At 44.4% G+C, this 288,358-nt stretch overlaps 1 protein-coding gene across 1 annotated transcript; it reads left to right on the top strand.

Moving 5' to 3' along the window:
- The first annotated feature begins 52,720 nt into the window (after window positions 1–52,720).
- LOC138260314 (galectin-3-like) lies at window positions 52,721–255,500 on the top strand. The gene is made up of 6 exons (XM_069208694.1): window positions 52,721–52,812; window positions 82,491–82,545; window positions 123,142–123,163; window positions 179,326–179,402; window positions 198,826–198,997; window positions 255,220–255,500. The coding sequence occupies exons 2-6, from the start codon at window positions 82,505–82,507 to the stop codon at window positions 255,376–255,378; spliced, it is 471 nt and encodes a 156-aa protein (XP_069064795.1). The 5' UTR covers window positions 52,721–52,812; window positions 82,491–82,504; the 3' UTR covers window positions 255,379–255,500.
- Window positions 255,501–288,358: the final 32,858 nt, after the last annotated feature.

The raw sequence follows: 288,358 nt of genomic DNA, 5'->3' as shown, positions 1-288,358 counted from the left end.
ATTCACATGCTAGTATCGGCACCCCGGAATTCAGAGATGTGCAAAAAACCACTGCTCCTCAATACCTTATCTTGAGCCCATTTTGGAAATGCAAAGGTTTTCTTGATACCTTATTTTTCACTCTTCATATTTTAGCAAATGAATTGCTGTATACCCAGTATAGAATGAAAACCAACTGCAGGGTGCAGCTCATTTATTGGCTCTGGGTACCTAGGGTTCTTGATGAACCTACAAGCCCTTTATATCCCCGCAACCAAAAGAGTCCAGCAGACATAACGGTATATTGCTTTCAAAAATCTGACATCGCAGGGCAAAATTACAGAGTAAAACATAAAGAAAAATGGGTGTTGTTTTCAGCTCAATTTCAATATTTTTTTATTTCAGCTGTTATTTTCTGTAGGAAAACCTTGTAGGAGCTACACAAATGACCCCTTGCTGCATTCAGAATTTTGTCTAGTTTTCAGAAATGTTTAGCTTTCCGGGATCCAGCATTGGTTTCACACCCATTCCTGTCACTAACTGGAAGGAGGCTGAAATCACCAAAAATAGTAAAAATGGGGAAAGTCCCAGTAAAATGCCAAATTTGTGTTAAAAAATGTGGTTTTCTGATTCAAGTCTGCCCGTTCATGAAAGGTGGGAAGATGGTGATTTCAGCACCAGAAACCCTTTGTTGATGGCATTTTCAGGGAATGGCAGCCCTTTCTTCACATTTGTTTGGAATAAACGAAATTTTCACTGTATTTTGGCTAATTTCTTGGTCTCCTCTAGGGGTAGCCACAAACTCTGGGTAACATTAGAATCCCTAGGATGTTGGAAAAAAAGGACGCAAATTTGGAGTGGATAGCTTATGTGCACAAAATGTTATGAAGGCCTAAGCGCGAACTACCCCAAATAGCCAAAAAAGGGCTCAGCACTGGGGGGAGAAACGGCCCAGCAGCTAAGGGGTTAATGGATGGGGTTTTCAGTCTCCACAAAAGGAGTGTCTGCAATCTGCTAAGTTATAGAGTTTTGCTCTACTACAACTGTAGCTGCTTCGGAATAAAAACAGGCAATTTCTTTTTTTCTTTAAATTCCTTGGTTTCTGCTTTGCAGAATATTGCAGTTGTGCCAAGTTAGTCATACCACTATAATACAAATACGGGAGCCTCATTAGTAAAGCATTGTGATAAGCATGAGCTTTTTTGGAAGAGTCAGTCCCAACGATGCACATAACTCAAACCCAGAGCCAATGGCATTCTGCCACATCTTTCAGCTGATGAGGTTTGCGCTATTTGGCACAGTTACTTAACCAGCTGCCTTAAAGTTTAGTCACTGTTTCTCTTTTCACATGCCCTTAATCTACTTCTCTGGGTGCCCATCGAAAACAGAGAGACATGTGGCAAGTTCTGCCCTCTGTTTCACATTTGTATCTGATAATTGAACTGCAATAAATCTTTTTAAAATCTGAGAGGGAAATTGGGGGCTCAGGAATCACAAGGGGCTAAATCCTTTGCTAATTTGCAAACAGGGTTTACTTTTGCAGTGTAACTGATGCACTAATCGGTTGTAGTGCTACAAGTACCTCCGCAGGAGGCTACACAGCCTCCTTCTTCAGTATTATTAATGAGCTACGAGGCATTTTGGTGCCCAGTGGACACAAGGAGTGAGTCTTGTAATGGACAGCACAGTTTCATCCATGAGTTTACATTCTTTGCAAGAGAATATTTAATGGGATCCATAAATCAATGTTCATTTGGAAGAATGACACAGGGGAGCATGCAGTGATCCCGTTACCCAATACCCCTTTCTCTGAGACCACTTGCTAACATTCCCAAACTGGAAACTGTCCCACACAGACATTTTCCCCTTTGTGGATAAGTTACTACCCCAGTTCTTGTGTTGTTATCTAGTTAATAGCTTGTGGTCACAATTGTGGTCTCAAACCATTGCCTCACGCCATTGTGACTGGCAAATTAGAGAATCCGCCATTTTACACCCGCTCATGCAAGCAATTCAGAATGATTCGCAAATGTTACTTTGAGGGTTAGAAACACTTTTCCAACTCAGAAAAGTACATCGGGACAGAGCTTTTTCGTTGTCAAAAGGCTTTTGATTTTAAGAATCGGAGGCTCTGCAATTGCAAAAAACCTTTGTACATTTGCCCTCCAGTCCTTGTTTTTTTAATGTTTGCAAGTACTGTAAATGATAATCCAGAATACCACAAAACCACACCACAATGATGGGACCTACAGCATTCTGGTGGGGTAAGATACTGCAGCGTTAATACTGATGAGTGCAGTCTGTACTGTGGTGAGTTACTACTACAAGAGTCTGATACTAAAATGGTTAGACTGCCTTCTTGAGGCAGGTGTGCTGTTGAACAAATCTTTTTATTTTTCCTAACATTCCACACATTTCATGTGTGATGCACGTTACAACACACATTCAATGGTGAAATGTTTCAAAATTTGTATGAGCAAAGGATTTTGTACTGGAAGTGTACCCTTCCAGTGAAAATCTGTTCTAGACATCACCCTCACACCCCACGTGAAGTATTGCAGTATAGTGGTAAGTTGTGTGTAGGGCAACAGGAAGGCTGTTTGTGAGTAAGCATGGTGGGGACAGGCCATGTTTGGTAAATTTGGCTCGGCTGTGCTTTCTGCCCACAGTGCAGCATCCTAGAGCACTGCGCTCCAGTTTAATAAGCATGACAAGGTAAGGCCAAAAAAGCAAAGAAAAAGGCAATTGGATTTTATATACCTAAAGTGACACAACATGGAGACTCACATTCTCAATCAGAGCATGTATCCATGCCCCTATAGAGTATGCACACATGCACAGTCAAACATTTTTAAAGACATCTATGATCATAAAGTGCAACAAATATACCGTCATCCACGCATGCAGATGAACAGTTAAATATATTAGTGTGCAACAGGATGTCCTAGGTGAAGTCAGCGCTGCATAGAATGATGTACAAAATAATGCAGTGATGTGTGTCAGAAAGGTACAGGGTGAGGAACAGTAGAGAAGAAAAGGGAAGTGCACCAGAGGAGCACAGGATGCTTTAAAGTTAAAGTAATCTCTGCTTGTTTGGCCCACCTTGGGGAGAGCATGTAACATTACGGCTAGAGCTGCCCACTTTGGAACTGTGGAACTGGGTTTGAGACTCAACGTTGGCTCAAGATGCTGTGACTGTTAAACTTCCTGTGGCAAAGAAAATAGATTTCACCTTGTGTAATATAACTAGTCCTCTCATAAAGCTTTGGGTTGAGTTTGCGCAATATAAATGTGAAAAAAACCTTAGCCTGACCAAATGGCAAAATTAGTTTTGCTTATATTCACTCACACTGCTCCTATGAGATTCTCCAATGACAGGCGTAGCTTTTTCTGTCCTGAATTCTATTCCCGTATGGGGAGTCCCTGCACTCATAAACTTACTGTTAAACTGCAGTTTTGTGAATACTGAAAAAGAGTAAATTTATACAAAGGTTTATCCTTTGTGAATCAGGCCGTGAGTGTGAATCTTTTGCCAGGTATGCACCTTCCTTTTTAATACTTATAATTCACCTCTACGGTAGGCCCTATAGGCTCTTTAGTAGGACATGTGCTCATAAGTTTTATAGGACTTGCCAGTGTAACATCTCAAAAGTCTTTTTCACTGTGCTAAAGCTGGTTTTCCCATTACATTGTACTGGGTTACATTAAAACACCTAATAATGCATAACTTCAGTTTGGACAATGCATAACTTCTGTATGGAAATAGCTAGAATCATGGCTTAAGGACTCAAATTAATATGAATTTAAAATTCAATCTGATGGTCAAGTCGGATTTTAAAAAATTGGCATTTTCCTGGTTAAAGCCTCTAGCAGCATTTTCAGAGTTAACCGCAATCTGGCAGCCTCCCGGGAAGTGTGAATGTTTCTCAGGAAAGAAAATAAATGGTCCTTGGGTAGGAGGTAGTGTAACTTCCTCCGGAAAGGATGGCCTGGGCGATGTGCCGATAACCTGCACAAGCTCCAAAGGGCCATCATCTGTTACATGCAGATGTAACTCACAAGTAGTCAGAGTGGCACCAATCTCAGTTGGGGGAAACCTTTTCCAGAACTGGTTTGTAAGAAGAGTTCCGCGTTTCCCTAGACACATCTCAACTGAGGGGTGTGCCCAGAGTACTGACCAGGTGAAGAAGGATTGTGCCATGAGTAATTTTGGCAGAGCAGGGCACTGTGGGATTGTTGAGGGCTAACCCCTGGGAATGATGTCAAAGTGGGTATCGTTGCTCCTGCAACTTTTTTCTTATTGGACAGGGAGTTTCTTTCACCCACAAGCTAGAGCCAGGCATAAAAGTGGAACCCCTGGGTACCTTAGTCAGAACACTGCTGGACCTGGAGATTTATGTAGTACACGCTTATAATGTGTCCCCACACTCACTAAGTCTGGGGAATTGGTCCTGGACAACGTGGGTTCATCTTTGCTACAAATACAAGTCCAAATCCCAACCGCTGATCACCAATGTTAGAAATGGGGTCTTTGGTTGACAGTCAGGATACCCCCTGTTCAAGCAAGGACCTTCACTCTAGTCAGGGTAAAAGAGAATCACCCTCAGTTAACCCCTGCTTACCCCCTTGGTAGCTTGGCAGAGCAGTAGGCTTAACGTCAGAGTGCTAGGTGTAAAGTATTTGCACCAACACACACAATAACTCAATGAAAACACTAAAAAATGACACAACACCAGTTTAGAAAAATAGGAAATATTTATCTAAACAAAACAAGGCCAAAACGACAAAAATCCGACATACATCAGTCAAGTTATGAATTTTTAGAGGTTAAACTAAAAAATAGCGCTTAAAAACAAAAAATGCTTAGATGAGATGTTAACACGGCGTTGTGACGGAGTCGTTCCCAACAAGCCGACACCAGCGGTGCCAGACACGGAGTCGTGTAGACCCCCAAGTACAGTACCTTTGGTGAAGAGTGAAAACAAGCCGATGCGTGAAGTCGGGGATCGCGGCGTCCGTGCGAAACAATGAATCCGTGCACTTCGAGCGGCGTCGGTCAAGACGTGGTGCGGCAACTTCCACGGAGTCGCGGACTTCAGCGGGGCTGCAGCGGCGTCGGGCCTGCGAAGAGCGTCGCGTTCCAGCGAGGGTCATCGCATCGGGTGCAGGCGGCGTTACCGGATTCAGCAGCGGCGTCGGTCCGGAGTCGTCCGAAGTCGATTTCCTGGGATTTCCACCAGCTTTCCTTCCAAGGGCCCAGAAACTGGATAGGGTGCCACTTTTCAGAGCAGGAGTCTCTCCAGAGACTCCAGGCGCTGGCAGAGAGAAGTCTTTGCTGTCCCTGAGACTTCAAACAACAGGAGGCAAGCTCTAAATCAAGCCCATGCAGATTTCGTCACAAGATGGAAAGCACACAAAGTCCAGTCTTTGCCCTCTTACTCTGGCAGAAGCAGCACTGCAGGAAAGTTCCACAAAGCACAGTCACAGGCAGGGCAGCACTTCTTCCTCAGTTATCAGCTCTTCTCCAGGCAGAGGTTCCTCTTGGTTCCAGAAGTGTTTTTTCTAAAGTCTGTAGATTTGGGTGCCCTTCTTATACCCATTTTAGTTTTTGAAGTCACCTTTCTTCAAAGGGAACTCATACCTACTTGTGAAATCCTACCTTGCCCAGGCAAGGCCTCAGACACACACCAGGGGGTTGAAGTCTGCATTGTCAGAGGCTGGCACAGTCTTTTCAGATGAGAGTGACCACTCCACCCCTCCCTCCTAGCAGAGATGGCTAATCAGGAAATGCAGGTTACACCCCAGCTCCCTTTGTGTCACTGTCTAGTGCGAGGTGAAAAACAACCCAACTGTCAAACTGACCCAGACAGGGAATCCACAAACAAGGCAGAGTCACAGAATGGTTTAAGCAAGAAAATGCTCACTTTCTAAAAGTGGCATTTTTAAACGCACAATCTCAAAATCAACTTTACTAAAAGATGAATTTTTAAATTGTGAGTTCAGGGACCCCAAACTCCACATGTCCATCTACTCTCTAGGGGAAGTTACACTTTCATCATATTTAAAGGTAGCCCTCATATTATCCTATGAGTGAGACAGGCCTTGCAACAGTAAAAAAACGAAGGTGGCAGTATTTCACTGTCAGGACATATAAACCACATTACTATATGTCCTACCTTATCCATACACTGCACCCTGCCCTTGGGGCTACCTAGGGCCTACCTTAGGGGTGCCTTACTTGTAAGAAAAGGGAACGTTTAGGCCTGGCAAGTGGGTACACTTGCCAAGTCGAATTTACAGTGTAAAAATACACACACAGACACAGCAGTGGCAGGTCTGAGACATGATTACATGGTTACTTGTGTGGGTGGCACAACCAGTGCTGCAGGCCCACTAGTAACATTTGATTTACAGGCCCTGGGCACCTCTAGTGCACTTTTCTAGGGACTTAACAGTAAAACAAATATGCCAATCATGGAGAACCAATTACGTTCACATTTTAAACAGGAACACTTGCACTTTAGAACTAGTTAGCAGTGGTAAAGTGCCCAGAGTAATAAAAACAGCAAAATCAGAGTCCAGCACACATCAATAACCTGGGGAACAGAGGAAAAAGTTAAGGGAGACCACGCCAAGGATGAAAAGTATAACAGACAGGGAGTTTCTTTCACCCACAAGCTAGAGCCAGGCATAAAAGTGGAACCCCTGGGTACCTTAGTCAGAACACTGCTGGACCTGGAGATTTATGTAGTACACGCTTATAATGGTGTCCCCACACTCACTAAGTCAGGGGAATTGGTCCTGGACAACGTGGGGGCATCTTTGCTAGTACAAGGGTGCTCTCACACACAATAACTTGGCACCTGGCCTTCAGTAAATGAAGGTTAGACATATAGGTGACTTATAAGTTACCTTAATGCAGTGGAAATGGCTGTGAAATAGTGTGTGCACTATTTCACTCAGGGTGCAGTGGCAGTCCTGATGAAAGATTTGTATGAGCTCCTTATGTGTGGCAAACAAAATGCTGCAGCCCATAAGGATCTCCTAGAACCCCAAAGCCCTGTGTACCTAGGTACCAAATACTAGGGACTTATAAAGGGGGGGGGTCCAGTATGCGAATCAGAGTTGGAATATGGAGTCACTAAACTATAGTGACAAACTTGGTAAGTAGAGAGAGCATAAGCACTGGAGTTCGGGTTAGCAGAACTTCAGTAACACAGTTAAGCATATTGACACCACACATAGGCCACAAATTGTGAGCACTAGGGCCCTGGCTAACTGGATCCCAGTGAGACAGGCAAAACACACTGACATATAGGGTTTTAACTATGAACACTGGGGTCCTGGCCAGCATGATCCCAGTGACACAGTAAAAATACACTGACAAACACACACAAACAGGCCAAAAATGGGGGTAACCATGCTGGAAAGAGGATACTTTCTCACACTTATGATGGACAGTATACTTTGATTGCCACAGTGCATATTCTTAGAATTTCTTCATTACACAGGCACCTGATAAACTCCAAGCTGTCTAACCCCAGAGAGTTGGGTAAGACAACTAATAAATGGGTACGCACTTGTGCATTGAAGAGATTCCAGATGGTGATCCCGAGAAAAGGGGTTATTCCCACAGAAGGAAAAGGAGTGGAGCAACAAGCCTCCTAAAAAGACCTTTGTAGGGCCTGAAATAACTGAAGCAGAGATAGATTCCCAACCCACTCCTGATAAACACGAATGTGGGAACCCAGGAGAACAGAGAGAGTTTGAGAAGAGTAAGTGCTATGAGTGTCAGCAGTCAGTACAAAAAGAGGGATGCCTCATGCACCAGGAAAAGGCCTAGCACTGGTGGGGACTCCACTGGCATGGCTAGTTTTGCCTTGGGTGAGGACTACCTAGGTGAAGATACATTAGTAGCCTTTAGTTGGAAGGTGCACCCAGATGGTAAGCTCTTGGTCCTCAAGGGTGGTAAGAGGCACTTCCACAGGATGACGGTGAATGGGCTACCTGCCACCGCTCCAAGGAATACATGTGTCAGCAAGACCATGCTGGATGACGGGATGGTTTCTCCAGAGCAGTACCTACCAGGAGAAGTTTGTGGGGTGAGAAATGCAAATGGGTGGTATGTCTACACCGTGTCCCTTGTGTTCCTTGAATAGGAGGGAATGCTCACACAGAGACCGGTGGATAATCCTGACCTCCCCTGCCTCCAAGAAGGGGACTGGTGAAGTCACTGCTGACCTAGGGTTTTCACCTGCACTATCGCAGCAAGAGGTGACAGGGGACCTGAGCCAGATACACCTCTCCAAGACACCCGTAGAGTATGTCAACCTTGAAGGCCTGGGCTGCCAAACACCTACTCATTCTAAGAGTACAGACCCCTGGCCTTAGAGAGGGAGAGTGGAAAAAGTGTATCTATCACTTTAGGTGGTAGCCCCCCACTAAGAGAAGCCTATGAGGTCCACTAAGAAGCAGGTGAGTGATTCCTTGTGAGGACATAGGCCATACTCCTAACCCTGGATTAGAGTTTCCAATGGTCAGTGGACGGCTAGGGCCCAGAGTCCTGGTTCCTGTCACTAACATCTGTCAGTGTCCTCTGCTGGCTGCTTGCCTTTGGAGCAGCACTGGCCCTCTCTTGGGGACTAAAGCCTGACCTGGGAGGCAAGATGTGCCACCTAACTTAGTTGGTCATGCTGGGTTACCCCAGTAAAGTTAGCTGTAGGCCAGATGGAGTCTGCAGGTGAGACATGTTTCCCCTATACCCATTTAGTGGTGAGGGAGGGGCTAGACAGAGGGAAAAAGCAAGGATGGGCCTTCTCTCACTTGAAACCAGCACTGAAGAGTGGACTCCAAGGGGTAGTTGGCTAGTCTCATTTTAAGCTACAGGGACACAAAGGCTGCAAAAAGCCAACCTTCCTAAAGGGTCCAGCAAACCGTTCATACTACTCCTGCCTAACCCTAAAAGCTGGGACTTAGAAACGTATTCAAGGATTTAGATTCAGTTTTTACCACCAGTCTGCTGTTTAGCTGCCACACTGATGTTGGAAGGCAGGTCAGACTCAACTTGCTGCTTTGCCCCATTAGCAGGATCCTGACTCCAAAAATGTTTCGAAGATTGAGACCAATGCAAAGCAGCACCCTGCTGTCGTCTTCCTGGGCCTGATGTTTGGACTTCACTCACTCAAGAGATTTCTCATCTTCATGCATAGTGCATAAATGTCCCTCAAACCCCTGAGGCGCCCACTGAGGTCCTGCAATGTGGCTGGCGCCATTGAAAAGTCCTTCTTTGGAAACAACTGGCACCTTGAACATTGACAGACTGGGCGACAGAGTGTACATAACGTCAACATGAAAAGCTGCCTGATAAATGTAAATGCGATTAAACCTCCAGCTTGGCTATGGTGGTGACTAGTTTGCCATTGCCAAAGCCAAACCGCTCCAATGGCCAAACAGAGTAAGGGCCGTTTGAGAGGTGGCTACTTGTCCACCTGCCCAATCAGGATGGGCGGACAAGTAGCCATTTTTTACTGCCTGTCACCGTGAGACAAACCCTGGCAGTGAAGGACAGTAAAAACCAAATAACACTGCCTGCTAAGGGAGAGGATCCCCATGCTGAAGAAAGCATTACCTTTTTCTTTTTCAAAAAGAAAACTCGGTTATGGGATTTTGTTTTTGAACATAAAAAACAGTACTCACGGTGATGCATCCATGTGCCAACCAGTGGATTACATTAATAGGAATATGCCAATGGTTTGTAAATGACCATCAGCGTGGCAGTCTTTTGTAAATTTGGTGGTCAGGACTGCTGAGATATAAATTGGGACCTAAGTCAGAAGGAAATCTTTCCACCCAACAGAATCTTGTCTCTGCATCCGACCCACGCTCCATTCCAGGGTGGTGTGCTTCACATGCACCCCACACCATTTCCTTACCCACAATGCCTTTCAAATCTGCAACTTTGCTGGAAAGCACACTTGTTTCCCACATTTTTGTTATGGAACCTTCCGGAATCTGCAGGAATCCACAAAATTACTACCACCCAGCATTGTCTCATCTATACCGATAACATTTCTGTTGCACTTGTCATCCTAAAAATGATATTTTTCAAACTGCCCTTTTGGACCCACTTTGATTCCCCCTTAATTTCGACATGTTTTTGCCTCTTCCCTGTTTCAAACACTTGGCTCACCTACACGAGTGAGGTATCATTTTTACCGGGAGACTGTGGAGAATGTTGGGTGTTAGGAAATGTGTCCCGATGCGGTGATCCCACACAGAAATGTGGGAATTTTTAAATTTTTTTAGCGAAATTTGAGGTTTGCTGAGGATTCTGGGTAAGAAAACATTGGGGGATCCACGCAAGTCACACCTCCCTGGACTCCCTTGTGTGTCTAGTTTTCAGAAAAGTCTGGGTTTTATAGGTTTCCTAGATGGCTGCTGAGCCAGGACCAAAAACACAGGTGTCCCCCCCCCAAAAAAAACTGGTCGTTTTCTATTTGATAATTTTGATGTGTCCAGTTAGTGTTTTGGGGCATTTCCTGTTGCGGGCGCTAGGCCTACCCACACAAGTGAGGTATCATTTTTATCGGGAGACTTGGGGGAACGCTGGGTGGAACGGAATTTGTGGCTCCTCTCAGATTCCAGAACTTTCTGTCACCGAAATGTGAGGAAAACTTGTTTTTTTAGCCACTTTCTGTGGTTTGCAAAGGATTCTGGGTAACAGAACCTGGTCAGAGCCGCACAAGTCACCCCATCTTGGATTCCCCTAGGTCTCTAGTTTTCGAAAATGCACAGGTTTGTTAGGTTTCCCTAGGTGCCCGCTGAGCTTGAGGCCAAAATCTACAGGTAGGCACTTTGGAAAAAACAGCTGTGTTTTCTGTCAAAAAATGGGATGTGTCCACGTTGTGTTTTGGGGCATTTCCTGTCGCGGGCGCTAGGCCTACCCACACAAGTGAGGTATCATTTGTATCGGGAGACTTGGGGGAACGCTGGGTGGAAGGAAATTTGTGGCTCCTCTCAGATTCCAGAACTTTCTGTCACCGAAATGTGAGGAAAACTTGTTCTTTTAGCCACTTTTTGAGGTTTGCAAAGGATTCTGGGTAACAGAACCTGGTCAGAGCCCCACAAGTCACCCCAGCTTGGATTCCCCTAAGTCTCTAGTTTTCAAAAATGCACAGGTTTGGTAGGTTTCCCTGGGTGCCGGCTGAGCTAGAGGCCAAAATGTACAGGCAGGCACTTTGGAAAAAACAGCTGTGTTTTCTGTCAAATATGGGATGTGTCCACTTTGTGTTTTGGGGCATTTCCTGTCGCGGGCGCTAGGCCTACCCACACAAGTGAGGTATCATTTGTATCGGGAGACTTGGGGGAACGCTGGGTGGAATGAAATTTGTGGCTCCTCTCAGATTCCAGAACTTTCTGTCACCGAAATGTGAGGAAAACTTGTTTTTTTAGCCACTTTTTGAGGTTTGCAAAGGATTCTGGGTAACAGAACCTGGTCAGAGCCACACAAGTCACCCCATCTTGGATTCCCCTACGTCTCTAGTTTTAAAAAATGCACAGGTTTGGTAGGTTTCCCTAGGTGCCGGCTGAGCTAGAGGCCAAAATGTACAGGCAGGCACTTTGGAAAAAACAGCTGTGTTTTCTGTCAAAAAATGGGATGTGTGCACGTTGTGTTTTGGGGCATTTCATGTCGCGGGCGCTAGGCCTACCCACACAAGTGAGGTACCATTTTTATCGGGAGACCTGGGGGAACATAGAATAGCAAAACAATTGTTATTGCCCCTTATCTTTCTCTGCATTTTTTCCTTCCAAATATAAGAGATTGTGTAAAAAAAAGGTCTATTTTAGAAATGCCCTGCAATTCACATGCTAGTATCGGCACCCCGGAATTCAGAGATGTGCAAAAAACCACTTCTCCTCAAAACCTTATCTTGAGCCCATTTTGGAAATGCAAAGGTTTTCTTGATACCTTATTTTTCACTCTTCATATTTTAGCAAATGAATTGCTGTATACCCAGTATAGAATGAAAACCAACTGCAGGGTGCAGCTCATTTATTGGCTCTGGGTACCTAGGGTTCTTGATGAACCTACAAGCCCTTTATATCCCCGCAACCAGAAGAGTCCAGCAGACATAACAGTATATTGCTTTCAAAAATCTGACATCGCAGGGCAAAATTACAGAGTAAAACATAAAGAAAAATGGGTGTTGTTTTCAGCTCAATTTCAATATTTTTTTATTTCAGCTGTTATTTTCTGTAGGAAAACCTTGTAGGATCTACACAAATGACCCCTTGCTGCATTCAGAATTTTGTCTAGTTTTCAGAAATGTTTAGCTTTCCAGGATCCAGCATTGGTTTCACACCCATTCCTGTCACTAACTGGAAGGAGGCTGAAATCACCAAAAATAGTAAAAATGGGGAAAGTTCCAGTAAAATGCCAAATTTGTGTTGAAAAATGTGGTTTTCTGATTCAAGTCTGCCCGTTCCTGAAAGGTGGGAAGATGGTGATTTCAGCACCAGAAACCCTTTGTTGATGGCATTTTCAGGGAAAAAACCACAAGCCTTCTTTGGCAGCCCTTTCTTCCCATTTGTTTGGAAAAAACGAAATTTTCACTGTATTTTGGCTAATTTCTTGGTCTCCTCTAGGGGAAGCCACAAACTCTGGGTAACATTAGAATCCCTAGGATGTTGGAAAAAAAGGATGCAAATTTGGAGTGGATAGCTTATGTGCACAAAATGTTATGAAGGCCTAAGCGCGAACTACCCCAAATAGCCAAAAAAGGGCTCAGCACTGGGGGGAGAAACGGCCCAGCAGCTAAGGGGTTAATGCATGGGGTTTTCAGTCTCCACAAAGAGGAGTGTCTGCAATCTGTTAAGGTATAGAGTTTTGCTCTACTACAACTGTAGCTGCTTCGGAATACAAAGAGGCAATTTCTTTTTTTCTGTAAATTCCTTGGTTTCTGCTTTGCAGAATATTGCAGTTGTGCCAAGTTAGTCCTACCACGATAATACAAATACGGGAGCCTCATTAGTAAAGCATTGTGATAAGCACGAGCTTTTTTGAAAGAGTCAGTCCCAACGATGCACATAACTCAAACCCAGAGCCAATAGCATTCTGCCACATCTTTCAGCTGATGAGATTTGCGCTATTTGGCACAGTTACTTAACCAGCTGCCTTAAAGCTTAGTCACTGTTTCTCTTTTCACATGCCCTTAATCTAATTCTCTGGGTGCCCATCGAAACAGAGGGACATGTGGCAAGTTCTGCCCTCTGTTTCACATTTGTATCTGATAATTGAACTGCAATAAATCTTTTTAAAATCTGAGAGGGAAATTGGGGGCTCAGGAATCACAAGGGGCTAAATCCTTTGCTAATTTGCAAACAGGGTTTACTTTTGCAGTGCAACTGATGCACTAATCGGTTGTAGCGCTACAAGTACCTCCGCAGGAGGCTACACAGCCTCCTTCTTCAGTATTATTGATGAGCTACGAGGTATTTTGGTGCCCAGTGGACACAAGGAGTGAGTCTTGTAATGGACAGCACAGTTTCATCCATGAGTTTACATTCTTTGCAAGAGGGGAGCATGCAGTGATCCCGTGGCCAATACCCCTTTCTCTGAGACCACTTGCTAACATTCCCAAACTGGAAACTGTCCCACACAGACATTTTCCCCTTTGTGGATAAGTTACTACCCCAGTTTTTGTGTTGTTATCTAGTTAATAGCTTGTGGTCACAATTGTGGTCTCAAACCATTGCCTCACGCCATTGTGACTGGCAAATTATAGAATCCGCCATTTTACACCCGCTCCTGCAAGCAATTCAGAATGATTCGCAAATGTTACTTTGAGGGTTAGAAACACTTTTCCAACTCAGAAAGTACATCGGGACAGAGCTTTTTAGTTGTCACAAGGCTTTTGATTTTAAGAATCAGAGGCTCTGCAATTGCAAAAACCTTTGTACATTTGCTCCCCGGTCCTTGTTTTTTTAATGTTTGCAAGTACTGTAAATGATAATCCAGAATACCACAAAGCCACACCAAAATGATGGGACCTACAGCATTCTGGTGGGGTAAGACACTGCTGCGTTAACACTGATGAGTGCAGTATGTACTGTGGTGAGTTACTACTGCAAGAGTCTGATACAAAAATTGTTAGACTGCCTTCTTGAGGCAGGTGTGCAGTTGAACAAATCTTTTTATTTTTCCTAACATTCCACACATTTCATGTGTGATGCACGTTACAACACACATTCAATGGTGAAATGTTTCAAAATTTGTTTGAGCAAAGGATTTTGTACTGGAAGTGTACCCTTCCAGTGAAAATCTGTGCTAGACATCACCCACATACCTTTGCAGTATAGTGGTAAGTTGTGTGTAGGGCAACAGGAAGGCTGTTTGTGAGTAAGCATGGTGGGGACAGGCCATGTTTGGTAAATATGGCTCGGCACTGCTTTCTGACCTTGGAGCAACACAGTGCAGCATCCTAGAGCACTGCGCTCCAGTTTAATAAGCATGACAAGGGAAGGCCAAAAAAGCAAAGAAAAAGGCAATAGGATTTTATATACCTAAAGTGACACAACATGCAGACTCACATTCTCAATCAGAGCATGTATCCATGCCCCTATAGAGTATGCACACATGCACAGAGTCAAACATTTTTAAAGACGTCTATGATCATAAAGTGCAACAAATATACCGTCATCCATGCATGCAGATGAACAGTTAAATATATTAGTGTGCAACAGGATGTCCTAGGTGAAGTCAGCGCTGCACAGAATGATGTACAAAATAATGCAGTGATGTGTGTCAGAAAGGTACAGGGTGAGGAACAGTAGAGAAGAAAAGGGAAGTGCACCAGAGGAGCACAGGATGCTTTAAAGTTAAAGTAATCTCTGCTTGTTTGGCCCACCTTGGGGAGAGCATGTAACATTACGGCTAGAGCTGCCCACTTTGGAACTGTGGAACTGGGTTTGAGACTCAACGTTGGCTCAAGATGCTGTGATTGTTAAACTTCCTGTGGCAAAGAAAATAGATTTCACCTTGTGTAATATAACTGGTGCTCATATAAAGCTTTGGGTTGAGTTTGCGCAATATAAATGTGCAAAAAAACCTTAGCCTGACCAAATGGCAAAATTAGTTTTGCTTATATTCACTCACACTGCTCCTATGAGATACTCCAGTGACAGGCTTAGCTTTTTCTGTCCTGAATTCTATTCCCGTATGGGGAGTCTCTGCACTCATAAATTTACTGTAAAACTGCAGTTTTGTGAATACTGAAAAAGAGTACATTTATACAAAGGTTTATCCTTTTTGAATCAGGCCCTGAGTGTGAATCTTTTGCCAGGTATACACCTTCCTTTTTAATATTTATAATTCACCTCTACGGTAGGCCCTATAGGCTCTTTAGTAGGACATGTGTTCATAAGTTTTATATGACTTGCCAGTGAAACATCTCAAAAGTCTTTTTCACTGTGCTAAAGCTGGTTTTCCCGTTACATTCTACTGGGTTACATTAGAACACCTAATAATGCATAACTTCAGTTTGGACAATGCATAACTTCTGTATGAAATTAGCTAGGATCATGGCTTAAGGACTCAGATTAATATGAATTTAAAATTCAATCCGATGGTCAAGTCGGATTTTAAAAAATTGGCATTTTCCTGGTTAAAGCCTCTAGCAGCATTTTCAGAGTTAATCGCAATCTGCCAGCCTCCCGTGAAGTGTGAATGTTTCTCAGGAAAGAAAATAAATGGTCCTTGGGTAGGAGGTGGTGTAACCTCCTCCAGAAAGGATGGCCTGGGGATGTGCCGATATCTTGCACAAGCTTCAAAGGGCCATCATCTGTTACATGCAGATGTAACTCACAAGTAGTCAGTGTGGCACCAATCCCAGTGGGGGGAAACCTTTTCCAGAACTGGTTTGTAAGAAGAGTTCTGCGTTTCCCTAGACACATCTTAACTGAGGGGTGTGCCCAGAGTACTGACCAGGTGAAGAAGGATTGTGCCATGAGTAATTTTGACAGAGCAGGGCACTGTGGGATTGTGAAGGCTAACCCCTTGGAATGGTGTCAAAGTGGGTATTGTTGCTCCTGGCAACTTTTTTCTTATTGGACAGGGCGTTTCTTTCACCCACAAGCTAGAGCCAGGCATAAAAGTGGAACCCGTGGGAACCTTAGTCAGAACACTGCTGGACCTGGAGATTTATGTAGTACACGCTTATAATGGTGTCCCCACACTCACTAAGTCTGGGGAATTGGTCCTGGACAACGTGGGGGCATCTTTGCTAGTACAAGGGTGCTCTCACACACAATAACTTTGCACCTGGCCTTCAGTAAATGAAGGTTAGACATATAGGTGACTTGTAAGTTACCTTAATGCAGTGGAAATGGCTGTGAAATAGTGTGTGCACTCTTTCACTCAGGGTGCAGTGGCAGTCCTGATGGAAGGTTTGTATGAGCTCCTTATGGGTGGCAAACAAAATGCTGCAGCCCATAAGGATCTCCTAGAACCCCAAAGCCCTGTGTACCTAGGTATGAAATACTAGGGACTTATAAGGGGGGGTCCAGTATGCAAATCAGAATTGGAATATGGAGTCACTAAACTATAGTGACAAGCTTGGTAAGTAGAGAGAGCATAAGCACTGGAGTTCGGGTTAGCAGAACTTCAGTAACACAGTTAAGCATATTGACACCACACATAGGTCACAAATTCTGAGCACTGGGGTCCTGGCTAGCGGGATCCCAGTGAGACAGGCAAAACAGACTGACATATAGGGTTTTAACTATGAACACTGGGGTCCTGGCTAGCATGATCCCAGTGATACAGTAAAAACACACTGACAAACACACACAAACAGGCCAAAAATGGGGGAAACCATGCTGGAAAGAGGCTACTTTCTCACACTTATGATGGACAGTACACTTTGATTGCCACAGTGCATATTCTTAGAATTTCTTCATTACACAGGCACCTGATAAACTCCAAGCTGTCTAACCCCAGAGAGTTGGGTAAGACAACTAATAAATGGGTACGCACTTGTGCATTGAAGAGATCCCAGATGGTGATCCCAAGAAAGGGGGCTATTCCCACAGAAGGAAAAGGAGTGGAGCAACAAGCCTCCTAAAAAGACCTTTGTAGGGCCTGAAAAAACTGAAGCAGAGATAGATTCCCAACCCACTCCTGATAAACACGAATGTGGGAACCCAGGAGAACAAAGAGAGTTTGAGAAGAGCAAGTGCTATGAGTGTCAGCAGTCAGTACAAAAAGAGGGATGCCTCATGCACCAGGAAAATGCCTATCACTGGTGGGGACTCCAATGGCATGGCTAGTTTTGCCTTGGGTAAGGACTACCTAGGTGAAGATACATTAGTAGCCTTTAGTTGGAAGGTGCACCCAGATGGTAAGCTTGTGGTCCTCAAGGGTGGTAAGAGGCACTTCCACAGGATGACGGTGAATGGGCTACCTGCCACCGCTCCAAGGAATACATGTGTCAGCAAGACCATGGTGGATGACGGGATGGTTTCTCCAGAGCAGTACCTACCATGAGAAGTATGTGGGGTGAGAAATGCAAATGGGTGGTATGTCTACACCGTGTCCCTTGTGTTCCTTGAATAGGAGGGAATGCTCACACAGAGACCGGTGGATAATCCTGTCCTCCCCTGCCTCCAAGAAGGGGACTGGTGAAGTCACCACTGACTTAGGGTTTTCACCTGCACTATTGCAGCAAGAGGGGACAGGGGACTTGAGTCAGATACACCTCTCCAAGACACCCCAAGAGTGTGTCAACCTTGAAGGCCTGGGCTGCCAAACACCTACTTATTCTAAGAGTACAGAGCTCTGGCCTTAGGGAGGGAGAGTGGAAAAAGTGTATCTATCACTTTAGGTGGTAGCCCCCCACTAAGAGAAGCCTGTGAGGTCCACTAAGGAACAGGTGAGTGATTCCTTGTGAGGACATAGGCCATACTCCTAACCCTGGATTAGAGCTTCCAATGGTCAGTGGACGGCTAGGGCCCAGAGTCCTGGTTCCTGTCACTAACAGCTGTCAGTGTCCTCTGCTGGCTGCTTGCCTTTGGAGCAGCACTGGCCCTCTCTTGGGGACTAAAGCCTGACCTGGGAGGCAAGATGTGCCACCTAACTTAGTTGGTCATGCTGGGTTACCCCAGTAAAGTTAGCTGTAGGCCAGATGGAGTCTGCAGGTGAGACATGTTTCCCCTATACCCAGTTAGTGGTGAGGGAGGGGCTAGACAGAGGGAAAAAGCAAGGCTTGGCCTTCTCTCACTTGAAACCAGCACTGAAGAGTGGACTCCAAGGGGTAGTTGGCTAGTCTCATTTTAAGCTACAGGGACATAAACGCTGCAAAAAGCCAACCTTCCTAAAGGGTCCAGCAAACCGTTCATACTCCTCCTGCCTAACCCTAAAAGCTGGGACTTAGAAACGTATTCAAGGATTTAGATCCAGTTTTTACCACCAGTCTGCTGTTTAGCTGCCACCCTGATGTTGGAAGGCAGGTCAGACTCAACTTGCTGGTTTGCCCCATTAGCAGGATCCTGACTCCAAAAATGTTTCGAACATTGAGACCAATGCAAAGCAGCACCCTGCTGTCGTCTTCCTGGGCCTGATGTTTGGACTTCACTCAGTCAGAGATTTCTCATCTTCATGCATAGTGCATAAATGTCCCTCAAACCCCTGAGGCGCCCACTGAGGTCCTGCACTATGGCTGGCGCCATTGAAAAGTCCTTCTTTGGAACCAACTGGCACCTTGAACATTGACACACTGGGCGACGGAGTGTACATAACGTCAACATGAAAAGCTGCCTGACAAATTTAAATGCGATTAAACCTTCAGCTTGGCTATGGTGGTGACTAGTTCGCCATTGCCAAAGCCAAACCTCTCCAATGGCCAAACAGAGTAAGGGCCGTTTGAGAGGTGGCTGCTTGTCCACCTGCCCAATCAAGATGGGCGGACATGTAGCCATTTTTTACTGCCTGTCACCGTCAGACAAACCCTGGCAGTGAAGGACAGTGAAAACCAAATAACACTGTCCTACAAAGGGAGAGGATCCCCATGGTGAAGGAAGCATTACTTTTTTCTTTTTCAAAAAGAAAACTCGGTTATGGGATTTTGTTTTTGAAGATAAAAAAAAGTACTCACAGTGATGCATCCGTGTGCCAACCAGTTGATTGTATTGATAGGAACATGCCAATGGTTTATAAATGACCATCAGCGTAGCAATCTGTTGTAAATTTGGTGGTCAGGACTGCTGAGATATAAATTGGGACCTAAGTCAGAAGGAAAACTTTCCACCCGACAGAATCTTGTCTCTGCATCCGACCCACGCTCCATCGTGGTCGGCCTTAACTTTTGACTTTGATCCAGTCTAGCCTGACCAGATACCCATGATTGGCACTTTGTGCTTCTTGGCACTAGAAACATCTAAAACTCTGAAAACTCACATCTTCGATACCCTGAATCTGATTTTGTCTTTTTGGTGTCTATTTGCTCAGTAAAATATTTTTCATATTTATAAACTGGAGTGGGATTATTATTGTGTTATGTTTTCTACTTCTTACCTGTTTTAGTACTGTTAAATGCTTTATGCTTTACACTTTTCCCTAAGTTAAGCATGTCTGCTCTGTGCAGTAACTGCCAAGGGTTAAGTTTGGGTTTACATTTTTGGGATGTAAGTAGAGTTAGTAAGAAAACGTGCCATTATTACGTGAAGAGGACTACCGTCCACTTCAACTAAAGATGCACTTTCTAACAATTTATTACTATGTTAGCACCATGCTGAATTATCAGTTTCTATGATTTTCTACGCTGAAAATGGCTATATACACTACTGGATTTGAGGGTGAGCCAAGGAGATTTTGAGATTTTTGCCTGAGCCTCAAGCAATGCTGTATGATTTTTGATTGATTTGCTACTTGATGCCTAGCCTTTCCATGATTTTGCTCATTATTGCCTTATTCTGCATTTGAAAGCTATCACGCAAATAGCTTTATGCATTTCGATTAGATTACTGCTCCATCTACATTTTAATTTCTGTATTATGCCTTTGTATTTTGTAACAAACCTTCATTTTTTCAAACTTTCTGATCTCAAACTTTTTGAGTCAGTCTTTTCTCATTGATTGTGATTGAAATACTATTCTAAATCTTATCTATTTGACACTTTACCTCATAGACTTTAAGTTTAACGCCATCCTCGTTCCCCAGAATTTGGGTGCACCATTGCTATGCAGATTTCCCAAGAGACTGCACGTCCACACTACTATCACATAGCCCTAAATCTTCCAGACCCTAAAGTGTCTCAAGAAAAAACATACTAAACCTACTTCTGGCTGTATTTAGTAATCTGAGGTTGAGATTACAACCATGTTTAAGTCTTCTGCCAGCCCTAGTTTATCGTTTGTGAAACAAAAGTCAGAGTAAGCAACTCATTTAAAAAAACAGAAAGGAATATGTTCTTGTATACAGATTTCCCTGCAATCTCAAAGGCAGAACTCTTACTGCTTTGTCCACTACAATTATGGTGCAGTCTGGAATAGTCTGAAAGGGAGGTAGCAATGTCTCATAGAAACTCTGCTCTGCAGTACTGCCGCCAGGATAGCTAGCACCTTGACAAACACCTGGAAAGATTTTTTAAACACAGTACAGCCCTTGGGTGCTCCCCAGTTAGAGGAGTGAAGAAATTCTGTTTAGCTAGTTCTATGGAAATACAACAATAAGGATCCTGATAGACAGGAACCAACTTTCTCAGTCTGGAGACGGGAAAGGCCCGAGCATAGGTCTTCCTGGATCATATAAGCTTTACAACTTGAAACCCCTAGAAGTCAAAAGGTCACATAAAAATAACCGAGATATCAAGTAGCAGGAATGTGAAAATGCCTAACCTTGTCAAGATAGAGGAACAGTCTGTTCTAGGGTTTTCACTATGAGTTGGCAGGACTTTACTTCAGAGATGCTGGCGGCTGGAAGTTGAATTACTAGTCAGTATCTCTGCACCAAAGTTCGTTCATTATGAGTTTTTTTTCCCTAAAATAGGAAATACCTTCTCGGACCTGGAGTTGCTTCTGTGGGTAGTTTCGAGAAAAAAAGACCAGCATTTTCCACGTGCTCAGAACTAGCAGAAAGTATTGGTGGGGGGTGAGAGGCACGGGTTAAGGCGATGTTTGTACCTGGCCAGGGTAAGTATTTTCAGCCACGTCCAGACTCCTTAAGAGGGTGGGCAAAGACTGGACAGTTCAGCGATGGTAACAGACTGGTGGTCGCTGGGCCCGGAATTAGGTCCAGATTTTTTGGATGTAATAGTTCTTGGACCAGACACACTTGGAATTGTGACTCCCAAAGCCTGTGCAAAATTCAAGTGTAGATTCATGCTCTCTGATACAACACGAATTGTGTCAATCCCCTTCTAAAAAATGTGAAAGATGCTGGTGCATGACCAATAATCATAATGATGAGGAAGCATATACAGCATCTCTCACTGTGTACCACCAAAACATCAAAGTAGCTTGCAAAGTTCAAATTACTAACCAAATCAAACAAAGCCAGCAGCTCTTCCAAAGAGCTTTTTAAAGTGCTTAACAAGTTTATCATTCACTGCACATGCTCTCAAGAAATTCAGGCTTCTCAAGAACTGTGCAATTCCATAGCAGACGTTTTTGATGATAAAATCAATCTTATGTACCGGAACTATCCCAGCTCGCTCGATCAGGCATGTCTAGCCCAATTTCAATTCTCCTGCCTTATTTTTGCCTGCCATTGGTCTATCAACTACCCAATCAGATGAGAGCCTGGAGCAGGGTACATAGATGGACACAATACAGATAGCAGTGTACAACAGAAAGCTTGATTGAGGTCAGCGATGAATCTAAACAAGAATTCCCACTACCCCTAACAAGTTTTCAAGCTAACCAAAGACAGATGAGACACTATTACCTATCCTTGTTCTGTCTGAGTCAATAGAGATTGCCTTGCCCATAAAACAGATAAGTTGTGGAACATACTGGAACAAAACAATGCATTCTTACCTGTAGAACCGGGTGGCTTCACTGAATGAGCTCATGGATGGTCACAGAACAGTGGGATGGACTTATCCTAACCTAGCCTGTATTCAAGCTCACATAACACTGCAGAGGTCCACAACACAGATTGGAGTATGTTAGACCTGACAGCCTTAGGGTGGTCATCCCACAACTTTTTGCCTGCCTCCCTCCATTTTCTGGCCCTGTTTTTGCTGGTTTTAGGACTCTGTACACTCTGCTGACCAGTGCTAAAGTGCATGTGCTCTCTCCCCTAAACATAGTAACATTGGCTACTACCTAACTAGCATATTTAATTTATCTGTAAGTCCCTAGTAAAGTGCACTAGAGGTGTCCAGGGCCTGTAAATTAACTGCTACTAGTAGTCCTGCAGCACTGGTTGTGCCACCCACATGAGTAGCCCCTTAATCATGTGTGAGGCCAACCATTGCAACGCCTGTTTGCACTTTAGCCACTTTCACGTGGCATTTAAAACTACCTGCCAAGCCGTAAACCTCCCTTTTTAGGTCGAACATAGCAGTGCGCAAGCCCTGCTTTTCAGGTGTATTGGTATGTATCTGGGCATTTAACCTCGTCACCTGCACACCCATCACTATCACCCGTTCATGGGCTTGCCTTTCAAAAATCCTTTGTTATCATTGGTAAATGCTTTATATTTGTCCCTCCTTATTTTGGTTTTGTTACCGCTTTGGCCATCGACCCTGTTACATGGATAATTGCACTTTTGCTGATATGTTTGACTGGAAGCAAACCTCTTTTTCCTTTTGTGTGTCTGTTTCGCGCTCATGCTCATGGCGGCTGTGGCACTTTGAATCGGCTTGTCTTAGCAGTATCTGGCCTTTGCACCCAATTGCTAATATTTCCACTGCAATTAACATTCCAAGATTTTTTCACAAAGGCTTGGCGTGACGACCTAACGTTGGGAGTTAGAGGGACATTTACCATGGGCATGTTGTTGTTGATAAATCTCCACATTGACATATTAGCGGGGCATAGGCTTCATTGAAGAAGGACCTGATAAAGAGCTCACATTGATAAAATGGCATTGACTGACATTGACTGACATTCTTGATAGATGGTGGGAATGGACCGAATAGGCATGCAGATTGTCTTGACAGACATCTGTCTGTTTTACATCTTTATTTCTGTCAGATTCGTGTGTTCTGGTGTCTTCAGATCGTGCGCACTCTACCCCTCTACGAAAAACAAATCAGCAGAAAATATGTGGTGGCCCTGCTTCTTTTGTCTTGCTCCCTTCTCTCTATATTCTTTAATTATTCAATGATTTTAAGAATATATTCAGAGATTTCTTAAGCATGAAAACAACTCTTTCACTGGTCTTGGGGGTCATTACAACCCTGGCGGATGGCAGAGAACAGGCTGGCGGTCTTACCTTGGTGAATTATGACCATGGCGGTTACCGCCATGGTCATCTGCCGGTTCTCCGTCCCGCCCGCCAGGGCGGAGACGACCACCGGGCTGGAGACGACCACCGGGCTGGAGACCTGGGTCTCCAGCCCGGCAGCCGTCAGTATACTGCCGGCGGTAATTGGACCCGGCTTACCGCCGTGGATTTCCAGCGGTTTCAACCGCCATGAAATCCATGGCGGTAAGCACTATCAGTGCCAGGGAATTCCTTACCTGGCACTGATAGGGGTCTCCCCCACCCCCCACCCCGACTCCCTCCCCTACACCCCCCACCACCCCTGCCACCCCCTAAAGGTGGCAGGGCCCCCCTCCCTTCCCCGACCCCCAAATTAACATCACTCACACATACCTGACACGCATGCAGGCACCATCAACACACACATGCACACACCCTGACATACATGCCTACATCCACACCCAAATTCAAACATACATGCACACCCGCACACATCCATACAGCCATACCCACAGACATACCCGCACTCATTCCCATACACACAACACCCCCGCAAGCATACACACACCCACACACCCCCTCTACATACACACACGCACACCCCCATGCACGCACACAACACACAACACCCCCCCACCCCTCTCCCCTAACGGACGATCGACTTACCTGGTCCGTCGATCCTCCGGGATGGGACGGGAGCCATGGGGGCAGCTCCGCCGACACCACACCGCCAACAGAACACCGCCACTGCCCCGCCGCCCGCAAGTATGGCTGTTGGCGGCTCTCCGTCGGAATAACGACGGAGAGCAGCCAACAGTCATAATACGCCGAGCGGCAAACCGCCTGCACAGACGGTCTTCCGCACGGCGGTCCCTCGGCGGTCTTCCATAAAAAAAGACCGCCGAGGTCGTAATGACCACCCTTATCTCTGTCTTTTGCAAGTAACTGGTGTATTTGTATCAAACACATCCATTGACGCACAGAACTCTAGTGCACTTGATAGATAACAGATGTTTAAAGTTGCCCAACGTAATGATATCCGTATTATCGACTGCGGGAGGATGAAAGGCTGAGTGGCTCAGCAAATTTCAAACCTGTGACCATAGCTTCAAATGAAGAGTGCTAGAGTGCCTGCCTGAGACCTCTTGGCCACGAGACCACTCTTCCACTCTAGTTGGTATTAAATGCATATGTTTTTTCATGAGCCACTGTATTGCTCGTTTGGTGCATTTTCTATTTTTTAGTTCAGTCGGTTCACTCCCTACTCCCACATCGGGAAAAGCTAACACCGTAGGGTGGATCTGCATTAACAACAGCGTTTTTTCATTTGCTTCATCAGTGGCTTATTTTATTTTACATGCGATTTACAAAAAAATCAAAATACAAATATAAACTACATTTACTTTTATCAGAGCAAAACATTACCCTAAGTTAAATGTTCTCACCCGTACCGTAACTCCCTTAAAGGGAGCACCCCAACTTTTGGTTTCCTTGACATTGTGAATAGCGTGGGAGTTGGCAAGACGTAATATATGCGCTACTGTTACTAGTGTGGTGCACATTGTTTCTTGGCTGACCACGTGTTGTCTGGTACAAACGCAACGCCACCGTCCTGTGTTGCTGGCACAACATGTGCGCTAGCTCTGGCAGCATTGGGACATTACTTGGTCTTTCCTCATTGGGAGATACTTCCTGATGTGATGGTGCTACGCGTGCTACACGTTTGTATGTAAGATTTGTAGCCTTCCATATATTAATTACATTTCAATATTTGTTGCAGATAAAGGAAGAAGGGGAATGGAAGTGCTTTAGGTATATGCAGGGCCACTGGCAAAGAGGGCGAAATTAGGTGGCAGAGTTCACCAATTTATGTGGCAAGAAAAGTCCAGTCATGCATTTACAACGGCAATAGCTGTAACTCAAGCAAATGTGAGACCTATTGCAGTACAAATGCATGTTCTACATATAAGTCACCCTTAAGGTAGGCACTCGGTAACCAATAGGGCAGGGTTCTATGCAAGTAAAAAGCAGGACATGCACTTATGTTTTTTACATGTCCTAGTGGTAAAAAACCCACAAATTTGTTTCTCGCTACTGTGGGGCCTGCCTCTCTCATAGACCACCATTATAACTGCCCTTAAATACTTAAGTGGAAGATTCTGATCTGAAAACAGTAGCCCTGTCATGTTTAGTAAGGTAAGAATTCTGATAGAAAATCCTGCTTACTGGAGACGTTGGATTTAATATTACTATTTTCGAAATGCCACTTTTAGAAAGCTGACATTTCTCTGCACTTAATGCCATCTGTGTCTTATAGCCTGTCTCAAATCCATGACTGGTCTGTGCTCGTTGACAGCTCCGCTTGTGCAGTCCACCCAGACAGCCATAAACACAGGACACTCAGTCACATTTCAGGGGCTATCTCTTACACTTCAAAGGCCAATGGCCTGCCCTCACACAAAGGACTGATAATCCCCCACAGGGATCCTTGTAGACAGGGCTGGGTTGAAAGGGGAACTTGTGCACTTCAAAACCACTCTTTGCAGTTTCCCCGTTTCAAAGGCATTTTTGTGTATGATATTGGGTCTCTGACCCCAACAAATTGGACACTTCGGGACCTACACCAGGACTCTGTTAGAGGAACTCCCTGGCTGCCCAAAGGACTCATCTGAACTGCTTTGCTAGGAAGTACTGCTGCCCTGCTGCTTGCTGTCCTCTGCAGGAAGGACTCTGCCTTCCCCACAAGTGCTCTTCAAGGGCTTGGATTGAGCTCCTGTTCTGAAGTCTCAGAGCCACAAAGACTTCACCAAACAGAAGAAAATCCACATGCAGTGGAAAATCGATGCAACACCTGCCAAAATCGACACAGCACCTGCCTCGCAGCTGAAAAATCGCTGCATCGCCTACCAGACCGACGCAGTGCCTGCCCCTTCATACCAGCCCATCAGGAATTTTCAACGCATTGTCCCTGGGTATAAACATATCCCTGCATCGCAGTGAGGAACCAGTGGTGTGCTTCTGGAAATCAACGCATCACTTTGCAGCATGGAATGAAACAATGCATCGTCTGTGCCGGGGCGGAAAATCCAACGCAGCGGCTTATTTTTCAACGCATCTCCTCTGCTGTGGTCCCCGAGCATCATTATTTTTTACGCATCCCAGGTACTGTGTGTTAAAAGGATTCAACTCCTGATTCTTAAGGACTGAGACTCTTTTGAACCTTTAAAAAGTGATATGTTAACCCCATTGGTGAGTGTATCGGCCAAAGCCGACATACGCACACCCTCCCTGGTGCAGGCCCGATCAGTGGCCGACGCCAGGGAGGGATTTTTTTTTTTTACCCGGGAGATGTGGAAAAGCTTCCACGTCTCCCCCTCACCCTTCCCACCCAGTGCTGACATCAAGGTTTCCCCATCGGAGCAGTGGAGAGGATGAGGTGAGTGTTCTCTCCCTTCTCCGGTGGGCAAAAATTCCCAAAACTGCCTCCCCAGATGCCAGGAAGGCATTGATGGAAAGGGGAGAGTCTCCCCTTTCCATCGATGCCTCTCTAGCACTGTTTCTGGCCGTGGATCGAGGCGCAGCAGTGATCCACAGCCAGGAAACTGTGCGATCACGCCCCCCAGGGGATACAATTTAAAAAAAACAGTTTTTAAAAAATGTATTAAAAAAATCCCTCAGGGAAATCACACATATTTAAAAAAAAGAGAGAGACTGGCACTGTCTCTCACTCTCTAGTCCAAAGCATTCTGGGTGCCTCACAAGTCTCCCCTAGATGTCTAGTTTTCACAAATGGATAGGTTTGATAGGTTTTCCTAGGTGCCGGCTGAGCTGGAGGCCAAAATCCACAGCTAGGGACTTTGCAAAAAACACATCTGTTTTGCTGGAAAAATATGATGTGTCCACGTTGTGTTTTGGGGCATTTCCTGTCACGGGCACTAGGCCTACACACACAAGGGAGGCTTGAGGGAACACAGAATGGAAGAACAAGTGTTATTGTCAATTGTCTTTCTCTACATTTTCGCCTTCCAAATGTAAGACAGTGTGTAAGATAGAAGTCATTTTGAGAAATACCCTGTATTTCAAATGCTAGTATGGGGACCCCCGAATTCAGAGCTGCGCAAATAACCACTGCTTCTAAACTCATTTTCTTATGCCTATTTCAGAAATACATAGGTTTCCTTTATACCTTTTTTTCACTCTTTATATTTTATCAAATGAATTGCTGCATACCCAGTATTCAATGAAAACACATCGCAAAGTACAGCTAATGTATTGGCTCTGAGTACCTTGGATACTTGATGAACCTACAAAACCTATATATCCCCGCAACCAGAACGGTCAAGCAGATGTAACGGTATATTGCTTTGAAAAAATCGACCAAAAAATTACGGAAGAAAACATGGACAGAAATGGCTGTTTTTTTCAACTCAATTTCAATATTTTACAATTTCAACTGTTACTTTCTGTAGGGAAATCTTGGAAGGATCAACACAAATGACCCCTTGCTGATTCCAGAATTTTGTCTACTTTTTAGAAATGTTTACCTGTCCGGCATCCACTATTGGTTTCACACCCATTTCTGTCACTGACTGGAAAGAGGCTGAAAGCACAAAAAATAGTAAAAATGGGGTATGTCCCAGTAAAATGCTAAAGCTGTGTTGAAAAATGTGCTTTTCTGATTCAGTCTGCCTGTTTCTGAAAGCTGGGAATATGGTGAATTTAGCACAGCAAACTCTTTGTTGATGCCATTTGCAGGGAAAAAACATATGCTTTCTTCTGCAGCAGTTTTTTTCCCATTCTTCCCCCCTAAAAAAATAATTGTAGCTGTATTTTGGTTAATTTCTTGGTCTCCTCCAGGGAAACCCACAAACTCTGGGTACCTTTACAATCCCCAGATTGTTGGAAAAAAGGACGCAAATTTGGCATTGAAAGCTTCTGTGGACAAAAAGTTATGGGGGCCTAAGCACGAAGTACCCCAAATAGTAAAAAAAGTGCTTAGCATTGTTTTGGTCTGATTTCATTTAGATAAATATTATCTATTTTCCTAAACTTGTGTGGAGTACGTTTTTGGTGTTTTCACTGTGTTACTGTATGAATTATTGTTCAAATACTGGGTGATCACAGGATAATTTGCATTGTGTTGTGACTTACCCTAAGACTGTGGTACCTACTCGGACCAGGGTGTATACCTCTGCCAAGTAGAGACCCCCATTTCTAACAGAGTCCAAGTTAAAAACCTCAGCAACATAGTGTAGTTCGGCTACCTAGAAGGCCAGCGTGTATGCCCAACCTCTATATTTAATTTAATGTTTACAAAAAAACAATACAATAAAGCGTTACAGCAAGGAGGGTACAAACCATGCTAGGAGGTTGTCTGCACGACAATAGAATACAGACATGTAATTGTTGTCCTCTGTAGGGATCTGTTACTGCACCTACTGTACTGATGCATTTGTGAAGACCATCTGAAGAAATGTAATTAACAACCACCAGATATCCTTGGGTCTTGGGATCTATGAGAGTGTCTTCTCATAGTAATCCAGCTGCATGTTACAGTAGGTTAATTGTTTAAGCAACCTATTATGTGTCAGTGCTGATTCCCTACCTCAGTGCTTGGCTACCACCTGCCTTGCAACCAGGAGGGCGATTGCTGTGAACTTGCAAAACTCAGGGCATCCCTTTAACCAGCCCCACTGGGGCGTTCTTAGGGGTTTAACCAGGAGTGGCACTCCAACCATGGTACTGAGTGATTTAACCAGTGTTCCAGTATTTATACACCGATGGACATTTCGAAGTCAGATGCAAAATGCCTGCTTCTGAGATCCCACAGAATCTACATTTAAAGTCTATGGTCAAGCCACACTGCTGAAGACTTTTTTTTTTATATTCGTTTATTGGTATTTATCGTAACATACAACCAAGAACCACAAAATACCTTTGGACATTGTCTGCCTTGCAATTTACATCAATTGAAGTGTATAGCAACTTAGTAACAAACAGCGGATCATCCTTCGAAAAATGAAGCAGTATACAACTGACAGGCAGAATCAGCAAAAGGAAAGAAGCAATTCTTAAAAGGGGAGTGAAGGTTGAGGACGCGAACTGGACAGTGGCACTCGTTCATTCCAGCTTATGAGAACAGTGCAGTCTTGGGCACAAACACTGCACACATATTGCTTACAGTCCCACACTCATATCAATGAAAGAGGGTCCTATGCGTGCGCCCTCTCCATTATAGGCCCCACAACCACCTGTGTCTGTAGCCATGTCGACAGGGGTGCCTAGCAGTTTGGGGGTCATGACCAGTAGGTATTAGTTCCTAGTATAGGTGAAGTTTCTCCTGGCAATATGCACCATCTCCCATCCAATCGACCTTACGTGGAGAGTATCTGCAACCCCATCTCATTGCCACCCTGCCTTTAGCCAGTAGGAGCATCATGCCAACTACTTTCCGTACCCTGCTCGGGACATTCCTTTCATAACCCAAGAGTGCGGTCATTGGAGTGCATGGGATTGTGCCCCCCATCATCACGTCTATGGGGTCAAACACCTCCTGCCAGTAGCTTTGCACCTCGTGGTATCCCGAAGCTGGATGTATGAAATCTGCCCCTACAGCGTTGCAATGCTGACACCGTGAATCTAAACAAAGCCCCATGCGGTGCAACCAATCCAGAGTATAGTACACATTCTGCCAGAAATGAAGCAGTCGCAGGCGATAGTTTGGTGGAGACAGTGAAAATATATCAGTATTGCCAGCTGGCATCCGATATTGGAGTGCCTAAATTGCGGTCCCACGATGCGCAGGTGCCAGGGAAGGGTGCAGGGTAGCCTCCTGAATAGCAGTCTATAGTCTAGTGATCAGCTGGTGAAGCATCAAGGGCCTGAAGGGCCTTTGGTGTGGTCGGAAAATCTAATTGAAGGTGGGTGAGTCTATACAATGAAGTATGGTAGGGCACCTGCAGCGCTGCAACAGGGGTGATGAATCGCCCCTTAGGGTACGGCGATCCTATAGTGGCCAGGTCCATCACCTGAAGTCCCATGCGCGTACCTGCATCCCACGTCGTGGGCACCATCGGTTGATCCAAAAGAAGCATCGAAGGCGCCAACAGCTTGCTTCCATTCGCCCTTCGCTGGAGCTCATGCTGCAACCCCACTGTGCATGCCATTGTGTTTACTTCATTACAAGGATGGCTGATATTAATATATATGGCTCTCGACAGCTGGTAGGGCCACACCAACTTGTGTTCTGGAGCAGTATGAGGTAAGTACTGTATTGGGTCTGGGTTCAGCAGTAGTATAAATCCTTATCAGGTGCAACAAGTCTGCCTTGTTCGAAAGGCATTGTGAGCCATTCCCACGATACAGGTGGCTGCCCCCCGCCCATGCCAAAGATATCAAAAGCCAACACAGTCGTCTCCTGAAGCTAGTAAGTGGTATTGGGAGGTTAATGAACAGGTCGAGGAACCTGGGGAGAACTACCATTTTGGCAATGGCAATCCGGCCCGCGAGCGATAGTGGCAGGTACTGCCAGTAAGCCACCTTCTCCTCCAGCCAGGAGATCGCTCTCCCGTAGTTTTCCATCCATAGCTTATCCGTATCCCTGCTGTGCCAGATTCCCTAGTAGTAGACCAACTCCTGTGCCCAACACAGAGAGAATTTAGAAACATGCAGCATGGCCACATCAGACAATGGGAACACAATAGATTTAGCCCAGTTAATTTTGATTCTGGAAATGTCACCAGCTCAAATGAATTCACTGAATAGGGGATCATGATTAGTCTACTGGTCACGAACGTACAGCAATGACACCGTCTGCGTAAATCAACACCAGTGTTGGCCGCTGCCTAACGGCAAGCCCTCGATAATGATGGTGTTGCCTAGGGTGTGCCGCCAAAAGCTCCATCGGCACTGCAAATAAAAGCGGTCATAGAGGACAGCTCTACCTAGTGCCTCTAGAGAAAGGGAACACACCAGTGGTGAATCCGTTAATGCACAGCCTGGCCAAGGGCTCGGTGTAAAGCAGTGTAATCAGTCAGATGAATTTGGGGCTGAGGCCTAAGCAGGCCAAGAACGCAAATAGGAAGGACCGTTCAAAGGAATTGAATGCCTTTGTGGCATCCAAGTACACGACTGCCGCACGTCTCTCAGGATCTATTGATTGTCCCACATGAAAGTATGCCTGTAGGTGAAATGAAGTTGATCCACCTAGGACAAATCCAGACCATAGTCGGCAACAGAAGTAGCAATCTTGAGGCAATCAGTTTGGCCAGAATTTTATTATCAATATTTATTTGTGACAAAGGTCTGTAGGAGTCACATTTTTCTGGGTTCTTACCCGGCTTAAGCAACATAACTATCAGTGCTTCCCACAGTTGAGGAAGCAGTATGTCATTCTCAATTGATTCTGCATATACCTCAAGGAGATGCAGTGCGAGTAAGTCCACATATTCCCTATAAAACGCCGCCATTAGACCGTACAGGCCAGGCACTTTATCACCTGGAAGTCCCCGGATGATCTGGACAATATCTTCCTCTGAAAAGGTAGCGTCCAAGAATTGTCTATGGCCGTCTTCTAACCAGAGAAGGCTAAGCATATCGAAATATTCTGTGTATAACTCCTTACTAAGTGAGTGCACGAAAGAGTACAGGTTGATGTAAAACGTCGTCATTGTTTGTTGCACCGCCACTGTGCCCACCTGATGACCTGACTGCTAATCCTCCAATCCTACTATGTAGTCACTTGCCCTTGGCCTGTGCAAAAGGTTAGCAGGCGTTCTGGGAGCCCTAAGTCCATCAACATAATGTTTAGCCTGGGTGGTTGCTCCAAGTTGCACACCTCACGTTTTGCTGTCTCATTAAACTGATCCAGTTTAGCGCTGGCCTCCGCCAAACATGCAGTGTCACCCGTGTCATAGTAGTTCCTTTCGATATCCACAAGTTGTTGCTTCAGGCAAGCGAGATCTTGGCGCAGTGCGTGCAGGATTCTGTGCAGCTTGGCCAGGCATACCCCCCTGATAACCACCTTAAAGACCTCCCAGAGAGTGTCTGGGACTGCACCAATCCTTTATTATGAGTGAAGTAATCTACTATGGCCTCCCGTACCTCGTTTCAAAAGACCTGGTCTCGCAGGTCTCCCGATGGCAGCCGCCAAGTAAATGCCTTTTGGGCCCCGCCAGGGATCTGCATCACCAACAGAACAGGGGAGTGATCAGATAGCATGGGGGGGCAGTGTGTCACAGCATACATCTAAGCGTCTGCGTCCTTAGTAGTAACCCACATGTCTATGTGAGACTAGCTGTTGTGTGTGGCATTAATGCAGGTGCCTTCCCTGACACCTCTGTGTCTCATGTGCCACAAGTGTACCAGCTTGTTTACCGCAACAATTGAGTTTAGCTCTGTGGATGTGAGGATGCGCATCACTGCTGCGGTCAAATGCGGGGGCCAGTCACCAGACCTCTGTAAAAAAAATTAGGGTTGTCCATGTTTGGACCGTAAATGGACAGTAGCCGAAAGGGGCGGTCGCAAAGCACATCTGCAATCATAACATATCGACCCGCTGGGTTGCACAGGACTTCCCTGATGTGCTAAGGGATCCCCTCGCGAATGAATATGGCAACACCACACGTGTAAAAGGAGTAGGGTGCTGCATGTGATTCCCCAATCCATCCTGCCCACCGGCGCTTCCCAGTACGTGCCGTTAGGTGTGTTTCATGTAACATGCATGTGTCTATTACATGTCCTTGAAAATATGAGAGGATATGATGAGTGGTCAGGGAACCAGAGGTAGGTGTCCAACGGATTTGCCAGTGCGGCTCAGCGGAGAACATTACATGATCTCTGGCTGGGATCTCAACCAAGGCAATGCTCCACCAGCAGATCAGTCATTGTCACTGAGGCAGTCATAGCTGCCACCTTCCGGCACCAGCCAGGACTCAGCCGTCTTCTCGAACTTTACAGCTGCCTTTGAGCAAGTGAAAAAGTGAAACCTCCCGACGTGCCTCTCAGTTTCTCTTGGTATAGTAAAGAATATGAGGCATCCTTTTGGAGTAAAGACGTTTATATCTGCAAGAAGTTCCTGCGTGTGGGCTGTACTGTAGGGGTATAATCCGGAAATACAGTAAGAGCATTATTCTGATAGATGATGGGCTCTGCTCTATGGCCAGACGAAGGACGGTGTCGCGGTCCCTATAATTGAGTAGTTTGGCGATGATGGGCCGGTGCTTCAGGGGGCGGTCTCGTTCCCAGTGAATGAAGTGCCCACTCTACCACCAGGATCAAGGACAAAGCTCCAGGGAAAAGTGAACATAGCAATTCCCCCATCTAGTCCTCCATACGGCCTTTGGCAGTGGAATCAGACACCCCAGGATACGGAGGTCATTTCTCCGAGATCAGACCTCTAAGCCTCATTTTTAGCCCAGATTACATGGAGTACTTTTTCCATTTCCAGGAGCCGCTCATCAGATGTGTGCTGTCCATCTTCCAAGTCCGAGGTGCGGCACTCCAATTGCTCTTGTATGCTTTCATGGTGGTCCACCCTGTCTTTGAGACAATCCATCCAGTCGGTAAGTTGATCAAGCTCAGAGTCAATGCCCCAAAGTATAATTTTTAGGTCGAGGAACATTGCTTTAATCGAACCAGTTGGAGCTGCATTCTTGGCAGGCAGCTCCTCAAGGACATTCTCACAACACAACCGATCAGATGCCCTAGATTTCTTCCGTGCATCAAACGATAACTGTGCCTATTTTTGTTCGGACTTCCCCATAATGGATGCACAAATGAAGGTGAGTGCCCTCATCCCAGTCGCCAGGTACTCAGGCAGCAAGGCAGGATATGCAGCTGGGTTAACCTTGTGTGAGCACCCTGGGCCAGTTATACTCTTTCTTGTTGATACCCTGCAGAAGTACTTGATTTGTAATCCAGTGTCTTCCAATCTACTGCTCACTGTTGAAAACAAGGGCCGCCGCAAGGGAACCCCCCGGCAGACTGCCTGGCGGGCCAAGTATGTCCAGATACGATTTCCAACACCTTTGCTGGTGCCAACGTATTTGTCCCCCTCCTCAGTCCGGACCTCCAAGCCGCCCGAGCAGCACCTATGTTGCGGGAAGCCTCCATCCAGACAATCCAGGCCTTCACTGCAGCCTCAGTTGCACCTCCAGGTGCATTCAACCTTTCCAGAGCAGGCCCTGCATTCTTCCCGGGGGACGGCACGTGGCCCCAGTGCTCCCAATTTCGGGGTCTCCGCCTACACCAAACCCCCAGAGCGTCTAGCAGTGCAGCGCGACCTGCTTCACAGGATCACCTTCACGCTGCCCCTTCTCCCCTTTCACCTCTAGGGCCGGGATGGGCCTCAGGTCGCTGCCCCCAGCAACCGTCAATGTCTCATCACCCAGTATAACCCAGGCAGATGCGCTTCCACCCCGTCCCCACCAACGAGACAAGCAGGGCCAGCTCAGTCCTCCTCTGTCCAGCAGGATTTCTATGGCCCAGGGAGTGAGAATGGGCTCCATGCATGTTGCTCTGCCCCGGGTCACCATGTGGTTCGTGCAGCCCACACAGCCGATCACAGCATCCGGCCCTCCGTCTCGCACCCAGGGCTGGCAGCTGCCTCCCCTCTGCACCAGCCACACAGCGAGTTCTGAGGCCGCCCCAGTAACTGCCGATGGGTCAAGGATAATCTGTAAACAAATGATTTAATGCCCGTGACTGCCAGAGCCTCACGGCAGTGCAGCCATCTTGCGGAAGGGCCAAGCCACGCCCCCATTGCTGCAGACTTAAAGCAGTATGATAGATTCATGTGCAAGTATTTGAAATTAATACTTTCATATTGACTATTAACTAACAGTGCCCCAATCTGTGCACAACAACAGCAGTCCTCATCAGTCAGCTGCACCTCAAGCTCTGCAAAATATTTATCTTTTGAGTTTGGGGTCAATAGCTGGGCCTCTTTCTGGTTATCATTATAAGGACAAGAGACGATGCGCCTTCTACTTGGGCCTTTATTGCGAGTTCCCACCTCTGAAGATGATTATTATCGCACCTTTTAAAATCCGACACAACTGTAACTATACACTGAGGCAGATGTAAAACCTTGAACATAGGTTTATAAGTAGCCTGGAGAGACCAGATCCTCCCTAGCCAGCCACAATGCAACTGGCAACGATAGAATACTGGTCCTCAAATGAACATTAGAGAATATTAGAACAACACAAGTTCCACATTCCACCCACCTGCAGATGAAAGATTCTGCATTCCCCGTACTTCCAGTATCACATTACTATAGACGCCAGAGGCTGCGTGTCCAGGTATTTAGCGACATTTTCTCCCTGTAAAATCTGGATGGTTTAACCTGTCGAAATTTACCTGGGGAAATTGTGAGGCATATGGTAATTCTCATAGAACTTGTAACTTCGGTTGCTTCAGTGTGCAAACGTTAGTATGTGCAGGGATCAGAAAAGAACTGGTCAATCGTAATGAGAGCCTTGGTGGGGAAATTAGCATGGGAAGTGGCTGAACTCCGGTGCTTTCTTTGGCATTGAACACTCACTTTTACTAGTTGTCTCGAGCCTAAATACAGAAACACATCTAATATTGTGTGAACAGGTCTGGAAGTAATACGCTGAATGTCAATGAAGTGCCCGTCTACATAAATATTGCCGAATGCAACGAATCCCAGGGTGTGTAATTATAGAGTCACTTTCGCTTCCTGAGTCAAGGCCAGCCCAGTGTATACGATAAGAGGCAGTCAGAGGAATGCGGACAGTGCAGCCTGGTACAGAGATAGAGTTTATCCCAGGCAATAGATGGTCAAGACACTATGGTGGTCATTACAACCCTGGCGGTCGGTGTTAAAGCGGCAGTAAAACCACCAACAGGCCAACGGTAAAAAAAATGGAATCACAACCGTGGCGGAAACCGCCAACATAGACAGCCACTTTAACACTCCGACCACCACAGCGGTACAAACAAACACTGCGGCGGTAACTACCAACAGACAGGTGGAAGACAAGGTTCCGCCCACTGTGTTACAACAGGCCAATCTGCCACCTTTTCCGGGGCGGATTCACCGCGAACAAAAACATGGCGGAAACAGGACTTGGAAGGGAAAACGCTCACCTCTACACACCCCACAAGGAACTAAGACGCCATGGAACCCGAACTCCAGATTCTCCCAGCCTTTATCTTCCTGCTCCTCTACCAGGAACAACAAAGACGGCGGCGAAGACCATGGTGAGTACTGCACCTACGACACAGGGGAGGGGGAGGGAAAAAAGAGTGACACACACACGCAACACGCAACACTCCCATCCCCACCCTCACCCACTACAACACACACACAAGTACATGTAGATACATTACATTTACAACCCCCAATCCCCCCTGGAAGAATCCAAGGACAAAAGTAAATGAGTCAAACGTTTGTAATCTATTCAAATATAGTAATCAAAAATATATATATACATACTTACACTATAAACAAAGATATACACCAAGAATACAAGTCCAAGGTATTCCACCATCATAGTCCGTGGACCACTGGGCCCAAAATGCATGGGCAAGGCCCACACTCAATACCCAATCAAAACTGCTTGGGCATCAGATCTAAATAAAACAGTCACCTCAGGGGGAAGGGAAAGGAGGGCACCTCAGCCGGATGAGTGCACGACGCCAGATCCACGAGGGGGCTCCATGCCCACTGCTGTATCCTGGGGAGTGCAAAGCCACAGTCTCACAAGTCTTTCCAGTGGGTGGGTTGCCCACTGCTGTATCCTGGGGAGTGCAAAGCCACAGTCTCACAAGTCTCTCCAGTGGGTGGGTTGACCACTGCTGTATCCTGGGGAGTGCAAAGCCACAGTCTCACAAGTCTTTACAGTGGGTGGGTTGCCCACTGCTGTATCCTGGGGAGTGCAAAGCCACAGTCTCACAAGTCTTTCCAGTGGATGGGTTGCCCACTGCTGTATCCTGGGGAGTGCAAAGCCACAGTCTCTTAAGTGGATAACAGTCTCCACTTGTTCTGGAGGGGGCATTGTGCCCAGAGTGCTTCATCCTGCCAAGGACAGAGGTAGTGGATGTCTTTCTCCACTGGTTCTGGTTCTGGAGGGGGCCTTGTGCCCAGATTGCTTCATCCTGCCAAGGACAAAGGTAGTGGATGTCTTTCTCCACTGGTTCTGGAGGGGGAATTGTGCCCAGAGTGCTTCATCCTGCCAAGGACGGAGGTAGAGGACGTCTTTCTCCACTGGATCTGTAGGGGTCCTTGTGCCCAGAGTGCTTCATCCTGCCAAGGACAGAGGTATTGGATGTCTTTCTCCACTGGTTCTGGAGGGGACCTTGTGCCCAGAGTGCTTCATCCTGCCAAGGACAGAGGTACACTGGTTCTGGAGGGGGCCTTGTGCCCAGAGTGCTTCATCCTGCCAAGGACAGAGGTAGTGGATGTCTTTCTCCACTGGTTCTGGAGGGGGCATTGTGCCCAGAGTGCTTCATCCTGCCAAGGACAGAGGTAGTGGATGTCTTTCTCCACTGGTTCTGGTTCTGGAGGGGGCCTTGTGCCCAGAGTGCTTCATCCTGCCAAGGACAGAGGTAGAGGACGTCTTTCTCCACTGGATCTGTAGGGGTCCTTGTGCCCAGAGTGCTTCATCCTGCCAAGGACAGAGGTATTGGATGTCTTTCTCCACTGGTTCTGGAGGGGACCTTGTGCCCAGAGTGCTTCATCCTGCCAAGGACAGAGGTACACTGGTTCTGGAGGGGGCCTTGTGCCCAGAGTGCTTCATCCTGCCAAGGACAGAGGTAGTGGATGTCTTTCACCACTGGTTCTGGAGGGGGCATTGTGCCCAGAGTGCTTCATCCTGCCAAGGACAGAGGTAGTGGATGTCTTTCACCACTGGTTCTGGTTCTGGAGGGGGCCTTGTGCCCAGAGTGCTTCATCCTGCCAAGGACAGAGGTAGTGGATGTCTTTCTCCACTGGTTCTGGAGGGGGTCTTGGGCCCAGAGTGCTTCATCCTGCCAAGGACAGAGTTATTGGATGTCTTTCTCCACTGGTTCTGGAGGGGGCATTGTGCCCAGAGTGCTTCATCCTGCCAAGGACAGAGGTAGTGGATGTCTTTCTCCACTGGTTCTGGTTCTGGAGGGGGCCTTGTGCCCAGAGTGCTTCATCCTGCCAAGGACAAAGGTAGTGGATGTCTTTCTCCACTGGTTCTGGAGGGGGAATTGTGCCCAGAGTGCTTCATCCTGCCAAGGACGGAGGTAGAGGACGTCTTTCTCCACTGGATCTGTAGGGGTCCTTGTGCCCAGAGTGCTTCATCCTGCCAAGGACAGAGGTATTGGATGTCTTTCTCCACTGGTTCTGGAGGGGACCTTGTGCCCAGAGTGCTTCATCCTGCCAAGGACAGAGGTACACTGGTTCTGGAGGGGGCCTTGTGCCCAGAGTGCTTCATCCTGCCAAGGACAGAGGTAGTGGATGTCTTTCTCCACTGGTTCTGGAGGGGGCATTGTGCCCAGAGTGCTTCATCCTGCCAAGGACAGAGGTAGTGGATGTCTTTCTCCACTGGTTCTGGTTCTGGAGGGGGCCTTGTGCCCAGAGTGCTTCATCCTGCCAAGGACAGAGGTAGAGGACGTCTTTCTCCACTGGATCTGTAGGGGTCCTTGTGCCCAGAGTGCTTCATCCTGCCAAGGACAGAGTTATTGGATGTCTTTCTCCACTGGTTCTGGAGGGGGCCTTGTGCCCAGAGTGCTTCATCCTGCCAAGGACAGAGGTAGTGGATGTCTTTCTCCACTGGTTCTGGAGGGGGCATTGTGCCCAGAGTGCTTCATCCTGCCAAGGACAGAGGTAGTGGATGTCTTTCTCCACTGGTTCTGGTTCTGGAGGGGGCCTTGTGCCCAGAGTGCTTCATCCTGCCAAGGACAGAGGTAGAGGACGTCTTTCTCCACTGGATCTGTAGGGGTCCTTGTGCCCAGAGTGCTTCATCCTGCCAAGGACAGAGTTATTGGATGTCTTTCTCCACTGGTTCTGGAGGGGGCCTTGTGCCCAGAGTGCTTCATCCTGCCAAGGACAGAGGTAGTGGATGTCTTTCTCCACTGGTTCTGGAGGGGGACTTGTGCCCAGAGTGCTTCATCCTGCCAAGGACAGAGTTATTGGATGTCTTTCTCCACTGGTTCTGGAGGGGGCATTGTGCCCAGAGTGCTTCATCCTGCCAAGGACAGAGGTAGTGGATGTCTTTCTCCACTGGTTCTGGAGGGGGCCTTGTGCCCATCCTGCTCGTGGCGGCCTCAGTAGCGTCAGAAGCTATGACTCTCATTGGCCTGCTGTGCTGGTGGCGGCGGTGTCCTGTTCAGCAGTGCTCATGGCGGCGGTGTCCTCTTCAGCGGTGCTCGTGGCAGCAGTGTCCTGTTCAGCGGTGCTTGTGGGGGCGGTGTCCTTGGCACCGGTGCTTGTGGCAGCTGTGTCCTTGGCAGCGGTGTTTGTGGCGGCTGTGTCCTTGGCAGCGGTGCTTGTGGCGGTGGTGTCCTGTTCAGCGGTGCTTGTGGCGGCGGTGTCCTTGGCAGCGGTGCTGGTGGCGGTCTTCTCCGCTGTGCAGGTTTACGCCGACTTGCCTGTTTTTCGGTGCCCCTTCCCCACCTTGGATGGTGGCGCAGCTGTCTTCCCACTCCCAACTGTACCCCTGGGAGAGGCTTTGGTGGTAGATGTTTTGCCTCTCTCCCGTCGGGCACTGGCCAACTTTTTGTGCTTTTGAGGTGGGGGACTGTCCGTGGTCTGGCTCCTTGGCACACTGGTTGCCCTGCTGTTTAGTGCACTCCAGAAGCCGGTTACTACTGGCATCACTGTTCCCGCAGATGTTGTGGCTGAGGTGCTGGGTTAGGACCTTGAAAGGCGGGCCCTAGGGGACTGAAGGGGTGGGGGAGGTGAGGGGAAGAGGTCAAGGTTGGACAGGAAAGGTTTTTGGGACACACTGGGACGGGTAGATGGATGGGGTTTGGGAGTGGAGGAAGAGGTAGTGTTTGTAGGAGGTGTACATTTGCTGACTTTGGGTGAAGGTGCATGGTCGTGAGGTGGATGGCTGTTGGGTGGGTGTGTGGCTGCGTTTGTGTACCTTGGGAGGTGGGCTCACACTGGGAGAGGACACAGGGGATGTGTGAATGGTAGTGAGGGTGGTCACTGCACGTGAGCGGGGTGTGGTGGTGGGTGTGCTGGTGATGGAGGTAGTGGCTGAAGATGTAGTGCATGCAGGTGTGAGTGGAGACGAGACTGGGAGGGAAGAGGGAGACGAGGAGGAGGGGGACACAGTGGAGGCAGTGGATGTTGGTATGTCTGCATGTGTATGATGCTTGCGTGAGTGCCTGTGGGATGTGTGGTGCTTATGTTTGCCTGAACTTCCCTTGTGTGTTGACGTGTGTGCATGCTGGTCTGATGGTGTGCTTGGCATAGGCTGAGGTACAGGGGTTTGGGTCTGGGTGGAGGAAGTTGGAGGGTGGAGGCTAGAGACAGGGACAATGGCTGTATCAGTGCTGAGGCCAGAGTCTGAAAAGCTTGCTGTTGGGCTGCCTGACCAGAATGAATGCCCTCCAGGTATGCATTGGTCTGTTGCAACTGCCTCTCTACACCATGGATGGCATTCACAATGGTAGACTGCCCAACAGTGAGGGACCTGAGGAGGTCAATAGCCTCCTCACTGAGGGCAGCAGGGCTTACTGGGGCAGGGGCTGAGGTGCCTGGGGCGAAGGAGATGCCCACGGGGCACACGCTGAGGGGCTGCTGGGAGGGCGGTGCTGGTAGGCAGGGTGGCGGCTGTACCTGTAGATGCGATGGGCACAGAGGGGCCCGCCACCGGAAGTTAGCTCCCATCAGAGGAGGAGTCTGTGTCGCTGGTCTCAGCTCCTGTCCCCGCCGTGGAGCTCCCCTCGCCTTCCATCCCACTGGTGGCTTCTGACTCCGTTGTGTCGCCCTCCAGGGCCATGTGGGATGCAGCTCCCTCCTTTTCCGGTTGCACTGCTCCTCCGTCTGATGATGTTAATGCACACAAGAACAGGGAGACCACAAAAAAGGGGGGGGGGAGACAGAAGAAAGACATGTTGAGTGCATCCAATACCGCTACCGTTGGCGGACACTACAGACACAGAAGCCCCCTGCACTACACCTTGTACTTTGAGTTCCCTAATTAATCACAGGGACATGGGTTACAAGGCCTATGCCCGATTGCTACACACATGGAAGTCACAGGAGCCTGACTAGGTGTAGTTCGCTCTGAACACAGGTGGGGTGGGGTGCCACAGGGCCTGCCTTAAGAAGGGACCTTGCCTACTAAACTCGCCCTGGCCTAGGAGAACCCACAGCCCACCTCCCCCATCCAGACACCTACAATGCGCTCTGAATCAGCAGAATGAGAGTGTACTCACCCCCTTGTGGCTGCTGTGATGCCCTCAAGCGCCCATCCAACTCCAGATACACCACCGCCAGGATCCGGAACATCAGGGGGGTCATAGTGCGACGGCTACCCCTCCCACATTGGGAGGCCATCCCCAGCTGGGCCTCCGCCGTCTTCTTGCTCCAGCGGCGAATGTACTCCCATCTTTTACGGCAGTGGGTGCTCCGTCTGTAGTGGACCCCCAGGGTCCGGACTTCCTTGGCGATGGCACGCCAAATATCCTTCTTCTGGTGGGCGCTGACCTATAGGAATAGTACAGGGGAAAAGGAGAAGATATAACCGTTCGCACCATCACAGTCATTGGCCCGCATCCCTACCCTTGCCATGACGCACATGCACTCACCGTCTTATCATGCACGCCTCATTCTCCCCCCCCCATCTTTCATCAACACCACTCCACACAGGCATTGCCCATTCGGCATGCTCACTATGTACTTACCTGTTTGTCTGGAGGACCGTAGAGTAGCGTGTACTGGGGGAGGACCCCATCCACTAGTTTCTCCAACTCCACTGTGCTGAAGGCAGGGGCCCTTTCCCCAGACACACGAGCCATTGTCTCTTCCAGACTGAGGTCACAGCAGCATTTGCAGTGTAGGCCCTCTCCTGTCGAATATCAGGTATCAAGTGATTGAACAGAGAGAAAATGGCAGTGGCGTCCGCGGTGGTGCGTACCGTCACTGCCAACGTACATTGTCATTGGCTTCTGGGACCCATAGGGTCCAATGTTAACCAATGCAGGATTGCGCCGCGGTCTTTGACCCCCAACCGCGACGTTGTACAATGCCAGCGCAGTTACCTCATATCCCATTGTCCCACATTACAGGTCAGGCAGCTGCCATTTCAGGGGGCCACATGGCATTAATTTTGACTGCGTCACACATATCTAGGCCTTGCTTAAACACTAATACAGCCATATATTGATTTTCAAACATTTTGCTATAAAGTTGTTTTAACGTACCTCAGTGTTGGTTGACTCTCTGCTTGCTGTTCTCCTCCATAGAGCACGTCCACTGGGGCAGGTGAGGAGATGGCGGCATCCTCTGGTGTACAGACCACTGGTGGACCTGTCAGCAATGGAGGAGCGACATGTAATTGTCACATACAAACTTGATCGTACCACATCCTGGAACTGTGTGCCCAGTTGGAGCCAGACCTGATGTCAGCTATCCGCCATCCCACAGGAATCACCCCTCTAGTGCAGGTCCTGTCAGTACTCAATTTCCTAGCAAGTGGGTCTTTTCAAACAACAGTGGCCATTGCATCAGGGATGTCCCAGCCTATGTTCTCCAACATGTTGTCCAGAGTGTTGTCTGCCCTGCTGAAACACATGCGCAGCTACATAGTTTTCCCTCAGGTGGAGGATTTGCCTACAGTGAAAGGTGACTTCTATGCCCTGGGATTAATGCCCAACATCATAGGTGCCATTGATGGGGCACATGTGGCCTTGGTACCCCCCGCAGGAGTGAACAGGTGTACAGAAACCGGAAGAGCTACCATTCAATGAATGTGCAGATGGTGTGTTTGGCCGACCAGTACATCTCCCATGTGAATGCCAAATTTCCTGGCTCAGTGCATGACGCTTACATTCTGAGGGATAGCAGCATCCCTTATGGGATGGGGAAACTCCAGAGGCACCGTGTGTGGCTAATGAGTGAGGACAAGGAGCCTACACCCTGTGAATAGTTGTCTGGGTCTGGGATTCTCCCTACGGTTAGTGTGTGTCTAACAGTTGTCCCTCGTTATTTGCAGGTGACTCTGGCTACCCCAACCTGTCATGGCTACTGACCCCAGTGAGGTATCCCAGGACAAGGGCAGAGGAACACTACAATGAGGCACATGGGTGAACTAAGAGGATTATAGAGAGGACCTTTTGCCTCCTGAAGGCCAGGTTCCGGCGCCTCCATATGACAGGTGGTTTCCTCTTCTGCTCACCAAAGAAGGTGTGCCAGATCATCATGGCCTGCTGTATGCTTCACAACTTGGCTTTGCAATGACAGGTGCCTTTTCTGCAGGAGGATGGTCCAGATGGAGGTGTTGTGGCAGCTGTGGAGCCTGTGGACAGTGAAGACGAGGAAGCAGAAGAAGAGGACATAGACAACAGGAACACGGTGATCCAGCAATACTTCTAGTGAGACACAGGTAAGAAGACAACAGTGCCTGCTACATCTGATTTAATTCTTCTACCTCTCATCTGTCTGTCATTTTCACCCAGTGTATGGACACTGAGTTGTCACTTTCCCTTTCGATTTCACAGATGTGGGTCCCACTGTGTGACCTCTCCTTTGTTTACGCATTGACTAGAGCTGTGTGACATAGGTATGTTGACATTACATTGGATATAGCATTTTTCCACAGTTATTGCAAATACACATTTTCAAAAGCACAGACTGACTCCAGATTGTTTTGTGATTTAAAGATCTTTATTTAAGTGCAAAATAGTGGAGGGGGTTGTAAAATGGTCAGGGGTGATGGTGGAGGAATGTCCATGGCAGAGTCCAGTCTATTAGTCTCACAGGTGCATTGTCCAAAGGGGCATATGAAGTGGAGCTAGGGTAGTTTAAGTATGGGCAGGGTGTCAAAGTGGGACAGAAGGATGACAATCAGGGTGGTCTCATTTCTTGGCGGGGGTCTTGTCATTGTTCTCTGTCTTTGCCTGGATCTCAGGGACTGCTTGCGGGGTGGTTCTCCATCTGCAGGGGGTGGGGTGCTGGTGTCGTGGTCCTGTGGTGGTGCCTCCTGTCCACCAGCGCTGGCGGAAGTGGTGGGCAGTTCATCGTCCAGGCTAGTGTCAGGGGCCCCTTGTTGTGCCACAGTGTCCCTCCTGGTGTTGACAAGTTCTATCAGCACCCCTACAATGGTGCCCAGGGTGGAATTGATAGATTTGAGTTCCTCCCTGAACCCCAAATACTGTTCCTCCTGCAGCCGCTGGGTCTCCTGAAACTTGACCAGTACCGTTGCCATTGTCTCCTGGAAATGGTGGTAGGCTCCCATGATGTTGGAGAGGGCCTCGTGGAGAGTGGGTTCCCTGGGCCTGTCCTCCCCCGTCACACAGCAGCCCTTCCAGTTCCCCTGTGTTCCTGGGCCTCTGTCCCCTGAACCGTATGCCCAATGCCACCAGGTCCCTGGTGTTGTTGGGTTGGTGGGTTAGCCTGGGTTCCCTGTAGTGGTGGACACACTGCTACTTGACATGTCCTGGGGACAAAGGTATGGGTCCGCTGGGTGGGTGCTGTGCTGGTGTTTCCAGAGGAGGGATGCTCTGTAGTGGCCTGTGCCAGTGTGAGGGAACCGACTGTCCCGAGGTCTCCGATTGGCCGGGCTGGTCATCTAGATCCAGTTGGACAGAGCTGCTGTCATCACTGTGGGCCTCTTCTGTGGGTGGAGTGGACATGTCTGGACCCTCCTGTCCGGTGATGTTGTTTAGGGGTCCTGCAGGGGTGTAAAGGCATGATTATTGCATCTGTGTGTGCCATGGTGTGCAATGGGTGGGTGACTATGTACACCAGTGCTTGCATTCTTGTGTGGGACCTTGTGTGACAATGGTTTAGGGGGGTGTATGGGTATGTGCAGTGGACATGCTTTGGTGATGGGGGTCCATGCTTTGGTGTTGCATTCAGGGCTTGGGTTTGGGATGTGTGGTTTGTGATAGTGGGACATTTGTGAGGAGTTGGAGTGATGGGGGTGAGGGCGAGGGTGGGGGTATGTGTTAGCATGCTGGTAGGGTGGGGAATATGGTAGTTAAAGGTTTGACTTATCAGAGACCATTCCTCCAGCTACTCCTGCAAGGCCCTCAGGATGCAGTATAGCCAAGACCTGCTCCTCCCATGTTGTTAGTTCTGTTGGAGGAGGTGGGGGTCCTCCGCCAGTCCTCTGAACCGCAATCTGGTGTCTTGAGACACGGAACGCACCTTCCCCTGTAGGTCCTTCCACCTCTTCCTGATGTCATCCCTAGTTCTTGGGTGCTGTCCCACTGCGTTGACCCTGTCCACGATTCTGCGCCATAGCTCCATCTTCCTAGCTATGGTGGTGTGCTACACCTGTGATCCGAACAGCTGTGGCTCTACCCGGATGATTTCCTCCACCATGACCCTTAGCTCCTCCTCAGAAAACCTGGGGTGTCTTTGCGGAGCCATGGGGTGGTGTGGTTGATGTGTGGGGTGGCGTCTGTTGTGATGTGTGGGGTGATATTTAGAGGTGTGTTGTGTGAGGTGTGTGGATGTTGTGTGAGTGATGATGTTGAGTGCCTCTGTATGCTGGTGTTGTCTTTGCTGTGCTGTCTCTCTGGCCTTCGTCAACATTTTTGGTCGTAGGGGTTTGTGGGTGATGTGGGTGTGTGTTTTATATTGTATTGGATGTGTGGGAGTGGTGTGTGTATGTGTATCAGGTGTGTGTATTTGGAATTGTCCAATGTCGTAGTGTTTTATAAATGTGTGTGTATTTTGAGCGCAGCGGTGTGTACCGCCAACAGAATACCGCGGTTGAAAGACCGCCACGTGGATTCATGGGTCGTGATAGTGTGGGCGTATTCCTGTTGGCATGACGGTGGAGGTTTTGTTATCTCCAGTTTATCACTGACCTTTGGTGTGGCAGACTTGTGTGGGAGTCTAGATTTTGGCAGATTCCAAGCTGTGGGTCATAATAGCTGTGGCGGAATTCGGCGGCCGCGGCAGTGTGTTAGCGGTCTTCTGCATGGTGGTAAGCGGCTTTTACCGCCAATGTTGTAATGACCCCCTATGTCTATTGTACGATATACACAAGCTGACTGATGACAAACCATTGTTAGAAATGATCTAGGGGGTACATTACTTTTTTCAGTTGCTACAATATATGTCGATGGAAAATACTAGCAGTGTATAAAATGTGCCTGCAAGCATACATGTTATTCATAAGGGTGACGTGGCCTGCAGGCCATAGGGGCAGCGCCACCCGTGGTTTCACCTTTTCCTCTATTTGAGGTATAGCAAACCAATAGTTTTCATTAATCAGCATGAATTATCCTTACAGCTAAATATTTAATAGACGCGCTACACTAGCAGACAGGATATTGTAAATTACTTTCAGAGGTGTCCCGTGTGAGAGAAAATATCCATTATTTGTTTCAATTTATCTGGAACCTGGAACGGTATCCAAACAGAAATAATTCTAGAAGCAGGAGTGCTAGGATATATCAGGGCTCTCTGATGAATAATATCACATCATAAGCATTCAGTGATATCAAAAAACCCCGCTTCCTGAAATATACCCCTCGGTTAGAGTGGTCCTGCCGCAGGTTAAAATCAAATGGCTCAATTGGTAGGGCGACTAGAATAGGTTTCAGTGGGCAGCTCTGTCATCCACCTCTAGCAAATAGGGATGGGGTAACAGAACTGACCACTCGACCGGATCCGTGCTACGGGGCTAGTGTATAGTAGTTTGATCCATTTCAAAAACGATCTAGAAATAACCATTCCTTCCAATATCAGAACAAGATATTCCCATTCCAGTAAGTTTGATGCTTTGGGCGCATCTAGGAAGACAGCAGCAGCAGACAACTCAGGAGTCTATTGGCCCAGCAATACAAAAATAGTACATAGATTATGTACTGTTGATCTGCCAGATACGAAACTTGATTGATTCGGCAGCACAATTTTTGGAAGTGTAGGGAGCAGCCTGTTGGCCAGTAGAAAAGCAAGTATTTTGGTGCTTCTGTTTATCAATGACAGCAACCGATAAGATTCTCATCTATTTGGTGGTTTGTCAGGATTGACCAGTGTGATCAGGACTGCCTCTCTCAGGGAGCTGTGCCTCATGCCTGCCTCCTCAACAGACCTAACAGTCACAGCCAAATTATGTGCAATTTCTTTGCAGAATTTGCATGGAATTCCAGCACTAGCCAGAGCTCCGCTGTCTGGCAAGCTTTGAATTGCAGCTATTATTTCTGCAGTTGAAAACACCTGGTGTAGGAACTGGCGATGTGCATTATCAATCAATAATACAAAGATGATGGCAGAAAAGTTTTAAAATAATCTAACTACTAGCAATCACTCAGGGTAGTATTCCAATTTTCCAACTCATAGATTTTCATCCACCTTGCAACTCTAGACAAATGTGTACCTTATGCAAATCAGTACTGACCCTGCTCCTCATGGGAATAGTCCATCCCAAACTGCCAGGTGAGCCCCCTTTCAGAATGAAATACAAACACTTAGGGTGGCCACTTAGGATGTTACATAAATCACACAAAAGATGACTGGAGGAATGCTCGGAAACATTTCAGCTACTGACAATTGCTCCAGGTAGCATTCCAACCCAATAATCTTTTACCCACTATGCCACTCCAGACAAAGGTCCACCTTATGCAGTTCAGTTCTGATCCTGCTCCTCATTGAACAATCCATCCTGAATGGTCAGGTGAGGCCCCCTCCAGAAGTAATTATAAGCAACCACAGACTGGTTTGGCCATGTCAGTTAGGTTTTTAACTTTCCCGTCCACCTCACTAATAAAGGGAAACCTTGGGAGAGGAGGAGGAATATTATCTTTAAAGTTATGTCCCCTATCTAACTATCTTCATAAGTGCCCCTTGAGATATGGTCGAGCCCACCCTGACCTTCAGGGGTCAGGGTGAATCCGATGACGAAGCAGGCCATTATTAGAGTCGGTGAGGGTTGTATGAAAAAAGTTTTTTTTCCCTTCCCCACTCGAGTAGGAGTGGCACGTAACAGATTCTCCCCCTTCTTAGTTAGTAGTAATTACACAGGGCGGGTGTATCCCGACATCCTTAATCAAGAAGACCTTTCTACCCTTCAGGGGTTGTGAAGTTCTTTGAACCTATAGACCCTCACGTTCACGTTTTGAGTATGTGCCACGCTCACCTGAATCAAAGTCCAGCAGTTACATCTTGTGTATAATAGTGTGACAAATTTACATGCAAAAATATTGAATATTTGACCATCCATTCTCCTTAAAGAGTAACAGATTCTGTTTTTAAAGAACAAAGGTGAACAAATAAGTTACATTTCTACTAAGGAGAGACATCGGTGTAATGTGTTATGTTTTAGGCCATAGCTGGAATGTAGGTTACAGACAAAATTAGGAGTCTCTCACCTGGTATTAGCTAACCTGACATTGCATTCCAGTTAGATGGGTGTGCCAAAATACGATGTGATGAGGGTGATGTTAGACAGAGTAAAGGGTGAGCCTCAATGTAATGTTCGTCAGTGGCTTCTCAGTTGCAGGTGAGCCAGAAAGTTCAGTTGTCACTTAGGGTGTGCAAAATTACGTAATTTACATTTGCATAATTTTGCAAACTTGTCAGAAAATGTATGCAAAATTAGGCCCAATTAGATGAAATACAAAACAGGCATGGAGTACTATATTTCTATTTTGAACATGAAGATGCATTTTGTGTAAAATAAAAAGTGTAAAATCCACAGGCGCCACAAAACAGCAGCTGCTTGATTTATGGTTGTTGTTCCTGTGGGCATGAACCAAATTATTGCTGTGAACGGCATGCAATTACACTACATGTTGTATTAACTTCAGGAATTTTTCAAAACAATTGGAGTTACACAAGATTACATCATCATAATAGAAATTTCACCCGGGTCTAATTGTCATGCCTTTTCTGAAATGCATGTAGTTACATTTTACTTTGAAGTTTACATTCAGTGCAGTCAACACAATGGATCCTCCAAAGGTCCTGTCTCTTTGTTTTAACTACATAAATATCCATTATGTAATCAGGTAGACTATCACCAAACAGAGAATCATTTTGAGCACACAGTAGGTGCTTGCTACCTTTTGCACATAGACTCTTACTGGCTCTGCTTTAGTTCCCAGGTGTCCATATGTTGCACTGCCTGAAGGAGAGCTTGCTATGCTTTAACCTGTCCTATGATTGAGATGGAGGTGTGTTAGAAATTGGGTTTCTGTTTGGCAGAGGTATGCACCCTGTCCAAGCAGGAATCATCAACCCTTGTCAGTGTTAGTCAGATACACACCCAAAGTTACCCTTTATCCACCTCCTGGTAGCTTGGCACAGAGCAGTCAGGTGATGGCAGTGTTAAGCATTTATGCAACACTTCCAACAGTAAAATAGTGAAAACACCACACAAAAAATAGAACTTAGTTTAATGAAGAAAACAAGACCGAAATGACAAAAATCCAATAAGTAGAACTTGAGATATGACTTTTTTTTAAAACAAACAGTTGTGGTGCTTAAAGGCATAAAGCACCAACCGAGGTTTTCTGGCCACGCTGGACTGGGTCAAATCCGAAAAGTCGGGCCGACTGCAATGGACAGGGGCTCATTTATAGGGACCAGCCTTGGCCCACGGAAAAAGCATCTTGGTTCGTAGTTGAGTCAACGTTGTGAACAAGATGCGAGAAGCAAAGGAGAAGATGCATTGGTGTAGATCCCGAAAGCTATGCGTCGGCTCTGAGCTGCGCAAAGTCGAAGATGCGTTGTGAATGGAGGTGATATGTCATGCAGTCAGCAATGTTGTGTTCCCAATCCTCACAGCAGTAGCAATGGGCCACCCAGTGTCCTCGATCCTCGCATCAGTGATGATGCCTTGGCATTGATGGAGATGTGCTGATTCAGAGCAGTGCAACACCATCAATGCGAGGATTTTGGATTGGAGCAACACCTTATATGCCCTTCTGAGGGCCCAGGACTGAATTGGCATCACTTGGCTGGTGAAGACTCACAGATGAAAGAGTCCAGGTGCTGTAGGTGATGAGTTGGAAGCCTTTTATGTCCCTTGGAGTCACTCTGATTCTGGGTTCATGTGTTGTGGGTTAAGTCCTTCTGGTGCAGGCAGTGAGGGCAGCAGGTCAGCCAAGCAAGAAAGCAGTTCTTCTAGAGCAGCAGTCAAGCAGAGTAGCAGTCCTTGTAGCAGCACAGCAGTCCTTCTTCCTGGCAGAGAATCTAGAGGCCCAGAAGTGTACCAAATTGGTGGGGTCAAAAATCCAGTTCTTATATCCATTGGTGCCTTTGAAGTGGGGGAGACTTTAAACCAGGGTTCTAAAGTGCACAGGTCCTCCCTTCCTCCCCTGATTCTGGACTCACTACAGGGAATGAAACAGTCCTTTGTGTGGGGGCAGGGCACAGTCTATTCAAGTGTAAGTGTGAGGCTGTGCCCAACTCTTCCCTCCCATCTTGTCCAGGATGGTCCATCAAGATGTTGATGACCCTGGAGTCACACCGAAGCTCCCTTTGTGTGTAGCTTTCTAGAGGGAATGCAGAAGTCAAGCTTTCACCCCTGTTGTGTAGCCATTTTAGTTACAGCTCCATGCACGTTATTTTAGCATACTAGGCCTCCCACTGTGCATCTTAACCTAGATATATTTTATTCAGCTTCATTTTATTGTTCTTACAATAGCCACCTTTGCAGTCTTGTTTTATTTTACTCTATCTAGCTGTTTTTGCCTAGGCCAGCACTGCGTTCTCAAAGAAGACATTCTTGCTCACTCTGTGCAAAACCCAGATTGGGGCGACAGGTGTCACCTGTAGTGGGTCAGACCCAGTCTCAACACCGCAGGCGATCCTGCCGCTCCAAATCCAGTAGACTAATGAGAGCCTATGCGACACCCCACACCAGATGTGTGTTGGAGACAGGATGCATTCACACAGGGATAAAAGCAGGAGAATGGCCACTTTCTAAATGTGGCATTTTCAAAATGTAACAATAAATCTGACTTTGCCAGTAAAAAGGATTTATCACTAAAACGCAATAGGCACTAAACATGATAGTTCTATCCCTTCCCAATCAGAAATTACTGCCTCATAAATGGAATAAGGAATCTTCAATGTTATCCTGCGAGAGGGGTAAGCCTCACAGTAATGAAAAACACATTTGGGAGCTGTTCTCTACCAGGACGTGTAAACCTTAAAGTATATATCCTGCCTTTTTGTTACGCAGGTCCCGGTCCTATGGGCTACCTAGGTCCTACCTTAGGGGTGGCTTATATGTAATGAAAGGGGCATTGGAGTCTTGGCAAGGAGTTTTAAATGCCAAGTCAAAATGGCAATTTAGCACTGCCTTCAGGCTTCAATGCAGGCCTGGGACATATTTTAAGATGCTTCCTAAGTTGGTGGACAAGCAGTGCTGCAGGCGCACTAGTAGCATTTAATTTACAGCCCGGGGTCCATGTAGTGCACTTTACTAGGGACTTGTGAGAACATTAAATATGTCAATTATGTATATACTAATCAAACAATGTTTTAGAAAGAGAGCACTTTACACCGGTTAGCAGTGATAAAGTGCACAGTCATAGTGTAGTGCATGTTTAAGTCTCATTTAAGGCTGGTTGAAAGACAAGTTAATACTAGACCAACGGGTGCTGCTATGATAAAGGAGTTGTAGTGAGTGATGATAGCTATAACGATGTGCTTTTAATAACAATTAGGCAGAATTAGGATGACCTTTAGGGAACACATTTAAAACCCTTATATGATGATGGTTCTTTTCGTCTATTTTTTTTATTTGCTGTGTTTGTGTCCGGAACTGATCCAGAATCTGCAGCCAAAGACTCAAGACTTTCAAGCAAAATGTCATGGTCCACTGAGTAAGTAGCTGCCCAGAGTCAAGAAATGTTATTATAAAATTCTTAGCATTATTCAAAGACAGCAAAGATCTTCTTTTTTTTGGCAAGAGATAATGTTCTGCAGGATGCAGTTTAGCTTCTCACACTCTTGAGCAGTCTTGTGGAACTTTGCATGATGTTTGCTCTTTATAAAGGTGTGTAAGGTCTTGATTTTTGTAATAATGTAGTCAGGTGGCAATCATTCCCTGAAGCCTTCATTTATTAGCTTTAAATCTGTATTTATCAACTCAGCAAAAAGTAGAAATGCAAATAATAATCTGAATGTGGTAAAGCGAGGCATCTGGTAAAAAAAAAAGCAGGCGTGGATAGGGCTTTGGCCACAGCTTAAAAGGTAGACCCTTAGGAGCTTTTGCACAGAGCACAGCAGCAGTCGGTGAGTGGACATACGTGAAATCGAGCATTTCGACCAGGTAATGACTTTCTTTTGGACTACTCACATATTATAACTATTACAAACAACTATGATTATGCAAGCTTGATTTCTTATGTGAAATGTTTTTTGTGCACAAGTTTTCTTTTTTTTAAAAAAAACAGAACTTTTTATGTGAAAGGTATCTTTGTGCAACACATTTCTGAACAGACCATTCAAAACACTATTATTAGTGATTTTATCACTCATTATAATGTAATAAATTTTGTGGAAAAAAAATTACACGACAGGCACAGGATTACATACATTACACTGATGATGGCGTAATTACTCACCAACGTTTGCATGGCCTGACAGATGTAAAAGTCAAATTTTCACTGACTGATCAGTAAAAAATAAAATCACATTTCATAGCACTTGTTTTCCCCAAATGATCTGAGGCCCAATTTGGAATCAAAAGCAGCATGAGCCAAGTTTGGCAGCCCAACTCTCATACTGCACATAGCAAGGGAGGGTAGTAAGTGAGCCTTACCAGCATAATGGATGGGGGATTGGAAGGTGTTCCCCACACCAACACATATTTTAAGAAATGCCGCTATGGTGCGGTTTACAACACATTTTTCATGATAGATCAGTGGTTCCCAACCTGTGCTATGGGACCCCTTGGGGTCCGCGAAGCCTCCTCAGGAGGTCCACAATTGCTTAGAAAATTAAATAATATTGACAGATTAGGCCCCAGCATTCAGTAATGACTCAGTGGGGGGGTCCCCGGATTCTAATAAAGATTCATTGGGGGTCCCGGGGCTCCAGTAATGATAAAGCAGGGGTCCACAGAAGTCACAAGTTTGGGAACCACTGTCATAGATCATTCTGCAGTCACTGAATGGATGGATGGAGATTGAAGACATGACTGCATAGCTCAATGATGAATAGTTGGATGTGCCATGAGTGGGAGACTGAATTAATTCAATAATGGATGACAATTAATAACGATTTTTTAACAATGTTTAGCAAATGGTCTCCAAGCACTGACCAAGGGTTGGTGCTCTGGTTTTCCTTTAGATTCTATGTTAAACCATCACCTTCCCCAAACACTACAGCCCCCTATCCTTGTAAAATATGCATAGCCCAGATGTATTTAACACAGATTTAGCACCACAAAGAACTAATATTAAAGCATCAAGCAATGATATAAAATAACAGAGAGGAAGACAAATCCATGTAGAGGCTGAATTGCACAACCGAAAACAGGAAACATTGCATCAATTCTGTCTTCCACTTGACCATATTGTGTGGGCAATTGCCATGTCCACAGTGCCTCCTTTTACTCCAGCATCACAAGAGCACCTATAAATACATCAGTTCAGGCGTGGGCTGCACAAACACAAAAGCCTGCAATGAATCTCCATCTATAGTGTACTCCCTATGTCACATACGAAGAGCGAAAGACAACTGTCTTCCCTCTTGGATCTCTCTAGTAGCTTCATTCGCAGTGCAGTGGTGGAGGAGCATGAATGTCTCTGAGTTAATGATTAGCATCAATTTAACAATTGTCACTAAATTTAATGATTTGAACTTAATTTACTAAACTGAAATGTGTTGCAACGGTCACATTTTATATCAATACACTGTTTTGAATATTGGAGGGTCATTTTTTGTAAATTGGACTCTCTGAGCCAAGCAACAACTGATGCCTCACCCCACCCCTTCTCCCTGAAAGGTAGCACTGCTCTTGACGAGCCTGAAAGAGAAAAAAATCAGCTAAATGAAAAACAAATGGTTTTGAAATGCGTGATGATTGACTGGTCACACTTTAAAGCCATGGGGCATATTTAAGAGCCCCTAGCGCCTCCTTGCACCACATTTGCATCCTTTTTTTTACACTAATGTGGCTCACGGAGGCCAAAATCACCACACCGTATTTAAAAAGTGGCACAATGCATGCATTGCGCCACTTTGTAACCCCATGCACCACATTATGCCTACACCAGGCTTCATGTATGCAATGGGGGCATTCCCTGTTTAGGGAGGGCAAATTAATGGCACAAAGAAATCTAAAGGATTTCTTTGCGCCATCTTTTTTTGAATTTTCAATGCCTGCACAGAGCAGGTGTTAAGATGTGGCTCCATTGTTTTCAATGGGATTCTAGGTGCATTGGAGGATTAGCGTAAACATTTTTGACGCTAATCCGGCAAAGCACCAAACTGGCATAAAAAATGTTGACGCTAGTTCCCTAACTACCGCCATGGTGCACTGTATGTTAAATACGGTGCACACATGGTGGTGTTAGGGCGGCGCTAAGGGACTCAAAGAAAGTGGTGCTGCACTTGGTGCAGCACCACTTTCCTTAAATATGCCCCCATGTGTGATGCGTAGTTTGTTTGAAAAGCTCTGAAGCACTCACTCCAGGCAGGAAACGCAGCTGGCTTGACACCCAGCAACAAAACCAGCCGCAACTAGCAGTAAAACTACCCATCACCCTGTAAACCCACCAGGAATAGGCCTGGTGTGGCCAGTCTGGGCCTGACCATTAAAAGATGACAGGAGTTACATAGGCATTGGTGCAATCTGTTTAATCTGCCATCAAGTCTCATTTAGGGTCGGTTGTTGGACTAGATGAGAGTAGACATCTGCCCAGGTCTACACCAGAATTGGGGTGCCAGACTGCCACTGTAAAGAATGACAGGGTAGGGTGAGGGGTAGAATTATGTTTTTTAGTGTTGATTAGTACCTTTTATTTTTGCCCAAAACAGCTCAACAATCTTGCCCATCTTTGGTTAATTTCTATAGATATGCATTGCAAGCAGGGAAACAGAATTCAACGCATTTGTACGTGAGAAGTGGACATTTTGAAGCCAAAGACTCCTATTTCCAAGACTGCTACCTTCCCCAGTTGAGCCACCAGATTCTTAAAATTATGAAGCCATGTGAAATTCAGGATATGGAACCAGAGTACCCCGGATTTAATATGGCATTGCAAAAATATTGTAGCCAAAATATTGACTACTAAAATATCTTCACATTACGTATATTTTGATAAGTAAAGGTATACATAACTCCAAGCACATAAACCTTGACTATAGATATACACATATTTATTTACCTTGACAATATTTTGTTAATCAGTATTTTGCATACATTATATTTGTAGCACAATGTTATTATCTTCGACATGTGGTCATACAACAGAAATTCACTCCTGTGTGTTCTGCACCACTACATGACTGGCTCCATGAAGAGCTGCTAGAGAACTTCCTGTATTAACAGTATTCCTTATTCAGGCAATGTGACAGGTCAAGGATGCACAGCAACCTCAAGTAGTATGCACCATCATCTTCCCACCCCACATGAAATTTGTGCATTCAAGAGAAGGACCTACAATGTAGGCAGTTCCTATACATTGAATGTATAGGCTATATAAGAGGACACATCCCCATGTCACTGAGTAGGTGACACACTTGAATCACTACCTTTGCCATAGTTTTATTCACCAACTGAGTGGGCAAATGTAGGGGCAAGTTGAGAAGGTTCATATACTTTAATAGTTGCCATTTTTGCAGTTTAGGTTCACACTTGGAAACATAATGACATTTATTAACAGAAGAAATGTTACACTTCAACGAGTTATGTAAACATTCTAAGCATTCGTGCAAAACTGGACATTAAATTTAATTGTGTTCCTGAAAATGGTCTCCGACAGTGAATACTTGTGAGGCAAAATCTCAATGCAGAAGGTACACCAATGAGCTTATATCAGCAGATCCTGATATGGATCTGGAAAAGGACATTCATCTTTTTAGGCAACATCCAAACCGAACTGATGCACCCTGGCTACAATGTATATTAAGCAGCAGGAAACTAAGGGCAAGATTTACCAAGGCTTTGCACTGGTGAAATGCCACAAAAAGTTATGCATACCGATGCAAAGTCCTAAAATGGAATTTGCTTACCTGCGCAAATGTTAATTTGCACTGGAAAGTAGCTCTAACAATGCAAAGTAGGGCTTTGCAGTATTTTGCACTACTCTGCATCAAATAGGTGCCCCAAGAGTGGTACATGAGCGTTGCCAGGCAACCACCCACGGCTTTTGACACAAAGCTGTTTGTACTAGAAAAGGTAGGCCGGGCTTTGCACCAAAAATATATGCCTCCTCGAAGCAGGCATAATGTTTAAGAAGAGTTTTCGTTTCTCAAAACTTTTCTAACTTTGCAAGTGTGCAGTAATGTACAGCACACTTGCACAGTTATAAACATTTTAAACTATGACCAAGGATAACACTTTGTACAAGAAGGATGTCCTTCTAGCACAAGACCCGTTCTAGACAACACACACACACCCTTGCACTTTTATGCAAGAGTTAGCCCTAAGTGCAACTAGCCTAAAATGCCCCAGAGTGGGGAATGGCAGCAACAGCTTAGTAGATTTAACTCTGTCCTCCTCCCTCCCCTTCACACAAACAAAAATGTTGACTTAACATACATATACCATAAAGTACAATAATATAAACTCCCAAAATATGTTATGGATTAAAGTATCAAAATTAAGTTGCTAGGTGAATTTGTGTAATTGATAGCATTTGAATTAAAATTAAAATGCATTTTTTTAAAATGTATATTTAAAACAACCACAAACATTAATAACAATTCATAAATATTTCATGTATTTATTATATATATATATATATACATATATATATATATATATACATATATATATATATATATACATATACATATATATATATACATATATATATATATATATATATATATATATATATATATATATATATATATATATATATATATATTCACACTCTCCTTCTGAGTTACAACAAAGGGTAGGGCACTCCACAGTTACTTTAGACAACATTTATTAACATGCGAAGGAACGCGTTTTGGTGTTAATGCCTTTGTCAACCTTGCGGTCGCCATTTTGGATTCACTTTATATACCACATGATCAACTTCGTAAATCAAATTACTTTTAAATTTCATACAATTTTGAATATGCTGACCAACTTACACAATTGCTTCTACTTTCCGAGTAAATATTGATATTATTATACATTTTCAAATGTGTTGGATCACACTCGTTAATCAATTACTGCTACTCTCTTTCATTACATTTATGTTGATTTGTATTTTTGAATGTGTTCAATCGCACTCCTGCCAAGAGCACATAACGATATAGTCAGGTTCTTACAAATAAGATAAGATACAAGTACATTCCACAATACTATTGAGTAATCAATTGCAATATAAATTCTGAATACATTTATCGATCTATTCCATCAGAGGCTCATAATCCATATACACATAAACATAACAATTTCATCATAATAGCGACAACAAAATATTACCGTATTAGTATATATACACTATTAATCACCCAATGTCATTAACTGAATTTATATTCATTTATAATTGTCTATCATTCTAAATACCTCATAATCAGACCTTTATCAAATAATCATGTATGCACAAATAATTAAACCAGCCGATTAATTGTATTGATAAATGTTAAACCAGCTGATTCCTCATTAGTAATTATCGTCATTACTTCTTATTGTAAATGTATTGATAAGACTTCATTACTTTTCAATACATTGGGCTCCTTAGTGTCCAACTTGATTATGTAAGCTTATCCTGGAAAACTTTCAAAGTCTATATCAGGGGGATACGCATGAGCTTACAAGCGGGGTTGTACGTGCCATACAAACACAACTGTAGGGAAAAGAAAGTACCATTAAGGGCCTGGAGGCACAATACACAATTTCTCGGAAACAACAACTCTTGGCAGAGATACAGGAACAGATCATGTTGCATAAGACCATGGCAAAGAGTGAGGAGCGTCATCTTTCCAAACAGTATGTCGCAAGGGTGGCAGGCCAGGGAAACATCTAGCACATAAGCTAAAATGACCTGGTGCATCTGCATACATCACTGTAATATCCACTCCTGAGAGCTCTGAAGTATATGACACCAGAACCATTCTAGCCGCTTTCACTAGCTACTATATGCAATTATATAGTTGACACAGCTCTGCTTCAGAAATGGAGATTGGGCATTAATTAGAGGATAAAGCCCTGGCATGGCTGTGTGATGGCCAAAGGGAATATTTGTCACAACCATTAACTGTGGAGGTGGTACAGGATGCTATCCGTGACCTGCCGAATGGCAAAGCCCCAGGCAATGATGGCCTAACCAGAAAATTACATAAGGACTTTGCAGATGTGTTGGTGCCACATCTGCTTGAGATAAATAGAGGGGTGCATGACACAGGGCACTTACCCCCTTCACTTCTCATCACCCTTATAAAACCAGAGAAATCACTGCATAAGTGTGAGTCTTGTAAATTGCTGTCACTAATCAATATAGATGCCAAGATTCTGGCCAAAATATTAGCAACTCGTCAACAGCCCTCACCGACCACAGTGGTGTTGCTGGACCAATTCGGTTTCATAACCCGGCATTCTACTGCCCACAACTTGCATGCAGGCTGCAGCGGTGCTGCTCATGTTTGCGATACTTAGACACATGGGTATGCCCCAGATGTTCTTGCAGTGGACAGAGTTATTATACACTGGCCCGGTAGCCCGGATAATAATCAATGGGCAAACATCTATGCTAATAGCTATTGCCAGAGGCACAAGACAGGGGTGCCCCTTTTCCCCCATCCTATTTGCTTTGGCCTTTGAGTCATTGGCATACATCATTAGGCAAAGGTACGGGGGCAGCCGCTGTCAACATCTGGCCATATCCCAATACACAGACAATATGGTGCTTTATATCCAAGAACCCCAGCACTATTTAGCAACAGTGATCAGGGAATACATACGCTATGAGTATTGTTCTAGTCCAAGCATCAACTGGGAGAAGTCCACCATACTGTCACTTACTACCAGTACAGTACCCCACCAACAAGACTGGCCACTTGAGTGGAGCGCAGATCCAATCAAATATTTGGTCATCTGGCTACAAAGGGATCAGGAGATCATCTTGGGATATAACTAAGGCACAGCGCTGACGTGTTTAGAAGATCAGATCTCCAGATAGGTACAGCTGCCGCTCTCATTGACAGACAGTGGCACTGCTAAAAATGATAGAGCTACCCTGATTTCTTTATCTTTTTGTCAATATCCCTATACCACTGACTTCAAGGATAGGATGGAGCACACTCATTCTGACATATGACCAAGGGAGGTTCGAGGAACTTGACTTTCAGTTATACTACCTATGTGCCCAAGCGTGGTAGGCACATTATTGGCTACATCCACGGGTACATAGGTTGCACCTAGCGGTTGAAGGTGACGTTGCTTACCCAGTTCCCCTTAGGGCTATACTGCCCTAAGAAAGAATCGCACAACAAAGGAGGGATAAATACAGTAAAATGCACGACAGCAGCATGGCGCCTCCTGGTACTCCGTGCGGGTAAGCGCCCACTGTTTACCCCGCTGCACCCTCTGCAGTTCCATCTAAGTCTCTCAGTCACACATGAAAAGTGTGCACTGAAAAGCTGGGCCTCCACTCTATGGAGGATGTCTTTCCAGCGTGTCTTTTCGTAAAGATCATGGATCTCACATGGACCCACCCGCCTTCCACACTAGTGAATTTTATATACCTTCGTCTCCACTCCGCTATGAAAGGTTGGTATCCAGCCTTCCCGGCTGAACTGCCCACGCTTAATGCACTGCAATTTATACTCACTGAAGAAACTGGTAACGCATTTGTACAATATCTCATTATGAGACAAACCAGACACTGAACCTCTGGCAATGCAGAAATGGAATGTAGACTTGGGAAGACTCCTGAACCCTGAGATTGGAAATACTGCTGTACACTTACAGGCACACTTGCACCCTTAGAATTATTCATTCCAAGTATCTTAAGCAAATGTATTACACTCCACAACAATTATTTAGGTATGGGTTATGTGCTGTTGCAGGACAGAGGGCGCAGATTTTATGCACATGGCCTGGTATTGTAGGAAATACATGATTTTTGGGTACAGGTGATGCAAGCTCTTACTGAAATGATGATGAACAGGTGCTATGCTTGCCTATTATGTGTCTCTTTGGCCTGGTAAGGGATCTGCAGCAGAATAACTGTAAACTAATGGCGACTACATTACTGTTGGCAAAGTGGAGAGAAGCAATACATTTGGGGCATTGGGGGGCGAACTACTCCGAAGATTGAAACATGGTTGAAAGACATGCGTTACTGTCGGGAGCAACTGGATCTATATGCCAAGGAGCTCCCACAATCCTCAAAGCCCAAGGACAAATAGGACCCCTTACAACATATTTGCTGTCCATACATGAGGTGCGGGGGAAGATGACACTGAAGAATTGGAGTGAAAGACCCCTGCTGTCTCCTGTGTCAACATCAATATAGACCCCACCAGAATCTCCTGATCTATGCGAGAAGAGTGATATTGATAATACTGGATGTTTGTAATACCGTGGTGTACACTGTTGTAATGTTGTGTAAAACCCAATACAATTTTTTTAAAAAGAGTTTGGAAGATAGGGTGTCCTATCACAAATGTGATGCAGTACCCTGCCCAGCCAAAGTCTTGATCCGTCCCCCTCGATTAGAGCCAGGTGAACCATAAGTAGTCTTCTGACGGAGGCCCTGTTGGTTCACGGAATACTTCCTGACATCCTGAAAGCCTATGGACTAAGGGCAGACAGATGTAGGACTTTACACTGACCGGCATTTTTACTGTGGACTGTGGACTGTGTTAAGTTATTTTTATTCCTGTTCATCATTTCAGGAAGAGCAGTAAAAGACAGGAAAAGAAGGGGGCAAAAGCCCCATGGTGTGTGCATCCGTTTTATTTTTGTTTTTCCAAAACAAACTCCTGCTTTGGAAGTTTGCTTTTGAAAAGCAAAAAACATCTTTTGAAACGTTTGGCAGATGGCCATCATGACTGATGGTACTGTCCATCAACTGTTTTCAACATTAAAAGGAACCACCAGGTCAATATAGAGATTTGTCGGCAGGACTGACAGGCACTGGTAAATTTGGCAGGCGGTGGTCCCTCAAGATGGTGGTGATATTGTCTTTTACTCTCCCGATGGAGTAAACTCCATCAACCAAAATGTAAATCAGGCCCATATTTTCTGTCAATGTAGAATCTTACCCTCAGTACCATTGGACAACTCTAAATTTGGTGGTGGAGGTACCTCGAACAGAGGACAGTCCTAATGAAGTAAACGCCATCCACACAACTTTAAATCAGGTTTATAGTCTGACATCATCTTATTTAATAATAAAGCTGTTCTGAGGTCACAGATATTGCATTTGTTGTATGAATTATGGTCTGCATGGTGTTGTGTGAGCTATAGATGATGGAGCTAACTATAACTGGAAATTTTTAGGGGGGGTTTAGCTTCTTCTTTTTTGGATCCATAACTGCTCTTTAACTGTGTTTTTAAAGATAATTTTGTAAATGTTAACTAAGAGCTAACCCTATCTTTATAGCAAGTGTATTTTTTTTAGATGAATGTTAAAAGTGTTTCACTTGTGTTTATGAGGACATATATGTAGTGCTTGTGCTGGTGGCATAGTGGTGAATTAATGTCTCTGTGTCATGTTGCATGATGCACTTCATTCTGCATGGTTTCTAACTGTGTGCAGAGGTGTCTGACTGTGGGGCCTGAACACATGACAGGCCCTGTGGAAACCAATTTGTGCATGTAGCTTTCACTAATGCACAACAGGCAACCAACCTGTAATGCAGCCAACTGCAGGCTGTACACAAAGTATGCAAGATAAACACAATTCTGGAATCCCAGCTCAACTACCTTACTGGTGCAACTCAAAGCTTTATTCTGCCCCTCCCCCCTCCATTCTTTACCCCCCTCTGTCAGATCAACATGAAACTTTGACCCAGATTTAAGAGGGCCTAGCGCTTCATGGCACCACATTAGCATCATTTTATTATGCTAATGTGGCCCAACGAGGCTAAAATTGCACACCATATTTAGAATGTGGTGCAATGCATGTATTGCATCACTTTGTAACTCCTTGTGCCACATTATGCCTGAGCCAGGCATAATGTATCTAAGGGGGACATTCCCCCATTAGGGGGAATTAAAAAATAGCCTAGTGGAATCTAAGAGATTCCACTGTGTCATATTGTGCAGCTACTTTGATCCTAATCCTGCAAAGCTCCAATCTTGCGTAAACATGTTGATGCTAGTTCCCTAACTACTGCCATGGTGCGCCATATCTTAAATACAATGCACACATGGTGGTGTTATGGGGGCGCTAAGGGGCATAAGAAACGTAGTCCTGCTGTGGATGCAGCGCCACTGTTCTTAAATCAGGCCCTTTGTATTTTTTACTACTGGGTCTAACTAGGAAAACCAGCAGAAATCTGATGAATTTTGTGAAGGTTTGTCAAAGTATGGCAACTTTTTCTGCTAAAAAAAACAATTTTGCCACCTCCTTCTTTAAGCATGACCTCTTGACAGATCTGCCTGAAACTCAACATGTCAGAAGACAGTGAAAAGTGTCAAATATAATGCAGATCAGGCAATGCTCTACTCCACAACATTCTGCATTCCAAACAGTCCCAATTAAGGTCAACCCACAAGCAGCAGCATGCCTGATCAAGGGCCTGACATAATTGGACCACACCACTCCCACAACTATACTGGCTGACATTGCAAGTCCACAACATCTTCAAAACCAGCTGTATCATTTACATAATAGGTATAACAGGGACCCCTGTCTATCTGGATGTCAAGCTCAACAACTCTGGGGGCTCTCCACACACTCACAGCAAGGACAAGATCAGACTGGAGAGGAAGAATTGCAAATAAGAAAAAACAAGGCGATAGGCCCTTTCCAACTATTCACCCTGAATCTAAAACAACATCTCTGTACCCATCAGGACTGTCCCAAGCCTGTTCTGACTTAGGAGAGAGCTGAAGACATACCTCTTTACAGAACACTACATCATGATGCAGTACCAGTCCACTTCAACTATTTGAAAGCAGCTGCCCTTCCAATTACAAATTATGTCTTTGCCTTGGGACCTGGCCAGCCCTACAATGCCTTTCAGCTAAGCTTGTGTTAAATGGTTGTATGTGATTCCATAGAAAACATATTTTGTGGAATACTATCACTGTGAAACTACTTCATATATTTTGTTTAATGGAAATTACTTTTCATAGAAACAAATCCATAGAATGCTTTTTTTTTCAAAGTTAGCTTTGAATGCCTATTTTTCAAGTTGTAAATGCAATCGTTGCAGGTCTTACTTTCATAAACATTTTTGGTTGGAGGTATTTTTTTCACTGCTTTACTTTAGGGGCGTTACTTCAGGTTTACGTATTTTATATTGTCAAACAATTACTATGTATGCTTGTCATTTTTGATTCCTCGCCAACCCTAAATATTATGCATCCCTGACCCCATCCCAACCCCTGAACACTATCCATCCTTGCCCCCCCAACAATTCCTTACCACACTTACACTACTCACACATCTGGCCCTTAAACTCCACCCATCCCCATCCCTAACCATAAAACCCTTTCTACCCCAACCTCTGATCATCCCTCACTCTAAAAAACCCTGAAAAGTCCTAAGCTCCACCAGTCCCTGAAGCCCTAAACTCCACGTAACCCTGGACCCTAAAAGCCATTTTTACCCCTATATTTCAACACATTCCTGAACCCTAAAAGCACTGACTACCCTCCAAACTCTACCCATTCCTGAACTCTAAAAACTCCTTTTGATGCTTAAGCCCATCCATTGGAAAAACATTAAAACCCCTTGTTACTCATAAACTCTACCCATTCCTGAACCCTAAACGTCTTTCTGAGCAGAACCTCTGCCTATCATTGACTCCTTAATCCCTCCATCACCCCTAAATTGTGAACCCTAAAAAAACCTCAAACTCCTACACTAGATTCATCCCTGAACCCTAAAAACCCCTCCCACCCCTAAACGTCACTTATCGGTGAAACTTAAATACCCCTCACCACCATAAACTCTACTCATTCCTGATTTCAAATGCCCTTACTGCCCCTATCGTCCACCCATCCTTGAACCCTAAGAACCCCTTTGTACGCTGAAACTATCCCTTGTTGCTGGAATGGGAATATACCTTAAAAAGCAAAAGACAAGGGGTGTCTGGCAAAACAGGAAACAGTTCCTTTAATTAAACATTACAGCCAGGAGAGCAGTTACAGAACCGGGGTCTGTGGACTGTCTCTCGTACATCGAATTGCAGCAAGTTTTATACATTTCTCTGGGTGCAATAAAACCATAAAAATGAGAACAGTAGTCACAGAGTCATAGATACAATTCCAGATAGGGAATACAGGTGGCCCTCGACCTGACATGGATACAATGTGGGCCAGTAAGTATGCGTCCAGATGTATGGCCAGAGGGGCACGTGTTCACTGCGTGTGCTGTGTGTGCTGTATCATGATTGGCCAAGTGTACCTAACTACATGTGGCATCTAACTCTATGGTATTTTTGGAAATACATGCATCCCTCTGGTCATGTGTGCTTTATTGTGGCCAATCTCCGGGGGGTATTGTAGTGTTGCTGTCTATCTGTGGAATCTGATGTAAATTTTCTCATTTGTGCGTTTGGCTGCCAGCTAATTATTACCCCACTTGTGAACTGTTAGTCATTACCCTTAAGGCCTGGGTCTCAGAGCCTGCCTGACACGTACCTATGTATTGGGGTTGACAGAGAGTTCATCCTGGGGACATCTAACAGTGGTGATACAACTTTGTTTGTGTATGAAAATGTATTGTTCGTGTATAGAAATGTCTTATTGTTGTGCACATCATCATTGGGCAATACAATATCAATACCCTGATGTTTGAAAACCCCTCATCATCTATAAATATCAACCATCCATGAATCCGAGAACCCATCAATGTCCCTAATTGCCACCAAGGTTAATGTAATGTTGAATGTTTCATAAAAATATTTTTTCTTTAACATGTGTCCTTTAATTCTCAAGTCTTTGCATTTGCTTAAAATTGTCTCTCCTTAAAATTGGTTTTATATAATTTAGTTTCTGCTAATGTGATTTATCTGTTTTAGTTTTTTCCATTAATTCATGTACATCATTGTTAGCCGTCCACATGCATCATTGTTGAATAAATACCACATAATTGCATAGAGATCGGTGAAATGGCACCAAAGTTATAAGCAAATCAAATATTTTTGATCTCCCCTTTTGACTATGAACCTTCTTATCAGCTCTCAATTAAACCTGAAATCTTGGAACTGGCTTAACGAGCTATTAAACTGTGCCTGTGTTATCATCAAATAAACACTTATTTGTCGGCCCTTTTAACTGTGACCCCCATAACAGATTTGCATGAAACTCAAAGTATCAAGAGTAAACATGCAAACTGTCTGCATACAGATTTGTGAAACTGTGCCAGTTATTAGCAAATCAAATATTTAGTGACCTCCCCCCCTTTAGCATTGCCCCTTCATGATGGATCTGCAAGAAATCTAAGGTTCCTGCTTTTGTCTTAACCTGCTAACACTTCCATGCCTTGCAGTGCACAGCCTCTAACGCCAGTGCCAGCTCAAAAGGCCTGGCTTGCCATATAATTTTATAAATTGGAATGATCAACATCACACTTCACACTCCACACTAATCTGCAATTCACTATTTTTCTTAAATAAACTGTTACAAAACATGAGTTTTAAAAAATGAAAATCATTGGGATTGTTTCCTATTTCTCTTCTTTACTCCTTAGACTTGATTGTAAGGTTTCACTTTAAAACAAAGCTGGAAGCATGGTAAATCGCTTTAATAGTTTGATTAAGCATTTAGTGGTGCCTATTGAAATCAAATTCATACATTCTCCTGTCCCTTTTGAGGTTTGTGTCTATCTTTAACAATGATATATTTATATATATACTGTATATATGTATTTATTCACTGAAAGAAACAAAGGTTACATGGACGTTATAGTTAGGTTCTGAATTTACTCATACAATACCGTAGAAATTCAGCAGTTATAGGTACCTCAGCTAACTATAACTGGCGCTCCCGTAATGTACTGCTTATGACTCACATATTACATCACTCATGACATGGTCAGTGACATCACTGATGACATCTCATAAAACATTTGCCCATCCGGGTTGGTCCCTGGGGTGAGGGGGGCACGCGGCCCCTCCCGCTTTAATTTCAAGATCACCCCGGGGAGGTGGTGGTCTCCAGGGCAGCGGGAGTGGGCCAGGAGGCCTCCCTATCTCACACGTTACAATAATGCCCTGGGAGGTGGTGGTCCCCAGGGCAGTGGGAGGGCCACAGGCCCCCCGCACTAAAAAAAAGCACCCAGGAGGTGTGGTCCCCGAGGCAGCGGGGGTGGCCACAGGGCTCCCCGCTTTAATTACAAGTTCGCCCAGGGGAGGTGGTCGTCCCTGGGGCAGTAGGAGGGGGCCAGAAGGCCCCTCCCACATATTACAATAATGCACTGGGGAGGTTTTGGTCCCAGGGCAGCGGGTGGCCAGAGGCCCCCCACATAAAGTAAAAGAGCCTGGGGTCTTGGTGGGCCCTGGGGCAGCGGGAGGGGGCCAGGAGCCCCCTTCCCAGATTTTTTTTTTAAATGCCCCCAAGACTTGGCCCACCCAAGGGCATTAGACTAACGAAGCTTGGTTAGTTATTTTGTGATTTTACGAGTGGATTTGTGGATGCACTGCGCCTCCCCTTTTAAAATCAACAACAAAAATGTTTTTTGCCCAGGCATGGTCCCTGTGGGACCCCAGCACCAGAGCTAAGGGGTCACGGTCTTCGTTCCCTGGCCCCTTTTGTTTTTTTTGGGACTCGGCTGTAGCCGAGTCCCAAGATGGCTGACAACACTTCAACAGCTTCTGTTGTTGAAGTTTTATCAGCCAATCAGATCTCAGCATGAGATAGTTAGGGGTAGTGAATCCTTCGCGTCCCTAGATATACAAATTTGGTTTCCTCTTAACTACTGAACTGATATGCATCAAGACACTTTGTTTCCGAAATGCGTTGAGTTCACCGGATGGCCATTACACATTCTTGCTTCAGCAATGATTTTGTGACTGAGAGTCATCATTGATGTCCTTGGCGAGAAGTGATGATTCGCCTGTCTGGATTGATTATTTTGATACGGGGGGTCACGACCTCGTCTCGGTCTGCTGTGCTGGTGGCGAAGGACACTGACTGTTTCTTGAATATATATATATATATATATATATATATATATATATATATATATATATATATGTATATATATTTGTCCAACAATTTAAGAAATCCCAAGTGAGAGTTTTGCTTTACCTAAAGAAACTAGACTACATTGACCCTACTAGTAAAAGAGATCAATGTTTTGCAGAAGACAAAGGGCCTGATTACGAGTCTGGTGGTCTCAAGACCGCCAGACTCATGGTGGTGGTCAGACCGCCGCAGCTGTGGCAGTCCGGCTGTCACATTACAACCCTGACAGTCTGACAGCCAGGGAACCACCATCTCCTCCAGAATCTCTGATCCTGACAGAATGATGGCGGTATTGGTTGTGATCAGCCAGGGTGGCGCTGATGTCAGCAACTCCCTGCTGATTACAACCTTGTTCTCTGCCAGCCTTTTCATGGCAGTCTGACCACCATGAAAAGGCTGGCAGGGACCAAGTGCAGGTGGCTACAGCTAGGCCCCCGCTCTGCCCATGGTGATGGCATGGGAGTACAGGGGTCCCCTTGCCCAGCACCCTTGAAATATGCACTGCCTGCTGTGCAGACAGAACGCATTTCAAGGGTGCTGGTGCACCCTGCGTGTAGCAGAATTGCCTCCAGCTCATTTATGGGTCAGGAACACTGCTGTTGCACCTTTTCCACTGGGCTGATGGGCAGAAACCTTGGTTCTCACCTGTAAGCCCAGTGGGAACATTGTAATGGGCCCAGTGCTGAGACCGCCAGCACTGTGGCGTTCTACTTGCCCTGAGTTTGGCGGTCGGATGTTTCTGACCGCCAAACTCTTAATGACCCCCACATTGACTTTCTATCTGGAGAAGAGCAAGATCCTACTCATTTCAAATCTGTGGAATGAAAACAGAGAATGCTATATCTTTCAGGTGAGCATTCCTAAAGCAGGGAAGTATCAGAAGAAATGGCTCATAAGGGTGAAAGGTACTCACTGAGAGTAGTGAAACCGTTTACTACATATGGGCAGAACATATTGAATTTAACTGTATATGTTATGCAGTGTTCTAGTGCCATGTACCATGGGACATTGATACATGGTCAAACTTACTTAGAAATACAGCCTGTGCCAGCCATCCCAAGGTGTGAGGACCTAATTTTGTCTGCAGCATCACAATCAAAGGTAAGTCAAATTAATTTACAAATCTTTAATACTTGACCAAGATGGTGAGTTTCACTTCCTACAAGCTTTCCTCATTAGGCTTTATGGGTGTAGGCAGTTTTTTGCAGAGTTCTCACCTCACATTCTTCATATGGCCTTTAAAGTTTAAAAAGATACAAACATCAGTTATTTGCAACACATGTTTCATTTCTGTTTAATTATAAATATACTTCTTGTAATATGTGCCTAAATATAACCTAGTCAAATGTTTCCGAAACAAAATTGCAAAGCAAATGTATATCTAAAGAATTAAAAACTATGATCCAGATTCCAAATAGAGCAGAACCCTTTGTTCACCACTGTACCTTTTTCACACTTTCCTAGCAATTACAATCATAACTATTCACAGTCCAGACCATCCCCTTTCCTGGGTCTTTCTTAACAAATGTTTCCAATTAGAAAAAATAACTCCTCAAAGCCAGTTCTTCTTATTTCACTTAACAGACAGTCTTCGCCTTTCAAGTTCACATACACTACAGGCGGTTCAAACTTCCTTCATCTCATTTCATGCCCTCCATGGACATAAATCTGTGTATTCCTGTAACATGTTCTGTAGCTGTAGGTTTATGACCTTTACTAAGAATAACATATTTCATTTATCAAAACTGATCCAAACCACACATATACATTCTTCATGAATGAATCATTTTCGGCTGGCTCATTGTTAAAATGGCATAGGATCTATGAACAATAGGGGTGGTGGGAGAATTTGCTGCCGTGGGCTGTGGAATATTATCCATTTGTGGGGAATGCCCTGGTTACTTCCTGGCAGTCTTCATTATCATTAATCCTACTGCCATCATCACAGTTATTACTTTTGAGATTAACCCACCTCATGTCAAGGGAGCTGACCCGGGAACAATGCTGCCGCAGCTTTCAGTGGGAAAGTTGTAATGGGGCTGGTGGGGAGACTGCCAGCACCGCAGCACTCTCCTTGTCTGGAGAATAACATGTTTCATTTATCAACACTGATCCAAACCACACATATACATTCCTCATGAATGAATCATTTTCGGCTGGCTCATTGTTAAAATGGCATAGGATCTATGAACAATAGGGGTGGTGTGAGAATTTGCTGCCGTGGGCTGTGGAATATTATCCATTTGTGGGGAATGCCATGGTTACTTCCTGGCAGTCTTCATTATCCTTAATCCTACTTGTCCTCATCACAGTCATTACTTTTCAGATTAACCCACGTCATGTCAAGGGTGCTGACCCGGGAACAATGCTGTCGCAGCTTTCAGTGGGAAAGTTGTAATGGGGCCGATGGGGAGACTGCCAGCACCGCAGCGCTCTCCTTGTCTGGAGAATAACATGTTTCATTTATCAACACTGATCCAAACCACACATATACATTCCTCATGAATGAATCATTTTCGGCTGGCTCATTGTTAAAATGGCATAGGATCTATGAACAATAGGGGTGGTGGGAGAATTTGCTGCTGTGGGCTGTGGAATATTATCCATTTGTGGGGAATGCCATGGTTACTTCCTGGCAGTCTTAATTATCCTTAATCCTACTTGTCCTCAACACAGTCATTACTTTTTAGATTAACCCACCTCATGTCAAGGGTGCTGACCCGGGAACAATGCTGCCGCAGCTTTCAGTGGGAAAGTTGTAATGGGGCCGGTGGGGAGACTGCCAGCACCGCAGCGCTCTCCTTGTCTGGAGTTTGGCAGACAGATGTTTCTGTCCGCCAAACTCCTAATGACCCACTTACACTGATGTAACAGCACAGGATAAAAATTAAGCCATGCCTATGGCACCAGAAACACAGAATGGTAGTTGTCCTAGCACTTTCGGCTGCAATACACTGGAGTCTGAAATTGGGATTGCAAGGTAGAGAGATTCCTCCTCAATAACTCCTCCCTGTCGATATGTAAAAACAGCATTCTCAGATCTAACCTCAAATTCGAGATGTCCTATAAAGACTCTATGCTGAGAAGGAATCAGCTTGCATTTTGGATAATTGATGATAAACCAATGTCAAGTTTTACACTTCTGGACAGAACTCAAAAGCTTCAAGCTTCCTTCTTTGTCAGAGCATGAAAAAGCTGATTGTTCAGATAGGATCTTGAAGATACATAATGGGAAGCAATTGTGCCATCATTTGTGTGAATACCCTTGGAACACTTTGGATGGCATTTTGTAAATGTATTACAAGTCTGTAGCCTCCAGTTATCTTTGGGACCAATGCAATGGTTGACTATATATCTTTCACTCGTTCCAAGTGATGTACTGCTCTGGTAGCTTTCTTTACTATCAACAAATAAATATCTGCTCCCACTGCTTCAGTCTTGATTGGGTTAGAGGGGAAAGGTTTATGAATTATCCTTGTCTCAGGAGGCAAAGCAGAAACCTCCATTTGATATCCATCTCTGACAATCTTCAGAACCAAGTACCTGAGGTGCATTGTCCCAAGGTTGCTCTGCAGTGTCATATGAAGCCTCCAACTGGCCACTTTTAATCATTTGTGGCCTATTTGCATCTTACTGAACGCAGAATCATTCCCCCTATTGTCAAACTAACTTTTCAAGATCTCCCCTTTCGGTCTCCTAACTTGTGCTTGTGGTTTCTTGGATAATTATTATCAAAATGAAGACCTACTTGATCTTTACCATGCTTGAGGATCCTGCTTGATGATCATGACAATTAGTATTTTTCTCAGGCTTTGCTCCAAACAATTCTACCCCTCAAAGGAGAAACAAATGGTCCTATACTTCTGTGCTGTAGTTGTATGCCAGTTACTTAGATAAAAATTCCTTCCATCTTCAATTGTTGTTCCTTCAGCCAATGCAGAGGCTCTCACAAAATTGAAAGACATGTTTGACAAAATTCTGCTTGTCATTCCATTGCTCCTATAGGCAACAAAGACTTGCTTTTAACACTGTCTTTGAAAAATGTCTTTAAAACTAGAAATCTAGGACTGAGTGGTATACCCTGAGCACCAGCATCAGAATTCGTCAGTGCAGAGTAAGTCGTATTATTTGTCACATCCTTTACGGAAATCTTTCCACCAGTGATTTCCTCCCCATCAGATTGGCCACCAAGAATTCAACTAAAACCAACTCTAGTAGATTCTTCTCCACATCATCAATTGGACAGAGCCTGGAAAAGGATCTGGGAACTTTAATCTGACCTGGATCCCTCCACTCCTGCAAAATAACTTTCTAAACATTCTGGGGTAGTGGAAGGCCCAAAACAGGAGCTCATTTGCACTATCCTAATAATGTTTTCAATTAAGTATCAAGAGAAATCTTCAGAGGAGAATTTCAGATTCCACCACATTTTCCCAGGGATATCAGGTTGCATCTCTTCCTCTATTTATTCTCCAATTTAATCTGCAGGCAGAGTTTCCTAATCTTCTGCCTCTGAATTAGAATCCATTCCTGGATCCTTTACATGTGTGGTTGACATTTGTTTGTGAGTACACAGTTTCCCATATGATCTGTAGGATCTGTAATATACTCTAGATACAGAGAGTACACTCCACACCAGGAGTGGAATCTCTGCACTTGGGGTGGAGATTCTGCGGAGATGCCACCCTGAGTGCGAACGTAAATATACTACTCGTACATTCCATTTTGATTACCGAAACGTCGTAAATTTAGACTTTTGGTCTAAACTTAGACCAAACATCTATGTTTACCTTTGTAAATCAGGCCAAGTGGACCCAGACTGAGTGAGTCTTGAACTCCCAAAAGGCTCCCATCCATTCCTGGACCCTTGGCACTGAAACGCGTGTTGGCACTACACCTGGGGCAACACTGTGGATTGGACCTTATTTCTCTGCATATGAATTTTCTGATATGTGATATGGATATTGGACTCTATGAAATTGTTTAAAAAAAATGTTAATTAAACTAATAGTTCATAAGAGAAGTTCTCTCCTGAATAGATTTTTTTTAATTATTAGGTAATTTTCTCTCTTTTTCAGAATGGTCCCACTGTATCTTTTCTCTGTTTTTAATGAGTGTGCTTGAACTTTAGTGAATGGTGTTTTTTAACTTTGTCCATTCCCAGGCCTCAGAGACCAATTTATGTTTATATGTATGTTTGGTATCAAGTGTATTGATTTATATAGGCAAATAAAATGATTTATACATTTTTCTGTATCCCTTTGTATGATTATATTTTTATGACTTTGGCTTGATTTGTGATACTTATCAGATATAGAGATTCTGCATTGTGGAACTATTTGTGGAGGTGTGTTTTCTATTTCTTTTGTTGCTGTTTATCCCTGTCCTGCTCCTTTATCATTACTTATAGGGTACCCTTTTATAGATGTTCAGCGTGTTTCCATTCATTGAGGAAGGTGGCAATGGTGATGGATGCATTGAGGATGGTGCTGAGTTTGTTGCTGATCGTCTGTCTTCCGCTACTGAGGATGTGGCAGGTGCAGGAGTCAGTCGGTGTTCCTATGTGTACAGAGTTCATGATGGCTATGATGTTTTGAGTAGTGAGCTGGTCCCAAGTGGTTAACAGGTGGTCAGGGTTTGCCTCAGTGGGAGCGATGAGGCTGAGGATGTCGGTGACAGTAGGTTGGGGCTCGAATTGTTGTGGAAGAAGTCTGCCAGGGAATTGCAGAGTTCCTGGGAGAGGGTGATGATTTTTTCAGAGGCTGGTGAGTTGGAGAACTCTCCGACGATGCTGAATATTTCTTTGTTGTTGTTGGCACTGGCCTCAATGTGATTAACAAGGGCACTCATTGCGTCCTTTTTAAGAGTTGGTGGTATTGATTGAGCAATGTTGTGTAGGATGCTCGGTCCTTGGTATTCTTGCTGGTGAGCCATCTTCTTTCCAGTTGCTTGTAGCTGTATTTTGGAGTTATTAGTTCTGTGGTATACTAGGTGGCCTGTTTGGAGGGTCTCTTGGGTCTTGAGGGCTTGATGAGGGTGACTCTGTCAGCGCAGTCGGTGATCCTGGCAGAGAAGTTCTTGACAGCTTGTTCTAGGTTGGTTGAGGTGACCGAGTGGGAGGAGTTGAGAGTGTTTGTCCATTGGCTCTCTAATACTCTCTTTGTGCTTTGGTGAAGGGTGCTGGGGGGACCTGTGATGGTGTAATAGACAATGGCATGGTCTGTCCAGGTGAATTTGCTGACGTGGCTGTACTTGACTCTATCACTCCTGTGAAGATGGGGTTGAGTGTGTGTCTTGAGATGAGCGTCAGTTTGCTGACTAGTTGAATGAGGCCAAGGGTGTTCATCCTTTCGAGGAGCTTGGCAGTGTTGGTGTCGTCAGGGCCATCAAGGTGGAAATTGAGGTCTCCAAGGAACATTTAGTGCTTGGAGTCAATGGCAAGCGGTATGATGAAATCAAGGCTGGCATCAAATAAGCTGGTGCAAGGTCCTGGGGGTCTGTAGGTGAGCATGACTCTGATGGTAGTTTTGCCATTGTTGTGGAGCTGAAAGTTAAGGTGCTATATGATTGGGGTGGCATCGTTTGAGATGGTGGTGCAATGTAAGGCTTCCTTTTGGATGATGGAGATTCGACTTTTGTGTTTGTTGTTGCGGTCTTGGTGTATTATCTTGTAGCTGTCTAGAGTTGCTGAGGCGGTGTTGGGAATAGATGAGGGGTTGAGCTGTGTCCCGGAGAGGGAGCTGACATCAGGGGTTATGGAGGAGATGGTATCCCAGATCTCAGTGGCATGCTTGCAGAGGGATTGTGCTTTGAGCTTGAGGCAGTGAAGGTGTTCTGGGGTGATCGTGGTCAGGTTGATGTGCAAGAGGGTGCTCTGGTGATCCAGGTTAAGAGGCAGTGCCAGCAGGCAAACGGTCCTACTGTGATCACAGCAAGTTGTGGCAGCAGTAGTCATTGTGGGTTCCAAGGCACAGAGCTCGGATGTGGCATAGGTTTGAGTGGTGGGGGAACCAGGGTTCCTGGTGCTGGTCGTGGTCCAGGGACAGACTAGAACGGAAGGGCTTACTGCGGCCTCCATTAAGTATGTCTTGGGAGGCGGACAGCAAATGGCAGGAAGAGTGGCGTGCGGAGTGCAGCAGAAAGCAGAAAACAGAGAAGAAACTGACCAAAGAGATGAAAACAGTAATTTAAAAACAGAGAGTAAAGTGGGACTAAAGAGATATAAAGTTAAAGGCTAAATAGCAGGAGAAACAGGGATAAAGGACTAGATACAGAGTTAAATGGTTGGATACAAAGTTACAAGCAAGGATACAAATGTTACAGCAGAAAAGGCTAAGTACAGCGAATGCAACGACAATAACAAAAATGTAAAGCAAGCTATGAAAACCATTGAAAATTATAACAGCATTGAGAAAATGAGAAACAATGAGTGAAAACAATAGCAACAGCAAAAAATGAGGAACAACAAAAAAATGAGGAATAACAAGGCAGCTAGGGCAAGCAAAAGCAGCAAAAGAGGAGAGCTGGCACAGGGAACTGCTCAATGAGATTGCAGGAGGAGGGAAGGGTGCTGAGAGGCGGGAAGCAGGTGAGAAACAACAGGAAGCGCGAGCAGCAGTGGGGATAGTGGTGGAGACAGCCGAAAACAGAGAAAAAAAACAAAACAGGTGAAAACAGAAATTTAAAAACAGAGAGTACAGTAGGGCTAAAGAGATACAAAGATAAATATTAAATAGCAGGAGAAACAGGGATAAAGGGTCAGATACAAGTGTTACAGCAGAAAAGGCTAAGTATAGAAAATGCAACAACGATTACAGCAATGTAAAGCAAGCTATAAAAACTTGGGAAAACGATAGCAAAAGTGAAAAAATGAGGAACAATTAGTGAAAACAATAGTACCAGTGAAAAAAATGAGGAACAACAAAAAAATGAGGAATAACAAGGCAGCTAGGGCAAGCAAAAGCAGCAAAAGAGGAGAGCTGGCACAGGGAACTGCTCAATGAGATTGCAGGAGGAGGGAAGGGTGCTGAGAGGCGGGAAGCAGGTGAGAAACAACAGGAAGCGCGAGCAGCAGTGGGGATAGTGGTGGAGACAGCCGAAAACAGAGAAAAAAAACAAAACAGGTGAAAACAGAAATTTAAAAACAGAGAGTACAGTAGGGCTAAAGAGATACAAAGATAAATATTAAATAGCAGGAGAAACAGGGATAAAGGGTCAGATACAAGTGTTACAGCAGAAAAGGCTAAGTATAGAAAATGCAACAACGATTACAGCAATGTAAAGCAAGCTATAAAAACTTGGGAAAACGATAGCAAAAGTGAAAAAATGAGGAACAATTAGTGAAAACAATAGTACCAGTGAAAAAAATGAGGGACAACAAATAAAATGAGGAATAACCAGACAGCTAGGGCGAGTGCACACAGCAAATGGGGAGAGCTGGCATGAGGACCTTGCACAATGGCACAAAAAGCAGTCAAGCTAAACTTAGAGGCAATGTGTTAAATATTTATGCTGTACACAAACATCAACACAAGGAAAACAAAAAAACAATAGAAATCCCAAACTAATTTATACAAATAGAGTAAAATATAAGAAATGATTTGACACCAAAACCATCAAAATCCAATTAATACATCAAGAGTTCTGAATTTTAAAAGTTTAAGGTTCAAAATAGCAAGTCCACAGTTTTAGAAAATTGCCACCTGGGCACATTTAGCACCATAACCAAGGGTCCAGGAATGGATGGGGTCCTTTTGGGAGTTCAAGACTCACTCAGGCTGGATCCAGGTGCAGGTCTAAGATGGTGGCAGCCTGTTATTTCCTTGTGGCTCAGAACAGGAGACCAGCAAAACTAGCCCTTGCAGCCACTATGGAAGTCCTGGGAGCAGGTGGTGAGGCATGTTCCTACAGTAGGGCTGGTCTCTGAAAGTTCTAAACAGGCTCCAGACAACAAAGCAGTCTTTCCAGGTACAGCAGCCATCTGGCAGAGTGCATAGAAAGTCACAGCAGCAGGCAGTCCTCTGGGAGTCCTTACACAGGTCCAGTAGTGAACCTAGGAGCAGGTCTGAGAGACCTATTTTTATACTCTGGCGCCCTGCTCCCAGAAATTGGGTGAAGTTTCCAGAGAGGTTCTCTGAAGTACAAGAATTTCCCGCCTCCCCTGGCTCCTAGCTGGCTGCACTGAAAATACAGGGTTGTTAAGCCTATTGTGTGGTGACAGAGTTCAGCCTATTCAGTTCCAAGTGAGGCTCTGTTTAGCTCCACCCCCCATCGTCAGTTAATAGCCCATTCGGGCTCTGCTAATCCCTATTGTGTGACTGTCTGGGGTGAATTCACAGTGTCCCAACTGTCAGTTACACCCAGTCATGTGACCTAAGGCAGGTTACAAGCACAGAGTGCTAAGGGCAGGAAAATGCCAACTTTTTAAAAGTGGCATTTTCAAACTTGTGATAATAAATCCAACTTTACCATTAAAGAGGGTTTATCATTACAAGTTCATAAGTAACAAACATGATGAATCTACCACCTCTGGATTAGGAATTACAATGTCTTAATTTGAATATGGAATCTCCAATGTTACCTTATGAGAGGGGTACGCCTCTGAGTAGTGAGAAAACAAATTTGAGAGCTTTTCACTACTGGGACATGTAAAATTAAAAAGTACTTGTCCTACCTTTTAAATACACAGCACCATGCCCTACGGGAAGTTTTAGGCATGTCAAGGGGTTTTAAATGACAAGTCGACATGGCAGTTCAACACTGCCTTTAGGCTGCATTGGCAGGCCTGAGACATTTTTTAAGGTGCTACTTAAGTGGGTTACATAATAACTGCAATAAGGCCACTGGTTGAATTTAATTTACAGGCCCTGGGTATATGGTATACCACTCTTCAAGGAACTTACATGTAAAATAAATATGCTAATCATGTATAGGCCAATCAAATCATGTTTTAGGAAAGAACACAAGCACTATAGCACTACAGAACTGGTTAGTAGTGGTAAAGTGCACAGAGTCCCAAGGCCAACAAGCAAAAATCCAGCAAAAAGTAAGACGAGGAAGGCAAAACGTTTGGGGGTTACCCTGTAGAGATGGCCATTTCCAACAATCGGATTAGAAATATGTAAGAAATTGTGTTATTAGTTTAGGGGATAGAAGATTCTTGCAGGCATAAACCACAATCCATGTCAAGGTGGACCACAAACGTTACCAAATTAACTTGTGGTTAACCCTCTGGTAGTTGGCACAAAGCATTCAGACTTAACTTAGAGGCAATGCGTAAAGTATTTACCCATCCCACGAACAGTAATAATGCAAAAACACAACACAAGAAAAAAACCAAGCCAATTTAGAAAATAAAGTACATTTTAATAGACAAAATGATACCAGAATGACAAAAATCCAATCAGCAGAAGCGGAGATATTCACTTTCAAAACTGTGGGTTTCTATTACACATAAAAGCACATAAGGCCACTTAATGTGATCTGATCATGCTAGGTCTGAGAAAAAAGTTGCCTTCTTAAAGTTCAGAGCAAACAGTTCGGTTCTCAGAGGAAACATCAGGAAGAGTGGAAAGAGAATCATAGATGGTTGTCACTGTAGCGAGAAGAGCCCACCTGGCATCATGAACAGTTGTTCCTGGAGCTTCACATTGGTGGTCAATATCCTTGTTGGCGGTTGCTGTAGTGTGAACAGTTGGGTTCACCAGACCTGCACGTTGGTGGTCGTCGGAGGCTCGGTGTAAACAGGCCAGTTGCAAAGAGCCCAAAACGTCAGGGTTGCACCTTCTTTCACAGGAGATGCTTGACTGATGCCAGCCATGGATCCAGGATCTGGGGAGATACTGCTTGGGGATTAGGAACTCACTCCAGCAGAGGCCAGCAGGGCTGAGGCAGGTCCAGGCAGGTCTAGTGCAGCAGGTTATCTGGACAGTTACAGGAAGACCTCTGGAGCTTATAGTGTCTTTATACCTTAGACAGGAATTCAACCAACCGACCCATGGACTCAATCAGGTTGCCTGGGCTGAAGGAACAAGGGTCAGTCTTTCTTCTCAGAGATCAGGCCAGTCCTCAAGCATTAGGGCAGCCCTCTGGCGGTCAAGGCAGTATTCAAGCAGCAGAACATTTCTCTAGTTGCAGCAGGGCAGCCCTCTGGGGAACAAGGCAGGCCTCAAGTAGCATGGCAGTCATCTTAGGAACAATGTAGTCCTTCTGTTGTAATGTCCACAGGTTGAGGAGTGAAATGACGACTGGCTCAGGAAGGATAATATTTGTACCTGGTGTCAGGTTTTGGGTGGGGGAATTACCTAAACTGCCCCCACATGTGGTCCTGAAAAGTTATTCCCTCCCCCTGTTAAGGCTCCAAAAAGTCTGGGGTGTCAAAAGACTAGTGTCAGTTTTATTTGTATGTGCTGGAGGTAAGTCATTTGAAGTGTAAGTGGGTCAGGGAACAGTTCCATTGCCCAGCCACTCTGGAAGGATGGCCCATCCTGCCCACACCGAGTGCCTCTTTTGTCACTGTGTGGAAGGAATACACAAACCCCAATAGAATAGCAGAGTCCGTTCATTTTCATGTGACTGAGGACACTGGCAGAAAGCACAAATGGTTAAGACAGGAAAATGCAAAATTTCTAAAAGTGGTAAAATTGTGATTTAAAATACGACTTTACCATTACAGAGGATTTTAAATTACAATTCATTTGAATGCAAACATTATGGGGCTTATTACGAGTGTGGCGGTCTACAGCCTGACAAACTCGGGGTGGTCGGTCTGGACTGCCGCCAATGCGGCGGTCCAACCGCCACATTTAAACCCTGGCGGTCGGACTGCCAGGGAACTGCCAGCTCCGCCAGGATCTTGGATCCTGGTGGTCTTGGGATGGCAGAGAACATAATCCACCAATGCAGAGGTGCAAGCAGCACTTTCTCTGCCAGCCTTCGTTCTCTGCCAGCCTTTTTATGGCGATAACACCGCCATGAAAAGGCTGGAGGAGAACAGGTGCAGGGGGCCCCTACACTGCCCAAGAACCTGGCCTGTGGCTTGCAGCGCCCCCTCACCCAGCACCATCGCAATGGTCACTGTCTGCTTTGTAGACTGTGAACATTGTGAGGATGCTCATGCAACCTGCGGGCTACAGCATGGCGGCTGGCTTGATTATGAGCCTGCAACAATGCTGTAGCCTGTTTCAAGCTATGCTGGCAGGTGGAGCCGAGGTTTCTGCCCACCAGCCAAGCGGGAAACTCTTAATGGGGCCGGTGGGGAGGTAGCATGTGTGGCAGCAACCTCCCCGTCGGACGTTCGGTGGATGGTGAAAACCATCCGTCAAACTCGTAATGACCCCCATATCTCCATTTGCTCCCAAACGAAAGTTATCACTTAATAAATGTAATAACATACCCCATTGTTAGAGGGTAGAGATGGGAGTAATAGGCCTTACAACAGTGCATATGAATTAAAAAGGAAGATTTAGATCTGGCAAAACGTTTATTTTATAACTAACTGACATCACAGTACAGTACAGTTAACAAATATGGAAATCTGTAATCCAAAGTATTTAAGCCCTCATTATGACATTGGTGGGCAGCGGAAAACCGCCGGCCCTTTTATGGTTTCCCTGCTGGGCCAGCGTGTGGAAACAGTGTTTCCGCCCACCAGCTCAGAGGGGAACAGGGCCTTAACATTGTGGCAGTGAAGCGGGTGAAGCAGCACCTGCTGCACATTCCACTGCCCGTAATTCAGGCAGTGGAATGCACAATGGGTCTGTGCATGGGGGCCCCTACACTGCTGCTTGAGTCCACCATTATGCCAGTCTTTCCATGGCGGTGTTTACCGCCATGGACAGGCTGGCTGATGGGGACTCATAATCCCCAGGGCAGCGCTGCCCTGACGGATTACAACTGCCGGGACTGCCATGTCGGTGGTTGGACCGTGGCATCTGGACTTTGGCGGCGGTCCAACCGCGACCGTGACCTTAGTCTTTTATTCAAATTTGCATTTGAAGACTGGAATCATGTTGCTTCCGTATAAACTTTGGGAATACTTTTGAAGAAAGTTTAGTTAGTTTTGGAATTTTCCTGTGCTTGCGGCATAGCAGGTGCCGAGTCTGCATGGAATTATTTCGTCTAGGAGCATTCAATGTAACTTTTTATAAGTGCAGGTGTGCTTCCTACCATTTATTGAAAATGTTTATTTTGCCAGGTCAAAATGACAATTTAAAACTGCACTACAGGCTGCAGCAGCAGGCCGGAGACATTTTTAAAAAGGTTACATTAGTTTGTGGCAACAATGACTGCTGCAGCCCACTAGTAGCATTTAGTTTACAGGCCGTGGGCTCACGTAGTGCCATTTACTAGAGACTTATAAGTAAATTAAGTGTACCAATCAGGTAGTTGTTAATTGTACCATGTTTTAGGGAGCGAGGATAAGCACTTTACCACTGGTTAGCAGGGAAAAAGTACACAGAGTCCTATTGCCAACACAAATGGCTTCAGCAACAGAAGCCAAAAATCTGAGGGAGACCCTGGAAAAAGGTCCAGGGCCAACAAAATGTTAGAAAGACCTTTAGAATATTTATATATGAGGAAAATGCATCCACTGGTTAAAAAGACATATTAATCTAGCGAGAGTCTATCTCTTTAAAACATTTTACCTTTAAAATCACTAGCAGTGTAGCTGGTGAGCAATTGACATATGGATGTTTAAATAGTATACACAGATAAAATCTTTTGGCAGACTGGTGTGTACAGTTCAATGACACATTCAAAGATGAATCAAACTAAATATTCTACATTCTCATAAAGTAATTCATTAATTTCCTTAAGCAAATTGTGTATATGTGCATTCATTATGCTGATCAACAGCTTTACACAGCAGGTATTTCTTCAGGAGGCACTAAAAGCAATGATTACAGAGAAAAGTGTGAAAAGATTTAATACTTCATGCATGGGAAATAAACACAATAACAATAGAGCAATAAATTATTGTTTTCAAATGCTGTGATAAAGATAACTCTCTCATTTTTCAGTCCATGCTCTTGGCAATCTGCAAGTAAACTCTTGCTGCTCATTTATGCTTTAATGTGGAAGGCATTAAACCTGTCAATCAATTAAGTCTCTTTGTTTGTACAAGGAGATTTCTTTTATTTGTTGAATATCTATTATGAAGATTATGCTCTAAAATTTGAAATCTCTGTTGGTGCAGATTGTGTGACCTACGATTATATTATTTCACAGTGCTTTTGGATTTTTTTATTCACAGCTTAACTATTCTGGTTCTGCCAATGAATATTCCTGTGCAAGCTCATTTGAGTAAACACAAAGGATGCTGTCACATGGAGGGTCATTTTTAAATTTGATTGGTTTCCTAGGTTATAGATGGAGCACTAAATAAAATGTAAGCAATGGATTCATAAAATAGACAAATTATGTATTTTATTCCCTGCACTATAAAGCATAACATTGTTTTTATCTTCTAGGTGCTGCTGCAATCATGTTGGCATTCATGGCAAAATGCTTTCTTCTTGTCAACCTGTAAGTATACATTTGATTTCTGCAAATATTGTTTGATCGGCAGTTTTCTGGTAGTTTACCATTTAGGGAGCATAAACAATGGCATCTGCATTTTAGTTGCATGTCTTTTAGAAGTATCGATCTAAATGCTGTAGTGTAGTTGACAAACACCTAGAAAATAATTAGTTTAGTCAGCCACTACATGACATTAGCAGGCTATTTCAAACCAGTGGGTTCTCATTAAACTTTCGTGCATGTTTTTCCATAGCAGAAAATATTTTTAAATCAGAAAATATGTGAGAGACCTCATGCTCTTCAGCATCCAGAACTATAAATGGCAAACAAATATCAGATGCCTTTCATTAATAAGCATTTTGCAGGTACTCCACAGCTCTACTCAACATTCTATAAAGCTATCCATCATCCAGCAAAATGTAACTAGTGCAAGTGGTTTAATAACCCCAATACAAACTCTGCAGGAAGTTGACTGAAGTGAACAATTCAATTGAGTGCATCCAATTGTTTCAAAGGTCTAATAGAAAATCATACTTTTGTTGGGAAAAAAGGAAAAAATTACGATTTTCAAAGCACTGAAACCTCGCTTTTATATGGCCCTGAAATACACAGTTTACCATTTTACTTTTATAAGTACAAATTTAATGATAATGAATTTATCAATCCCAGAAAGATGAAGAGCTGATTGGGTTGAATCTGGCCTGCTAGAATTTTAACGCACAACCAGTAAATCATACCAGTGGTAGGTTATTAACTACTATATCACCAAGACACTTTGGACTACGAAGGGATGACATAGATGAGGGGAATGAGAAACGTTTAGCGATTCTTCACTTAAACATTTTCCAGGGTTCTGTTAGTAAATGTCCTACCTAAAACCAAATTGCAAAAACAAGGTAGAATGCCTTCAAATTGATTTTTGTACAAATCATGTTCAACACTGTGAATAGTATGATGCACGTTAGTAGAACATTGTGCTGGTGTTACCAACACACACCCCAAGGTTTCTGTATAACTTAAAAGCATCTTTGTCTTTCTTTTAAAAAGTCCCATTAGAGAAATTATTCACACTTTGCTCTAGTTATACCATCATTATACCAAGTTACGGAAAATTAAAAATTTAAAAACTTGTAATGGTTTGAAGTACAAACATGAATATGGTAACCAGCTGCATTATTGTAGTTTAGACCATTAACCATTATTGAGTAATATAAAAACCTTGTCAAACAATGGGCCAGGCCACACTCTTTCAATGCTTTGATTGATGTCCAAAACCTACCAAAGTTATCTTCCAAATAATTTTTCAAGTGTGTGGGAAAAGAGAATAGAGGAGGACATTATGAACCAAAAGAGGTCATATGAATGAGGCCGCAGGTGTAGCTCTGAAAATTAGGATAGTAGGGTGGGGATCTAGAAATCTAGAGATCTAGGCATATGAGTATATTTAATATTTAATAATTATGAGGCATTTTGATATTAAAAACCATTTACTTCTAAGGAAATAGTTCATAAATTTCATAGGAAAGCAGGCATATGGACTGCAAATAAACTGGTGCCTTAACCAGACGTTTCACCACAATCTTTAGACTGGATGATTTATAGCTAAAACAATGACATATTGCTTTTACCACACACTATTACAATGAAAGTGGCTACATACAAGGCCGCTGCCCAAATAGTACTTAATCTCTACTACTTACCCAGCGGCTGGCAAAATAGTACATAATGGCCCTCATTACAACCCTGGTGGTCGTTGATAAAGCGGCAGTAATACCGCCAACAGATGCAATTGATGCTAATTGGTCCCAGGTTATGAGTGGTTATTCAGCCACTGTGACATTTAGTCAATGGCACAATGTATCTTGGGAATGGTAATTTTGATTTTAACACGCTAAGCAGTGTTTTAAGTAGGCAAGGCTGTGTCTGTACGCTCCTGAGCCCTCATTTCTGTCCTTGGAAGTGCTGTCTCAGTTATTGAAATCTGGGGCCACATGTATGAAGCATTTTGAAGGTAGCAAATGGCGAATCGGACGTTTTCGATGTGCAAATTGCAATTTAGGATGTACAGATCAATTTTTCCGATTCGGTAATCTATTTACCGAATCGCAAAAGGGTTTGCGAGTCGCAATTAGGAAGGGGTGTTTTCTTCCTAATTATGAGTCTCAGTCCCATTTATGATTGTTTTGTGACCGCAAAAGCGGTCGCAAAACAATCACAATTAGCACCAGGTGCTGATAGGTGCTTATCTATATAGCTGACCAATTACCCTTTAAGGGCTATTTAGGGTCTCCCCTCTGAGTGTTTCCTCAGATTCTGATTGCAAGACTCCTGCAGGAATCCTCTGCACCCTTTACTTCACCTTCACTTGACGAAACTGCATCAGGACCCTCCAGGAAGTCTACAAACTGCAACAAAGAAGACAAGACAACTTCTACAACATTGTATCTTCAGCTACTGCCAGCAACTGCAACACTTTTTTCCAGGTCATGCATCCTCAGAGGTTAGCCAGTTTTTAGCCTACACCAGAAGAACAAAGGAATCTCGCTTGAAGTGAATGTGTCACTCTGCAGCGATGACCGGTGGTGTGGGTCCCCTCTCCTGATGAAGTGTGTGGATCCAGCAACACAGGTGGTGGACTGAAGTGGTCCTGATGGTCCTAAGGTCCAGCTGTCCAACTTTGGTGGAGGTAAGAGCTTGCCTTTCCACGCAAGACAGTACCCCGTGCACCATGTGTTTTGCAGTTGCCAGGGCTTGTATGCGACCTTCCACAAAGTTCTTCTTGCACAGCAGAGCTCCTGCCCCCAGCACTCCTTCCTGCGACGCACAGCTTCCTGAGTGGTTCTCCAGCGGAGTGGGATCCATTTGTGTAGTGCTGCGTGGACCTCCATTTGCACCTTGTTTGTCCCGTGCTGCGGGGCTCCTGTGCAGGCTGTCTGGTTTTCTGAGGGCTCTCTGAGTTGCTGAGAGCTCCCTGTCTCCTTCTCCTGGGTAGAGGCTACCAGCTCCCTCCTGGCCCTGGGCAGCGCCATTTTCCTCTCACTGTGTGCTTTGTGTGTGCCAAGGCTTGTTGGTGGAATCCAGCGACGCAGACCAGACTGCAATCATCCATCCACTGTGGGATCTCATCTGCATCAACCAGGAACCCGCATCCATCTTCTTGGGTGCAGTACTGACTGTTCATCTTCACCGATGGTTCTTCTTTTGCAACTTCATCGGGGTTAACAGGGGCTCCTGTTCTCTTCAGTGCTTCTTTGTCCCCTACTTTCACAGGTCTTCAGGTCCGGGAATCCATTGTCTGTGTCTTGTAGTCTCTTCTTGTTTTTGCATAATCTTCTATCAGGTGATCTTGTGTGTTCTAGGAAACTTACTGTGATTTACTCCTGCTTTCCTGCGCTCTGGGGTGGGTTCTATTACTTACCTTTGGTGTTTTCTTACACTCCCAGCGCCCCTCTCCACATACTACACTTGCCTAGGTGGGAAACTGACTTTCACATTCCACAATTTTAGTATATGTTTTGTGTTCCCCCAGGCCCATTTCTAACTATTGTGATTTTCACTATTTGCACTGTTTTTACAGCTAATTTTGAATTCTAGTGTATATACTATGTATATTACTTACCTCCTACGGGAGTATAGTCTCTAAGGTATTTTTGGCATTTGTGTCACCAAAATAAAGTACCTTTATTTTGCAACATTGAGTATTTTCTTTCATGTGTGTAAGTAATGTGTGACTACAGTGGTATTGCATGAGCTTTGCATGTCTCCTAGATAAGCCTTGGCTGCTCAGCTACAGCTACCCTTAGACAGCCTGGCTTCTAGACACTGACTACATTTCACTAATAAGGGATAACTGGACCTGGTATAAGGTGTACGTACCATTGGTACCCACTACAAACCAGACCAGCCTCCTACAACCCATACGAGGAGAACTTGGATCAAGAGAATTGCTGTAGTACCAGTAAGACTAACTGGATAAGGAACAGATCCAGGAGAACCAGGACAGCCTAAACCAGGAGGACAAAGACTAAGAGGGCCAGATCACAAGACAAATGTTGGACTTTGATCTGCAGTACGAGAGCTAGGAGGTTGAAAGTGAGAGGAACAAATACAAGGTGAACAGGAGCAAGAGGACAGAAAGGAGCAGCACTAGAAGGGCCAAGACTGGGGAAAACAAGATGGTCAAAAGGCAATGTTACTAACGAGCACCATTGGTGAAGAAGAACCAGAATCACCAGAACTAAGGAGACCAAGACTAGGAAGGCAGACGGGTCAGTTCCAGAGCTAGGCCCAGGAGAACCTAAACTATAAGGAACTGAACCAAGAGGTTCGGGGCAATGGACACAGAATCTTGACAAAGGCAAGGACCATGAAAAAGAAGAATATCATGACCTTGGCCAGGAGTGTCCAAGTAGCTGAGTTCAGAGACACAGGCAACCAGAGTGAGAGGAAAAGTTCTAAGAGGACGAGGAAACAAAAACAAAAGTCTAGGGTACCCAGAAAGATCAGGGCAAAGAAGATCAGGACCTTTAGAACCAGAACCAGGAGGAACAGGGTAAGAAGGATCAGGGCCAGGAATTTAAGGACCAGTATCATCACAGCCTGGAGGTTCAGGCCACATGGCAAGGTAAAGGATGGCCAGGCAGATGAGCAACAGTATGGCCAGGCTCAGGAGGACCAGATAAAGGAGGGCCATGATGAGCTTGAGTGGAAGCACAAGAAGAATGAACAGGAAGACCAGGGCTCGGAGGATCAGAACCAGATCCCGGAAGACCAGATCCATGCCAATAGGACCGGGTGCATAATAAGCAAGGAAGATGAGGGTGGTCTGTACCAAGAATGTCAGGAGGACCAGGACCAAAGCAAGGAGGATTAGAAAGATCAGGACCAAGAGAACCAGGAATAAACCTAGGAGTTATAGGGTGACCATGGCTATAGGACCAGAGCCCAGAATACCAAGTGAAGCAGAAACACCAGGAGTAGCAGGACCAGGGCGAGGAATATCAGGTGGAACAGAACAGCCACAGCCAGGAAGATTAATTGAACTGGATCCGGATGTCCAGGAGGACCATGTTCAAAGTAACAAGGCTCAGAAACACCCACACAAAGAGAACCAGCAACAAGGGTGCTCAGAACTTTGAGTGCAGTGCCAGAAGGACTATGAGGACAAGGCTTAGGGCCAGGGGGACAAGGATGCCCCACCCCAGGAAGACATAGGCTCCGAAGACAAGGCCTTAGAGGGTCAGGACACAAGAGGCTGGCTAGGCCAAGGGAACCAGCAGGACCAGAAACTGATGTACAAGGAGAGAGCTGAGCAATGTGAGTAGGATTAGAAGAGATAGGAGAAGGGGGCCTAAAAGGACCAGGATGGCCAGAAGGACCAGAACTAAGAGGATTGCGTATACAAAGACCATAACACGGTGGACCTGAAGCAAAAGGATCACGTCTAGTGAGAATAAGACCAGGACACGGACTGTGAGGAATAGGAAGACAATTGCTAGGCAAACCAGATTGAAAGTGAGGAAGATTAGGACAACAGGACCTGAGGAAGCATGATGAGATGGCCAGTCAATCAGGCAAGCAGAACAAGCATTAAGAGGACCAGGGCAAGGAGGACCAGTGGGACCGCAACCAAAGGGAAAAGGAATCTCAATTCAAAGAGGCGGAGGAGCATCAGGGCCTGGCATACCAGGTCAAGCAGGGCCAGGACAAGGAGGAAAAGGGTGTCCAAGGCAAAGAAGTCCAAGATGACAAGATCATGATGACCAAGCTGGAAGGCTAAGAACAGGATTACCTGAATAAGAATGATCAGAACAAAGTGGATAATTTAGTCCAAGATGACATCGAGCAGGAGGAGGATGGCCAAGAGTATCATGAGATGTTTTAGGAAAACCTGAAACACTTGTCAGTTCAGGAGTAGGTAGACTAGGACTATTAAGTCCAGGAACTAGGGGTCATATTTATGGTCTGGTTTTCATCACTCTTGCACCACGCAACGTGGCGACCTTGTGTGCCCCTGCTTGGCTTCATGACTCTTGAGTTATGTAACGCAGAGCAAATCGCTGCTATACATTACTCTGCGACAGGGATGTGTTTCAGTGGCTGTTGTGTTGGTGTTCCCATGCAACATCCATGGATTTTGACACATTCACAGATTTACAAGAACTTGTAAACCTGGAAATGCGCCAGAAAGGTACGTCTTCCCAGGAGACGCGTAAGAGAGAAATCTGTTAATTTCTCCTCATTGTATCTCTTTCTTTATGTGCTACATTCTGCAGTATACATAGAAAGAGGAAAAAGCCTCTCAGGATTGTTTTTCTGCAGGAAAGTGCCCATTCCTGCCCAAATACAAACCTGCACAAAATGACCTGGCCAAGACCAAAAGAACCTAATAAGGAGGACCAGGACCAGTGGACACAATACCAGGTGGACTACAAGGATGAGAGCAAGGATAATCAGGATGACCAAACCGGAAAGACTGGAAGTGCCATCTCTAGTAGAACCAAGATAAGAGGGCTAGGCAAATAAGGACCAAGCAGACCATCAGGGTCAAGATGAGGATCAGTAGTACCAGGATCAGGAGGCCCAGGAAGGGCTAATACGAGAATGAGCCAGGAGCAGAGCCAGGAAAACCAGGGTCAGGAAAGTGTACTGCCAGGAGCATCAGATTCATAGAACCAGTAGCAGGGTGACTGGAACTAGGTAGACCAGGTCCAGGACAGGGATCAGGAGGTTCAAGACAGCCCTGAAAAGCAGGACCTGGAACAGGACTATGAGGAGGACCAACATCTAAAGGCACAGAAGGACCTGATAGAGAAGGATGTCTTGAAGCAGGAAGACACCTATGTGAGTCTAGGCCACGTGTATTAGGATATCCCTTTTATAAATAGCTCTTATTCGTGCTTCTTATGCTTGCAACCCAAAGAAACAGCCACTTCTTCAGTTTAAATATAAAACTAGTAAGTATTTGCTGAAAAATCAGAGCATGCAAAGTCAATGAAAAGTGAAGACTGTTACCCTCTGGCCTGAGTAATGCAAGATGTAGTCTGATGCTAACACAGTAGTCTGAGGGGGATGTTGTCAGGGAGCCACTGGACGAAGCTGCAGTGATGTTTTCTACATTCGAAGTTAGGGCCTGATTTAGAACTTGGTGGATGGAATACTCCACCAGAATCATAACGGATATCCTGTCTGCGGTATTACGATCCTCACAGGATATAATGGGATTGTAATATGGCAGACGGGATATCTGTCACATTTGTCATGGAGTATTCCCCTCTGCCAAGTTCTAATTCAGGCCCTTAGTCTCTTTTATGGAGGTCAAAAATCTTCAGAGGGATGAAGCTGCAGGATTTAGCTGATGAGGGCTCCACGATGCCAGATACCCCATCTGTGAAAAGCTGCTGAACAGGATTTGCTGCTGCAGGGAAAAATATAGTGAGGCTGCTGTGATGTCAGGCTGACCAGCAATATACCTTAGGCAGATCGGTGAGCTGGATGGTCCTAGTCTCCCCTCTGTTCTCAGAGCACTTGTTAGCAGAACATTTTCTAAGAACCAATTTTTGGTATTGGGCTACCTTGACACTCCAAGAGTCCAATACTGGACAGGCAGCACTTCGAGGGTCAGGAGTCACTCTAGCTGGGTCCAGGTCTGGGTTCAAGATGGTTGAAGCCTTTTCTGCCCCTGAGGCTCTGATCCAGAGGACAGCCAACTAGCCCGTGGAGTCAGTTTGAGAGTCTTGGTTTCAAGCAGTAAAGCAGGGCAGTTCTTTGAAAGCATAGGGCATGCTTCAGGTAGCAGGGCTCTCCTCTAGGTGTAGCAGGGGAGTCATCAGAAGTGTACGACAGGCCACAGGCATCAGGGCAGTCCTCTGAGAGTTCTTCCACAGGTCCAGATTTGAACTGAAGAGTGGCTCTGAGGATCATAGTTTTATACCAGGTGCCACGTTTGAAGGGGAAGAGGGTTCTGGTGTTTTCCCTCACAGAAGTGTCCGGAATTGTTTCCCTCTCTAGATCCAGGCTGTCTGTAGTCACAATGACGTTCTTTGTGTGTAGGCTGAGGTAATGAAGTTCAAGTGCAAGGGAGGCTGTGCACAGCTCAGACCCGCCATCCTGCTTGGATGGCCTATCCTGCCAACAATCAGTCTCTTTGTGGTGTGGCTGTTTGGGAGGAATACACAGAGCAAACTACACCTACTCATGTGACCCAGGAGGCAGACTGCAGGCACCAAATGGTTAGGACAAAAAAATGCCAACATTCTAAAAGTGGCATTTTTTAAAAAATTCTGGCTGACAATCCTCCTTTACCATTAAAGAGGATTTTAAATTACAATTCCTTAGACACCAAACATGAAATTTCTACCTTCTCCCAAACAAAAGTTATCACGTATTAAATGAAGTAAGGTAAATCAATGTTATTGTACGGCACAGGTAGACCTCACAACAGTAGCAAACTAATTTGGGGGTTTTTCACTACCAGGACATGTATAACTTAAATGTACCTGGCCAGCTTTTTAAATGCAATGCACTCTGCCCTAAAGGCAGTTGAGGGCCTACTTTATGGGTGGGTTATATGTAATAAAAAGAGTTTTTTATGGCTAACAAGCAGTTTATTTTGCCGAGTCAAATTGGTAGTACAACACTGCATACAGGCTGCATTGGAAGGCCTAAGAGATGTTGAATAAGGCTACTTTAGTGGGTAAAACAGTCAGTGCTGCAAGGCCACTAGCATTTAATTTACCCACCCTGGGTACATGCAGTACCACTTTACAATGGACTCATATGTATATAAATACCCCACTCTGGTGTAAGACAATTTTATCAGGTTTTAGGGAGTGAACACAAGCACTTTAGCACTGGTTAGCAATTGTAAAGCACACAGAGGTCTATAGCCAACAAAAGCAAATTCGACCATCAATGATCTCTTAGTTTGTGGGCCATTGGGTAGTTAGAGCAAAGGAAACACTATCAAAAATGGCTATTTGAGTCTCTGTCTTGGGCATGTGTCACATGTGATCCTGAATGACCCCTACTCTTGATTAGGTTCTAGGTATTTGTGACGATAGGAGCAAAATAGGCAAGTCAAAGCAAGTCATTTGAGCTTCTATACTCTATTCATTGGGATCTGCTAAGTCTAGGCAATAGATGGTTGCATCTGGATCTTCTGCGTTTAGACAGCAGAGTGGGGCCTAACTGCTAATTCTACTAGTATATCTTCTGTGGAAGTTTTCAAATGATTAACAATGTTGATGAACAAATATTTGCTAAGTATAAATATTTCAGATGGTAGAACATTTGAATTGGTTACCTCTGGATTGAATAATTCCTGAAATATTCTAACCAGGGACTCTGACTCAGTTCAATCAAAGAAACAAGCCTTTTTTTTTAATAACAATCAAGTGTCATATTTCATTTGTCTTGTTTTGGGACACAACGTATTTTCTAGTCAGTTCATCAATTGCCACTAAAATTCAAACACATAAGTGAACTAGTTCTGTTAACAAACTTCACAAAACTAGAAATTCTGCTCTCTGTTTTGCAGCAGTGTAGCAGATACTGTTAGTATCTTAAAGCTAAACTCTGCTTTCTGGAAAGCAACGTGGCATCGCCTCACTGGTGGTCTCCAAATCGGACCTTAATAAAATTATTTGGTCTGTGCAGGCCTTAGAATGTAATTGTGCATTCAAAAATAAATATTCTCATTTATGTTTGACTCTGGTGTGAGTGTGTAGTGCTTCACTGAATTCTGTAGAGCTTTACTTTTTTCACACTGTAGGTAAAAGCTGAACCAAAATAATTTTGTACTGGCTGAGCACATGCAAAAATATGCTCCTCTAGGTTTATCTAGGCTCACACAAGGTCCAGAGTCAAATATAGTGTTTATTCAGCCATATTTCTACTCCTTCCAATACTTTTGGTTTTGGTCATATTTTCTGAGTTAGCCATTAACTGGACATGGACTTTGAAATACCATAATGTTAATTGTTTCTCTGAACAGTAGGTGGCTGAAAGCCTCTAAAGCGCAATAGGCCATTTAGTAAAGGAAGAGACAGAAATAAAAATGTGTACTTGATGTGCCCTGAGCCTGTGAATGAAATGCTACCAGTGGGCCTGCAGCACTAATTGTGCTACCCACGTAAGTAGCCTTCTAACCATGACTCAGGCCTGCCATCGCAGACACTGTATATGCAGCTTTACACTGCTGTAACAAACCAGCAAAATAACCCTTTTGCCAGGTCCAAGCCTTCCTTTTTAATACGTATAAATCACCCTTAGGGTAGGCCCTTTACAGCCCAGAGTGCAGGGTACAATATATTTAAAAAGCAGGACATGTACTTTTAAGTTTTACATGACCTGGTAGTGAAAAACTCTTACATTCATTTGTCACTACTGCAAGGCCTATCTCTCCCCTAGGATAATATTAGAGTTAGTTTATTACAATTTATTAGCATAATTTCCAAATGGAGCAAGATCATTCTTATAAGTTTGGTGTCTTACCTTATAGTGAAGTTGGATTTTAAAATGCAATTCTGAAAATGCCACGATTAGAAAGTTGGCATTTTCTTACTTTAGCCATTTGGTGCCTTCTGCCTGTCTGATCACACTTCTGGAGCAGGTGACAATGGGTTTGGGTAACCCCCCTAGACAGCCACACACAATGGAACAGTTAGGTGTGACTGGATGGGGTAACCTGGCAGGATGGGGGGAGGAGCTAGACTCACCCTCACTTACACCTGAATAGACTGTGTCCTGTCCCCACAAAAAGGGCTGCATACCCCCCTGTAGTGAGTCTAGAGCCACAACAGAACTGACAAGGCCTCTGTGCACTTCAAAGGCCTTTTTTAAGTCTCCCCCACTTCAAAGGCACCACTGGGTATAAGTACTGAAACTCAGACACCACCATTTCAGTGCACTTATGGACCTGTGGATACTCTGCCCGGAAGGACTGCTGTGCTGCTGAAGCACTGCCCTTCTGTTGGACTGCTCTCTGCTGGACTCCTGCTTTGCTTGCTTACCTGCTGCCTGCTTCCTTCTGCCTGGGTGAGAGGGACTGGATCTGCATCACTTGACCCTACAACCACCCAGAGTGACGCCAAGGGCTAGTTGGCTGGCCTGCTGAAGTCTCAGGAACATAAAAAACTCTTAACAACCCTGCTTCTGCACCTGGACTCTGCCAGCTGTGAGTCTACCCTGCCAAACTGTGCCACCCCAGTCCTGGGCCCTTGGAAGTGGGCCTGAGAGGGTTGCCAGCTGAACCAATGCATCCTCTTTGCTAAGCGACGCTTCCCTGATCAGAACCTACACATCTTCCAGGCTGAGTGGTGCATCCTCGAGCTGAGCCAATGCATTGCTGCTTTGCGGATTGGAAACGTCGCACAAGAATTGCAGAATGGACGCATCCCCATCTTGGGTTCTACACAATGCCTTCAAAGCTACCACTGCACAGCCCTTTTCCTGGCACAAGCTCTTAGCTTCTCTTGTTGTTGACAGCCTAGACAACAATGACAAAACTTTGCATTGTAGCCTCACCGCTCATCAGAACTGACGCATCACCTCGATTGCGCCACACATCCTCAGCACTGGCCTTTAAAACATAAGCCCCATCGACAGGATCCACAAAATCAATGCAACAGGACCTAGCACTGTAGCCTTGCCATATCTCGAATCTGCAGCTGGGCAACACATCTTTGACACAGAGCCCTACAACTCTCTGCAACCATGATTTAAAATACTTTGTTCAGCAAGCCTAACCAGTTACCTGTAGCTGGCCCGCAATCCATTGTGGTTGACCTGAACTTATGACTTTCTTCTGGGCTGGTGCGACCAGATATCCTCAATAGCAATTTGTGCTTCTTGGTGCTATTTTTATGTAAAATGTTGAAATTCAACATCTCCAGTTCTATTTATTGGATTTTTGTTTTTATGGTCTTGTTTTATTGATTAAATTCACATCTACATTTCCAATCTGGTCTAGAATCTTTTTGTGTGTTTTTTTTCACAGTTTTACTTTATGAAGTGTTTCACTTTTTGAAGTTGCCACTAAGTTAAGCCTGACTGCTCTGTGCAAAACTATCAGAGGGTGAGCACAGGTTACTTTAGGGTTTGCCTGGACCTTACCATGACTAAAGTTGCAGTTGCTGCTTGACAAGGGCTCATACCCTAGTCAACCACTAACCCAATTTCTAACAAATAGGGTAAAACTTTGCCAGACTAATGTATAGGAATCCTGGTAATTCACCAACCTTCCTGTGGGTATGGACTTCACCTCTGAACGAAGAGCTCCACCGATAGAATGAGTCCCACAATCAGTTCAGTCTATGAGTCCTAGAGCATAGGGGACTACCATGTTAAGCATCAGATAGGCCCTCATTAGTGATTTAACCTACCTTGGAAGGTTCAATATAACAATGCCCAGTAAGAGAATTCACATAACAGTAATACCTGAGCACTCTGCTGCTTTCCTTCATGGTTGTTCTTCACAATTTTAAACTGTCACTTTCTCACTCAAATTTCAGGCTGCCCTACATTCGGTGACATCTGAGCTCCTATGCCTCTGTGCCCGCGTCTATAGTACGGCACGGGCACAGAGGCAAAAAGATTCCCTCATTTGCAAGGGGCCATAGCCCCATGCAAATGAGGGAACACCATCTGGTGGTGGTGTTGGCGCTAAACGTGTGCCAGCGCTATCTATATTATTGAGGGGCCACACAAGCATCTGCCGCCCCTTCTGTAATAGCAAAGTACCCCAACAGTCCGCAAAGCGGGCGCAACCTCCCATTGCACCCCCCGGAGCACTTTATGTAATACAGCTTTTGGTGAGTATAGGGTTGCCATCTTTTCAATAACAAAATATCAGCCATTTATTTAAGATTTAAGAGTCTGGAAAGGCCTAGAACTAATAATAAATATTACTGCAAACAAATTCATATTCATTCATTTGTAACATGACTTGTCTGTCTGCGTTTACTTTAATTATTAGTTATGGATCATTATTACAGCTACTAGAATGCATTTAAAAGTGTTTTCTATGTATATTTGCTGTTTGAAATGTCTATAATTAAAGGCTGAAAATATTGGCTTTAGAAACTTTTGTGCATTTTTGTAAGCCAGGACATCAAAATACCAGTGGTGAGAGTAGAAAACTGGTGGGGTGGCACCCCTAGATGGGAATCACAGCATCTTACAGTGAAGCGTTTCCATTTCCGACTGCAATTATGTAGTTTACATAAGGACAATAGCAAATGATTCCCAAAAAAAAGCAGTTGCACAGGATTCAGTTACACACAGTGGTCCAGATACAAATTGGATTCTGTTTGTTTATTCTTACAAAGACCAATATTTGGACTGTGGTTCTCGCCAGATTTAGCAGGCCCAGTTTTCCACCTACCTCTGTGGGCCCTTGGTTAGCTCCAGGATCTGTGTTCTTTCAGGTCCTCTCTCCTCTGCTGCATTCTTCTTCCTCTTCCTGGTTTCTCACCACTTTCTTCTCAAGCCTCTTCCTGCTCTCTTTCCCACCCTTTTTGCATTGCATGCTTTCTATCCCGCCCTTTTTGCTGCTGCTCCTGCCCGTTTCCTGTCCGTTTTTCTCACTTTCTATTTCAGTCTTATTCTTTTTACTTTGTCCTCACCTTATTCCTTTATTCATTTTATTTTGCTTTCTTTTTGCCTTTTTCTGCCCTCTTTGGGCCCTTTTAGTTAGATTTTGCTGCTGCCCCTTTTTGCCCTTTTCCTGCTTATTTCTCTTGCTGTCTCCACCTCCTCTAGCACCTCCTCCCGCTTCCCCCTCTCCTTACTGCCTAATCGACAGCCCCACCCACCACTCCCACCTTTCAGGCCCTACTTAATGGCGGCAGCAGTGGTGCCTCACTGATAAAGTGCCCAGGCCCAGCTCTCTACCTACCTTTGTTGGCCCTCGCCCACCTGCAGGTTCTGCATTCTTCCAGGCCCTCTCTCCTCTATTGCATTCTTCTTCCTCTGCCTGATTTTGCACCACTTTATTCTCGAGCCTCTTCCTCCTCTTTTTCTCATCCTTTGTGCCACTTTCGCTCTCTTTCTTGCTCTTTTTGCTACTGCTCCTGCCTGTTTCCCACCCATTTTTCTCACTCTCTACTTTAATTATTTCCCTATTGCTTCATTCTTACTTTATTCTTTCATTATTACTTGGCTCTCTTTTTGCTTTTTTCAGCCCTCTTTGGGCCCTTTTAGTTCACTTTTGCTGCTGCCCCTTTTTGCCTTTTTCCTGCTTCTTTCTCCCACCACCTCCCCCTCTCCTTCTGTGCCGTCTCCCGCCTCTCCCTCTCCTTCCTGCCTTTTTGCCGGCACCTCCCACTTACTCAAGGGTCCTTCCCACATTCCAGGACCTACTTAATTGTGGCCACAGAACCTCCACACAGCTGGGATGCCTCACTGGTGTGCCAAAGGCACGCCAATGGCAAGCCTATCTGTGGCCGTCTGCACCTGAACTGCACCCAGTGCCGGCAACCCTTTTCCAACCGCCCACAGACATTGCCATTGCGCTGCACCACACTCCAGGACCAGGACCAGGACCAGGATCTTCTACCACTTCACCTGCAACAAGAAGCACTCCTCACCCCTGTCAGCAATACCCAAACCACTGGAAGTGGAACACCAGCTACCCATCACTAGCTTGCATGCACCCTCCTCAACACTCGCTCACTCAGCAAACATGCCACTAAGACCTGGGACCTTATCAGCAGTCTCACGCCTAACACTGTCCTCTTCACCATGACCTGGTTCAACTCTGCGTCAGCTCACAACATCGCCATAGCCATACCAGCAGGATACAGAATCACCCACTGCGACCATATCAACAAGCCATGTACAAATTGCCATCATCTATAGAGACTCCATCAAATAAGCCACCGCCACAGAAGACACAATCTCATCAATAGAACAAATTCACTATCCAAATGAATGAGAAATCCACCATTGAGGGAACCTTCGCATACCATCCATCATGACCTGGAACTGCCTTCTGCAACTTTATCACTGATTTCATTGCCCCTCTCCCAGCCATTGTCTCAAAAGACTACATGTTCCTGGGCAACCTCAACTGCCACATCAACAACATAACTGACCCTAACTCCACCAATCACCTCCACAGTCTGAACAACATAGGGCTCACCCAACTCCTAAACGACTCCACGCACATCGCAGGACACACCTTGACTCCAGCGACTGCATCAAATACAGTCACACCACCAAACTCCCATGAACCGACCACTAAATCATCAACTTCATCATCACGACCCCTAATGCCCCACCCCGGCACAGCCCAGTGCCACCCATTGCAGCTGGAAGGAGGCTTCAGGGACCAAATGGATCAATGCCCTCACCCTCAACCCACCCAAACACCACAACACCTTGAACCAAAATGTCAGAAGCTTGACCACCTGAAACACTGAATCGTCGACCCCATCAACAACAAGAATTACAGAAGATCCACCAAGCAAGCCAGCTGGTACACCGAGGAGCTCAGGACAGCCAAGCGCCACTGAAAGCACTTTGAGAGAAGGTGGTGCACCACCAAAGACCCACCCGACAGAACACCTACAAATCAGCACTAAACCTATACTGCCGCCAACTACATGAGATGAAGAATAGACCGCATAGTCAAGCATTCACCAACCCTGCAACAGCAAAAAGAAACAGCTCTCCCTCTCAGTAACTATGCGACAGCCTTGCAGATTTCTTCCACAACAAAATTACCAAAATCTACATAGACGTAAACCCCCAACTGAAGCGTGTAGACTTTTTCAACAGCCATACCTTCACATACATGGCCATCTAAAGGCTAACCACCTGGAACCACCTCAGTACTCAGGATACCATCACAGTCATGAAATCCATCCAAGAAAGGGCCCCATCCGACCCATTACTCCACCACATCTTCAACCTTGGATCATGTAGGAACAGCCATGACCTTTCCACCCTACTCGACACGTCACTAGATTCTGCAACCTTCCCAGAAGATTGGAAACAATCGGACATCAAACACCTGCTGAAGAAACCTTCAGTGGACTGCAACAAACTCACCAACTACAGACCCAGCTCTCTGCTCTCTTTTTCAGGCCAAAGTCATAGAAAAAGCCATCAACCACCAATTCACCATCTACTTGGAACACAATCACCTCCTGGACAACTCCTAATCTGGAATCCGCAGCAACCAGGGCACCGAAACAGCTCTGGTCGGTGCCACAGATGAAAACCAAACCCTCCTCAACAAGGAGGGACAGCTGTCCTTACCCTCCTGGATCTCTCAGTGGTCTTTGACACAGTTCGCACCACATGTTCATCACCAGTCTTCACGACATAGGCATCCACGGAGTTGCCCTCAAACTACTGTATCTTTCCACTTTGGTTTCTTTATCTGTTGCTGTTATGGACTATTTTTGTTATTTCTTTGGAGCTCCTCTTTCACTGTGGGTATTTGAGACTGGGAGCTGCCTGCATTTTATTGCAGCATTCTGTTCCTCCCATCTCTTCCCATGTAGCTGACATTTGTTTTGGCTTTATTTCAGTGCTGTCCTCATTTACCTCTGGCTCCTAAAATATGGCTATTTTACAAAAGAAACACCCAATTGTTTAGCTCACTGCTCATGAAATCCACAAAATGCCCTTTCTAGTAAAATGTAGCTAAACCTAGAAGCAGTGATGTGAAACTTGCCTAGCCTTGCATCACATCCATGGCCCCTCTCTGCCAGCACTCACAACAACACACACAGGGCATTGCTTATCTCCTTTATTGGGGCCAAAAATCTTCTCATGCTGCTCTGCGCATTGAAATGCGAGGCAAGAATGCCTGCAAGACTTTTCATTATGTTAAAATAAAAAGAAAATACTTTTCCAGCCTTATTTTCCGATCTCTGTTCAGGCGTTTACACATTGAGAGCTACTGCAGTCATCTCATCTCTCCTCAAGGGCTTGGATTTCTGAAGCTCTATCGGCTTTTTACAGCACTGGTTGTTGCAAATTTAGCAAAATGCTACATACATTTAATATGGTTAATTCTGCATCAGTATGTTCCAAATTAGATTTATGGTGCCTTGTTGATAGCTAGCACTCTGCAAATGCCATGCTCTGTTTTTTATTCCTATGCCAGGATTAATTTTACTGGCCATTCAGTAATAGCTAATTCTTATATATAACTGGCAGAAGTACTATCCCCGCTTACAATTCACTAATTTTGACATGCTTTACTGGCCCTTGTCAAACACAACAACATACACAACACAGACACACAATTAAACACCACACAATTCTACACCACTCAACATAATGTTTCTTACAAATGCTATTTTCATTATGGTGTCCTCTAGTGGCTGTTCTGTTCATTACAGTCAAGATACTACAATATTCACAACACTTGGAAACTCGCTGCGTAATTCTTTGTTTGAACATTCCTTTTAGAAAACATTTTTGCCCACTACTGCACGGTGTGCTCTTTCTGTCTAGGTCATCTCTGGGTCTCCACACTATATTGGGGGGACCCCAAAAAAATAATATAAAAAATATAATAAACAATGGAAATATTTTTATTTTTTGCTGAAGATAGAGGAAGAAGGTAAATAGAAGTGCTTTAGTTATCTGCAAGGCCTCTGGTATTATGTGGCAGAGAGGACGAAATTATGCGGAAGGGTTGACTAATATGTGTGGCATGAAAAACCCACTTATGCATTTACAATGCCAATAGCTGTAGCTCAAGCAAATGCAAGACCTATTGTATTGCAAATGCTTGTTTTTACTGCAATGCTGTTCCCATATTTTTTGTGTCTTTGCTACCTTGCTATAGCTTGGTGAGGAAAAGAGAAAATATTTTCTTTGCAAGGGAAGACTTTAAAAGGAATACAATATTTGAAAGAGACAGCCTTAAAAAGAGTAGTACATTTATTTTCCCTGCACATTCAGCTTTGAGAACCAGCTCTCAGATAAATCTTTAACATGAAAGCTCAACTCTTGTTGCCCATTCCTAATGACATCAGAGAGAAAATACACATGCCTACAAGCTGCAGCTTCATGTAGTCATCTTTTTAGGGTTGAGCCTGCGAGTGCATGCGCTTGTGCATGCGTCTCTTATGCAAGACGCTGTTGTGTTCAGTAAAGGGATATTACACTGCACTCATGGTACCTGAGGAAGTTTGACTTTTCGTGAATACACCTATTGGATAATCAGGAGGCCAGGAGTTAGAGTCTTAAGGGCTGATTTAGAACTTGGCATAGGGGAATACTCTATCCTAAATGTGACGAATATCCCGCCGTATTACAATCCCATAATATCCCAGTCTATCGTAATATGGTGGATGGGATAGCTGTCATGTTTGTCATGGAGTATTCCATCCGCCAAGATCTAAATCAGGGCCTTCGGCATGGATGGGTTCCAAATGGTGGTAGGTGGGCTGTCCATTGGTGCACCCAAAGTCTCTATGTTTTATTAGTAGAAGACAAATATTACTTCCTACGTGATCACTGTCACTCAAGGAAGAAACACACAAATCTGATTTCACCCTCAGGTTGGCCACTGATTAGGTCTAGTGGAGCTCGCATCATGCTCTGTGACAGAGAGCCTCACAAGCAGCAAGATGGCGTGCGGAGTATGCCGGCAGCCACGCGGCTACACTGATACCTATACCGGGGCCTCTTCTTTTCCCCTGTCTTAGCGGCGCTTCTCCAGGAAAGGACTCTGGCCGCTAGACACATGCAGCCGCTGTCAAGGAAGAGTCAATGGCAGAGACCCAGTGGCAGGGGCGAGAGGGGCCCTGCATGCACCGGGGCTAAAGCGGTGTGGTGTGGTTTCTTGTAGGGGATGGCATTTGGAGTCAAAGTATACTCCACACTGAGCACTGCCGGCGGCCTCATTTTCCTGCCTGGATGTCCCACAGGGAGGCCCAGAAACACGGTCCAGAATCACGAGAATCATGGAGATCAATAAGAAGGCAGAAGGAAGAAAAAGATAAGTACCTGGTTCAGCGTGTACAATATGAGGCTGGGGTGGCAGGCTGGAAGCCTCTGTGTTTGTTATAAGCATTTGTGGAGAGAGCAGGCAACGCTCAACTAGCTCAAGGGGAGGACGAGGTGGGGGTATTTTGCAAACAAATGCTGTTTGAAAGACTCTTGAACTAAGGGAAGATAGCTGTGCATTTAGCCCTGCAAAAGTTGGGAGATCACCATAAGGGGTACCACACTGTACGAGACTTTCTGGAGACTTTGTTGAGCCAAAATTCCAGTACTGATGGGGCTAATGGTCAAAAGGAGATCGAGCAGCCTGTCACAATGGCACTAGGCAGCATAATAGACACGTCTGTGGGGATAAGTGTGCGGCGGATGCGGCTTGTTGTCCCCTTGTTTTCCTATTTCTATTCAGGACTCTCATTAGTAGCATCACCTGCAACCTCTTCCAGCCTCTTTTTGCCTCACCTTACTTCATCCCACTCCATCGTACCATTTAGGTTTATATTCTGCAATTAAATGCAATGCACTGGATGCGGGGTATAAGGCACGAACAATGGAAAAAAGGTGAAACATAAAAGGAGAGTACTGGGAGTGTTGCTATCCCACACCACCTCCCAAGAGAAATATATATAACCACTAACTCTCCCCCTCCCCTCTTAGGACAACACAGCCTTTCGCTCCTGAGACACTCTCCACACATGTTTTCCCCTTCTCGTACTAAAATGCGACCTAATCGATACCGCCAATTGAGGGAACACTGGTCCAACTCCACCCTCAACCCCTACTACCCCACACCCTTAGTGGTTATATAAAAATCCCAAAAGAACCCATATCCAAAACTTTGACTCCTGCCACAAGAAGGCAAAGACATAGCTCTAAGCAGCAAGACCTAGGGGGGATCCATGACAGAATCCGCAGGGGTACAGGATCCTTTCACTTGCCTCTCCATTTCTTTCTGCACCGCTGGGGTCCAGTCCCTCAGTGGGCCATGAGCAAGCTACATCGCAGCCAACGCAATTCTTTGAACTATTCTCTCAATCCTCCACCTCTATATTGAGTAATCTGACCAGTGAGCCTCATACTTCTTCGCCTGTTCCAGCTACACCTGGTATCCTCCCCCGTGCTTTATCTACTATAACCCTACAAGATAAGGAGAAACCTGCCTACCCTTTCTACTATTAGCAGCAACGTTAAAGGGACACTTAAGGCAACGGAAAGGGATAACATGAAAGAGAGAGGGCAAGCAAGAGCAATCTCTCTGCCCTAAGAAATTGTAATGGGCAGCGGGTTACTTCCCGCTACGGCTTCAAATCTTGTGTCAGGAGGCTCCTGCCCGGCTGTATCTGACTCAATATCATCTAATGCTAACATTCTTCCACAAACTCCCTGCTCTTCTCCTAGTACCCTCCTTCCGGCCAGCTTGGTATGGAGGGTAACTGGCATCCCCTTAAGGGATGAATTGATGGGTCAGATTCTAGAGGAGATTCAAGCAATAAAACTATCCCAGGAGGAAGCTCGAAGGGAGATGAAGGACCAGCTTAGCCAACTGAATATTTCTCTACACGAGTATCCCAAGTGGAGCAGAGGGTCTCAGACCTAGAGGATGCTGAAAAACAATTGGAGTTGGCATCATCTCAGATCCAATTGGAACACAAGGAACTTCAACTAAAGTTGGATGAGATGAAGAACAGGTCTCGGCGCTCGAATCTTAGGTTCCTAGGTATCCCCGAAGAGACTGAATCAGCTTCATCCGTGACCAAGGTAGCCTCGGATCTCATCTATAAATGCATCCTTTGGAAAAGGCAAGAACTGCAGAGGTCTCTCAATTATGAGGGCACACAGGGTACCATTCATACGTCCTGTGAACTCAAAGTATCCCTGTACTATACTGGTCAATTTTGGAGATTTTAGGATAAAGGAACAAATCCTTTCCCAAGCCATAAAAATGAGGAATTTTAATTCTGGTGACAGCTTCAGCTTTCGCATGTTTTCTGATATGTCTACTGCAGCTGTCCACCGGCGTCGCGAATTCGTTGAACTGATAGGCGATTTTAAGAGATTGGGGGCCCCAGCGGGTACTGTGCATCTATCTAAACTCAAAGTACTCCATAAAGGACAAGCGCATGTCTTTCAGGATGTACAGGAAGCAAGGAACTTCTTAGAACTGCTAAAAAACTATGATTTCGTATGGTGGGTGGATGAGGGAAATAAGGGGGGAAAAATGTGTAGTATAGTATTCCGCTACTAGGGTACATTTCGAACTGGCGTGATATGTGTTTTTTGTTTCTTTTGTCTTTTCCATTTCCTCTGCCCTGCTGCTTTGCTGCTCTCCCTGAGCTCAAGGCTCTAGAATTGCCATGACAGCGCACTCTCTTTTTGGGTATGTGGGGGGGGTCCATGGGTAGGTGGTGGTTCGCAGCTTGGTGGGGCCATGATGGTTGAGTCCCGCTGCGGAAGGGGGGGATATCCTCTGTCTGCTGGGGGAGGGCTTTGCACTAGGGTGGGGGAAAAGAGCAGATGACAAAGCAGATAACAAATCGAAAAAAACATTTACTTGGAGTGCTAGCTTGTGGGTCGTTTATGACTTTGGAATAGGATGACTGCGCTTGGTAAAGGAGAGTCAGGGAAAGAACTAAGAGAATATTAATAATAATGTAATATTAACAGCACCAACAACCACGTTATGTTCGCTACTATACTCAACTGGCTTAGTGCCTCGAATTATGGCCTCAAAGAATGGGAAGGCCTGTGGGGAAGATGGTCTTCCGAAGGAAGTTATAAAACCCTCGAAGACTAAGTAGCCAGGTATCTAGTTCTCCTTTTTAATAATATCCTCCAGGGGGCAGACATTCATGCATCCTTTACAAAAGCCACAGTGATTACCTTTCTAAAAAAAGATAGGCCACCTCAGAAACCTGATACTTATCGTCCAATTAGTCTACCACATTTTGATTATAAGATTCTAGCCAAGATAGTGACCCAAAGATTGGCCTTAGTAGCCCAAGACCTAATCCATGAAGATCAGTGTGGTTTTCTCCCGGGTAGGCTGTTAGCGCCTAGTACTAATTTTCTAATTCAGGTGATAGATTATTACTCTCACAATAACAAACCAGAGACTCTCATAATGTTGGATGCAGAGAAAGCCTTTGATTTAGTCCAATGGGAGATGCTTTTTAGGATCTTAGTAAAGTTTGTATCCTAGACAATTTATTCAGGTATTTCAAAATCTTTCCTCCTTGGCCCAAGCCACAATTCTCATCAATTCACAAATAGCAGGAACCATTCAAGTTAATTGAGGCAGGCATCAAGGATACCTACTTTCTCCGGTGCTTTTCATGCTGTTTATTGAGCCTTTAGCCGCAGCGCTGCGCCAAGATACTGCTATTCTCCCTCCTATGCCTATGACACCTAAACTAAAACTGTTTGCTGATGATATGATTCTCCATCTTTCAGCAGACACCACAAATATTGATAGGGCTTTTGCTAAAATAATGGTCTTTTAGATCTGGGGGGATATAGGATCAATCATTCTAAATCGGAAGCTCTCCTGTTCAATACCACCGATAATAGGGCTCAGCACCATCTTTGTCGCCCCGTTAGATATTTGGGTATTTATGTAACACATGATTTTTTGGGATCTTTTTGTCCTAAACTATATCTCTACTGATAAGAAAGTGCAATGCCTATCATAGAAATGGCAAGCCTCCCCTTTGTCAATTATTGGATATGTGGCACTCATCATAATGATGATCCTTCCTCTTTTTTTATTCATCTTCTCTAGTGTGATTATTGAAATCCATCAAAAATTCTTAAAAGAACTTGATGCATTACTTCGAAAATGTATATGGGCCAACAAAAAATGAAAGGCACAGCTGGATATTGTATCCCTCTCAGTCGAGGATGGAGGACTATCTCTACCAAATGTTAGGAGGTACTATGAATCTGCTTTTATGGACTGGGGATCCAGAGCAGCCCTATCTCCTAGACTTCATTTTTATCTGAAGTCTATGCTAGTAGAGCACGGATATCAGCTAGCACCATTTCTTAAGTTCCTGCATCAACCTAAACATACTAGATACAAAGGGCCAGATGTAGCAAAGGGTTTTACCCATTCTGTGTCTATGGGAAAAATTGTTGGTACATATGGCCCAAAGTCCCTACATTAATCTATGCCAGGCTGCTTCAATTTCGAGCGAAATATCAAATTCTCAGTTTTTATCCTGCAATGATATTGTCCCACTCAGGGATGATGGGACTAAAGCTGTTTCTATTGCATCAAAATCAATGGCTAAATCTGGGATTTACTAGTTTTTCTGATTTTTTAGCAGGAAACCAAGTCAAGACCTGGTCACAGTTTCAGGCTAGAGTCCCTATTCCAGACCCTCTATGATATTGCTATCTTCAGATATGGCATTTTTTAGTCCACACATCCCTTCAGTAGATCTAACTTCTCCTCCTATCTTTCAGGCTTTTTATGGGAACCAGAAGGGGATCAGCAATTGGTACCTGATACTCAACTCTCAGGGAGCATCGTGACTACTCCCTTGCTTTCTGACGAAGATCAAAAACAACTGGGTGTAAAATTGAGCTGAAAATGCGAAGAAACCTCAATGGCATATCTCACAAGGCAATAAGGGGGGCAAACTTTAAGAGAATGGCCTTCTTTTCGAAATAGATGCTATATCTCATCCCAGCTCAAATAAAAAAAGCACTCCCGTCCACTCCAGGTTCTTGTCCACAATGCAATGGCAACACAGGGGACTGACTCCACCTGTGCTTTATCTTGCCCAAGCTTATGGATTTTTGGGACAGAATTTTTCAGTGGATCAGCGTGAAGATACTGTGTGTACTTATCCCAGATGATTTGGCGGCTTTGTTTGGCACTTCGGGCCACCCTGAATTAACGATTTGGGTGAAACCGTTGCCATTTATAGCATCATTGATCGCAAAATCTCTAATTTTCCAGGCCTGGAAATCACCTTTTCCCCCTACATTCAAGGGAGGTGAAAATGAATGTGGTGCACTTTAAGGAAAATCTGTATGCGCAAAGAGTAGGCGCAGTCCGCAAGTTTAACGGTATTTGGGGACCGACCTTCGAAGGAGAAGATGTATCTATATCAGTTTAAGACACTAAGATGTGTTTTTACCCTCATATTTGCTGTGTGCTGTAGGATAAGTTTCAATCTGGCGTTTTGATAATAAGTTCTAATCTTATGTTTTGCTCCATGTTCATTTCTCATGGTTCATATCTGCTCAAAAAAACAAAGGTTGGCCACTGATGCAACATCTTGGATAGTAGTGACACAATTATACTGCTAAAGTTGATAATTTTATAAATTCATATTTAAGGGATGTGTATAATTTGTATGTATGTTTTACTATTCTGGCCACTTTAATGGTGGCCGCTGCAACTCTGTACATCAGCACTGATGGATGGCGCTTGAGGCATCAAGTAAATTTGGGATCAGGTCCCACATCATTATTTGAATTAAATAATGTTTGTTAAATCAAGAGAATTGGGCAGAACATATCCATCCTGCTGTTCTAGGAGCTAATGCTGTGTGTTTGAAGTAGATACAGTGCTATTTGCACTTCTTGCATTAGTATTTTGACCATGAATTCATTTTCCAGGAGTCAAAACTGCAAACATATAGAATTTTTTTTTATTCTGTACATAGCACGACCAGCATTGCATTGAGCTTCAAAGCTTAATCCTGGGTGTCTGCATTTCATAGCATTTCCTTGATTGTGTGGGTACTGAATATTGAGTAGGAAATAGGAAATATCATTATATCTTAATGTCATAAGCAAAATATCAAAGGAAAAAATATTGACTGGTATGTGTAGGGTTTCTATAACTTCACATATATATACTCTGAAAATGTATAGATCGATAGATGTGAAGTTAAGAATAATAAATCTTATTTGCACTTACCTTTTAAAATTTATGTCCGGATATTTTGTCTGTGATATTGAGGTATAGCGATATTCTCTATTCAATATTCCAGTGCTTGTTTGTGCTTGTACTGGAAAGGTTTTCTTTGTGTAGTCCTTGTGTCCTTCTTATAGCAGAAAATGTGCTCTGAGGCTCTCATTTTAGCTGCACATAATGTTTGGGAATACTGGAATCCTTTTTGTGTTTGCGATTGAGTCCTTTTTCCCGGTGTGAGAAATTGGATAATTGGTTCACTGGGGTGAGAGCCCTGCTCAAGCCACAATTCCTTGAAGTGTGAACCACAAAATGTCACTACATTAACCTGTGCTTAGCCCTGTGTAGCATGGCACAAAAAGTAGTCAGGCTTAACTGAAAGGCAATGCGTAAAGTATTTATGGAGCATACAAACAGTAATAAAGTGAAAACACAACACAAGAAAAGTCCCAACCCGATTTAGAAAAATAGAGTAAATTTTTATAAATTTTCGGACAACAAAATGACAAAAATTCAATCAGCAGAACCAGAGTTATGGATTTTTAAAGGTTAAGGTTCAAAATAACACCTAAAAGATAAAAGCTCCGACTGTGGACATCTGGTCACGCAAGACCGGGTCAAAGTCGAAAGTTAAGGCTGACCACAATGAAGCGCAGTTCGGATACAAGAAGTGGATTGCAGGCTTTGAAAAATCATAAAAAATTTACTAGACCTGCAGGTCGAGTAGCTTGAACAATCTACTTGACCTAACTGTAATGTACTTTTCCCAGAAACGGGTCTCAAATTGTGTGATCCTATGCAAATATTGTTTTTTACAGTCGCCGTTTTCTTCATTCTCACATATGAATGCACCTTCAAATATGTGAGTTCAGCATTTCTGCTGTAAAAAAGTCCTCTTTTGTTTGATTAAATACATTAAATGTTTGCTCCATGTATAATAAATCTAGCCCACATACGGGGTACACATGATCCATGCATGACTTACCCCTTAGTTTACTAATAGCTTTGGTATCAGGGCAGAAGTGTTTCTCAGTTTATGTTTAAACACTCACTTTTAACAAGTATATTACTAAAGCATGATGTGGCAGCACACTGTCGTTTACAGACAGTAAATTCCCAAGAAATGTCCAAAAACCTTCCCATTAACTTGCAGCGTTACAGATAAAACTATATAGTGTATTAACAATAATCTGTGAAAATTAGGTTTCAGAAAAAATATTTATCATTTGCACATCACCAAGTAAAGTATTCTGACTTTTTTTTCATCCTATTAAAATATTTTTTCATCTCACAAGTACAAACAAATGGTCTTTTACAGCTACTGAAATATATTTTGAAATATTTGTTAAGTTGACTTAGTGATATAAATGTTGTGTGTTAGGAAAGGCCTGATATCCACAGCCTTTCATTTCACACAGGTCAGACAGTTCACCTTACAAAATCCTGGAACTCTGCAGTCACAAGGAAATGTATATGTATTGCAAGAAGACAAACTGACTTTTGACCTTTGTCTCTGAACACAGAGCAAATGTGACAAGAATAAGAATCAAAGGCCTCTTAATTGCTAATTCAGTTTCCATCTGAACAGAACACCTGTTCTTTGTCTACTCACCAGAAGGGTTGAGTAGTTTCTAAAAATAGCTCCACCTCATAAAAATAACTCACCATAGCAAGTGGTTGAGTAGATTTTTGATCCCTGGATTTGGCCCAGTCAGCGCTTACCTTTGGACGTAGAAAAAAATGTTTTGAAAAAAAATGTCTTAGAAGGTAGACGTTCAGTGGGGCAAGGATGCAGGAGTGTCCGACAAGGAAGCGTCATCGTCAGATTGCTGTAGAGTGAAGACGCAGTGAAGCTTTTTACCGTCAGACTTAATCACCAAAATAGAAGTTGAAAATCTGAAGTGGGACAAAGCAGAAGGCTGTAAGCCAGTTCCATGAGGTCGAATCCCCTTTTGGTGAAGGACAGCCAAAACTAATTTGCTGCAGACAGAAGCTGCACAGTCAATCCGACCAGCAATGCACCTCAGGCAGTTAGGCAAGCAGTTTGATCCCAGACCCCTCCTGGTTCAGGGCAAGAATGACGGAAGCACCGCCAACAGGCTGGCGGTGCTTCCTTCCCTATTCCGACCGTGGCGGTAGAGCCGCGGTCGGACCGCCGGGGCCGGCGGTTGTCCGCCATTTCAGCCCCGGCTGGGATAATCCGCCAGGGCAGCGCTGCCCTGGGGATTATGACCCCCTTACCGCCAGCCTGTTTCTGGCGGTTTTCACCGCCAAGAAGAGGCTGGCGGTAAGGGGTGTCTTGGGGCTCCTGGGGGCCCCTGCACAGCCCATGCCACTGGCCCTAACCAGGCCCTGGCCAGCTTTTCACTGTCTGCATAGCAGACAGAGAAAAGCGCGACAGGTGCAACTGCACCCGTCGCACGGCCGCAACACCGCCGGCTCCATTCGGAGCCGGCTCCTGTGTTGCAGCCTCATTCCCGCTGGGCCGGCGGGCGCAAACTTGGTTTCCGGCCCAGTGGGAATGTTGGAATGGGGGCAGCGTGAGTGCGGCCGCATTGGCGGCCGCATGGCGGTTTCCGCCTGGCTGGCGGCATTAGCCGCCCGCCAAGGTCGGAATGACCCCTTTTATCCTCAATTTTGGCAAATTTCCAAATAGCACCTTTACCACCACAGCCAAGGGTCCGGAAGTAGGCGGAGACCTCCTGGGTGTTCGGGACTCACTTCCTCACTGGGTTCACATGCGGGTTCAAAATGGTGGGAGCCAGTCATTTCCCTGTGGCTCTGAACAGGAGTCCATCAAACTAGCCCTTGGACTTACTTCTGGAAGTCCTGGGTGCAGGTGTAGTGTGGGGATCAACAGCAGGGCTTGACTCAGAGAGTTCAAGGCAGGCTCCAGGCAGCAAAGCAGGCATTCTAGGTACAGCAGCAGTCTGCCGGACTGCACAGCAGGTCACAGCAGTAAGCAATTCTCTGAAAGTCCTTCCCCAGGTCCACAGTGAACTGAAGAGTGGGTCTGAAGGTCCTATTTTTATACTCTGCTGCCCTGATCCTAGAAGGTTGAAAAAGTTTCTGGAAAGATTCTCTGAAGTTCTTAGAGTTTCTTGACTCGCTTGCCCTGGCTCCAAGCTGGCTGCAATGACAATACAGGGTTGTTAGGCCTACTGTGAGGAGACAAGACACAGCCTATTCAAGTACGAGAGGGGCACTGCTCAATCCCGCCCCCCATCCTGTCAGTTGATGGCCCATTAAGGCACTCCTAATCCAACTATCATATGACTGTCTAGGAGGAATTCAAAAAGTCTCATTGTTAGCTACACCCAGTAATGGGTCCCAAGACAGGCTGCAGACACAAAGGGCTAGGGGCACGAAAATGCCAACTTTCTAAAAGTGGCATTTTCCAAATTGTAAGGAAAAATCCAACTTTATCATTAAAGAGGGTTTATCATAAAAGCTCTGTAGGTACCAAACATAGCATATCTTCCTCTGCTCAGTTAGGAATTACAGCTTATTAAATGTAATGAGGAATTCACAATGTTGTCTTATGGGAGGGGTAGGCCTCAAAGTAGATGTAAAAACTAATTTGGGAATTTTTCACTAACAGGTCATGTAAAACCTAAAAGTGCATGTCCTATGGGCTACCTAGGGCCTACCTTAAGAGTGACTTATATGTAATAAAAGGGGTATTTAAGCCTTGGCTAGGAGGTTTAAATGCCAAGTTGACATGGCGATGTGACATTGCAACCAGGCGTAGGACATGTGTTGGAGGGCTATTTAAGTGGGTGTCACAATAAGTACTGAAAAGCCCACTAGTAACATTTAATTTACAGGCCCTATGTATATGGTATACCACCTTACAAGGGACTTATAAGTACATTAAATATGCCAATTGGGTATAATCAAATTTAATAAGGTTTTCGGGAGAGGGCACAGGCACTGTTTAGCAGTGGTAAAGTGCACAGAGTCCTACGGCCAACAAATGAATTCAGCAAAAGGGGGTAAAAGCCAAAAGGTTGGGGTGACCCTGCAGAGAGGGCCAAGTCCAACACCCAGTCTTCTTCCACCTTTACGCTGTTTAAGTCTTGCTCCCTCACCTTCTTTGGATCAGAAAGAAGTCCCTAGTGTTAATGCATATTCCCAGTACTGAGATATTAGAGAAAACCAAGGAGTTCAAAACACTCTTAGCACTGAGGGAGACAGCAGGTTGTGGGAGTATGTAGAGTTTCAAGAGTCTTTTATTCCCTTTCATTTCTGCACTCCCTTCACCTATGTAAAGCAGTGTAAAATTCTGGCCTGCTCAGATTCTGCATTTACACTTCCCTTTGCACCTAAGACATGATGGTAACAAATGACGTGACAACCTTCAATATGACAAGCAGCTTCTTTCTCCAAATACTCGCTTAAGCATACTTGTACTGGCTTCCACAGAGTCCTGTACCATGTCTACTCTCACATCATCATCAGCTTTTCCTGGCATAAAGATTCTTTTGCAGCCACTGTCTGAGGGTGTAGGCTGGGAATATTGAATCTTAAATATACTGATGGGACAGAATGTCATTACCACACTATCAAGGTACAAAGTATCAAAAAAAGTAAGATTTTTATGTCTGTATCTAACTCCACATAGATGTACCTGGGTGATGGGTTCATAGATGAGGAGTTAAGAGTAGTAAATCCTTACCTCCCTCAGTGCACTTACATTTCAATATTTTGTCTCTCGATATTGTGGCAAAAATGTTCTGCTTCGTCAATATTCAGCAATTGATTTTCCCTACTACCATCCTGTCTGAGCCGTTTGATTCATTTTTAACGGTCCTAGTGAAATTCACATTTATTTTAATGAGAGTAACAAAAAATCCCAAACTAATCATGGATGTGCTACTAAATGAATAGTATTGCTACAGCCAGGTATGTGGATCTATGTTTTACCTTCCACAATTGGCACTGATTTTTACTGTTGCCAAAAGTTTCACGCCCCTTGGAAAAATATACATTTCTAATAAGGTTAAGCTTTTAGAGCTATACAGAAACTATTTTTCATACCACCTGTTTGCAACATGTCTATTTTGGGTTGCTTCAGTACTTTTCCTCACCTGCACAATTAAAGTCCCTAAACAAATTTCTCCAGTTGGGCAAGATTGCAGCACAGGGTTAGCCGAAGGAGGATGCAGGCTCTTTGAGAAGCATCTTCAGCATAGTATCAGCTTGCGGCAGGATGGAGATTGGCAAGGCTTACTTTTGCTGACAGGGCCATGATCATCTGGTGCTCGGCTTAGATGGAACTTCTGGTGGCCAGGGGTTAGTAGAGTGGCTTGGCAGTATGGTGGTAGGAGCGGCAAAGAACGCTGACTCCAGCGGGGGCTGAAAGGTGTTGGGCGGGGCTTCGCCCCCTCTCCTTCTCCTGTAGTCCTGAATGGTGGGAGAAGCGGCTCTCACCCCGCCATAAGAGGCAACAGTCTGCAGGTCAGCCGAGCTGCCGCAAGCAGGGACGGCGTCGCCTGGCCCCAGAGGAGATGAAGCACAGAGCAGCTACAGCACAGTCAGCACTGTCAGTGTAATAATCAGTCTCCAGCAACTTCTTTAAAGTCCCCTGCTACATTGTGCTCACAGAAGGGTTTCTGGCAGAACGTTTGAACTCTTTTCTGCAACAGTGTTTCGTCCTTTAATATTGGGAGTTGCCGATCCTCCGTGGGCATGAATAATCAAGAGGAGGGCTCGGGCTCTGTCTGTCTTTTTTTGTTGTTGCTGTCTTTTCAAGATATTCTAGAAGGCAGCAGCCAGAGGAGAAAAGGGACCTTGTGGCTCTCTGATTCATCCCTCCGTTAGGCCACGGAGGACTGGAAGGAAGAAATCTCAGACTGCAAAATTTCTGTCCCAGACGGCAAGGCCGTTAATGCGGAGATTTACCTCTTGATGGGCTATGGGTTACTGACTCTAAGACCGAGTCCTAACAGTTGGGTCTCCTTCAAGCTAAGAAGCCAGGAATTTAAAACTCAATGGAGTATCGGAAATTGCTCCTTCGCCTATAGCACCTTCAATGCCATCCCTTCCACTATTGATCAATATATTTCACCCCTCAAGTTGGAGGGGGGGCAGCTGAAATAATAGACAGTAAATAAGAGTTCAATCAATCAATCAGGACTTTTTAAACTGCAGCTAACCACCTGGTTGGGTGTCCAGGTGGTTACAGGTCCCAGAAGCTTATTTGAATAGCCAGGTCATGAGGACCATTCGACATTCTGGAAGTGATAGTCTGGAGGTGGTTGGGGACGCTCTTCCAGATTTTTGCAGCGATGTGAGAGAAAACGAGTGTCCTCCACTTCTGCTTCAGTTGATGCGTGGAGTAAGGGCAAGTGAAAGGGAGACAGAGTGTAGTCTTCCTGATGGTGGGCTGAAGTTCAGGCAGTGGTTGGTGTACGCTGGTCCTTGGTTGTGTGCTTGTGTGCGTGGGACAGCAACTTGAAATGGCATGTCTTCTGTATGGGGAGCCAGTGGAGTTGCCTGAGGAGGGACGTGACATGGGGGATGTGTCGAAGCCAGCTGAGAGGTTGAGGGGGGTCAAAGCTGATGTGTCTCCTTGGTCGGGGAGGTTCAGATGTCATCGGTGGCTGCAATCAGGGCAGTTTCAGTGCTGCAATTGCTGCGGAAGCCATATTGGCAGGCATCGGGTAGCTGGTTCTGCTCCAGTAATGTCAAGACTTGCTTGTTGATGATCTTTTCCGGTGCCCTCGCTAGGAATAGGATCAGGGAGATTGGCCAGTAGTTTTTTGGATTGGTGGAGTCCGTGGAGTGTTTTTTGAGTATTAGTCATACTTCGACATGTTTCCTGGTGTCTGGAAATAATGCATAGGTGATCGAGGTGTTGAGCAGGGTTGTGAGTTTCTGGCTGATCCTTTGGTTTCCAAGGTTGAAGATGTGGTGTGGGCATAGTTCTGTGGGGGCTTCCAAATGGATGGATTTTATGGTGGAGGTGAAGACCTGGGTGGACAGGATGTTCCAGGTGGGCAGTGTGTGGTTTGTGTCGGTTACGGCGGTGGCGTATCTACAGAGGAAGTCTGTAGGTGTGGGTTGGGGTTCGAAGTTTCAGTTCAAAGGTTGCAATCTTGCTGTGGAAGAAGTAAGTGAGGTTTTTGCACAGCTCCTGTGAGGGTGCGATGTTGTTTTCGCTGGAATCCGAGTTGGAGAATTCCAAGAGTTACGTCCTGGTGCCCCACCAGAGATGTTGCCCACAAGAGCTATACTTCAGGAGACATGGGGGGCATCAGCTCAAAGTGGCTTTGCTCAGGCAGATACCGGATTGCTTCAGGGAGGGCCACAGGAATCACTGATGGCATGCCTTCCCTTCCGATAACAGAAGGTTTAGAGTCTTTTGGAATAAGGAGTTGTAGAAGCATCTTTAATGGTACTCAACAACTTTAGTTTGCTAAGTCTGCCCCACTTGAGTAGGAAGCTGAGGCCTTCCTTTCATTATCTGACTCTAATCTTCAACCTCAAAAGTCTCCCCGATTCAGAGGCATACATGAACAAATGGTGCCAAGAGCTGGCACCTCAGTGGCAGTGACAGGTTTCTCTACAAATACCCAAATGGAAGAACTTGTGACAATGACCTTTTCTCAAGGGGTCCTGGAACCTGCAACATCAACATCCACATTAGCACTGGAAGACAAGCTCTCCGAGATTCCGATGGCACAGAACTAATTCCCACAAATCACATTCTTCCGGCTCTTGAGCCAGGGTCTTTCTCAACCGCTTCGTCTATGGTCCCTATCACACAATATGCTTTTACCAGAACAAGAATTGGACTCAGCTTCTAGCCAGTGTGCATCCTAATTAAGGCCCCTATTTTTCTGTTTTTACTGATTTTTACTGATAAATATAGATAGTCTGTCTGTCTTTGTTTTTAAAAGCAGATAAATACAAACCTTTCTACTTCTCAAGAGTGACTCTCCATGCTGTCCTTCATGAATTCTGGGCCAGCAGCTGAGCAGATATACAGCATGGGGAGCTAAAAAAGAAGATGAGCCTTCCTTAAATACAGGCATATGTTAACATATATTTCTATATAATGCTAATATTTACCTTTGGGTGAAGTGTTTTCATACACTTGGAGGCTTAATTTGCTAAAACGTGACAGGCATCAAAGTATGATTGCATGGTAACTGGTTAAATAACAGTTAAATAAATGCAGAATTTTAACATTTTCAACTCCATTTATTCTCAAAACACAAAATAAACAAGGATAAATACCAATAAGATGGGCAAAAAATAAATATGGATTAATAAAGGCAAAAATATTTAAAAAATAAATACCATCAAACCGGGAGCCCTAATCCTAATAAGGCTGGCTCTCCAACTTTATCTGAGATCTTTGATCTTCTACAGCTGCATAGGGAGGAGTATCATAAGGACTCTCTGGCACTAAAAGCAGCACGCTTAAAGAAACAAGTTGTTCTGAGGAAGCCATAAAAAATATGGATATTCTTCATACACGTCTCAGTATGGTAGAGACAATTCAGGGGTTCTTGATTGCCGAAGTGGAGGAGGTTAGATCTTCCCCTCTTCAACATGATTCTCAGCTCGTGACCCTCTCATCTAGGCTTTAGGATCGTTAGAACAGATCTTGGTAGAATAATCTCTGTGTCCTAACAATAGTGGAAGGAGCAGAAGGGGATGATCCTCAGGGGTATATTGTCCCCCTCTTCAGGAAAGCCTTTCTGGCCCTGCATGACTGGGACATGGACAGTGTTATTCAAAGAACCCATCAGTTTCCCTCTCAACCCCCGCCCCCAAAGGGAGGCAGAGCAACTTGCTATCCATGGGTTATTTTGATTTATGCTGGTAACTTTATTTTGCGACAGGAGATTTTTCATGTGACACAGTCTAGGGTACCGGTTACAGCTGGTGGAGTGGAGTTTTTTGTCCACCACGGGACAGTGGTCTGACTGTGGCAAATTGGTGAACAGATTCTTGCTCTTTTGACACAGGGGGTGCAGTCTCATTATTGGAGCCTGATTCACTGCAGATCAAGTATGAAGGCCAAACATACTTTTGTTATGAAGTTGCAAAGGTTGCAAAGTTGTTAAGAAAATGGGAATCTTCAAAACCAACTACCAATCAGATGCAATCCATCTAATCGTTCCCTGAAAGCTGCCCTCTCTTCTCTTGCTTGATCTTCTATTCACTATTTTCTTCCTCTCTCTTTTCTGTTTCTTTTTTTTTTCTTGGCAGCTTTAAAGATGCTTCTAATCCTCTAAAATAATTAGCTCACTGGGAGGGTAGAAGTGAGAGATACTGGCATTTGTTGTCTGTCCTTTTTCTTTCCTGTTTCTCCCTTGCTGGCCCGACTATATTCCGCTAGCTGTGGACTACCTATAGATGGACCTTCCGCTATTGTTTTTTTTCTTTTATCGATTACCAAGGTTCATCCTGTGGAGATTTAATACTGGCAGCTTGTTAGTGGTTAGATACGTCTTGTACATTCCGGTTAGGGACAATGGAACTCGAGCAGGCCTTTTGTTGGGGGGGAGGGGTTGATGAGGGATAGGTTGGCTTTTGGGTGGTGTTCTTGGGAGGGAGGGGACCAGGTTATGACTGTATAAGGGTATGTATCAGTAACAGGAGCAAATGTGGGCAGGGGATTGTGGGTGAGCAAACAAACTGGAGAAAAACACTTGTATTCTGATCACAAATGGTGGTTATTGTTTGGAGCAGGGGAGAAGTTTAAAGCTTATTGAGGATGGTAACTGGTCTAGGATGATTTTGACAATGGCTAGTAATCTTAATAGTCATGATCAACACCTACATATTTTGTCATGTAAAGTAAACAGCATTAAAGGACCCTGTTAGTGTACAATAATTAGGGAAAAGTTGTTTGATCTAAGCCTGTATATTGTCTGTTTGCTTATCTCCATCCGTCTATGTCTGAAACACCATTATTGAATGATTTGAGCTGTCAAATGCTTTCCATGGCTAGTTCTTCCTCTGCTGCAAGGGGAGTGACTCCTCTGGCTTGAGGTAAGAGCTGGTCTATTGGGGAAGCGCTCTGACCAAAAGGGTCAGTGGCTTATCATAACAATTTTTTGGGAGAAAGGTACATTCACAGTCTGTGTAGAAAACAGGCCTAACGAGGATGACTCTTCGGTCTTCAATCAGCTGCTGGTGGAGCCGTATTTCTGGCCCGAACCAATGATACTTTGCTAGGACTTTAATGTTGATCTCTATCCTACTCTGGACTCCTTGTGGCTCAGCAGGATTAGTGGAGTCCCCAAATTGAACCAACTTTTCAGGGAGGCTCTGAGACATCTTATGCACTGGTGGATGTATGGCAATATTGTCATCCTAATGAATCTGGACATGCCTTTTATTCCACCCCTAATAAATCGCTTTACTGAATTGATATGTTCTTGGTGAGCCATTCATTATTATCCACTTCTTGGGTTCAGCTGAACCCCAGGATGATTTCTGATCACAATTCTCTATCTTTATTCCTTCCTCTAATGGAGCAATCTGCTCTGAATAGCCGGTCTCGTAATTGAACTTTTGATAGACAATTGTTACTTGAGGAAGGATATATTACCTTCCCATTAGTGGTATGGGATGCACTTGAGGCCTGTTGCAGAGGCTACACGCTGAGATATCCAGATCAACAATGAATGGAACATATTAAGAAGGATGTCCTTATAAGGTCCTCTCTTGGTGTCATAGGTGGGTAAGTAACACAAAGAACTGAGAGACCTTTACCTCTGTTTTGGATCAACTTACAAATTGTACAGGCCACACTAAGGGATAACTTTTGGGATGTTTGTTAAGAAGATCTAAGCAAAGCAAATAAATACCTTGGAGAATAATGAAGAGATGGGTTGTATACTGTCATTTCATGGTAATGATTGGTTGAGTATGAATGGCATCCAAGCAATCACTAATTAAAAGGGAGACATGGTTACTGATCAAATCCTTGTTCTCAAAGAATTCTGTAGGTGCTATCAAAAACTTTATCATGGGGATGGGGCTGTTCCAACAGATACTATCAACCAATTTATTTCCCAGTAATATCATCATACGTTGACAGTCACAGCAGTCTTATTTGGAGGACCCAATTTAATTGTCAGAAGTTGAGAATGCGGTAAAACAGCTAGCCAAGTAGAAAGCGTCTGGCCTTGATCAAATTCCTCTCAAATTCCATGGAACCTTTTCAAAGGTTTCTGTGCCCCTATTGTGTTAGCTTTTTAACTCCTTTGAGCAGTCTGGGCATGTTCCCCAGACTTGGTCAGAAACTTATTTTGTAATTTTTCCTAAGAAGGAAAAGGACCCCGGTTGTGCGGGTTGTATTGGCTGATTTAATTGATCAACGCAGATTTTAAAATGTACATGTGTATTCTTGTAAGTAGACTATCTTGCGTGATCATTGACCTGGTTGACAAGAATCAATATGGCTTTATACCTGGGTAAGATACCACAGCCCATGTGAACACAGCTATTTCTGCCATAGAAGTTGTGTCGTTAGTTGGGAACCCAGTCAGAACGATGATGCTGCATGCTGAAAAAGAATTTGACTGGGTCTCCTGGTCTTTTCTGTGGTGGATGATGAGAGCAGCTTGCTTTGTTCCCCGGTTTTTCAATCAGGTACAACAGCTATATAATGGGATCACTGCTAAGGTTTTGTGTTCAGGTATTTTGTTCGATCCTATTAGTATCACCAGGGGCACCCAGCAGGTTTACCCTCTTTCACCCCTATTATTCAAAATATATATAGAGCCCTATATTCAAGTCTTAAATGTGTCCAAGGATATTTCTGTGCTCCAGATACATAGGCTAGAGATCAAGGTTTTGGCCTATGTGGGTGATGTTGCTATTTTGATGTCTGCTTTGACTACTGCCCTGACCCTGATGGCAATATATACAATTGCCAGCATATACAGTTCTGTCTCAGAGCACAAGTTTAACATTGATAAAACTCAAGTTTTGTCTAACATTGTTACCCCGGAACAGAATCGACACTGGGTACGCTCTGCAATAGATCTTGGGGTCGAGTTGTCACTCAAAATGGAGGAAATAATTAAATTAAATTATGGCCAATTGTTCATAAGAACGGGTGAGATGTTTAATAAGTGGAATACACTCCATCTTGAGTTAATTAGGAGGTGTAACCTCATTAAAATTATCATTTTACATTGTTATCTTTATTTGTTCAGATGCATACCTCTTTATCTCCCTACATTTGTTTTTTCATGTATGGAGGCATCCTGGCAGAAATTTCTATGGAACTATCGGAAACCAAGATCGATATACTGTTGCTTCAGCTCCCACTGGAAAAAGGGGGGTCTCTCCTTACCGGGCTTGCAGTTCCATTATCTTGCTGCATTTTTCTACCGACTAAGGATGGTGCTCAGTAAAGAACGGTGGCCTTTGGGGCATATGTTTTCTAAGTTTCTGCCAAGGGGTGAGGTCATTGTGTCCTGTACGGGCAGCATTGACATGATACATTTCAAGTGGATGAGGTTTAAGATGCTACAGTTCTTTCACCTTATCTAGTCTTGTCTTAAGAAAATTCTGTTGGAACGTACCCTGTGTAATGCATATACTGTACATACTTGAGCTATAATCCTAATTGGCCTTGACAAGTACATGAGATCTTCCTGACTTGGGAAGACTCTCAACTTCTTACACAAGGGCAATTTTTGAGGGATGTGTTCTTCTCTCTTGAGAGTTTGCAACAAAGATTTTTACTTTCCCAGACAGTGTTAACCCAGAAGAATTACGCTGTACTCAGTGCCATTTTGTTGATTATCTGATTCAGGGTCCCCTTTAGGGAACTATCACTTCGACGTTTAGGATGATCTCTTCAGCAGAAGCTGTGGTAGGAGGTAGGTCAGATCCCTTTAAGGTCAGAGCGGATAAGTGGACCCAGCATCTCGGGTCAGAGATCATTGTGGATGATCTTAGGTATACTAATTTCCTTCCACAGTCTTAAATGTTTCAAGGGTCAAAGTTCACCATTTTAAGATTATTAACGATTTCTAACTGATACTTTATTGTCTCCAGATTATGAAGGTTAGACAAGATACTAAATGCTTTTGTTGCATGGTGCAGCAGGTGCAGTTCACATATTCGCCTTTTGCCAGTCAATTTAACCTTTTTGGGCGTCTGTCATGGAAAAAATGAATCAAATCTTTCAGAGCAATATGTATTGGGACTGTAAATTAATAGTATTATGGCATTCTTCAGTTATCCATCACATTTGAACAGGGATTTTTTTTTTGCAATATCACTGGCATGATTAGTGTTGGCCCAGCACTCGTCAATCTACCAGGCTTGCTGCATTCTTCCTAAAGAACAAACTAATTCAGGCATGTGTCCTCAACCTACTTGGCTCACCACTGTTATGTTATATTAACAGACACCTCTAAAGGATTTATACACCTTGGATGGTAGAGTTCACAGGACTAAGAACAAAGAAATCACAGGCAACCTCAATGTTTGAAAAGAGTTGAATTTCAGCTGAAAAGGAGGCAGGTCATGACCTCTCCTTAAGAGGAGATTGCAGAGACAGTGCTAGTATTATCAAGTCTATGCTGTGAAGAACAGTTATCAGTGAAGCTTATTGATATGTATAACTCTCAATGAGAGCCATTGGCATGAATGACTTGATTCTAAATCAAGTAATACCCTGCTATGACATAGCAATTTTGAGTAACAGAATTTGTTAACCATTGTTATTACGCCATAAAGGAATTCCAGGCTGCTGTAGCAGGGATCTCTGGGAGCCTGTGATAGAGAATTAGATGATGATGGTATTTGCACTGCACTAACTAAACATGTAACTCTGCAAAGTCCACCAGGATTGATCTTCATCTCAAAATGAGGCTGAAATGACAAAATTCATTAACAGTCACTGACAGGGACATTTCCTGCCTGATGTCAGTGTGTTTGACTGTGTTCACTGAGATCCTGCTAACTAGGACCCCAGTGATTATGCTCTCTCTTCTCTAAATTTGGTTGTTGCATACTGGTTACCCCGTATTTCACCCACAATTGGCATACTGGTGCCACCTTATAAGTCCCTAGAATATGGTACTTAGGTACCCAGGGCATTGAAATTCCAGGGGCACCCTTTCACTGCCACTTACACTGCACCAGGTCACTTATAAGTCACCACTATGGTAGGCCTTCCAGCCCAGAGGGCAGGGTGCATGTACCTGTGTGTGAGGACACCCCTTTACTAGTAGACGTGCCCCCACAATCTTCAGACCTACTTTCCTGGACTGTGTGAGTGCAGGTTTGCCATTTTGCACGTGTACAGGACATAGGTCACTACTTATGTCCAGCTACATAATGGTATCTCTGAACTTAGACATGTTTGGTATCAAACGTGTTGGAATCATACCCCAATACTTTTGCAAGTATTGGTTGATGATTCCATGCACTCTGAGGGCTCCATAGAGGGCCCCAATCATTGCTTTCACAGGCCTCTGAGGTTTTCTAGGCAGCCCCAGTTGCTGCCACTCCACAGACAGGTTTCTGCCCTCCTGTTGCTTGAGGGAATAACTTGGAGAATTCACCTTGGGCTGAGGTAGATTTGGAAGCCCATGCAGCAATGCTGGATATTCCAGGGCACATCTTTGCTCTAACAAGGGCTCAGGCCAGAAAGCAAAGAGAACAGGGGAAACTTGGATACTGAAACTTTGGACCAAGAGATTCCTAAAAGCAAGGGTAGGGCATGTACTGTGGCACTTTGTAAATATGCTTCAGCGATTTTGGCCTCATTGAGCCACATTAGTGTAAAAAGAAAATGACGCTAATGTGGTACAAGTAGGCGCTAGGCCCTCTTAAATTTGGGCCTTAAAGTTCACCACTGGCCCCATGGTGAACTCAGTGGGTTTGTATGACCAACCGTTGTGGTGGTTCATACAAGGCCATTTAAAAGTTGGGTGTTCATACAACATGATCGAGAGATGCTTACACCAAAGTTTAGAATTTTTTAACCTTTTTCTAAAACAAATTTCCCAACACCATGGGAGCTTTCTCGTGTGGTGCGGGGGTAGTTTTTTAAATTTGTATTGCTCTTCATCATTTGGATGTTCCTGCAAGTGACAGTCAGTAAACAATAAGCCATCCAACCACCCACTCTAAAGAGAGTAGACAGTCAGATGGTCTATGTTCCTCAGCCTCTACTCCCTCAAAACGCCAGAGGAAGGCTCACATCATCAGAGTAAATTTTAATCAGCTAGTGTAAGCCTGGCATACTGCCTGACTGAAAATCGGGAAGGTGGACCGAGAGTTTGGCAGACATTGTACTACATCACCAAAATTTAAATTAGGCCCTAAGTTTTCTGTCTATAGGTACTAATTCTTTCACACAAACACCAGTCACTAGAGAAGGTATCAATTCAGTAACCTACTGTACCAAAAGAGGGCAAATTCCACAGATTTACACTACAGCCCAGTCTTATTATCCATGCTCATGTTTTCCTCATCATATCGAGAGCTGCGTAATAAATATCTATGCACAAACTATGTTTACAGTATTTTGCATGTGGCTCTAGCATTTTGAGTACTATGTGTATAAATACTAGCTTATCCTCTGCTGATCAAAAGTGCTGTACAATGTTGAATGATATAACTCCTCTAATATGTTTTCGACATAAGACAGCATTTTGCAGTATTAATGAAAAATGATCCTTTGGTAACGTCTATTTTACTTTTAATTTTAGGGCGTCGGTGGCGACAAGTTTTGTAAGTTTTTTATTTATTGCAATATCCATAATTTATTTCATATGACTTTCTGGCTTGTAGAAAATATCCTACGTATATTTGTGCCTTATTTAGAAGTGTTTGTTTGTTATGAACTTGAGTGATTTTTAACAAAGGAGGTACTTGCTTAGAGATGATATTTCAGGAACGTTTTTGAGTGACAGGACATCTGAAAATATTGCTCTACATTTAGTAAATGTAAAACATATAGCTAGAGTTGCTAGTTTCAAAGTATTCATGCCTTTCTTTGCTTACAATTGATGAAAAACACTGAATACCAGGAAGGATCCTATTGACTACTGGCACAATGGCGCACTACCTTTAACACTTGGAAAGATGTGAATATTGCAGCGTTGGTGGCACACCCTGATTTAACATGTACGTTTGTCCTTATATTATATTGGTATCATTAAGTTGTTTCTAGGTGTTTGGACATAGGGTTCTGTCACTTGACAATCTTACATCATCCACTTTGATTATTGATGTTTATCCCAGTACAACACATAAATGCTTTTTGTGATCAACTCTATGTTTTCACGCATCAACAAAAGCAATTGACCTCAGCTTCTCACTGGAAAGTTCTGGGATGTTCCTCCAAGTGGGTTGCAAAGTCTCTGCAGAGCTGACAGAACTTAAGTTAAGATTTGATTAGCAGATACCACATTAACAATGATGCAATGGCACCCATTTTAGGACTCATGGACTCAGTCCCTCTGAAACAAAGGTTAAACAAACGTATAAAGGGGCAGAGTAGGGATACTCTGCCCCCCTTGGCCTGGCATGGGCGTTGGACCCGTACATGTGTGGTGCATCCATGAATCAGTGGTAAAAAAAAGAAACAACAAAAACAAAAAGGCAATATTAAAAAAATGCCCAGGAGACAGCAAAATATATTTTCATGAGGAGTAGTGTGTGCCCTTACCCAAGCCTCCTTGAGGCCTGAGGGACCTCATCCCCTGCATTCACTATTCATATAATAGGGAGTGGGGTGCGTAGACCCCGCCCCCGTACTGATTAAACAGATGCCTTGCTGTCCCTATCCCCGGGACTGAACATTTAAATTAGCCAAGGGGACACACAGCCCCCTCTCTGAATCTTGTACAGGCCTCAGGAAACCCATACCCTGGGGCTGTATGCAAAATAAATGGATGAGAGCAGGCAGCCCCCCTCCCCAAGCCATTTTATTGGCCTGGGACACCATCCCGCAGGAATGCAAGCAAAATAAAAGGGAGGGAAGCATGCAACCCCCTCCCCGAGTCACTGTTGGGCCCCAGAGACCACATCCCCCATGACAAATTATCTTTTTTGGGAGGAATGGCAGTCTCCTCCCTCCACCCAGTGCCGTACACGAGCTCGGGGAATCCCATCCCATGAGCCTGGTCCAGCAGTGTCCTGTGGATCCTATCCCCTGGGACCCTGCAAAACCCTGCCCAGGAGACTGTGGGCATTCCCTGCGTGCCCTATCACAGACAGGGAACACAACTCTGCTGTTATCAAGGCAGGAAGAGTGAAAAAACCTTCTCCTGTCCCGGCAAAAGCAAGGCGGAGTAATGGAACCGGCTCCTGTCAGCACCCAGTATCGTGCTTGCCGGGGAGCCAGCAAGGACTATAAGGGCCTTGAAACTCCCCTCTGCAGCCCCAAACAAAGTGGAATTTTGGATTCCCCAGGTGGGCACTGGGACACCACTTCACTTATTTAAAAAATGGCTTCAGTCAAGGTTTAAAAAACAATAAGCATGAGTGACTCAGGTGGCAATTTGTAGTGGTTTTGTTAATTTAACATGGTATTTTAACTGATATTTGTATCTATCAATTTCCTTCAACTTTGTTTGTTCCATTGGATATATATTTACATCTATATTTATATATGTGTATAAATACACATGTATATATATATATATATATATATATACACACAAACACACACACATAAATACACATGTATACACACACACATATATATATATATATATAGATATATACATTCTTATTTAGACACATATATATATACACACACACACTCATATATGTTTGTATTTTTTCAGCTCAGTGTAGATGGCACTATGTTAATCCTATACTTTAAGACTTTGCTGTAAAAATGGCAAAGGGCTTTATCACTTCATAGATCGGCCTAGATGGCACTGTGCTAATCTCTGCCAGAAAACAAGGTTTTTGAGGTGAGCAGATTCAGAGTGTTGGTGGAGTTTTCCACATAATGGAGCTGCTCTCCTCCTAAACTCGGCACTCTGAGATTTATGGGATAATTCATATTTACTCGACAGCTCTGAAAAGGGTATAGTAAAATTATCCAATAACAATAGTGAAACATCAGTTAAACCCTTTGACAACACTTTTTGCAAAAACTAACCCAACCATTCTTTGTAATCCTTTTATTATATCAAATGGGACTAAAGTGAAATTTGTTCATAACAAACAAGTTGGAAACAAAATATGGCCTTAATAGAAAGCAGGAGTGTACCACCATCAGAAAAGCCAACATTTCAGAGGGCTACAGATTAGGAGAATATGCTTTTAAGAATTAGGAAATAAGGAAAGTTCCAAATTATACTATAACTTATCCTTATTCAGAGTAGCATTAATGGGTAGCATCATAAGGACATACAATGAAATACCAGGAAGGATCATCATTTTGATTGAGTCTAAATGGCTCCACCATGAAACAATAGAAGGATCCATTTTACTGTTAGATGCTTGACCTCAAACATAACTTCTTCTATGTTTGTTTGTAAAGTAGCTCTGATAGACTTGCAGTATCAAATTCAAAGACATTTGACCTTGGACAAATTCATGATAAAGCTTCTTCAAGGAGAGAATCTTTAAACCAGAAGTTAAGAGGCATAACTTCCAACTTATAAACGTTACATTTGTAATCATAAATCTTTGAGTACTTTTTGAGCTCATCAAAAAAGTTGATAGGGATAGTTGTTCTTGTTTAGACATAAGTAACAAAATATCATCAGCATAGATGGTAAATTTAATCTTTTGATCCTTTACAATGAATCTCAAAGAAGCCTCTGAATTTTTAGTCTGGATCAGAGGAGTTCTAGTACTAAAGTAAAAAGTGAATGGAATAAGGGAAAGCCCTGTCTTGTGCATCTCTTTAGGAAAAAAGATATTAAAAAGCTTCTGGACCGTATTGCTATATTACGTCTAAACAAAACCCATCTGTTCTATTCCAAAAAGATGAAGCAAAAACTTTTCCAATTGCAACGCTAATGACTGCAAAGAATTTACAGCCAATATTATTAACTGAAGTGCTGTGTCTTTCTGTTAGTACTCATTTGATCCCACTAAGGTTGGATTAAGGGCATAGGCCAATTCTGGAAACAATTGCAGTTAGACCCTAATCCTTTGGAGAAAACTCTGGGTCACACCTGAATTGTTACATTATTGTTGTGGGCTGGAGGAAATGCTGGCAACCTCCCTTGGATTAAAAACATAAGAGATACAATCCTGCGCATGGGACTAGCCAACCTGTGGGAAGACCCCAGGTGGACTGGTTTAGTCATAAGTAATATAGAGCTTAAGAGGTAGTTCAAGATTTTTAAGCTATGTAAGCTTTTGACAACATGGGCTTTGGGTATGCTAACAAGCTCTTTTTACTCTGTTAAAGATACTTATTTTGGAGAGCATTTCTTAGATGATGTAGAGTCAAGCCTATCTAGGAAATTGTATGTACAATTTAGACATGGATCCTTACCACTCCGTACTTACACCTCGAAATGGGTGGGCCCAGCCAGTCCAGCAGAGATGGCCTGTCCATGTGGACATGTCAAGGAGACAGTGGCGCACATGTTTTTTTTTGCCCAGTGTACAGAAGGGCGAGGGACAAATGGCTAATCCCCATCTGCAGGAATCTCAGCATCACTCAATATGAGGTGGCATGCAGAATCCTACAATCAGATACCAGTAAACCTATTGTCTTTGTTGTCTCAAAGTACCTATTTGCCATGTGGCAAATTAGGAGAAAACTTGTTTCAGCACCTCTGGTTAATGCTGAGGTGTGTTCCTCATCTTAACATGATAATGTATATATGGTTGCTGGAGTTAAAACTTTAACACACTCCTTATTGGTACTTGTGCATGGATGCTATTTTAATATTGCTTGCCGGAGTGGCCCTTGTGTTGGCTTTTAAAGCTTATGCTCTATTATTTTAAATTGTGATACATTTATAGGTATTAATTTCGCAATGAATTATGTTTTATTGTTCATTTGAACTATATGTTTTTATCTTTTTTTTTAACTGCTGTATGTCTCTCTTTTATGGCATGATTCCGAAATAAAGAGTACTGAACTTAACTAAACTGAAATTGGCCTATAATTTTTATAAAGGGATGTGTCACTTTTTGGAGACAGATACATAACATATCTTCCATTAAGAAGGTTTCACACTTATGAGAGAAAATATTTAATAATTTAAAAAACGCATAGGAATTATCATTTTTGAAATTTGTGGATAAAACACAACTGTAAAACAACCTGGGCCAGGTGCTTTTCCTTTTTTTATTATGTTTATTTTTATAATTCATCAAAACTAGAAACAAATACAGCCCGCTTATCCCACACAGAATTCCAGGCAACAATAAAATACATAATTGATTAGAAAAATACCATGGATAAATCCAATCATCTGGCATAAAGGTTTGTTTCGCTTCCCTTCACAAAGTATTTAATAAATCCAACATGGGTTGCCAGATCTTTTTAAGATGCTCATTACCACACCTGCAAAGTCAATAAATTGATACCATCATTCTTTGACATCAGGCGGGTTGCAGTCCTGCCATAGTTTTACAATCTGTAATCTTGCAAGAACAACAGCGGCAAAGACAATACCCTTAAATTTGTTCAGAATATTTTCGGGATACCCCAACAATATTACTGCACGTGACATTATAATATCTATTTTTGACAAATGGCCAAGCTCTTGTTCTATTTTTGCCAATACGTCTGTACAGCTTAGCATGTAATAAACATGTGGACTGTGTCAGTGTTATCAATATGGCATCTAGGACATTTTGAATCTGCCCAATATCCATGTATACATCCTTTCTAGAGTATAGTAAATATCCTGAATAGATTTATAATGGTGAATTGTAAGCCTAGAAACTTTTCAAAGCTTATGTTGTGCCTGCTTAAGCAAAATTAGTTTTGAAAGCTTCCAAGACTATCGATCCAAAGGGTTTTTGGATATTGTTAGGCTGCTTCTCCAAACATAGAGCACACATTTTGTCGTGATCGAGATCCTTGGGAGGCAAGGTGTTTGGAGAAAGGCCAAGAACTTGTGAGAGCCTTGCTGAGAAACAGCCCAAAAATAAAACATTAAGCATCGAAGTAAAAAGTAAAGCCCTAATTTTTGGTAAAGCTAATATCCTAATGAGGTTACTTCAACATTGAATACCAATAGGCAAATGTTTCCATTTGATGAGGAGCTGTGCAATGTTGGTATGGTGTTCATCAGGGGGATATAAATCAGAGTAAATACCTTATCAATATTAGATTTAATTTGAAACTCAAAATATGTAGCAATGGTTACAAAGTGAGCGTCTCTAGCAGGATATTTACCATTATATAAAACTTGAGACTTAGCTATTTTTAGTGTATAGGCAGACAAAATGGCATTTTTCTTAGCTTTATTTTCTATTGCTTGTAATGGCAGATCAGGAGCAGTAAAAAAATTGCCAGATCGTCAGCATAATCAGCACAAGGAACATCCTTCCTGATGGATCGACTTAGAGCTATAGGCGGGATATGCGTGGACTGAGCTAACATCTTCATATAGGGCTCCATATATAAAATAAACAATTGGGGTGAAGAGGGGAACCCTCAACACATACCTCGCATAATTGTGAACTTATCTGATTGCACACCCATAGGCACCACTCTTGCAGAGAGGTTGTGATAAATTACCCGTATTCTTTGAGTCCGCTTTGGGCCAAAGCTGAAACTTTTGAGGACACAGCAGAGAAAAGGCGAGGAGACGCTGTTGAATGCTTTTTCTGCATCCAATAGGACCAACCCAGACAATATTCTGAGTTTGGCAGCCACATTAAAAACAGCAACCACTATGTTTGTGTGGAGAGTGGTATCCCTTATAGGGATGACCTCTTGCTGTAAGGCGTCTAGCCGGCTATTAATCCAAGGTTTAAACGTACTGGCCAAAATTTCAGGTCATATTTTTGAATCAGCATTAATACACCGGACTTATTTCATTACTGTCATCTCCAGATGTCCCGAGAGAACACACCTTATTCAATGTTGGAAATATTTTTCTAAAATTAGACTCCAGTGGTTTGCCCTTGGTGACACTGGGCCTGGCAGAGAGGTAGGCTTCTGTATCAGCTCCTGATATCTGTGTCTACACAGGTGCTTCTGATTATATTAAATATCGCTCTGCTCCATCTGTATGTGATAGAGCCTCAGGTTGGATTCCTGCCTGAGGAGGGTGAGTACGAGTGTGAAATGCTGGTGCTTTTAGAAAGAGGAGCTCCCTATCTTAGCGCTTTACATATTTTTCCATACCAGGTCACAAATAATCCACCAGCACTCCACCAAGCAGAGTTTGAAAGGTCCCAAATTTCACCAGAAGCACCAAATGTGCAAGCTGATTGGAGGGGTGCAGCCTCCAGGAAAAATACTATTCAAAGCACATATGGGGCCCATATTGCTGCAACTGCTGCTGCAACTGTTGCAGTTGGAGCAGAAAAAAGGCAAAGAGGGCCCAAGGGGTGTGGCAGTGGGAGTTTCTCCTGAAAACCAAGCCCCAGGCAGGGCCGTTGAGGCAGGGGCAAAATCCTAGATAGGAAAGAAGCAGAACAAGTCACCACGAGGTGCCAGAGGAGTCGGGTCGGATTGAGGCCTAGGTGATGTAGGGCAGGTGAAAGGAAGAGCGAGTTATGTGCTCCACCTGCAAGGAGAAGGGCCAGAGGTGACAGCAACAGCAGCACCACAGCCGTAAAGCTGCTCCTCAAACCCAGAATCAGAACAGAAATCGCCACACGTGCTGCTATATCTGCTCCTCTGGTGTCTGCCACATACCAGGTAAAGCATGCTTTAATCATTGTTTCCAGAATGTGGTGATTAACAGCATTGCCTGCCCTCCCGATGGCAGCCGATCTCCTCCACAGGTTACAGCCACTCAGGCTACCAATGCCATCTTCCTTTTCCTGTATTGAGTTTATTAATGGCATTAAAATGTCTTTAATTCCAAAGTTATTTTCCAGGAGAGAGATTTATGTTTCTTGAACCCTTTTTTTGTAAGTGAAATAAGCATCAATGGATGCCTTTTTTGGAAGACTCTTCGGGAGAGAAAAGATTCTGATAAAAATTTGCAAAGCAGGAAATAATATCTGATTCTCTAATGATGTATTCACCCAAATCATTATGAAGGACATCACTACTGACTTCACTTTTTTTTCAATTTGAGGTAATGTGCTAGTATGAAGCCTGATCTATTCTTTTCTCCTTATTACTTAGCATTTACTTTGAGAAGGTACCAACATGCTTTCTTAGTGAAGGATTTATTAAGTTGTAGTTTAGCTGCAACCAACTTCTTTAGATTTGCTTTGTTTTTTAGAAGTGAAGTAAGTCTGTTCTAATATCTTACCTAACATTTCAGAAAATGGAATGGTATTTGTGAGCTGTAGAACTGTATTGCTTCGTGCAGAATAGTCAACTGCATAGGTACTTGAGGTTGTAATGCACCAGCTTGAGGCACATGTTTATGTAATGGTCTAATACTGCCGGTCCTGCAAACCTGAAGATGCTCCAGAACCCACATCTGGCGTTTAGTAGAGTGTGCCCCGAAGCAAATCATCTGTCCTTGCATGGGCCAATTATTGTTGTTGCCTTTGAGAAACGTTAACTTGAGCCAATGCTTGTTTTAGAACTCGTGTAGGAATCTGGTGCACATGTCCACTTGTTGCAGGAGCTTGTGGCATCCTCGTGACTCAGACTGGGTGTGGCCAGGTACAGCAGCTTTATGGCTCAGACTGGGTGTGGTGACTCAGACTGGGTGTGGCCAGGTGCAGCAGGTATTTAAAGCCACACCAGTCTTCAGGTGATTGCTTGCTGTCCAAGGTCTTCAGATGCAGAGTGGGATTCTCTGCTCCGCCACACTTGTTCCTGGATCGTCCATTCCACATCCCAGCGTCAAAGATGTTGATCCTAGAAAAGAAGAGATCAAGAAGCATCACAAAAGGGGGTAACATGCTGCACATATTTGAAAGGCTTCTTACCAGTTACCTTTGATAGTTTGATAGTTTGATAGCCAGATGTTCAGACGGGCAGCGCACGCTAAAAGGGCATGTTATTAGTGTCCTTTGTTACTTGAGTACTTGCTTTCTTGCGAATAATAACACTCATTGTTCTTAGCTTGCAATGATGGTACAGATGTGAGCGCGTGTTGGACAATTGTTATTTTAACGATGTACTATGAACATGTTTGTTATAGTTGAGTTTTATGTAGTATTTTTGTGATAGCAATCATTGCCTATGATAAAGAACACTCAGTGCTTGGCACAAGCTATTTTGAAAAGGTGAATCAAAGGTCTGTTATTTCCATGTTCAATCATCACTGTGATGTAACAGTGATGACACCATTCACATACAAAAGTGAGCTTTAGTATATTAACCCTTTGCTCTCAGTATGGTTCAAACACTGAACCCTGTTCTTTCAAATGCTAACACACTGCGCTTAATAATCCAAGAATATTTGAGAAATCTAAATACTTAAGAATTGATTTTCATTCTTTATCGCCTGTTATATGTCTATGATTGTGAGTATGACTGTGTTTTAGAAAGTCTCATCAACCCAACAAGCAAGACATACATTGAATTTCTGGACAATTTTTAGGTAGGTCTTCCAGTGGGGCCAAATTGACTTGGGAACAAGGTGGGAATACATGTAGCTAGTATAGAAAGCTAAACATTGTATCTGGTTGAAGGTTTCACACTGTTTCTTCAAGATCCCTAGAGGGATGGGAGAGCCATCAAAAGCGGGAAAGGGGACCCTGACAGGTACACCTAGTTTGTGGGAATTGTGTAGAGTAGTTTTAATATATCGGTTACATGAAAAGTGTTATTTGACTAAGGGGGTCATTACGAGTCTTGCAGGCGGAAAAGGCTGCTCGTCAAACTTCCGCGGTTAGTTTGCTGCCAGTGCAGCTGCCTTCCCGCGGGCCCCATTACAAGTTCCCCGCTGGGTCAGCAGGCGGAGCCCAGCAGGAAACAGCCCACAACATTGACGCCAGCTCATAATTAAGCTGGCAGCAATGTTGCGGTGCATAGGGTGCAACAGCACCTGTAGTGCTTTTCACTGTCTGGGATGCAGACAGTGAAAAGCTTGAAGGGGCTGTCCATGGGGGCCCCTGCACTGCCCATGCCAAGTGCATGAGCAGTGCAGGGGCCCCATGGGACCCTGTGCACCCTGTCTCTGTCAGCTTTTACAACCCTGGCGGTCTGAAGACCGCCACGGTCGTAGTGAGAGGCTAAATCTTTAATTCATCATAGGAGATACCTGCTCTTCATAGACCACCGCTAGCCATCCTGATCCTGCCAGGCGACGTCCGTGTTTCTCTCTCTCATCTATCCCCTTTTCCCCCGGAACGTTCCCCTGTCATTCAAGTACAAGTAAGTGGGAGGCACGCAACGTCTAGGTGGAGTTGGGAACAAGCAACTTGGGTCAGCATTGTGTCTCCATGGGACGAACAGGTTAGTGCCTGACAATTTCAATACAATAAAATCAATGTACAAAGTTATAAAAAAAATAAGAAAAATCTTTTTCTATTTTCTTCTCTTTTTCTTCAGTTCTATTAAACTCAAAAAAATTCTTTGATGAAGTGCTCAAAAGTGGCAATAAAGGTTCTATAGCTACACAAGGCCTCATTGAATCTTCTTCTGCAGGTTTTGGTACTAGTTGAAAGAAAGTTGTGTTCCGTCCAAACAGGGACCTGATTATATATAAGGATAGAGATAATCTCCGAATTTACTAGATGCTAATCATGTTTTTGACCAAAAATAATGAATTCTGGTTTGGGAATGGTGAGTTGGGGAAAAAGTACCTTAGGGTTAAAATCTGGGTTAAAGAATCTCCATGAGTCTGAAATGGCTGTTTGAGATATTTTTCTGTACATGTTATTTGATATTAATTTAACCCAGTAGTTTCAAGAAAGGGGTCCAATAATTGTTTGCAAATTCCCCCTAGAAAAATTATCACTAGTTTGCTCTAGAATTTTTCTGGGAATAGTCTTCCAAAAAGCCAGATCTGAGTGATTGGGGCAGAATGCATTTATGATAAAACTATCCAGGTCATCAATCTTAAATTTAACAATTAACCATCTACCTTCTAAATAAATGTCCTGAGAAATGAAAGATAATCGAAGATTTTTATTACACTGAATTGCAACACAATTCCTGTTCCCAAAAGCAGACAAATAAATATTTCATCTAACCCTTGTTTTCTAAAGATCCACCACCTCATTGTCAAATAGGTGAGTCTCTTATAATAATATACACAGACCTTTCATTCTACCCAGGTGAAGCTAAAACTTGTTGTCTTGTTATTCGATTCTCTCACCCCTTAACATTTCAAGTAATACATCTTAAATTATTCATGTAAAACCCTTAATGTGATTTATAAATAAGTGTCTCAATAAACCATAAGCTACAGAGAACTCAAAGAAACAAATTACAATAGCATGTACAGCGATTGGGTAGCACAGAAGAAAGATGAATAACAAAGAGGAAATATCCCCTGGTGGATAGAAACAAAATTCTAGGCACATATGAACACTAAAGATAAAACAACTAGAATAGTCCCGTAAGGTGAAAAGCGTAGTTAAGCCCCTAAAAGAAGACATAAAGGTACTTCAACATGCATATGTGAATGATATGGGCACAATGAATGTGAACACAAAACTTCTTAAACAACAAACATAGTTCCATCAAAACTAAGAAAGCCAAGTTATTATAACCATCCTAGAAAAATTGTATCTCGAATAAAGAGAATGATGGAAAAATAAATAATTCAGGGATCAACATTTCTTCCTAAGTCTATATATTCAATTTGATTTTTTTGATACATTCCTTTGATTTATTAGGGTTGTCAAATGTAATAGCCTTATCCCCGTCAAATGTAATCTTAAGGAGAAAAAGCTGTATTAAACCGTATGTAGCATTCATAGCCCTAAGCTAAGATCTTAAAGCCCAAAACTGATTTTTGCAGTTTGCAATCACAGTCAAGATATCTGGTGAGGGATACACTTTGTTTCCTGACTAATATAAAGTCTTTTTTAGCCTGTCTGCGCAGAGAATGTCCATTATATATTGCCAAAATGAAGAAAGAGGATGATAATACCGCTTGGTTTGGAGCTAGTAGAAGTAGAGGATTTAAGACCCAAGCAATGAGCTCTCTGGATATTGAGTGTAGAAGACCTTTCAATGTGAACAATTGTGGAAATTACTTTTTGAAAAATGCAATCACATTATAGCCTTCAGAACCTGCTGGAATGCCACAAAGTCTCATATTGTTCTTCCTATTGCTGTTTGCCAGAACTTCCATGGCTCTTTTGAGTTGTTCTATTTCTTTAACCAAAGTGTCAACATCCAGGACTGTACCTTCTCTGTTTCAAGGTAGATACACTGATATGATTGTGTAAGCATTTTTACTTAAATTTTAAGAAACTAATGTTTTTAGCTGTAACTGAACTGTTTATTGGGCATTTTAATTTTTGAAGGCCATATGTTTTGGCTTCACTCTCTTCTGGGGCAAATCTTTTTTTTTTAAATATAAGAAAAGGACAAATTACGAATATTTTAATTTTTTGGACTCACCGGCATTGGGGGCACATTCTTGTCTACATTTGCGTCATTGGGGGCATAACTTGGTTTTCTGTTTTTATTGCAGCTTCGGGGGCCCGTGTTCAGTGGCCTCCGGTTGCTCCTTCCTTTTTACCTCCCTACTTCCGGGTTGTGACCAACTAGACTGCCATTTTTGTTAGCGGTCTAGTTGTTTTTCGGCACTGAGCCTTGTTCGGCTCCCCCGGTTTATTTAATGCCTAACGGACGTCGGCTGGGCACCTGATATGATCGTGTAAGCATTTTTACTTAAATTTTAAGAAACAAATGTTTTTAGCTGTAACTGAACTGTTTATTGGGCATTTTAATTTTTGAAGGCCATATGTTTTGGCTTCACTCTCTTCTGGGGCAAATCTTTTATTTAAAAAATATAAGAAAAGGAAAAAATACGAATATTTTTATTTTTTGGACTCACCGGCATTGGGGGCACATTCTTGTCTACATTTGCGTCATTGGGGGCATAACTTGGTTTTCTGTTTTTATTGCAGCTTCGGGGGCCCGTGTTCAGTGGCCTCCGGTTGCTCCTTCCTTTTTACCTCCCTACTTCCGGGTTGTGACCAACTAGACCGCCATTTTTGTTAGCGGTCTCGTTGTTTTTCGGCTCTGAGCCTCGTTCGGCTCCCCGGTTTATTTAATGCCGGCCGGACGCCGGCCGTGCACCGGACGTGCCGCCGGCGCGCCGAAGGCACGCCAAAGGCAAGCCCGTCTGCGCCCGTCCGCGCCCGTCCGCGCCCTGAAGTGCCCAGAGGTGCTGCTCTTTCTACTATAGACAGGTTAGTCTATTCTCCCTTGCAGCTTCACGCACTTAGAGGGGTAGGGTCTTGCCCATCCCTCTCAGTACCCCCTGGGTCCCATTCTTCTCCTTTTTGCCCGGCCTGTCCTAGTTCCTCTAAGGTTGTTCCACCCCCCGTTTCCCCCCTACCCCAAATGAGCAAAATACTGTTCCTTAACTGTCGCTCTTTACCAGCTCATTCCCTACACATCTATACCCTCATAGAAGACCTCTCCCCCGATGCCCTGTTTCTCACCGAAACCTGGTTGGGCAATGACTCAGCGGTAGATATCTGCAACTCTCTACCCTCCACCTACTCTATGGCGCATGCAGATCGACCCCGTGGAAGAGGTGGTGGTATAGCCATTATTTACAAAAATACCTTTCGGTGCAACACCTGCCCCTCTGATATCTTGGACTGTGAAAGCTTAATTTTCTCTCTCTATCTTTCCCCCACTTTTACCTTTTCTGGTATGCTTCTTTATCGACCCCGGGACCTGGCACTCGCTTTTTAGATTCCTTGCCTGAAGCCGCAGCTAGTCTTATCTGTAAATCCCCTAATTTTACTATTCTAGCGATTTCAACTTCCAACTTGATAATGAAAACTGTAGGCACGCTAGGTCTCTACTTGCGTCCCTCTCTGCGCTTGATTTAACTCAACACGTAATAGGACCTACTCACACCAAAGGCCATACGTTGGACCTCTTATTCAGTAATCTCCCTGTTCTTACGACCCTGCCGTCCCTGCCTCTAACTTGGACAGATCATTCCCTTCTATCATTCTCTTTCCCTTATAAGGTCACGCTAGATGTGCAGTCTACCTCCTTAACCTCTGGACGTATCTGGTCGAAGTTGGCTCTTAGGGAGTGGCGTGCTGTTCTCCAGGCCTCCCTTGGGGTCAGCAGCTCCCCCACCTCCGCAGACTTATTTAGTGAGTGGATCTCCTCCTCTTTGGACGGTATTCTGCCCATCAAATCAAGAACCAATAAGCCCTCCCATAAGGCTAAACCTTGGTTTTTCTCCTCTTCTATTAGAATTAAGAAAAAAGTGCAAAAAGTTAGAAAGATCCTGGAGAAAGAATTACAGTCCCACCGATAGAGAAATATATAGGCAATCTATCAGACTCTACCACCAAAACATTAAAGCCGCCCAGTCCTCTTACTATGGCACAAAAATAGAAAACTCCTCTTGCTCACAAAAGGAAATTTTTCAGATTTTTAAAGAATTAACCATAACCCCTATGCCTGCCCCTCCCACAGAGCCCTCCATTGAATACAGCAATCTCCTGGCATCCTACTTCAATGATAAAGTCATCAAGATATACTCTGGGTTCTCTTCTTCTCTTTCCCCAGAGGCATTAGAGTATCAAACTATGGATCCCTCCCTCTCTGGAAGTATATTAACCGCCTTTGCACCTCTCACGGATGCTGCTACTACCAACCTCCTTCTTCAAATTAAATCGGGCTCCCCACTAGACCCCGCCCCTCCTGCCATCCTCTCGCGGGTCTCAGATATTATTGTCCCTCCCCTTACAAAAATATTGAATCATTCCTTATCCTCAGGTTCTCTTCCTCCACTTTTTAAGCATGCCATCATTAAGCCTCTTTTAAAAAAGCCGAAATTGGACCCATCTCTGCTGGAGAATTATAGACCCATCGCTCTCCTTCCCATTTCAACAAAAATCCTGGAGAAACATGTTAACTACCAATTAACCAGCTACCTAGAGAGCCATGAACTTCTCCACCCTACTCAAATGGGCTTCAGAGCCCATCATAGCACGGAGTCAGCCCTCCTGACAGTGACGGAGTCAGCCCGGCAACTTCTGGACCAAGGGTCTCATGTAGCCGTGATTTTACTTGATCTTAGCACAGCTTTTGATACGGTGGACCACAACCTTCTCTGCTGTAGGCTCTCTGAATTAGAGATAGGAGGCTTAGCATTGTCCTGGCTGTCCGCTTTTGTCAAAGGTAGATCTTTTCAAGTTTTGGATCGAGCCTTCTTTTACGATATCTTTCCATTGACTTGTGGAGTTCCTCAGGGCTCCTCCCTGAGTCCAACTCTTTTTAATGTTTATCTATCCCAGCTGGCTAAAGTGATCGCTCCCTATAATCTATCTTTGGTCACCTATGCCGACGATACTCAACTTGTGGTATCACTATCTAGCTCTGGGGACTCGTCTGCGGCCAACCTTTCATGTTGTATGAAAGACATTGGAGGTTGGATGATCCAGTCTAAGCTTAAATTCAATGATGGAAAGTCAGAAGTCATTGTACTAGGCAATGCCCCCCCATCCTCTCCCCTCTCACTGCACTCTGAGGCTTTCAACAACCTTCCTCCTCCCAAGGACCAGATAAAAAGCCTTGGTTTTTGGCTGGATTCTCGCCTGACCATGGATTATCAAGCAAAAAGAGTTTCCTCTACATGTTTTGGCATTTTAAGAGTCCTTAGTAAAAATTTGTATCTTCTTCCCCCTACGGCCAGAAGAATCCTCGTTCAAACTTTGATCCTTTCCCGTCTGGACTATGGGAACTCGCTGTTTCTCAGCTCCCCGGCCTAAGTCATAAAAAAGCTGCAGACAGTCCAGAATGCAGCAGCCAGGCTTCTTATTAATCTTCCCAGACATTTATCCGCTAAACTGGCTCTTTCAACACTTCACTGGTTCCCCGTTAAGCAGCGTACCCATTTTAAAGCCCTATGCTTTGTTCACAGAGCCCTTCAAGATAAGGGTCCGATGTTCTTTAGAAAGCGGCTATATCTTCATGCCCCCTCTCGAAATTTGAGGTCTCCTCCTCCCGACATGTTACCATCTTGCGGTCTAAGACAGCTTGGGGAGCCAATTCCTTTTCCACCAAGGCCGCTCGCCTTTGGAACGATCTTCCCTCTGAACTTCGTTATGAACCCTCAGAGCAGCTTTTTAGAAAAAAACTCAAGACTATTCTTTTTTGTAGGTAATTCTCTGAATTCTCCTGTTGCCAGCATTGGTCATGTCAGGTTAGCGCTGGGATGCCCTAGGGTAACTAAGCGCTTTATAAATCCTCAAAACTAAACTAAACTATTTCCAGAAAAGACCATCTCTTTTTAATCCCTTGTATAGTTGTATTAGTTTTCACCACAAAAAGATTCAAAGTCTTGAATTCCTAAATAAAGTCTTGCAGTCTCAGTAAAGTCTTGCAGTATCAGAATGGGTGGAGATTTCGGAAGAGAGTCAAAATGTTGTTTGCCTCTTTTAACTGACCATGAAGTGGTAGTATTTTTAGGAATGTCCCTAGAGCCTAAGATGCATGCAAGACAACTTGACTTTTGCTACCTTCCATTTTATCAGAAACCAAATGAGTGATATTCTAATGTTTTTAAGAGGAATTAGGTTAGAAGATTTGAAAGAAAATTACAATGATTGCTGATGTTCTTTTCTCTCCATGCTCTTCTCATTCAGCTAGAGAAGATGTGAATGTGGTTAATAGTAGTCTACATAGTAGAACAGCAACAATTATTCTTAACAACTCAGAGGATCTCAGCAATCGTAGCACAATAGTCTCCACAGTGAGTTTGCCAGTAGATAATAGAAAATGTATTCATATATGAGAACAAGCAATTTAGAGGCAGCTTTACACCAAACAATGTTTGAAGGTGTTATTGTGATATAACACCTTCCAGAATAAATGTTATAATTATTTCCAGCACAAAGATTAGTCATATTTAAGTGTAGCAACCTCTGCATCCACATTTATTTTGGTAGAAAGCTCTATGCCCAAGAAAAGAAAATAGTTTATATTTTATTCAAAATGAAGGAAAATAAACTCTTGCTAGCACTGAAGAACATAATTAACCCCTTAACTGCCCCCCCCAATTGCTGAGCTGTTTTATGGCTATTTGGTGTAGTTCACTCTTAGGGCTCCATAACCCTTTTCCTCTTAAGGCATCCATGCCAAATTTGTGACCTTTTTTGGAACATCCTCTGAAGTCTAAAAGTACCCAGAGTTTGGGGACTGCTCTGGAGAGTTCCAAGAAAATAGGCAAAATATAGCTACATTGTGTGAGAAAAATAGGAAAAAAGTGTTCTAGAATCTGTGAGAAGCTACAAACTTCCTTCCACCCAGCATTTCTGCAAGTCTCCCTATACAAATGATACCTAACTTGTATGGGTAGGCCTAGTGCCTGCAATAGGAAACGGGCCAAAATTAACATGGATGCATCACATTTTGCCACTGAAAACTGTCCCTGTTTTTACAAGGAGGGTAGTGGTGGATCTTGGGTTCTTGCTCATCTGGCATACTGGGAAACCTAGAAAGCATGCACAGTTTTTAACACTAGACACCTGTGGAAATCCAGGGTAGGGTGACTTGTGTGACTCTCACCAGTTTTTTTTTTTTAACTGGGAATTCTTTGCAAACCTCAAACTTTTAATAAAAACACACATTTTCCTCATATCCCTGTGATGGGAAGTACTGGAATCTATGGGGAGTCATAAATGTCCTTCCGCTCAGCATTCTTCCAACTCTACCGATACAAATGGTAACTCAACAGGAAATGGTCCAAAATGTAACATTGATACATCAGATTCTCCCACTCAAAATTTACCATTTTTTTGCAAAGTGGATAACTGTGGTTTTGGGCCTTAGCTCAACCAGCACCATGGGAAAGCTAACAGACATGCACTTTTGAAAACTCAGCACCTAGAGAAATCCAGGATGGGGCGACTGGCATGGCTTTCACCAGGTTGCTTTACCCTGAATCCTTTGCAAACATCTAACTTTGACTGGAAAAACACATTTTACTCAGATTCCTGTGATGGGGAGCCACAAACTTCCTTCCTCTCAGCATTCTCCTACTTCTCCTGATAAAAGTGGCACCTCACTTGTGTGGGTAGGCCTAGTGTCCATCACAGGAAACAACCCAAAACGCAACAATGATACATCATATTTCTTCACTTAAAAATGACCCCTTTATTTGCAAAGTGGGCAGCTGTGGATCTTGTACCCTAACTCAGCTGGTGCATTGGGAAACCTAGCAAACTTGCACATTTTTAGAAGCTTGACACCTGGGAAAATCTGGTGGGTGGTGACTTATGTGGCTCTCACTAGGTAATTTTACCTAGAGTCCCCTTGCACATGTCAAACTTTGGTATTTTTTTTAATCCTTACATTACTACAGAAAAATCTAGAATCCCTACCACTCTGAGTTCCCACGTCTCCCCAGATAAAAATGATACACTATTTGTGTAGGTGGGCCACTAGATCTCAACACAAAAGTGCCCTGAAGCACTAAAATAAGAGATAAGCAGTCGGGTAGCTGCGGAATTTGGGACTGTGCTGTGGTGACACCCATGCAAATCTACATTCCAAACACCTAACCTGACTGGAGTGGAAGATGATTATGGCAAACAGAACATGACACTCCTCAAGGAAGCCGTGGAAACAGATTTCACCCTTTTGTTGTGCTGCTCATGCATGCCCAGGCAAAACACAAGGGAGATACAAAATAAGTTTCCAATACATTTATTGAAAAAATCGTCATCTTGCATGGAGAGAATGAGCTGAGATACTTAGGCAGATGAAAGAAAGCAATGTAACACGCATAATGAACATGGTAAGGAAAATAAACAACCCAACCATGGTAAATATGTTCTAGAGGTTCCTACCTAAACCTAAGACTATACTAAGAGCATAGTGGGTGTACCCTTCTGCCTTTCCGATCTATAGGATTAGGCTTAGCCCCATACCTGGAAATGGTGCCTGGAGTCTGCCTATAGTGTGGTTGTAATCCTCTCAGGAAGCTGGTATAATAGCGCCAGCAGAAGTGCATGTACAACACAGCATTTGTCCCAGGATGGTTACGGCTGGAATCCCCCTCTGCCCCTTCCAGGATCACTACATCATTTATATAATATAGCCACAGTGTGTTAGAAGCACAACTCTGATGCAATGATTTGTCTGGATGTTGAAAGCTGTCTCCTGAATGGGCAATTCAAACACTAGTAATTTGTTTACTCTGTTCTTAATCTTGAACAGAACGTACTCATTATATGTTGAGTAAAGGCTAACTAAAACTAGCAACTTGTATAATATATTCCTGGAATAATATCATGCAAGCAAAGTTAAATAAAGTATATAAAATGTCACTGGTAAAGTGATGCAGCTAAAATGCGTAAAATATAAAATGAAACTAAAACATGGAAACCAACTCAGGTACAAGAGGTCTTCATGACATATGGATCCTATGAGGTTTTCTTACCCACAATACCCTGAAAACCTCAAGCTACGCCTGAAATCACACATTTTCCTCACATTTCTGTGGTAGAAATATCCGGAATACACAGGAATCCACAAAAATCCTAGTACCCAGCGTTATCCTACTTGTGCCAATATAAATAGTGTACCACTTGTTAGGTTGGGACTACTGCCCATGATATATACAGATCAAACCAAGCTCATGGGATTTACCTCAGTTTGATCCTTTTCTGTCATTTCCTCGTATCTAGAGAGTTTTCTGCCTATGGGGAGGCAGATTGAGGTAATCACCCCATTAGCCTTCCGGGGGGACACAGAAGGACTGTCACCCTATATTTTGTTTTGGGGGGACACCGCCATGCCCATAGTGTGCAGCACACACCACTATATTTATTTTTAAAATAGACCCTGGTATCTAGTCAGCTTTCTGCCCCACCTGGGGGAGGCACATCAGGGGCAACTACCCTCATTTCCCCCAAGGGGAGGGGGAAGAAAGATTGCCTCTCTTCTTGTTGAGATGGGGGTATGGCTATGCCTATGGAGGGCAGTCTCCACCACTATATTTTTAATGTTCTGCCCCCTTGAGGGAGTAGACTGTCACCATAGCTTTTTGTGGGTGGGGACAATGGCATTGCCATAGTGGGCAGACCCCCCTATATATATTTTACAAATATATCTTGGTGTCTAGTGGGCATTCTGTAGAGACTGTGGCCCTCATTATGACATTGGTGGCAAATCCCGCTTACCGCCTCTATGACGGCCACCAACATACCATCACGGAGGCGAACATCCATTTGCCATATTATGACACACACACACTAAACTGACAGAAGACTGCCTCAAACACATATCTGACAGACCAAAGGTTAGTGGTAAAGTGTTGGTACGAACAGCCATACCGTTATGCCAACAAAACAACACCCACCACATTATGACCACCGAATCACCACGGCGGACATTCAACGGCGATAAACCATTGGCGGCACACATCGGCGCAGTCAGAATAGACACCCAAATACAAAACAACACAACACTGGCCAAAACTAAAATGACACACCTGACACTGATACACATACCACACCCACCCACCCACAGCACTATAAAACACACATTATCCACAAACCTTTACGAACACGAAAAATAGCCAAGAGATAGCCACGCAAATCACAGCAACAACTACACACACCACAAACACCCATTCATCCGTCACGCACCCCCCACCCCACAGCATTATTCAACGCCAACTGTAGAACATACACCACACAACACTTATGTCCCCACAAAGGCATCCCCATTTCACAGATGAGGAGGTGCGGGTCATGGTGGAGGAAATAGTCAGGGTAGAGCCACAACTGTTTGGAGCACAGGTACAGCAAATTTCTATTGCCAGGAAGATAGAGCAATTTCAGAGAATCGTGGACAGGGTGAACGCCATGAGACAGCATCCAAGAACAAGGGACGGCATCAGGAAGAGGTGGAACGACCTACAGGGAAAGGTACGTTCCATGGCAGCAAGGCACCAGCTCGCCATCCACAGGAATGGCGGTGGACCCCACCTCCTTCCCCACAGCTGACAGCATGGGAGGAGCAAATCTTGGCAATACTGCATCCTGAGGGACTCACTGGAGTAGCCGGGGGACTGGACACTGGTAAGTCAATATTTATCACCTATTCCCCCACATACCTGCATGCCACCACCACCCCTCACCCTGACACCCATCATTCTACTCCATCCCACACAGTGCACCACCACAATTGACTAACCTCAATGCGAAACCCTGCGTGACAAACCCACTGCATGAACATCCCTTCCCGCCCTGCATGTACACCCACCACCAATGGAGAACTAACCATCCCACAATACATGACGATACACAAACAAAGGTGGCAGGGCAACAGCAACACTATGGGGGAAGCTAGGGATGTAGAACAGGTCATAGCCATGTAGCATAAAGTACCACTTACGTCCCCAAAAGTGCACCAGTCAATCTCTGTGGCAAGGAGGTGCCACAGCTCCCCAGTCCCCAACAGAAGATGCTCCCAGTGATGACAGTAACTCTGGACTTCTGGATCTGGATGAACTACCTGGCCAATCAGGGACCACTGGTCAGTCGGCTACCCCAGCCCACACCCAGTCCACCAAAGAGCCTTCCCTCCTCAGTATCCAACACCACAGCAGCCACCCAATGTCCCCACTCCTCTGTCCCCAGGACACATTTATCAGAAGCGTGCCCACCTGTACAGGGACCCCAGTCCACACCTCACAGCCACGAAAATCAGTGTCCTGGGGTCAGTGACAGTGGGCACACCGTTCAGAGGACACAGGCACAGGGGGACAGGGACACACGGAGGACAGCTGTGTGCCGGGGGAGGAAAGGCCTACGGAACCGCCTGTCCAGAAGGCACTCACCAATGTCCTGGGGGCTTACCAACAATCCCAGGACAAGATGGGTCAGATGTTAAACATCATGCAGGAGAACAAGTAGTTGCAGGAGGTACACCACCTGGTGATCAGGAAAGATTTGCAGGCCCTCAACACCACCACGTTCACCATAGCAGGATGCTCGCTGATATGGCCAACATCATGAGGGACAACACAGCACACCAGCGGGCCCCTCCCACTTGCTAGTGAACTGAACACCCCTCCACATCTGCTGCAGCTAGTGGGAAGGAGGCCCTGCCACAGGATCCACAGGCCACTAGCACCCCTGCAGAAGGTGAACCACCCTGCAAACGGTCCCTACGACTCAGACAGACACAAGAGACACTTGCCAAGACCAAGACCTCCACCAGGAAATGAGATCCTCCTGAATGTCCCCCTTGTGTTCCACTCTGTCACCTTTTCCACTTTGAACTGCCATTGCTCCCCTTCCTATGCCCCCTTGGACACTGGACCTGTGCTACAAACAAACTGGACCAATACCGTGGACTTAACTCTACCATCACCCCATTCCATTGCACCATTCCTTCTATAAATTTCACTACAATTAACACCCTTAAACATAACTGGAGTGATAGTGTTTAATGTGACGAAAATGTGCAATATTATTGACAATTCAATCTTGTGCAATTGTCCTTAACTTTGTGATTGCATACAAATAATGGCCTGTAGCTGTCTGTTATCATCACATCAGTACACATTTGTAACCATACCAACATCTGCAAAAGGAGAAGGCATAGGTGAAAGTAATTTTAGATGCAAAGGAAGTGACTGGCATCATGTTACAGCCACACTGAAAAGATAAATATTCAGAGGAATGGTCAGTTGTCCACATCCCCATCCTCTGCCTCCTCATCCTCACTGTCCTGAGGGTCCACTGCTGCCACAGGAGCCTTTTCACCCTTTTCCTCCTGCAGGTAGGGCACGTCATCTGATGACCAGGTTGTGCACAATGCAGCATACAACAACTATCTGGCAAGCCTTCTCAGGGGAGTAGCAGAGGACCTACCTATCAGATGGAGGCATCTGAACCTGGCCTTCAGGAGCCGGAAGGTTCACTCAATTATCCTCCTAGTTTACCCATGAGCATCATTATACCTATTCTCAGCCCCTGTCCTGGCATTTCGCACAGGGATCAACAGCCACAACAGATTTGAGTAGCCAGAGTTACCTGCAAGAATTGAGGTATAAACATTAGCCTTGCACAATGTATGGGGGATGACTCCTGAAGGCAAACACTGACATTCAGGAGTCATCCTGAATGTCAGTGTATGCCTTCAGGAGTGCCTGAATCCAGTGTATGCCAGTGTATCCCTGAATGTCAGTATATGCCTTCAGGTGAGCCTGAAGCCCCAGTGCCTGACACTGGGGATTCAGGTTCACCTCATAGCCACACCCTGTGCCTCTGTAGTTGTGCCATCACATTTAGGTTGCTGCTATTCCTCAAAACGAAGGTGTCATGCACCGACCCAGGATAGCTGACAGTGGCTTGAGAGATGTACTTGTCAGCCAGGAAGACGATTTGCACATTGAGTGAGAGGAAACTCTTCTGATTTCTGAACGTCTGTGCCAGAGGGGTTCAAATGCAACATGTGTTCCGTCAATGGCCCCAATAATATTTAGAATATGTCCCATTGCTTAGAATCCAGCCTTCACAGTGGCTAAATCTTCCACTTGGGGGAAAGCGATGTAGCTGCACATGTGTTTGAGCAGGGCACACAAAACACTTGCCAGCACTATTGAGAACATTGGCTGTGACATTCCTGCTGCTAAGCCCACTGTCACTTGGAAAGAGCCAGTTGCCAGGAAATGGAGCACAGATAGAACTTGTGCAAGAGGGGGGATCCCAGTGGTATGACGGATAGCTGATATAAGGTCAGGCTCCAACTGAGCACACAGCTCTGTGATTGTCGCCCTGTCCTGTCTATAGGTGAGTATTATGTGCCTGTCCTCCAGTGTAGCCAAGTCCACAGGGCGTCTATACACGGGGTCTTGCCTCCTCCTCCTATTCCTTTGCAGTGGTAGGTACCTAAGGGACACAAGAGTGAGAAGGGAGTGACAAACTGAACAATGGAACCACCACTTCAGTGCAACTGAGCGTGTTTGTAATTGGACAATGTAAATGTCAATGTATGTAAAATTGACAGCAATGACGCAGTTTTCAATTTCAGAATGTTGACCGCCACCAAAAAATGGAGACTGCCTGTCCTGTATGTAGGGACAGGTGGAAGTGATGTCACTCCACCCGCATTGGGCGTCATGGTGCAAGGCGATCTTGCACCACTGTACTATTCTTCATTGGCTTAAATGGGGCTCCATGGAGTACAGTGTCCAATGAGGATCACTGGTACACCTCTGTGGACATGACCGCCATTTTCTGTCTATAACCTCACTTGATTCCTGACTTTTCACAGGACAACACCTCCACCGCTTGTGCTGCTGTGACCTGAGTCTGGAACCTATCATGGCCCGTGTGACAAGGGATAGGGCCCCTTCCTTCACTTCAGAGGATTGGGAGCCCCTTTATGGACAGCTGTATGGGCCTCCAGATCAACAGGTGAGTACACCATGGGGACGATGTATGCAACAAAGTTCTATGGAAATATGTGTGCTGGCAGTGTGTATTTTGGGTGGGGGTATGTCTGGTGATAGTGTACATGCATGGCTCCGGGTGATGTGTGTGCCATTTGAGTGGAAATGGTATTTGTGGGCCATATGTGTGACAGGCTGGATTGTATGGATAGTGGTTTCTTCCTGTCTGTATTTCCTCTGTAGGTCAGCGCCCATCAGAAGAAAGGATTGTGGAGGGCCATTGGCAAGGACGTGCAGACCCTGGGGGTCTATAGCAGGCGGAGAACCCACTGCAAGAATAGGTGGGAGGACTTGAGACGCTCGGCCCGGAAGACCACAGAGGCAAAGCTGGGGATGGCCTCCCAACGAGGAAGGGGTGCCCGTCAGAACCTGACCCCTCTGATGGCCCCCATACTGGCGGTGGCCTACCCAGAGCTGGATGGGCGCTTGAGGGCAGCACAGCAGCCACAATGGGGTGAGTACATTGTGTGTAATAACCATTTTTGCTGCCTGGCATGGGATCCTGGTGGTGGGTTTCAGTTAGAGGCTGCCCCTTAATGCCAGCTCAGACATTGCTGCGTGGTCCAGCTCAGGGTAAGTGGGTGTATGACAAAATCTTGTTGAATAGGTAGGTGGCATTCCATTTCAGATATGGCTTATAGTAGGTTCCAGGAGGGTTGCAGATGGCGGTGGTTGGCTTTCATCTTGCTGTGGTACCTAGCCAATGGAATGCCAGTGTGGTGCATAGTGCTCAATCTTGATCCCTGTGTCTGATGGTAATGTGTATGCCATCTGTAGTGTTGGTGCGGTAATTGACCCAGTGCTCCCTTTCTCCCCCCGATTTTCTTCTGTCCTTCTGTCCATGTGTGCATTAGCATCGTCTAGCAGAGGAGCAGAGGCACCGGTGACTGAGGGAGCTGCATCCCATGTGCCCAGGAGGCAGAGTCCACTGACACCGAGGGGACCAGTGGGACGGAGGGCATGGAGAGCACCACAGCGGGGCCTGGAGGTGACAACACTGACTCTGATTCCACCTCCGATCTAAACTCCCTGGTAGTGGCAGACACCTCTGGAACCACCCCGGCTACAGGTACAGCTGCCCCCGTATCAGCACCGCCCTCCCAGTAGCCCCCCACCAAGTTACCCCTGCCCGCTCACCCAGGAGGGTGGGCATCTCCTTCGTCCCAGGCACCTCAGGCCCTGTCCCAGTGAGCCCTGCTGCCCTCAGTGAGGAGGCTATTGACATCCTGAGATCCATCTCTGTAGGGTAGTCAACCACTGTGAATGGCAACCAGGGGCTGGCATCCCAGATGCAGCAATGCAATGCCTACCTGAAGGGCATCCACGGTAGTTGGTGGCCCTACTGAGATCGTTTCAGGCTCTGGCCTCCTCTCTGATGGCAGCCAGTGTCCCTGTTCCTAACATTCCCCCTCCAGCTACCATTGTCCAGTCCCAGTCTCCTCAGTCCCAACCCAGCCCATGCACACAAACAAATCGCACAAGAGTAGCACAGTCAAACACAGGCACCACACTTCAGGCCACAATCACTCACACAAACAACAGACAGTTGCACACACAACAACATCCACTACCTCCAGTGTCTCCCCCACCACCTCCTCCTCCCTCACAGTCACATCCACACTCACACATGCATGCACTGCATCAACAGCCACCACCACATCACCACATCATGCAGCACACACACCTCATTTGCAGACACCTACACAAAATCCATCCATGCCTCCTCTTTGCCCTCTCCCACCCTGTCTGCCCCCCTCCTAAGAGCCACAAATGCTCCCACTCAGACACCCAACAGCCATCCACCTCACACACCCACACTGTCCATGCACCTGCATCCAAGTCTAGCAAACATACACCTCCTACAACCACTCCCTCTACTAAATCATCTGCTAGCACAAAGGGGGTCCTGAGTGTGATGGCAGCCACTCCTATTAAGGGCACACCTCCACCTTAGAAAGGGAGGACTAGGGTGCCGAAACCCAAGGAACAGAGGACAGGGACAGTGGAGGCACCTCCTAGTCCTGGAGGCAAGGACACAAGTGACATGTCAAAGGCCAAGGGGGCCCGTCACAAGAGGAGACACATGGATCCTCCTGCACCCCCAAAGAGAGCCAAGGATCCCTCTCCACCACCAAAGAAAGCCAAGGTTCCACTTCCACCACCAAAGAAAGGCAAGGGCCCCCTCCACCAGCAAAGGGCAAGGAGCCCTCTCCCCCAGCAGAGGCAGCCAAGGAGCCCCATCTACCAGCAGAGGGAATGTAGGACACCCTCCATTGACTGTTGGGCAAGGAGCCAGTGGGCATGTTACCCACTTCAGAGACTGTGGCTTTTCACTCCCCACCAGAGACAATTGGGCAAGGAGCCCCCTCCAGAACCAGTGGACATGTTTCCCACTTCAGAGACTGTGGCCTTTCACTCCCCACCAGAGACAATTGGGCAAGGAGCCCCCTCCAGAACCAGTGGGAATGTTACCCACTTCAGCTGAGGTGCCCCCCTACCCTCTCTTCCCCCTGAGGTGCCTACCCATTTCCAACATGAACAGTGAACAGTGGAGTCTGGATAATGTCAGAAGTCAAGCTTTGCCTTGTACTGTGCCCTGTGGCCATGTGGCCGTTTTGTACTTTTGACTAGCCATTGGCTCAATCTGGACATTGAGGCCTGCATTTACATTTAATTTTACATTATGGTGTCTGTTGACAGCAAATTACAGTGTTCGTACATTCTAATAGTTGTCCTTGCATTAATTTAGCATGGGAACGGTTTTATTCTGCAGCTGGTTCTGTGTGTGTGAATGTGTGTGTGTGTCACTCTCTTTTTCCTCCCTCCCTCCCTTGGGTGCTAGGCAGCTGTACTCATCGTCGTCGTCTTCATCGGTGTTGGTGTTCCAGGATGGCCATGGCGTGGTAGAGCATCAGGAAGACTTGGAGTTCCGGTTCCGTGGCAGGAGCGGAATCCTCTGTGTCCCTGATGGTGAGTCTTCCGTTTTCTGTGAAGTGTTTCCTCCAGGCTTTTGATAGCATTGGGACCACCCCTGAAATCCTGGCGGTTTGCTATGTCATAATATGTTGGGCTGTACCTTGACTTCCGCCTGGCTGTTGATGGCTACCGCCGTCATCAGAGATGTTTACTCCCTGGTGGTTGGTGTGGTACATTGGCTGTCTATGGGAGGTATCACCTCCATGGTCATAATTTGGCAGTAATTACCGCCAGCCTGTTGACGTCATCGCCAATGTCAGAATGACCACCCATATCTCTTCTTGTTGGGTTGGGGGTATTTCCATGCCCATGGTGGGCAGTCCCCAACCCTATGTTTGTGTTTTTTTTTTAATGAAAACATTGCTTGGTACCTAGTGAGTTTTCTGCCTCCCTGGGGAGCAGATTGGAGGTAATCTCAGCAATCGACCCTCCGGGGGGCAGAATGACTATCACCATAGTTTTATGAAGGGTGGGGGCATGGCCCTGCCCATAGGGGGCAACCCCCACACCTGTATTTATTTAAAAAATAGACACTGGTGCCTTTTGGGCTTTCTGTCCCGGGGGGGGGGGATCGTGGATAATAACCTCCATCAGCCCCCCCCCCCAGGTGCGGCAGAAAGAGTGATCTAGTATGCAGCATGGGGGGTGTTTCACCAAAATCTTTGGTGTCTAGTGGGTGGATCTCTGCTTCAGGAATGATCTCCATAATGAAGAAGGGGAGATTCTCCTTTTCCAATGGAACCTCTCTCACTCTATTGGCTGGTTTTACTTTCACTTTAGTGCAATGATCTCAGCGTACCCTGTGAGCTGATTGCCATTGCATTAAAGGGAAAAAAGACACAGGCTGCTCGGGAAGCTTTTCCCAAGCAACCCGAGTTTAAAATATAATAAAGGAATCCCTCTGGGCCCTGATATGCCTGTCCAATGTTGGCCATTGGCCGACACCCACACTTAAGGGGTTAAGGCACTTAAGGGTGCAGAATCTCTGAGATGACAAAATGCAGGCCACTTCTGAAGGAATAGAAAATGGCAGGCACTAGTGACAAACTTGTGGAAACAAAGCAACATTAGTAAATAGCCTGGAATGTGAGTAACAGGTTTAAAAATCTCATCTATGGACCCTAATAAATGTCACATATAGGCTCTGACTTCTCGGATTGAGAGAAATTCTGGCAACTTGCTATTTTCATAGGTAAGTGCGAGAGCCAAAAGGGTGCATTAAAAGCATGCAGCCATCTTCTGCAGCATCCAGAAACGCACCCATGAGTGTTAACATTTCCAATTCATTTTAGCCCCTTATGGTGCTTCTTCAGGGGAAGAAAATCTGTAAATCTGAAAACAATCAAAACACTAATTACGACTGAGCCTTCGCATTTTTAACCTAGAGATGAATTAAAATTTATCACATCTTGCAATGATTGAAGCCTGCACCAATTCCATGTTCAAGTTCAATAATGTTGATTGAAGCCTGCAGCAATTCCATGTTCAAGTTCAATAATGTTTGCACATATTACTCATTGCCATCCTGCCTAAAATCCGTATTATTAGTTGTAAATAAAGTGCATGTAGTAATGTATCAACTTGTGACCAAACACTGCCCAGAATCAATGTCTATCTATTCTGTCTGTCTGTCTGTCTATCTATCTATCTATCTATCTATCTATCTATCTATCTATCTATCTATCTATCTATCTATCTATCTATCTATCTATCTATCTATCTATCTATCTATCTATCTATCTATCTACCTATCTATCTAGTCACCCCATTTCTCATTGGTCACTGAGGCCTTAGAAGTTGGCCAAGCTGTAGTAGTCTACAAATTCTTAAACTCGACTCTTGACAGTGTGACAATCAAGCATACATCTCATGCTCTCTGGTACACCACTGAATTGCGTCAAGAGAAATCCTTTTGTAAAAAATTAGAAATACGCTGGTGCATAACCAATAATCATAATAATAAGGAAGCCTATAGAGCATCTCTTACTGTGTACCACTGATACATAAAAGCAGCTCACAAAATTCATATTACCAACCAAATCGGCAAAGCCGGCAACTCTTTCAAAGAGCTTTTTAAAGTGCGTAATGACTTTATCAATCCCTGTGCATGCTCCCAAGAAATTCAGGCTTCGCAAGAATTGTGCAATTCCATAGCAGACTTTTTTATGATAAAAATCAATCTTATTTACCAGAACTTTTCCGGCTCGCTCGATCAGACATATGTCAAGCCCAATTTCACTTCTCCTCCCCTTAATGGTTTAATTCTTTCACTCCTGAGTTAATCCAAAGATCTCTGTAACAGCCAAATCTGGCTCTCCTCCGAATTTATGTCGACCCAGGATTCCAGCACTACTTTCAAATCAGCTCGTCCCTACGCAATGCTCCCTGTTTAACCTATCAGTCGACATGGGAGGAATCCCCTTGGTCTTGAAAGCTGTGCAGCTTACGCCCATACAAAAGAAGTCTAATATTGCACCTACAAACCTCACAAACTATCAACCTATCTGCTTCCACTACTAGACAAGTTGCTGAAAGGTCAAATAAACAACCAGCTTTGTGATTACTTAGAGGACAACATGATACTGGATCCTTCACAATCTGGGTCTTGATCCTCACACAGCACAGAGACTGCCTTTGTGGCGGTCACAGATCACATTTGACTATCTCTTGATGCTGATACAGTATCCATGCTTGTGCTGTTGGATTTATCCGCAGCGTTTGATGCTGTATTTCACCCCAGGGTACTCCAAGAGCTGAACAAAATTGGTATCTACAGGATAGCCCTACAATGGTTCTGTGATTTTCTTAAAAACAGAACCCAACTCATATCTTTGGGCTCTTTCAAATCTTGCACCATGCTGATAGACAAGGGGGTATAGCAGGGTTCCTGTTTAAGCCCTATGCTGGTTAACATATATGTAGCCCCTTTTCCAAGATCGTCAAATCCTTTGGAATTTAAATTCTGTCCTGTGCTGATGACACACAGTTGCAGTTGGTCATCTCCTTTGACAAAGATCCGGTAAAAGTAAAAGAATGTTTTGCAACAGTGAAGAAAGCGATTGCAGTCTGGATGACCACAAACTGCCTACAGCAAGATCATTTGTTTGGTAAGGCCCAAGAGCTTTGGCCGACCGACTGGTGGCCTTCAGAACTTGGTGCTGCACCAATACCCAAACAGTTTGTTAAGAACCCTGGCATCTGACTGGACGAAACTCTAACCATGAAAGAGCAGGTCCTGTCTACCATCTGCACCTGCTTCCACATGTTGCACCTGTTGAGGAAAGTTTCTCCCTCTTTAAGCGATGAAAACCTTGGTGTAGGCACATATTATCTGCAGATTAGACTACGGCGATGCTCTTCTGGCTTCTGCTAAGGAGACATTACTTTCTAAACTTCAAGTTGTGCATAACAGAGTGGCCCATCTCATTTGCAATCTTTCCAAGGTGCCACCTCCACACCTCTTTGGAGAACCTTACTTTGGTTGCCTACAAGAAAAGGAATAGTCTTTAAAATCTGCTGCCTTACTCACATACCACTAATGAGGAAAGGGCCAAGGTACTTCTAACCAGAAGCTCCAACACTACTGTCCAGCAATGCTTTTGAGATCTAGTGATAAACACTTGCTTACTGTCATGCGAGTCAGAAGGTCAAGAGCGGGGGTAGGTCTTTATCATATTAGAGCCCCTCCTCTAGAAATTAACTGCTTTATCACATTTGTGCATGCACAGACCACATCAAGTACAGAGAGCTGCTCAAGACAGTGCTGTTTTAACTCAGCCTCTATCCTGCCTGTGATCTGCCCGAGCTCTGAGATATCCTCCCTGGGGTGATTTGTGCGTGATTTGAAATTAAATTAGCATAACATATCTATCTATCTATCTATCTAATCCCTCTATCTAACATTTTTTGTGTTGCTAATAAGTTTGGTGCTGTTTGATGAATCTTCAAAAAAATACCCAACAAAAAGTTCATTCACCTGAGTTTCTTCCTGAAGAGTTTTGTGGTGATCTTTCAAGTAGGGTCTGAGGAAAAGGGTTGTCCCAAAACAGTTTTCCCATGCAATTTTCATAGGCAAAATTAGACAAAAATACAGACAAAATAGCTGAACAGAATTACACCAGATTTGGCAGAAAGCTAGATTCTTACCCAGAAACTGTGCTTTTTGTGATGTGGTGTAAATCTGTTTAGTAGCTTTGGAGAAATTAAGGTTCCAAATGTATAGATTTATCAAAAGGTGACCCCATAGGACAATGTTGTGTCCATCATTACAGTACTCAGGGACTCGGTCTCTGTGCTCTGAAAAATGTTAAAAATAAAATGTAAGAGGGCAAGATGGTGGTTCCCTGAGTCCTGTGCCTAGTGTGTGTGTGGAGGAGGGTCCCAGAGAAACCACTAACATTTATTAAAAAAAGTTGAAAGAGGCGCTGTGATCCTGCAGGAGTCCTGCTGGGTTAGGTCAACCTCTTTATTCTAGCAGGAGTCCATAGGGAGCCAATGTGACCCTGGACTCCCATGGGACTCCTGCAGGATCAGGAAGCAATTCAAAAAAGTGGAGTGAGTGTCCATTTGGTTGGTCATCTGCCAGGGAGTGGGTGCAGAGCTTGGCTGCACACGGCCAGTTTCTCACCAAACTCACAGCACACAGTCGTCAACCTGTACAGAGGACTTTGATGACAGCTCTGTTCCACACCAAACCCTATTATGCATAGCCTGCATGTTCAATAGGTCTCTTTACAGACAGCCAGTCACTCACCAAACTCTATGCATAACCTTTACCCCATACAGAGGTCTTCACGGAGAGACCAGCCATTCACCTTATCCTTGAATGCACAATTATCACACTGTAGAGAAGTCTTTGTGGAGAGGCCAGTACCTCACCAAGCCCATATACACACAGCCTTTAGGCTGCACAGTGATCTTCATGGAGTGAAAAATTATGCAAGGTATCTGTCCCTCATCTCATTTTCTGCAGTCTCCAGGTGAACCACCAGTACCATGGAAGGACTGGTTCAGAGCATTTAATTATTTTTCGGGCACAATTGAAGGCCTTAAATTCAAACCAGAATGGAAGAAGGAGTTATTGAAACATTCCCTAGGCATGGAAGGCCAAGAAATATTTGTGCATCTACCTGATCAAGTTAGGGAGGATATAGATGAATATGAAATAGCTGTAATGAAACTTGAGAAACACTATTAAAACCTCTGAATTTAATTCTCAGAAGGCATACATTTTCTCTAGAAGACAGTCAGTTGCAGAATCTATTGCCATCTGTGTGGCTTCCTTATGAGTGTAGGTGGCTAAATGTGAATTAAGGGCATTCACACACCAACTCATCAAAGACCAATTGGTAATCAAATGCTACAACAAAAAGATATAGGAACATTTACTCACCTGCAAGAATCTTCCACTTGATGAGGTGGTCAACTTCACTAATAGTATGCAAGCGTCTAAAAAATCAGTCAAAGAACTAAATAAGGACACCGAAGTAGCAATACTTCTAGTGAAACCTACTAAATACGTGTCCAACAAAATGACTGACAAGATGAAATATTTCAATGGAAGTGGCGCATGTTTTCGTTGTGGTTCGAAGTTTCATGTAGCTTCTTTTAAACATTGTACTGCTATGGGTAAAGGGTGTCTCAAATATGGCACACCTGATCATTATGCCAGAGTGTGTCATTCTCAAACAAGCAGAAGCAATGTGAACATTGTAAAAGATAAAAAAAGATTTAGCCCATAGTATGGATAATATGCTCCTGTGTGTGCGAGTGCATGAAAATGATTTCCCTAGGTTAAAGGATGAATTTGTCATTAATGGTAAAAGTATACAATTGTTAACTCATCCTGGATTGAAATGAACAATTATTTCTAAAGATAAGTATTCTAGTAATAATTTTGAGAATGAATTAGAAATACCTGATATTAGACCTGCTGGATATAAAGGTGAAAGAACTGATCTAGAAGGTTGTTTCAATGGAATGATACACTTCAGAGGCTGAGAAGTCCAAGGCAAAGTGTATGTTTCACAACATGGTCCCGACTTCCTGGGTTGGCATCAACAAGGGTGTTTAGGAATCATTTTTAAGCCTGGCCGATCACATATTACTGGTGGATGAGTGTAGAACACCTGTTGCCAATAGAGATTTGGAATTAATATTGGTGAAGAATGGGAAGATATTTGAGGACAAACTGGATAGGTTGAGTAGATCTGTATATGCTATTAAACTGAAAGAAGGTATTATACCAGTTAAACAAAAGATTAGCTAATTCCTCTGAGCATTAGAGATAAACTGGAAGATCTAATTTCACAATTATGTCATGATGGTATCATAGAACCTATAGAATCCTCCTAAAGGCTGCCTCATATTGTAGTAGCATGAAAAAAGAATCACGAGTTGAGGATGCCTTAATAAGGCCATTTGGGTGGATGGACATCCATTGCCTCGTATTCAGGAAATGATTACCATGTTGGCTGCTACTAAATTCTTTTCCAAACTGGATGTGAAATCAGCTTATCCCCAAGTAGTAGTAGCAAAGGAATCTAGGCACCTTTCAGCTTTTGTGACACTATCAGGAGTATTTCAGTTTTGCAGACTGCTGTTTGGCCTTGCTTCGGTGGCACCTGTTTTTCAGCGAGTGATTGGGAAGTTTTGACAGATGTGAGAGGAGTCTTGGTTATCCAGGACGACATTCTAGGCACTCTGAGCCAGGGGATTGAAATTAAGATGGGACAAATGTCACTTTGGTGTAAGTAAGGCTGAATCCCTGAGTCCTGTGGTATCTGGAGAGTGTATTTCACCATCATTAAGGTTTCTCAAGGCAATTGAGGACGTTCCCACTCTTGTTGATGGAGAACAACTTCAGGCTTTTCTTAGCATGTGTGAATCTTATGCTAAATCTATTAGCAATTTTGCCACAGAAGAGGAACCTTTACTCAAGTTCCCTAAAAAAAAAATCCAAATTTGTCTGGGAGGATGCTCAAGAGAAATCTTTTCTTATGATTAAGAAAGAATTAACCAATGCTTCTTTGCTGTCTCCTTACATACCTGGGAAGTTGTGTATCACTGTTGATGCCAGTGAAGTCAGCCACGGAGCTGTTCTATCACACAGGAAGGGTACTGATGGACGTGTTCTTGCTTTTGCCTCATGCACACAAGAACATCTCTATTTAGTAACTGAGAGGGAAATACTGCCTTTTGTGTGGGCAGTGGAAAACTTAAAAGCCTATGGGTGGGGGACAAAATTTCTGTTGCCAAATGATCTTATTTTGATGTTAGCGGTAATGCTCCTGCCATTGAGTTTTCGACTGAAAACCTGTCCACCGATGTGATGGTCCACCCAACGTATTTAGGTGTTGCCATTCCATTAGCCGAAAGTCTGCATTTGACCCGCCATCTCCCCCAAAACACACCAGCTGTGTCAACAGCGGGAGAGGGAAAAGTAGATGCTGGCAGGACCCCAGCCACCCTTCCCACTGTGAAGATTTGGATGCACCTTACCGGCAAGCAAAAAGTACCCATCCAACCTCCACTTCTGAGTTGGTGGATTGGGGGGAGAAGGGGTGAAAACTCACCTTTTGTCTTGATTCCATATCCTTTTTCGACTGGACAACACCTGCCATCACTGCTGCCACTGACTCACAGAGAAGACACAGCCTCCCTGTCACCAGACTCAAAGGTAGGGATGCCACATTGCCAGGGTATGTTGGCTAGGCACTGCACGGGCGGTCAGGACTATTGCAGACAGATATGTCACTGTAATGTTTTTAAATCACTGAGACATTCATATGTCGGGGAGACAATTGTGTCACACATGGCTGGGGACACACTGCTACAACACGCATTTCACACACATACACAGCTGTCATTGTGGTGTCATTATTCATTGCCAAATAGATGGTGGCACCAAAATGACAGTACAATCACACCTGTCAATGGTATCCATGTGTGCACATTGCTAGGGGACCTGTACTAGTACGTTTGTGCTAACTGTTGTGTATGTGAGTGAGTATGTGTATGTGTTTGAATGTCTGGTTTGGCTGGTTGAGGTGGAGGGAGCTGGAGTAGGTGGTGTGGTTGTTCCTTATGTGTCGTTTGCATGTGAGATCAATGTTGTTCTGTATGTTGTGTTGCTGTGTGACACTTTCAGGTGATTGTGGCTGTGAGGCAGTCATTGTTGTGATGTGTGTAGTTGTGCTGGTGTATGAGTGTATTTGTGTAGCTGAGTGTGTAGTTGTGTTGATTGCTGTGATTATGTTCTGTGTGGGTGCAGGGTCAGTAGTGTGTGTGTTGTGCCATGTATATATATCAATGGGTGTTTTTGGCATGAACAAGGTTTAGCAAGGTTTGGGTTGTGTTGGAGATGTAATGGATGATGGTGTGCATGTGGTGTGTTGTGTTGTGTGTAGTGCAGGGAACACATATGGCAAAGGTACAGTGTATGTGTGTGTGTCACTTACATCTATTACATAGCACCTGCCATTGTATGAAGTTCATTAGGTCCCGCTACTGTCTCCACCATCTCCCTCTGTCAGCAATCTGTTGCCAGTACACCTCTTACATAGCTGTAACATCTAAATATGATAAGCAAAACACTGTTGACTTGACAGTCTTTTCGGGTCTGCCGCTGACATGGCTTGACGGTAACACCGTCAAGATCTGAGTCAGACCCTTAGTTTCAATCATCAGTGTTTTTAATATTCATTCAACAAAAGCTACAGCCATATTGATCAGATTGAATGTGAAGCTTTTAGAATATCCTTTTGAAGTACAATACATTCCTGTTGGCAGGAATATAAAAGCTGATTGGCACGTCTCCCAAGTACCAGTAATAATATAGAAGTACAATCATGGGATAAACAGGGCAAAGATTGTTTGGTGGCAAGGACTGTATGCGATTATACCAAATGTATTAGTGAAAAAGTCTGAAAGAAAGGATTTGGTCAGGGCAATATTCTGATAAAAGTTGTAGAATACATGATGGAAGGGTGGCCCAGAGAAAAGGATTTACGCATTACTTACAACCTTACATTGAGTTACAGTCTTAATTATCACTTGAGGCAGGTCTTTTGTTCAGAGACGACAATCTGATTCCACCATTTAATGCTAGAGAGAGATTGATGCAAATCAATCAAGAAGGACTTTTGGGAATGTCTCTTAAGAAGCAAAAGTTGTGGGGAACCTATTGGTGGCCAAGTATGGCTAGAGACAGGAAATGTTCAATATGTTTGAGAAATCCCAAAGGACTTAAGAGTGTAACACCATCTATGGTGGAAGCTGGCAGTCCAGAGAAAGTATGGAGCAGAGTAGGTCTGGACTTTCTAGGTCCATTTGGGACATTTTAGAGTAATCAGTGGTTCGCCATCTGACTGAATGACCACTAAATGGATTGAGGTCGTTTGTGAATGATGCTAATACAGACACTGTAATCACTTTTTTGACAGATATATTCTCGAGAAAGGGTTTCCCATCAGAGGTGATTGCAGACAATGGGGTGTAATTTGTATCAGATGACATGATGAGATTTTTTAAAGATACTGGCATCAAGCACAAAAAATCTAGTCTTTACCATCCTCAAAGTAATGGTCAGTGTTGGACTTAGCCCTTTTTGCAGGGTCATCCCCAAACTTTTTGCCTCCTTCCTCCTATTTTTCCTGACTTTAGGACTCTGGGCAATTTACAACTTCTAACCAGTGCTAAAGTGCATAGGTTCTCTGTGTAAATTGTACTATTGATTGGTTTATCTATGATTGGCATATTTGATTTACTAGTAAGTCCCTAGTAAAGTGCACTATAGGTGCCACCCACATAAGTAGCCCTGTAATCATGTCTCAGACCTGCCACTGCAGTGTCTGTGTATGCAGTTTTAAACTGTAAATTCGACTTGTCAATTGTACCCACTTGCCAGGCCTAACCCTTTCCTTTTCCTACACGTAAGGCACCCCTAAAGTAGGCCCTAGGTAGCCCCATGGGCAGGGTGCAATGTATGGTTAAGGTAGGCATATACTAATGTGTTTTATATGTCCTGACAGTGAAATACTGCCAAATTCGGTTTTCACTGTTGCAAGGCCTATCTCTTTCATAGGTTAACCTGGGGACTGCCTTTAAACATGATTAAAGCGTAGATTCCCTTTGGGAGCAGATAGACATTTGGAGTTTGAGATCTCTGAACTCACAATTTAAAAATACATCTTTTAGTAAAGTTGATTTTAAGATTGTGTGTTTGAAAATACCACTTTTAGAAAGTGGGCATTTTCTTGCTTAAACCATTCTGTGACTCTGCCTGTTTGTGGATTCCCTGTCTGGGTTAGTTTGACAGTTGGGCTGTTTGTACCTCTCTCTAGAAAGTGACACAAAGGGGGCTGGGGTGTAGCCTGCATATCCTGATAAGCCATCTGTGCTAGGAGGAAGTGGAGGAGTGGTCACTCACACCTGAAAGGGCTGTGCCTGCCCTCACACAATGCAGTCTCCAACCCCCTGGTGTATGTCCGAGGCCTTGCCTGGGAAAGGTAGGATTTCACAAACAAGTGAGACTTTCCTTTGAAGTAAGCTTACTTCAAAGGCCAAAATGGGTATAAGAAGAGCTCCCAAAACCACCAACTTAGGCACTTCTTGGGGTAGACACTCTACCTCACAGACACTTCTGGTCAAGAAACCTGCTGGTGAAGAATCCCTGAACCAGACCTGCCAAGAGGAACTGCCTGGCTGCCCAAATTACTCATCTGAACTGCTTTTCTGAGCGAGATCTCTGCATTGCTGTTGCCCAGCTGCCTTGCTGCCCTCTGGCTGTGCTGAGAAGTGCGCCCCAAGGGCTTGACTAGAGCCTGCCTCCTGTTCCCTGAAGTCTCAGGACCAAAAAGACTTCACTCCTGCAATTGGACTCATTGTGCGGCGAAAATTAGATGCAAAGCCTGCTAAAAACGACGCGCAGCCTGCATTGGGGATGAAAAATACACTGCACGCCGAACCGAAACGACGCAGCCCCACTTTGCAATGAGAAGATTGACGCAGCGTAGCAACCGGAACGTCAATGCATGGGCCACCGGATCGATGCAGAGCCGATCCAGGATGACACAGCCCAACTTCCCAAGAGGAATTGATGCAGCGCCTGCTTTGTGGGAGAAATTTCCCCCCAACTCCCACTGCATTGACGCAGCACCTGTGACTTTGCTCCACAAACCCAGGCTTCCACGCATCGTCCCCGGGGGGGGTCCGAAAACCCTGCAACCCAAAGAGGATCCAAGTCAGTGTGCCGGAAATCAACGCAAAGTCTTCCCCTGCGTGAAAAATAACTAAACAAGTCTGTTGCGAAGGGGAGAAACCAACGCACACCTCCCTATTTTCCAGGCATCGCCTCCTCTGTGGTCCCTTGCAGAGATTTTGAATGCAAACCAGGTACTTTGTGCTTGCAAGAGACATTTATTGTTTTTAAGAGACAAAAGACACTTTATATCATTTTTACAGTGATATCTCAACATCTGCTTATTGCCTTTTGATTTTTTTGACCTGCATCTTATTGATAAATATTATATATTTTTCGAAACACTGTGTGGTGTATTTTTGTAGTGCTATACTGTGTTAAAGCATGATTTATTGCACAAATACTTTACGCGTTGCCTTCTAAGTTAAGCCTGACTGCTCAGTTCCAAGCTACCAGAGGGTGTTCACAGGATAATTTGGATTGTGTGTAGCTTACCCTGTCTAGAGTGAGAGTCCTTGATTGGACAGGGGGTAACCTGACTGACAACCAAAGACCACATTTCTAACTGTCAGGTTGAGAGGGCCAACAGGCTAGTGAATGAATGTGTCAAAGGAGCAATCATTGTGGGGGTAGACGTTGTTGATGCTGTGTGAGCTATGCTAAGGTCCCAACGTAAGTCTCCACACTGCGTAACTGGAGTATCACCTTTTCAAGCACTAAGGGGAAGGTCTGCTCAGGATTATTTGAAACCAGCATAGTAGAACAGTTTGTCCAAGTTTGAAACAGGCTTCGATATGAAGCAATATGTGGGTGACATATGTGGAAAAATTGAGCAAAGCCAATTTAGAAGTAAAATGAGAGACATTGAGTGCAGGAAAACAAGTTGTATTCACTTCAAGAGAGGAGACTGTATTCGTATCAGGCTACTAAGTGTGAAAGTAGCGAAAGGCAGGATGAAGTATGGTGAACTTTACTAAATAAAATGATGGATGGAGTGTTGAAACTTTTCAAACACTCACCCCAGTCACAGATCTGGGTTTAATCCATTGTTATTTTGCTTGCCCTAAGTCGCCCTAAGTGGGAAGGGTATGCCCAGACATGGGTCCTGTGCTCAATGTGCCATTGGATTCAAGCTAGCCTGGCTGATGAGGGGTGATACCCTGAAACCGGTCCCAGGATGTTTGTTTCTGGTCCTAGGAGGACATGGTCTGGCAGTTCTGGCTGGACTGTTCCCATGGGGAACAGGGTCAAGACTGATTTGCATGTGGCTTGGTCCACACTAGAGTGGCATAGTGAACAAAAGAACAATGGATTAAACCTAGATCTGTGACTGGGGGGAGTGAAGGCTTACTAATATGGCGTAGTGCTGCGTATGGGCTTGGGGCCAGGATTTGTTCTGTGGAGAAAGCTACTTTACACGTCACCAACAGCTCGGTTCCGCACGGGACACACCATCCAGGAGAGCTATGCATTGGCGAGAGGAACTTGGCAGGGATGCCCCCTTTCACCTCTCCTCTTTGCAATAGCAATGGAACCTCTGGCAAACATGTCCCGAGGAGATAATTACTACAGGGGAATCCAGATAGGAGGGATGCCATGAAAGATAGTGCTGTACGCGGACGACCTCATTTTATCCTGGTAGGGGTGAAATCATTGCTACGGGACATTGAGGATGTGTCCAGGCTAAAGTTCAACTGCCAAAAATCATGTTTCTTCCCTCTAAGGCTTGAATTCCGGTCTCCCAAGATGGTAAATGGACTGTTTTGGTAACCTAGATGCTTAAAATACTTGGGGGTAAGGATCTATCATACTCTACCAGACATCTTTGAGGGAAATCTAGAGCTCACAATGAGAAAGCTGAAGACCCACATAGAGTTTTGGAAAACACTACCACTAACGGTGCAGGGACGCATAGCACTCCTGAAAATGGTGATGCTACCCTGGTTCCTGTATTTGTTTGGAGCACTCCCCCTATGGATCCCACGGTCCTTCTTTGAGGCACTCTATGCCGTACTGGAATCCTTCATATGGGGAGGCAGCTGACACAGGGTGGCCTTCCAACCTTGCAGCGGCCGACCGGGGATGGGGGACTAGCACTGCCAGACTTCGAAGCCTATTATTTAGCAGCACAGCTGCAGTGGTACACCCAATGGATGGCGAGCAGACAAAACTCAGGCAGGGCAATGAGCACACTGGTCCCCACACTATCGGCTCTAACCAAACCATTACTGAGGATAGACACAGCAGTGCAACCTGGCTTGAGGGAATATATTGTCATCCAAAAATGCTGGGCTCGACTACTGCGAAAGTCGCACACTAGATCTCTCCAGAGATACCGCTTCACCTGCTGATAGAACTGCCACCTAAAGGGGAATGGAGGAGAATCCAGGAGTGGTCCGTGCCAGGCCTTACCAGCATGGGACAATTATATGGGGACTCAGCCTTGTTTACATTTAATGAGCTCAGGCAAACTTTAGAACGACACAGGGGACACTTTCTCTTACATAGATCAGTAACAGTGGCTATTCGTCGCCAATGGGACAGCAGCAGGCATGAGCGCACATCGCAGCAAAACTGTAGTTACATTGCAACATCTGCTGGAACATACAAGGCCATTTCATGTCTACATAGAGCAACACAAGCTGATTCCCTAGGGCTATTGGACACGTTAAGAGCTCGCTGGGAAGACAAGTTGGAAACTCTTATATCGGAGAGAGCACATGGGAATCCATCTTAGAACGCATGCCCAAAATATCTAGGAACTCTTGTTTTAAACTGATAGGGCTCTACGTAGTACACAGGGCTTATCTCACTTCTGAAAAAGTTAATAACATTTTTGGTTTTACTAATGCTGCTTGTGTGAGATGTGGGGAGGTGAATGCCAATTTTCTCCATATGTTCTGGACCTGCCCTTCACTTACAACATACTGGGACAGGGTCACCACAACACTGGTGAGGCTGATGGAAAAAGCGGTTCCCACAACACCAGGCTTCTGCCTACTTCACTGGTTCACGCACACAACTAAAAACAGAATCACAAGTAAATTCCAAGACTTGGTCTTACTATTGGCTAAGAGGGAGCCAATGCGCCACTGGAAAGACCCAAAAGGCCCCCAGCTGACAACATGGAGACAAGAATTAGAAAAGTGGGTTGATGCGAGAGATCATTACTGATTAGAGAAGCCTGGTGAGGTATTGGCAAACTAGACAATGCTAGAGCATGGGAGGATCTAGTAGATGGTCTAAGAGACGTGGACCACAGATCACACAATTCAGCCCCACTCATACCCATCAATGACCCAATGATCTGTAAACGCCCCCTTTGAGCCAAAAGCTGGTAAAACATGCCTTACTATTGATCCCGAATAGCTATACTGCATAGCCCAGGACACCTTTGATGCATACTAGGCCTCAAATATCCAAGATCAGGCACATGTTATGACAAAACTGTGTACTAATTTGATTGGACTGCCTCACCATGTTGATAGATGCTGTACACAGAGGACACTGACGGTGGGAGGGGTCGGGTCAAGAAAGATGAGAGATCGTTTGACATTACAGCGTAACTAAGAATGAATAACAAGAGCAGTATACATAACAACATGCCAATATTTTACTCTTCGGTGAAGAATGTTGTATTGTATTGTTGAAAAATCAATCAAATTTGTTATAAAAAACAGTAATCTCTGTTTAACCATGACTCCCTTGAGATGTTGCACTCTTGAGTCCATGCGTAAAAGCTGCCACAAATCATTTTCTACTATTTGGGTTTTTGGTGATGTACTGCTTGTGAGCCAGGAGGGTTTGGCCGACAGTTGAGACTTGTTGTAGGATTGGCCTAGTCACCTGCAAACAAAAGTGCTGTCATCCCTAAACCAGCAGTCTTGCCTAGAGCAAGAGTCCACCTACCACAGTGGTACAATAGTTTGGCATACAGTAATATAGAGTACAGTGTCATTGAGTGGTTAGAGTGGAGTGGCGTACAGTGGAGAAGTGGGGTAGAGTGGAGTACTGTGTCAAAGTAGAGTGGAGTAAAGTAGAGTGCAGTGGCATACACAGAGTTGTGTACAGTTTTGTATTGTGGACTAGAGTATTGTAGAATAGAGTGGAGTGGAGTTTTGTACAGTAGCATACAGGATAGTACAGTGGAGTCAAAAGGTGTAGACAGGAGTAAAGTGTCAGAGAGTGGCATACAGTGTAGTAGAGTGTTGTAGATTAGAGTTGTATTGAGTACAGTAGTGTGTAACAGTGGAGGCGAGTAGAGTTGATTGTTTTACATTAGCGTAGAGTGAGTTAAACTTTCATACAATGGAGTAGAGTCGAGGAAAGTGGTGTAAAGTATAATATAGTGTATTGGTTTGTCATAGCGTCAAGTGTACTTTTGTAGCATAGGCAGTAAACTGATATAAACGGGAGTGGGGTCTCGTACAGAGTGAAGTGCTGTGTTGTATAAATAAAAAAGTGTTGTAGACTGGAATAGAGTGTTTTCCATTTGTGTGTAAAAGCACAGAGTGGAGTATAGAGTTAGACATTGGAGAGTATGGGGATAAAGTGGAGTAGAATGTTGTAGAGTGTGATTAAGTGTGGTAGACTTTTATAGAGTGGAGGAGAGTGTCATAAATCAAGGGGAGTAGAGTGGAGTGGCATACACTGTAGTGGTGTAGAGTGGAATACCTTAATGTGGAGTAGCATACAGTGGAATAGGAGCAGGAAGCTGGCTCTGTATATACTATACTACGAGGTATAGTGTGTACAGAGTCCATGGGTTCCCCAGAGGCAAAATATATTTTGTCACTTTATTTCTAGAACCAGAAGATCTTTGGTGTGGGTAAGTACAGTTGCAAGCATATGTGTCAAATGTACGTTCTTTGTTTCTTTCAGATAAAGCAGTTTACAAGTAACACTTTTCAATTTCAAAAGTTGGCACAGAGCAATTTTTCATAGGAGTCCTGGTGGGGAAAGTGTAAGCACAGTTAACAGGTAAGTACACTACTTACGATTCCAGTTTTCGGGGTTAGGATGTCCAGGATCAAAGTTGATGCTGACCCCTAAGGTGCACCACTAGCAACATGGAGTCGGCTGGGTGCAGAGGTCAAAGTTGGCGTTGGGTTTTCAATGGAATCATATGAGCACTAGGGGTGCTTGGTAGAAAGCAGATTGCAGGTAAGTACCCGTGGTTCCACGACATAGGCCTGGGGGGTTTAGGTCAGCACCGTGGGGCCACAGGTCTACACCAAACATGCACCCTCAGCGGCACTGGAGCGGCCGGGTGCAGGGTGCTAACACAGAGCTAGGCGCCCAATGCTTTTGAATTTGGGGGACCCTGGGGGTCACCAAAGATGCTGAAGGGTGGGTCCAGGGGGTCAGTTCTGGGAAACCAAAGACTGGACAAGCAGGAGAGGCTCTCACTGGATGTTGCTGGACTGTCAGTCGGATTCTCCAAGGCCAGGGGGCTGCGAGTGCAGGGGTCTTCTTGGGCGTCAAGAATCTTTGTTGGATCTGGTTGTGGTCAGGGGGTCCTCTGGATTCAGGTTGCAGGCATCATTGTATTAGCCAGGAGGGGTCAACCCAGGGTAGACTCAAGGTTGGAATCACCTGGGGACCTTCCCTGGACCGGTGGGCCACCTGGACTCGGGCCGTGCAGAGTGGGAAGGGCTTGCGGATCTGGGGCAGTTCTGGAGTCCTTTTCGGAGGTTTCTTCTGGACAGGGCTGCTGTCCTCGAGAGTTCTTGGTTCTCTGCTGGGCAGGCAGTCCTCAGGGGGTTTGTAGAGGTTGCTGGTCCTGCTTTTTTGGAGCAGGGGTCTTGAAGCTGCAGACAGGCCGGTAAGGCTGGGGCCAAGTTAGTTGTCATCTGGAGTCTTCACTGCTGGGGGACGGCTTCGCAGTCCTTCTTATTTCTTCTTTCTTGAGGTCACCAAGAATCTGGTGAGTAAGGTTCAGAGGTGCCCCGACATAGTAGATTTAGTGGTGTTACAGGGGTCAGAGGGCAGTAGCCAATGACTACTGTCCCTGAAGGTAGCTACACCCTCCCTGTGCCCACTCCCTTTGGGGAGGTGAGCACATTCCTATCCCTGTTGGTCCCTTTTCTCCAAACCAGGAGGGAGGATTCTGCAGGAGGGGGGTCACTTCAGCTCTGGCACCTCCTTGTTTTACCTAATTTTTCCGCCTGACCTGCTGCATAAGTGAGGCCTAGACCGGGGGGCGGGCATTTCCACTAGATGGAGTGCCCTGGGGTGACTGCACTCGCAGTGTGCATGTGTTTAGTGAGGGGTCCCTTAGGATGGCACAATACATGGCTGTAGCCCTTAGGGACCCTCCCTGGTCACAGAGCCCTGGGTACCACTGGTACCTTTTACAAGGGACTTAGCTGTGTGCCAAGGGTGTGCCAATTGTGGAAACAATGGTACAGTTTAGGGAAAGAATACTGGTGCTGGGGACTGGTTAGTAGGATCCCAGCACACACTCAGTCAAGTTAGCATCAATATCAGGCAAAACGTTTGGGGGTAACAATGCCAAAAGGGGCACTTTCCTACAACAGGGTACTAAAGAATACTGTGCAGTGTAGTGTAGAAATATGGAGTGGCATAAAGTGGAATACCATAGAGTTGCGTGGGTACAGTAGATTAGCGTAGACTGGGATAGCATACATTGAAGTGTCATAGCATAGAGTCAATGAAAATGTTATAGATGGAGTGGCGCCTCATACAGTAGAGTAGAGTGCTGTGTTGTACAGTGTTGGAAACTGTCATAGAGTGAAATAGAGTGTTGTAGAATAGAGTATATGGGCATAGAGTTGAGTGCAAATTTGGACAGTAGATTTTATAGGGATGTAGTTGAGTCTAGCAGAGTGTCATAGAGTGTAGTAGTGTTATGTAGAGTGGAGTTATATAGAGTGGAGCAGTGTACAGTGGAGTGGCATACAGTGGAGTGGTGTAGAGTGTAATAGCATATAGTGTAGTAGAGGGCAGTGCAGTGGAATATAGTGAAGTGCTTTAGGATGGAGTGATGTATTGTGGAGTAAAGTATGATAGCGTACAGGGGAGTGGCATTCAGTGGAGTGGGGTAGAGTGGAATACCATACAGTAGAGGGGCAAAGATTGAAGAGCTGACTGGCGTAGAGTATTGTACAGTGGGGTGGCATAGAGTGTAATAGTGTACAGTAGAGTAAAGTACAATGGAGTGTTGTAGACTGAAGTGCCATACAATGGCTTGGGGGGTAGCGTGCAGTAGCATACAGTGAAGTGTCATACATTGGAGTGTGGTCCACTCGAATAGCATAGAATGAAGTGGCATAGACTGGAATGTCATAATTGGAGTGGCGTAGAATGGAGTTGTATACAGTGGAGTGGCATACAGTGGAATAGCGTAAAATGAAGTGTTTTAGAGTGGAGTGGCGCACAGTAGAATGGCAGAGTGGAATAGCCTATAATGGAGTAGTATCGAGTGGAGCAGCTAGAATAGAGTGACATAGACTGCAGTGGTGTGCCGTGGCACTGTGTACAGTATAATAGTGTATAGTGGAGTGGTGTAGAGTTGAGTCTCATAGAGTGGAGAGGCATAGAGTGGAGTGGTGTAGTGTGGAATAGCTTATAGTGAAGCTGCTACATTGGAGTGGCATATGAATGTGTGTGAAATATAGCAGAAACTTAACTGCTCTATCCAAAAAGCATCATCTTAACCATAATGTATAATCCTGCCAAATTCAATGTAAATCCAGTCAGCTGTTTATATGCAATGTCAAATACAATATTCTATGGAAAATGCATTGGTGGAAATACACATTTTGGGACCCCTGATTCACCACAAAAATGTGCATCATCTCAAAATGCAGAAAATGCTATAGGTCTGGAAAGTTTTGTGGTGATTCATCAAATGGCTGGAAAGTTATTAAAAAGCTAATATCTGACAAATTCCTAATTTTGGAAATGCTGACTATAACTACAGAGTGGCAATTAGATTTAATGTGATTTCTTTCTTTTTAGCTCTTGTGTCAGAAATGCGTCTTTTAGTTGTTCATGTAGTAATTCTGAAACTTTAATATACAGACTAGTTTATTTTTTGGGCTTCATTGCTGCTTTTAGTAGGATTGTGCTACATATGAAGCCCAAAGTGAATGAAAGCCAATCATTGTTGTTATAAAATTAGGATTATAATTTTTTTCCTAATGGCCAATTATCATTTCATCCATATAATAGTTTGTGTAGCTTACTGCTAGGTCACGTGTCCATTTGGATGCCATGGAGGAGTACTTAAGGAAGATGGTTTTTGTTTGGCTTTTTGAGCAAAGTTTCATTTTGTAAGCCAGGGAGCATGCAAAGAAAGCTATGTAGATTATGGTGTATTTTATTCATTATGTAATTGCTTATAGGTTTGCATTAACATGTGACCATAAATGGGTTTTACAGTTGTTCATGTAGTACATCTGAAACTTTCCATATGCAGTCTAGTTTCTTTCTTGGGCATCCTTGTTTTTAGTAGTGTTGTGCTACACGCCTCCACTAAATTGAAAAACTTTATAACTTAACATTTATGTTTTTTTAAAAGACGTTTGTTCCTTCATTGCATTAAGATCAAAAACAACAATAGTTGTAACATAAATTCATAATGTGTATAAAGTATCCTTTACCCCCTTCTCCAGCCTCCGCAAACGAACTTGTCCTTATCCCATCTCGAACATATAGCAACTGCTGTGCAACAAGAAGGGGCAATCAGAAGGAGGTAAAGAAAATCAAGAGTAGTAGCCACAACAGAATCAGCAGTCATGAGAGCAAAGGGTGCATGACTACATGTGAAGCTCTAGACAGTATTGTTGTGTGAAGCGTCATTGGAGTCCACACAGTGAGTAGGAAAAGACGCTTGTGTTTGGGGCTCGCTGTGCAGAGGGAGCCGGATAGCAGGAGTTCTGCCTACTGGGTTAGTTGTTCATTACAGTATATGAGGTCCGTAGGTCAATCTTTGAACTTATGTGTTGTTCATCTAAACATTTACTTATTCTACTTTCCTGCAATATCCCACAGAATCATATCTGCCCCCAATATGTAATACTGCCAAATTTAAGAAAAGTCCATCTGACTTTTTTAGTTTTATTTGAATTACAAACGTCTAAGAAAAATGCACTGGATTTGAAGCCCATTTTGAAAACCCCCTTTTTTCTTTGCACCCCCTTGACCAAAGGCCACAAAACTTTCTGTCCTCCCAAAATGAAATAGATGCAGCAGGTCTGCAAGGTTTCTTCAAACGGGTGCAGAGTTATGACGGAACAAAAATACTAGAAATACCTATCTCTGGTAACCCTATATAACTCCCACCACTCTGTGATAACCAAAATCACCATAACTATAACTACAGAGGATGTGTATATATATATATATATATATATATTTATATATATATATATATATATATATATATATATATCCCAGCAACGCATTGCCAAAAGCACCGAAACGCGTCAGGACTTTTCTTTGCAGTAATCTAAATAAACACTCTGGTGAGAAAAGAGACACAGTACGTTGCTTCTGTAACGCTGAGGTTTCTCAGGTGCTTTTGGCAACGCGTTGCTGGGATTTGTAAGGCTCGCACCCTGCTGTGGACTCGCCACCATCAAGAGGCTGGAATTCAGCATTGTATTAATGGTGGAATATAAATATATATATATATATATATATATATATATATATATATATATATATATATATATATATATATTCACTAAAAAACAAAGTTTACAGGAATTTTATAGTTAACTTCAGATTTTACACACACTAAACCACAGAAATTCAGCGTTAGAGTTATTTCAAGTAATTATAACTCATGCCCTAAGGTAACTATAACTCACGCCCTCACCATGTACAGTTTTCTTATCAATAATTTTACAGCAAATGCTACAGGGATATCACCAGTCATGAGTGATGTAATACCTTGGGTAATTAGCAGTGCATGACAAGGGTGCGAGTTATAGTTACCTTAAGGCACGAGTTATACTTACTTGAAAAAACCCTTAACTATAACAGCTGACTTGCTATAGTTTTGTGCGTGTATAATCTGAAACTAACTATAACGTCCTTGTAACCTTTGTTTTTTTAGTGAATTTCTAAGTTTTTTCAATTCTGTTTCCTAAGTATAACGTACCTGTAACCTTTGTTTTTTTCAGTGAATTGCTAGGAATTTTTGAACGTTAAGTTAGATGCCCATTGCAATGCACAGTCGGGGATGTGTACGCAGGACTTGGCTCCCTAATTTCCTTATTTACTGCAGTATCCTATGGAGTAAATCCTTTCAGTTTTCCACTTCGATTCCATCAAGATGGCATTTAGATGTGCCATGCTTTTGGCATACATTCAGAATGTTATCACTCTAGATGTTCATTAAAAGACTGAAAACTGCTGATCACCAGGGAGTTAACTGGCAGTCTGCAGCTGGTGTTGAAAGTGCATGTTTCAGTCCGCCTGCCAGAATCGTTTAATGACATAGAAGAGAAAGATATTTTAGAATTCACTTAAAATATGTTAATTTTTCTTTCTCTAGCACTGATCATAACTTCTATCACAAAATGAACCCCCTCAATTTGTTCCTTTCTAAATTAAATGTTTGAAGCTCTACCTGTTTGATTCCATCAAGATGATGCACACTTTTGTCATAAGTAAGACCGTTAGCACAGTAGTTGTTCTTTAGAACACTCTGGCAGGCTGCAGTAGAACACAGGGGAATCAGTTGACAGGCTGCTTCTGTTGTAAGTGCAAAAGGAAGATATTTTAGAACTCACATAAAATGTGTCCTAATTTTTGTTTATACCACAGTAATCATAATTTCTATGAGAAAATGAGCCCCTTCATTCTGTTCCTTTCTAAATTACATGTTGTAAGATTTACCAGGTTAATTTAATAAAGATGGCTTCAGGAGTGCCACACTTTTGTCATAAGTATGACTGCTAGTGCTCTAGTTGTTCTTTAGAACACTCTGGCAGGCTGTAGTAGAACACAGGGGCATCAACTGACAGGCTGCGTCCTGTTGTAAGTGAATGTTTTACTGAGAATGTCTGTGATGTAGCGCTGGGGCCCCGGAAACTTTCTACTCTCCAATTCCAGGCTCAACAACCACCAGCGCTCAGGGGAGATCACCAATCTCACCCACTGAGGTTGACTGAATGTTTGGACTTGGCAAAGAATGTAGTAATCAGAATCATTCAATAACAAATCAATGACATTATATCACAAACAATACTAAACACCATAACAATTTAAGCTCTAAATCAAACTCCAAACCAAGTAAAGTTTCAAAGCTTTATTACAATCCCAAAGTCAATGTCACGTAAATGGTGCACAAAACTATGTTATAGACATACATGAAAACCATGGGCTCACTGAAACATCTGAAAAGATTCAACCTACAAAACATCAATACTGTTAGACACTCCAAAAGAATAATATAGATTAACAGCAACACAATATGCACATGATTAAAATTCAAAGCAAACGATAGTGATATCAATAAATCATCAAAATATAGTTTTAACAGTCTATATCAGAGTAGGGCCATCCTTATCACTAACCAAAATTGGGACCAGCATGTGTGGGAATGGGCTGACACATACGGGCAAAAGCAAAGGATAAAAGGAAGACAAAAATAATTTGGAAAAATCATCGAACTAGGACAACTAACTCTACAAATATGCTGGTGTAAGTGACTAAGCTAAAAAGGAAACAATAAACTACATTTAGTCAGACCGCTCCTCATGGGACAGCATACAGGGTAATTCATCAAGCAGGACAGTCACCACCTTCTGGTGTCAGTTGACAGCAGCATCAGGATGGCGCAAAGCACGGGCTGCGCATAGGACAATCAGCAGTTCCGAATTAGTTGGCCTTATTAGTACTGAACTATGTAACAGAATAGGGCAATTAAGACTATCATGAGGAAATTCAGCATCCAATCACTGCAGATGGCACCACCAAATTTGGATAGTTTCAAGAATATTCTCAGCAAAAGTGCATTGTCAACTGTATGATTTCATTTAATTCCGCTGAAATATTACATTTTCTAATGATGTGCTACTTGCAGTTTCTTTCTCATGACACACAATAAACTAAGCTAATTCATTTCACATGAGAACTGCAAATGTCCTGTTCTGTTCAACAGCTAGAACAAATAGTGTTACATTATTGCATCTAAAACATCTCTTGCCTACAATAGAGTAGGACATTCGACATTCACATTTGCAACCTAGAGGTTATAGGGTACAGAATAAACAAGGATTCCCAATACTGCAGCAAAATGAATCTCGTCTTCAGGCTTAGTCAAGTTAAGGAAGCCTTAATACACATTAATACATTAATAAACTTATTGTGCACCTTACAATTCATATATGCAAAGCAAATTACTTAATTGCAGACATTATACAAAACATGTTAAAACTAATTTTAAACGTGCATTTATTTTCTGCAGATGTATGATTTGCATCAATGAAAGACATGTATTCTAATATAAGTACAATTAATTCATATTCATTTTAACACTTCAATTATTAATCTATGTTTAATAAAATATTCCCAACGTTAATTCGTTTTAGTACTTCCATTTCATATGAACTTAAAACTCTCATGTTAAAACGTGGTGCAAAATACAAATGCAAAAATTAAAAAGTGCACATTTCACAACTCATATTTTTTTCTCTGTTAGGATTTTAAATACAGGTTAATTCATCACCATATCCTAACTACCATGCTACTGATATATTAATGATTCTTGATCTCTCTCATCTGACTTTATTCTCATATGGCTGAGAAAATTAGTATGAATTTACAAAAAATATGCTCTCATTTTAGCTTCTGGAGCACCTTCTATAACCTCTATGGGAAAATCATGAGAAAACAGTTTTCTCTCTAACATGATTCATACATCCCAGCAAGGTAAAATCACCTAGGAAAACACCACAATTCTTAAAATTAGTGTTATACCATAAACAAATGATTTATATTGTAACTAAAATTTGTTATCAACCTTTATACATTCTCCTTGTTGTGATCCTCAAAATCTGCGATTCACTACAATGCATTTCAATGGGGAGCTATCATGTATATTGGTTCGAAGATGGCTGCCATCACTTTCTGATGGAAGTGCTGACAGCCAATCAGGCCTCACCATGAGATCTGTGCTTAAGCTCCATCTAGAAATACACATTCCGTTTCCCTTTAATTAACTCAAAAACTACTAAACTGATTTAGAACAAATAACAAAAGGGAGATCTTTGGACCAAGAACTACATTTTTGCCAAATATGGTGTAATTCCGTCCAGTGGTTCGGGCTGCAGGTGTGTCTAAAGAGTCAATAAGAAATAACATTGGAAACACACTTTTTTTTCACCCCCCACACCCTTTTCCTTGGCTCCCTCTTGACGGATCATCCCAAAAATGTTGATAAATAACATGACCCTAGAGGGCGCTTTTTTTATATTAAGATGTAGTCTATTCATTATGTTTTTGCTTATATGTTTCTATTAGCATGTGACCATAAATGGTCTTACAGTTGTTCATGTTGTAAAGCTGAAATTTTACATATGCAGTCTAGTTCATTGTTTGTGCTTCCTTGCTGCTTTTAGTGGGGTTGTGCTACATACGAAGCCCAAAGTGAATGAAAGCCAATCATTGTTGTTACAAAATTAGGATTATTATTTGTTTCCATAGTGGTCAGTTATCATGTCCTCCACAGAGTAGTTTGTGTAGCTCACTGCTAGGTCACTTATCAATTTTGTTGCCCCTGCCATGCATTGCTTATGACCTCACATATGACATAACTCATGACATGTCCTATGGCCTCATTTATGACATCACTCATGACATATCAGGTGGTATCATTGATGACATCACTTATGACATCATCCAAGCTTGGTTTATGCCCACATAGAATCAAACGGGGCCAAAGTTTTTAGCAAACCAAACTTTGTGGCTGTTTGACGAATCTCCACAAATCTTTGCAGATCTTTTCTTTCTTCTACATTGGTGAATGATGCACAGTTTTGTGGGGATTGGTCAAAGGGTAGCAAAGTTAAAAGGGTGCTCCAAAACATGTATTTCCACCAATGAATTTTCCATAGACATTTGTATCTCACGGAGCGCAAAAATAGCTGAACTTATTTACATGAAATCTAGCAGGATTAGGTATTATGGTGCACAGATGATCCTTTTGGGTATTACAGATTAGTAGGGTAAGTATTGTTTAAGTTAATTGGCATTTTAACTTATTGATATCTTTTGATGATCTGTTCTGATGCACAGAAGGTTTTCACAAAGGTTTGCACAAAGGTTTGTGGTCTTTCATGGTATTGTGCGGACGTACCACTGTATTTAGTAATCAAGTCATTATAGCAAATGACTGCCTTTACAAAAGATAGAGCAGCCATATTCTTTTTAGGTTCAATTTGCCTGTGTTCTGTGTTTTGCCCTTATATGTAGGAAAGTATTGGGTTTGATATTTTCCGTAGCTATTACCACTTTATTTAAGGTAGCTAGGGAAAAATATTTAGAGGTTTCCACTGTATGGCACTCAACTCTACAGTATGCTATTGCACTGTATGTCACTACGCCTACTCCACTATACTCTAACATGCTCCATTCTACAACACTCGACTTTATGGTATTCCACTCTACAATACTCCACTGTATGCTGCTACATTGTACACTGCTCCATTCTACACCATTCCAGTCTATGCTATTCTACTGGATGCCACTACACTGTACCTCATTCTGCTGTACTCCACTGTACTGTATGATACTCCACTGTAAGCCACTCCACTCTTTCCCATTCCAGTGTACGTTATTTCATTGTATGCCACTACACCGTACCTCACTCTACTCTATGCCAGTACATTTTAGAACTTTCCACTGTAAACCATGCTACTGTACCCCACTCTACTCTACACTATTCCACTGAACACCACTCTTCTCTAACACACTCCACTATACACCATTTCACTGCACACCACTAAACTATATGCCAATCCACTGTACACTATTCCACTGTATGGCAATCTATGTTATTCCACTCTTTGCCACTTCATTGTAGAACACTCCAATATAAGGCATTCCACTGTATGCCACTCCCTTGCACTCCACTGCACTCAACACCACTCTACTCTACCACAATCCACACTATGCCATTCTAATATACGATATTCCACTGTACGCCACTCTACTGTATGCCACTACACTCTACACTACTCAACTCCACCTCACTCTATGCACTCCATGCCACCCCACTCTATGCCATTCCAGTCTGCACCACTGCACACTACACTAGTCCATTGTATGCTACTCCATTCTATGCTACTCCACTGTATGGAACTCCACTTTTACCACTACACTCTATGCTGTTCCACTCTATGCCACTCCATTGTACGCCATTCCATTTTACACTCTATGACACTCCACTGTATGACATTACACTCTACACTATTCCACTCAATGCCACTCTGCTCTACACTATTGTACTGTATGCCTCAACACTGTACCTCATGCTGCTGTATACCACTCAATGCTACACCATCGCACTCTACAATACTCCACTGTATTACACTCTGCCACAGTACACCACTGCACTCTCTAGCACTCCAATGTACGCCATTCTACTGTATGCCACTCTACTCTACTCTATGCCACGCCACTCTACAACACTCCACTGTTCCACACTCCACTGTACAACACCCCACTCTATACCACTCCACTGTACACTACTCCACCCTACCCTATGCAATTGTATGCCATTCCACTGTACCACTTTCTACTTTACTCCACTCAGCTGTACTCCACTCTGCAACTCTACAATCTACAACAGTAATGGCACTCTCCTTAACTCTACTGTAACACATTTCACTCGACTGTAGTGAACGCTACATTTTCAAAATAATTTTTCTTAAAAATAAAAGACCATTGAAATTCAATAAAAAACCAAGGTTAAACCTTTCAAAAAGAAAATCCTGCTCCAGGATTTTCTTTTTGAAAAAAAAAAAAAAAACAGTTTGCTATACGTGTACAGTATGCTATAGTTATTGCAGTTTGACAGAACAAACTACAGAAAACATTGAAAGGAACAGTCTTGTGCTGTGCCAGTAAAGCCCATCATGATACGGCTCCAGGGGCTATATTACAGTAAAGGCACATTATACCTGTTTGTGCCTACATACCTTTAACTAGGTGAGGTAGGCACAAACAGGGGCAGTGCACTATTACTGATTCTGGGAGGATGGCCTGAGACCTTCATAACTGGAGAGCTTCGACAGGGTTTTGGTCTAGGGTGAAGTTAGCAATCCTTCTCCAGGACAGTAGTGGCTGGAGTGCTCCTCTGACCCCTCCGGGGCAGTGCACCATTTATATAAACAAAATCACACTGTGTCAGAGGCACAACTCTGAGGCAATGATGTGTCTAGATGTTAGAAGCTGTCTTCAAATGGGCAATGCAACCACTAGGATATCTTGTTCTATGTTCCTAGCCATGAACAGAGTGTACAGATTACATGTTGGGAAAGTCTAACTAAAAACAAGCAAAGTGTACAATGTATTCTCAGAATAATATTGTGCAAGGATAAAAGTGTGTAAAATGTCAAAACTAAGCTAAAATGGAGAACCACGGTGGGCTCAAAAAGGCGCCACAACAGTGATAGCCTCTTTTCCCTTGTGCCTGCATCCGTAGTATGGCTCTGGAGCAGAGGCAAAGTGTTTTTGTCATTTGCCTGGGGCCCCATGCAAATGAGGGAACCGTCCTGTAGGAGAACACTGTAACAACAGGTGCACAGGCACCATTTGCATTACAAACATCTGCAGCCTCTTCTGTAATACCAAAGTGCCCTGAGGGCCCAGGTAATGTTACATAATCCAGCCCCATATGTGCCACTTTTACTACCTTATATGCTCTGAGGTTCTAGAATATCGCATATAGTTATCAACAATGGAGCATTACAACGTATCTTATGACAGCATGTGCTAACACAGTACATATACAGCTTGTCTGACACTGAAGCAAGTCATGCTGTAACCTTTCACCAAGTTCATTGTTTGTTCCGATTACCTTTTCAAGACACGCTCCTGTTTACTACTGGGTCAGTGGCCAGATGTAAGTTGATCTGCAGTGCAATATGATATAGTAGATAGTATTGTGAGTCACTAATGTACTGTTAGTGCTGGTACCAGTTTTCATCATGAGAACAATGGGGCAGATTTATGGGTCCCTCGAGCCATAATATTGCCACATTAGCATCATTTTTTTATGCTAATGTGGCAATATTATGGCAAAAACGCAGCGCCAGATTTACAAAGTGGCACAATGCATGGATTGTATCACTTTGTAACCCCTTATGCCACATTATGCCTGCAAAAGGCATAATGTATGCAAGGGGGGTGTTCCCCTGTTACCGATGGCCGAAAAAATGGCGCAAAGAAATCTATTTCTTTGTTTCATTTTTTTAGACCTTTTCGTTGCCTGCTCAAAGTAGGGGTTAAAAGGGAGCACACCATTGGTTACAATGGGCCCCTAGGTACTGTTCACGGTTAGCGACAAACTTTTGGCGCTAACCCTGAACAGTACATCAATAGCATAAAAAATTCTGATGCTATTGCCCCCTACCTGGCGCCATGGTGCGCTGTATTCTAAATACAGCGCACTCATGCTATTGGTAGTGGGATGCTAAGGGACGCAAGGAAATTGGTGCTGCACTGGGTGCAGGGCCACTTTTTTAAAATCTGCCTCAGTGTGACTTAGGGTTAGTTACTGAACAGATTTTTTCCGAGACTCTGCACATTTAGGCATTTTAACACCACAAACATATATGATCAGCTGGGATGGCTTGCAAGACATTAGAATTGTATGTGTCCTCCAGTTCAAGACCCCTATACTAGTACAATTCTAATGCAACACCATGGACGATAGATCATACCAACATCTGTTAACAGAACTTTTAGAATGACAGCATAATTCACCAAAAAAGATAATTAAATATATTATATCCTTTTGAAAATGAACTGTGGTTATGTGTGTGAACACGTGTATTAAGTATATATTTTTTCATTCACAGAAACTGTATTTGAATGGAGGATTAAAACCGAATACTCTAGTGACTGTGTACGTTGATATACCAAAAAGTACACCCAGGTAAGCAAACATATATCTCAAAACACGTATTTTGGGGCGGGGTCATATTAAATTGCAGAAAATGAAGGCGCATATTCTTGTGTTCCCTATTATTTATTGTTTTCTGCTCTGACAACCAGTTTGCCATTCAAATCGAATTAAAATCTGGAGGAATACATTTATGACTAATGTCAACAACAGCTTATTAAATACATTCAAGAGCACTGCCCTCATAATCTTAATAATTGCTTTCTCTCTTGGATTTAGGAAAAACATTTCAATTACTACTAGGAGCAACAGAGGACAATTCTGCATACAACTACAGACTTTTCTTTTTGCAGTAGTAGAATGCATGTGTATCAGGCACTTTTAAAGTATGTCAGTCTGGCAGTGACAAGAGGCCACTTTCTAGGTAACGAGCATTTTAGAATGTCATGCTACAATATGTAAATAAACAGGTCTTGCCCTCTCTTTCTCTCTCTCTTTCCACAGGCCTTAGTAAAAGGGCCTGATTCATAAAAGTAAACTTACTCATTTGTGTAATTTTACGCTTTTTCAGTATTCACAAAACTACATTTTAATAGTAAGTTTTCGAGTGTGGAGACTCCACACCTGAGGCGGAGAATTCCGCATATGAAAACATAGCACAAGCCTATCTGTAGCTTGGTTAACTTCTTGCTCCCCAGTGCTCCCCCATCAGTGAGGCGTCCAAAGATGTTGCCCCAGATTGTCTAATCAACCTGCACTTCTCATCCTTCCTGGTCATTTTTATGGGCGAGCGCAAATCGCTCCGTCCATTCTGTAATCTCTCTTTGGGCTTCTAACCACGCCCATGTCACGTCAGTCACTTACACTGGTTTGTGGCTTGCCTTTTAAAATCCGCTTGCTTTCATTTGTGAAAGGCATGCATACGTCATGCCTTTTGCTAAATGTTTAGCCCACCTACACAGCACTGGCAAACTACTAAAAACATGCGAGGCTCGATGTTTTCAGCCTGGGGTCCAGACTACTTTATCTCTTTATTTTCCAAGCATTTGTTTTCTGTACAAAGCTAATAGCTCTAACTCGAGCAAATGCGAGACCTGTTGCATTGAAAATGCTTGTTCTTTGTGTTTCTTCTGCTATGGACAACTCTAACCCACCTCGCATCCACAGCTCAACAGTGGATTAGCGCATGCCTAGCCACCCAATGGAAATCCTTGCTTCGCCAATAGCAGCACAGTCTGAAAGAATTCATATTGCATGTTGGTCCCTTTTAGTCGCTTCACTAGGCCCAGCAACAGTTGACTAGACTGCAAAAATAATGTAACCTAGTGGCCCCGGTCACCACCTCCCATATCTCATGCCAATATTCCAAGACTTCCAGGCAAGACCAGGTCATGTGCAGAAACTTCGCTCTGCCGATCTTACAGAGGACAGTCCTGTGTTCTGGTCAGACATATTTTTGGCAAACTACTCGGAGGTCAGGTATGTGCGATGTAGAAAGTTAAAGTGTATTAACTTAAATTGTGAATTCCCTGACACTTTCCATACCAGCTCACTCAACGGGGCTCATTCCCTGTTAATCTATGGGGCATCTAGCCCCCCGTCCCTGGCACACCACGCCTTACAGACAGGTTTACAAGAATCGGCCTTCAGGACTCTACATTTCAGTGTTACTATCTGGTGTCCCACTCTAAGTAGCAAAGGGTTTCAAGGATGTCTGTCGCGGGAGAGGCAGCAGGAAATTCTGTCCACATCTCCCATACTATTCCGGCTAGTGTGGCTTTTTGCAAAAACTGCCCAGGAACAACCCCAAGGGCATTCAGCATCTCCTGAAATGTGACAAATGTATTCCTGGGGTAAAAGTCTCCAGGTGATTGTCAGTCTTGCTCTTTCCACCCAGCAATCATCATACCACCACTAATCTGACAAAAGTGTTGCAGTTCCCAGATGTTCAAATCTCTAGCAAAAGGTGAATACCCAAACACCCTCTTAACCATCTGTTCCCATATATTGGCAGTTTGGCAAACAATGTACGGCACCTCAGCCCCTAGACAGTTTCCACTCATCAACAGTATAGACAGAGATTCTTCTCCACACACACCCCCTCTAGCAGTCTTTTCTCCCAGTTGTCCCCCTTCGTGAGCCACTTTGCAGCATGCTGAACATGAGCAGCGTAATAGCGCAATTCAAGATTCAGCAGCCCCAGGCCTCATTGGCTGCAACACTCTAGGATGCCCACCAGCCCATACCAATGATAAAGAGACTATTTAACTGCCTAATGATGTCTGGTTTAATGGGACAGAGGGTGTTTTGTAGGTGGTCTAGACATTTTTGGCAACAGCACCATCTTGGCTACCACCACCCATCTGATGATGCAGAGTAGAAGCGTACACAAAATGCACATTAAAGTACAAACCCCTCTATGATCCTCCTCATTTTCTAGCCATATGGACGATCAGAAGTTGATGTAACTTGAATTCCCTGGTACTGAAAAGCATCCACCTTCCTACAAAGTCCCAGGTCAGTAAGTCTCCCCCGTCCAACCCTGCCAAGCCTTCGAATAGAAACAAACATTCTTATGTTGATTAACCTGGAGAGTAGAGATCTCCCCAAACTCTTCCAGCAGCCTCATCAGATGAGGCAGCAAGGTTTGAAGCTCCTTATGATAGAATAGTGCGTCATCAGCATACAAATACATCAAATGAATTGACTCTCTAATCGCTATCCCCCAGTCACAGAGGTTCCTCCTAATCCTAAGTACCAATGGTTCCACTGTCAGGGCAAACCAGAGGGGAGACAGCGGGCATCCTTGTCTCGTACCCCATCCTAGAGACCAAGGTTACAATACCACTCCTCCTGTCGTCACCCACAATGTGGGTCCCTCATAGAGGAAATGCACCCAGCCACGAAAATAAGGTCCAAATCCCATCTGCTTAATCACTTCCATTAGGTAAGCCCAACCCTGGCTATCAAATTACTTTTCCAAGTCAATTTCAACCAGGGTAAGCTCATCCTCGCAAGTCTGAACTGAGTGCAGCTCATGACTCAGTCTCATGGCAGTACTACAACATTGTATAAACCTGCACTGGCCCTCATGTATCAACTGGCCAATCACCTTTTGCAGTCTATTAGCTAGTACTTTGCAGAACACTTTGGTGCCCCTAGTTAGCATAGTCAGGGGACTATAGGAGGCTGGATTTGTCAACACACCACCGATTTGTGAATCAACAGATGACGCCCTCCAGCATAGTCAGCGTCCAGGAGCTATGTGCCTCCTGGAGAACCTCCAGACATCTTTCAGAAAGCTGGTAAGAACGGCTTGGAAGTATTATGCCCGGAAGCCATCTCCTCATGATATGTTGCCCCTAGGCAGCGAGCGCAGGGCCTCCTGAATTTCCTCCAAGGTGAGGTCTGCTTCAAGGCACTTCATGAGAGTCTACGGTACCCTAGGTACCCCAAGTCCGCCACTTAGCTTCAGATGGCATCAGGTGCCCAAATAGGCATCTCCCCATACACTACCTTCAGACGGTAAATAAAAACATAATTTTCTACTAAGATTTTTAGCGGATACCAATTGGTGCATGCCCAGTTCAGCAACCAGGATTCAATCAAGCTGGCTATATGTGTTATATGTCAAAGAGTAACAAGAATATTTCCCGGAAGTCAGTTGTAATGCCTTACGGACATCTATGAAACCTTCAATTGCCATAACATCAGTTAATGCTAACATCATGCCCGGTTTAGTGTGCTGTATTGACAATGCCCTGCCCATCTCACTGTCCAGGAACCTTCCAGAGTGTAGGCATCCCTATCTACTCTGGTAGGAGGGCATATGCTTTTTAATAGTAACCCGCATTGTCAGTGATTGGTGCATACTTATTAGTATGCAATCTTCTGCACCAAACACCAGTACATATCATCCTTGTATATTGACCTCAGAGTAAATGTGTCAGAAAGGGATCCTCCTGGCGATCCACACTGTCACCCATTGGCATAACCAGAGTATGTGACTAAATACATCTGTCGCCTCCATTTTTTTTCTAGAGTTTTTGAGCCTCCAACTCCTTGAAGTGTATCTTCTGCAGACCTGCGGCTGCAACTGTGTTACGCTTCAGACACCACTGAGTCACCGTAAATTCCACGCGATTAAATTGTACATGATTACCATATTAGTATACCTCTGTACACAAGGAGGAGTCTAAATGCTCGAGACACAACGTTCTCCATCCAATTACTGTGAACTGATGTGAGCTAGAACAGGAACTGTCAATAGCAAACCACATAAACTTTATAAACACCAATAACATTCCCTTCCAACAATCCCACCCCTGAGATGCACAGTATGAGCTATAAAACCTGTGTCTGCCCATTGAAATCTGGATCATTCAACAACTTAGCACAATTCCCCAATTGGTATAGTCAGTTTTCTCAACAGTTCAGCAAAGTCCCCTTTTGTTCTCATAATCACAGTTTAGTGAATCTGTGGCAGGAAGAGGTATTTCCTCTCATCTCACCTGAGATCCAAAAGCCTCTAGTGTGCACCAGCTGGCCCCCACCCCAGCAGGCCTTGGCCCAGCAGAATTTTCCTCATTACCAATTTTACCAGCAGAACCTTGGCCACTCCGCGATTCAACACCAGGATACCAAGGTGGGGTGTCTCATGCTGAAACGTCAGCTGCTAGGCACCACTGTGCTCCCACATAGGCACTGAATGCATCACCCCCATATTGTCAAATATCAATTTCAGAATCAATGGCCACCACACAGGGGCTCATCAGTGTTCCAAGTATGAAGAAAAAGGTGTTAGTGGACAATAGCAATTTAAGGCTCCACCCCGCCTGGCACCCAGTACTTGGGCTAGGCTCCACAGAAAACATCTGAGAGACCCTGAGGTTTCATGTTCCAGGGACTCCAGTCCTCAAGAAAGTGCTCCACATGTGGGTTCTCTTCCACCTTAGGAATCCCAGTACATGGATGTTATTATGCCTGGAGAGGCCCTCTGCATCTTTGGCTCTAGCCTCCAATATTTTTATCAGTGTCTCCATTATTGCAATCCATTCCCTCAGGGCTGTGACCTCCGTTCTAATGCCACATGATCCTTGTCAGCCACTTTGTGGTGGTCCGTGCAAAGCAGATGGACATCCACAGCCACTGCCTCAGTTCTCCCCTCTAGAGCCACTCTGGAGCCTTGAATGACAACCTGCAGTTCTAGTCATGTCAGTTCACCCACCAGCACTCCCTTTGCCAGTTGATAGTGCAGCCATGCCCCGGAGCCCATGGGTTTGGGGTCGGGTAAGGTATACTGTGTGATGGTGTTAGCCTGTTGTTGTCCAAGACCACAGTAGCACCAGGAGTCCAAGTGTTAGTCCAGTCCTCAGGTCTCCCACAAGCTTAATCTTCTCAAGGGCCCACAGGCAGTGTAGCATGGGGATTACAGTCCTCCTGCAAGCAATTCCATCAGTAGGCCTACTATACGATCAGCGTGAGTGCAGCCCCAGCAGCTCTCCTCCAGCCCTCAGCTTCTCATCATCCAATAGTCACCAGTGCTGTGCAGCTGTGAACTAGTTTGCTTCGGGTAGGCTCAGAACATTAACTCCTCTCAGGACTCCAGGTGGAGCACCACTCAAGGTCACAGAATATCTTCCTATGAATGTAGTGTGCCGAAGCAGGGGAACAGAGAAAAGCATACACAAGGTCAGAACAGCTAAAGGATGAGCACAAGAAAAGGATAGTGAAGGCAGAGCAACCTTAGCATGAAGAGAGAATGAACCAATAATGGACAACATCCTGGTTACCACTAAGGTTGTACACAGGTAAGGCTCAGAACATCCCACAGTAACAGGGAATGTTGAGGCCCCTGTGCAGATCACTCTTAGATAATCACTCCACAAGCCCCATAGAAGGGAGGCAGCAGAAGCGATTCTGTCTCTAAATGCCTATGGCACAAACAAGGATTGTACTTACATACACAAGACAAGCCCTTGTGGGTCCAGCTGGAGACACAGTGGCAATTCCTGGAAAACAGCCATGGCACACGTAAGACTACATAGAGCACAAGACAAAGGATGGGGCAGGATTTGCCTCCTGGAAACCAGTAACTAACACCTGTGCAAAGGAAAACACTTATACACAGGTGAGGACTGATAGTGCACTTACCAGACACAATAGGCCAAGAGGAAAATACAGAGCAAGCGCTAGAAAAGAACCTAAAAACTGTAGCTAATATTTCAGGTTATGCAAGGAACAAAAACTGGAGAACAGGCAAGTCATACAGGTATTCTAGGAAAATGTAACAGGCATGAGACTTGAACATCAAGAGAACTAATGCAAGGCATACAAGGATTCTAGGAAACTGGAACAAGCACAAGACTTGAACTTCAGGAGAACTAAGGCAAAGAAAAAACTGGAGAACAGGTAAGTCATACACAAGGATTCTAGGTACTATAACAAGCAAAAGACTTGAACTTCAGGAGAACTAAAGACTGCATAAGAATTGCAGAGAAAGGGAACATAAACCAGGGACAAAATCTAAAACATAAAGGAGAAATTACAGGAGTTTAAGGTAGAAGCAAAATGAATAAGTAATTGGAAAATAGTAGCAGAAACAAAAGGAACAAACTAGGAACAATTAGAAAGGGAGCAGCTCAAGGGCTGCAACAAGAGTACCAAAGGCCAGAATAATGAAAAAGCAAAACCCAACAGGGCTGTGGAAATATGTAGCAGACTGCACAGGAACAGGCCACATCAAACAGGGTTGAAGCAAGCAGGAACAGGACTGGAACACAAACCAACAAGAGGTCTGGTACACAAAGGAACAAACTTCAATTGACGAATAGGGAGCTTCAGGAAATGGCAGCTGTGCGATTGCAGTCTATCGCAAGTCCTGGAGGAGAGAATCCAGTACAGAGGAACAGCAGGACTATTCCCATTGGAAGCAATGGACAGCAGATTTCAGGTCTTATTGACTTCTAGGCAATGCATTATGGGTCTTGAAGTCCATGGAAACAAATGTAGGTTTTCAGTATCATCCAATATAGAAATGGGGAGTGAGTAGGAGTCAGAAAGGAACTCTGGATGAGAGGTAATGATGCTTCCCAGGCTGCAGATGATCCATGTAGAGCGTCCCCCAGAGGTGGAAAGAAAAAGTCGTAACAACTCCATTCATTCAAGCCCCCCGCCCTCTGCAGTTGCCTTTGGTCGGTGTAACTGCAGGTCTCCGAATCTCATCCTGCAGCTGCTAGCACAGTAGTCTGCGCCTCAGGAACTTTCTCTAATGGCATCTTACTTGGCTATACCCATCAGCAGGGATACTGTGGTATGTTACTCAGACAACCTGCTGACGTCAAATGTTGCTTCAGCAGTGTGACATGCACAGGTGTGGGAGTTCTGTTTTTGTGTGCAACATATGCAAGATTTCACTGTTTTGCAGTCTGGAAAAACACTCATCAACAATGTAAACACAGGCCTGCTGTACTGATCTCAAAGCTTCAGGCCAAGAAGAACTTTCTTTGTTTGAACTCCATAGGAATCCAAAGTCCTATGGAAGAAAGATAGCTGAGGGAGATGATTGTCTGCAGCAGATGTGTGTAGTTGGCAGATCCTAGTAGAACTGGTCCTGACCTTAATTGTTCAAAGCCCGATAATTAATGTTAGTAAATTGTGCAACAACCATCACCCCATGGACTGTTTCACAACATCTATTTCTAACCATTAAGAGGGGTTTTAACATTGGAGTAGTTATATCACTAATTAGAGTGGTGGGAAGAGGCAAGCAACAAATGGGGCAAGTAACATTGAATATAAGCACAACAATAAGGACATGCATCAGCGCGTGCGGCTTCATTCTCGAAGAGAGTTCAACCATTGCTTCAACCACAGATTTTGTTGCATCGGTACGAGTGGCTTTCGTTCAAGAAGAGAGTTCAAACATTGCCGTAAGTGGATCACCATTTGTAATTTTACACTGCTTTTGTTGCTTCAGCACATGCAGTTACATTCATGAAGACAGCTCAACCATTGCTTCAACCATTGCTTCAACCATTGCCGTAATTGGATCGCCATTTGTGATTTCGTTTCTTTCCTATTTGGTTAGATTGCCATTGTTTAAGTGTTTATTTGTTACAATCAACATGTTTACTATTTTGTTGGAGATCTAACACCAAAAATGTATTCCCCATTTCCCCAATTCCTCAGCCGGTACGAGTGTCAATGTCAGGCACTGCTTGTTTTTATCAGGCAAGTGATATTATAACTCTCAGGTGGACACTGCTCCTGGTAACCTGTGACATTGCTTACTCAATTAATGCACCTGCTACAAAACTCTTACCCTGCAATACAATGAGATTATTGGGGATGCATTTTTTAACTTTTTTTTTTAAACTCAGCACTTCATATGATTTCTAAGAGCTGTGAATAACAGCTAGTGATATTTCTCGTGTGTAGAGTGCTGAGAGCACTGCATGGGTTCTTTCCACTGTCCTCATTGCGTTGAAGTTCTGCTGATCAAGAAATGCATTACCACTTTCGGGTCCCTGAGGGAACAGAAGCCCCCCCCAACCCTCCTGCCCTTGAATGCTCTCAATCACCACAGCTACTTGTTGGGAGACTGGTGCTGCTGCCTGCTCGGTAACGCACCCTGCACATCTTACCCCAGTTGGATACCTCCTGCTCTTGATGAACCAACCACTCACTAACGAGCAAAAAATTGAAAAAGTCGCTGCAGCCTTTCACCAGGCCAGGGTTGATAACCATGACCACAGAGTCCGTCGTTCTGTTAGAAACTTTCTATAGTGCTTCAAGGTTTAGGAGTGGGTCTTGTGCGCTGCACTATTACCTTGTTCAGGTGTGCTTGTGTTTTAATGCGTGTCCCTTATGTGTTTGTGAGTTACAGAGCTGTTAAAATGAGAGCAACGATTCCCAGCAGAAAAAAAAAATGTACATTGTTAATGATAATGTATATTATAGCAGGGATACAAGACCACTGTCTTCATAGGGTACCTCCACTTCTCTCAATAATTTGGCAGTATCCCCCAACATTGGAACTTCCCTCCGTTCTTCCTCGTCTACAGGTCCCACCCTTTCACTGTGTTTCTAGTCATTGTTGGTTGCTGCGTTCTCATAGAAGCTAACGTTTCTTCCACGACCCCAACCCCTTTCTCAATGCCTGATGAGCATATAATGCCATCCGAATTGTTTGCTACTACATTCTGTCCAGAGATCATTGCATCCCTTGTGTACACCTGAATTGCCAGTCTGTCTTCATTGATTTTTCTAGGGGGGCACTGTAGGACCCACTGTGGCACACACAGTGGACCTAACTCATCTATTTGCTGTTTAAATCAGTGTCACGTTTAGTCTCTTTAAGGTATTGTTTATTTTGAATCTCTGTAATGGTATTCAAGGCTCTAGGTGTTTACTCAACCAAAAAACACATTGTCAATTGGCACATTTCTGAAGTATCTAAGAAAGAACAATTAAGCCCTTGGAAACCAGAATAATTGCTACTGTATCTATGCTTCATCAGATGCTTGGGATTTTGAAGTATCCCAGTTTGTATGAGTCTCAAATCTGCATTTATTGTATTCAAACACATCTGGAAGGTATTATCTGGTCAATGACATATGACATGTTATCATTGTCTCTTTAACTTGGTGAGTAAAGGAGGGAGTGACTCTGTATCTCTGCAAGCTGCCTCTTGGAATACACTGTGGTGTTAATCAGATCAACAGAATGATAATGCCTTACTGGTTTGTCTAGGAGCTTCTCAGGAAGACATTGCAGAAGCACAGCATCACACTCCAACCACAACTGGTGGAGATCGAACAGGCCGTGCAGCCAATAGAGGATGAATAGACACTGTGTAGCCCTAAAAGAGCTTTCCAGCTCGGGAACAGCCAGCCCCCCTTTATCAAAGAGGAGTGTCAAAGTATTTGAACTCATCTGTGACTGCTTACCAGCCCAGGGGAGGTGTGTCAACTGTTTCTGAAAAATGGTGAAAAAGGCACCCAAGAACAGTATAGGCATGTCCATGAAGAGGAACAAGAATAGGGGTCGCACCAACATTTTCATGAGTACTGCCCACCCACTAAGTGACAACAGGAGCCTGATCCAGCAGTCTATTGCCTTAGCTAGTCTAGTAGCTGCCTGGCCATGGTTTTCCAAAATCACTACAAGTGGGTCCCTATGAACCTGGATATCAAGGTACTGCACTGGATCAGTGGTCCATTCAAAGGGCTATTCCATTGGCACAGGTGAAGTAGCTGCTGTAAGAGGACAAATTAGGGTGTCATCTCAGTTAATTCACAGACCTGAATAACCCCCAAACAAGACAACCTTACACAGCACTGGAGGAAGGATACGCTCCAGATTTCGAACATAGTGCAGTGTGTCAGCCGCATAAGCAGAGTAATCAATTTATAAAGCGGGAAGCTGATCCCTTGGTAAAAATGGTATTTGCACACAGCGCAAGCCAAGGGCTCCACAACCAGCACATACAACAGGAAAAAGAGTGGACAGCCCTGGCACGTACCTCTCATGATCAGTATGGAATCAGAAATCCTGTCATTGACTTTTATCCCCGCCATGGGCCTGGTGTATAATACCTGAATGAGCCACTCACTCCCTCCCACTTCAGCACTACCAACATAAACTCCCATTCCACAGAATTGAATGCCTTTTCTGCCTCCAAGCGGACTGCAGCAGCATGATCCTGAGGGTCTATTCTGGTTGTAGTCCAAAAGAATAATCTAAGATTATATATTTGGGACCTGCTCAATATGAGCCTGCCTGCTCTGGCCCAACCAAACCCAAAATAAGGGGGCCTAATCTGTTTGCCAATACTTTCGTGAAGATCTTTGTATTGTATTGAACAATGAAAGAGGCCTATAGGATGAACACTGATCTGCTGTCTTACTGGGATTGAGAATGATGACAGTAAGAGGCTCGCACAGCATAGTGAGCATACAACCCTCTTGAGTCATTTAATCAAGAAGAATGTCCAGATGTGGTACCAACTTTGCCTGATACTCTTTATAAAAATTTACCCTTGAGCCATTAGTTCTGGGCACTTTTCTGCCTGGCATACTCTTATGCACCTCTATAATCTCTGTAGGACACAGGGGTGCCATGATGTGCTCCCTGTGCTCAGCACATAACCATTTCATTGCAATGTATGCCAGGCAATCAGTCATGGCCTGCTGGTAGTGTGTTAGGCATGAGGCATACAGCCCGTGATGGTACCCCTGGAAGGGCTCCACTATATGTTCAGAAGGATGAAGCACCCCCCCCCCCCCGGCTCACTGGTCAGAAGCATCCCCCTCCTCTACAGGAGATGAGCTCTTCCAAAAGGGTAGCAGTGGCTTGTTCCTTGAGGAAGGCTCACACTTGCTTTGGCTCACTGAAGATTTTGGGCTCACCATTGACAGACAGCTGAGAGGGGTAGAGTGCATTGTCATTGATGTGAAACTCCTGTAGTGTACGCTTCACTGCCATGAACTGCCGCCTTACCTACTGAGAGAAATCTAATTGTGTGAGGCCCTGCCCCAGGGACCAGCCTGGGTGCCAGCAACTGATGAGCCTGCACCACCACAAAAAGCACTGAATAAGTCTCCTGCCCCAGAATGTCTGTCAGGAGCTGTTTGAAAAAGCTCTCCATATTGCTGGTATTGGGAGACTCAGCCACCCCACAATCCTTAAGTTGTTGCAGCAAGATCTCACTTCAAGATCCTCTGCTTTAGCCTACACTGCTACCAGGAGTTTGTCTAGTTGTGTCTGAGCTGTCAAAGCAGCCACCTGCTCATCCTCACTATCTGACACCCGGCGCTCAAGCTGAGTTGTAATCAGCGCCGCTGTGGCTGAGCACAACTCAGACCGCTGTCTACCTGTTAGGATCCACATTCCTAGTGGTGATGGCAGTCCCCTGGCGGGTCCACCCAGCAGGGTCGTAATGTAGCCGTTGGACCGCCTGGAGTGCGGTGGTCCAACTGTCACGCCGAGTCTGGCAGTCCTCTGACCACCAGACTCGTAATGAGGCCCTTAGTTTTTTTCACTGTGATATACAATAATTAACAATATTCCAATATTTTCATAAGTTTTTACTTTTGGCTGCCTCATTAAGGCCCTTATTACAACTTCGGCGGCCTTTTTCAAAGACTGCTGAAGCCGCAGGCGCCATCATACCACCAGTGCTGGTGGTATGATTGCCGCCCTATTAGGAGTTTTCCGCTGGGCCAGCGGACAAAAACAGTGTTTCTGCCCTCTAGCCCAACGGAAAACTCACCACAACATTGAGGCGGCGGCAATGTTGAGGTTTGTCGGGTGCAGCAGCATCCATGGCGCAGTTCACTGCCCGTAATTCGGGCGGTGAAATGGGAGATGGGGCTGTGCACTGGGGCCCCTGCACTGCCCATACCAAGTACATGGGCAGTGCAGGGGCCACCAGGGGGTCCCCTGAAGGCCCCATTCGCCAGCCTTTCCATGACGCTCTTTACCGCCATGGAAAGGCTGGAGGATGGGAACTCGTAATCCGCAGGGCCGCGCTGTTTGCAGTGCTGCCCTGGCGGATTACACCCACCGGACCGCCAGGCTGTAGCCTGGTGGTGTCGGCGGTATAACGGGATCAGCCAGGGTCATAATGAGGCAGTCGGACCGCCCTGTCTGCGGTAGTCCAACTGCTATCGCGAGGTTGGCAGTCTTAAGTCCGCCTGCCTAGTAATGAGGGCATAGTGTCAAAAGTTATATCTCAAGCATTTAATTTAGGATGGCCCAATTTTTTATATATAGGCAGACTGAATATTTTTTTTCCCACTATTACCCTTGGGTGACGCATTACTTGCTTAAATTGCCTCACAAGCTTATTAGGCTTAGTTGAGTATTTAATGCCTTTATTTCCCAATTGCCTTTGTAATTTGGTTGAAGGCACCACTCTTTAAATGCTAAGATCCTTCTGGGCTGTGCAGAGATGGTTTAACTGATATCTGAGATAGCCCAGCCAAGAAGGAAGGCCATTTTTCATATATGGAGAGAGGAAGACTATCTTTGCCAAGATTGTCTTAATGGCATTGATCCAATGCGCCCTTCAGGTTTTAAATCTCAATACAGCTCCACTGTATTTTATGAGTTTGTCAATGCCTTCTTGAGGATTGAACACTAATTGTGTTGGCAATAAATCATGATTGGGTAATATTGACATTTTTTAAAGGGAATAATCACTTTGTAAATTGGGTACTATGGTGTAATCCAGTATATTGTGAACGTCCTTCATAGTTACCCAGGTATAGTCAGGCATTAGTTGCCAATCTGGTGAAATGTTCTGAATAATTTGCACCAATGGACTGAAGTCTCATAATGAGAGGGCACAAATAGAATTGTGACTAAACCATCCAAAATATGTTTATGTATGGAGTGGAGCTTGCCTGACCTGAATATGGCCTCCTCTTAGGTGAGCTCCTTCAGCTGCTTCTTCCTCACCCGTATCCTTGTGCAACCACCCATTTACATGTAGTGGTCGCTAGACGTTGCTGATGCTCCTGTCCCAGCCCAGAGATAAAGGCCGGCCTATGGTGAGACCACTGGGCTGAGTGTGGTGCCCGCCCAATTGATTGGAGATCCGGATGTGGACGGCAACCTGGAGTGATGACCCAGATGGCACCATGACCAGGCTGTGGCCGGCCGTAAACTGGTATGGTGTGCGTAGTTCGTTCGGCAAGGACTGTGTGCAGTGGAGGCCTTGTGCAGTGTGGTGGAGGGGCCTAATAGCACGGCCCACTGTGCTGGCTGAGTGGGGATGCCAGTTGTGAAGTATCTTGGTGCCCACTTGGGGCCCTTCACACATTTACTAGGAGACTTGCTGAGACCAGCATGGAGGACAAGTGGGGGAAGCAGCCTCCTTTGAATCCTTTTCACTGTGTCCCGGTTTTGGCAACGGAATGGAGAGGTTCTGGGCTCAGTGTCTACTGAGATAGTTGTTGTCTGGGCAGTAAGATAGACAAGCCTGACAAATCACAATCCAAGCTACATTTTGGCCAGAGGGAATCAGGCAAGGACTGCTAAGGCAGCCCTATACTGGATGGGGGTGCAGCTGGTGCAGAAAAGGAGGCCGTTGACTGTGTCTTATGTGCTGTTCTGTCAGGGATGCAACATAGCCTTGCAAGAATAGATGGGAAGATTGACACACTCACATTTCGCAAGGAGCTGAGATCAATACTGTAGCACTGTTCTCGCTGGGCTCACCGGCGGAAACGTAATACAGTGTTCATGTCGGTCAGCCCGGTTGGACCGCTAATGTTGTAATCAGGCCCTAAGTGTGGCAAACATTCAGTGTGACTATTGTGTCTGCATTTGACCGCTACCTTTACTTTTATGATACTGCATCATTAGAAGAGCCTAAGAACAGTAGACCTTGATAGTCCTCGAGTGCCAACAAAAGCTACTGGGGGAAACAACTTTCTAATTACCACCAAAAAGGTAGAAATCGTCATCAAATCTACCCACATAAGATGGGCCCATGGACTCAGTGGAATACCAGCAGCCATTTTCCATCAATCAACGAGGCAATGGGCAATTTCCACTGTACATGTCTGGCATGTCCCCTTAGTCAGTCCATGACAGGTGGTGTAACTCTTTGTTGCTACCCATTTACAGAAAAGACTGCAATTCATTACCCGAAAATTACTGTCTGATTGCACTCTTTGAGATTGGAGAGAAAGGTATGCACTAAATTCCTCCTGAATGGATTACAGAAAAGAACCTACTAATGGATTTTTCAACAGGCTTCATTAAGTGATGAAGTATTGATGATAACCCTCTGTCCCTGGCCATGTTAATCGATGCAACAATGAAGACAAGGGTTAAATTGCTATACACTGCTGCTATCAACTTCAAAATGGCCTTTGGCAACATAAATGAAGCAAGTTATGGGAGGAGCTGAGAAACTGGCTCTTTCCATCACAGCTCCTCGATACAATCACTAGCTGTCACTACAATACTTGGGTCAAAATCAAATTAACATCCAATTGGGTTACTTACTGCAAAATTACAAGCACCAAAGGGTTGAAGCAGAGATGATTCGAGCCCCTCTACATTTCAACTTACATCTGGCAAATTTTTTGACCCTTTCACATCCAAAGCAGCTGGCAGATCAAAAATTAAACTTCCTATAGTGTGGAGATAGTACTCTCCTCCTAGATCAGACAGCATTAGGGCTACGTAAGCAATTGGAGGAGCTGTCTGCACACTGTGAAATTAATAACATCCTGATTAACACTGCGAAAACTAAGATCATCATCTTCGGCTGTCAACTGAAAAGACAGAAAATTGGTCAATCTATAATCACCCAATGGAAAGAACACCAGTATATAAGTATTTTGGGGCATGATTTGAAGAGATTTTTGGAGGGGGGGTGATTCCACAGAAAGGTTGTCTCAAAAACTCCACCCTTACACTGTGCACAGTTTTTTTGCGGACACTAAAAAGTATTGCTTCACCAGATGCTGTCTTTTGCAAATGGGTTCCACCCATTAAGTACGCCCTGATTTTTGCTTTTTGATTACTAGGACTGGACCTTTATTGTGGGTGAGTCTACCTATCTGAGTCTTACTCCCAGTAAGTTTGTGGTAAATTGAACTGCACATTTTCACCTCTGTGGTCCACCTTTTAAGACTGGGCTGCTGCTGCGCAGCTAGAGTAAGAGCACTGGGCTGGTTACACATGATCACATTTGCACAGGTGTATGTACACAGTTCCAGACTACAGGTGAGAGACTACAGTTGTACGCAGTAGGGTAGCTGCACAAAGGTAAGTTGTATGTGACAGCTTAAAGGTATACATTTGACCTGCCAAGATACCCCTTTTGGCAGGTCTAAACATTCCTGTAAAAAATTAATAAGTCAGCCATATGTAGTCCTTATTGCCAATAAAAAGGAAGGGTGTAGATATGTAAAAGTAGGGCATGTAGAAATTAATGTTGAAAATGTCCTTACAGTGAAATATTCCCCAAACCTATTTTCACTGTAGCACAACTTGTAATTTAAATTCCTCTTTAATGGTGAGGTCGAATTTTAGATTATAATTTTGAAAATGCCACTTTTAGAAGGCTAGCATTTCATGCCCAAAGTTTCTGTGGCCTTTCTAGTAGTTTTCAGCTGCCTGAGCCTGTTAGCGCTTTCCCATCAAGAATGTGTTTTGGGCCCAGACAGTCAACATTTGCACCTGGGTGGCTGGGAAGAGGCTGAGCCCTGCCCTGATTACATTTCAAAGGACATTGCCCACACCATACACAAAAGAACCTGACAGCAGACCTGCCCTGCTTTTTGCCACCGTAGACAGTTTTGAGGCAGGGGAAGAGGAAGAACTAATCAGACCCAGTTTTAGGGGTAGGTCAGGGAATTCCCCGACACAAAGGCTGGCCTGAGGTATAAAAAGAGGACCTTCAAAAACATAATTGCGAACACTCCAGGATTTTGGGAAGATTCAGAAGAAGGACTGCCCTGCTGCTTGACTGACTGCCTTGTTCCCTGAAGAAGGAAGATTGGACCTGCTTTTCTTGATTCCAGCATACCCAAAGTGACTCCAGAGGTCACTTGACTGACCTCCTTTATGAGTTACAGGGACACAACAAGCTTCAGGGGGCCTCCCTGCATCTGCCCTGCTGACCAGCTGCAACTTCATCTGCCCTACCCCTGCTGCAGGTCTTTGCTGGGGTGAGACCTAAGACCCCTAAGTCCTGGACCCTTGGCTGGCATCAGTAAGAGCTTTGCCACAAAAAAAAGGTGAAAGTCCTGAGGTTTGGGCTCCATGTGATCACAAACATAACCCTCCGCTTTTGATGTATGAAGGCAGATGTTCAGCTGGACTAACCTTCTCCATGTATCCGACAGTTAGCCTGCACCTGTGACTATTCCCCAGTCCAGTGCGCCCAGATGACCATGAGTGCCACTTTACACGTTTTGGTGCTGCTAATCTCACTAAAAACTTTGAAAATCAGTATTGCCAGTTCTACTGTTTGAGTTTTGTTTGTTTAGGTGTCATGGTTGCATGTGTCTTTATCACACTGTGCTTGCTGGTGCAAGTGATTCAGTCTCGACAGACGTGATATTATCATGTGGCCAATTGTTGCTGAAACTGATCATTGGAAATCTGCACCCTATAAAACTCCTGGATTCATTCTGTCATAATTACAGACACAATTTCTTGGACTTGTTTTCTAGGAACCCTTCATCAGGGCCTCCTACACAGAAGTTCTCTGGTTTTTTTGTTAAGATTGGTTCCCTTTCGCCTGACGTCTTCTCCAAATATCTGGTGCTCACCTCTATCCTTTTGTCCTGATGATGACCTTGTTGTGATCAGAGGTCGCAATGTCATTGACTATTTATGTATCTAGACTTCGCCCTTTGATCCCAACATGAGAAATAATCCAAGAAGTCAAATGTTATACAACTTGATATAGTGGATACACTTTGTTCACTTTTAATTCACAGTGGAACATTTTTTCACGTGTGTGGGCATTTGATGAGCTATGAGTTTATGTAACTTTAAAAAAAATGGAAATACATGAATAAGTTGTTATGGACATAGTTGGGTTTTGAATAACCTCCTCATTTTGATTGCTCTCTTGAATATGTGAATGACTAAGAACTGAATTTCATACTTTAGATGTTATTTTGCTCTTTTGATTTGCTCATATTAAGTTGATAGTGATCACATCCACAGTATAAATTAGGATGAATCATTTTAAATAGGTCTACAGTGAACCAGTATTTTTGTAATATATTCCACTTATTACAGTGTACTCTTTTTATAATTGGTTTTGGATTTTTTTCTTGTGTTGTATTATTACATTATTAATGTTTGTGTTTTGCATAAATACTTTATACATTGCCTCTAAGTTAACCCTGACTGCTTTGTGCTAAGTTACCAGATGGTGAAGAACAGGTTAATTTAGTGTCTTTTGTGGTTCACCCTGGCAAGGATTGTAGTCTAGCTGGGATACACTGATGTTGTCTGATGATCAGGAGTGGGGGGGGGTGGCACTGAACTGTACTACTGGGTGGCCCAGTACTTCACAGTGACCTACACATCTTGGACATGGCATCAGTTGACTGCTTGTGTCCATGTGGGGGTTCTTTACTAACCAGATCTGTCTCTGCTAAACCATCTACACTCATGGGCTACAAGTGAGCACAAAGCACATCGCAGTTGAGACATCTACAACTGCTTCTGGTGGGGGACTTCTACCACAAGGAAGTGATTCTTAATCCTTGCCCAATTTCAAACGCTGGCTGAAACAACGCTGTTAGACACGTTTTTGTGTGACAGAGTCAAACACACTATGCAAACATTACCCCCTCGTTCCTGAGGGAGTTGCAGCCATCGATTGCCCATGTGCATATTACTGCAGCAATCCTGTTGAAGTGTGTATTCCCCGGCTCTGCAATACTGTCTCAAATATCAGACAAACTAAGGAAGAGACAGGTGGAGCACATTGGGTTGCAGATTTGAAGGTTACTTTGACTGATGACCAATAATGTCATAAATACGAATTGTGTCCTCAAACAGTAGACATTACATCCTACATAGTAAATATTTACAAAGTTAATGCACCCCTGCCTCCTTGAGTTCATGTGGACTTGTGGCAGATCGTAGCTGTCCTCAGTGGCATTAACTGGAGGCAGGTTTCATACATGTAGCTTGGACATGTACTTTGGTTGACTGCATATTGGTGTGGTACATTTGACCTGCTCTTTAGCATGGTGGGGTGTCTATTGCCACATCTTCCATTATGGCACCACTGGGATTTTTAAGGCGGTCCCAGCCTCTGCAGGGAAATATGCAACTATTACCCTGCTGTTAGCTCAGGGGAGAGTGTCCATTTGCTAGGTGGAACCACTACAAACTGTGGATGACTGGCTTAATGATTTAATATATACTATTGGGCTGGAAGGGTTTCAGAAACTGATACCTCGCACTTGCAACCGAGGGATATATGGGACCACTTGCAAAGCAATGTGTCTGCAGTAGAAAACCCAACAAATGGAGGCCCGTGAGGGTAATACTGTGTGCTCGGAGCTTCATGAAGATTTGCATGTTGCTGGCTGCCTGTTAGTTATTCATGTACAATAACGTCTCCTTGGAAATCTAGCTCAGCACTGCATCCTGAATGTCTCAGTGTTAGACTCCTCCTTTGCCTCAGTCCATTTCAATGTGGCCTCAGATGTAGTATCGACTTCCACTCTCTACTGCGCGTTAATCGTGTAAACGCCACAAATACGTTTTTTCTAAAACAAAAAATACAAACACATAATAAATTCAAATGGATGGAACTGCTATTTAGTGTTTGAATATTGATCCTGCTCAAGAAAAATGTAAATTAAAAGTTATGTTCTAGTATTTGGTTAGTTATAGTGTTTTCAATGAGCTAACTTCATTAAAAGTATGATTTTATTCCTCTTTCTCTCTTACATAGGTTTGGAATTGATTTTGTGCAGGATAAGACAAACACCCCGTTCCTCTTTAATCCACGATTCAACTATTCAAAGAAACTATATACAGTTTGCAACTACAAGAAAAATGACATATGGGGAACTGAGACGGAAAAGATGGATGGTTTTCCGTTTCAACTGGGAAAGAAATATAAGGTAAATTAAATGTGCAACTCTAAATTTGTTTATTGAATATAACATTTCATATTATTGAATTTAACCTATGCTGAAGAGATGCTCTGAACATTGCTATTTTGCAATTAGACACAAAAGGTATCGTTTTTCTAAGGGGAGCACTAGCTTTAAATTAGTCATTTTTATGATGAAGGACAAAATCACTCAGAAGTTGAGTGTCGTATCATTACCAAGAAGCCGAGACTGATCACCAAAGTCACTATCTAAAAGAACCAGAAAACTGGAATCCAGTTCGTAACAATATATGTGAAGCCCTTTAACAGATTCTGGCATAGCGGCCCTGGTACACAATACTCCAAGACTTAGGTCTTAGATTTGAACATGGCACAATGTCACAGAGTGCCCTAATTTTCATTAGGTTCCTGTGTATGTTACAGGTGATGTAGTTTGCCTATGAGAGAAAAAGGTGAGGTGCCTGAGGCTTGGAGGCAGGGTAGACGTAGAGTGAGATTCTTCACAGTGCATAAGCAGGGGTGTAGTGGAGAGTGTGAGAATAGGTGCAGCCAAGCATGCAGCTACTTGCTGTCTGCTTGTCATACGCTAGGAATAGGGATTTACATTTATGGCATCCGTATAGCGTACAAGTTAGAAAACTATGGGGGTTATTCACTAATATTTTGCACGAGCACTTGTGTGTCGCAAAGCAATGCAAACCAGTGCATGCCTTTACTTAAAGATAAAAGGCACGTTAGTGCATCGCAAGATTGTGCAAAACACTTGAGCACCCGGGCAGCCCTTAATAAATCTAGGCCCCTTGTGGGTGTTCTAGATTGTGGGAAAGAAACATGGATCCTTCACTAGATTTGGGTACCTCCAATATCACTGTAGGCCTAACCTCAGTGGATAGTTAAGAACTATATTCTGACAGTTTGTTTACATGACAAGATGTGGCAATGTCCTGCTGCATTCGCTGGGTTGTTAGTCCATTTTGTGTGTCCTCTTGTGCAATCTCCCAACCAAAAGTCTTTATGATCTTCGAAAATTTGAGTCAGATTTTGGGGAAAAGCTATTGTAAAAAAGTGGATTATTATTTGGGGTAGGCATCTGCCCACCTAAAGAAATAATAATACTTCATGTCAGCATGAACCCTGAAAAAGTCAGGAAATTACCCGAGCCCAGCCTCCGGTAGCTAAGGCGCAGAGCAGACAGGCTTAATTTAGGGCAATGTGTAGAGTACCAAATTAGTAATAACATCATAACAACAAACAAGAAGAATCCTAAACTGAATTAAAGAAATGGAGATAATGACAAAAATCCAATATGAGGAACCAAACATAAGCTTTTTTTTAAAATGATTTAATAGAAATAGTGCCAAAAACCACAATGCCCCAGTGGTAGTCTACGAGAGCGGTAGACAAAGACTCAGGGGGCAATTTGAAACCAACCACGATGGAGCCCTGATCGGATACACCAGGTAGTTTGGTTGTGGTGAAAAGTATGGAAGTCAAAAGCTCGAAAAGGTTTAAGGTCCCATTTCAGAAAGTGACTTGGTCACCTTTTTTTTTTAAAGTGTTGAAATTTCTTTTAAGTCCTAATACAGACAATGGACTTTGCTGAAATCATAGCCTCTGCCTTGAAATGAAGGCCAGATACGTGAAGCAAGTTGACCCCACTGCAGCTCTGGAGCTTTGTAGAATTCATCCAGAAATATTTTTAAGTTCCGACACAAAGTTGAACTTAAGAGTTTTTTCTGAAGCGCTGGAAGCTTTGACAGGGACTAAGCTGAAATTCAATTCAACAGTGTGAAACTGTTGGTTAGATACTTTTTCCAACAGTTCCCCCTGAAGCTCCGGGGCTCTGGAGAAAAAGATTTGAACTGTTTCCAAAATTCCTTCCTGGGCCCAACAGTCACAGGATTATACTTCAATGGACTTCGCAACTTTATGGCTGGGCACTAAAGACTGCCAGAGTGTCAGGCAGAGTCTGACATCAAAGTCCAGTCCAGGTCCACCGGTAAACTGGATACTTAAGACCTCTTGCAGCTTGTTGTATTCCTATAGCCATACAACAACTCAGCCGACTGACCCTTGCAGCCCACTTCTTTCTCCTGGCTATTAGAGTAAGCAGGTCCAATCCACCAGAGCTCCTCTCAAGTCACAGACAGCAGGTCTAGTTCTCTTCCAATGTTCCACAGGTCTACTAAGTATTGTGAGGATGGCCCCTTGACGTGCCACATTTTTATCAATTCAGTACACCGAAGTTGTAAAGCACATGGCTACCCAAAAACAGGCTTCCCAGTTCTATTGGAAAACAGTGATAAAACAGGCACAACACATTAAGGGAAGAGATAGGTTTTTAGCTGCTTCCCAAAGTGCAGGAAATTGTTTTTGCCTCTCAGCCTTAGCGGAAGAGAGTTCCACAGCTTAGGGGCAAGATATAAAAATAATGATCATCCTCCACACCTAGACCTGTTTATACTGGATGTGACTAGAAAATTCAGTGCACAGGATCTAAGGACCATGTTAGGTTGATAAGGTGTGATCAATTGGAGAAGGGTTTTTAGGCCCAACTTCTATTTGGCATGATGAAACAAGCAGAGTGCCTTGAACTGGACTCTGCTTCTTATGGTCTACCAATGAAGAACTTTAATTGTTTCCCTCTCTAACTGTGATTTTGGAATCCCCAAGAGAGTCTGTGAAGTTCTGGATGATTTGAAGTTTCCTTACCACCACCTCTGGGCTACCTAAATAAAGTGAATTGCCATAATCAAGGTGTGATGGGATTAGCCCATGGATCATAATTCTTCTGGAATCACCTGGAAGCCACTTCAAGGTTTTCCTGGGTGCTCTCAATATACTGAAACAAGTATCAGCAATCTTGGACATCTGCAGGGCCTTAGGTAGCTGATTATCTAGGGTGAAACCTAAGCTCTTTACCTCTTTTTTCGGTTGAGGACGTTCCCCTACCTCAGTGGGCTAGCTGATCAGTTGCCAGAGGGATGGGCTGTTACCTACCACCATCACCTCAGTTTTCTCTCCATTTGACTTTAGGCAGCTGCCCACCATCCATTTGGATACCTTCTTCAAACAGTTTTGTCAAGGTGGCCGTGGTATCAGGGCCGCGCAACTATCTGCTGTGTATTTATTGCCCGCGACGGACACCATCGTGAACCCAAAAGGTGCTGATGATGTCTGATAATAGGCAGACATAGACATTAAAGAGTGGGGGGGGGGTCAAGGAGGAGCCCTGTGGAACTCCACATCTCAACTGCTGAGTGGTTGAATAACATTATCCCTCACTGACTTGAAACCTCTCTCATTCAAGAAGGAAACAAGCCATCTTAAAGCATTTCCAGAGATCCCAATTCCTTCAGGCACCAGCTAGTGGGAGAGGGAAACTTCTGAAACACTCCCCAATGAATGGGATGAAGGTTCTCAATGGCAACTCTTTCCACATTTGCAGCAGGTTCTGTTTGCCCTACTGCAAACAATATGACAGTCCCCCTCACTCCCAAAATCCAAGATGGGGAATCCCTTCTACTCTCGTGCTGAGCCGGTGTTCCCACCCAGAGGTGCAGCTAGAGTAATGAGCAGTCTCCTCCTCGGTCTTTCCACTTGGTTTGCTGCCAGCCTGATTATGGGGACAAAGGATAGGTTTTGCCAAGTGTAACTTAACATTTGCTGCTGACAGAACAGTTCCCTTTGAAGTTAATACATTTTCTGGGCCTACCCAAGCTGGTCCTTCTGCAAAGGAAAGTAAAAACCTACCGAGGCCCAGGACATTGTCTCTTCCCTGAGAGTAGGTTCCATACCTCTTTTACTCCTCATTTAGACTAAGCACTGGATGGGCATTGGATGAAGAACCAACGCAAATTAGCCATGAAAACCTTTAAGAAGGTTAAATGTAACGTTATTAAAGTTACTTTTCCAATTTATTTGGTAAAAATCTGGTCTCACTATTAGACTGGATTTTTTATTAGATATAAAAAGAAGTCTTTGAATGGGGTCATAGCTTACAGAATATAATTTATACTTTAATATTTCCTACCAATTACAGACTGACCAGTGACATTGTCATTTTGGGCCAAGTCACTGGAGAAACATGCTATTCCTAATGTCAAACTTGTTCTACTCTTAAATATTATGCACCCCACTTTGTGGGCAGCAAGGTGTGATTAGGAGTGACTTATTTAATATTTAAAATCAGGTTTTACTACCCGTCAATAGAGTGTTTTTGACAGGTCTGTGCAGCAGGGTCCAAGCTGTTGCTGTCTATCTGAGCAACCCTAAAGCTATGTTTTCACTGCTATCATAGTGGACAGTACAATAGGTGCTGTGGTCCAGAGGTAACATTTAAATTCCAGAACCAGGATATCTTTTCTGTACTATGTACTTGGAACATATGGGGAAAGTAAATAAGTTAATTAGGGATAAGCCATTTACCCATTTTAATGGAGATAACAGGCATTTTACTCCTGTTTAGCAGGTGTGTAGTGCACATTCCATGGCTAGCAAAATTAGGGGTCAGAAAAAGGCAAAACTCTGGGGTGGCTATGCATTAAATGTGGATATTCTTTTTTTTTAATTCAAAATGTTTGCTCATTGATCTTATTTTCATGGAACTCATTTAGGTGCACCAGATGTTGTAGCTGTGACTCCTGACTTTTAATTTGAGAGTCCTGGAAACTGCCTTTGTTATTCCTGGCCTCAGGGAATAAGTGACTGAGATCAATGACTGCAAGTGATTAAAAGTGGTTGACTGAGAATGAATTCATATAATTTAATATGAGGGTGAGAGATTGCGCTTAGCTTGGTCAGTTAGATGGGGGGGGGGGGGGGAGCTTCAGATTTTCCAACAATCAGGATGGCATATAATGTTTAAATACATTATAGGATAAGCAGGGTGCATGTGGGGGACCTAAGGGACAGTGAAAAAGGAGAGGAATACGGTTTAGTACGAGTCGTGAGAGAGAACACACACTATTTCATAAATTAGTGAACATTTTTGAGGACTTTCAAAAGAGAGATAATGTATGCGCATTTTTGTCTGTGTGTATGTAAAAAGTCCTGCTGAAATCTGACATCTCACAATACCCTACTGAAAGCACCTGTACCCAAATTTGTTTCAGAAAATACATTTATTGGGGGCGGGGGGGGGGGTAACACACCAAACACCCCACCCTCCCCGAAGCTACGGCCCTGGTGAGAAACTTTTCAAGAGTTTGAGAGAGATCCATGGGAGTCAGTGTCAGTAAGTGAGTATAATTGTGAGAGAGAATGAGTGAGTCAGAGTGAGTGAGCATAAGATTGAATGTTAGTGAGAGTGGGCGAGTGTGAATGTGTGAATGAAAATGAGTCTGAGTGATTGAAAATAAATATGTGAATAACAATGTGGTGTCATGCTTGTAAGTCTTCCTTTGACCCTGGCCTACTTAAGGTAATTCTTGGCTTACAGAGGCAGCCATAGCAAACTACTGGCATACCAGAGGCAATTTGTAACATGACACGCACCAATAACAAAATAATGGCACTGACATACTACAGGTAATCCTTGGCATATGGGACATCCCTGATAATAGGCTGGTGCTGGAATACCGCAGGTAATTCTTGGAATTGGCAGCCATGGAAAAATTCTGGTGCTGTCATACTGGAGGTAAAATGCTGGAGGTATCTTGGCATCAGGCATGAGGGGTTAAAAGTTAGATGTATCTGGACCGCTGGTGTCCAGATTTGCTCTGATAGCTTTTAACGGGAACCTGTCAATCTTGATTGGCTGGCTGCAACATTTTGTAAAAGCCATTACAGGACTCGAGGACATGGTCTTGAAAATGAATACAAAAAACAAAGGGGCAGGGTGAGCACATCCTTATGGTCAGAGGCACGTGAGGTTTGGGTACCAAAGGGACACCCCTTGATTGGCTGGCCACAACATGGACAACATGCTGAAGTAGCCATTACAGACATGGTCCTCACTGAAATGCCTTGTAATGAATGCTAAGTCCCGAGAGTCACAAAAAGCTACACATATACAGAATTATACCAAGTCACAATATAAATCATTGGTTTTGGTGGTATGCTCAATTTAGGAATTCCATTGGATGATTTTATACGGTAACAAGTGCTGATCCTTAGCTGGCATTTGATCAAACATATTTGAGAGAAAACTGTTTCTCTCATGATTTTCTCCTAAAGGTTCTAGAAGCCTGATATTCCAAGTAAAACAGACCTTCAAAGACAGTCAGGCACCCACTCACAGACCTAGAGTCTCATGCACCAACTCACAGATCCACTCAGACACTCATGCACCCACTTACAGACTCACTCAGACACTCCCGCACCCACTCCCAGATCCACACAGGCACTCCTACACCCACATACACACCCATGTACTATCCCGTATAGTTACTCACACACCCATTCACAAACCCATACAGCCACTCACAAACTCACAAACCCTCTAACACATCCACTCAGAGATCCATACAAGCACACACACCCACTCATCTACGTATACAGCCACTCACTCACCCACTCACAAAGGTTGCAGTTAGGAAATACAATTTAAAAAAATGCTGAAATTCACAGAAAAATACAAATGTTACTGGGATGTTAAAGTTAGGAAATATAATTTTTTTTAAACCTTAGAAATTCACTGAAAAAAACAAAGGTTACAGGGATGCTATAGTTAGGAAATAGAGTAAACAAATACACCACTACTGTCTTAGACATTGAAAGACTAGTAAAAGAAACAATACCATCTTATTCAAATCTGAGCCCAGGTTCCTGGCGGTTCACAATTTTTAATCTCTTCAAATATGACATAATCCTCCATCTTTCAGGTCAGATATATAGTATTATTGTAGTTGGGCTCTTGCTCTAAGCAAGACTGCTGGTTTAGGGATGACAGCACTTTTGTTTGTAGGCGACTAAGCCAATCCTACAACAAGTCGCAACTGTCGGCCAAACCTTCCCGGCTCACAAGCAATACCTCATCAAAAACCCAAATAGTAAAAGGTGATTTGTGGCAGCCTTTATGCATGGACTCAAGAGTGTGACATCTCAGGGGAGTCGTGGTTAAAAGGAGATTACCCTTTTCTCACATGAGCAACAAGTCTCGTTCACACACAGGCAATGAAGGAGATGCAGTAAAGTTGTCAATACATTTTATTACCCAGACTGCAACCTACTGTAAAATGCATGGGCTGCAATGATTAGGATAATGAACAATGCAAGAAACGGAACTGTAAAAACGAGAAACATGAATACAAGACCCCCACCATCTTGCAATAGCATGAGATGTAAAATAGATGTGAAATAGACCCTAATACCCTTGCATGGAGAACCCAATCTCTAACCTAAAGAGAGCTAGGTGTGTTAAACCTAATCAGCCAGTACCATATCCATGAGAAGAGCTCCCCAACCCCTGTTACCTTGGAATGAGGTCTCTAGATCAGACTCCGTGGGGACAAGAATGCTAGGTCTGCATCAAGGCGACATGCATCATAGATAGTGTTGGCATCCGGTAGGAATGCCTCTGATAACCCTGTCTGCATGAGATGTATTTATACAGATCTTGTAGGATCCCTGACGCAGGTATGTTCCCAAACAGTAGATAAGAAGGCATGCTGGGGGGGGCATTTATATCAACAATTCCCTGATAAGGCACATTATGTTACTGCCACACGTAAGTGGGAAAGTACATGATGTGAATACCTACGTGTATCACTTGTCTTTGCTGCTGATAGTGACGCCTTCACAGAGTGGCACTGATAACATGAAATCAAAACACCTTCTTAAATATAAACATAGCAGCCATCTTAGAAAAATAATTAAATAAATGTGCTAAAACAGAGCAGGCTAAGTAGGGTAAAAATCACTAGGTGACAGGGGCACAGGCCCACAAGCCAGAAGGCTAATCTATCTCCTGTTTCCTGATAAAACCAAATAGAATCCACTACACCCTCCCCATTGCCGGGAATAAGTATGACGTTATAATGATGACGCCAGAGAAGGTGAATGCACCCAAACTAAAATGCTCTGGACTAAAATAAGCTAAAATCATATTAAAATATAGCTAAAATCTAATTGAAACTTGTTAAAAATAGCTAAAAAACATATGTAGAGGCAAAATGTCGATCATGACAAGCACAGCAGGCCAAAGATAAAGGCAATTGTGGCATAACTTTGAAACTTTAGAAAGAGCCAATGGTCAAATTCAGTTAACAGTAGTCATGATCTTGAAGAATGTCTTCAAAGCCATTGAAAGGAATGACATCCAGGAAGAAAACCATATCATCAGATGTTAGATCAATGACAGGATTGGCAGACGGATTCACGGAGCAGTAGTGCGCAGCAGCCTCAGGAACAGGACCACCTGCAATGGCAGCACCATCCAAAGTGCTGAAAGGAGCCAGATAGTCCACCAAGGGTGGATTGTAAGTGGCCTCATAAATCAGCCTCAGTCTCATGGGGCACGACCATGAATGAACTCTCATCAGGAACATCAGCAGTCCTTGGTCAACAGGAAGCACTGGCGGAACAGCAAGACACACCGAAGGTAGATGTTTGAAGAGGCACCAGGTGCAATGAAAGACTGGTTGCACATACCATAAGACTGGCCAGAATGACAGTGACCAATCATGCTCCAATTCCTCCAGCAACAGAGCACCAAAGAACTGTACCATGCGATCATGGCGCAGCTGGGCTGGTGGTAGTAGCTCCATCACTCCGCTTAGCTTAGAAGGCACAACCACTGTGTATCAGCACCAACTGCAGCAGTGTCCCGCTGATCAACACAAATGTCAAAGGAAAAGCACCAAACACACTGGAAAAGAGTGAATTGATGGCTGAAGAAATGACTCCGAAGACAGCCTGGAAGTTGGACACGAATCCAAACTAGACAGCCTTAAAGAAGTGCGCAATCCCTGTAGTGCACGAAGCGTTGAATATTCTGGATACCAGCTCTGCAACATGCTTGGGAAGTTGGCATGTAATAGGGATTGTTTCTCGGATGATGATCTTGCTATCTGGAGAGCATACATCTCTCTAGCCGATGTTAACACAATTTGTTTCTGGAACAGTAGCGCCTTTAGTCTGCTCAGCTTGTCATAATTTACATTAGTAGTATCAATGTGAGGCTACACTTCTGCTACTCTTATCTCTTGTGTGGGGGGGAATAAAACACGTCCACAGCAAGTTACAATCTTAGAGACTGAAATTGCATAGGCAATTCCTGGTCTCAAACCACAACAGCTGTTCGTTCAGGACTACATAACTTCCATTCAAAAGTATATGAAATGCTAGAGGAATCAAAGGGACAGGAGTACCCTTCAGAAAACAGGCCAAGTTTGTGACCCCCACATTGCAAAGGCCATGAAGGGACACCTCTTTGCAAATCACTGAATGACAGTAGTCTCACATTCATTTCCGCTAAGAAAAACCTCTGTTTTGCCATTCAGACATTTATATCCAAAGGGCAACTCCCACTCTTCTTTAATATAGCTATCGCCTAGCCACTTGTATCTGCCCACGGCAAGATGTTTAAAGCATTTCTAAAAACTAAAGGTGGAAATGGGCAGATTTATAACGCCATGCACGAGTCAAACTGTTGATGGACTTTCTGCAACTGTGAAAGGCAACTTTTCTAACTTTTCTATATGAAGCATGGTGAAACTCGCTTCCATTTTAGCCATTGTCTGTTGTTCCCTGGATAAATTAAAAACAGCAAACAGATCACTACTGTTAATGTAGTTCCATGGAAATCAGCCATTTTTCAGAACCTGTAGTGTCCAACCTAACTGCATGCTATAGTGCAGTCGACTTTGTCCATGGTGTTAAAAAGACTTGTCATTCTGAATGATGCCAATCGCAGATGACACTGTTATTAAGGGAGTATATCCTGTTGGACAGAGTATTCATGCCACTATCTACAACAGCTAAAGCCTTTTCCAAATTGTCTTCATCTATCTGCCTTAAACGTGCAGCTGCTTCCATTTGAGAAAGCTTCCAGATTTCATTGTATTTGGAATAGATGATTCTTGTAGCTTTCCGAGGCCTAACAAGAAATCTTGCAAGTCTACATCTTCATATAATATATTAAGATGTTCTTTAGCTACTGCTAAGGTGTTAGTCTGTAACCATTGTTGGCACAGTTTACCCACACTATATGCAGTAACTATACCTTAGTGTTGACCGAAGACAAAGCGAGGGTCTGGCCAGCTAAACCTGAAACCCCCTAAGGAATTCACACAATGCGCCTGACATCCATTTGTGTCTATTGCCAACAATAAACACCCGCCAGGACTGGAAAGTGAAGAATTATAGGTACCAGCCTGAAACTTTGCATCTAATTCTACCTCTGTGACATTTAGGAAGGACTGCTAATTTATGAATTTTGCCGGTGTGGGGATACTCCGTGCACTAATTTATTTTATTTTCGCTAAACCTAGACAGGATGCCTGTTGAATTGTGTCATTTAAAAAGATCATTTGAACAGAAATAAGGCAGGCTCTGAATAAAGTTTGCCTACACTGAATTTGCCAATCTTGTATTCCCCGTACACTCTTTACATCACTAGTGTTCCTCCAGTATTCGTATCCTTCAACTGCAAGTTGAATGTTAATAAATCAATGTTGTGCTTGTTAGCAAAATCTTCCTAATTTTAGAAGGTGGTAGCTTGAAATAGTATGATTCTGCATTCTTAATGTCATGCCCAGAAAAATATACAAATTTATCTGAAAAATACTTTGGGCTCCCCACAAGCAGAGTTGAACCTTGTTCCCACTGTGGATTATTGAATACTGTTCTCTGTCTAGCTGCTCGTGCATGTAGTAATGCCCCCAATTGTTATAACAGAACATTTCCCCATAATTGTTTGTGTTAGTGTACACACCATCACTTTCAAATACAGTATAATCCTGCAAGTCAGCTAGCAAGGAATCAAATGTTTGAACATCCCAGTTATCAGAAACAACACCAGGTGTAATTAAATAAGTCATTCAAATTTTAGAGACATATGGAACTTGAATGAGCTCAGTAGGCCTGTATATATCAAATGAAACTTTATCCCACACAATACGATCAGGAATTGTCACTGCTGAAATGTTCACATGGGACAAGTCTCTTTGAACCTTATGTGAGGAAATATATGGAATTAAGACTTCATCCATCGGCTCAACAGAAGAGCATTCCGGAAGATAATGACCATTTATAAGTAGAAAGAAAACAATCTCAAAACCAATCCATAATAGAAAAACAAACAGTTTCAAAAATATCCACAGATAGTTCCATGGATAAATTAAATAGCTATTTTTAAGTCATATGTAGAGCTTAAGTGTCTTTAAAACAGTTTCAGTTGCAGGTGTGGATGAAGTTGAAGAAAAGTCATCAAGATCTGTAGTATGGTTAGTTTTACGTATATTTTGCGCATTAGCTTCAGGCTTTAGGCCTTTGTGCACTTTGCCCTGAATGTATTTTATTCATTTGCTGACAGCTTAGAGCCTCTGTGCACTTTGCTCTAAATGCTTTTTATTAGGCTTCGTACTGTTATTTTACAAAATAGCCAGTTCTACGGTGTTGTTTTTTATTCATATCACACTGTTTTGCCTACTTCAGCACTGGAGTTCTTCATAACATATTCACTCTGTGCTTCAGTCAAGGATACAGTCTGGTACATTGCCGATAGACGTGGTAGGAGTTTAGATTTGGCATTCCTGCGTAGGGACATTTTGTGATCACGATGACATGTTAGTTATAAAATCACTTCCTTGTCCCAATACATGCAAGAGGGAGATTCCGACCAGGGAACCACAACTAGACGCTGACTGCCTCGTTGCAGATGCTGAACCAGATCACAGGCCTTTGCTCAGGTATGAGGGCGTATGTCTCCCTAGTGATTCAGAAAGGCAAGCTAGAAGCTTAACATGCTGTGTTCTAAATAGAACAAGCAGAGGGAGAGTAGAAACTAATATGCAATATGATAGCTCTGTTCTTATGTTTTACTCCCCTGGTGACTATTTCAATCCTACTATGTTGTATTGTTCTGGTTATTGCGTCTCACGCCTTAATATCTAAAATACAGTCGTTTTATTAAAACATTATATAAAACTTATAATGTCTTTGTCATTTGTATATGAGACCATATTGTAAATGAGAGAGTTGGTTTGGATCTGAGTGACCACGACTTCCCTGAGAAGTTCCAAAGATGTCATGCGCTCGGCTGCCCAATCATCTCTTCCCCATGGGAGAAATGAGGCACTGCTAGTTAGCCGGAGCAAAAACCGGATTTAGGGTGACAGAGTTCTTTACACGTGGGTCAGACTCAGTCCCCCACACCGTTATCGATCCTGCTGCCTAGAAATCCAGTAGTCTCATTTAGGATAATGAGAGCCCACACGACATGGCGCGAACCTCAGCCGCAGCCGCAGTATCCTATTAAATTTGAGGCAAGGGCATCGGTTAGGAAAATTCTTACACAATTGGAGTACCCGGGTGTCATTGAGCCTTGTGTCTCACCGATGAATAATCCCTTATTTCCGGTTGCTAAACCGGACCATTCATATAGGATAGTGGTGGATTACACACGCACATATGCAATACAGAATTCACATAGCGCAGCGCTTATGAACAATATAGTGCGTAAAAAATACAAAACAACATTGGATATCTCGAATGGATTTTTCTGCCAAAATATAGCGCCCGAAAGTCGGGACTATACCAGTTTCAGTGCGTTTGGCTCTCAGAAAATTTTTTGTCGTTTGCCTCAGGGGAATAAAAATAGCCCAGGACTGTTTTCGGCTCGTGTGACTGAAATGCTACACGAGTTGGACCCTGAAGCATTATCATATGTTGATGACATATATTTGACAGACGATGAGATTCGACAACATCTAAGGCGCGTATCGCGCATTGTTGTGGGATTTGCTGATATTGGCTATAAGTTTAATTTTAAGAAATCAAAGATTGCCTTCCTCAGCGTCATTTTCCTGGGATATGAATTATCGAGTGAGGGCAAGAGCCTCGCACCACATTTTTTGGAGAAATGTGCTTTGTTGCAGCCTCCTAATACGGTTCGGAAGCTTCAGTCATTGTTGGGGTTTCTGAATTTTGGCAGGACTTACATTCCTGATTATGCTACGCGTATAAAACCATTATATGAACTGATTCGCCCGAATTTTTCGAGTAGATTTTGGACGATTGAGCATACACACATACTGCGAGAGTTACAGAATGATCTCTTAGCAGTCAAACACTTACTCACACGGGACAATAAGACACATTTAGTCATCAGGGTGATACCTGGGGCTGTTGGGTTTACGTATGTCACCTTTAATGAGGGTGAGACAGTCCCGATAGCATACAAGTCCCACTTGTATTCTGCTGCAGAACAACGATTTGCACAGACTGAGAAAATACTCACTGCAGTACAGATGGCTGTGATCAAAGAAAGACCGCTTGCCCAGGGCCAACGCATCATTGTGGTTTCCCCGATTCCGGCCTTAGAGGCTGTTACAAAAGCGAGTGTTCCTAATTCGAAAGCTTTACACCGCGGTGGATACAATGGGCTGCGTCTTTGACAGCCACTGATGTAGATTACATATTTGACCCTAAGCTGCAGACTCAAGAATTTCTTCAATATGAAATAGAGTACCCAGTACCTGCTGGCACATTGCCTATTGACCAATATCAAGTGGTCATGTATACCGATGGCTCTGCGCAACCAGCGGTTGGGACTAAACAACAGTATTCTGCTGCATGTGCGGTGGTGAGCGGCACTATGGAGGGGGAAGTGTTCTGCCCCCGACATACTTATACTAAAACCTTGGGAGATTGCACGGCGCAGCTGGATGAGCTCAAAGCTCTTTTGTTAGCGTTGGAGCACGCAGATCCGGCGACTTTGACCTTGCTGGTCTGTGACTCCTACTACTGTGTGCAGTCTTTCAATGAATATCTGCACTATTGGAAGTTGAATGGGTTCAGAGATTCTAAAGGCAACACCATTAAACATAAAATGTTGTGGGGTAAGGTTGCGGATCTGAAAGAAACGCTTCCTAAAGTCCATGTTGTGTATACACTTGGACACCAGCACGTTGGAGTACACATTGCTGGGAATACTTTGGCTGATGAAGCTGCAAAGTCGGCAGTGGCTGTCGCCACTGTAGCCGCAGTGACTCGTTCGAGTTCCAAACCAGACACAGAGATGTCGGCTGCCATAAAAGCTACGGCTGATGGCACGCCATTTCCTAAAGGATTTCCTTCTAAATATAGTTACTGCTTGAGTGGTGCGCTAAATGCTGTTGTTAATATTCCAGGCATTGGTGTACTTGAATTACCAAATAAAATTGAGAGACCTCGATTAATTTCTGCAGCACATGAAGGAGTGGCATCTGCGCATGCTGGTGTGACTGCCACGATTTCACTATTACAGGCCCGTTACTGGTGGCCTGGTCTCTATAAGGAGACAAAGCAGTATGTCCTTTGTTGTGACGTCTGTCAACAAATTAAAGCATCATCGGCTAGACGCCCGCAGCAGACGCCCCTTCTGATTTCAAACAAACCATTACATTGTGTGTACTTGGACCATTGTGTTCCACTGACACCAGATTGTGCATACAAATACATATTGGTTGCTGTAGATTCGTGCTCCAGATTTGTGTGGGTCTGGCCACAACGCTCGGCTGACGCTCGGACTGTTATTAAAGATTTGCGTATCTTTGTCGATACATTTGCAGTTGCGGCTTTTCATTCGGACCAGGGCCCTGCTTTTGCCTATAAGGCATTCAGGGACACCATGGCTTCATTGGGGGTCCAGCTCCAATTCTCGTCTCCATTTCATCCCGAGGGAAATTCTGTCGTGGAGCGTTTAAATCGTGATTTAAAGCAATCCTTAACGGCCAGGGTTATAGGTACGGGTCGTAGTTGGCTAGCCCACCTGTATGGAGTACAGAGAGCACTTAATAACTTGCCTAGACGGTCACTGGGGGGTCGTACTTCATATGAGTGCCTGTTTGGAACACAAATGTATGTTCCTGATCTAGATGGTCCTGGTGTGGAGGCGGCAGATACGCCCTTTGACATAAATGATCGTGTCACTGTTTTGCAGGATTTACAACAATTCCGTGAAGATAACTCTTCTGCAAGTGCTGCCTCCTCAGGAATTAAGGATGAGCCAGTAACACCTACTGGTTGGATACCCAGGATTGGGGATCTAGTGCGTGAAAAGGTCGCAGTAAAGAAAGAATTTGGTCCTTCTTATCGAACACCTGTCCCAGTGTTAGGGGTGAGCGGCACGAGAACTGTGATTTTTCCGCCGCTGCAAGGGGCCAAAGGAAATCGTTTAGTTTCCATTGATAATGTCAAGTTACAACATGTGGCCGATTCTGCACAGCAGACCAAGAGGGACACCCAGTAGTTCCGGCATCCCTCTCACTACTGGGGAAGAAGTCCCGCTGCAGGTGATTTACACCGACGCTGTTTCCTCTCCGAGCTTGAGGAGGGTGGAAGATGATCTTGCGATTGTTCCACAGTCAATGATTAATATGGAATCTTTTGATCAAGTTGCTGTACGTTCTACTCAGGTTTCTGAACATGTGGTTTATAGCGTGCCTAGGAGAGAGCCTCCATCTTTGTTCACAGTTGCAGCTTTTGCAAGAACTGCCTCTGGCTGCTTCAACGACGCGGATGCGGCTGTATCCAGCTCTTCGTCATCGATGTCTTCAGTCCGAGGTCCACGTAAGCTGCTGAGTTGGCTTAAACGTACATATTTTGTTATTCCTTGGAACTATTTGTGGCTTTTTATGGCTGTAATGACTCTTTTTTTTATGGTTGGGATTTGTAGTTACGGTACTTTTTTTCTAGTAATACATGGTTATTTTCTTCCTGATCGATCAGACATTGAGCACGTGGAGACTGTGTTGAGACCACATTTTTCGTCTCATATGGTTCGAAGAGACTTGTCCTATGTGAACATTTCTGCAATACCGATTCCGGATGGGATTGTATGGGATAAAGCAATGTTTGATATATATGGTCCCACTGAATTGATTCAAATACCGTATGTCCTCAAGTTATCAATGAATGATATTGTTATACCAGGCATTGTTTCTGATGATTGGGATGTGAAGACAGTAGATTCTATGCTGAAGGATTTGCAATATTATACTGTCTATGACGATGAAGATGCTTACCAATTTAGAGATAATCATGGTGACATGTTTTGCTACAACTATTATGGACACCACTTTATTCATAAAGCTAGTAGCCCTAAGTCCATATTTAATTATGTGCAATGGGAACATTGCTCGACTCCTCCGCAAGGGAGTTCGAAAACTTATAATGATAAATTTACATATTTTTCTGGGCATGATCAGCGGAATGCTAAGTCTTACTATTTTAAAGTTACACCGTATTCTAATAAGCAACTGTTATTGACCGATACTAAATTATTGTATTCAAATTTGTTTGTATCTAAACTTTCGGTCGAGGGGTATGAATACTGGTTTAAAACTGTTGACTTGAAAAGTGTTTGGGGTACAAAACATTGGCAAATGCAAGGCAGGGATACATTATTTAGAGCATGTCTTATCCCTGTACAGATGATTTTCCTCAATGACACAGTACAACAGACTAGCTGTTTGGGCTTGGCGACGATTAGAGAGTTGACTTTGCCTAGTATACCTGTCCCTTCCAAATTAAACAACTGGCAGCACTATGGGAATGCTACTTTTAGTGAATTTACGCACTGGGTCCAGAATGGTACGCTTAACGCTTCATCGTTACATCCGGGCGGGTGGTTATTGTGGCCTGTAGACACTAATCAGTGTCATCAACGTTTTGTCACCTCTTCAGGGGGGTTCAGGACTAGTAGGGCAGACCCTCGTTACATTTAATCAGAACATGCTGATGTAATAACTACCTACAGCGTGGGGAAGCTTTGTCAACAATGGTTGAAGTACTCCACGCTGGATGCAGTTAAGTCACATCTCAAGTTACTGTCTAATGGTACTGATTTACTAGATTTTTTATCGGGTCCCAAGGTGCCACGGAGGAAAAGGTTCTTATACGAAGTATATAATGAGATTTGGAAACTTTCACAACAGGAGGCTGCAGCCTGGTTGAGGCAGATTGATTAGGAAAATCTGCTGCAGACTTTGGCCCTCATTCTAACCCCGGCGGTCTCAGACCGCCGGGGCCAGGGTCGGCGGGAGCACCGCCGACAGACCGGCGGTGCCCCGCAGGGCATTCTGACCGCGGCGGTTTGGCCGCGGTCAGAAAGGGTAAACCAGCGGTCTCCCGCCGGTTTACCGCTGCCCTTAGAATCCCCCATGGCGGCGCAGCTTGCTGCGCCGCCATGGGGGATTCTGACACCCCCTACCGCCATCCTGTTCCTGGCGGTTCGCCCGCCAGGAACAGGATGGCGGTAGGGGGTGCCGCGGGGCCCCTGGGGGCCCCTGCCGTGCCCATGCCAATGGCATGGGCACGGCAGGGGCCCCCGTAAGAGGGCCCCACAAAGTATTTCAGTGTCTGCCTAGCAGACACTGAAATACGCGACGGGTGCAACTGCACCCGTCGCACCTTCCCACTCCGCCGGCTCAATTCTGAGCCGGCATCTTAGTAGGAAGGTTGATTTGCCCTAGGCTGGCGGGCGGCCTTTTGGCGGCCGCCCGCCAGCCCAGGGCAAATCCCAAAATACCCTCAGCGGTCTTTCGACCGCGGAGCGGTATTTTGGTGGGGGAACTTCGGCGTGCGGCCTCCGCCGCCCGCCGAAGTTAGAATCACCCCCTTTGTCTGTTGTTGATAATGGCATGCATACCCTTTCTGACCGTGTTTACACGATTGACAGCATTGTTTCCTCTGCTATTGACATTATTAAATCAGACATGTCTTCTTTATATCATGGGCAGAGTCAGACATGGTCTATCATGCAGCTGGGTTGGACTCTTCAGACCTTGAAGGCGGGTCGCGTTCCATGGCAGCACATTCGTGCCAGAGAGATCTTTATCTCCTTTAATTTGACTCGTCAACAACAGTTGATGGCTAAGAAGGAAGCGACGTATGTTATGTTAAATATTGAGAAATTGGAGAAACTGCCTTTCACGGTGGCTGAGATTCCGTCAGCTGAATTGTTGATTCATGGGGTTATTAATTTGCCTATCTCCACTCTGCAATTTACTTCTTGTTTGAAGCACATTCCGGTGGGTAGATATGAACTATTGGGTGACAGTTACATACACGAGGTGTGGGAGCTTCCCTTTCAGTACAGATGTGTTAATGGTTTGAGGGAGGTTTTTCTTAGCGGTAGCGAATGCAAAGCTTCTGTCAGCCACTCCATGGTTTGTAAACAGCTGCCCTTGCACGGAGCGTGTAACGCTTCGATTGCTAACTTAGCTTGTTATCTGAAGGGAGTTCCAGTCCTGGTAATTAAAAACACATTCAAGGTGCTTTCTAATGGCAGTTACATTGTTCTTAACAGCGAACGCTGCTGTGGCATGCGTGCCGGAATAGTTTACGTTGTCATTGTCAACAAGGCCGTTACGTGCTGCGGGAATGTGTTGTTTCCCCCAACTCAAATTAGGGAGGTAGCGGACATCTGGCCTCATATTGCTACTTCCAAGGTTGATTTCGACAAGTTGAGTAGGCTGAAAGCTTTATTGTTTCAAAAGCATGTGGCCCTTACATCTGCTAGCGAGACCTACGCACTTCAAGTGGCAAGGTCGTCAGCGGAGATACAGTCCCTTTTGAACACTAACTTTCCAAGTCACTTCGGTGAACTTGTGGGACGTATATTTAATGCATCCAGCACTGCTGGTATTGCTCATTTTTTCAAAGCCGTTGGTGTTGGTTTCGCTCACACCTTCTCTTCCATATTCGGTTTGATACCTTCGGCTATACACTCTATTTTCGGAAGCATTTTTTGGGGTTTCCCAATTACTTTGGCTATATTGGCTGGAGTCTTGCTATTGTTGCTATTTTTTCGCAATGGCTGTCCCGCCACGACGAGCTCCTATATTTTTGCTCCCGTCAGCGCAGCTGTGTCATGAACGCATGATGCAGTGTTTTGGAGCTACACTCCTGGGTCATTTGGAGTGTGACTGGTCTCTGTCATTCAGACCGGTTTTGGATTGTGTGCAACCCGTGTTTCGGTGCCTTTGGTGCTCTTTGAACATTCACTGGCTTTCTGTCTCTCACTACAGCGCTCTCCAGTGGTTGATCATGATCTGTTGATGTTCCCGATCAGGGCTCATTCCCAGACTTGTGCACTACGGTTGCGTTTGCTTCGTGAGGCGGTTTATGAGATTCCCTTCCTGGAGGAAGATGGTATTGTCTCTTTCCTTGGCCCTGCACGGGGTGCCGCCCTGAATGATTTTGGGGCTTTGGAACACAGCTGCTCCATGGTACTTTGTGGCGTGGATCTTCCGATATTAACATATTTCGAAGTGGAGGAACTCCTACGTTCTATTGCTTCTGTCTGACAATTGTTTTTTTTTTTTTTTCGATTAAATTGACACTACATTGAATTTGTCACATGTTTCCTAAATTTATGACTTTGTTGTCTTCTTATCTTGTCGAAATGTAGTGTTTATATTTGGGGCATGTTTTTATATTATTGGAACCACTTGCTACCGACAAGGGGAGGGTGTAGTGTGGTTAGTTTTACGTATATTTTGCGCATTAGCTTCAGGCTTTAGGCCTTTGTGCACTTTGCCCTGAATGTATTTTATTCATTTGCTGACAGCTTAGAGCCTCTGTGCACTTTGCTCTAAATGCTTTTTATTAGGCTTCGTACTGTTATTTTACAAAATAGCCAGTTCTACGGTGTTGTTTTTTATTCATATCACACTGTTTTGCCTACTTCAGCACTGGAGTTCTTCATAACATATTCACTCTGTGCTTCAGTCAAGGATACAGTCTGGTACATTGCCGATAGACGTGGTAGGAGTTTAGATTTGGCATTCCTGCGTAGGGACATTTTGTGATCACGATGACATGTTAGTTATAAAATCACTTCCTTGTCCCAATACATGCAAGAGGGAGATTCCGACCAGGGAACCACAACTAGACGCTGACTGCCTCGTTGCAGATGCTGAACCAGATCACAGGTCTTTGCTCAGGTATGGGGGCGTATGTCTCCCTAGTGATTCAGAAAGGCAAGCTAGAAGCTTAACATGCTGTGCTCTAAATAGAACAAGCAGAGGGAGAGTAGAAACTAATATGCAATATGATAGCTCTGTTCTTATGTTTTACTCTCCTGGTGACTATTTCAATCCTACTATGTTGTATTGTTCTGGTTATTGCGTCTCACGCCTTAATATCTAAAATACAGTCGTTTTATTAAAACATTATATAAAACGTATACTGTCTTTGTCATTTGTATATGAGACCATATTGTAAATGAGAGAGTTGGTTTGGATCTGAGTGACCACGACTTCCCTGAGAAGTTCCAAAGATGTCATGCGCTCGGCTGCCCAATCATCTCTTCCCCATGGGAGAAATGAGGCACTGCTAGTTAGCCGGAGCAAAAACCGGATTTAGGGTGACAGAGTTCTTTACACGTGGGTCAGACTCAGTCCCCCACACCGTTATCGATCCTGCTGCCTAGAAATCCTGTAGTCTCATTTAGGATAATGAGAGCCCACGCGACAGATCGATGAAGTAACCAGAATCAGTCCCTGCAAACACAGGAGCCGGTGCATTACAGGTGGATGGATCCACTTTGCGTGGAGGTTCATAGTAGACAATGTTGTCTGTTTGTGTTGAGTTGGAGTAGAAGACAGCCACATCTTGGACAGGTGATTTTGTGGAAATGGTAACAGCAGAAGATCATTTTCCGCCTGCCCCATGCTCGAGGAGGCATTTGGTAGCATCAATGTACATGTTTGTGTAGTCAGAAGAGTTGTTGTTTCCTCTTTGAGGACGTATATCCTGTTGGGTAGTGAGAGGGGACCGGGAACTACAAAAGGGACCTCTGAGTCTCACATGCAGGATCAGCCACATGGTGAAGTTTGATGTTGTCAATGGAGACAAATCTATTTGCTTTGGAACCAGGCAGTGGTGGTAGGACGACAGTTCTGGTACATTGTATTTCCAGGACTTCGACCGGTGCTCTGTAGGATGGGCTGAACTCCTTCTTCACAGCAATCTTCTTACGAACCAGATCCCCAACTTTAGGAATCCAGTCAGTAGAAGTTGTTGGCAAATCACTTATTCCTAAAGTGGCAGCACTGGTGGATGAATTATCATCACAAAATTGCTTAAGCTCCTGTACGACAGTGAGATGTTCATTTATGTCAAAAAGTGTAACTGCATCGACCAAACCAGGGCCATCTAGAGATGGGAAATTCATAGGTATCCTAAAGAGAATATCATAAGGAGCGCGTCCTCTCAAGGACTGTCTTGGCAGATTATGTAGTGCAGTCTGGACCCCATATAGGTGATAAAGCCAACTGCGGACAGAACCTAATACTCTAGCAGTTAAAGACTGCTTTAGATCTTAATTTCTCCTCTCCACAACCGAATTTCACTCTGGATGGTAGGGTGAGGAGTAATGGAATTCAACACCTGTTCTCCTCATGGTGTCTCTGAATGCCAAGGTGTCTCTGAATTCCATTCAGACCAGGGCAGGGCCCTGGTTTGAATGGAATGCTGCATCCGCATATGTACCAATAAAGATCAGCAAGTCTTTTATAACATTTTGAGCGTCAGCCGACCGCTGAAGCCATACCGACAGGAATCAAGAACAAGAATATACAGCGACTAAGATGTATTTGCATGCACCATCAGGTTGAAGGGGACCACAATGGTCAAGGTATACACATTGTAGTGGCCTGTTGGTGTAGGAGGCTGGCCTGGTTTATAGTGGGTACCTGACGGTACTTACACCTTGTGCCAGGTCCAGTTATCCCTTATTAGTATATTAGTAGTGTTGTAGCAGCTTAGGCTGATAGAGGTAGCTATAGCAGAGCAGCTTAGGCTGAACTAGGAGACATGCAAAGATCCTACTATACCACTTATATCATATAGTACTCTACCATAAGAATCACAATACTCAGAGTTACTAAAAATAAAGGTACTTTATTTTTGTAATAATGTGCCAAACATATCTCAGAGGATATACTCCCTTAGGAGGTAAGTAAAATACACAAAATATATACACACAAACCAAAATCAGGGAAGTAAACAGTTAGAAAAGTAGTACAAACACTGTAGAATACAATGGGATGCAAAAGGCCTAGGGGCCACACAAACCATATACTAAGAAAGTAGAATGCGAACCATTTAAGGACCCCTGGACTAGTGTAGTGTGTAGAGGGTGGCTGGCAGTGTAAGAAAACACTAAGGGTGTCCAAGATACCCTACCCCAAGACCCTGAAAAGTAGGAGTAAAGTGACCCTACTTCCCCAGAAACACACTAAAGTTATGAGAGGAGATTCTGCAAAGACCACAACAGACTGCAAAGCACTGAAGACGGATTCCTGGACCTGAGGACCTGCAAAGGAAGGGGACCAAGTTCAAGAGTCACAAAAGTGTCCGGAGGGGGGGGGCAGAGAGCCCACTAAACCCCGGATGAAGGTGCAAAATGGCTGCCTCTTGTTGGAAGAAGCTGAACATTCTGCAACTACGGGAGGCGCCAGGAACTTCTCCTTTGCACAGAAGATGTCCCACGGAATGCTGGAGGATGCAGAGTTGTTTCTTGGCAGAAAGACTGCAAACAAGCCTTGCTAGCTGAAAAGGCTGCAGTAAAAGAAAAAGGGTGCTGCCTGGGCCCAGGAAGGACCAGGAGGTTGCCACTTGGAAGAGGAGACAGAGGGGGCCCTCAGCAATACAGAGAGCCTATGGAGAAGAAGGCAGCACCCTCAGAAGTACTTGAACACGGGTTCAAGACAACTGAGCACAGTGGTCATCTCAACACTACAAAGGAGGGTCCCACGAAGCCTATGGTCAACTCAGCAAGTTGAGCAATGCAGAACAGAGTGCTGGGGACCTGGGCTGTGCTGTGCACAAAGGATTCCTTGCAAAAGTGCACAGAAGCCCTATCAGCTGCAGTTCACGCAGTACACAGGATTACTGTCTGGCGAGGGGAGGCAAGGACTTACCTCCGCCAAATTTGGACAGATGGATCACTGAACTGTCGGGGTCACTTAGATCCAGTGCCTGTGTTCCAGGCACCACGCTCGTCACGATGAGAGGGGACCCAGAGGACCAGTGAAGCTGAAGTTTGGTGCCTGCTTTAGCAGGGGGAAGATTCCATTGACTCACTGGAGATTTCTTCTTGGCTTCCAGTGCAGGTTGAAGGCAGACAGCCCTTAGAGCATGCACCACCAGGAAACAGTCAAGATTAGGCGCTACAATGTTGACCTGGGCTATGCTGTGCACAAAGGATTCTTTGCAAAGGTTCACAGAAGCCCTAGCAGCTGCAGTTTACGCAGTGTAAAGGATTACTGTCTGGTGTGGGGAGGCAAGGACTTACCTCCACCAAAGTTGGCCAGAAGGACCACTGGACTGTCGGGGTAACTTGGATCCAGTTCCTGTGTTCCAGGGACCATGCTCGACGAGACGAGAATGGACCCAGAGGACCGGTGAAGCAGAGGTTTGGTGCCTGCGCTAGCAGGGGGAAGATTCCGCCGACCCACAGGAGATTTCTTCTTGGCTTCCACTGCAGGGTGAAGGCAGACAGCCCTCAGAGCATGCACCACCAGGAAACCGCCGAGAAAGCCAGCAGGATTAGGTGCTACAAAGTTGCTGGTAGTCGTCTTGCTACTTTGTTGCGGTTTTGCAGGCGTCCTGGAGCAGTCAGTGGTCGATCCTTGGCAGAAGTCGAAGAGGGAGATGCAGAGGAACTCTGGTGAGCTCTTGCATTCATTATCTGAGGAAAAGCCCACAGGAGAGACCCTAAATAGCCCTCAGAGGGTGATTGGCCACCTAGTCAGGTAAGCACCTATCAGGAGGGGACTCTGCCGTCACCTGTTGGCACTGGCCACTCAGAGGCCTCCATTGTGCCCTCCACCTCTGGATCCAAGATGGCAGAGGTCTGGGACACACTGGAGGAGCTCTGGGCACCACCCCTGGGGTGTTGATGGACATGGGAGTGGACATTCCCCTTTCCTTTGTCCAGTTGCGTGCCAGAGCAGGGGCTGGGGGTTCTCTGAACCAGTGTAGACTGGTTTATGCAAGGAGGGCACCATCTGTGCCCCTCAAACCATTTCCAGAGGCCTGGAAAGGCTACTCCTCTCAGGCCCTTAACACCTATTTCCAAAGGGAGAGGGTGTAACACCCTCTCTCAGAGGAAATCCTTTGTTCTGCCTTCCTGGGACGGGGCTGCCCAGACCCCAGGAGGGCAGAAGCCTGTCTGTGGGTTGGCAGCAGCGGTAGATGCAGTGAAAACCCCAGAGAGCTGGCTTGGCAGTATCCGGGGTCCATGCTGGAGCCCCGGGGATGCATGGGATTGGCACCCCAATACCATATTTGGCATGGGGGACAATTCCATGATCTTAGACATGTTACATGGCCATATTTGGAGTTACCATTGTGAAGCTACATATAGGTATTGACCTATATGTAGTGCACACGTGTAAAGGTGTCCCCACACTTACAAAGTCCGGGATAATTGCCCTGAACTATGTGGGGGCACCTTGGCTAGTGCCAGGGTGCCCTCACACTTAGTAACGTTTCACCTAACCTTCACCAAGTGAGGGTTAGACATATATATGTGACTTCTAAGTTACTTAAGTGCAGTGTGAAATGACTGTGAATTAACATGTACGTTATTTCACTCAGGCTGCAGTGGCAGTCCTGTGTAATATTGGTCTGAGCTCCCTATGGGTGGCAAAAGAAATGCTGCAGCCCATAGGGATCTCCTGAAACCCCAATACCCTGGGTACCTAGGTACCATATACTAGGGAATTATAAGGGTTTTCCAGTGTGCCAATTGGAATTGGAGAAAATGGTCACTAGCCTGCAGTGACAATTTTAAAGGCAGAGAGAGCATAAGCACTGGGATTCTGGTTAGCAGAGCCTCAGTGACACAGTTAGTCACTACACAGGGACATACATTCAGGCCACAAACTATGAGCACTGGGGTCCTGGCTAGAAGGATCCCAGTGAGACAGGCAAAAACAACTGATATACAAGTACAATTGGGGGTAACATGCCAAGCAAGATGGTACTTTCCTACAGTTGAACACTAAAAGGGATGTCTGCGGTGGGTGTTTGATATTTGAGCCCTTCATCTGCTGGTAAATATCACAACAAAGGGCATATTGCTTGGTCTATTTGTATAGACCCGGCCACCAGAAGCATTTCTGTGAGAGTGCTATTGTGGCCACAATACCAGCATGTGCAGAGGCAACACCCTTGTGTGCTGCTTTTACTAGATTTAATCTCTGGTCTTGGTTGGGGATCACTTGATCTCCAACCCCAGGAAGTGTTGCATAGGCAACATTCTGTGCACTGATGTGATATGAATATTTTGTAGGGTATGTTTTTAGGAGAGGCTCGCCTTCAGCCGAAGCTTTCATGGCAGCCAAAATTTCATTATCCAAGAATGAGTCACTGCAGCAACAGATGTCATAGCTACTATGGATTTGGCCACTTCATCAGCCAAAGTGTTGCCAATAAAATGTACACCTACACGTTGCTGGCCCAATGTATGGACTACTTGAACATTAGGTAGCTTATACTTAAGATCAGCCAACCTCCCCCGCAGAGTTCTGTGTTTTATGGTGTTCCCCTTTGAGTCTCTGAACCCGCTCAATTGCCAATGATTGAGATAATCATTATAGGACTGGACACAGTATTACGAATCACAGACAATCAATGTGAGTTGTCCTGTATCCATGTATTGCAGCGCTAGGATAAGTGCTTTGAGTTCAGCCAGCTGAGCTGTGCAGTCACCCAGGGTCTGTGTGTAGGCATTGTGAGGGTGGAATGTACCATCCTTCATCACTCTGCTCACAGCTGCGTGAGCGACTGACAATTGATGTTTAGTACCTACAGCTGGTTGTACTGAACCATCAGTGTAAATGACAGTATGGTATCTGTCAAGCAGCAAGATACCACGAGGTGTGGGGTACTCCTGTTGTATTGGAGTAATTCTTATGTCTGTAATTTTGGATCAAAGATGTAATCAACATCGGTGGCAGTCAGGGAGGTTGCCCACCCAATCCAACGTGGATGTAATGATTTTGCGGTAGGAACTTTAGCTTTGGTGATGGCCTTTATGGCTGGCACCGGGGTAACAACAATAATGAATTTCCCTTGGACAAGTGGTCTCTCCTTGATGACAGCCATCTTTGCTGCAGTTAGAAATTTTTCTGTGGGTGTAAAGAGTTGTTCTGCATTGGAATATAAATGTGATTTATTTGCTATGGGCACCGTGTCGCTTTTGTTAAAGGTGACATAAGTGAACCCAATGGCACCAGCAATTATTCTAATGACCAAATTTGTTTTGTTGTCATGGGTGTGTAAGTGTTTTGCTTCTAGCATGTCCTGTTGCAATCCTCTAAGGATGCATGTGTGTTCTACTGTCTGCTGGAAAAATCAGGGCATATTAAGTCATAAAGTGGCTCGATGCATTGTACATAGTCAGGAATGTATGTTCTGCCAAAGTTGAAGAAACCCAGTAAAGACTGCAATTTCTTGATAGTATTTGGTGGCTGGAGTTGAGCACATTTTTCTAAAAAGTGCGGGTCCAGGCTCTTGCCCTCGTTTGATAGCTGATATCCCAGGAAGAATACACTGAGAAATGCTATTTTAGTTTTCTTGAAATTAAATTTGTAACCAAGGGCTGCAAATCCCAAAATGATCCGATCGAACCTGGCAAGATGAATGTTGTGGTTGGCGTCTGTGAGATAGATGTCATCCACATAGAACAACACCTCGGGATCAATATCATACAATATTGATGTTACGCGGGCTGAGAACAGCCTTGGGGCAAACAAAAGAAGCGTTTTTGTGAGCCAAATGAGAATGCACTCAGGTCCCGACTTTCGTGTCCTAAGTTTTGGCAGGAAAAAAAAATTGAGATATCCAAGGTTGTTTTGTATTTTTTATGCACTATGGTATTTTGTTTTGGCTTTTATCAAGTATCACTATCCACTGTGGTACTCAGTGATTCATTTTTTCTCTGAATTGGTGGGTTAAAACTATGGATGGGTGGAACTCTCATAGTTTCATTCCGTGGAATTCCTCGGAGTTACAGAAACTCAGCTAGATCCCACAGAATCCCACCAACAGGTGAAAAATATGCAGCTTGCAGTGCAATTTAGCACCAGTAGCACAAGGAGGACTGAAAATCAGTATGAATGGCACCATGCATTGCGCAAAATCTACTCATCGCACCAAATCTTCTCAAATGGCAGCCCTCTGAAAATCGGGGTGCCCCATGGCATTAGAAAATCATGCTAGTGGATGCCAAATCTTGCTTTTGCTCCCCTGCTTGCATATTTTGGAGCCGCACAGGCAAGAAATTCCATCATGCAGCGAATGTTGTAATTTAGTCAGAACTCTGCAATAAAGAAAAACATGGAGAGGCCAAAATTCCAATGATTTTGTGGGCGGAACAGAACATTCCACCCATCCCTAGTTAAATCCCCTGTGGGCAAGTGCTGGCGGGGAAGAAGATATAGGGCCTGATTACAACTTTGGAGGAGGTGTTAATCCATCCCAAATGTGACGGATATACCACCAGCCGTATTACGAGTTCCATAGGATATAATGGACTCGTAATACGGCTGGTGGTATATCCGTCACTTTTGGGACAGATTAGCACCTTCCTCCAAAGTTGCAATCAGGCCCATAGTGATGGCGCTCACCTATTGTCATGTTGAACCACAGGGTTACAATATGGGCTCCAGAATAATACTGTGTTGGTTTTATTAAAAATTCCCCATCATTATAACTTGCCCTGAAATAAGATAGTGGAGTAACTGTGAGTGGAACTTTTCAGATGTGTATCATAGGTGAATGTCCAGAACAATCTTTTCAATATCAAAGCAGACGGATCTATAGCCCGATGTATTACAAATCATCCTACATGACATGCACCCAAATTATAACCACCTTCAACAACATAAACACTGAAAACTTTAACAACTATAACACACATAACCAAACATGCACATAAAGGCAGCATATACAGCACACCCATCATACTGATGTTTCATATCATAAATATTTGGAATTTTGATTTTTCTGACCGACTCGCCCATGTACTTGCATTAGCAACCCAAGGAAACCAGAAATCCAGCTGGTTTACATGATGAGCATACATTAATACCTTTCTCTTGGCGGGGGAGAGCCCTCTTTTGAATAGCCTATGAGTACTAAAACAATATTTATTCAAATATCAAAAAAAGTTAATATACAAATATGTTTTCTATAAGATTTCATAGGTTAACACACCACAGTTTTGTAACTTCAATTTGAGGTAAGTGTTGGTTTGTTTGAGGATGGTGAAGGGGAAGTTTATTAGTTTTCTGTCTACAATTGAGGTAAATTATTGCAATTCAGCATTATAAACTGATGAAACAAAGTTACAGGATACCAAATGTATTAGAACCTTTTTCTGTGATATTACAATATGGAAAATGTATGATGGCCCACTAGGAACCTGAACATTTAAGATTAATGTATAGGTGAGCTGCAGCAAATATTTCACTATTGATTTATGATACTGCTGAATAAACCACTTTAGCACAGTTAAGTGTCATATAATTCCTAGGTTCTCATGGATCACAATGCTGTCACTTAGACAATTCAGACTGCATTGACTTCATCTTCTTCCTGCTGAGAGGAGATGTGAAACAGTCAATCACCAACTCATGCACTGTTTTCAATAGCATAGTTTGGTTACCACAGTAACAAATCCGTGAATACCCGAGTGGCTAACTTCAAACTCAAACGCATGACTCTAAACAGGTAATTTCTCTCCAAAGGTTATACTACAAAGAGTGCCCCCAAGGTGCAACAGACATCCCGTTGCCGATGGCTTGTTACCTGCACATTGAAACATACAGTGGCTTTGAAGAAGCCACTCTATTTCAATTGAGTGGACTGCCCTGGGGCAGCACAGGTTTACAGCTGCACTGGAGGCAGCGTATTAATTGTACTATGGCACACTTTCCCTGCTTGCACACATCGCACCTATTTAAATATGAGCCATGGCATAAACAGAGAAAGTCCACTGTATATGTAATACAATCCTTGGTAGGCATACTGAAAAAAGAGAGTTGGTGTAGAGCAACTCAACATGATAGAGCAGTGTTACCATGAAGACCCACTGATTTATAACCATCAGGTATACCAAATACACCTCTTGTATCTTTTTTGTTTGCAGTATTGTACTAATTACTTACTTTGCTGGGAAGCCCTGCTTTTTTGCCTCCAATGTGCTCTTTTGTAAAGGGTTAGTTCTTAAAAGACCTAAAGCTGAAGTAGAGTTGAACTTAATCACAGTCATTCTGTACGACAATAACGACCCACAATTGTGAAGTGAATTATGGAAATACACCAAAGAAAAGTGGTAGACATCCACCCATTAGCCGGTCTATATAAGGTTGGCACAGCGATTTAGGAGTCATAGAAGTCACTTCTGATTCCCTGCCCTTTATATGCCTTTTGCCTTTGCCTGTATGGCAGCTGCTATTGTCATTTTGTGGGCTTGAAGGAGCCTGCTGTGTTCAAGGATATTGAAGAGGAAACTTTAGAATTCTGCTTTCATTATTAAGAGGAATGCACATGCTCTTTAAAGATTTTATGGACTATCTCTTCAATTTCTTCTCCAAAGACTGTGGGTCCTGATGTACAAAGTGACAGGTCACTAATGGAGGGTCCAAATTGGGAACAGACTATTTGCGACCTGTCAATGATTGTGCAATGCAACCTATGAACTAATGGGTTGTGTTGCAAAGTTTCTTGTTGCAGGGGGTCACAGAATGAGCTGCAAAATAAATATTGAATCAGCAGATCATTATTTGCAAAGAACAGCATGTCACTATCCCTGTGCTTGATTTCCCAAACATGATACTTTAAACTGCTGTGTTTCTCAAAACATCAAGGGGTTCCCTGGAACAATGCCTTCTCACCGAGAAGTTCTTCCCCATCCAGGGGCATCATGAACCCTCCATTATGGCAACTTGAGCAGGGGGCAGGTGCCAATGTGTAGAGTGGGTAATATTTAACTTGTAAAATATTGTTAAAGGCTCTTTTGAGTTTGATTGGAGAAACATCTTCCCAAACAGAATCTCACAAATACACTGCAAGAGACCAGCATTATGGAGCGAGAAGGATAGGTGGGTGAAGTGAAGGAATGGTGGATGGAGGGGGAGATGGATGGAGGACTCCAGGGAGTGATGGATGGGTTGATTGATTGAAGGATGCATGAAGAGCAGAAAGAGCAAGCAAACAGAAGGATGGAAGGATGGGGAGCACAATGAAGGTAAGGATGGAGAGAATGATGGAAGAATGAGGATGAAAGGATGGATTGATCAATTGATAAATGAATAGATTAATAGAGAGAAGTGCGGCTATATTGAAGGAGAGTGAAGCATGTATGCAGAAAAGGAAGGATAGAAAAAGGCAGAATGGATGGAGAGAAGGATTAATGGATGGATGACTACAGTCTTTAAGACACAATGTGTAAAAAGCACCAATTGGTCACATTGGTTTCAAGATTCCCTTGGGGCAGCAAGCATATGAATGCTCGCTCACTCACTGAGTGAATGCTCGCTCACTCACTGAGTGTCATTCAAAGTGAGGGGGCATTTTTTTTACTGGCTACTCCCTTATCTTCTCTTTTGAAAAACCACCTCCTATGAGGTTTCAATAAGAGATCAGTGGTTTACAACTGCAACTGCAGTTCAAGATCATCGATGTACAGTGTTGAAAAACAATTAGGACGGAATGCCCCTTTCACACCTTCCTAATTGCAAGTCTGTATGGGTCGGTAAACCCATTTCATGAGTCCAAAATGCTTTTTTGACTCATAAAATATGTTTCATACATACAAAATATATCTATGTTCAATAAAGATTTTCATTTTTCAATAAAGCAAAGGAGTAAGATCTTGTCTCGGTGCATTTTCACATGGTCATTCCTTTCAGATAGCCCCCACTATCAGGCACGGCCCCTCCGCTAGGGCAGAGGAGCTTCGCCCTGCTGCTGAAAGGCAGCAGAAAAATAAAATGATAATACAACTATTGTATTATCATTTTCTTTTTTCGCTTCCTCCTCGGCTGGTTTGCCAAGTGTAGGGCGGGCGGACCATCAACGTCTCCAGGGCCGGAGGAGGAGTAGTGTGCATTGTACATGCGCACGTCAGTTTGGTCAGCCATCCAAGGCTGGCCAAACTGTCCCTAGCTGAGCGGCATTTCAGGCTGCTCAGAGAAAAACAGGCGTTTCTCTCATGCTGGGTAACAGCATGACAGAAGCATCTGGATTGGGTCGGGGAAAGAGGAAGCAGCGAAGCACCAAGGCAGTAAGGAACTCCGAGACAAGTCATTTAATAAGAAAAAGGTATTATTCCCCCCCCACGCAATCGTCCGGCACCACTGAGCGTTAGTGCCAAAAGCCACTACTACCCACTATGAGGTCTACCAAACTTATGATACCCTATAAGCTTGAGGGTCTGAAAAGTAGATATTTTCTTTAATAGTTTTAAGGCCTGCAAACAAACTGTCTTTTCCAGTTACTTTTACCTTCATATTCTACCCTTACTCTTATTCTGTATGGTTAGAGGTGCAATTGCTTTTTCAGCCACTGGTGCATGTTCCTTGTTTGATTGTGAATTGTGGATAGGCGCTGGAAAGGACAGACCTCACATTCTGTCTTTTCCAGTTAATTGTCCCTTCTGATTTTAGGGTTGCTCTTCCACTGTATGGTTGCAATTGCTTTTACTCTCACTGGTGTATATTCCTTGTTCGAGTGTGAATTGTGGATGGGCACTAAGCAGGATGGGGAGACATTCCACCAAAGAGAAAACAGAGAGATTCTTGCTCTTTTTCTTGGATGTCCTTGCCACCTCCTCAATCAAAGCACAAATGCCAATATAAGAACTGTTGTAGAACCTTGGTCTTGGTGAAGCAAGCTCAAGGACTGAACATGTAGAAATGTGGTCTGCTATAAAAGGTATATTCCACATGAAAGCAGACGAGCCACTCTTTGGTCATAGTAAAAACAGTTCTCTATGTACTCTCTCAAATTGGGGGCCTGATTACATCTTTGTGTAACTTTACTCTTTTTCAGTATTCACAAAACTGCAATGTAATTGTACATTTATAACTGCAGAGACCCCACAGTCAGAGGGAGAATTCTACTCTGTGCATAAAAAGATAGGACAGGCTTGAAATTTTATCTGCAGAGGTGTCCACCCCATTGGAGAGTCTCCGCAGTTGTAGACTTACTATTAAACTGCAGTTTGGTAAATATTGAAAAAGAGTACATTTATACTAATATATGTTTACCTTTGTGAACCAGGCCCATAGTCACCATCCAAATATGTTTCCAAGAAGTGTACTAGGTACACCAGGAATTCTCGTTCAGTGAATTTTACCTTTAGTATACTTTGTGTGTGCTAGTTAAAAAAAAAAGAAAAAAAGAAATGGGGAAATGGGGATACACCTACTACTCCACAATCACCAGACTGTGTATTCACCTGTAATGCACCCTCAATTTACTCCAAGCCCAACAAGGAGAGATATTATGGAGACCAGAGCAAGCATTGTTCTTTAACTGAATTTTCCCTTTTGACAATGAAGACTGAAAAAAAGGACGACACTGGCTATGCTAGCCATCTGATTGGCACCCCTATGAAGAAGGATGGGGATTCAATTCCAGTATTAAATATACCAGTGTTTTTGTCTCAGCTATCAAAACCACCTAATAGTAAGCAGTGTGATAAAGCCAAGTCTGATCTCAAAAGGTGCTGAGGCTGAAACATTGTATGCATGCAGGATACAGAAAAAAAAATTGGCACTGGAAATAAGTGTTACCGTTCACATGTGATTGCTGAGCTTCAGCCCAAGCAAATGCTACTTACACTAGGACTGACAAAAATAAAACAATTTCAAAATGGCCTGATTAATTCCTCCATATTTGCACGCAAGGTGGAAAATTTTGGAATTGGTTCTTATTTTTCTTTATGGGAAACATCATTCCAAGATGACTACAGGTGCATTATGACACATACACACATGAAAGTGGCTAATTTGAAGTGTTTTTCTAATAAGGTAAAAATATTTAAAGATAGCCTCCAATGCATGCACATGTGTATTCATGGGTCTGAAAATTCATGAGCCATTTTGGCATTTTGTGCAACTGCAATTTAGTTCCAAGATGGCTGATGTCCATTTTAGAATGGTATATTAAAAACAAAACACTATGGGGGTCATTCTGACTTTGACGGGCGGCGGAGGCCGCCCGCCAAAGTCCCACCATCAGAATACGGCTGCGCGGTCAAAAGACCGCCGCGGTAATTCTGAGTTTCCCGCTGGGCGGGCGGGCGACCGACAGAAGGCCGCCCGCCCGCCCAGCGGGAAACCCCCTTCCATGAGGATGCCGGCTCCGAATGGAGACGGCGGAGTGGAAAGGGTGCGACGGGTGCAGTTGCACCCGTCGCGATTTTCAGTGTCTGCTTGGCAGACACTGAAAATCTTTGTGGGGCCCTGTTAGGGGGCCCCTGCAGTGCCCATGCCAGTGGCATGGGCACTGCAGGGGCCCCCAGGGGCCCCAAGACACCCGTTACCACCAGCCAGGTTCTGGCGGTCAAAACCGGCAGAACCAGGCTAGCGGTAAGGGGGTCGGAATCCCCATGGCGGCGCTGCCTGCAGCGCTGCCATGGAGGATTCCCTAGGGCAGCGGGAAACCGGCGGGACACCGCCGGTTTTCCGTTTCTGACCGCGGCTGTACCGCCGCGGTCAGAATGCCCATGGATGCACCGCCAGCCTGTTGGCGGTGCATCCGCGGTCCCCGGCCCTGGTTGTCCATGACCGCCAGGGTCGGAATGACCCCCTATATGTGTACAATCCTTTACAAAGACAAACAATCCAGTAGCCTGGTGGCAGAGAGCAGTGCCAACCCTTTAAAGAAATAATTGAAGCACGCATTGGCAAAATCAATAGGTCTGGCTGTTTTACAGGTTAAAGCACTTCTCCGCTGGCAAGTCTGTGTTTTTGATTGTATGTCACTGTTATTGGGTGAATGTGAAAATGATTCAGGCGGTCATTCCAACCGCGGTTGCCGCCGAATGACCGCACCGCGGTCAAAAGACCGCGGCGGCCATTCTGGCTTTCCCGCTGGGCTGGCGGGCGACCGCCAAAAGGCCGCCCGCCGGCCCAGCGGGAAAGACCCAGCAACGATGAAGCCGGCTCCGAATGGAGCCGGCGGAGTTGCTGGGGTGCGACGGGTGCAGTGGCACCTGTCGCGATTTTCAGTGTCTGCTTTGCAGACACTGAAAATCATAATGGGGCCCGGTGAGGGGGCCCCTGCACTGCCCATGCCAGTGGCATGGGCAGTGCAAGGGCCCCAGGGGCCCCACGACACCCGTTCCCGCCATCCTGTTCCACCAGGATGGCGGGAAGGGGGTCGGAATCCCCATGGCGGTGCTGCACGCAGCGCCGCCATGGAGGATTCTTTGGGCCAGGGGTAAACCGGCGGGAAACCGCTGGTTGCCCATTTCTGACCGCGGCTTTACCGCCGCGGTCAGAATTGCCCATGAAGCACCGCCAGCCTGTTGGCGGTGCTTCCGCGGCCCTCTTCCCTGGCGGTTGCAAACCGCCAGGGTCAGAATGAGGGCCTCAGTCTTTGAAAAGAGTTAGTGAATGCATCAATAGATGAATGAAGAAGTGAGTAATAGTGCATGACTGTGAGTGCCTGTCTGAATATTCGTGTAATGAGTGCAAGCATGGATGGAAGGCTGTATGAAAGGCTGAGTAAATGCATGAAAAGCCACACACGATGTGCAGCAACCTTAAAGTCTAAACCTTCAGACCACAAGAGTGATACAATAGAAATGGCAGGAGGTACTAGTATTACACAAATTCAAGCATGTCACCAGGCTGTGCACATACATATATGGGATTTACTCAGTTAAAACATTTACTAAAGCAGTACAGAAAAGGCGCTCAGTAAGTGCATTTGGTAAGCCAGCACAAATTGTAGAGTCAAACACTGACATCAGCCCATAAGTGATCCCACTCCCTCACTAGTAGTGTATTGCATCTCTACAATTGTGAAAATTAGTCTGACTCTATGACCAAGTGTAGGAGGCTGGCCTGGTGTGCAGTAGGTACCTATAGTACTCACACCTTATACCAGGTCTAGTTATCCCTTGTTAGTGAAATGTAGGCAGTGTCTAGAAGCCAGTCTCTATAGAGGTATCTGTGGATGAGCAGCCAAGGCTTATCTAGGAGACATGCAAAGCTCATGCAATACCACTGTAGTCACACAGTACTCACTCACATGAAAGAAAAGTCTCAGTGTTACAAAAATAAAGGTACTATATTTTGATGACACAAATGCCAAAAATACCATAGAGACTATACTCCCTTAGAAGGTAAGTAATACACACATGTTATACACTAGTATGCAGAAACAGGCATAAAAACTGTTAGAAAACAGTACAATTAGTGAAAATCACAATAGTTAGAAATGGGCCTAGGGGGGCCACTAACCATATACTAAGAAAGTGGAATGCGAAAGTCTGTCTCCCACCTAGGCAAGTGTAGTGTGTAGAAGGGAGCTGGGAGTACTAGAAAACCCCAAAGGTAAGTACTGGAACCCACCCAAGTGACCAGGAAAGCAGGAGTAAATCACAGTAACTTTCCTAGAACACACAGAGAAGAAGAATTATGCAAAACCCAGAAGAGACTGCAAGTCACCAACAGTGCAGTGGATTCCTGGACAAGATGCATGAAGAACTTGGAGGAAGGATGCAAACAAACCTTGGCAGCTAAAAACATGCAGTGACAGGGGTACTGTCTTGCGTGGGGATGCAAGCTTTGACCTCCACCAAATTGGACAGTTGGAAGAGAGGACTGTCGTAACCACTTCAGTTCACCATCTGTGATGCAGGATCCATGCAGCTCAGCAGGAGAGGGGATCCACGCAGCCGGCCGTCATTGAAGTTGGTGCCTGCTGAAGCAAGGTAGTGACTCCTTCATCCCACGGGAGATTCCTTCGCTCTTCTGGTGCAGGCTGAAGACAGGCTTTCCTCAGAGGATGCATGACCGGGAAACAGTTGCAGTTGCTGGCAGGAGCCAGAGATACAATGTTGCAGAACGCGTCTTCCTTCTTTGTTGAAGCTTGTAGAGTTCCTGGTGGGTCCAGAAGCAGTTTTTCAGTGAGAGTATTCCTGCTTGGGTCCTGCAATCTGAATCTGAGGAACCACCCAAAGGAGACAACCTAAATAGCCCTGAAAGGGGGATTGGTCACCTAACCAAGTAAGCACTTATCAGGGGAGGGCTCTGACGTCATCTGTTGCCACTGACCACTCACATACTCCCAGAGTTCCCTGCCAACCTTGAACCCAAGATGGCAAAACCCAGGGACCCTCTGGAGGAGCTCTGAGCACCACCCCTCGGTGGCAAAACCCAGGGACCCTCTGGAGGAGCTCTGAGCACCACCCCTTGGTAGTGATAATCAGGGGAGTGGTCACTGACATTTCCTTTGTCCAGTTTTGCACCAGAGCAGGGACTGGGGGTCCCTGAACTGTTGTTGACTGGGTTATGCAAGGAGGACCCCCTCAAGCCTTTAACACCTATTTCCAAAGGGAGTGGGTGTAACACTCCTCTCTCAAAGGAAATCCTTTGTTCTGCCTTCCTCGGCGTGAGCTTTTCAAGCAACAGAAGGGCAGAAACCTGTCTTTGAGGTGGCAGCAGCTGTGGCTGCCTGGAAAACCTCAGATGTCTGAAATAGCAATACTGGGGTTCCTCTAAGGAGCCCCCAGTGTGCTTGGAATCATGCAACTAATGCTTGCAAAAGCCTTGGGGTATGATTCCAACATGTTTGATACCAAACATGCCTATGTTTAGGGTTACTATTATATAGCTGGACATAGGTAGTGAACTGGGTCAGTCAGGAGGCAGGAGCAAGCACTGCAATGGTACAGTCTTGAGGCACAAGTGCTACATCATTGACAAGACAGATGGAAAAAAGTGACCCTCCATCAAGGGAGCAGATCATCGACCAGATCCCTGGGGAAGGGAAAGGACTTGCAACATGTCCAGTTTGGAGAAGTATGTCCTACTGAAAGGAAAAGCTTCAAATTCTAAAACCGGACGCAACCAGGGAGGTCCCTGGGAGGAGAGAAGCACTGCAAGAGGGTTTCAGGAGAAAGAAAAGAAACAGTCCTCGGAACTGGACGCAGCCAGCGAGATATCCATATGAAGTCAACATGAGACCCTTGGCATGATGTCACATCTCTAAGAGGGACTTGGTTGTAAATAGAGAGAAGCGTGGCATGACGCCACATTGCAAAGGATTTGAAGATGAGAAGAGAGTGCACGAGGCCACAACATGAACAACAGCCACCACAGGTGTGTGAGAGAAAGGCGGTAGAGCAATAAAACTGAGGACTCGTGCCACTACCAGACAGTACATCCAGCAACACAAGCCAGCCACTAGGGTGTAGTAATGTCATTGGAAACAGCACAGAGGATGTACCAAAAGTAAGCCACCAGAGGGCGCAGACTGCGTAGCTGCCCACACGTCACAGTGTGACCATCCAGACACCTGACACTGGCTGCTTGAAAGTGATGGCACCACTGCCAGAGACTGCACATGCCGAAGAATAACAGCACCAAGGATGTAACAAGTCCCAAGGACACGAAGTCCCTCCAGTCATTCTTACTCCAAGCAAGACATCATCATCTGTGGAAAAGTTGTTTGGTAAAACGTTTGTCATCACTACAAGGTGCATCACCATTACTACTTAAGGAACATCGCACCACCAGAGGGGAGTTGTATATCTGCAAAACAACCAGAGGTTAACCAGGTGTCCCTGGCACCATACTGGCCACCCAGAAATGTTCTGCAAGTTCCCGTGAATCTGAGCCCTGCCAAAGTGAGCATACTCGACCATTGGACCATCCACCCTTCCGGTTGCACTGGCTTGGATGTGGTCCTTTTAGGAGTTCCAATAAGACCATTTCCACTGCCTCAGTGAGGCCTCGCACATCCCACACAGTCCAGTGGCAATTCAGGGGCAAGGGCTTTGAGGGAATTCCAGTGACAGGGCAATCCTGATAAGAGAGATGCATCAGAAGCAGCTCCACGACAGGCCCAGGGAAGCACTGAGGTTACGGACAGAGACTGGTCACTCAAAGGCTATCTGATGAAGGCCCATGCACCTGAGTCCTGACGGCCAGAGCACACAGAACCTGAGACAACCACCCTTTGTGGGTGCAAGAGCAACTTGGATGTGGTCCTGAAGGCAGTTCCTCAGCGATGCCTTCATGTGGTCTATGAGAGGCCCTGCACAGTCACATAGTCCCATGGCAGCCTGGCAAAAAGATCCTTAAGGGGTGTCCTGGCACGAGAGGAAAGTCTGAAGCTGCTCTATTAGCAGGGGCTGCGAAGTATCATGGCCTTCAAGGAAAATGCCAATTCATCAATGTTGTCCTCAGTCTTTGCAAATTTACAATCCAGGGAGCCTGAGCACCTTTAAAGCGATCTCTGAAGTGGACTTTCACCCACCACGCCGGATGCACCCACATTGAACTATGTCAATATACTACACCACTGCTCAGGATGTAACATCCCAGTGGACTTTGGGAATAAACACCATGAGACCAGGTGGGACAGGACCAACAGTGCCCAGGTGGACTGTAACCCTATGGACTGACCATTCAGAGATCTAGACTTCATCAACACTGCCATTTGTGCCCAGAGATGTGTGGTTCAACTACGGAGACGTGCTGTGATACCAGGTGCCCCCACTGCTGCACCCGTCCACTCATTCTGTCCAGCGGACTGCCTGAAGAGTCTCCGTGGTGTTTTTGTTGGGTTGTTTTGTTCTCTCTCCCAGGGTGGACACAGTGTCCATTTTCAATACATTATGGGAGGGATGCAGTGACCATCTGGTCACGGGCTAGTGTTTCTATTATATTGTCCTCATCTGCTGCCAGCAAGTAGTTCACGAAAAGCATTATCTCTAGAATTCAAACCAACTACCTGATCTGTAGGCATTTGGGGAACATGTATTGCTTTCACCTACTCACAGATATGTGATGCTCAGAAGAATGAAAGGCTTTCTCGACCCTTGAAAGATTTGAACATATGACCTTCAGTTCCTAAATAATAGTGTTTTGCTTTGCAAGCCTCTTCAATCTGTGTCAGAGAAAACTAGTGTGTGGCATGTGTCTCCTTGCTGCTCTCAGATCAGATACCAATTATTAACCTACTTATCCCTTCTGCAAACAAGGCTCACATCCAGAGCTCCTTTCTGTGCTTCTCTGCTTTGAGTGCAGCGCACCATCTCTCTAGAGCAGGCATCAGCTGGCACTAGCAACCATGTTTTTCAGACACCATTCTTACGAGTGCTGTGCTAAGCTAAAGTAAAACATGCCTTGACATTTTCAGAACCTTGTCTATGTACGTGCACGTCTCTATGCTTTGGAGCTAGTAAAATGTTTAATAACCATGAATTCCTCAACAAAGGGTATAGTAAGAAGATGATTTAAGTATCTGCTAGACAAAGAAACCGTATGTGCGCGTGTTTTTTCAAGACGTGCAAGGCACACAGGGATGGACAAGGGAGGAACAGTGGACCACATGGTCACAGGGAGGAACAAGCATAATATAACAAGTGGCAAAACTAAAAGGTTGGGTTTGCTGCAGATTTTTTGGTTTTTAGTTACAATGCTTGTGAATGTTTTTATACAAAAGTACAAAGGAAATACGTCGTGCGAGGGCACCATGTCATCACTCACAAACATGTTATTTTTGGATTTGTCAGCCTTAGGGAGGTCTTCTTCCAAACTTTTTGACTTCCTCCCCCATTTTTGCTGCTCTTGTTTTTGCAGCCCTTAGGACTCTGCACGTTACAACTGCTAACCAGTGCTAAAGTGCATGTGCTCACTCCTGAACACATTGTAATATTGGCTTATCCTCATTTGGCATATTTAATTTATTTACAAGTCCATTGTAAAGAGGTACTACATATTCCTAGGGTTTGTATATTAAATGCTTCCAGTGGGCATGCAGCACCTAGTGTGATTCCCAATTAAGTAGCCCTTTAAATATGTCTGAGACATGTCATGGAAGCCTGTGTGTACTATTTTAACTGTCAGTTTGACCTGGCATAATAAACCTTTTGCTAGACCCAAACCTTCCTTTTTAATACATTTAAGCCCTCCCTGGTGTAGCCCCTAAACAGCCCACAGGGCAGGATGCAATGTATTTAAAATGTAGGACATTTAATTTTAAAGTTTTACGTGTCTTGATATTGAAAAGTATTAAACTCATTTGTAACTATTGCAAGGCCCACCTCTCCTACAGGATAACATTTGAGTTACCTTATTACATTTAACAAGCTGTAACTTCCAAATGGGAACATGAAATCTGCTCATGTTAGGTGTCTTTGGAATTGTAATGAAAAATCAGTAAAATCAGATTTTAAATTACAATATTGAAAATGCCAAATTTAGAAAGTTGACATTTTCCTTCTTAGCCATTTAGTGTATATGGCCTATCTCTGGGTCACATGACTGCGTGTGGCTGATAGGTGGGCTTTGTGTATTCCTCCTAGATAGCCACACACAATAGAGAGCTTAGGTGTGTCTGGATGGGCCATCGTTGTCAGGATGGGAGGGTGGAGCTGGGCACACCTCTTCTTACACCTGAATAGGCTATGCCTTGCCTCCACACAAAGGTTTGCATACCCCCAGTAGTTGGTCCACAGCCAGGGCAGGGGAGGCAGGCAACCTTTGGACTTCAAAGGAAAAGGGGATCCTCTATATGCTTCCCCACCGTCAAAGGAGGCACTTGGTAAAAATATTGGACCTCTGGCACCAACTCTTCAGGTCACTTCTGAACCTGTGGACACTGTACCAGGAAGAAGGACTGCGCTGCTTCTGTAAGAATTACCACTCTGCTGCCCTGCTGACCTTCTTCCTGAGTCAGAAGGATTGGTGCTGCACCAGAACCCAGGCCACAAAGTGACTCTAAGGGCTAGTCTGCAGGCCTCCTGTTCAGAGCACCAGGGACATAAAAGACTCTCAACCATCTGAACCAGCACCCAGGTCTCACTAGAGCCATACCCTGACCCTCCAGTGGTGCCCCTCGGGTATTGGATCCTAGTTGTGGCTTCCGTGGCACTGAATTGAAGTTTTTGGTCTCTTAGTGACTGCGAACAGGCTTATTGATACTAAAACCTTGTTGCTCACACTGCTAGCCAACGCAAACTTCCATCAATCTGATCGCTCATGTTCCATTATCGGACGCTCATGGGGAGGGCCACCAGGAAGCTCTGGCCCAACAGTTTGTGATTCTTGCACTAGAGCGATGACTGTCTGCGTTCATCGGTGAACGTCTGCAACACTTCCTTTAGGGGGACTTTTTGCACTGACTGAGAAGGTAACCTTTCAGCGTGATTAACCTGGCCCTGTATCCAACCTGTGCTCCATTGTGGTCGGTATCAACTTGTGATTTTCTTCTGGTCATGCACGACCAGATGGCGATTTAGGCTTTTTGGCACAGTTTTCACTTGCATATCTGTTCTACTGATTGGGTTTTTATTGTTTGAAGTGCTGCAGAAATACTTTACACATTGCGCCTAAGTTAAGCCTGACTACTCTGTTCCAAGCTACCAAAGGGTTGAGCACAGGTTAATTTTGGATTTGCTTGTGTCTCACCCTGGGAAGGATTGTAGTTGCTGCTTGAGTAGGGTTTCACCCTCCTCAACCAGAAGCTCAATTTCTTGCAGTATGCTAATGGCTAAAGTGGGCTTTCTGTTCCGGATACTGTATCCTGAAGTGGGGGAACAAAAATATGAAGGACACAGTAACAGACTAATGGATGAAGAGAGCTGGTTAAAAGCTCCTCTAAGTAAGTATAATGTATATAATAATTATATTTCATTTCATAGTTTATTTCGGGTGAAGCCCATTAAACTTTGACATAAATATGACATAAAACATATGAGTAAAATTAAGTCGACAAGACAATTTACTAGACTAAAATACCACACTACAAAAAACACATATAAAATAATCCATCAAAATCCATCAATAAATCATTACCGACTAATGATGCTAAAATAATAGTTCAGCCCTCATTCTTACCCTCCATCCCACCAGAAATACTACAATGCAGAATCAAATATAAAATAGTCCATCAGGATACAACGACTAATCATTAAGCACTAATGATAGTACAGTAATAATCATGCCCTCTTTCTTACCCTCCACACCCCCTGAAGATAGCGTTCAAGACCCAATGCTATATGAGTACTACAGTCTGTTCTCAGAGTAGGATAGGCTTCTGTGTAATGCTTGGTGCCTAGCGAAATACACAGTGGTCTACTGAGTGTTCTGTAAGCAGGACAGAAGAACAACGGATGTTCAACATCTTCAACACTGTAGCCACACAATGAGCATTTGGTTATATTTGCTCGATTACAATCCTACTTAGCAGTAAATGCATTAACTAATAACGTCCTCACCCTCATTTTTATCAACATTGTATGTGCTGTAGATGATACACATCAATATAGGGTTCAAATTTCGGCCTGGGCTTGAAGGATAGGAATTCTTCAACCATCCCTCCTGCTCTAGAATTTTAAACATACAGATTATTTACCCACTGACGTTTCTCTTATACTAATTGCTTTGCATTGCGACATGTCAGTCCAATATAAGCGTAGACCTATTGAACCCAATTTTGGGGCAGTCATGTACACTAATCAGTAGGTGATCTACCACATCATTAATATATAGAGAGAGAACAATGTTAGAGCAAGCACACACCCCTGATGAATGCCATGCCCTGTGTGTATGGGAGATGTTAGTTCAACCCTGCACCCCATCTGACTCTAGCATAATTCCCCTCATGCATCCTAATGAGACCACCTAATATAATCAATTCAAAAATGTTTATAAAAAAGCAATACAATAATGCTGAAGAGGTGCAGTGGGGCAACATGCGAGCGGATGTTCGGGGGATGGTAAATGGACAGGCAAGTGAGAGTAAAGAAAGTCACGCTAACCCAAAGTGTGCTAAGAGCCAAATTAATGAATAGTTTCCTAGTGGTACCAGTAGAGCACACAACTAGTTCAATCAAAATATGGAAAAAATATGACCCACGAGTGAGACTAAATTAAGAATACAGAAACAAAGGCAAATAATCAGTAGCATAATACTGAGATAATCAATAAAGCTTCCCACTGATGAGCAAGGGTCTCCCCTAAATCTCACTCTATGTATTGTTGTGCTATAAAAAATAAATAATTGACATCAGACAGCTAAAGCTTTCTGGCGAAACCTTTAAATACCGCTGTATCCACTGATGTAAAGAGCATCATGACTTTCTACTGCTGGCGTATCTTGGGCAAAAAAGCGCTACATATTGAAGAAAATTATGCAGTATTCTTAATTGATAGAATATGTTTCAGTGCACTACCAATGACAGTGATATGATTTGGCTTAGTGCACACAATCACAGGTAGCCCATTTGTGTAGCTATAGTTGTGAGGTCCACTATCAAGAAAAACATGAACTTTTCTCAAATTGCTGCATTATCTGCTTGCCCACTTTTCATCGTCACTTTGTACGCGTACTAATTAGCAGTCAAAGTACATCTGAAAATAGCAATAAAGGAATGCTCCCCAAAATTCTTCTTGTTTCCCCCCCCCGCCCTCTCTAAGAAGGACTTTGCAGAGGCCTTAAGTGCCTTGGCACTTCACAGCTGCCGGAGAACCCATGAAATGAGAGTACAACCATTCTTCTTTTATTTAGAACCCCGGATATGTATTTAAATGGTATAAGGCCATTTGCTGTTTGCTGTACTCCACTTTGCTGCTGTGTGGCTGATTTTTGTGTTTGCAGTCTCCACATGCTCATTAGATACTCACTGGGGAGCATATTATACAGGGATTTGGCACATGGCAGCAGAGCAAGTCATCTTTCTGAGCTGTGCCAAAGTGAAAGGGCAGGAATGCGCTGTATCTATAGCATACAGCACATTCCTGTCCTTTCCCTCAGTGGTAGCGCACAATGTGCTGCCTAGCACCAATGCTGGCACCCTTGCACCATGGTGCAAGACTGTGTTGTAGGCAGGATTGTTTTTCCTCTTTCTGTGTGTGCTGCAGAATGTAGCACACATATAAAGGGGAAAAAACAAGGAGAAATAAGGATATTTCTCCTCATTGTGCCTACCCTGGGGATGTGTAAAAATCCATGGGTGTTGTGTGGGAACACCCACTGCAATGCCTATGGAACGCCTTCCTAAGGCAGAGTAAGGCAACACAGCAATTTGCATTGCCTTGCCTTACTCCTTATCTATGAGGCCAGTCAAAGCCATCCAAAGTGGCTTTGCGTGACCTCATAGATTTGGTTGAAAGGTCTGTGCCACTATTGCATCACTAAAAAAAGACAAAATGGTGGTACAGGCCCCTCATAATTGTGCCCCTGGGTGGTTTTCAAAGGGTGCTTTCTACTGCTGTATCAGTTGGATGCTTCCAAGAGATGTTCCAGACATTTCACTGGCTCATCTCAGCATTCTGGAAGACAAGATTGCAAGCACAGTTGCTCTAAGAGGAAGCTTAAGTGTGGGAGCTCTTACTCCTCAGATTGTGTTTTCCTTCAGTGGTTATGTGTTATGGCTCTATGGAGGGATCTCTACATTTGGTTCCTGCTGGGTCTTTTAATTGGTCTGTCTCACTTCAGTGCAGCTTCAGTCACTATGGGAACCTGAAGTGCAGACACCTTTAGGTAATCAAAGGCAACTTTTGATTAGTGCTAATAAGTTCTACCTCCACCTCTTCCTTCACCTACTCCCTTCTTAAAGGCCTCAAAGGGGATGGAGGTCCTAGACCATTTACAGATGAAGTTAAAGGGGATGTGAAAGTTAACATGGCTCTGGAAAATATGTGAGGATAAAGTTGCTGGCTGACGCATTGGTACAAATTCAGGACAATCCTCTTGCCTCTCCTTTTGAGATCCCTTCCAGAAGGTGGCTAGCACATTAAGGTGTTGCTAGCCTATCAGAAATTATGGCCTCACTATCTTGACTAACCTCTGTTCTATGAATTTGAAGGACGGGGCAGAGCTCAGACGTGTGTGGTTTAAAGGGTCTGGCAGAAGCTCTATGTCAATGAGAACATAACCTAATTACATGTGTGTCTAACTGTCGGACACAAAGCTGCACACTAGGACTCTACCATGAAAAAGTTGACAGATGGTGTTGTGAACTATACCAACTTACATAGTTTTAAATACATGTATTGAACATATATCCATGTAAGTTGACATATGGCATGTATGGGTCAGAACCAAGGGGCAGATTTATGAAAAGTGGCACTGCACCTAGTGTAGTGTCACTTTTCATGTGCCCCATAGCGCCTTCCCAACACCACCCTGGTAGCGCCGTATTTGAAATATGGCACACCATGGTGGTAGTTAGGGTGACTAGCGTCAAACTTTTTGACGCTAGTCCAGCGCTTTGCAGGACTAGCATCAAACATTTTTATGCTAAACCTGCAAAGCACCCAGAGGCCCATTGCAACCAATGGGAGCCTCTTTTTAATGCCTGCACTTCACAGGCTTTTAAAAATGCAGATAAAAATGGTGCAAAGCAATCTCATGGATTGCTTTATGCCATTTGTACGGCCCCCACTAGAGCTGGAAGGCCCCCTTGCATACATTATGCCTCGCGCAGGCATAATGTGCCACTAGGGTTTACAAAGTGGTGCAATGCATTCATGGCGCCACTCTGTAAATATGGTGTGAGGAACATGCCACTATAGCACCACCCTAGTATAAAAAAGATGATGCTATGGCAGCGCTAAGATGGCACCAGGTGCTCTTAGATATGCCCTCAAGTGTCTGGAATTTTCCCACATGAGATCACCAGTACAACTGATATGTGTGATTCAGAAGAGTCAGATTTCATCAGTGATGGGCAGCTGTCAGTGTGCCAGGATACTTACCCTAACATGTCTGATGTTATATGTGCCAACTTTCCACCAATAATTCTGACAGACCTCAGCAGTGACAGTTGAAGATCCATACTTACCTGTCATAGATTCCACCTACATACACAATGTGAATGGCTGGAACTGTGGATGCCAAATATTTTGAGTAGCTGATGTCATTTTGCAGGCAATCTGACAGCTCCTTGGTTATAGGGGATGCACATGGTCATCCATGGAAATAAAAACTGAAAGCATGCCCTAAGGCATTCCTACTACTTGGCCAGTGCACACATGAGAACACCCAAACACTCAATCAACATGGAGAGATAGTTGTCTAATACTAACAAGATTTATTAAAACATATTAAGAACATCATGTTAAAACATAACCTAGACCCTACCCTACACTAAACTAACTTATCTTAACTTACCCTTACAGCTATCTGTCCTAATCTAAACTTATCTCAAACATGTAAAGCCACACTCTAAACGTTGTCTCCCCACCCCCCTTGGGAGACAAGATAAAAGTAGGATAACATAAACTATGGCTACACATGAACTTACTGTGTGGAAGCATTTTCTGACACTCTACAAACGAACTTCTTTTTATCCAATCTGGCTTTTGAGGGTGCTACTCAATCAGATCTAACTGATAAAAGGTTAAACATTTGTGAAGTGGGTTGTTTCTTTGGCTGTGTTCATGTTATAACTGAGATTAATGCTACTTAGATTGCTCATCAGTCTCTCATAATAGCTCTGTATTAGGATAACAATTGTCTTCCTATTCTAGCATTAATAGAGAAGTAACTTCAGATGGCTTCTGATGGCATGAAAGTGGTTGTGCTTACATCAAGTAACAGCTGTGGCTAACTGCAGAAATACCCAAGGTTGGACTGGCCCATAGGGCAATCAGGCAGTGCCCGATGTGCTTGTCTGACGGGTTGTTTTGCTTTACTGCTGACTGAGCCAAAATACACACTGAGAGGAGTCGAAAATATTCTCTGGAATGCACTTCTAAATCTAAAGAAGACATTTATTATTCTATTTTGCAAGGCTCGTGAAGGAAGGTCAGTATAACTGAAAGTGTACTTTAAACTGTGCAACAATTAAGAACATGTACAAATAATATTCAATCTATAAACAGCACATATAAACATGCAAAGATACAAACACCTATATTGATATATGAATATATATTCAAACACAATGCAAAGCAAGTAATGAATAAACATGCCTCACGGTAGGGCCTGTCTGGTGCTTCATCTTTCTGCTGCCAGCAAGTCGTGTACCCTGGTTCGACCGCAACAAGAAAGAGAGAGATCTATCCTCACCGGAAATATGTCAGGCATTCGACGTCTCAATCCTGATTGAGGTCTCCGAATCTCCCAGTGTCGACCTGGGTCTCTTATATATCTTAAACAAACGAGGAAGGAGATTTCTGGAGAAAAAAAACTCCTGCTCCGCAAGAAGTATTAAAAAATGCTGGCTATTTTAGGTCAGGTTTGAAAGTAAAAGGTTGGGACTTGCCAGTTTCCCAAGATGTCTCTCCCAAGCCTAAGCCGTTTCCTGCTGTACCATAAACATCATTCTAGTACATCCTTATCGTGCTGACTGACTGACTCCTCCAGGTTATGTCCTAGCCCTTTGGTGAGAAAAGAACAAGCAGACATGTAGAATAGAAAACACGTAGAATAGAAAACATGTTGCATAACATGTTTTGTACGGAAAGATACTCGCACTTTTAACGCGGCGGTGAAGCTAAGGCTAAGCTGACTACAAAATGGAGTCTGTAACTGGTGACCACAAATGTGACGGGGGACAGTTAAGCCAAGTGCAAAATGGTGCGACAAAGAGTCAGTGGTCAAAACACAAATATCACTACAGCCCTTTGACCAGTGACTCGAGTAGCCTATTGCTTTAAAATCAACTTTTTGGGGTCTAAACGTTGCAAGCAGATTAGAAAAACATTGTACCCAGCAACATAAAGATGTAATAAGAACTAATACTACAAAACTTCCACCCAACACTTTGCGGAATTGTCCAAAATCCGGTAACCACTGAAACAATTAGTCCCACCATCCCTGATCCATAGCCTGTTTTACCTCTTTCACTAATGTATGTAGTGTATCAATGTGGGCCTGGATAGATTTAGAGTGGTCAGAAAGGTTAAACCAATACATGCCTTTCAAATTAATTGCAACCATGATTATGTTTTAGTAAAAGATAGTCTATAGCAGCCCTGTTTTGGAATGCAGCTTTTCTAGTACCATGCACATCAAATACAAATTCAGATAAAGCAATAGAAGTAAGGTTAATGTTTTTAACTATTAGACATGTCAGCTTATTTATCACCCTGGTATAGTATAGAGCTAAACCAGGCACGCCTACAATAGAAAGACTTAAGCTTAGATACTCTGATTGGGATAATAATTGAATATCTGAATCACAATTTTCATCTAGTTTGATAGTGTCTCTAGGATAATGAGTATGTATAGAGATGGATGGAAACATCATGAGTCCCCGGCGTGTAAAAGTACACGGGCAACCTGTTATGTTAGCTGGAATGTAGGTAAAAGTAAGGTGTCCACACGAGAACAGCCAGCCAACTGGCAACTTGACATGTTTATTGTGACTGACAGCAGTCACTAGATGATGACAAGCTATGTGATTTGTCATGATTTTACAATCTTGGTTCATTCAGTAAAAGCACAAAACTCTGGATTCCCACGGTATGTTTTGAGAAATTGATGTTTTCTTGTGTAAACGCAATTAAATGCATTTTCCAACGCCACGAGAATTGCAGGACATGTAGTACACCAGCAGTAATGTTGTATGTAATTATTTGAGTGAGATTGTCCCACTTCTCATTGGTTGTTTGTTATGACAGGGACTGAAGTGGGTTTCCACGTCATGTTCTTGCACATCTTTATCCTGGTTAGTGACATTGAAAATTGCGAACAAAATGCTTGTTGGCATTGGTATGTTGATCAAACACGTTGACAAAACACCCAAAGTGCTTTGCATGGCACCCACCCAGAAGTCAGATCTGTTGAGCATGGTCTGCGCCAAAAGAATCTAAATGTTGTTATTCAGATGCAGTAAAGGTTTTGCGCCATGTGGTCGATCGATCAAGTTGAAGTTGGGGGTGTTAGGTCTTTCCCCACACCACACACACACAACCAAAAGGAGACCACACGGCATACTCACAGCAAATACAAGCTGTAGTATGATCATTCTCATAAATAACATTTATCAGCTGGAATATGTTCCCAGTTTTCATTTCCTGGTTTCATGACGAACAAGACATTATTGGGGCTCTTTGCTATAATTTCTGAAGGTGCTGGAGGGCCCTTTGGGGATTCCACCCACACTTTTGCACCAGTGTTTTTGTCAGTTGAACCAAAACCTCCCTCCCCACGTACAGTAAGAAGGGCTGGGGCAGTCCCCTTCCTCACCAATTCTCCATACACTGAAATTATGACAAGTTGGCCAATTCTGTCTCCGATTTGAATGAATAAATCAGCTTCTCCACTATTTAACAGAACATCTTTGATTTCTCCTTGGTAATCTGCATCAATCACTCCCTGTAAAATCTGAATACCTTGGAGGGCCAACCCAGATCTGGGAGCAATCAATCCGAAATGCTCTAGGGGAATCTGTACTCCAACACCTTTTTCACACAGTGCTATGTCTCGTGGTTTCAGTCTGTAAGCTTGTAAAGCATGTAAGTCAAGACCTGCAGATTCGGGTGTGGCTCTGTAAGGAGCTAAGGCTCCAGGTTTTATTTCACAGTACGTGATGGTATTGGTGGCCATATGTGGTTGTATTTGCAAAGCTGGAGTTAACATACACATCAGGGGTGCTTCAGCATTTGTTAATGGTCTGTTATTTAGAATCTGGAGGGCTTCAATTAAATGCTTTCTCCAGTTTTTCAGAGTTCCATCAGATAATTTTCACAATTGGGCTTTCAGTAAGCCATTCTTTCTCTCAATCAGTCCTGAGGCTTGTGGATAATAAGGGATATGATATATCCACTCAATATTGTGCTGAGAAAGGTAGTCCTATACCAATTTGCCTTTGAAGTGTGACCCATTGTCACTCTGGACCTGGAGTGGTATCCGTAGTATAACATTAACAATTCCAAAGTTCTGATAGTATTGTGCTGAGTAGCATGTTTGCAAGGGACAGCAATCAGGTACCCAGGGTAAGTGTCCACTACAGTGCAGGCGTATTGACGCCCGCGACTAATCGGTAGGGGTCCAATGTAATCAATTTGCCATATCTGTCCTGGTAACTTTCCTCTCCCCAATTGACCTTTGACTGTTTGTGGGACAGATCTCTGTTGTGTATGCTGACAATTAGGACATTGCAAAATCAAAGTTTTTATCAAATCTAAGGGAATGTGCATCCCTTTAATCTCTGCCCACCTGTAAGTGTCTTTTTCTCCCAGGTGTACACATTTTTGGTGCGCCCATTTAGCCATCCCCACCAAATCAGAATCCTGTGTTGCCACTTCTGCCTCTGAAATATTGGCTTTGTCATCTGCTAGGAAACTGAACCAGCAATCTAGTGAGTCAATGGGACAATGAGCATCCATGACTTTACTTTGTTCTAACATTTCCCAAATTTCCTGCCACAACTGTTTGCCCCACACCTCCAAACCAATTATGAGCATGCAGTGTGGGAAGCAAAGTGGCTAACCCATTGGCAGTGGATCAAGAATCAGTGTAAATATGACAAGTCCCAGGCAGCTCTTGCTTTTGAGCCTGATACACAGAGTACAACTCTACGTATTGGCTACTTTTCCCTTCTCCTGTAGTGGTCATTAACGTTTTGGTAACTGGATCATATGACACCGCTTTCCAAAGTCTTTTGGTACCCACGTACTTGGATGAACCATCAGTAAACCATACATGCTTTCTATCCTCAGGGGACAAGGATTCCAATGGCGCATCCCATCTCACTGGTGACTCTTTTACCTGTGGTACCTCCTGCACCTTCTCCTCTACCTCTACAGGGGCTTGTGACACCTGTTCATGTGGGGCTGCAGTGCAGCCCTGTCTTGTATGTACCATTTCCAGCGTATGATGCTAGCCTCTTGTACATGTCCTATACGGTGAGATTTAGGTGAACTCCTCACCCACTGCATGATTGGTATTTCAAGTCTCTGAATTACATTATGATCTAGTGTTATTTGCTCAGTATCCACTAAAGCCCAATAACAGGCCAAAAACGTTTTTTCATAAGGAGTATAGCGCTCCCCAGGGTCAGCTAGTTTTCTAGTCCAAAACCCCAGGGCACCCTCGTCCTTCCTTGTTTTTGCCACATACTCCAATTTGCATATTGTCCCTAAACAGTTACATGTAACTCAATGTCTCCCTCCTGCACTGGCCACAAGTCTAAAGCCTGTTGAATTGCTTCCTTTGCCAAATCAAAAGCACACTGCTGCACTTCACCCCATTTAAACTCATGTTTTTTCCTTGTCACTTTGTACAGAGGGGCCAAAATCTGACTCAAATGAGGGATATGCTGTCTCCAAAAACCAAACAACCCAATAAATCTCTCTGTCTCCTGCTTAGTGCAGTGTGTGGCAAACTCGAGAATATTTTGCTTCTCTTGCGGTAACACGTCTCTGTGTCCCTTATTCCACTGAATACCTAAGAACGTCACATTTTGAGATGGTCCTTGTATCTTATCTGTGTTAATCATCCACCCCCTACACTGCAAGAGTTCCACCACTCTCTCCAACTGAATCTGCACCTGTTCCTCTGTCTCTCTCTGAATCATCACATCATCAACGTAATGGGTCAATTGCACACCTGGAATGACAGATACTTCACCCAGGTGCTCTGCCACCAGCCGGTGACAGATAGTGGGACTATGTTTTATCCCTTTGGCAAAGATAACACATGAAACTGTCTTCCACAGTGTGAAAATGAGAATTGTTCTTGACATTCTGGCGAAGAAGAACGTGTTGGCAATATTGATGGTGGCATACCATGTCCCTGTATGTTTCTGTATTCGTTCAATCAAAGTGATGGTGTCTGGAACCGTGGCTGTCAAAGGGGGTGTATGTTTATTCCGCTCGCGGTAATCAATTGTCATTCTGTACCGCCCGTCAGGTTGTTTAACCGGCCAGAGGGGATTGTTCCATTCAGTAGTAGTTTGAGCTATCACACCAGCCTCAATCATGTCCTTTATGGTTTCACTTATTTCATCATGCCCTCCAGGTATGCATTACTGTTTCAAATGAACTACTTTAGTTGCCAAGGGCACCTTCACTGGGGGAATTTTTAAACAAACCACTTTCATGGCTGCCACTGAAATGTATCTTTTTGTTCCAAACTGATAACAACCATCATCCAGAAACAAAGTCCTTTCTTTCAAAATGTCATTTCCAAGTATGTATTCCAAAAGATGCACAATCAGCACAGTATATTCTCTTTTGCCTGTTCTATCTATTTTCATTTGTACTGTGGTTTGCCCAGCGGGGGCCTGCCTTCCCCCCAACCCGTGATGGTGTAATGCGGTCCGTTAAATGTCCTAAGGTTTCCATAAATCAAAGAGGCCTCTGCCCCGGTGTCAACTAAGGCTCAAACTTTTTTGCGCATTTTTGTGTTTCCAATGTATTTCAAAATCGACATGAGATCTGTTATCTTGACAAGCCCAAGTTTGTACCCGAGCTTGGCTAGTTTCCTAGTCTGATTTAAACCTGACAACTTTTGCCCAACTGAGTTCTGGATATATACTTTCATATTTGAGAGCAGGCTCGCCCCGTTCCTGTTCTCAAAAGGTAACTAGTTACTGTCCAGATTTTCCTCCCTCTCTCATCAGGAAACATTTTTCTGCCTTTATTTTCCTTCCCCTGATAACTGTGACTGGCTCTGCGTTTCACGCTTGTTATCTTGCTTGTCTACCTTTCTGCTGCCTTCCTTTCGATCCAAACCTCTTTTTCGGTACATCTCCCACAAGATCCCATTGATCTGCTCTTGCTTGATACCATCTTTTAGTAACGCCATAAACATGTCTTTCCTGGACACTCTTTTGTTATCTGTGCGACACTCAGACCTTGAAGATTTCTCGGGTTTATCCCAAATTCCTAATTCACCTAACTCTCTGAACACCTCTAGTACATCTTTCAAAGCCTGCCCTGTCTGATTGATTATTAAAGTCATAATTACTTGCTTATAGGAAGCTTGATCAAGGTGAATTATTTTGTTTCTTATTGGCACAGTAAGCGGTCCATCTAACAATTGGTGTGCATTGCCCAAGAAAATGGCAGATTTCATTGCCTCCTCCTTAATTCTTTGCATTGCATCTCATAAAGTATACCAGGGTTTCTCATTGGGAGGCCACTCTGAATCAGTGGGATACTTCAGATTACATCCATCAACAACTATTTGTAACAATGTGGTCTGGTGTTGCCCTAGAAAACCCCTGAACTGTTCCTGTATTACTGGGTCAGAACTTACAGTACGGAACGTGCGAGAGTCCCTGATATCTAACATAACACCAGATGCGCTGGTTTCAAACAACCTTACAACCCACGCAAGTAGGGACTCCCCTGTTCTCTGTTTAAAGCGATCCATAATGTCATTTACTTCTTGCTGAGTGTAATCTTCTAGAGCATGTAGTGCAGCTCCTGCCAGATATTGTGGTGTGTGCTGAAATTTTCGTCTAAATATTGGCTGTGTACGCACTACATTCTGCTCTTCTAGGTCCCCCTGTCCCCCACCTTTTTTAGTCTCCTCATCCCTAGAATTTAACCGATCACTGCTGGTCCAAATGTTACTATCCCAAGACGAATCTGGGCACCAGTCCAAACCAGCATTAGCAATGACTAAATGAACCTTTTCTGATTTATCCTTCCTCTACGTTTATGATATTTGTTTTGAGCTTCCTTGATTGCTGCACGTTCTGCGATGGTTTGATACGTGTTTGCCTTAACTTGCAATAATTTATTCTGACAAGACAACAGGGTTACAGTATTCTTTGAATCAACAAACTGTTTTTCCAATTTTTTATTCACCCTTTCTAACTGTTTACATTTTTCATGAATTTTTCTGTAGGCAGACAAAATTACACCACCCCGTCTGCCATGAACTGAAAGATCATTCCCTTCATTCAGTACTTTTCTTAAGAAAGACATAACGTCTGCTGGATCGGCTTCATTTAAACATTCATCCCAGCTCTCCGATAAACCAACCAAATGTGAAAATTCATTAGCTAATACATCATAGGGTCCCCAGCACTATCCAGGAATTTGAAAAACACTCTGTTCACAAATGTTTTTGGAAGTAGATGGTTTAGTTTTCTTGCTAAACATATTTTCACTTCAAACATACTATTTTCACTTATAACACCTCCCCCCGACGATACACCAAAGTGTTGTGCTTTACTGCTGACTGAGCCAAAATACACACACTGAGAGGAGTCGAAAAGATTCTCTGGAATGCACTTTTTCATCTAAAGAAGACATTTATTATTATCTTTTTGCAAGGCTCGTAAAAGAAGGTCAGTATAACCAAAAGTGTACTTTTAAACTGTGCAACAATGAAGTAAGAACATGTGCAAAGAACATTCAATCTATAAACATCTAATATTTACATGCAAAGATACAAACGCCTATATTGATATATGTACATATTCATACACAATGCAAAGAAAATAATGAATAAAAATGCATCACCGTAGGGCCTGTCAGGTTCTTTGTCTTTCTCCTGCCAGCAAGTCATTGACTCCGGTTCGACCGCAACGAGAAAGAGAGAAATCTACCCTCACAGGAGGTCTCTGAATCTCCCACTGTCGACCTGGGTCCCTTATATATCTTAAACGAGGAAGGAGATTTCTGGAAAAAAAAACTCAAGTTCCGTAAGAAGTATTAAACAATTCTGCCTATTTTAGATCAGAGTTGAAAGAAACAGGTTGAAACTGGCCAGTTTCCCAAGGTATCTCTCCCAAGCCTAAACCGTTCCCTGGTGTACCATAAACTTGATTCTAGTACATCCTTATCGTGTTGACTGATTGACTCCTCTGCGTTATGTCCTAGCCCTTTAGTGAGAAAAGAACAAGCAGACACGTAGAATAGAAAACACATTGCATAACATATTTTGTACATGTTTTGAATGGAAAGATACTCACACTTTTAATGGAGTCTGTTACTGATGACCAATAATGTGACCGTGGACAGCTAAGCCAAGTGCAAAATGGTGTGACACGGAGTCAGTGGTCAAATCACAAATATCACTACACAGGTGAGTGGTCTTGGTGCCTATCCTTCTAGTGCAGAAGAATAACCTTGTGACAAATTCATATATCAACAGACTGTGTGTACCACGTCTATTTCCTTGTCTCTTCTGGTTCATCCCCTTTTAACTTGGGCAGAGCCTTTATTTTGATGGAAACATCTTATCATTAAAGGTCATACATATGAAGATCAAAACCCTGAGTGTGTCCATCCTAAAAGGACCCTCAGCCTGAAGGACTTTTAGGAAATCACGAGGCAGTGGGGGTTCCACGGATTAACATATTTGGCTCTTGCCAGGGCACTCTTCTGCCAGCATTTTGAATGAGAATATAAACCGATCAGGGGTTGCATCTGTTCAGAAATCGTTTCAGCCTGTGCTACCTCTGAGATGGCTCTTCCTTTTTTTTAGTTCGGGATGGTCAAGGAGAGAGATGGTAATCTCTTGGGTGACAGAAAAGGGAGTCTTCATGTCTGATATATGTACGGTACCAACTTTTGCACATAGCCATGTTTGTTTCACATTGTATACTGGGATGTCTTTTCAGCTTCCTTTAGGAGTGCTGTATTGAGTGTGGCTTCCAGTTTATTTGAAGATGCAGTTTATTTTCTTTGCTGTCTGGATTACATTGGTGCTCTCTTATCCTGACTATTTGTGTAAGTCACTTTTTACAACTGGCTTTGTGTGGATGTTTTCTGAACATTTGCCATCTGTTTGCTACATTCCCATTATTGAGGACTGGGGTGAAGAAGAGTAAATTATGAGGTAATACCTAGGTTACTTGCCAGTAGATGCCACTGTGTAGCCAAGTAAAAATAACTGCAAATGTATTTATGGTTATAATAGTTGAGTAGTATAATGTTCTCCTTTTTCTGCTTTCAGATTGACATTCAGTGCCTGGCAGAATCTTATAAAGTGTATGTTAATGGCAAATTTTACTTGGAGTACAAAGCTCCAGTTAAACCAGGGAAGCACATCAAGTATGTGGGTGTTTGGGGTGCCCGAACTGACTACATTGCTGCAAGCCCCATGCATTCCTAAAAGTTGGCACAGTGGTCAATGGAATGCTGAAACAGCAGATGGATGCTACTTTTTAATTCTCATTTCATAATTATGATCTCATCAAAGACATACATTGATTTCATTAAACAAATCTGCATCAATATATTGTGTTGTGTTTTGTTGTATTCATTATGTTTTCAATACTAAATTTGTCATACAAATGAGGATTTGCTAATGATAATGATGATAAAACTAATAATAATAGTGAGAATAATAGTAGTCTCATCAGTAGTAGTATAGTAGTAGCAGTTGTAGTAGTATTGTTATTACTGTAATCTTGCAACCCTTGCATTGGGAGTGAAAAGATGAAAGGGCCTGAACAAATCAGTGTTGCCAAACTGTGACACTCTTTTTTTAATGATTTTAAAAAAAAATTGTTTGTTGGTGTAAGTGTAAGAATAAGACAACAAAGAAAAGTTAAGAAGATTGTCATACACTGCATTAAAATGATTTGAATAAATAAAAATAATGATCTCTAATCCCACAATCTCTTAAACATCTCCCATCACATCTTCCCCTGCCGTCCTTTAATTCCTGATAAGATAGAGTGGCCAACCGACAATAGATCAAAGCCAATCTCAGTAGTGACAGTACAAGGGTTTCCTCTATAATCATTCCAGTTTGCCCACACCTGTATCCACTTGTGAGGACATCCACTCCCTTCCTTTTCCACAGTTTCCACCAACTTGCACCAGTCTATATCAGTTTTCCAGTGTCTAAGTTGTGGTGGTAGCCCCCCCTCCCACAGGGTGACCCAAATTTGGTCCATGCGGTTCAAGTTGGACATGTCCCAAATATTGAGGAGGAACCATTTGGCGTCAGGTTCTATATTGTGTCCACAAACAGTATTCATACAATTAATCACAGCTACCCAAAACTGTTGCAGCACGAGGCAGATCAATACAATATGAACAATGGTGCCTATTTGACCACAGCATCTTCAACATTGTTGATTGACTGTTCTACCCAGTTTTACCAACCCAGTGCTAGAAAAATATGTCCTGTGAGGGACTTTAAGCTGCACCAAACGAAACCTGGACACTTCCCTTGGCGATGCTGCTACCTTTTCACTGCCCTTTAAGCCTCGCGTTAATGCTACCTCTGAACGTCGGAAGGTTACAGGGGAGTTGTGACGGTACACGTCGGTATGCATCAGTGGACTCGCCAGTGCTGGGTAGTGATCGGCGGGGAGGTGCGGTAAGGCGAAGAGGAGCACACTGCTGCACTGCCGCCGACGAGAGACTCGGAGACGCCAAGGCGCATTACTGCGGCCAAAAACCGCTGCAGGAAAGGAGGAGGAGAAGACAGGAAGCAAGAAGAGAGGTCTCTCCCCCTCTCTCCCGTAGTCACCGGATGACAGTCGGAGGCATCAAAAGAGGACATCGATAGTTATGCACTACCAGAAATGTGGGTCTCCCTGAGAGACGAGCGATGCCATGAAGTGCAGAGAAGCGCAGTGCAGAGGGAACCGGTTGAGAGGAGAGGTGAGATGAGGGCGGAGGAGTGTTGCGGAGCCAGGTGTCGTAGTGCCCCTTGCCCTCGCTTTAGACATTTCTATTGTCACTATAGTTATTGGTCACCACTCTGAACCGTACTGCCTCTTTGGAGTAGTTTGGCTCTGTCCCCGGTCCAACATCCTGACTCTTTCCGTGGAGCGGGCGGAGAAAGCGTGAGGGCTGAAGAGGGCTGGAGAGGAAAACTTGCTAGTGTCTGGAGGAAAGAGGAAAATAGAACCCCGTAGTGCCTATTTGTGCCTAGCTCTCCCTTCTGGGGTAAAGTCATCGCCTAGACACCGCTTGGTGCTTAAAGAAGGATGGAGGAAGAAGGAAGGAGGAAGGAAGAAGGAGAAGAGTGAAGGAGAGAGACAGAGCTGACAGAGATAAGTGTGGAAAAGTGGCCCATACTCCTTCTGTCTGTCGTTGTTTGAGCTTGTGCAGCCTTGTGTTTCAATTCCCCCCTCTGCTCTCCACCCCCAGTTCAGAGTCCGTGATCTTGCACTTTCCTTAGACTTATACTTGTATTCGTCCTTCTAGATGGTAAAGCAGCAGTGTTCAGCTGTATTCAGTCAGGGGCCACAGTCTATGATAAGGATGACGGCTAAACACTATCGAAGGAGCAGGACCTTTCTCAGTCGCGCATGTAAAAAGACCAAGTCAAATCCCTTAAGTAATAAGAGCATTCCTCACCTGAACACAAAAAGTATACATTCCATTCTGTCTGTTGTTCAAAAGGTGTCACTTGAAGAATTAGCTCCTAATGATTGTACAGGGATAACTGCTCCTGCCAAGCTACCAAGGGGGTGAGCAGGGGTTATCTTGGGTGTGTAACTACCTTGCCCTGACTACAGTGGGTGGGTTCTGCTTGGCTTAGGTTCATACCCCAGCCAACCAGAAACTCCATTTCTAGTATTGGTTGTCAGTGGTGAGGATAGGACTTGCACAATACCATTGTGACTCATTGTTGCACCACAAATTGCACTTAGACCATTACTTGTTCTAACTCTCTTTTTCTTTAAAATTATTATCCTGTTCTCTCAAACCAGTCATTTTGATTTATTACTCCTGTGTCATATACTAGCACTAGGGACTCTTGTTGTTTTACACCTGTGTTTGCTCTCATTATCCACCTTTGACATAGACGAGTTGTGGGACTACACTCTAGAGGAGATAAAGGGATTCTGCAGGGAGAGGGGTATACCTGTATGTGGAGAATCTGATATGGGGGGCCCTTAGGAGAGGCCTGTTTCATTTTGAGGAGGTGCACTGGGTAGCAACAGTAAAGGAGGGCCAAGAGAGAGGGGTATACTTGTATGTGGAGAATCCGATATGGGGGACTTTAGGAGAGCCTTGTTTAATTTTGAGGAGGCGCACTGGGTAGTGACAGTAAAGGAGGGCCATGGGAGTGATGGGTCTGAGGGTGACCCTGAAAAGGACCATGAGAGTAGTGAGGACTCTGAGTGGGAGGATTCCCAGTCCACACCCCAGGGTGACACTGACCCCAGAGAGTTTGGTACAGAGGGAGAAGATGACTGGCCAGGGACACCAGTAGGGAAAGAGGGCCCCATAGATAGAGTGTCCCTTACTGGGTCTTTGCCTAGAAGCAGTGCCCCTCCCATTCCCTGTCACCTGAGGAGCTCAGAGATAGGCAGGAAGAGAGGGACCTGAGGCTTTGCCTTGGAAAGACTCACTCTAGAGTGCAGTATGACAAATCTGTACTCACCAGCTCTGCAGGTGGAGTCCAGTGGTGGTAGCATAATTGACTGTATTGTTAGGTACAATCCTGACCTACCCACATACCTGTTGCCTGGGTTCAAGAAGGGGGAAGACATACACCAGTGGCTGAGGAAGTATGAAGAAGCTCTGGTTGTGTGGAGGATCCCTGAGAAGGACTAAGAGACTGGCCTCGGGAGCTATATTCCTGAGGAGGGAAGGGGTGCCCTTCTGGCCCTAGAAGAGAGTAACAGGCAGGAGTATCCCCTCATCAAAGAGGCCCTATAAAAAGTATGATCTCTCCCCTGATGACTGCAGCTTGAGGTTTAGAGGTAGCAGGAAGTGGTCTCATCAGTCTTGGGAGGAGTTTGTGGAGGGTTTCTGTAAATCACTAGAAGGATGGATGAAGGGTAGCACAGCAAACACTTATGAAGGGCTGGTAAATCTGATTGTCAGAGAGCACATGTTCCATTCTTATTTTCCAGGGCTATGCCAACATCTGTCACAGAGCAAGTTCTCTGACCCCACGGAACTTGCAAAGTAGGCCGACCTCTGGCTAAGTGCTATAGGAGCTGAAAAGGCACTGGGGAGTGACCCAAAAGGAAATGGCTCAGGTTTCCCCCACCAGAGTGCGGGGAGGGTTCAGAGTAATCCGGACAGGTTTCAGAGTGGGAAGGATGCAGGTTCTAGATGGCTCTGTGCCCTGCTGAAGTCCCTGGAAGGCACCCTGAGGGGGCCCAAGGGAGAGAACTTAGTCAATCCAGACAGGTGTCAGAGTGGGAATGGTGCAGGTTCTAGATGGTTCTATGCCTCGCCGCAGCCCCTGGAAAGCACCCCGACGGGGCCCAAGGGAGGGAAGTTAGTCTATGTCGGGAAGTCATCCACTGAAGGGGATACCCTAGTGTCAGGAGAAAATGGGAGGACAACTGGAACCAGTCTCCCACCAGCTCTGCTGTCTGGTAGTACAATCCTGCAAGGGGGATGCTGTAGGAAAGCACCATCTTGCCTGGCATATTACCCCCATTTTTACTTGTGTGTCAGTTTGTTTTTGCCTTTGTCACTGGGATCCTGCTAGCCAGGACCCCAGTGCTCATAGTTTGTGGCCTATATGTGTTCCCTGTGTCGTACCTAACTATATCACTGAGGCTCTGCTAACCAGAACCTCAGTGCGTATGCTCTCTCTGCTTTTAAAGTTGTCACTGCAGGCTAATGACCATTTTCACCAATTCTGATTGGCACACTGAAACACCCTTATAATTCCCTAGTATATGGTATCTAGGTACCCATGGTATTGGGGTTCCAGGAGATCCCTATGGTCTGCAGCATTTCTTTTGCCACCCATTGGGAGCTCAGACTATTCTTGCACAGGACTCCCCCTGCAGCCTGAGTGAAATAACATCCACGTTATTTCACAGCCTTTTTACACTGCACTTAAGTAACTTATAAGTCACCTATATGTCTAACCCTCACTTGGTGAAGGTTAGGTGCAAAGTTACTAAGTGTGAGGGCACCCTGGCACTAGCCAAGGTGCCCCTGCATTGTTCAGGGCAATTTCCCCGGACTTGGTGAGTGCAGGGACACCTTTACACGTGTGAACTACATATAGGTCAATACCTATATGTAGCTTCACAATGTTAACTCCGAATATGGCCATGTAACATGTCTAAGATCATGAAATTGTCCCCCTATGCCAAATCTGGTATTGGGGTGCCAATCTAATGCATCGCTGGGGCTCCAGCATGGACCCCGGGTACTGCCAAACTAGCTCTCTGGGGTTTTCACTGCAGCTACCGCTGCTGCCAATCCACAGACAGGTTTCTGCCTTCCTGGGGTCTGGGCAGCCCAGTCCCAGGAAGGCAGAACAAAAAATTTCCTCTGAGAGAGGGTGTTACACCCTCTCCCTTTGTAAATAGGTGTTAAGGGCTGGGGAGGAGTAGCCTCCCCTAGCCTCGGAAAATGCTTTGAAGGGCACAGATGGTGCCTTCCTTGCATAAGCCAGTCTACACCGGTTCAGGGATCACCCAGCCCCTGCTCTGGCGTGAAACTGGACTAAGGAAAGTGGAGTGACCACTCCCCTGTCCATCACCACCCCAGGGGTGGTGCCCAGAGCTCATCCAGTGTGTCCCAGACCTCTGCCATCTTGAATGCAGAGGTGTGAGGGCACAGTGGAGGCTTCTGAGTGGCCAGTACCAACAGGTGACGGCAGACACCCCTCCTGATAGGTGCTTCCCTGGTTAGGTGACCAATCCTCCTCTGAGTGCTATTTAGGGTCTCTCCTGTGAGTTTCTCTTCAGATAACGAATGCAAGAGCTCACCAGAGTTCCTCTGCATCTCCCTCTTTGACTTCTGCCAAGGATTGACCGCTGACTGCTCCAGGACGCCTGCAAAACCGCAACAAAGTAGCAAGACGACTACCAGCAACTTTGTAGCGCCTAATCCTGCTGGCTTTCTCGGCGGTTTCCTGGTGGTGCATGCTCTGAGGGCTGTCTGCCTTCACCCTGCAGTGGAAGCCAAGAAGAAATCTCCTGTGGGTCGGCGGAATCTTCCCCCTGCTAGCGCAGGCACCAAACCTCTGCTTCACTGGTCCTCTGGGTCCATTCTCGTCTCGTCGAGCATGGTCCCTGGAACACAGGAACTGGATCCAAGTTACCCCGACAGTCCAGTGGTCCTTCTGGCCAACTTTGGTGGAGGTAAGTCCTTGCCTCCCCACACCAGACAGTAATCCTTTACACTGCGTAAACTGCAGCTGCTAGGGCTTCTGTGAACCTTTGCAAAGAATCCTTTGTGCACAGCATAGCCCAGGTCCCCAGCACTCCTTCCTGCATTGCTCAACTCGCTGAGTTGACCCCCGGCTTCGTGGGACCCTCCTTTGTAGTGTTGAAATGACTGCCATGCTCAGATTTCTTGAACGCCTATTCAAATGCTTCTGCAGGTGCTGCCTGCTTCTGCATGGGCTCTCAATGCTGCTGAGTGACCCCTCTGTGTCCTCCTCCAAGGGGCGACCACCTGGTCCTTCCTGGGCCTGGGCAGCACCCATTTTCTTCAACCGTGACTCTTGCAGCTAGCAAGGCTTGTTTGTGGTCTTTCTGCGTGGAAATAAATCTGCATCCTCCAGCACGCCGTGGGACATCTTCTGTGCAAAGGAGAAGTTCCTGGCATCTTCCTTTGTTGCAGAATCTTAAGCTTCTTCCACCCGGAGGCAGTTCTTTTGCACCTCCATCCGGAGTTTAGTGGGCTCCTGCCCCCTCCTGGACACTTCTGCGACTCTTGGACTTGGTTCCCTTCCTTTGCAGGTCCTCAGGTCCAGGAATCCGTCTTCAGTGCTTTGCAATCAGTTGTTGCCTTTGCAGAATCTCCTATCACAACTTTAGTGTGTTTCTGGGGAAGTAGGGTAACTTTACTCCTACTTTTCAGGGTCTTGGGGTGGGGTATCTGGGACACCCTTAGTGTTTTCTTACACTCCCAGCGACCCTCTACAAACTAAACTAGGCCTGGGGTCCATTTGTGGTTCACATTCCACTTTTAGAGTATATGGTTTGTGTTGCCTGTAGGCCTATTGCATCCTATTGTATTCTACAGTGTTTGCACTACTTTTCTAACTGTTTACTGACCTGATTTTGGTCTGTGTGTACATTTTGTGTATTTTACTTACCTCCTAAGGGAGTATATACTCTGATATATTTTTGGCATATTGCCACTAAAATAAAGTACCTTTATTTTTAGTAACTCTGAGTATTGTGCTTCTTATGATATAGTGCTATATGATATAAGTGGTATAGTAGGAGCTTTGCATGTCTCCTAGGTCAGCCTATGCTGCTCTGCTGTAGCTACCTCTATCTGCCTAAGCTGCTAGAACACTACTAATCTACTAATAAGGGATAACTGGACCTGGCACAAGGTGTACATACCATCAGGTACCCACTATAAGCCAGGCCAGCCTCCTACAGATGCAGAAGCCTCCACAGAGGGGTTTGCGGAAGGGGGATGAAACTCCCCTAACTCCAATCCCACCCAAGGTTACAGACCCTAGGTTTGCAAACCAGGTCCTGGGAAACCCCATTGACCTGGGGATAAAGGGCACTGTTAACGAGCATCCCTACTGATTTGTCCTCTAAGGGTACCACTTCTGAGGGGAAGGGGTTTAGGGAGAGGGATGACGCTCCCCTAACTCATGACCAGCCCAAGGGTACAGACCCTGGGGAGAACCAGGTCCAGGGCAACCCCCTTGACCTGGAAGTAGAGACAGCTGTCCCAAGCCTCTCTGCCGTTTTTACATCTAGGAGTATCACTCCTGATAGAAGGGTGCGGAACTCTAGGAGAAGGAGCAGAGGGGAAGAAGGACTCTTCCCTGACCCCAGCTCAGCCTGATGGAGAGGACCCTAGGTTGGGAAATCATTTACAGAGAGGCTCCCCTGAGCTAATAGGTGAGCTAAGCAGGACAACTGACCCCAGAGCCCTTGCAGTTCTGGATTCTGGGGGTACCACTCTCAAAGGGAGGGTGCGGAACCCTAGAAGGAGGGGCAGGGGGAGCAAGGACCCTTCCCTGAACCCTATTCAGTCTTTGAGACCTGTCCCTAGGCTGGAGGACCAGTGGCAGGGTGGAACCCCTGAACTGGTGGGAGGTAGGGTGGAGAGAGGATGCTCTGCACCGAGGGTTACCACCCCTGGGTGGCCTGGGACCTGGCTCTGGCCACAGACAACTAGGGTACCTTCATGAGTTAGCTTAGATTGTCTGGGAAGCATAGACAGAGGGATCCAACTGGGTTGAGAGTGGCCCAGAACTGGATTGTGCCCCTGCAGTTGCGGGCCAGGGTCCATGTTCTATTGCCTCAAGCAGGGAAGACCATTAAGGTATTGATTGCCCCCCCCGGCTTTATGTTGGTAGGGGTAATTTTTGACCTGGCCCCCTTACAGGGTCATTCTTTAAACTTCGTGCCTTCTCCTCCTAATTTTGCTAACCCCTTTTGCCTGATCACTGCTAATCAGTGCTAAATTGCATGTGTTCTTCCTTGTAAACTTGGTATGACTGGCTTATACCCAATTGGCACAATTAATTTACCTGAAAGTCCCTTGAAGAATGGGATCCCTATACACAGGACCTGTAAATCAAATGCTAATAGTCGGCCTGCAGCGCTGCCCACAGAAGTAGCCTTTCCAACCTGTCTCAGGCCTGCTAGCGCAAGTCCTGCGTGCGCAGTTTACTGCTACATGGACCTGGCATCTAAATCTATTTGCCAGGCCCAAAACTCCCCTTTTACTACATATAAGTCAACCCTAAGGAAGGCCCTAGCTAGTCCTACGGGCAGGGTGCTATGTATGTAGAAGGCAGGACATGTTCCTGGCTGCGTGGCCTGTTCTGGTAGTGACAAATAGCCTATTTGGTTTCTCACTGCTGTGAGTGCCGCCTTCTCATAGGATTGCATTGGGAATGCCCTGCCTTATGTCTATGGGGTATTGTCTGATTTATGAGGGGGAGCAAAGGCATGTTTGGTATGGTTGTAAGGGTGGTGAGAAATGCTGCTTACTGGTGTAGGTGGACGTTTTATTACCATTATTGAAATGCCAATAGAAAGTGAACATTTCTCTGTGCTTATGACTGTGGTGTTTTGCAGCTAGACTCCAATCCCAGTCTGGGCAGAGTGACAGCTGGGCTTTGTGCATACTTTTCAGACAGCCTGTATAGAGGGAGGGTGGAGGTGTCACAGAGATGCATCAGCATATTGAATGGTCTTCTCGGGCTGAGAGAAGGGGATGTGGGGCACACCTGCTTTTGTAAAGGCTGTGCCCTGGCCTCACACAAAGGACTTGTTTATCCCCCCCACTGATGGTTGGAGCCTGTGCTGGAGGAGAGAAGGGGCACTCCCAGAACCAGTTGTAACTGGTTGGAACCCCCTCTCCTCCTCATAGTAAGAGACACTGCAAACTGAGTGTAAGTGCAGGGGAATTTTCCCCACAATTTGGACATTCTTGAATCTTGAAGAGACACTTTGGGACTTACTTGTAACTGGACACTGGATGCTGCTGAAAGGACTCACCAGGACCCACCTTGGACTGCTGCTGCTCTGCTGACCTGTGACCTGCCTGGTCACTAGGAGGAACTGCCACCATATGCAACCCTTGTGCTAGCCTGTAGCTGGGTCCACCAGCCCTGTGCTTCTTTTTCACGCTTATCCAAAGGGGCAAGGTGCCATGGCTCCTGACCCCTGCAATCATCTCCTGCATGAGAAGGGTTCCTTTGGATGTTGTAAGCGCCTAGAAGAGTGCTTCCTTGGGCCCCTTGCGCCTCCTGTGCACAGTTGCCGGGAAATCCAATCACTGCCGCAACCCGGGCTGTAAGAGTGTTGTCCTGCGCTTGAAACAGAGCTTCCTGCACCCCCAAGAAATCATTGTCGCGACCCAGGGCCTGTCCGTGTCTCCTCGCGTTTTGAAAAGCACATTGTAGTTTGGGAACGATCACCGCCGCGACCTGGGGTTTCCTGGGAAGCTCCCCTGCACTCGTAAGTGCTGCACAGCCGTCGGAATCACCGCCGCAGCCCGAGCGTCTAAACTAGAGGAAGCGCAAGTGTTGCGCGCTCCCCAGTGCCCCAGGGGCACAAAGAAAAGGAAACCGGAGCAAGCGTGCTCTTGTCAATGCCCCTGGGGCAAGGTTCGCTCCAAGGACACCACAGAGTGTCTTCAATTAGAGCCAAAGTCACAGCCACGGCCCAGGAGGAGTTTGCGCACCCGACTCTGGTACGACGGGGCCAGAAGCTAGTGGAGCGTCAGGCTCTGAAGCGCTCGCGGCGTGCATCCTCTCCTTTCCCTCTTGACTGGAGGGAACTCCAGCCTCGGGAGGTCCTTCTTCCCCTGAGGCGGTTCACCAGTCTGCACGACACAGGCACGGGGAGAGGAAAGGGCGTTCCTCCCCCCCCGGACACTGCCTTAGGGGCACGATCGCCCCAGTAACCTATCCTTGGCATTATTTGGTGACCCCCCCATGGTGGTAGGGCCAGTGGAGGCCTGGGGGGGGGCTCCCCAGAGATCGCAGGCCTCAGGAGGGAATAGGAGAGGGTGCCAGCCACCCCTCTCCCCCAGGAGCCGAACATGGCCCCTGTGGAGTGCACAGGAGCGCCAGGAGCCCCACCTTATCCTTCCAGGCACTAGGGGTGCCTTTTTCTACAGAACCAGGGACTCTTGGGGACACTGGGTCGGTGGTATGCTCCAGGATCATTTTTGCTAAGGGTATATATTGCCCAATGTTCCTGCTATGGGCATTATGGATATATGTTTTTCATGACTTGCCATACGTAACAATGTTACTTTTATGGACATGTATGATGAATATATGACAACTGCATTTATTTACTGTGATTCCTGAGTACTGTTTTTGTTGCAGAATCCTGGGTACTTATGTGTTCTAATGTGACAACTGCTTATCCTTGCAGAGTATTAGTAACTTGTGTAACGTTCTGACAACTGCTAAGGTAGCAGGGTATTACTGACATGTAATTTTTCATCTAATTCTGTTTTGTGCAATACAGTTTATTTTTACATAGCTCAGTGTTTTGTTTACTTTGTGGTGTACATATTGCGTCACGTGTATTGTGTGTGTTGTGCAAATGCTTTACGCATTGCCTCTGGGTTAGGCCTGACTGCTTGTGCCAAGCTACCAAGGGGGTGAGCAGGGGTTATCTTGGACGTGTAACTCCCTTGCCCTGACTAGAGTGGGTGGGTTCTGCCTGGCTTAGGTGAACATCCTAGCCAACCAGAAACCCCATTTCTAACACTGGCCTGTCTGTGGGGCATTGTAGCCCTGAGCTCCCTCTTTCTCTCTCCAGGGGCTGGGTGCTGTGGCCCCTTCCCTCTGCACCTATTTGTTACACAGTATTTCTGTAAGAACAAAGAAGAGTGTTCCATCTGATGAGCATAGCTCTTTGAGAAAGCTTTCTAGTGTGACCCGAGGGAGCCTCACTGCCGTAACCCGGGAGGGTTAAGAAAATCCCGAGTGCACGGAGTGCGCTTGGGGATTATTACTCCTGGGGCACAGGAGCGCTGGAAGAGTGCCCCCGGTGCACAAACAGGAACCGCTGTCCATTGGAATCACTGCCACGGCCCAGGTGAGCGTGGAAGCACTGCGGCTGGGTATGCGCGGCAGCTGGGAGGCTCTCCCCTAAGCCAGCCTACCTCCCTGAGGAAAGGGTAGGAGTCCGGGAGGCCGTCGCGGTGAGAGAGAGAGCCGCAGTGGTGACACTCATTCTCATGTGGGGAAGAGCGGCTGCCTAGCGGGGAAAACTCAGAGTGCCCCCTACCCTTTACCGTATTATCTCAGGAAGCCCTGGAGGGCTTCCCCGGGCCTCTATGTATCTGGGGAGTCTTTAAGGCCTGCTGCCCCTCATGGGACGGGAAGGAACCTCGACGAAGGCCCTGTACCTGTTGAAGGGCAGTCCTGTCCACCTTTGCTGGAAGGACTGCCTCAACCCAGAGGAGCGGCTCCATGAAGATGCTCCGCTGGTTCCAGCCAGGGTGGTCCCCCTTTTTCCGCCACTTCAAGTTAGGGGCCCCCTCAATGTAAAAGGAACACAGGAGTTCCTATACAAGCCAGCGTGGAGTCAAATTACCCCTCAAAGGATGAGGTAATCGCAGGCTCCTATATTATGAGGTCTGGCATGTTGATTCTGGTATGTACCATATAGGAAGGTTTCAATAATATGTGCACCCAGAGGGACATCCTGGCATTTATCCAAATGTGTTTATTATGACAAGTGCCTGCTTTGTACAGTATTACTAATCCCTGTGCATTGTTTGGGGATGTGTTTAGCCTGACTACTGCTTGTGTTGCAGAATACCCAGTAACCTATGTGTTATATTATGACTACTGTTGATTTACACAGAATACTAGTAACCAGTGTAATGTTCTGATAACTGCTTGGCGAGCAAGAAATTATTGACATGTTGTGTTTGGTCTAATGATTTGTACAATACAGTTTATTTTTATATAACTTGGTGTTGTGTTTCCTTTGTGGTGTGTTTAGTGTGTCATGAGTGTTGTGTGTGTTGTGCGAATGCTTTACACATTGCCTCTGGGATAGGCCTGACTGCTCATGCCAAGCTACTAAGCTACCAAGGGGGTGAGTAGGGTTTATCTTGGGTGTGTCTACAATGGGTGGGTTCTGCCTGGCTTAGGTGCATACCCTAGCTTACCAGAAATCGCATTTCTAACAGAGTTCAATTGGGATCCCATTGAGGCCTGTTGCTTTTTCAGAATTTAACTCCTGTATTGCCCTAACTATTTCCTCCTCTGTGAGGTCTTCCTCTAGCAATGCTCTATCATCGCTTGAGAGTCTCGGGAGCTATATATCGACCAGCAATTCTCGGGATGCCCCTGCCGTAGCAGTGCCGAGCATAAGCATAAGGTTTTGGTGACCTCCTCCCTTCCCCATATCTCCTCTCCAGCATTTGTCTGCACCTCTAACACCCAGGGGTTTGCTCTTTCACACCTGTTAAGCCAGGCTAAGAGTGTCCCAGCTCTGTCCTGACTTCATAAAGGCGGTGTTGTGTTGCAATGCACGGTGACTAGTCCTGGCCGCATTGATAGATATAGCTCTACATTCTCTTTTTTTTTGAGGCGTAACACATGCTGAATGTCACTGTCTGGTTGACTAGCAAGCTTGGCCTCTAGGTCTTCGATTTCACATACCAACATCACATGTTGTGCCTTCTTGTCTTTTACATGCCCCGAGATCAACTGTATTACAGTTTTGTAAGCTTCTGTGTAAGCTTCTGTGTGTCTGCACAGTCTACCAATCCCTCATTTTCCTTGAAGTAGTGCTAAGTGGTCTCAAGGAGGGCCTATTTTATTCAGGGTATCTTGAAATATGAAATTGTATACCACGTCTAGGCAGAGGACTTGGAAACCTATACACCACCCACAACGGAAAATTATCTGAGATGCCCTTTACTAAGTTGTGGACCTCATTGAAGTGGGAGGTAAAGTTTGCGAGTGTAAGAACATAGTAAGTACGGAAAAGACTCCATGTGCCCCAGAGTGAAATGCAAATTATTAAGCCATCGGGTTATGAAAACGCCACACATCTACAGTCACAAGTGCTAACAGACAATCCACTAGAGGGTGGCGGGAGGTCCCTGCCAATCTCAGGGGCAAGTGATCAATATCATCATCTAGTGCTATGTTAAAGTCACTTCTCATCAACAATATGCCATGCAGTAGTGCTCTCAACTTTAGGAGTGTAGTGTAATGGAGCCGTGGAGGTATGTATACTGACACTATGTTAACCAACTTGTCTTACCATATTCCATTGAAGGCCACATAACAGCCCTGGGGTGTCTCACCAGGTATGTTGTGCAGTAAATTCTAATGTTTTGTGTCTTAGGATGCCCATCCATCTTGAATCACTGGTGTATGCCACATGGGCGGTCATTTTCTATTCCCATCTATTCAAGGCCTGATATGAGTTCTCCTTGAGGTAGGTTTCCTGAGGTAGAACTAAGGGCCTGATTACAACTTTGGAGGAGGTGCTAATCTGTCCCAAATGTGACGGATATACCACCAGACGTATTACGAGTTCCATAGGATATAATGGACTCGTAATATGGCTGGTGGTATATCCGTCACATTTGGGACGGATTAACACCTTCCTCCAAAGTTGTAATCAGGCCCTAAGTCTGGGTCTCGTTTCTTAATACAGTGTAAAACCATTCTGTGTATGTATTTATCCCCAGTATGTTTACATCCCAGGAAAGCATTTTAATAGAAGAGTACATCATCGGATTAGCCATGGGTACACCTGGGTATGGGGTGGTATTTCTAAATGACTGATTTTAGATGGGCAGTAATCTAGGGGGAAGGCGCTCTCCCTTGGGAGTGGATCATACTTGATTTGCAGTCCAACATAAAAATGTGACACTTCTAAACCTGAACATGAACAGCAGCAAAATTCCCATGACTAACACCCCTTCCTGTCTGCCTACATGGTGAACTTTGAACTGCCTGCCCCCCCAACTTTGCAGAGCGCCTGCCACCCAAAGCATTATGTCAACAGTGTGTGACTGTAACCAATTCCAGGTGTGGTTCCACCCGCCTCTCCCCAAAGAAATGAGAAATGTTACCAAAGTCACTTCTGCATGACCATAATGTTCACAATGTAGAGGAAGGCTCACAGGGCTGCAGTATCATTTGTAGAACTGCCTAGTCTCTTGATGATACGGAAACTCATCTCAGCTAGGAGCTGTACCTCTCATGTTCCCCATAACTAGAATCTGTGTCACTTCAAATGAGGATCTCTGTTCTGGTGAGGTGGAATGTGGTCTTTGTGAACCTTGTATGTTCTCTGGTATCTCAGGCTAGTCAGTATCATGCCACCGCTGTCCCCCTAGAGGTCTGACTTGGGGGCCGCTAACAGTCCTCCAGCCGTCCAACCACTCCCACGCTTCTTCGGGTCTCTCAAAGTGCCAGGCCTTACCCTCTGCCACTATTCTCAGTTTTGCTACGAAAATCATTGAATATTTTATCTCCCACTCTCTCAAAGCCCTCTTGACCTTCAGGAAGTTGTGCCTATGTAGTTGAACTTTCAATGTAAAGTTGGGAAAGAAGGTAATGACTGCATTTTCATCAATAAGTGGTGGAGCACTGAACGACGTTTCCAAGATGACATCTCGGTCTGCGTAGTTAAAAATCTGAGCTATAATGGAATGAGAGGGGCCACTGGTTTAGTGGGGGTGTCGGGGAGCTGGTGGGGCGGCTCCACTGTAAAATAGTTGGAAAGGCCTCTAAACTGCAGCTTTTTAAGGATGAGATTTTCTATGAAGAGATCAGCCGCTGGCCTCTCTGATTGCCAAGGAACCCCAATAATTTGTACATTGTTTCACCTAGAGCAGCCCTCGAAATTCTCCATTCTATCCTCCAGTATTCTTGTGGATGCTCCCTGCTTGGTGATTTGACTTTTCAGGGTTGTATCTTCAGTTTTGAGAGTGGTGACTTTGTCCTCTACGTCTGGCTCCTATGTTACAGAGATCAATTCTGACTAATGTGACTTCAGTGGATACAGAGTCAAATTTGCATTCCAATTAGGTACAAACCCCCTGGACTACTTCCATAATTTCCTAGAGTGTGAGAGGCTCATCTTCCGTGGGAGGCTGTTCTGTGGATGCCTGATTTGTGTGAGCCCCTGTGTTGTCAATGTGATCTTTGGGTAGGGCGTACTTCTCAAGTTTGGTTTGATGCATTGTGCAGGTTCCTTTACCCCAAGTCATTCTTTTCAGTTTCAAAAGTTATTTTCTAGTCAGTTGCAAGGCACTGTAGATGTTGGAATTTTAGGGAGAACCTTCCCTGTACCCATCGCCGCCTGCCAGGGGGCAAGTAGAGGCCACCCTGTGGCCTGTCGAGTTTCCCAATTCCATTCCCTCCATCTTCTGCAGGATTTTCAACTTGAGTTTAGAGAGCTTTGTCAATGTGGGCAAAGGCATTGTTGTGACTGTCGCAATGGAAGATCTTTCAAGAAGCCCAGAAGTTGTAGTATTGAAGGAGTCTCACAGCCACAGTCAATGGCAGCTCAAGGTACAGACGCTGGGATAGATATTGCAAAGTCGCTACAGTATTCGAGCAAGAGTCTCACGGTCGCGTACCTCAAGGACTGTCAAGAATGTATGGAAAATTAATGTTCTGAGGCCGGCGAGAAGTGAGAAGGAGTCCAGTCACTAGTTGGCTAAATTTGTAGGGTGTCATAAATAGGTCAGTAACGAAAGTACACATTTCAGGCAGTATGAGTGAGCACCCCCACACGTTCCTTCACACAGCTATTTCTAACCTTTGCAAAGGGATCACTTTGAAGTACGTTAGGTCCAAGGTGTGCCTTAAACACAGGAAGTGGATGAGAAAAGGACCGTACTCACCCTACATGCGTTTTCACTATCCAGACTGCCTTTGTTGCAGCAGTGGGTGGCTGTATTCACAAGGTGCAGTCACGTGGGGCCCTGATGGTTCGCCAGGCATCCACTTCTCCTTCCCTTACCACCCACGGGCCAATTCTGCGCTTGTTAGGATCACTGCAAGCCAGGTGGGAGGTCACCATGAGTCCCCCCCATCCACTCCTTTGGTGGCAGGGTGAGTGGATGGATCTTCCTTCTGTGCTTTTCACTTGTGCTGGCTCATGCAAGGCCATGGCTACACTTTACCTTCCAGACCATGCCGCAGACTTCAGCTCGGGAGCCTGTAGAAACTGCAATCGGTACTTTGGTTTCACCAGTTGCTACTGCCTTGAAAACCTAGGCATGGCTGATCGGATAATTGAGCGAATGTTTGAAGATTGGTTTGGTGAATTATAGGAGCCGCTCTAAAAAGCAGACATCTTCCCCAGCAATTGGCCACGCCCCTGCAAACTGACACTCTTAATCAACTAATCACTAATGATTTATTCTGAAAGTACCTCTTAATAAAAATAAATTGTTTAAAAACAGAAGTTAATGTAAATGTTAACAATATTCCTATGACAATGGCAACTAAAACATCACATTGTAACTAACAGATATGTTATTCTCACTGAAGATGGGACAGTACCAGAAAATAAGCTTTTTTATAAAATATAGTTTTATCTAGTTGAAATCACAGTGCCAATAATAGGAAAAGAATGAAATGCATGCTAATCTCAACAGATACTTTATTACAGTAGTAGAGGCATGAATGTATGTATTTGATATATGAATAGTGTGAACCAAGCCAAAAGGCAGCAGAGGGGAAACACAAAGATGCAGTCAATGAGTGATTTGATGGGCAGCTGGATTCTCATAACAGCAGTTTACTCTTACCTGGTTGTGGCATAATGTTCTTTAAAGAGATGTGTTTAGTGTTTTCCTAGATTGAAGTTGAGCTGTGGAGGTCCTAATGGACACAGGGATGACACCCCTGCATCCATGAGATGACCAAATATCCCACTAACAACTAACTACTGATGGGTAGCATGTTGAATCTTAGCAGTGTCATTTACATATTTTCTAGGGAGATAATCCTTCATTTTGCATCTCCATTTCCTTTCAAAGAGGGATCTTTGGACATAAGTAAGACTGTTCCACTCAATGTTGATCTCCCTTCACTAAGTTAATCTGGTTTTAGGTGAAAACACATCTCTGGTCTACACTTCCAAATTCAATCTAAATGTAAATCAACAAGGGAATCTGGCAAACAATCTGCTGGGCACACACATCCCAAATAAACATCGGGACAAGTGCTGCCCATGTACCAATCTATATTAGTAGAGGGCCATGAATGTACGCATGTATGTGTATGTGATGATTGATTTAGAATGAAGGTGGACACTAATTGCTGCTCTCCCAAAAACTGTCTACATTAAATTATTATTATCATGAGAGGTCCTTTTTAAAGATTGGGAGTCTTGTAGAGGTCCCAAAGGACGATAACCCTGGAACAGAGAAAAAACATGTAAAATCACATACATCAGATAAGGTTCGAAGTCGAAACCATGAAAGTTTAAAATTTTAAAAATTACAAATCATTACAGAATAAAAAATGGTTAGCTAGCCAGATCAATTCTAAATGCAGATAATTCTCAAAATGCAAATACATGTGAATTAGCATAGGCTACTAGAGATTGAGTCATCTTTTAGCTAAAAGAACCAAGTAAGGGATAGCACACGGCAAACAATAAGTTAAAGAGCAAATTGTCATAGGGACTGCTTAGTTTTAAAAGCAAGAGGAAATCTCTAAGTATGAATTCAATACGAAATTTGACATGGAGCCTGCCTTCAAAGAGAGCAAGGGAAAGCATGCTATGTGGTGTTTAACTGAGGATCAGGCTGATAGCATGGAGTGGAACAAATGATACATCACATTGTCCATTGGTGAAACAGAAAACACACTGCATGGAAAATCACTTGCTCTAATACTAATTAATAGTCCTGTATTGTACCAAACAAGAAAAAAACAAAAGTGTGTTTGAAATTACATACACAACCTCCTATTAGCCAGTGGACATGACCTTGTAAAGATACATTTGAGCTCTGCTCCTTTCTGCAAAAACATTATAAACATGAAGAAGAATACATTTATAAGATAAAATAAAAAAACAACTATAAAACTGATTGAATTAAGATTATTTTACGAAATGCTAAAGGAGATATTTTTGAGCTTCACAGAGACAGAAACAAGAAAATGTGCAATGCACAACAACTGCGAGTGAACTTGAGGCCTAGCTATGTCAACTTTTAAAACAATGTTATGTGATACAGCCCAATTACATAATTTACCACCTGCTCATATTAATTAAACCCCCTTTTGCCCACATTTCAACTTTGGCGGTAACTCTCGCCTACCACCACGGCAACGGCCGCCAACATACCATCGCTGTGGCTACCAACCGCCTACCTGCATTATGACTGTCGACGTTCATGGCGGCGGATGGAGGTAAGGTGGCGCTGTTGTCAGCAGCAGCGCCACACCAGCAAAACACTGCCTACCTTACCATGAGCAATGATACGGCCTGGCAGTGTTTTGCTGGCTGACACTGCTGCTGACAGCAGCGCCACGTCCCATCTCCAGCCAGAGGACCCCTTGCAAGCAGGTAAGTCAGGTTCTCTGACAGGAGAGGGGAGCCGGGGTTGTTGTGTGCATGTGTGGGAGTGTTGTGGGTGGGTGTGTGTCTGTTTGCGTGCATGCGGGTGTGAGTCATGTTGAATGAGTGTGTGAATGACTGAATGTCAGTGTATGTGTATGTTGTATGTTGTGAATGCCTGTTTGCGACAAAGTATGTAGATGTGTGTTTTGGTGTGTGGGTATGTATGTGTGCATGCGTGGGTGGATGTGGGTATGCGTGTGTGAAAGTGTGTATAGGTGTGCGCGTGTAGGTGTGTAAATGTGCAGGGGGTAAGGGGAGTGGGGGAGGACTCTGGGGAAGGGGGCAGGGCCAGGGAAGGAATTCCCTGGCACTGATAGTGCCTACCGCCATGGTTTTCATGGCGGTATGCTTGCCACGAAAACCATGGCAGTAGTTGGGGTCATAATTCCGATGGTGGGATTCTGATGGCCGCCTGGCTGGAGACCAAAGTCTCCAGACCAGCGGCCGTTACCACCCTGGCAGTCGGAGTGGTCCATTGGCAGTTTGGCTTGAGCCAAACCGCCAATGTCATAATTTGGGAAAAGGTACCGCCAGCCTGTTGGCAGTACCTTTCCCCAAATTACCGCCGACCGCCAGGGTCGTAATGAGGGCCTTTATGTATTATTTTTAAAATCATTTTTACAGTCTCTAACTCTGTTGATATATATCACCACAAACTACACAACTTAAGGCATTATTTAACACATTTTCTATTTATTTTTACTTGAATTCTCCAATGCTCTTATTTCATTAAAAACGCTAGCTTTAAAGTTGTTGATTTCAATATCGGCATTTTTCCTTGTTCTGGTTGTTGTCATCTCTTCTTTCTTGTATCCACAATTTTATTTGAAACATATTACTTCTAAGAACTTAAATATACGTATTAATTAAATTACACATAGTAAAATAATAATGGAAAGGTTTCAAATTTTACCATCATTCCTGCACCCACATCACCAAACAATTTACCAACCTTCACAATTTAATCTTCCATTGCATTAAACATGCACTGATAGTCTCCCACACAACAATCTCTTCAAGACACTACCCCTCATGCAAAATATTAGTAATATTACTACTATATAGATTAATACGTTTGTTATTTTCTGACCCAAATGTACAACACTGCTGGATTTTGAAAACACCCACACACCACCTTCCTTCACATGAAGAATTCTAAAGCAAGCCTGTTCTGTGAAACCATAGCACGGATGGTAATCATCTCTTCACTAATTTCTTGCACCAGCAGCTCTAGTAAAGCCAATAGGAGGAATCAACACATCAGAAATATCCATGAGCACTTGTCCAAATCCATGCTTCACTCTTCTAAGTTCAGCTTCACTCTTTTCATTTATTTAATACACTCTAGAAAAAATAAAGGCAAATTACAGGTGCTTGCCAAATTGTGTTGCAGATTACAATAAGCTATCTGTGAACAGTGGTAATACATTTCTCTATGTATATAGGCACTCTGCCCATCATATATTCATCATCCACCAGTAAATAGTAACTACATTTACTTTATCCAGTCATTTCAACCATTTCTAGATTTTCAGATTTGTCATACCTCATACACACAACTCCTTTCTTCTTCTGTTCAATTCTAAGTATTGGATGTATCTTTGAGTTACTAATCTCTCATTAAATTCTCTGATAAAATGTTGTTCTATATCACTCAATCTGCTCACACTCTTCTCATTATTGATGTCAGTTTTTCATATTAATATATCTAGTTGATTCAACATGCTTGTTTGTTCAAATCTAACTCCCAATTTTAATCAGAACGGAAGACAGACATTTACATTGTTTATTGCTAAGAATCTTGATCATGAAGAATAGACATCAAGACACTGCATGACAATCCATAGAAAAGTGAAACCAGATTGTAGGTTACCCTCTCTAAGACAGAAGATGTTGAGGATGTACATACATAACAAATTCTAACATTCATTATTATAAGAACCTCATTTAACAAACCGGCATAAACATTTTTATTAAATCACTTCTGGAAATATCTCTGTGTTCTAATAATCTAACCCAAGAAGCAGTACTTTTAATATGAAATCCAATTTCAGACGTAGAAGAAACATTTCCAATTGAGGGGTAAAAGCTAACTAAAATACCTACCAAGATCATTAATATGAAAACTGCAAAGTTTATTCTTGATGATAGTCAACAGTCCAATTTATGTCTGGCTCAACTTCTAAAAAAGAAAAACACTCTAGCAAAAACAAAAATCTAAACTACTAGATATAGTACAAAAATCTAAAACTTGAACATCTTCAAACATTAAAATCTCACCAAATATAAGTTCTGTTCAAAGAAATGTTCATGATAAACCTACAACCTTTGACTGGATACCTAAGGTACAAAATTAGTATTCTTTGGTTTGTAAGAAGTCAGGTTCTACCTAAGAAAAATGATGTAGGAATTAAAAACAAAATCAAAAACAATTCTGAGATTTTGAGTTATTTTTCAGAACTCCATCAAACATTATACCATGCTGATTTTCTCCAGTTTCTTTTCACAGCAGGATCATGGAGCTTAATCAAAAACAAACCGATACTCCTTCAAGTTAACATCTTTTGGCTGTGGTTCAATCTTCATTATAAATGTCAATTCAGGTAATCTATACTTCTTGTTTGATTCTCTTACTCTTGTAGATCTTCTCTCTGACCACTGGCTGTTCTGACTCACTGACACTCAGATCTGTCTCTTTTTGTTTTGGTTGTTGTTCTGTTTCTTCTTCAACTGTTTCATGTCTGTGGTCTTGTTTTGGCAATCTTGTCCCTCTCACACTCTCAGGACATCCATCTTAGATCCAACTTTCATCTTCAGACCCTTGAGACACTATGGGTCTCAAGGGTCTTGAGACCCTACGAGTGACTACCTGTGCTTCAGCAATCACTGATTGATTGATTGAGTGAGACCCTGTTATGACACCTACTGCATCTTCATCTTTACTTGCCACCTGATCTGTGCAGTTTTCAACTGAAACAGCTTGGTTTGCTCAAGGGGCGTTTAAAATTTGAACTTTTGCTTGCTTTCTGATTTTCTTGAGATTGAACTTGTTGCTACACAATTTAGTCTTTTTGTCCACCCCCTCTGGATCTATGTAATGAACTCACATTTTTCAGCAGTTGATGTTATCACTTATTTATCTGTAGTATGACTTTGTAGGGCCCAGTCACCTCGGCTCCAAGCAGCTCTTTCAACCGTTCTTCTTCACTGTAAGCCAGTCACTAGATTCCAAGCTGTGGCAGAGTTCTTCACTTGCAGAAGGTGTTGGGGCTTAAATGACTGAGAGATTGGGCATACTATGCCAGCCAAACATTTTCAATGGTCCAGGACAGAGTATCAAAAAGTTTACAAAATCAGCTGACGAAATACCAAGGATCTGCCCATTACCAGTAGTAGGGCATCTGGCCATTTCAGTGACATTGAGTTACACACTTTGGATGACTTTGATTTAAGAGTACCATTGATTCACTGTACAATGCCTGATGTTTCTGGTTGATATCTACTGTGGAATTTGTGGTCTAAATTGAGTGTTGTACATAAAAAAAATATTAATTTACTTTTGAAGTGACTACCCTGAGATGATCATGAAGAAGTTGGCAAAATAAATCTTGGCGATCCACTCCCTAATAAAAGGAGCTTGGCTACAGTGAATATGTCACACCTTCTAGCTGAGTAGGCCTCACCCTCCTGGAAAAGAGACAATTACTAAAATATATCATAACCCAATACAATGAGGCACTTCAACGAAATTAGTCTTTAACCTTGTAAAAGGACCTTCAGAATGTTGAATATGACTTAGCCAACATTTAACTGCTGACAAACACAGCGCTGACACAAGCTTTAAGCTAAAGCTCCGAAATGAGGATTGAGCCAAAACGTCTTAAAAATTCAGAAAATTCACCATGTCCAACATGTGTGGGCCTCTGCATCTATCTTGCCATTTGATTCAGAATACAGTTTAGCAAAACATATCTTCTATCAGCTGATATGCACAATTGACTGTCATCCTTGGTACAACCTATTATAAACCACTTTTTCTTTTCATCCTTCGGCACATTGTTTTGGAGATTTAACAGTTTCTCTATTATCTGTACTGATGTTGACAAAAAACAAGTTTTGCTTCCTTTTTCAGTATTACAATATTCATTTGATTCCAATGGTCTGCTGCTTGTACTGAGTTTATATTACACAAGTATGATGCTTCAACAATGTATTTTATTGCTCTAACCGCATATGCTGCTGTCAATGTTCCTTGATCTTTCAGACAAGACCCATCTACAAATAAAATAAAATCAGCCAGTTCAAGTTCTACATCGTGAATATCTGGTCATAGTTTGGCACACAATTCTGTCATATCAATGCAGCCATGATCACAATTGTTGTTCCCGTCATCTGTAGCTTCTACCTCAGGGATTGGCAACAATGTGGCAGGATTTAGGGTATTGCAGCGTCCAATTGAAAAGCTTTCATCTGCAAGAATAACTTGGTTGTGCTTTGTCAGGCAGCTTCTTGTCAGATGCTGAGTTTGAGTATGAGTCACCAAATCACAACAGAATAAGGGATTAATACAATAAGTGTATAGTCTATTGCAGTCCGTTCACTTTGCTGTATGACAAGACAGGTGCAGCAAAGCTCCTCAAGCAACCTGGAAGGGCGGCAGCTACTGGATCTAATGCTACTGAAAAGTAGGCTATTGGCTGCTTTGCCCCTTCAGGTTGCTGAGTAAGTATTGAAAGTGAATGTACAGATGGTGTGCTTGGTGGACCACTACATCTCCCAGGTCAATGCTAAGTATCCTGGGTCTGTGCATGTTGCCTTTATCCTGAGGAATAGCAGCATCCCAACTGTGATGGGCCAACTACAGAGGCACCGGGTGTGGCTAATAGGTGAGCCCTGGTTCCCACCCAGTATCTGTTGGTGTATGGGTATGGTGTGGGCCATATAGGATAGAGTGTGGCTAAATGTTGGCCCTTGATATTTGCAGGTGACGCAGGTTACCCCAACCTATCATGGCTACTGACCCCTGTGAGGAATGCCAGGACAAGGGCAGAAGAACATTACAATGAGGCACAGGGGCGAACAAGAAGGATAATCAAAAGGTCCTTTGGCCTCCTGAAGGCCAGGTTCAGGTGCCTCCATCTAACTGGTGGATCCCTGTGCTACTTATCCAATAAAGTCTGCCAGATAATCGTGGCATGCTGCATGTTGCGCAAAATTGCCTTGTGACGCCATGTGCCTTTTCTGCGTCAGGAGGAGGCTGGAGATGGCCGTGTGGCAGCCGTGGACCCTGTGGACAGTGAGGATGAGGAGGCAGAGGATGAGGATGAGAACAACAGAACAGCAGTGATACGACAATACTTCCAATGACACACAGGTAAAACAGTGTTACTTCACATTTCATTGTCATTATTTAGATTATCTTTAGCACTGGCATGCTGTTATTTCCCACCTCTATGCCCACTCACTGTACCCTTTGGCAATTCATTTTTCAGATGTTGGTAACCCACCATCACTCCTGGTGTGATCCCTGTAGGGAACTATAGGTCTTTCCACCCAATCACTCCACATACACAGACCCCCAACCCCCTTCCCTCTTGGACAGTACTTACCTCTTCCGTGGCGCTGCTCCGGGCTCCCTGGATGCTGCTCCACCAGCAGCGCTTCGTCTCCATACACCGCCATGCCTATCATTACATCATAATAGGAGTGGCTGTGTCTGGCTGACATGGCGGTGAGTGTGGAGCAGCATCCACTTCCACCACTGACTGCCAGTATGGCGTCTGGCGGTTTGTCAGTATATGGCGGTCATAGGACCGTCAGCAATGGTGCTCCTTCCGCTGCGGTGATCTTGGCGGTCCAATGTTTGGACAGCCGAGATCAAAATGATGGCCATAGTTTCATGAGACAGGGTCATAGCCTAAATATATCGCAATGGGGCACTAGTCGGATACAAATTGTAGATTACGCCGGGTCAGCGCTTACCTTCAGACTCAGAAAAAATGTAAGCTAAACCCAACTCCCTTCTTTGGCACCCCCCTGTATGAGGCTAAAAAGCAGGCATAGTAAGAGAAAGTCCCACTTATGCCTCAAAGGCTCAGGCAGATCTATAATCATGGCTTTTGGGGAGTTGTTGATTCTTTTAAGAAGCTCATTGGTTTGTGGATGGTATGGTGTGAACAACGTGCATGTATGCAGACATGAAGTTGGTGTCCTTGTCAGACACAACCTCCTTGGGGAATACCACTTGGATGAAAATCCCCATAAGGGCCCTAGCCACTTTAGGTACAGTCACAGTCCTCAGAGGGATTGCCTTTGGGTACATAGTGGAATGGTCCACCAAGACCAGGGTAAACCTGTTGCCTAAGGCTGTCTTAGGTCCAAGGATCCTACAATGTCGATACCCACCTTTTCGAAGGGGCACCAATGACAGGTAAGGGATTCGGGAAAGACTTCAGCTATTTCCCCGTTTTCCCATTGGCCTGAAAGATGTGACAAGTCCTGCAGAATGTATCTGAGGATATTCTCATCTGGGGCCAATGAACATGGGGGACAATCCTGGAAAAGGTCCTGTCCTGCCTGCCCAGCTGTCCTTCCAGTGGAATTTCATGAGCCTCCACCCGTAGGAAGGCCCCATAGTATTGGGGAACTATCTATCACCGGTTCCTTGGGCTCACTATAAAGGAGATAATTCTTCCAGTTTATGAGGTGATCTCCAGAGGTATCAGCAGCTGCCTAGGCGTCAGCCTGATGCATTATGCCTTCCATGGATAGGCACTCCTTCTGTGTCTTTCAGAACTCCTCCTTGGTGGATTCTCCTTCTAAGTGCCACCCAGCAAGTTCAGGCAGGTCACTAAGTGAGCCAATATCCTCCCCAGTAGGTTCTTGGTGGCATCCCCTGGTGCCCCATTGAACTGAACTGTGGGACATTAAGGGGCTTGCTTCCCATAACCCTTGCTATTCCCTCTCTTATTAGCTGTCTGGGCCATTTTCCAGGCTCCAGACATCCTAGACTCCTCTCCTGGTAGCCATTGACTTGGTGGTCACAGAGACACACTCACAAAACCCCAACATTACAGGTGTGCACTGCCAGAATATTGTAAACAGAAATATTGTGTGCACATAATATTGTGTCAAAAATACTGAGAAGGTAAGTACAAATAGGTAAGCATACACTTACTATTCTTAAATCCACATCTATGTACCTTGAAGATATATATATCTTCAAGGTACATATACGTAGAGCTATATATAGTAAAACTTTCCTTAGCTATAGAAACTTACCTTCACAATATTTGTGTCCTTTATATTGATGGCATGATATTTTAGTCCACAATGTTTCTGTTTTTGACATTCTGTCTAAATGCCCTCCAGATCATTCCATAACAGACAGTCCACAGGCATGGCAGGGCTCAGAGCAAGGGAATCAGAGCCACAGGCTAGTGGCTCTCCCCATTGTCTCCTACTACAACCTAGTGGAATATATTGAGTATCACCTGCTCTGAGGACATCAGATGAAACCTGCCAGTAGTAATACAGCCTCTACCCTCTGCCCATTGATGATGACTCATTGCCTAAGCGTGGGAGTATTTGAAGGTATGAGGGCTTTGGGCACCATCTCATTGTCACCCAGGGACACTAGGGTAACCTCAGCTGTCTCTCCAAAACAGACTGGGGCCATCTCCTTCCCAAGCACTATACTGGACAACTCCAGGGTCTGCCCACAATGGGGAGCTGTGCCCTCTTGGGACACCTGCTGTCACCCTTGGTGTGCCCATAATGGTGACACTTATAACTCTTGGGGACATATGTACTAGTATTCTTAGCAGTAAAGCCTTTCCTTTGGTGACCACATTGAAAATGGGACCCTTTCCCCTGAGAACTATGTTAGGGTCCTTGAGAGAATTCAATCTTGTTTTTATCTCCCCCCTCTTTCTTCTGGTGGGAAACCTGACCACCCTTGTGAAAGTCTCTCCCCCCCAAATGCCTTCTTGGAAATTCTGGGGCTGATTCAGAGGTGTGCCTTCTCAGCAAGTTTCCTGTGGTCATTAACCTTGCTATCCACTAGGTGTTGGTGCAGCTCTGTGAAAAAAGTAATGAGCTTGTGGTCCCTCAAAATTAAGTTGCACCGCAAAACAAATTCATCACCTTTGCTGCCCCTCACTTAATTTAAGAAGTCCACTGAACACTGGTTTGGGAATTTGTTGCTGTTGCTGAACCTCCTTAGGGATCAGCTCAAATTTAGCAACACCTATAGCTTTCATGGAGACATACTTTGTCTGTTCCCTGGTCATCTACCTCAAGTGTGAGAAGTGAGTCTTTCCCCACTGGAGGCATGTACTTCTATAAGCTAACCCCCCTCCCCATACTCTTCTAGAACCTTGTGTACCCTCAGAGCTACCTCATAAGCAGAAAACTACTTGTCATATCCTCTCCTACAACATAATTGGGCACTGGTTTTTGTGGTAAGTGTACCCTCTCCTGTCCAGTGGACACTACAGAAATAGTGCCACCATAGTTGCTGGATTCTGGGATCTGTCCGGCTTTTAGCTCCAGCTCCTTCAGTCCCATCTCATGTGCCAGCAAAAGCTTCTTCTCAGCCAGACACTCTGTCTCAGGTTTTTCTCTGCCCAAAGCTCTTTCTCCCTTAGCCCTCATTTCCAGCTTCATCTTGGCCAACTGCAATTCGAACTTTCCCTCCATCTCCCTGTCCTACAGCTCATCTGGGGACAGGACTCCGACAGACACACTGCTCCCTGCCCCATTATGAGCATCCAGTTCATCTGCTGGGGTTAAGTTGGGCTCTACTTGCAGCTGAGGAAACAGGGCTGGGTCTTTAATTTCCTTATCCTCTGAGAGTGCTCCTCCCCCTCATTATTGTCAACATAATCATCTCCTGAAGTGGACTGCCATCTATGCACTTCCTCGAAGGCCCTGAAGACTACCTGGATATCCAGTTTGGCAGCCTTCTTGTCTGCTTTTAGCCCTTTCTGTTTGCAACGCTTCAGTAGCTCAGACCTGCTGAGGGTGTCAAAGTTGCACAGCTCCATCTCCATGGTGAGAAAGGTAGGTAGGGTATTTAAATTAAGAAAGGGGAGAAAGCAGCCAATGGAAAACTAGGACATTTAAAAAGAGGTAATCTCTGGTGTCAAACTATTTATTTTAGATGTTTGTGTAACACAAATCACTATAGTACTGCAAAAACACAGACCCATGCCTCTGAATACCAATGTGAGAAATTGAGTTGTTTGTTGAAGGTGGGGGTGACCCTTGTTCAATCAACAGCAACAATCCCTGTCAGGGTGAGCCACAAAAAACACTAAATTAATCTGTGCTTAACGCTTTGGTAGCTTGACAAACTTAGAGGTGATGTGTAATGTATTTGTGCAGTACACAAAGAGTAATAATGTAAAAATACAATACAAGTAAAAACCCACAGCAATTTAGAACAGTAGAGTAAAATTGAATAAAATATTTAACATGAAAATCACAAAAATGTATTAATCAATAGAACAGGAGTTATGAATTGTTAGCAATGTCAGCCTTAGGGTAGTGTTCTCCCCCAGTTTTTTGCCTGTTTGCCTCAGATTTTTGCTGTATCATTTTTTGGCTTTAAGACTGAGCACTTTACCATGGCTGACCAGTGCTATAGTGCATGTTCTTTTCCCCTAAACATGGCAACATTGGTGTATCCACAACTGGCATATTTGATTGACTTGTAAGTCCCGTCTAAAGTGCTATATCATATACCCAGGGCCTGTAAATTAAATGCTACTAGTGGGCCTGCAGCCCTGATTGTGCCACCGACTTAAGTATCCCTTGGAAAGTGTCTCAGGCCTGCCGCTGCAGAATCTGTGTGTGCAGCTTCATTGCCACTTTCAACTTGGCATTTAAAACTTCTTGCCAAGCCTTAAACTCCCCTTTTCTTACATACAAGCCAACATCTAAGCTAGGTCCTAAGTAGCCCATAGGGCAGGGTGCTATGTAAGTAAAATACAGGACATGTACTTTTATGTTTTACATGTCCTGGTAGTGAAAAACTCCCAATGTCATTTTTCACTGCTGTGAGGCCTACTCCTCTCATAGTCCATCTTTGGGAATTCCTTCATATTTTTTAAGCTGTAATTCCTGATCAGAAAAGAGTAGCTACATCATGTTTCGTATCATTGAAATGGTAATGATAAATCCTCTTTACTGGTAAAGTGGGATTTAACATTGCTGTTTTAGAAATGCCATTTTTAGAAAATGGGCGCTTCTCTTTGTGTCTTACAGCCTGCCTCCACTGAATGTCTGGAGTGGTGACAGCTACACTTTGTGCAACACTCTAGACAGCCACAAACACAGAAAGGTTAGGTGAGTCTGAGCACTCATCTGCATTGATCTGCATTCTGATTGCTTTTCCTGGGCAGGAAGAGTAGAAGGAAGCTGACACCTACACTTGAATTGGGAGAGTCTATCCCCACACCAAGAGCTGATTAACACCACTGGAAATCTGGAGCCAGAGCTAAGAAGAAAGGACCTCTGTGCACTTCAAAGACCCTTATTTGAAGTCACTCCCACTTCAAGGGTCTCTGACCCTACCAAATGAGTACACTACTAGACCTGTGAAGAGCTATGCCAGAAGGACCGCTGTGCTACAAGAAGAGCCACACTGCTGGATTGCTTTCCATGAAGTACTGCTCCCTGCCTTGATAAGCTACCCTGTTGCCTGCTGATCTTTGTCCGGCTGAGGATGGATCAGACCCCCAAGGCTGCCGTCAATAGAGATGAGAGGAACTTGCGCTGAGAAACGTATTGGAGTGTCAATCCTGAATGTAATGTGCTGGTTCCAAGATGCAAGCAATGCGAGTCCCATTGCATTGGTTCTGACCCACGCAAGAGAGGTGACCTGTTGGTTCTGTTTCTGGCAACATTGGGGATTTGTGAATTCTGCTCCTGCAGCAGGCAGGTGACCATAGAGGAGTTCAAAGAAGCTGAACACTACTCCTTTCTTTGGCACCTCCCTGTAGGCAAAGAGACGGCATGGCAAAAGGACGTCTCACTTATGCTTCATGTACTCAGGCAGGCCCATAATCAGAAAGTTAGTTCCTCTGTCAGACATTACCTCCTTGGGGAACCCAATACGGGTAAAGATCCCCATCAGAGTTCGAGCAACCACAGGTGCAGGTACTGACCTTAGAGGAATGGCCTTTGGGTAGAGGGTGGCATGGACCAACAATACCAGGACAAACCTGTTGCCTAAGGCTGTTATGTGGTCCAAGGGTCCAATGATGTTGATACCCACCCTTTCAAAGGGGGTGCCAATGAAGGATAATGAGATCAGGGGAGCTTTTAGCATTTTCCCTGATTTCCCACTGGCCTAGTGGGTGGGACAGGACTTGCAGAATGCATCTGATATTGTTATCATTCAGGGCCAATAGAAGTGGGGGACAAGCCTGGAGAAGGTCTTGCCTTGCCTCAAATGACCTGCCAGGGATATGTTTTGAGCTACACCTAGTAGTAATGCAGGAGGCTGGCCTGGCTTATAGTGGGTACCTGATGGTACTTACACCTTGTGCCAGGTCCAGTTATCCCTTATTAGTAGATTAGTAGTGTTCTAGCAGCTTAGGCTGAAAGAGGTAGCTAGTAGCTACAGCAGAGCAGCTTAGGCTTAGACATGCAAAGTTCCTATTATACCACTTATATCATATAGCACTATATCATAAGAATCACAATACCCAGAGTTACTAAAAATAAAGGTACTTTATTTTAGTGACAATGTGCCAAAAATATCTCAGAGGATATACTCCCTTAGGAGGTAAGTAAAATACACAAAATATACACACTAACGAAAATCAGGTAAGTAAACAGTTAGAAAAGTAGTGCAAACACTGTAGAACACAATAGGATGCAATAATCCTAGGGGCAACACAAACCATACACTATAAAAGTGGAATGCCCCCCAGGCCTAGGCCCAGGCCGAATGGACCCCAGGCCTAGTGTAATGTGTAGAGGATTGCTGGGAGTGTATAAAACACTAAGGGTGTCCAAGATACCCGACCCCAAGACCCTGAAAAGTAGGAGTAAAGTTACCCTACTTCCCCCAAAACACACTAAAGTCGTGATAGGAGATTCTTCAAAGACAACAACTGACTGCAAAGCACTGAAGACGGATTTATGGACCTGAGGACCTGTAAAGGAAGGGGACCAAGTCCAAGAGACATAAAAGTGTCCATGGGGGACAGTAGCCCACTAAACCCCGGATGAAGGTGCAAAATGGCTGCCTATGGGTGGAAGAAGCTGAAGATTCTGCAACAACGGAAGATGCCAGGAACTTCTCAGTTACACAGAAGATGTCCTATGGCGTGCTGGAGGATGCAGAGTTGTTTCCACGCAGAAAGACCGCAAACAAGCCTTGCTAGCTGCAAGAGTTGCAGTTGAAGATAATGGGTGCTGCCCGGGCCGAGGAAGGACCAGGAGGTCTCCCCTTGGAGGAGGAGACAGAGGGGGTGCTCAGCCACACAGAGAGCCCATGCAGAAGCACTTGAACAGGCGTTCAAGAAATCTGAGCACAGTGGTCGTCTCAACACTACAAAGGAGGGTCCCATGAAGCCAGTGGTCAACCCAGTGAGTTGAGCAATGCAGGACAGAGTGCTGGGGACCTGGGCTATGCTGTGCACAAAGGATTCCTTGCAAAAGTGCACAGAAGCCCTAGCAGCTGCAGTTCATGCAGTACACAGGATTACTGTCTGGGGTGGGGAGGCAAGGACTTACCTCCACCAAATCAGGACAGAAGGACCGCTGGACTGTCGGGGTAACTTGGATCCAGCTCCTGTGTTCCAGGGACCACGCTCGTCAAGATGCGAGGGGACCCAGAGGACCGGTGATGCAGAAGTTTGGTGCCTGCGTTAGCAGGGGGAAGATTCCATCGACCCACGGGAGATTTCTTCTTGGCTTCCAGTGCAGGGTGAAGGCTGACGGCCCTCAGAGCATGCACCACCAGGAAACAGTTGAGAAAGCCGGCAAGATTCGGCGCTACAATGTTGCTGGTAGTCTTCTTGCTACTTTGTTGCAGTTTTGCAGGCGTTCTGGAGCAGTCAGCGGTCGATCCTTGGCTGAAATCAAAGAGAGAGATGTAGAGGAACTCTGGTGAGCTCTTGCATTCGTTATCTGATGAGAAACCCACAAGAGAGACCCTAACTAGCCCTCAGAGGAGGATTGGCCACCTAATCAGGTAAGCACCTATCAGGAGGGGTCTCTGACGTCACCTGCTGGCACTGGCCACTCAGAGGCCTCCATTGTGCCCTCACAACTCTGCATTCAAGATGGCAGAGGTCTGGGACACATTGGAGGAGCTCTGGGCACCACCTGTGGTGGTGATGGACAGGGGAGTGGTCACTCCCCTTTCCTTTGTCCAGTTTCACATCAGAGTAGGGGCTGGGCGATCCCTGAATCGGTGTAGACTGGTTTATGCAAGGAGGGCACCATCTGTGCCCTTCAAAGCATTCCCAGACGCCAGGAGAGGCTACTCCCTTCAGGCCCTTAACACCTATTTCCAAAGGTAGAGGATGTAACACTCTCTCTCAGAGGAAATCCTTTGTTCTGCCTTCCTGGGACTGGGATGGCCAGACCCCAAGCGGGCAGAAGCCTGTCTGTGGGTTGGCAGCAGTGGTAGCTGCAGTGAAAAACCCCAGAGAGCTGGTTTGGCAGTACCCGGGGTCCATGCTGGAGCCCTGGGGATGCAAGGGATTGGCACCCCAATACCAGATTTGGCATGGGGGGACAATTCCATGATCTTAGACATGTTACATGGCCATATTCAGAGTTACCATTGTGAAGCTACATATAGGTATTGACCTATATGTAGTGCACACGTGTAATAGTGTCCCCGCACTCACAAAGTCCGGGGAAATTGCCCTGAACCATGTGGGGGCACCTTGGCTAGTGCCAGGGCGCCCTCACACTTAGTATCTTTGCACCTAACCTTCACTAGGTGAGGGTTAGACATATAGATGACTTATAAGTTACTTAAGTGCAGTGTAAAATGGCTGTGAAATAACATGGACGTTGTTTCAGTCAGGATGTAGGGGCAGTCCTGTTTAAGAACTTTCTGAACTCCCTATAGGTGGCAAAAGAAATGCTGAATCCCAT

The sequence above is a fragment of the Pleurodeles waltl genome, chromosome 9, assembly GCF_031143425.1.
Source record: "Pleurodeles waltl isolate 20211129_DDA chromosome 9, aPleWal1.hap1.20221129, whole genome shotgun sequence".
Lineage (NCBI taxonomy): Eukaryota > Metazoa > Chordata > Amphibia > Caudata > Salamandridae > Pleurodeles > Pleurodeles waltl.
The sequence above is the reverse complement of the archived record's forward strand: the minus strand, read 5'-3'. Positions and strand labels throughout refer to the sequence as shown.

Excerpts from the sequence above, each read along its gene's own strand:
- LOC138260314 (XM_069208694.1), top strand. The coding sequence starts at position 82,505 with ATGTTGGCATTCATGGCAAAATGCTTTCTTCTTGTCAACCT. Across the intron at positions 82,546-123,141 it reads TGCTTTCTTCTTGTCAACCT|GGCGTCGGTGGCGACAAGTT; the intron begins GTAAGTATACAT and ends TTTTAATTTTAG. Across the intron at positions 179,403-198,825 it reads ATACCAAAAAGTACACCCAG|GTTTGGAATTGATTTTGTGC; the intron begins GTAAGCAAACAT and ends TCTCTTACATAG.